This window comes from Mesoplodon densirostris, chromosome 10 (genome assembly GCF_025265405.1).
Source record: "Mesoplodon densirostris isolate mMesDen1 chromosome 10, mMesDen1 primary haplotype, whole genome shotgun sequence".
Taxonomy (NCBI): Eukaryota; Metazoa; Chordata; class Mammalia; order Artiodactyla; family Ziphiidae; genus Mesoplodon; species Mesoplodon densirostris.
Window position 1 is genome coordinate 109,007,854 of NC_082670.1, and position 212,920 is coordinate 109,220,773.

At 55.5% G+C, this 212,920-nt stretch overlaps 2 protein-coding genes across 4 annotated transcripts; one reads left to right on the top strand and one right to left on the bottom strand.

The window, feature by feature from the left end:
- Window positions 1-351: 351 nt before the first annotated feature.
- EEFSEC (eukaryotic elongation factor, selenocysteine-tRNA specific) lies at window positions 352-169,193 on the bottom strand. 3 transcript variants are annotated; one of them, XM_060110643.1, is made up of 7 exons: window positions 168,851-169,193; window positions 107,409-107,616; window positions 99,494-99,590; window positions 97,266-97,430; window positions 47,023-47,679; window positions 40,608-40,764; window positions 352-421 (listed from the first exon to the last, which is right to left on the bottom strand). In XM_060110643.1, exons 1-7 carry the CDS (start codon window positions 169,155-169,157, stop codon window positions 402-404), a joined length of 1,611 nt encoding a protein of 536 aa, XP_059966626.1. In that variant the 5' UTR covers window positions 169,158-169,193; the 3' UTR covers window positions 352-401. The 3 variants fall into 3 exon arrangements, with proteins under 3 accessions (XP_059966626.1, XP_059966623.1, XP_059966625.1); XM_060110640.1 differs by lacking the exon at window positions 352-421 and adding an exon at window positions 8,949-12,170; XM_060110642.1 differs by lacking the exon at window positions 352-421 and adding an exon at window positions 18,845-19,240 and having other exon boundaries at window positions 168,851-169,192.
- A 7,415-nt stretch (window positions 169,194-176,608) lies between these two features.
- On the top strand, window positions 176,609-210,842 carry RUVBL1 (RuvB like AAA ATPase 1). Its single transcript, XM_060110301.1, has 11 exons — window positions 176,609-176,839; window positions 180,387-180,473; window positions 185,745-185,877; window positions 193,733-193,884; window positions 196,998-197,087; window positions 197,857-198,006; window positions 199,648-199,711; window positions 200,773-200,971; window positions 206,344-206,446; window positions 209,442-209,533; window positions 210,450-210,842. Exons 1-11 carry the CDS (start codon window positions 176,699-176,701, stop codon window positions 210,607-210,609), a joined length of 1,371 nt encoding a protein of 456 aa, XP_059966284.1. The 5' UTR covers window positions 176,609-176,698; the 3' UTR covers window positions 210,610-210,842.
- Window positions 210,843-212,920: the final 2,078 nt, after the last annotated feature.

The window sequence follows — 212,920 nt, forward strand, 5'->3', positions numbered from 1 at the left end:
CCTGAGCCAGAGGGCCAGGGCCTGGGGTGGAGGTGCTGGGCTGCTGGTCTCCCCTCCCCTCCCCCACCGTCTCCTGTAAGGAGCAAGGTTGGGACTGACACTGACACCCCTCTCCCACCAACCTCCTGGGTCTGCCAGTCAAAACTTGGGCACGGGAGGGGGGTCGCTGGGGAGAACCAGGAGGCACCCAGGAAGACCGTCTCATCTCCATTTGTAAAAATTGCCCTGACCCATCACATCAGGACACTGCTTCTCCTTCATGGGAGTCTCTGTCACTTGTGTCCCCAACGTGCCTGGCTTTACGCACTCCTCAGACGGCCCTGGAGGGGTAGGTGTCGTGATGTTCCCACTTCCAGATGAGGAAAACTGAGGTCAGTCGCCCAAGGTTGCACAGCCCAAGGTCACACATAGCAGGAACGCCCTTTAAAGATAAAGGCCTAGAAGTAAAATCACTGGACCAAAGCTCCCACGGAATTGCAAGCACGATTTGGATTGACAAACTGGGTGCCAGCAGGGGTGCCCGCGGGGGGCACTGCCCCAGGAGAGGAGCCCTGCCCACAGCGCCCTGCTGCTGGCCAGTTGCTTTACCTGGGAGGCGGGAAGAGGACTTGTTACTCTGGCTGCTTCTCTTGGACCCCAAGCATCAGGTCCACGCATGTTGGTCATTTCTGCACCTTCTGGCCTGAATTCCAGGCCTCTGTTCTTTGCAGGCAAAGACAAGGGCTGGGGGCCACGTTTCCGCTGCTCCCTGCCTTGGGCTCCCCACCCGCAAAGTGGGGAGAGAAGGTCCCAGGGAGGACGTGGTGACCCTGCGGGACAGACACCAGCTCCTCCAGGCCTGATTCCAGCCCAGGAATGTTTCTCCTCCCAGGCCTGGCCTCAGGCCTGACTCCTGACACCAGGCAGTAAATAACTTTCCATTTGATCACCTCTCTTGGTGAATCTTTTGCTCTGGGGAAAGTGGGCGTATCCCCAGGCAAGGCCCCACCCGCCTGCTTGCCCTAGGAGGGGCAGCTCTGGGAGGTGGTGGTGGGGGTCCTGGCATCTGGAGCATCTGTGCCTTTATCAAGAGCACCCACCAAGGTGGGATGTTTACACCCTGTGCCATTAGCCTCCCCGCAGCCTTTGAGCCCAGAAGCTCATCCCAGTCACCTTCCCTGGCTTGGGGCACCGCCCTCAAAGCGCAGATGGGAAGGCTGAGGCCGGCGGGGCCAGGGATTGGGTTCCCCCCACCCGCGGTGCCGGCAGGGGTCGGGGGTGGTGGCCACAGAGGCCTGCTCCGCTGGTCCTGCTCGACTGGGTCCCGTCCGTGCGGGAGGGATGGGGGCTGTTGCCCAAATGTGCCCGCACCCCGCAGGTCCTCCGCCTGGAATGCCAGGAGACAGGCCCAGAGACGCCCAGCCACTGGCGCGGGCCGCCCAGCACCAGGGAGATCCGGTTCCGGCCGGAGGACAAAGCGGGTCTGGGGCCGGCCCGGGCCCGCTTGGGGAGCGGGCGCCCCGGGTCAGCTGGGGAGCGGGCGCGCGCCGCCACCGGGCATCTGCATGACAAAGCGCGGCGCCGGTGGGAGCGGCCGAGCGGAGCCCGCCCGCGGCCGCAGCTGCCCCGCTAAGCCGCCGCCCCGCGCCCGCCGCCCGTCCGGAGCTGGGGGCGGGGGCGGCACGCGAGCCCGGCGCTCAGCTGTGTTTGCTCGGGGGGCGCCGCGCGGGGCGGAGGGGCTGCGGCGCGGGACAAAGGCCGGGTCTGACCGACCCCGCAGGTGGCGAGGGGGAGGGGAGGGCTGCGGCCCCCAGCCGCCCAGGCTCCCCCGGCGTTGCCTTCCCGGCCTGCGTTCCGGAGCTGCGTCCAGGCCCCTCTCCTGGACCCCGAGTTGACAAATGATGTCAGCATCCGTCTGTCTTAGCTTGCTGCGCACCACGGGCCGCCGCTGTCCTCACGGCCATCTACACTTACCCACCCCACTCATGCATCCCCAACGGGGCGCCCGCGTCGTGTCCCCCATGGGCCTCCGCTCCCAGCCTCCTCCTCAGCTGCTTTCCCTGCACAGCCCCCCAGGCCCACTGTGCCCTGACCCAGCTTTCTCCACCTCCCCATCCTCCCATCTTCCAGGTGCCTAGCCCAGACCTAGGCATCTTTCTGACATCTCTGTGCTGGTGGACCTTTGAGGTCTATCCAGAATAGAGCCAACTGCTTCCAGCCCCGCTGCTGCCCTTGGTCCAGCCCCCATGCCCTCTTGCCTGGACGGTTGCAGTAGCCTCCATCCTGTGCTCCCCGCCTCTGCCCCAGTGGCCGCCAGAAGGATCCTGTGGAAACCAAAGGCAGACCTCACGTCTCCACACCCTCCCTTGGCTCTCACCTTACTCAGGGGAAAAGCTGAAGCCCTCACCGCCCGAGGCCCACCTCATCTCCTTCCAGCCCCGCCGCCCCACCTCCCCACCTCCCTGGCCCGAATCTCTCCACTTCAGCCATACCCGTCTCCTGCGCATTCCTCGAGCAGCCAGGCCTTCAGGGCCTTTGCACTGGCTCTTGGGCCTGCTTCGATCACGTCACCGGATATCTGTGTGCCTCACTCCCTCAGATCCTTCAGGCCTTTACGCCGATCGCCCCTCTTCAGTGAGGCCCTCCTTGGCCACCCCGTCTACAACGTCAAGCCTTCCTGGCTCCCTCTCGGTCCGGTCCTTCTGGCCACGTGGCATTCCTGTGCGGCACTCCCTCACTTACTTGCTCATTTTCTGTCCCCTGTGGACAGCAAGAGGCACCAGGACGGAGGCTGTCTCTTGCCTGCTGTTACGACCCCCAAACCTAGCACTGACTCTGTTACACAGAGGTGTTCAGTAAACATTTGCTGAATGAATGAATAACTTAAAGCACTTACCCCTGCACTGCAGCCCTGCAAGGTAGGCCCTGTTGCCTCCGCTTCACAGGTGAAAGCACTGAAGCACAGCAAGAGCAAGGAGCCTGCCCAGGGTCTCCCGACTAGGAAGCCTGGGAGGCAGGACACAGTTCCTCGCGAGGTCTCAAACTAGTGGCCCACACGCTGGTTTTGGCCCCCAGAGAGAGTTTCTGTGGCTTGAACAGTTTCAGAAAAAGTTGAATCGGTTGTGGCCATTTAAAAAATCACGAGGTTTTGTGTAAAAACCCAGACCGCCGGCTTTTCTTGGAGAATCGGAACCTCTGGCCACACTGGGTGCTCAGTCCCACAGGCGACCATGGGCTGGAGTTGGGCAGCAGTCGCCCCTCAGACAGGGTGTGGGCGACCCCACTTGCCGAGGCTCCATCAGGCTGCTCCCCGCCCAGGCCCCTGTCCTGCGAGCTTTCGCTCCTCTGGGCCTCTGCCCTTCCGGGTCACTCTGCCTGGAATCCTGCCCCACGATTCTCTGCCTGGCTGCCTCTTCCTTGTCACTCAGGCAGGTCTTAGCCCAAAGGTCCCGTCCTCCGAGAAGCCCTCCCTGATTACGCTGGCTAATTCTCATTATCTGAAATCACCTCACCCATCTCTGGTGCATGCTGTCCCTCTTCCCCAACAGAATGGCAGTCCCAGGAGGGCAGGGCCCAGGTCAGCCTCGCCACGCCTGTCCAGGAAGGACAGCACCTGACCCTGCGGGCACCTGTTGATTGGCCGAATGAATGAAGGAATGAGGGGTTCTCCTTTAGCGCCGCTGCTTCTGGTTCCTTCCCGGGCGCCTTGTGCTCACACCTGTGCCCTGACGCTCTCGGCAGGAGCTCACAGGTTGGGTGGCACGAGGTCGCGGGCCCCTTGCCAGCGGGACAGGCCTCAGTGGTTTCTGGTTCTGTGACCACCTTGAGGGGCTTGGGGAACCCTCTCTCACTTTGCCCTCAGCTCCCCAGGCTCTCGCCACAGACGCGGCGCCCTGAGTCTTCTGGGTCAGCACCAGGGTCGCCTCCTAGGGTTCCAGATGCAGCTCGGCTCCCGCCCGCCCGCCAGCCTCGCTCCTGGTCAGGCCGTGTCGCCAGGGAGCCTTCAGGAGTAGAAGGGCCAGTGGTGGGCTGACTGGTGTGTAGGCTCGAGATCAGGCCTGGCTCTAGCCGCTTCTCCCTGTCTGACCTTGAGCAACTTCACTCGCCTCTCTGAGCCCGTTACCCGCTCTGTGAACCGGGACCCCTGCCCGACTTGAGACTTGTGCCAGTTCCTGGGCTCACACACGGCTGCCAGCACACAGTAGGTGCTCAGGACTACATGCCCCCACCCCGTGTGTGGATGGACGCCTGGAGCCCAGCCCATGACGATCACTCCCCACTGTGGGCCAGCTGGCCATCTGTGTGCTCACTTGTGTGTGGTCTTGGGTGACTCGGAACCACGTGTGTGAACGTGTGAGTGGACACGTGTGACAGTGGGGTCCAGGTGCCTGGAGTGGCCTGGCCAGTCCTCACCGGCCAAGGTGAAGTGGGTGGGAACTGGTTCGCCCGCCCCTCCAGGTAGCCCTCGAGGCAGGAGGGCGGGCAGGTCAGCCTGAGCCAGAAGGGACTGGCTGGTGTGGGGGAGGGGCGCTGTACCCCAGGGCAGTCAGTTCCCAGGCCCGGCCCTGCCGGTCATGCTCCAGGTCCCAGGGCCAGTGCCCGGAGAGGGTGGCTGAACCCTGGCGTCGGTCACTGCAGCCCCGGGAGCCTCTCCTCTGACCATGCCACTGATGAGGCCCCCAGCAGGGCAGGGCCCAGAGCCCGAGCACTGGTCCCCACCCACCTCGTCTTCTACCTCAAGGCTGCTGCCCAGCCTCGCAGCTCCCACTTCAGCACCGCGTTCTGCACCCATGTGACTGCCCTCCCACCGGACTGGGGGACTGGTGAGGGCAGGGACCCTCTCATGGTCACGGCCGTGGGGAGGCAGGACGCCAAATGCTCATTCAACTCACATCCAAACCTCCGTTGCTTGCTGATGGGATGTGTAGGCTGCATGTGTGGAGATGTGGCCATTGCACCCACAGCAGCAGCCTCGGAAGCTGTCCTGGGCCCCCAGCTTTCAGACCGGCTTAGAGGGACACACAGGCTCCGCGCCCAGCCACCACTCTCCACGTGGGAGCCACGTCTGACCTTCAGCCCCAGAACAAAAAGAATCTCCGCGGCCCCCTCCCGAGAATCCAGGCTTGGCTGGCGGTGGGTGTCTGCTGTGCACCCTGTCTCTGCACAGTTCCTGAGGGCCACAGGCCCACCGAACAGAAAGATCCCCACCCGCCTGGACCCGCACAGAAAACTGAGGCTCCGCAGCGGCCTGTGTATCCGCACTGGCCTCTCCAGGGCTGCTCATCTGTGCAAGGCCTCCCTCAGCCTGTCTCAGGCCCGTCAGCGGGGAGCAAGCCAGAGACCCCAGGAAATGCTGTCCCCCTGCTGCTCCTCAGGACCCCGGAAGAGACCTGGGGGGACGGCTGGCCCTGGGCACAATGGACAGAGGGACAGCAGAGGAGCAACAGCCCCAGGAGGCTGCCTGCCTGGCCCTGTTTCCAGAAGCATTGAGCCTGGGACAGAGGCACAGAGACGGAGACAGTAAAGCAGGGAGAGACCCTCCCACACACTCAGCTGTCGGCTGGGGATGGGACTGGGACTGGCAGCCGTGGTCTTCTCGGATCCGGACTCAGGATGCCAACTGCTAACCCCCAGCCCAGACTGGCCTGAGTTTTCACCGCCTGACTGCCCGGCGTGCGGCTGTGAGCGAGCATGCACCTGCAGGGCTGGCGCAGGCAGCGGCCTTGGGACACGCGTGGACGAGTGGGAGGTCACCACCCGCCTCCGTGTGCGTGTCCGTCACCGTGTCCCTGTGCGAATGGGTGACACTCAGCCACACCGCGGCCTCCCGGGTGGTGCTGCGGGGCTGCCCGAACCCCAGAGCTCTTGCGCGGCCGCGACCCCAGCCCTGGACCCTGCGTCGGGAGCCCGGGCTGCCCACCCGGGTGCTTTTGTCCGTTTCTGAAGTGACAAGAGGCACACAAAAGGGCTTTTAATTAAATCAAAGGAAGGGGAAACGGGCCAGCCGGGCCGCTATTATGTTACCAAATGCGAAAACGAAAACTTATTTTTTAAAGCTCTGGTATTAATTTGAGATTATTCAGATAGTTAATTAAAAGTGCAGCATGTGTTAAATATTATTTCAACAAAGATTATCATCAGGCCTCCATGTAATGCGATCCGTGGGCTTGGGGAGCTTTATGCAAATGCTCTGCGGCCAGAAGGAAGGGCCTGAAGCGCCGGGTGGCAGGCCACTCGCTCACCGCAGGGGTGGCCTTTGCAGACACAGACGGAATGGCAGCGAGGCCCCCCTGTCCGGGCCCTGGGTGAGCAGGGAGACCACTGGCCATCCTGGGCCTGCTGGCCAACAGCAGGATCCCCGAAAGTTGTCCAGATGGCACTTGGGCCTTCAGGGGACACGGGCCGCACTCCTGCAGGTGTGTGCGGGGTGTGGACGTGTGTGTTGGCGAGGCTGTCGCGAGACCGGCTGCACACGCGGCTGGGGTGTTGGCAGCGTGCGTTTGTGCTGGTTCATCCGTCTGTTACGCGTGTACTCATGCACGTGACACGCATGTGTGCACCTGGGCATGGGGTGTGCGCCCACAGCTGGCCCCGAGCACGCCGTGTCACCTCCCGCTGCCTCCGTTTCTCCATCTGTAAATGGGGACCGTTACCGTCCAGGCCTCACGGGGAGGATTAATGAGGGTCACGTGGCACAAGCACTGTCCTGCACAAACAGCACGAGAGCCAACAGTGCCAGCGGGCGCGGAGTTTTAAGTTTACGTACCCATGTTTCAAAAAAGTGAAGTTAACTTTTATATTTTATTTAACCTGGTATGTCCAAAAGATGGTCGTTTCAACATGTGATCCATGTAAAAACTGATGGCCGTGGTAGTTTGCATGCGTTTTTCACCCTAAGCCTTGGAGGTTGGTGTGTATTGGACCTGCAGGAACCTCCGGCCAGACCGGCCGCATTTCAGGTGGACGTTTCAGGTGGTCCTCACAGCTCTGAGCCCCGAGGACATGGGTGTCCCCCCCTGCGCCCTCGCTCGCCTGCGCTCCCTGGCCTGGGACGCGTGGGCCGCTCCTGCCCTCTGTCGGCGCCTGGCGGCAGTGCAGCGCCCACGGCTGGCCCCGCCCGGCCAGATCTGTCCCCGCCCCGCAGATGGCCACAGCCCCCTGCCCACCGCCAGGCTCCATGGTACCATTTCCCACTGCGGGCTGCGGGGCAGATGGGAGGGCAGAGGCTCAGAGAGGACCGGTCATCTGCCCCGGGTCACGCAGCAGGAGCGCAGGAGGGGCCCCAGCTGAGGTTGGAACCCAAGTGTTAAGACGCTTCTGTGGGTCCCACTGGGCTCCTATCCTGGCTCTGGCCCTCTTGGCTGTGATCCTCACGGTTGCACAGCTTTAAGCGGGAGGGGGGACCGGGGGGACGGGACGGGAATCCCTCCGTTCAGGGCTGTGTGAGAAGTAAGTAGGAGGACATCTCTGAGGTTTTCAGCACATTCCGAGCACAGGACGTGCCCAGTACATCCATCACGGTCCCAGCACCACGACAGGACACGCCTGCCTCAGGGCCTCTGTACCTGCTCAGCCCCCCATATCTAGGATCGGACGGCTCCCCTCGTGAGGGAGGACCTCGCTGACCATCCCCTCCTTCTTGTCACCCGCAGAGCCTGTGTCACCACCCAGCGCAAGCCTGCGTGTGCCTGAAGTCTTCCTGTTTCTTGTCTGCCTCCCCCACTGGACTGGCCTGCCGGTCTTGGCCACGGCCATCCCTGAGCTGGCACAGCACCTGGCCCTACACAGGTGCCTGACGGAAAGAGCAAGAAAGCCGTGTCAGGAGGGGACGGTCACCAGGTGGTCACCAGGGGAGTTAGACGCCGCTCACCACACAGCCCGACATTCTACAACCAGGTGCTAACCCAAGAGAAATCAAGCTTAGGTCCACACAAAAATTCATCACTGAGTGTTTGGAGCGGCGCTATTCACAACTGCCCCGCGCTGGAACCCCCCCAACTGTCCCGCAGCTGGTGGACATTCATGCAGAAGAATCTACCAGCAGCACAGGGAACCACCGTCCAGACACTGGACGTGGGTGGGCCCAGAGGTGTAAATGTGGCCATGTGACACGTGACATTCTAGATGACACACAACAATAGGGACAAAAAACAGACCGGCCCGGGAGGGGTGCCACGGGCGCATGAAACATCTGGAGGGGGGCAACTTTTCTGTATTGTGACTGCATGTGTTTTTCAAAACTAACAAAACTGTACATCTGAAAGGGTAATTTTTTCTTTATGCAGCAAACCATGATTTTTAAAAACAGAGCTGTAGACTTTCAGAGTCTCAGGTCGACTCAGTCCCTACTGCTTTCTGGTCCCAATGGAGAGCTTTGATCCCCCAACCTGGGAAAGCAAAGGGGGGGCCGGCCCCCCGCCTCCTGAGCAGGGCCGCTCCACGAAGACGCGGGCAGGGGGTCTGCAGAGGCTCAGCTGCAGAGCCTGGAGAGTTCCAGCAGCTTCCCCCACTCCTTGTTTCCCTCGCTGGTGTTGGTGGGAGTTCATTGTGTTGTGCTCTGTGCATTTTTCACATGTTTGAACTATTTCCTTAATAAACACGACAAATACTAAAATGATTTAAGACAAGAACAGCAGGATTCCCACTGCAGAATCCCACCAGCCTCTCCTGCAGCCCTGGGAGCTGAGAGCCACCGCGGGTGGGCACAGAGGGCGGCCGGGACCAGGGGCCAGGCTGCGTGGGTGTTTCTGGGGGTCGCTCACGCCCTGCCACAGTTCCAAGCTCACTCTGCCCCTCAGCCCCCGGGGAGTGGGCGCTGTCTCCCCACCAGGCAAGGCTCTGGCCAGAACCAAACGGTGCGGGGCTGCCACCCAGGACTGGCTGTGAGGTGGTGAGTACAGTCTTGGAGCATCATTCATTTGTTAAACAAGTTTATTGAGATACAATTTACATGCCATAAAGCTCCCCGCTTGAAGTGTACAATTCAGTGGTTTTAGCATATTTACAAAGAGGTGCAACCATTACCACAATCTAAGTTTAGAACATTTTGTCCCCAAAAAGGGAGCCATAGCCACTAGCAGTCAGTGCCATCCCACTAGGTCCCCCAGCCCCTGGCAACCACAGAGGTACTCTCTACAATTATGGACTTACCTATCCTGGACACGCTTGTAAATGGAATTTTACAATCTATGACTTTGCTATCTGGCTTCTTTCACTGAACATAATGTTTTTGAGGTTCATCCATGTTGAGTCCGTATCCGTATTTCATTCCTTTTGCTGGCTAATCATAGTCCATTGCATGTTAGGACCGCATTTCATTTATCCGTTCATCAGCTGATGGGCACTCGGGTCCTCTCCACTGTTTGACTGTCCCAACTCAGGCTGCTCTGAACATTCGTGTGCAAGCTTTTGTGTGGACGTATGTTTTCAGTTCTCTTGGGTACAGACTTAGGAGTGGAATTACTAGGTCATATGGTAACTTCATTGCTTAGTTTTTTTTTAACAGCTTTACTGTGATATAACACACACCACACAGTTCCCTCATTTAAAGTGTATAATTCAATGGCTGTAGTATATTCACAGAGCTGTACATCCATCACCATGATCAATTTTAGATCATTTTCATCACCCCAGAAAGAACCCCTCCACCTCCTGACCGCCACCCTCTTCCTCTCGTCTCCCAGCCCTAGGAAACCGCCAGTCTCCCTTCTGTCTCTATGGATTTGCCTCTTCTGGGTAGTTCATACACGTGGAACCATACAATACGGCATCCTTTGAATCTGGCTTTTTCTACTCAGAACAATGTTTTCAAGGTTCATCCATGTAGCAAGCATTGGTACTGCATCCCTTTTTATTATTATATTATCACTGAATAATATTTCATTTAAATATTCCACGGAATAATATTCCAGGTAGTGTGTGGGTGCGCCCAGCACTTTTTATCTGTTCATCAGTTGATAAACATTAGCGTTGTTTCCACTTTGGGGCAATGACTCTGCTTCACTTTTTAGGAAACACCCCAACTGTTCTCCCAGGTGGCTGCCACAGAGCGTTTAGTGAGCATCTGCTGTGTGTCCCTTTCACTCATACCACTATCCAGCAAGGCAGGTCCTAATAGCCATTTCATTTTGCTGTGGCACAGAGAGGGTGAGACACTTGCTCCAGGCCTCATTGGGTCCCAGGGCTGCTGAGCGAGGTGAGGTCTGGGAACCAGACACTTGGTTACATGGCCACTAGGTGCTGGTGTTCTGTGGAACCTGCAGGAAGGATCTGGACGCTGACTCTCCCAGGATAGAGGCCAGCCTATGATTCCCAGACATGGTGGCCACGGCGGCAACTGTCCCCGCCCTTCTGGGCACCCCTCATCAGGGGACAGGCTGTTCCAAGCCGCTCAAGTCCCTGGCAAGTGTGCAGGAAACTTTGGTCCAATCTTGGTCAAAGGAATCAATGAACTAATGAGCAAGATGCAGCAGCCACCAGCAGCCGCAGCGTTCCAAGGCCCAGGGCCAGGGCAGGGGACCGAGGTTCTGGGCCCAGCTTCTCGGAGGTGCTGGTCGGGGGATGCCGCCTTGGAGGAGAGCCCTGGGGGCAGAGGGGCTGCAGGGGCAGAGGGCAGACCTGGGACCCACCAGAGCGTCCCCCAGAGAGGGCCTGCACTGTGCTGGGCTGTCTTGGTGGCCGCCCCCGAGTTGCTGCTTGTCTCAGCTGTCATTCGGCTGGGATAGTGTGGAGGGACCTCCCCGTGCCTGGAGGTACGTAAGCAGAGGCTGGACTTGGAGGATGCAGCAGCAGTGGAGGGGGGGCGGGGGGCGAGCCCGCCCAGCCCCAGGTGGACCAGGCACACAGGCCAGACGAAGTCCCTGTTCTGGAGCACGTGGTGTCTTAGGCGGGCCGGGGAGGAGCGGTCGGGACTCTGGGGGGCAGCCGGCCGCTCAGTCCCGTGGCGATGGTGCCCTAGGCCAAGGCCGCCAGGTCGTGGAGGAACGCACCAGCCCCTCTGCTCATAAACCTACTCCCCCCAACTCCACACCGCCCGTGTGCTGGGCGAGGTCATAGGTCATCCAGAGGTGCCTGTCAGGCAAGGCTGGCATGAGGCATGGCGGCCAGCTCCAGGCCGTTCAGAACCCTGAACAGTGGACCAGGCAGGGCGGGCAGAGAGCAGAGGCGGGAGTGCTGTGAGGTGGGTCCCAGGCTATACTCAGCCGAGAGCCCAAGTTCAAATTCTTGGGGATCCTGGAGGCCCTGCCCAGAAGTCACGCAGAACACGGCCCCGGAGCACTCAGGGAGTGTAGACAGGATTTCGGAAGACCACCGGTGAGACAGCCGGCACCCCCCGTCCTGTGCTCAGACCGCTGTCCCCCTGGGGCACCAAGTGGCCCCAGCTGTGCTTGCTCAGAGGTTGTACTGGCCAGAAGAGCAGCCTGATCACCCTCCCTGTGCCTGGGCCTCAGCAGGGTGTGGGCCTGGAGAGGGTGGAGGAGGTGATGTGGCCACACGGTGTGCCCTGCCGGGGACAAGTCTGAGGAGGCGACGCTGGCTCCCGGGGACACGGGTGTGGGTGGCCCCCTCTGGCCTCCTTGGACTCGGTAGGCCTCTCCGAGGGGCGGCCCTCGGTGGCTGGGCCTGGACAGGCCCCAGGGCTGTCACTTTCTGCATGTGCGCCTGTGCTTGGGGTACCCCCAGTGACGGGTGCAGGGTCGCGGGGCCGTGGGGACCAGGCCAGAGAGGAGGGGACACCCCCTGGGCTCCAGCGTGTTTCCCTCCAGGGAAGCCCTGGGTGAGGTCCAGGCGGGGCTCCATTAGCTGTGCCTGGCGGGGAGGCTGGGGCTGAAGAAGGACCCACAGGGAAAAGGGAGTCGGGCCTTCCCACCTCTCCCCTCGGGGACGCTCCTGCCTCATCTACCGTGGCGGTCCGGGCCTCAGACGACATGAGGGTGCCGTGAGTCGTAAGCCTCACCCTCCAAGGGTACGGGGTACGGAGCAGGACGGCGGGAGCGCTCTGAAAGGGGCACCAACACAGAGCCAGGAGCCTGAGGGGGACAGGCTGGGCACACAGGGGTCCTGGAGCCTCCAGAGGCTGCCCTCTCCCAGGGGGGCCGTGCGCCCAGGCCTGGAGGCTGCCCCATCTCGCGCCACCATCCCCTCCAGCCCACCTGCCAGGTTGAGCCCTCTTCCCAGCAGGGGCTGCTCTCCTGTGTGCAGTGAGGAAGGAAATTGCAAATTAATCTTTATTTCCATCTTGGAAGAAAACCTTAATTCTTTGCATGGAAATGATCCTCGTCAGACCAGGGAATCAATTATGGGCTTTAATTGCAGTCAGTCCTGGCCAATCAGAGTGGGGCCGACCCCAGGGACCCTCTCTCTCCTCCCCGTCTCTGGGGCCCTCCCCTGGGTGCACTCAGCTCTCAGGGTCTCCCCCCCCGCTACTGCTTTCTCCGACTCTCTGGGCGTCTGTCTCGCTCTTTCTCTCCCGCCGTATGTCTCTGCCTGTCTCTCGCTGTCCCTGGCTCTGGCTCTGGCCACTCCCCACAGCACAGGGCTCAGGCAGGCACCCCAGCTCTGACGAGCCCCATGGGACCTCCATCTGCAACCTCTCTGGCCTCCGAGCTGCAGCTTCAAGGCTGGGGCTGAGTTACTGGCTCCTCCATGCCCACCACGGTCTTCTCGGGAGTCACCTGCCATCCTACGCTCAGGCCTGCAGGTGACCTCAGGCTGGCCGTCCCTGGCCAGGCCTGGGTCCCATGGCTTCGCTGAGTATAGCAGCTGCCCAGAGGCCCTGGAGAGGCTTCCGGCCCGGGCAGGTGGGAGGCGCCCTGCCCGGAACCGACAGCCTCAGTGTTTCCACCCACGATGGGGGCACCCCCGGGACTGGGTCTCCTCCCACCACCTTCCGGCCACCGGGAGATGCTTGTCTGTCTTATCAGTGGCGCCCCATGACTGACAACTGCTCCTTATCAGCAGCCCACCCGGCTGTCCACAGGGCAGGGGCGGCCGTGGCCTGCCTGCGTGTCCACACGCATCCAGACCCCCTGTTCCCCGGGCCACCTCTGTGCCAGGACCTGCCCCACAGGGTTCCCCGTGCTGGGGGACTGGGGCAGAGAACCAACCCCGCCCTCCTGCCTCAGTTTCCCTCTGCCCCCCTGACCTGCACTCCCACACCCTCCCCAGGGTGGGCCCACTGAGCCCCACCGAGTCAGGCAGGCGACCGGTGAGGGCCTGGGTGGCGGGCGGGTGCGTTTCCCTCGACCCCTGAATACTGAGAAGCGGAGAGATGCTGCCGATTGGAGGCCAGCGTCCCCTGTTGTCCGGAGCCGCGTCTGATTCGGGAGCAAATTGCTCCATCTCACCCCACACCTGTTACACAACAGCCTGCCCACACCTGCCTGCCACCCAGAGGTGCCTGGCCCACTTCCGCTGGACCGCGCCCTGGGCTGAGCCTCTCAAGCCACGTCCATTTTCCCCGGCTCGCACGTCCTCTCCTGCTCGGGGCCCACAGAGCACACCCTGATTGTCCTTTTCTCCAGCTTGGTCTCATGCACTCCCGTCTCCAGCCCACACCGCCCCGAGCCCCGGGTCCCGCGTCTCCCAGGGGCTGTGGGGTTGGGCTCGGGAGGCCCAGCGAGCTCGTCAAGGTGTCCCACACCCATGCCCGCCGCAGGGCTCCCACCTCGCCACCGACGTGTGACCGCGGGGAGGCTCGCCAGCTGTCCCGGGTCCCCTCCCTCTCGCCGCCTCGTGTGTCTCCCACTGCCAAGGCAGGAGGCCACGTCGCGCCCCCCTCCCCCGGCCTTGGCTACGGCCGCTCCTTGGCGGCCACCGGCCCCACGCTCCTCCCCGCCGGCCTGTGCCCCCAGCAGGCCCTCCCCACGGGTATCTGAGCAGGCCCCTCGTGATAAGGTTGTATGTGGGGTGCTGGTCAGGTTCGGGGTGGTGCTGGTGTTGACAGTCTAGGGACAGGGTAAGGAACTGGCTGAGAGGGGCAGGACCTGGGAGGGCCCAGGACGGGTCAGGACCTGGCTCTGTGGCCCAGCTTTGGAAGCCTTGGGAAATCTGGGCTTCCAAGGGCTGCCTGGAGCTGCAGGGAAGGCCAGGTTCCTGCATCCTGCCGGCTCCACCCTCACCTTTCCGGGCCCTCAGGCGGTGCAAGGACAGGCCCCCAGAGACTGCAGGGGGGGGGTTGACAGGGTGTGATCATACCTGGGGGGGTGGCAGGCGCCAGGGAGGACCGTGCAGGGAGGAGGGTGGGAGGGGGAGCCAACTGGATGCCACGGGCGCCCCTTGTGGGTGATGAGGCCCACAGACCCCGCACCGCCCAGCTGCCCCTCCGACCTGCCCCCCTCGGCTGGCGGCACAAGCAAGGTCCACGCCTCAGGGTGTGGCAGGTGGGAGGAGTGAACTGGGCCTGGAGCCAAGGTCATCTGTGCAGGAAGAGCGAGAGATGGACGCAGAGACCCCAAGGCAGGGTGGGCGGGGCCCCGGCCCCCAGCCTCCCCCAGCCACGCGGCCCCTCCGAGGGCCCCGGTGGGCCCCGTGAATGCTGCTGTGACAGCAGAGCCCAGACACAGGCGCCGCGCTGGTCGCCTGCCTGACTCGGCGGGGCTCAGTGGGCCCACCCTGGGGAGGGGAGTGGAGGCCCCGGCCCGAGCAGCACGGGGGGCACTCAGCAGCTGGACGCCCGCCCTGTCCGGCGGTGACTGTGCGGGAAGCCTGGAGGCTGAGTCTGGGGGGTGTCCCTTGAGGGGCGAGGTGGGTGGCTGGCCCTCCCCAGGTTGGCCGGGGCTCCCAGCGGGCCTTTATCTGGAGCCCAGCTGTGGCCGCAGGAAGTGTCCGTTTCTCTCTGCTGCACCGTCTCCCCACCGGACCCGGTGATAACAGTGGGGGGTTGAGCAATACCTCGTGGGTGCACGACCTCTGACCTGCTGGTCTGGGTGGGGGATCCAGGTCTGCCCCCGCCCCGCCGCGTCCAGCACACGGCACGTGCTTGGTAAAAGCCGAGTGACCAGCGCTGGGCTTCGTCCGAGCTCTGCCCCTGCCACCAAGTTCGACCCCCTGCGCCGAAGCCCCAAACCTCCCAAACGTCCTCCTCTTCCCCCCAGGGCCTCAGGGCCTCAGCCTGCTCGGCCTCCTCTGCTTGGCTCCCGGTGGCCCATTCCCGGCCAACCCCGGAGTCCTCCTCCAGCCCACGAGGTCCCCGCCCCCCAAGAGGCCCTGGGATTCGGCCAGGAGTGTCCAGTGCTGGTCGGACGTCGGGGCCGGGGGGCGGGTCTCGAACGCCGAGCGGACACACTCTCCCCGCCTCCGCCCTTCAAGGCCCTTCAAGGCCTCTTCTCGGCCCAGCCTCGCTCCACAGCTGCCCCCACCGCCTCCCCGCCCTGGCCCTCGGCAGAGGGAACAGTGCTCCCGCAGCAGACCCCGCGAGCCCAGGGTCGGGGGCGACTGCCCCCAGGGAGCACAGCGCCCCATCCCCAGCATCCTTGCTGCCTGGCTGCCTCCCAGCAGTCAAGCCCTGGCACTGGCCGAGCTGCGCAATGAATGGCTCGACTCTGTTGTCAGCCGGGCACTGGTTACTCTTGTTTATCAGACCTGCCCGTGCGGGGGCCACTGGAGGCCCAGCCAGGGCTGGCGGGAGACTGAGGAGCCGTGACCTCGTCCCTCCTCTCGCAGGCCCCCCCCCGACTCCGTACTCCCACCAGAGCCCTCCCTCTGCCGAAGCATCCCCGCCCCCGCCCCAAACTCCTACTCTCTCTTCAAGACCTTGCCCAGGTGGCCCCTTAGTGAGAGGCTTCCTCACCTTAGTCATGGCCACTGGGGACAGACATGGCTGAACTTGGAGCTGGGAGGCCATGGCCAGGACTGGCCTTAGCACCCTCAAAGGAAACCTGGAAATTCTATGCCCCGTGAGGAGGCTGAGGAGGCCTGAGGCCTGGATCACCTGAGGGTGAGCCGGGACTGAGAGAGTCCTGGGCCACCTCAAGGAAGCTCTGGGTCTGCGGAATGGGGGTGATGAGCCCCACTCCCACCCCACCAGGTCCTGGGGAAGAGGCTCAAGGGACAAACGGGCCCTGGACAAACGTGTGTGTCTACCCTGTGCACACTGGACCTGACACCCACCTCTTCACCAGACACCCAGCCTGACAAAGCCTCCGCAAATGAGACACACACCCCCAGAGACCAAGATCCGTGTGCACACCCAGACACAGACACATGTGCACACACGCCGGCCAGGGTAGGAGGCCTGGGAGAACAGGAGCTGCCCCTTCTCCTGCCCCGGGCCCCCAGGGCTTCCCACTTTATCTGTCAGAAGTATATTAACCCAGAAGCCTGTTTCCATCAGAGTCTCAATTCCAGAGACGTTTCTAGATAAGCCTTATCTCGTTGCTGGCGCATTAGCCCCGCCAGCGGGGCCTGCCGATCACGGCCGCCCCTCCTGCCCCAGTCCGTGGCAGGGCGCCTGCCCACGACTTCATTCTGGGGGGCCAGGCGGGCGGGGCGGCCCCCACCCCGGCCCTCAGCGCACAGCAGGGCCCCAGGGCGCAGCCGAGGCACTGGGGCGAGGGGGGCCCTGGAGGTGTCCAGAACTGGGGTTCAAATCCCAGCTCCACCTGAGGCAATGGCTGGGCCCCGGGGCTGCCCCACCGGCCACCCGTGCGGGTGGGTGAGCATATTCTGCGACTTTACGTGCGTGATGATGCCGCAGTGGGCTCCGCATGCCGTAGCCTTCTCTTCCACGAAACGTGGAAGGTCTGGGGGTGCCTGGAGCCAAGGGAAGGGGGCACTGCTCTGGGGAGCACCAGGCGCCGGCCCCCACCCTGCCTGCCTGCCGCGCGCCCCCTTCAAAGGCTGCGCCCCGCCGACGCAGCTGGGGTGCTCGGGTTTCGACCGATGCCAGACCTGATAGCGTCCCCTCCTGGGCCGCTGGCCACGCGGGCAGGCTCACTGCACCCTGGCAACCCCTCCCTGTCCCGCGGCTCGGCGGCCCCCCCCTCCCTGGGCCTTAGTTCCCTCGGCCTGAGCCCGCCTGCTTCCCCGGGCTCCGAGGAGTGCTGTCCTCAGGCGAGATGTGGGCACCCTCAGAGGTCCTGGAGAAGTGGCCGACTGGGGACACTGCTGGGTCTGGGCTGCCCACACCACCGCTGAGAGGTACTCAGGCCCCCAGTCTCCTGGTGGGGAGACAACATCTACTGGTCCCCCTCCCACGGCTGCAGGGACACGGAGGCCAGCTGCTGCTCTGACTCTCCTGCTGTACCCAGGGACCCGGGCAGAGGCGGGGACTTGCCCGAGGGCACAGAGCTGGTCAGTGGGCGGCCAGGATGTGACGCCCAGCAGTGGCTCGGGGCCCCTCTCTCCCAGGGATCTGCCCCCAGAACCCCTCGCCCCGCTGGGTCACGTGACCCCTCACGTGGAGCCAGACAGTGATGTGCTCACGGTCACAGGCTGTGCAGGGCAGGGCAGGGCCCCCCCGAGGGGGCCTGGAGGGAGAGGTCACCCTCACAGCCCTCAGTCGGGGAGGACTTGGCCCAGCTGGAGGTCCCAGTGGTGCCCGCCTAGCTCGCCACACACTGAGGATGACGAAGGAAGGTTTCCTCATCTGAGGGGTGAGTCCTGGGAGCCCCCAGCCCTGCCAGGGTCCCCTCCGAAGGGCCGAGTACCCACGGGAGTGGCCAGCCCGGGGCCTGGTACCAGCAGGTGCTCATGAAGGCCCTTCCTGCTCCCCTTGGACTGGACTGGGCTGGGCGCGGGGCCTCTGCCTGAAGTCCTTGTTGGGAGCCCACCCTGTGAGCTACGGTGGCCTCAGCCAGGTGGCACCGCCTCCCCGGTGAGACGGGGTGCAGGGCAGGGGTGGGGCTAAACGAGAGTGGGCCCGGAGCCTGGCCCATGGTGGGGTGTCGGGGATGGTTCCCAGGGGAGCTTCCTGACTGTGCTGCAGCAGCGCCAGCTGCCCCCGCCCTATTCCCAGCTCCGGGGGGATGGGGGCCGGGCCTGGACTCTCCCTGCCCACCCAGCCCTCAGCTGTCGCCCTGATGGCTGCCTGGCTTGACGTCTGGGACCTTGTGAGGGCAGCCGTGGGTTGGCTGCCCCCACTGTTGCCGGCACCCATGCTGGCGCTGGATTAGGGCTGCCCGCTCCCCAGCATGGCCACCATGCACAGGCCCGGCGGGTCCACAGCGTCATTCTCTGCCCGGGGCCCTTGGCTCCGGGGCTTACCAGGCCCAAGTCATCTGATTATGACCCAACCCTGTTAATATTTTTAATGCCATTTTTGCAAATTAAAGCATAATACACCGATTACCAGGATAAAAGGGAGGCCTCTGCGCCCACCTGGAGGCCAAATAAAGGGACTCTGGAACATGTGTTCATCCTGCAAATGTCTTTAAAAGCTCTGATGCCCCCTCAGGCCGTCAGCTCTGCCACTTCACCCTTCTCTGAGTACGGCCGGGTCAGGCTGCAGGGTGGGGTGGCCTGAGGTACAGCGGCAGAGGAGCCAGGGCGGGGCTCGCTGGGCTCTGGAGAGGCCCGGCCGCAGGGGCTCGGCCCAGGGCCGGGGACTCCTGGTGTTCGGACGCAGGGCCACAGCCCCCAGCCTGCCTTCTGCCCCAAGGCACTGGCCTGGCACCCGCTGCTCCCAGACGGACACCCCGGGCGCCCTTCCTGGACTCGGCTGCCCAAGGACTCCCGGACTCTCTCAAGGCCCAGGGGCCACCGAACCTGACCTAACGGCCTGACACTTTGTGGACCCCCTCAGCCCAATGGGTCCCTCCCCTAGCCCTGCTCTCAGCAGGAGCCCTGGCAATTCCCGACATTGCCCTTGGGAACAGATCTGGGAGGGTGGGGGGACCCCCATGAAATCACAGAGAGACCAGCAGAATGGGCGGCCCCACGGGACATTTATTTGCAGCTGGCACGCGCTGGCCGCCAGCCGGGCAGCCTGGGAGACACTGGCCACCCGCTGTGGAGCCGAAGCCCACTCCTGCACGGTGCCGTTCCCTGGAGGGGGGTGCGGGGGCTCCGGGGAGAGCCTGGAGTTGGAGGCACATGTGGCCCTGTGGCTCCCGGGCCCGGGCAGGTGCCCTGGGGCGGCCGGCGGGCACTCAGGGAGGCTGGACCATGCGCTTGTGGGTGTCGAAGACGTAGCGCTTGAAAGACAAGCTGAGAGCCACATGCTGGACGGGCTCTGGCTGCTCGGCCTCCTCCCCTCGGCCGGCGCGGCCCCGCTTCTTGAGGGCGGGTGTCAAGATCTTCTTGGACTCGGGGCTGAGGCCACCTGCGTGAGGCACAGAGGGAAAGCCTGTCACTCCGCCACCCGCCACCCCAGACGGCATGCATGCTGGCCCAGCTCCATCCTGCCCCACGACTCAGCAACGCCCCTACACCCTCTGTGGCGGAGCCAGGACCCCGGTGCCACCTTGGGCTCGCCACCCTGCCTCCCCAACCAGCATTCCAGCTCCCTCACCGCGCTGGTCCATGCCACCAGCCCGGCTGGCTTGGAGCTCAGCGTGGCTCCCACCTGGCTCTCCCGGTCCCCTGCCCGCCCACCCACCCAGCACTCAGGCCCCTGTGGGCTGCCCCGCACTCGGTGCTCTAAGCGGCCCCGCTGTTCCCGGCGCATTCATGCTAAGTCTCTACCCCGAGACTTGGCATTTGAGGCCCCCCGGGCTCGGCACTCTCCAGCTGCCCCTGGAGATGCCCTCCCTGCCCTGCTGTGTGCCCGGGCGGTGACCTCTGCAGACGGCATCACGGTTCTGCCAAAGGACCTCAGTGGATGGGAGGGCGGAGGGAGGGAGAAGTGGGGTGACGGTCCCACTCTCTTTGGCCAGAGCTCCTGCTGGGGTCCTCCTCCCCGGGCGCTAGCAGACACTGTCCCCGAACCCCAGGCGGGGGTGGAGCGGCCCCACGGCGCACTGGCCCCTTTAAGCACCCACGCCTCGGTACAGACCCTCTGTCCACCCCCTCCAACCCAACGACTGAGCGGAAATCTGCTTCCTGCTGACACTCTAACGCCCACCCGCCCCATCGTCCACTGCTTCCGTGCTTTCCCGGCAGCCTTGAGGAGGAACCCACGACCGTTCCCGGGCTCCCCTCTGCCTATGCTATTCCTTCTGCCTGGGACACCCTTCCCCTCCTCCAACACCAGGCTGCTGTGCCCCTTTCTCTGGGGCTTGTCTTTACGAGGCGTCTGCTTGGGGGCAGCACGAGGCAGTCTCTCCGTGGGCCGCCGGCCAGGGTGAGACGACTTGGCTACCCCGAGCATTATGGGCCGAGGCTCTGGCCAGGCCCCAGACCAGCTTTGCACCAGCGGACACCCCAGAACAAGCCACTCCCCCTCTGTGGGTCCCACAGCCCTGCTGGGAGCAAGCTGGCAGGGCCGAGGTAAGGGTGAGCCTGGACGGCGCAGGAAGGTGTGCAGACTCCACACCCTAGTGAGGGGCACCAGCCCACACCCGCTCGCCAAACGAGGGTCCTGGCAGGCCGCTGTGTCCCCAGAGAGGGCACTCGCTCCTAATCCACACACAGAGGCTCCACTGGCCAGCAGACCTAACGGCTGGGTGTCTGGAGCCGGTGGGAAGTCGGGATGGGCACGAGGTGGTGGATCCCCACCCCCTGCACACCCGGCGCACCCACTATGCCTCTGCCGTCATGTGAGGGGTGTCCTCCCTGGCCCAGTCCTGCCTGGGCGCTGGCTTGCTCCCAAGAAGAGGAGCCAGCGGAAGCTCACGTCGCACTTCAGTGCAGGGAGGACCCTGGCCGTCCCGTCCCCCGGGCCCTCCACGCACTTGCGGAGAATGGAGCCCTGAGGAGGGCAGTGCCTCCTGTGAGGCCCCACACCCCGTTGGGAAGAGCCTGGATTTGAACTCTGGTCCACAGCTGGTGGCCAACGGGGGCTTCTGCCACCCGGCCCCCAACTTGGGGCGTCCACCCGGAGCAGGCTCTGGACAATGGCTCTGCAGAGGAAGCGAGCCTGGGAGAGCACTGGGTATTGGCCCTGCAGCTCCTGGGCGTTTAGAAAGGTGACCAGGAGGCTGGTTCAAGGGACAACCGTAGAGTCAGCAGGGACGGCCCTGCTCGCTGCACGAGGGACTCGGTCTCCCTCTCCAGCGCCCACCTCAAAGCCTGCTTTCCCTGGGGAGGCGGGGCTCTCGGCTGATGGGGCTCCAGGATGCTGGGGCCAAGGGGAGCCTCCCTCCTGCTGGGCAGCCTGGTGTCAGATCGAAGGCCCCACGCCCGCCGCTGGGGTCGGGTGTGGGGCGTGAGAAAGGCCCCGGGGCAGCCCTCAGGCAAGTGCCAGTCCTGCAGGTATGTCTCTGACTCCCCGGCCTTCCTTCTGCAAGAAGGCGGCTGGCACCAGACCCTGACAAATGGCACGGGCAGCCCGTCTCCCTCTGGTGCCAGGAGGTCTGATGGCTGAAGAGGCGCGGGGCTCCCCGGCGTCTGCGCCGGGCTGGGGAGACAGGCGGGGCCCAATCGGCGGTCCATCTCGCCCGCGACGGCTCTCGTTACACTGAGCGCATACCTCGCGCTGCCCAGAGCAGGCAGGGCTGGAAAATCTATCTGGCGCTGGCGAAGACGAGGCCATTTAATTGCTTTTCTGAGATGGCCAGCCTTGTTTCCCTCTGCTCCGTCATGGGGTGGCCTGAACGCCGACCAGCCGAGACCGTGTGCTGGGGCAGCCAGGCTGTGGGGATGCGGGGCAGTGCCGCTGGGAACCACCTTGCTTTGTGGTGGCCTCTCCCCTCAGCCAAGGGGCAAGTGGTGTGAAGTGAGGGCAGGTCACGGTGTCGGGTGGTCATTGCCTGAAAACCTTCACGGAACTCCAGGCCCGGGAGACGATGGCGGGGCTGCCCGCGGGAGTCTGGCCCGAGAAGGGGCAGGCAGTAAACAAGGCAGCAAGGTAGGCAGACAGCAACCAGGGCCACCAGGGCCACCAGGGAAATAACGCCGAGGGCTAGCTTCTCCAGGAAGAACCGGGGCGGGACCGGGGGGACCTAGGGCTGCAGATCAGGGGCCGGCCACAGGGAGATGCCGGGTGAGGGTCTGCAGGCAGAGAGCCGGAGCGCCGAGTCCTGGGTGGGGTGGGCACGGTGCTCGAGGACAGAGAGCACGTGTGGCCACGTGCTGGTGGGGCTGCGGGGCCGGGGCTCGGGGGTAACCGTGTCCCCGAGGCGCCCCGTGTGCTGGGCCCGTGGGAGCCCAGACAGGGAGGGTCTCAGGCCCTTGCTCGCCCCCAGGGAGGCCACGGATTCTGCCGCCGCTGTTGCATCAAGCATCCCTGCTCTGCATCCCTGCCGCCCGGCCCCGCACAGGAGGCCTCCGTGGCGCTGCCCTGGGGGACCACTGTGCTGGTCTCCTCCCTAGTCCCACCCCCAGGGGCAGAGGGCCCGCGCTGAGGCCCGCGCGGCTGTCCCGGCTTGGTTCCACCCACGGGACAGAGTCTCTCCTCTTACTTGGCATCCAAGGTCCCGAGTGTCACCCAGCGGGTGCCTCCCTGTAGGCTCTGCCACATTGCGGGCTCCCTGCTCCAGCCAGCAGACATAAAGCAGAGCCTCTGAACCTGCTCCGTTTACCTGGAACACCCTCCCCGGCCCTCTCTGTCTGGCCAACTCCTATTCAGCCACTGCCCCACGGGAAGGCTTCCCCGCCCCTGCCCTGGCTGGCGGGATCACTCCTGGAGCCCCATTTAGCAGGAGTTTTGCTTTGTGTCTGCTCCCCAGCGGCCTGTGTCGGAGTTAGGGCCCGGGGAACAGGGCCTGGCCTGCGGGTACAGGGAGGATTTGCTGGACGAAGACACAGAGAATGAGTGGGGTCTCGCGTGGGTGTGCAGGGCAAGGAAGGGAAACCCACCAGCAGAGCTGTGCCTCCAGGACCAGGAAAACTCGTCTGCACGCCAGCGGCCCAGGGAGAAGCTGGGCCTAGAGAGCAGGCCCCCTGCCCCATGTGACCTGGAGCCTGGTGGGGTGGGCATGAGGGTAGAGTTGCTGCAGGTTTCAAGTTCACGCTGTCCCCGTGATCCCACGGGGCTCACAGGCGTCCCTGCTTTTTCTCCCTAACCCTCAGGAGTCTTGGAGCCCAGCGGCCCTGCTCCACCCCCCGACCAGCCCAGACCCCGGGATGTGGTGGGGAGGGCTGGCGTGACCCTGGGGGTGAGGCTGCTACCCGTGGCTTCCCTTGGGGACACTCTCCCAGGGCCGGGCTGGCCTTTCTCACCGAGCGCCAGCTCCACACAAAGGCACAATGGGCTGGAGGCTGCTGGGCCCTGGCTCGGGCTCGGGTAATCAGGGAAGAATGCAGGCAGCGCGCTGTTTCCCAAGCCCTGGCCTTGGGTGCCGCCCTGACACCGCCATCAAAGCCGGCAAATTGCCTCCAACTGCTGGCGTCGCTTTCATGTTGGGGGCCCGACTGGAAGAGCGGTCTCCACGCTGGTGGGCGGCTTGCACCCTCCAGGGGGAACTGAGCCCTGCAGGCAGCTTGGGGTCACTGGCCCCGTTGGTGGCTCCTCAGAGCTGTGCCAGCTCCAGCCATTCCAGCACACCCCCTCCCGCAGCAAGCAGCTTTGGAGAGAGCAGAAATGCAGGGCGGGGAGGGAGCCGGGGCACAGGGGGGCCCTCTGGGGGGTCAGCATCCTGGGGATGACGGGTGGCTGAGGAGCACAGAGGGGCACAGCCAGCAGCTGGGCTGGGGGCTGGATGGTCATGAAGGGCCTTGGATTCAGCCAGAGCCGAATCTGGACTGGATGCCCGCCCTGGGGGCAGTGTGGCTGAGGTTCCTCAAACTGGGCCTGGGCTGAGCTTGGCTCTGATGGAGCTGGCAGGGCGGAGAGGCCCAAGGAGGACAGGCAGCCTGGTTTTCAGCGAAACGCCCAGAGGCGAGTGCGGTGCAGGGCAGGCCTAGCGGGTTAGGGAGAGCCGGGCCGGTGACCAGAGTGGGCGCGAGGACTGGCCGCTCGGGCAGAGAAGGACTGGCCTCTCGGGCAGCGAAGGACTGGCCGCTCAGGCAGCTGGGGCACCAGTCGGCTCCCTTCCTGCTGAACCCCTGAACTTTGGGGTCTTTTGGGGTGACGGAAGCTTTGGAACCCCTGCCATGGCTTTGCAGGCCTGGTTTTTCATGCTCATCCTCAGAAGCCTGGAGCGTGGCGGGCTGGGTGGGGGGACAGCTGCCTGATTTTCCCTCCTTTCTCTTCCTGCTATGGATCCCATATGTAAACAAAGATGCAGTTTGCTTTAAAAAGATAAGGTGATTAAGTTTTTATCAGACGTGTGCTCCACTGTCCCCGCAACAAAGGGAATTAGGAGAGGCGGGCGACAGACAGGCCCTTCCTTGGAGCTGGCCCCGTCTGAGGCCTTCGGCGCACACTCCACGGGCTCCATGCGGCCCCTTTGATGGGCGGAGACGAGGCGGTGGGCGCCCGCACCCCCATTTTGATGTCTTAATGTTGCCTAATTCCTCCTTTAATTTATATTAAGCTTCTTAGCAGCAATGATGAATTCTTCAAAAACAAAAAAGGGCCCTTTGCAGAAATCTTCCCCACACCATGTAAATTGAAATAATAAGGCAGCCAAGGCTTTGGAGACGGGGCGTGCGGGGAGGAAAAGCAGGGCGTCGTGTGGAAGAAGGATTTTGTTTTAAGGCAAGAAACAAAACGATTCTGAAATAGGAAATGACTTGGTCTTGAGAATCAGACAGAGGCTCACCTACAGGGTGATGGCCGGGCACAGGAACGTCCATTGTCACTTGGAAGGGGTACAGCTGGTGCGGGGCTGCTGGGGGTTGTGACGAGCCCCACACCATCCAGCGCTGGCTCCCGCTGCCCCTCGGCCCAGGGCAAGTGTGACACCCACTTGGGCTGGGGCCATACCCCCTCAGGTGGCTGGGGGTGGGGGCACAGGGGCGGGTGCTCGGGGCAGCCAGAGCTCACCACCTCTCACCCAGGGCTGTTCCCGGGGTGCGGCATCCCCCAGGACCCTTGCCTCGGCACCCCACAGGTCCCGCAGGAGCAGGCCCTGGACTGGCCTCCTGGCAGGAGCCTCCAGGCCCTCTTGCCAGCTCTCTCTTCTGATCTGCCCTTGGGTTGGCTGCCAGAGATCCTTCCAGAACAAAGACCTGATCATCCTGCTCGGCTCAGAAACCTCCAGCCGTTCCTCAGGCAGGTGTCCAAATTCCTCTAACCAGGCCCTCGCCAAGTGCCTCCGGCACACCCCGTGCTTCCTCACTCAGCCACTCGCCCCTGCACAGGTCCCCGCCCCCAAACCCCGCCCTGGCTCTGCACCGGTGCCCCCTCAGCCTGAGGTGTCCATGATGCCTGTCCACCTGGCAAATCCCACCCCTGCTTGCGTCTCAGCAGAGCTTAGCGTCTGGCTCTGGCTCCTCTGAAGCCTTCCAGGCCTCCCTCCTCCAGGACCACTGAGGCCCTCTACACTGTCCCACGTCCAGAACTTGTGTCCCCAGGAGACGGGGTGCAGCCTGCAGCCATGCCAGCGTTTCCGGGAAGGGGGACCCTGGCCACCTGGCACACCTGCCCCGTCTCATATGCCCCACGCCCCGGGAATCAGAGCCGCCCACCTGTCCGCCTGGCTCCCGTCACCCCCCCACAGCTGACAGCCGAGCAGGCAGTGGGGGAGGCAGAACGCGCTGGCCCCTTCGGCACGTGGGGACCTGGACGCTGGACAGGTGTGAGCAGACGGCCCCGGGGGTGGTGACTGCCCAGAGGGGATGGGCTAAGTGCCCAGGAGTGAGGGCTGGCCGGGCGGGGTGGGACCCTGCTGACCGCGACCCGAGGCCAGCGCTGCCCTGCCTGAGTGGCAGGGCTCGGGGGAGCCTTTCCGCTGGCCCTCGGGCTGAAGTCTGACCAAGTCTCCAGGCGGGGATGGCGGCCTGGAGCATGGGGCCTGGGCCCGGCCAGGTCACCCCTGCCACCACCGTCACCGCGACCGCTTAGCTAGCACTCTCCTCGACACGCCGCCTATCCAGGAGCGTTCAGCATCTCCTGCAAGCCTCCAGATGTCCTTTCCAGGCACGGGAGGTGACTGTCCAGGTCACATAGCTAGTCAGGCCCATGGCCTTACAAAGCCATGCCCCCTGCCGCCTGCCTCAGGCCCAGCACCCTGCTGCTTCTCGCTGGGTACACAGCTGAAGGGCTGGGCGGGGCGCAGGGGTGGGGAGGAGAGGGCGCAAGGCAAGGGCACGACCGGGGGCGCCCTGCCCGGGCAGCGTGGGCTGGCCCCATGGGGACTGACTCCAGGTACTTCCAGGGACGAGGCCTCAGTGCCTCCGTGCTCTGGGTCTCAGCGGGACTGCTGGGCCTCGCCCACTGCCCCCAGATGCTGAAGGTGCACTCCACGGCGGGCAGGGGGCAGGTGGGCCTGAGGGCAGAGACCATCTTCCGTGAGGCACGCCTGGCGCAGATGGCCCGAGGATGGGCACAGCCAGCCCTCCACGGCCACGGGGACCGCGACACGGCCCCGGCTAACGTCCACGGGGCCCCAGCTCCGTGCAGGCACTGCTCCCCGTGCCTCAGGGCCCTCGACCTCACACCATGTCTGGGGGGACTCTGCACACAAGGAAGCCAGCACGAGGTCGTCAGCAGTGAGAGTGAGGTCACAGCCAAGACGCAGTGGGCTGAGCTCCAGTGCCCTCCACCCGGGCCTGGGCCTGGCCCTGGCCCGTGACCTCACCCCTAACCGACCACGGCTCTCCGAGGGCAGACCCTGGATCCCAGAGCCCGGCCCAGGAAGGAGGAGAGAAGCGCTTTGCGTGCCTCGCCTCACACAAGGAAGGCACACTGTCTGTGCCACCATCCAGAGGCGGAAGCTGAGGCCCAGGGCTGTGAAGGACTCACCCAAGGCCACGCAGCCAGCGGCAGAGAAGTGACTTAAGCCCTCAGTATTACCTGGAGCCCCAGCCCTCCTCCAGGTGGTGGGAGGACGGGGCCGCCTCTCCTCAATGACGGCACCACAGAGGGTCACCTCTCTGCTGGTCCTGACGGCGCGCTGACCCTGCCGGGGATGCATGCGCGCGCACACGCACACACACACGCACACACACACACGTCTCTGGAACAGGAGCGCCCCCGCAGGGCAGGGGCCATCCTTCCGGAGGTCCTATTCAGCTCCTGGTAGCCGCTGCATCAGCTCAGTGAGCAGGCCGTGGTGAGAGCTGGCCGGGCGGGGATGCAGCTCCGAGCCCACAGCCCGGTGTGCACGTGGTGGCCTTACCGGCCGGCTCTCAGCAGAGGCGTCCTCCTGGCTCGGGATGAGGGATTCCAGGCTAAGGTACGTGAGGGCCCTGCCTTCAGGAGCCCACGCTGCTCCTGGACGCCCGACCTGCCTCCACGGACTGCAAGGACTCGCCCCTCCTGCCGGGGCCTCCTCCATGGACAGCCCCTGGAGGCTGGCGAGGGAGGGCACGGGTCCTGGTGGCCCCAAGGACACTGTCCCCACAGTGAGGAAGCTGAATTTTAACACTGCAAACACTCGCTAAATGCGTACCCTCTTTAACAGCAGTTAATCTTCAATTAAAATACCGAGGGCAGAAACCAAGATAACTGGTTTAAAATGTAGAGCTTATTGACAATAAAAGTCTTCCTCATATTGCTTTTCTTTAAAAAAAATTCCACATATTAAAAATGTCCTTTTTATGACTCGGGAAAAAAGCCCTCACCCAGAATCACGGAGGGGCACAAAGGTCCGGGGAGCAGTCGCCTCCCAGGGCCCGTGTGCGGCAGCCTGATTACATATCAGCCCCGTTTCCAGTGCGATGGGAGCGGCGGCGCCAGTGCTGGCGGTCCTCTCCGGTGACAGGGAAGGGCGGGGGGCGAGCCTCTGGTCCCCATCCACACTCTTGCTTTGACAGCCGCAGGCTCTGGCAGTTTACTGCTCCCTGACCTGCAGGCTGCAGCCGGGGCGAGTGCGGCTGCCCACCCTGCACGGGCACACGGGACCGTGTGCGCAGGCGCAGCCCCTCACAGGCAGAGCCGGGCTTGCCAGCCCCTGGCGGGCTCAGGGGAGGCTGGTGTGAGGGCTGACTCCCCGCTGACCCACGAACACCAGCATGCCGCCGAGACTGGCTCGACGCCGCTGCATCCCTAGTCATCCGATCGACAGCTGTGTGCCGTGTGTCCACCAGGTACCAGCGGGGGAGCCCTGCGCCAGCTCCCTCCGTGGCAGCCCTCACGCCCACGTGGCCACGCGGGTCCCCAGCCCGCAGTGCAGGCAGGGCCAGGCACAGGGCAGGTGCTGCAGGTGGCATCACCGCCCGATTCTCACTGCATTCTGCTCCTTCCCCCCCGCACTGTGCACTGTCCCTGTCCCGGGTCTCCCTGAAGGCACGATGCGGACGGAGCACCCGCCTGGCTCGGCACTGTCCGCCGCAACTGCTGATGGGCTGGCGTGGACCCTCACCCACTGGCACGTGTCCCCCTCCTTCCAAAACGCCATCCTAGGCTCTGCCCTGGGCGGCATTTAGTCTGTCTGTCTGTGGCTCAGCTCTCTCGTTGCGGCTGGGGGTCAGGGGGGATGTTTCATGTGGGAGCCTGTCCCCGAGTCTGAGGAGGGCCCAGCCTCAGCTCAGAGCAGCTCCAACCAGGCGTCTCTCTGCCCTCAGGGGCCTGGGCCCAGGGTGGGGAGGACAGCGCCAGTGGGCCTGAGCTGGTGTCCGTGGGTGTCTCGGCGCCAGTATGACACACGCGGATCACAGCACGTGTACCCAAGGATGGCTGGCCCTGCACCACCGCCAGCCAGGGGCGGGTCGCCAGCTCCACTGGGCACCTGGGGACGGTCCCCAGATCCCAGAGTCCGTGCTGGGAAGTGGGCCGCACGAGCAGGGAGCAGCCCCTCCCTGCAAGAGGCGGCGAGCGGTCTCCTCAGGGAGCCTGGAGCGGAGGGGCTCCGTGGACGCGCCCTGCCCCCCCAGACCTGGAAACAAGGCTTCCTCCTCTCTGCTTTTTCCAGTAAAGCTCGAGGGGTCTTAAATGCCAGGGGCCCACGCTGCCCGTACCAGGGGGTGAGCGCCACGCGCTGCTCTGCGCACACGCACGTGCCCCCGTGTCTGGGCTGGCCTGGTCTTCGTACCTCTCTCTGCCTCTCCATCCTGGGTCAGCCCTTCCTCCTGCAGCCAGGCCCCCCAGTCACTTCTGCCCCTGGCCCTCACAAGGCAGCCCAGGAGGTCTTCTGGAGGCTCCATCGGACTCCGTCCGCCGTCCCTCGGGGGAACCCTGGCCTCTTCAGGCGGCCAGGCGCCCCGCACGCCACCCCCCCGTGTCCCCCCAGGCCCCTGCTTTGGGCCGCAGGAGCAGGGCCAACGCTCCTTCCGCCCTGGACAGCCTTCCCCAGGCCGTCTACCCCGCCCCCTTCAAGGCCGAGTTCAGTGCCGCCTCCTCTGAGAAGGCTTCCTTCCTAGCTAGGCCTGGCGGATGCGTCTCTGCGCCCACGGGCAGAGGTGTCTGGAGCCTCCTTCCTGGTACTCACACTCTCATCAGAGACAAAAAGGAGAAATGCCAGCCTGGGAGTGGGAACCAGCCGCCACGGCATTTCTGAAATACATGAGTGACTCACCCAACCTTCAGGTTCAGGACGCCGGACACGCGATTCTGCGTTACTAGCCTGTCCTGAAAAGCCAGAGGACCTACCCTCACATTCCCACCCCGCAGCAGTTGGGGTGCAGCCGTGGCAGCTCCTCTGTGGCCTGTGCCGGGCCCACTGGCTCCACTCATGTCTGCCACCCGCCCGTCCCTGGAGGCACCTGAGTTGGTGACCCAGCAGGGTAGGCATCTAAGCTTCAGCCCCTGTCCCCAGCCCCCAGGCCCAGGGCCGGGTTCAACTGCTGGCTGTGCCCACCGGACAGGGCTCAGTCCAGGCTGCAATGCCCAGAAGGGCACAGGCTCTCCCTCTTGGTCCCCCCAGGAATCAGGAGGAATAGCCAAGAGCCCGGCTGTGCCCGGACAAGCTGTGTGGATTCGCGTGAGCATTCTGCCTCTCAGCGCCTGTCTCCTCATCCAAAACACGGGGCAACAGTAGAATGCACTCTCTACAAGGTTGTCGTAACGCGCATGTGAGTTAACATGACACAGAACGCTTAGGACGGTGTCCAGCACAAAGCAAGTCTACACAGCATGAACCACTTATTATCACACCACGATCACCACCGCTGGGGTGTCCGCCGGGCGCGCATGACAGCACCAGGCCCTGCCCTAGGTGTGGGGACACAGCCGTGTACGGGTTACCTCTGCCAGGACACACACAACCGGCACGTGAAGGACAGGGAGGGGTGAGTGCAGGAGGTGCAGCACGGCGACGGGTGATGTGCTGAGTCCTGGGGCGGGGGGCATGAGAGGGGGCCTTGCTCGGGACCCACGTGGGGCAGGAGGGAGCTGGGGAGGAGCCGGGGGCTATGCAAACCCAATCCCATCTCCACGACAGGCAGTGGCCCTCAGGAGGCAGCAGGGGCCCCGTGGGACCCCGAGCCGGCCTCCTCCCGTGGACGCTGTGGGCTGGACCGGCGCCCCTCCAGCGCTAGGCTGGGGCGGCAGTGGGAAAAAAATAACAGTTATGTTTTCTCTCTCCCTCTTCCCTCGTTTTCTAGGTTCATCCTAGTGTGGCTGTGAGGGTACGGAGGGAGAGAGGGCAGGAGTTGAGAGCGGCAGGAATTTATGAGCTCAGGGAGCGGCTGCCTTTGGTGGGGTGGGGGGAGGGGGCTCCCTTTGCCAAAACAATATTTAATTTTTTTAAAGGCGGCTACAAAGCCATGATTAAGCTCAGGGCCCTAAAACAAGCCCATAAAATCGAAAAATATTTATCTGGAAGGGTGGCAAGTCCAATAAAAGTTTTATGAATGTTTTACAACTGCCCTGTCAGGAAGCCGGCCTCTCACTCACCCCCTTCTGTGAAAAAACAACACACACACAAGCACACTCACGGGCACAGACTCACACTCGCGGGCATGGGCACACACTCGTGGACACACGCTCAGACACACCTGCACAGATTACGGCCCACGCAGCTCCCGCTGGCCCGGGGCTCTCAGGTGGGCCTGGGGCTGCGGGGAGAGGACCCCGACCGGGGACCAGCCTGCACACCACAGCTTTGGCATGTGCCCTCCTCCTGTGCCGTGGGCCCCGCTGGCGGCTGCAGCGTCTGCCTTTGGCAGGCAAGGCCCCAGGTCCTCCTGTGGACTCTGTGTGGAGGGGAAGTTGTACCCCGTTTTCCCAGGAGGGTCACCTCAAGGTCCAGCAGTTTGAAGGCAGCTTGCAATGTCTCTCCTCTGGCAGCCCCAGGGGCCACCGGAAGGCCAAAGACTTCCAGGTTTGTTATTCTTCATAATCCGGGAAGTGGGTGTCGGGACCCCCAGTGTAGAGGAAAAAACTGACATGCAAGGGCCTTGCCTAAGGTGAGCCAGGCAATGGCTGCAGAGTCATCAGCGCAGCCTGGCTCTGGTGGCTTCCCCTGTCCTGAGGTCGGGGACGAAGGTCATGCTGACCTCTCCCGCTGCATCTCCCACCGGGCGCCCTGCCTATGGCTGAGCCACAGGGCGTTTGCACGCACCTGCCCCCACCCCCGGCCGCCCCAGTGACTGTGAATCACCGGCCGGTCTCACAGGATGCTGTTTCCTCACAAGTGCTCTGGGCTCCTCCAGACCGAGGAAGCTGCGCTTTCCCTATCACCTGCCTTCGTCCTCCCCAGCTCCCGGCCTGTCTGGAGGGATGGAGCCTGGAAGGGCAGGGAGCAGCGATTTCTCCTGCCCCTACGTCCCCAGTCCGAGCTGAGCCAAGGGTGCAGCACAGGGCGGGGAGTGGCGTGTGAACGAGGCGGACTCAGGGGGCTCCTCCGAGGTCCCCACTGGCCCTGGGCCTCCCATCCTGCCTCAGAGAAGTCACCCACCACCTGGGGCAAGGCCCAGCCCAGGGGCCACTTTCCAGCCATCGGCACTTGCTTTTCTGGCCGCAGAAGAGACGGGCACCTGGGCAGGGGCGGGGCGTCGCAACAAGGCACACGCAGATGCCTCCAGATGCCTGAGCATCCATCCTCACACACTCCCCTTCCTGAGGGAACGGGACAGCCTGAAGGCCTGTGACATGACCTCCTGGGGATGTGACTTCAAGTTACAGATGGGAAGTGGCTGCCAGCAGAGATCGGACCGAGCAAACCAGGGGCCCAGTTTCTGATTAAACGCTGGGGTTTTGCTTCACGCCCGCTCTGCAGGGGAGGATTCCTGCAGAGGCCTGATACTTAGGGCTGACCCTGGGCCTCCAAGAAACCAGGCCGAGGACAAGCTGCTCTGAAAGTCCAACGGCTGCATCCTTTGAGTGGCAAGAGACGGGCCATGGGGGAGGCGCGGGCTGGAGGGATGAGGGCGGAGGGGAGGCAGGCAGGGCCTCACTCCATTCCAGGACGAGACAAGCAGGCCTCCTGGTGCCCACCCGGGGAAACGCTGTGAAGCAGGGAGACGTGGAAACAACCCACCCGTGCTCACACAGGTCACAGTTGCACGGGCTGCGGGACAACACACAGCAGTCACTGAGTCAATTAGGACCCCGCCAGGGGCGCAGGTTCTGAAACGGAAGCAGCAAGGGACCTAGCACCCCTGCGTCAGTGCGAGACCAAAAACGGAGCCACTGAAACCGCAGCAACGCCACCTCTGTTAGGGACACAACCTCAGGCAGGGAGAGTACAGGGACGCACGGGGAGGGGGTGTCACCTGTGGGAGAGCGGTGGGGCTCTCGGGTCGTCTGCAGGATTCTAGTTCTTGAGAGAGAGACAGAGAGAGAGAGAGGTTTGAGCATGTGAGGGGACATTCACATCTGTTTGATCTTGCTGGTTTCAGGGGTATCTGTTCTGTTCTGTGCGGCCAAAGTTTTCCCAGGTTAAAAGCAAAATCATATACTGATTTAAAAAAAGAGAAAGAGGTACAGGGGACCCACCGTGCTGTGGGCAGTAGTCTGTCCACCGGGGAGGAGGATGAGAGCTGCCGTGTGGCCCTAGGTGCTGCCACCACACACGCTGCCCGAGACATGCCAGAGCCTCTCAGAGACTCATCGCTGGGACCCCCTGGGAAACAGCACGGTGTCTGAGAGCCGTGATGGAGAAGCAGTGGGCGCCGTGGGGACGCGGACGGGCGGACCTCAGCCGGGGTCAGGGCAGGGAAAGAGGATACTCCTCAGCCCCCGGTTCCTCGTGCTGGAACTAGGCCCCAGGCCCGCTAGGCACATGCCAATGGCCTCTTCCTGGGGGCCCTGCCCTCACCGGGGCCACGGGGAGGCCCTGGCACGGCCCATGTGGATGACAAGGGACCATGCCCAGGGTGAGGCTGGTCGGCAGATGGTTTCTGTACACTGTGCCATGTTTATGTTAATTGCAGATATTTTTAACGTATTGTGTTACTCCATCCGTCTTCGTGAACGGTCCGTCTTGTAAAATTCTTTTAATGATGTTATTTTTTCTTGCCTATCTTCATCATCTACAATTATTTATAATATCATTGTCTTTGTTTCAAATACTGGGTATAAACATTGTTGTAACAGTTCTTCGATGGGGTTCATATAATTTTTACAATTGCTTTGAAATGCTTCAATGGCCAAAGGGGAGGAGGTTGGCCATTCTTTTGGGGGAGGAAAGACACCCCAAGTGTTCCCTGCGCTTGGTGAAGGTCCCCCTCCATCAGGCTGGCTTCCAGGACAGGCAGCGGTGGGCGGCTGGCAGCCCGAGCTGGCTCTGCACTGGGTTTCAGAGCTGCTTACCCACGGACGGGGGGCGGCGGTGAAAGCCACAAAGGCCACTGTCAGGTGAGACGCCTGTGAGACAGACGGATGGTCTGTTTTCATTTTATAGGGATTTTCTGAAACCTCGACTTTCACCCCTCAACTCTCTCCAACCCACTTTTCTCCCAACTGAGCTGCTTTCCGGAATCTCCGTGGCCAGCTGGTGACAGGACCTAGCGGGAGGCCAGTGACCACCTGGGAAGGGTCCCCTCACCTCAGGGTCGCTGCCCGGACAAAGCCGGCTTCGGGCCCCCGTGGGGCTGAAGTGGGCCGGGCTGTCCTGGCAGAAGGCAGCCGTCGGAGTGAGCCAGCCCGCAGCTGGGTGGCAGCCGGCCTGGGGCCGGGGACAGAGGGGAGCCCGAGGCTCCCACCCCGCCTGCTCTCTGGAGCCCTCTGTGAACTCTCCGGGGCTCCACGGGGGGTTTGCAGCCTCCCTGACCACTGTCCGCACATGCCTCAGATCCTGGCCTCCTCTGCCCAAACCCCCTCAGTGCCCCCCCCGCCTGCAGCGAGCCCGGCCAGCCCCTCCCTGGCCTCTCACAGAGCTCCCTCGCTCCCCTCTGAGCCGCCCGCCGGCTGGGGTGCAGCCCACCTGCCTTCCTTGGACGGTGCCGGCCCTCGGATGCGGGGTATGGGCCCAACACGGGCCCTGGCCTTGGGGCTCAGGGTGACCCATCCTTTCAGGCCCGGAGAAGGCCTCCAAGCCTTGGCTCCCTCCCGTGGGCTGTCAGATGGTGGTGGCCTGGGGGGGGTCTGCCCCCGTGATACAGCTGGCCCACCGGGGGACCGAGCAGCTGAGGGTGGCTGAGGGTGGGCCTTGGGTCTGAGCTTGGGTTTAGGACCCAGCCGGGGCCTGGCACCCAGGATCTGAGTAGGGCGGGGGAGTCTCCATGCCTTTGGCCCAGAGCTGTGGACGCACCAGGCTCATTCAATGAAATCTGCGTGTCAAAAGAAAAATAAAAAGGGAAAAAGTCTCCCACAGTCCCGTCGTTAATGTTTTCACCTGGTTTCCTCCTTCTTTTCTCTGCAAAGCTTCTTTTTACGTGGTCGAGAGGACGTGGCATGTACAACTTCGTGTTCTGATTCTTTTCAAACATGACTTTGAACGTCAGCCGTGGCTGCCTTCACCTGCTCACACCCTCGTCACCCACGCGGGGAAACTGGGGCTCTTCCAGGGGACACCACCACCAGGTGCAGGGCGTGCTCCTCAACCCAAGTCCTCCTCCAGGGAAGGGCTCTGCAGACTCCTGGAAGCGCCGGGGAAACCAGACAATGGGCCGTACCTTGGTCTCAAGCCAGGGTGGACCATGGCTGCGTGGGAGATGCCCAGTCCTCAGGGGCGCGAGATGAAGTGCGGGGGCAGCTGCACCTCCACAGCCAGCGTCCGGGCGGGTCAGCACATGGAGAGCAAACGTGACAGAGTGCCGACAGGTGTGCAACCCGAGGAACATGAGTGTTCAATAAACGCTTCTTTCAACTTTTCCATACGCTTGAAGTTATTCAAAAAGTTGGGAAGAAAAACCCTCACAAAAACCCACCTTACAGTCGAGGAAACCGAGGCTCAGCCAGGATTTCAGCTCGGGTCTGGTGGACTCCAGAGCTCTTGCTCTTTGAAGGCATACTGCTTCCGACCTCCCAGGACGGGCAGGGATGCCAAGCCCGCACAAACCCCAGCCCGCCAGTATTTTCAGTAAAAGCCAGAGTGGTCCTGGCGGGGGCTGCCCCCAGGGGGTAGGGTCCCAAGCACAGGTTCTTGAGGTTGCCCAAGATCCGCTCCAAGCAGAGTCTGCAGGCGCGACTGGGTGGCTGGGGATGTGTGTGTGTAGAACACATTTTACAGGAAAAGAAAACCAGTTTCATTTTAAACCTCAGAGGGAACATGCAGCCGAAAGGCCCGCTGTCCCAAGGCCTATTATGGGAACACGACAATACCCACAACCAGGACTCTTTGCCGCCCCTCCCTTTGGCACCAAGGTGAGTTTACACTTTCCCTTCTCCCTGGGTTTCCAGAAGCCTCTCAGTGGAGCAGCGCCTGTGAGAAGCGCCCACTTCCATCTGGGGACTCCAGGGTCTGCTGGGCCAGGCATCCAGATCCTCTGAACCTCCGCGTACCCTTCAGGGAGGCGGGGCGAGGGCTGCAGCAGGAGGAAGAGGCGGCGCGTCAAGGGCCTGGACCGACGGAGGCCAGGTACGGGGCCCATGTTTGAGAACAGGGAGATGTCACGCAAAGACCCAGATTCTCAGACTCTCTTGAAAAACAGGAAGACCTGATTCTATCGTGGCTGTGCTGTGTGGAGCTGAGTGGTGGCTGACCACAGGACCTGGTGGCCTCGGCCCTCAGCCTGTGCCCGATGGGGCCTGTGCTCCCAGGACTCAGCACACACACATGGCAGGCCATCAGGGTGGCTTTGTGCACTGGCCTGATCCTCACAGTCCCTTGCAACTGGATGACTACCCCCATTTCACCAGAGGGAAATGGAGGCTCTGAATGCAGTGAGCTGCCTGCCTGAGTGGGGTCGGAACATGGGAGGCCTGTGGGGAGGCGGCCTGGCCCGCAGGGTCCTCAGCTGAGCGACCACATCCAGGGACCACTGTCCACCACCCGGACAGTGGCTGTTGCTTAAACTCCTCTTTCTTAAAAATAAACCACAGGGACTTCTCTGGTGGCACAGTGGTTAAGAATCCGCCTACCAATGCAGAGGACACAGGTTCGAGCCCTGGTCCGGGAAGATCCCACATGCCGCGGAGCAACTAAGCCCGTGCGCCACAACTACTGAGCCCGCACTCTAGAGCCCGTGCTCCCAACAAGAGAAGCCACTGCGATGAGAAGCCTGCACACCGCAACGAAGAGTAGCCCCCGCTCACTGCAACTAGAGAAAAGCCCGGGCACAGCAACGAAGACCCAACACAGCCAAATATAAATAAATAAATAAACAAACCACAGACAGCTTCCCCCGATCTTGTTTGCACGGCTGTCCACCCCGACCTGCTGCAGCCGAGCTGGAGACGGGACCAGGTGCGAAGCCTGCGGGGAGTCATAGAGGCCCAGCTCCAACTCCCATCTCCTCCAGAGCTCGCCTGGGCTGCGGCCACCTCCCGCGAGGGCCGGCCCTCGTGCTCCCGATGCTGCAAGGTGCAGGGCAAGGGCGTCTGCCCACAGCACTGCTTCGCTGGACGCTGGACGAAGCGGGCACAAGGCCAGGCCGGTGGTGGGCAGGGCTCCAGCCACGCTGCTAAGCTCGTCTACGGGTCTTGTTCCCAAGGCTGTCTCCCTCCCTAAGACATGCGACGGGGACGCAAGCGAACACCTGGTCCCGAGCCCTGGACGCCTGGCCGGCGCCAGCCCGGGGGCGCTGCGGTCTCGTGGTGTCTCTGAGCTGGGCCTGTGGAGACAGGACGGGGCTCTCCTTGTGGGTGTTGGGACCCAGGCTAGGGCTGGTGCAGGGCCAGCAGGACCCCAAGCATCCCAGACCAGAGAGCTGCCCGTCTGCTGTGCAGAGCTGCGCGTGTCCTTAGGGACAGTGTGAGAACGGGGTGGTGACACCCGGTGGGGGCATGGAGAGCTGAGGCTGTGCTACGCCCCGCGGGGAACCTCAGGACCACGCTGGCTCCCAACTCGGTGACCCAGGCCCGGCCCTCATGCCCTCCGCAGCCCCTGCTTGTGGCCCTTCCCACTGCTCTTGCTGTGCTTCCCAAACACGCCCACACACTCAGGCCTGGAGCGCGGCCTCCTCCTCGTGCTTGGCCTGAGGAGGTCCACGGATGGGGCAGGATTCTGATTGACCGTCCCCTCCCCCGGGAAGCCTTTCTGGGCTTCTGACGCACACGCCACAGACCTCACGGTCACTTGGGCACTGCAGCAGACTTCTGCCATCCCGCTTCCCCTCCAGCCTTTCTTAAACCATTCTTCAGGGGGTCGTTTAAAAATCGCGAATCAAATGAAGTCAGCCTCTTACTCAAGACCTGCCTCTGGTGGACCCCCAGGCCCTGCTCCCCGAGCGGCCCCTGCCGCGTCTCCACGCCACCCCTGCCCCCGCTCAGCTTGCTCACACCCTTCGGGGCGCTGGCCGCACAGCGCAGGCACTCTGGGTCGCTCAGAGGCACCGGCAGAGGGCCACCCGATGCCAGCGGTGCGGTGCCAGGAGAGAGGCAGGTCTGTCCGGAGGAGCCGTCCCTGTCCAGCAACATCCTCCCACCACCCTCGTCACCAGCAGTGCTGCCCGGCGGGTCCCCAACTCGTCTCGTAGGGCTTCCGGCCCCCGGGCCTTACAAACGGAGACAACCCTTTTGAAGGGAGCAGTTGTGTGAACGTGGGGCCTTCCAACCTTGAGGCCGCCCAGGACTTTCTGGGAAGGCTCCCTGGGCGTCAGGATGGGGCCGTCCCTCTAGCTCGTCTGAAGGACTTTCTGGGAAGGCTCCCTGGGCGTCAGGATGGGGCCGTCCCTCTAGCTTGTCTGACTTCGAGGCTCAGGACCCTTGTCTCAGAGCCAGCAGTGACGGCTCCATAAGACACTGCTCCCTTATTGCGGCTCAGTTTGGACTCCTGAACCCGAGGCCCAAGTGTCCTTCCCGAAATTCACGTAGGAGTCACAAGTCACTATGGCCAAACCCAGCCCAAAGGCAGGTTTTGTTGAGTTCAGACAGTTTTAGTTTTCAATCAGGAAATTTTCCACAAAAATTGAACCAGATGAAGTCTGATTCCTGGGCCTGCGTCCCATTGCGTGGGAGCAGCAAGGCCCGAGCAGTGGTCCCTGTTTACCACGCTGCCCCCACTCCCTATCGCCTGCCACCGGCCTCTGACACCCCGGCTTGGCCCTGTGGGCCTTGCCTCCGAGGTGAGAGGCCCCAGTGCACCTGGGCCTGCGGGCGGGGCAGGGGAGGACACCCAGAAGGCTCCTCAGTTGCCGTTCTGGACGGCTGTCCTGCAGAGCCAGCGGGAGTCCCGTATGCCACACTGAACGCCGCCCCGTCCACGGTCTGCGGGCCCCCAGACGCCCCCTGCTCCGGGGGCCGACAAGTGCGCGGCCCCAAAACCCTGGGCTCCCGACCCGGCTCGTCCCCAACTTGGGCCACAAGTCCTGCTGCTGCGCCACCTGGCGCTGGGCGTCCGGGTTACTGAAGATTCTTTCCCAATTAGCGCTTCAAAAAGGTTAAAAGTAATTCTTTAGGGGAGGGATGGCTGGAAAAGACAAGCAGGGTCAGTGGAGGGTGGGGAGGGCAGGAGTGGGAGTGGGTGGGATGAAGGAATCTGACCAGTTATACTTAATAAAAAGCTTAAGAGCCACAAACAGGAAGCAGACCTAGTAAAAGGCAACACTGACCTACGGCAGGAATGTGAACTCGAGTTGCCCGAAGCAGCGTCACCACGGCCCCCTGCCCCACCCCAGTACCCAGGGCCCCAAACACACCTCCGCCCACGTTCCTGCTCTGGGACACCCAGCTCTGAGTCTGCCTCGGGCTAGAGGAGGGGGAGCACGGCAAGGTCGGCATGATGCCGTCCACCCCGGGGAGGACACGGACGCCGCCCTCCATCCCTCTGTGTGGACCAGCAGGGCCCCGAGGCCTGGTGGGCGGGCGCCCGGGGTGGGCCTCTCCCCCCAGGCAGCTTGGCTCTCACCCCCCAGTGCCCAGAGGGCCCCACATGTGCAGGCTGGGGCCCTGGGGACTGAGGTCTGGACACGGGCCTGCACGTGCTCCCTGGGGTCCAGTCTGGCTGAAGTGACGAACAGGAGCGGCCAAGGGACAGCGGGGAGGACAGGATGGGAGCCTGAAGCCCGGTGTTGTGGCTGGACTCCCACGGGTACCCCTGCCTGCCCAGGGTCCCTCATCCGTGACAGGGCTCCCGCCTCGGTAGAGGCCTCAGGAAGCGGGCCTCTGCTGACCACCGCCCTCCCTCGCGAGGGGCAGAGGGGGACTCACGAGGCAGCAGCTGGGCCAGGCTCTCAGGCGAGGACCCTGCTTCCCAGCCGGCGGGCACCGCCCCACACGGAGAGTCTGCAGGAGGAGCCGTGCTCCGAGGCCCCATGCCCACCAGATGCAGCCCGCCCGCGGCTTCCCATCCCCTAGTCCCGCAGCTCCAAGCAGCACAGCCACGTGCGGGTGTGAAGGCACGCGTGTGCACCCCACGGATCCGCTACCGGAAGCACCCCTCGGGCCTGTCCTCGCCTGCCCCGGGGCCCTGCAGGCCCCCCCTCCGTCCCCAGGGCCTCCGCGTCTCCCTCTCTGCGGGGCTCCCCCCTCCCTGTGGCCAGGCCCTACTCAGCTGCCCCTCTTCCCGGGATCCCCCGGCGGCCCACGGCCCTCTCCTCGGGCTCGGCTCACGGTCCACACCTCCTGCACGGGTTCGCTCTGCCCCTCCCCGAGCACGGCCACCGCACCTGGCCAGCGGGACCTCAGGAAGCTGGGCTGCGAGGAGGGACGGGGTGGAGCTGAGGACACCTGGGCGCTCCGTCCCAGCAGCGGACGCGCACTTCGACCCCGGCGTAGACAAGTCCCAGCTCAAACCGAGTGGGCGGCAGGAAAGGAGGTGGCAATGCACGTCCTGGGAAACCCTCTGGCTCGGGGGCCGCGTGCCAGCCCTGGTGGTCTCCCTCACCAACCGTGCCCCTCGGAACCGCCTGTTAGAGCAGCACCGTCCCGTCCATGCACAGGCCACGGGATGGTGCAGTGGGCGGTCGGACCAGATGCTGGGTCCACACCAGGCTCCTCCAGGACACACACTGGCTTTCCAGCCACAGGTGGCGGGACCAGAAGCCACGATGCCATGTGGGCTGAGCCCGTGACGCTGGCGTGGGCGGGGCCTAGACCCTGAGCCGAGGGCCAGTGTTTGGGTGCCGTCTCCACCTTCCCTGCGCGGCTCCCGTGAGCAGAAAAAAATGACGACACTCACCAGGGATGTGGACCTTGAACTTGCCGCTCTGGCCAAAGGCGCTGGCAATGACCCCCAGCTCCCCAGTGGACAGGTGCACCTTGAGCCCCACGAAGAGCTGGATGTTGGTCTCCTTTTTGAACAGGGAGCGGCCGATCACACTGTAGTCGTCCATCACCTGTGCCCACACCCAGCCCCGGAGAGAGCATTAGTGCCTGGGAAAGGTTGGGCTGCCACACTGCCCAGGTGGTCCGCCCATGTCATGGGTGATGCCCAGGCCCTCTCGCCACTGCCCCCGCCACGGACACCTGCTGAGCCTGGGCTGCACCAGGCCAGCTGTGGGCACTTGGTTGGCTGGAGACGCTCAGCTCGTCCACGTGGCGCTTTCCCACCTGACAGATGGGAGGAGGAGGCACTGCCCGTCCACGGCCACAGAGCCCATGGGCAGAGGTGACGAGAGTCCGCAGCTGCCCGCCTCTGCATGGCTGCCCGCCCACCTGTCCCCAAGCGGGCAGCGCTCCTCAGGAAAGCCTTCACGGCACTGCAGGCTGAGGGGATGGCGCCCACTCCCGAGCCTGCCCCACCCTCTCTCCAGCATCCCCCGCACCGAGGAGGCTCTGAGAACCCGGCCTCTGCCGTCCCGCTTGCCACACGCACGTCTGTCACAGCCTAGGGCCCCTCCCTGGCCTGGCCCATGTCCACCCCACAGACCGCGGCCCCACCTCCGCAGTGCCCCCACGGCTCTCCCTGCTAGAGCCCCGTTTCCCCTGCCTCGCGGCTGTCCGTGTGGAGGCCCAGGCTGAGCAGAGGCACACGTGAGTGCGAGGAAGTTGGCCTGGGGCAACCCTGGCTTCGCCACAAGCTGTGTTCCTCTGGAACCTTCTCCCAAGGGCTTGAGCTTGGGGTGGGCGATGTGTGAGTCCCGCCAGCCCTGGCCTCCGGCAGCTCAGGTGCAGGCCTCCCTGGACCTGCCTGGCTCCTTTCCAGGGCCTGTGCCAGGAAGGTGCCAGGCCTCTGTGCAGAGAGAAGGGAAGGGGGCGTGTGTGCACACGCATGTGTAAAGACCAGCTCTACCAGGCCTCAGTATGCCAGGTCCCACTGGGGGCCACGGGAGAGACTGGGGAGGCTTCCTCCTGCCCTCCCGGCCCTGTGCGTCGGCCTGGGGCAGCTGCATGGAGTCTGACCAGGTACCAGCTCGGGAGGCCGCGTGGAGGCCGGACGGGCTGCCAGTGGTGGGACCTGCTCCTGGGGCCCCCCGGGGGCCAGGCTCAGAAACATCTTGCTTCTGCCCAAGATGCCACGAAATGGATGGATTGTTTTGAAAAGCAGAAACTGTCCTGTTTACCCTAAAAACCTTTTGGAAAAACATATCCTATTCTGTTTGATTCATAGCGCTAGATGAAAGGTACGTGCATTCCTCCTCTCCCCAGTGATGGATGAATCGGATACAGGCAATGATAAGAATCATCATTCCCACTTGCACAGCCCTTTGTAATTCAGTCTCGTCCCCACATGAGACCTCCTCCTTGTCCTCCAGACTCACAGGGCTCCCCTCGGGGGCCGGACCTGGCTCGGCCCTCCGCACCGCACGGTCTGTGGGTGTCCCCGCTGCCACTGCAGGGCATCCCGCAAGGCTGCAGGGTGAACGGAATGGAGGCAGCTCCTTCGACCTCAGCACAGGGGAGTCGAGGTGAGCAGACGTCACCAGCCCCAAATGGTGAAGGGTGGCCCCATCGCTTTCACAGGACCCCCATCTGTACCCCCCGCTAGGACGGCCTGCATGTGGAACTCTGTCCCAGCCTCGCCAGGAGCCCAGCCTGGTCCAGCAGGTGCCAGGACTTCGGCTGAACCGACCCAATGGTTCTGGACCAGCCATTCCACGTTCCCCACAGCCACAGGCTGGTCCCAAGGTCAGCCTGGCTGCTGAGACCGCCTGTCGCTGGGAGGAGAGCCCTTGGAGACCCCCGACCCCCAGCCCCTCGGAGACCCCAGCCTGTGAGGACTGAGGCACCAGTGGGTCCCACTGAGCCCTCGCAGGGCCCTTGTCTGCAAGGGGTTTCCACGGCCACTTTGCAGAGGTCAGAGCTGAGCTCAGGGATGAGATCTGAGCGGGTCGCGAATGCCAGAGCCAGGAGCACAGTGGAAACTCAAACCCCAGCCAGGCAGGCCTTTGCAACGTCCCCGCAGGAGCGTTCAGGACTGGCGGGAGTGGCAGGTGCACATTTTCTGAGCCCCTGGAACACCCCCCACCAGCAGTTACAGGGGGTGTGGCCGTGAGAGGGGCTCAGCGAACGGCTGCTGCAGGAGCCCTCATTTCATGACGCTGGTCAGAGGGGAGGCCTCTGCAGTGCTGCAGGAAGACCAGAGGCGGCATCTGTCCTGGGCTGCGAATGGTGAAGCTCAGCCCCTCCGTCTCCGGAACGTGCGTGGCCCTGAGGGTTGAGTTCCTCTCCAGATGACTCTTCCAGCCAAGGCAGAGACCTCAGAGATCAGACGCACCAGCACATCCACAAGGGAAGACCTTCTGAGACTAGACGGAGGCTTTCCTTCTGAACCCAGCCCTGTGACGAGGAGCCAAAGGCAACGCACGTGGAACCTGCAGGCGGCAGCTCCCCGGGAGCGACGCTGAGCCACCACAGTTACAGCCATAGCTCCGAGGGGAACGCGCGCCGTCTGCGTGAGCTGTCCGCTTCGTCTCTTGGCCTTTGGTGGCTGGAGGCCGAATTCCCCAAGTGCAGTCACTGCCGCTCACAGAGCCCGGGCCCTTACCTCCACACCAGGCGAAGCCCCTCTGTCCCCGGCCTCTGAGTGGGGACTTGGCTGGCGGCGCACGTAATTATGTCATTACACGTGTGTGTCTCTCTCAGGGCCGGCTGCCGTGATGAGGCTTGGGAATTGCCCAAGTTCTGAAGCGACTACTCTAATTCAAATTGGAGAAGTGGCAGCAAGGAGACAGGGGCAGCTGGCTGTGAAGCGGAGCCCTGAGCAGAGAGGGCTGGCAAGGCTGGGGCCCTGATGCATCTCCTCCAGCTCTGCAGTCTGGGGCACGGCGCTTCTCCGAACCTCAGTTCCTTCCTCTGGAAAAGGCTGTGGCTAGGATGAAGGGCACTGGTGCTGCCAAGAACACCTGAGACCTGGCAGCAGGACAACTGCCCAGAGGCCAGAACCTCGATGAGCAGAATATGAAGCTGGGAGAACGACAGAAGCAGTACCCGCGGCGGGGGCTCCTCTAGCCCCCCCAGAACGTCGAGAGCGAGTTATCCAACCCGTGAAGGACGGGAGCCGGGGGAGACCTCTGCCGCGAATGGGCCCTCGGAGTCACCGGGAACGACAGCTCCCAGGTCCCTGGACGACGATGCCCAGCCTCATCCATTGCCAAGACTGCATCTCTTCCTCCCCCAGCACAGGGCGAGGCGTGTCTGATGCCCAAGTACACTGGGGGGCAACGATCAACCCCTTGTAATCTCCTGGTGCAAACCCAGGAACGGACATTAGCCTTCAAGTTGTTTCATTTGGTCAAGCGAGTTCCAGAGGCCCAGGTCAGGAGGCCTCGGGCAGCCAGGCTCTGGGCGTCACCCAAGGGGGACCGTGCCACGCCCGCTCCCAGGCCGACCAGGTCGTCTTCCTCAAAACTGGGCCCGCCCAGCACCGAGCGGGCACCCGGCCTGGCAGTGATGAGCCCGGCGGCCCACGACCCTGACGCATGGAGCCTCCCTCCCTCTTTCTGTTCCTGTCACCAGGCACCAACGCAGGCAAAGTCCCTGCCGGTGCTGACGAGGAGGCACAAAGGCACTGTCCCCAGAGGCAGCTGCGTTCTCCTGGAGAAAAAGGGAGACTAACTCTTTGCTGGGCGCTCACTGCACGCCAGGCTCACACTTCACACCAGGCCCTCGCACGCGTGGTCGCGTCAACTCCCCACCAGCTCCGTTAAAGAAGCGACGGGTTCTGGGTGTGGGGGAGGGGTGGGACTGGTCCACGGCCGGCCCAAGGCAGCAGCACCTGCTCAGTACATCAGATCCAGAGCCAGCTCTGTCCACCGGGTCCAGCTGCCTTGACCCTGAATCTATACAGCAACAAAAAAGGCAGTTTTCAAAGGGGGGCCAATAAGCATTTCGGCAGCTGGGGGAGAGTCTTGGCTGTCAGACGCCGTTTGGACGGCAGGAGAGAGGCCTGGGTTTGGGCCAGCACACTTGGGCAGCCATCGCATTTCCCCAGGGGAGGGCCCACTCGGCCTCTGCTGCAGGAAGAACCTCTGTCCCTTGAGCAGCCTGGGGGTGGAGTCGGGGGCAAGGGGCAGCAGAGCTGGCCGAGTGGCTGGCTGGACCACAGCAATGCTTCCTCCAGGAGTTGGGGGGCCTAGCCTGCCGGACAGCGAGGAACCCGTGCTGACCAGAGGCAGTCACAGGCCGGCCCGCACCTGGTGCCCCAGGCATGTCTAACAAGCCATCAGCAGTGGAGCGGGGAGAGCTGGGAGCTGGCAGGCAGTGCCGCTTCAGACTTCAAAGCCGGCCAGCGCTCCTGGTGGCGTCTGCGTGTTTACCCTTGGTTGGGCAGAGGCCACAGGCTCCTCTGGCCATGCCCTCAGGCCTTCCCTGTCCGGCGCCAGTGGATGCCAGGCCCAGGGTGGCCGGCACGCCCAGCCTGACCCCACCACGGGGGAGAGAAAGGTGCAGCCATCTGGTAGCCCGGGCCGCCGCGCCATGAGGGAAGTCCAAGTGAACAGCACCGAGCCCAGCGCTCTGCACTGGCACTTCACACACAGCAGCCTCCCCTCCTTCTACTGCCCTGAGAGGTGGGGAGCACGGCCCCCATTTTTCCAGCAAGGAAACTGAGGGGAAGAGACTCATCCGACACCTGGCCTGCAGGGGCCCGTCCAGCAGGCCTGGAGCCCGTGCACGCTGGTTCCCTGTGGCCTCGGCGGGAGACCTGCCGTGCCCGGTCCTCTGCTCACCCCTGCCCGGGTCACCCTGACAGCCCCCGCCCAGCCCGCCGGCCTGCCTGTGCCCGCCACGCCTTGGGCCCACCATGCACGCGAGGGTGCAGTGCTGTCTTCATCCTGGTGGCCTGGAGAGGTAAGTGAGTGGGAGTTGGTGCAACAGCTCTGTTTCCTAGTGATGTGGGTGGAGCTACGCAAGCTGCCGGGGCCGGTGCAGGGCATTTACTATCCCAGGCATGAGCCCTCATTTGCCCACCTCCATCCAAGTGATTGATTGATTGATTTTTGTTTGTGTTGGGTCTTCGTTGCTGAATGCAGGCTTTCTCTAGTTGCGGCGAGCGGGGGCTACTCTTCGTTGCAGTGCACGGGCTTCTCATTGTCGTGGCTTCTCTTGTTGCGGAGCACAGGCTCTAGGCGCGTGGGTTTCAGTAGTTGTGGCTCGTGGGCTCAGCAGTTGTGGCACGTGGGTTCAGTAGTTGTGGCTCGTGGGCTTAGTTGCTCTGTGGCGTGTGGGATCTTCCCAGACCAGGGCTCGGACCCGTGTCCCCTGCACTGGCAGGCGGATTCTTAACCACTGCGCCACCAGGGAAGTCCCACGTCCATATGATTTTTACAAATGAGGAAACAGGGGCCCACAGAGTGAGCAACTTAGCGGAGGGCAGCCGTGTGCACCAGCTCCAGGGTGTGCATGAGGCAACACAGGAGCCCTGGCTCTGCTGGCTGGGCCGCAGGGCTATGCCCAAGCCCACGGGGCTGAGGATCCTGCATCTGGACCTGCGAGTGGGTAAGGAAGGGCGTCTTCTCATCTCCCCACGGGGCTGGAGAGGAAGGGGCGCAGGGCCTGAGCAGCCAGGGGTGGGAGGGGAACACCCGGGGGCCCAGGGGAGGGGGCGAGACCAGAGGGCGTGAGAGATGGAAACCCCGGCACACCCACCGTCAGGCCCTGGACGCCTCCGCCTGTCACCCGGCGCCCATGCTGACTCAGGGCTGGACCGGGAGGGGTGACCCTCGTCTGCTGCATGAGGATCAGAACCACAGGGCCTGTTGAGGGCCTCAGGGCAGACACCACACGGACCTGAGCTCCCCGACACTGGGGTCTCAGCACTGCTGCCCTGAGTCAGCGGAACCCGGTTGAGCCCCAGGACCACCCACTGCCATCCCTGACCCCCACGAGCATACGCCACAGGGACAGTGAGGCCTGCGTGTTTGTCCACCCATTCACCTGTGGCCCGGTAGGCATGGGCTCCCATGCAGGGCCGCAGGCACAGATGATGGGGGTCGGGGAGTGCCCAAGGAACCACCTGCACTGACCAGGAGGGCCAGGCAGGTTCAGGGGCCCCGCCTGCGTGTCAGCCTGGCTCTAACTGGCAGAGAGGACGCAGGCCACTCCCGCCTGGCTCCCTGTCTGGAGACCACAGGCGCTGCAGCCAGGTCTCCAGGGCCTTCCTGGCTGTCAGACCAGGCAGGGCGGTGGGCGGGGGGAGGGGGAAGGCTGCTTACCCGCTCCACGATGCCGTGCTTGTGCTTCAGCTTGTACACTCGCAGCCTGGGCAGGGCGCTCTCGGCATAGTTCTTCTCTTCCAGACCGTGGAGCAGGATGCCGTGGAAGGCCAGCCGGCATGTGTTGGCGTGGATGTCCGTGTCCAGCCTGGAGCCAATCACCAGGCACAGCCGCGGGCAGGTGACGGGCTTCTCGAATTCCACGAGGGCCCACTGCTGCCGGGGGCAGCGGCCTTCGGAGGCCTGGCCCACCCTCCTGTCGGCCTCACCACCGTCCGTCTCGGCCGGCACCGAGCCCGGGCACAGGTACTGCTCCTGGAAGAGGTACTCCCGGGAGAAGTCGAAGGAGTCCAGCACGGGCTCATGGTCGAAGCTGTCGGGGGCGGGGCTGAAGAACATCACCCGGCCCATGACCGTCTCGTGGCCCACGGTGATGTGGAACTTGGCCTTGGTCTGCAGGGATCCCCGGAAATACTGGATCTTCTCCACGGAGATGAGGGCTGCATGGACCGTGTGCAGGGACTCGGGGGCGCAGACCAGGCCACGCTCCAGCAGCTTGGGGTCGAACTGGGTGACACAGATGCCCAGCCGGTCCCCCTGCACAGCAGAGGTGACGGGTGTGTGGAACATCTGCATGGACTTCACCTTCCTCACCACCTGGTCGGGAGCAAGAGAGGGAGCTCTGAGGCCGAGCCTCAAGGCTGGGGGGCTCCAGCTGGAGAAGCCCCCACCCCGGCGCCATCAACACTCACCGGCACCCAGTCAGATGCCCCCTGCACGGAGCAGACTCCACCCTGCAAACGCGGCGCCAGGCTCACAGGGCACCCAGGCCGGGACGCAGGCAGCACTGACTGCAGCTCATCCAGCACCACCAGGGTCCCCTCTCCTGCTCCACCCCCAGGCCCCATCCCACGCTTCCTCCCCCAGCCCTCTGTTTAGGTTTGCTTCCCTGCCAGCCCCACGCTGGCCAAGCCAAGCCCGGCTGCCTGGAAAGTGCAGGACAAACACCCCTGCTCTGCAAAGCCTGCCCAGACCCCCGTGGGCAGGACTCGCCGTCTCTCCTCAGTGCCGCCCCGGCCCCTCCTGACCCACACCGCCTGCTCTGGACCTGCCCGCTGCCAGCCGGCGGGCTTCTCCAGGGCAGAGTGGCTCTTCACTGACCAGACACACGGTCCCCTGGGGCTGCTGTGTGCCGCGAGCGGGGCAGAGCCAGCTGCGTTTCCAAAGGGCTTGGCGTCCAGAAACAGCAACAACATTACAAATAGATTAATACCAACAAAATTTACATTAATGTAAATAAAACTGATACATAACATTTGTGGACAGATACGTGTAACTAATACCACCATAATCTGTATACTGTTTATGAGACGCTCCAGAGGAAACAACCCCTGGTGACGCTGGAGGCGGCCCGGGGGGAGGGGAGAGTCGGGCTGTTTGCCGTCAGAGGTCAGGGAGATAGATCTCTGCAGAGCCCATGTCTGAGTCGAGACCCCACTGTAAGAACCAGCTGTGCGGAGGCCAGAGAAAGTCCACTCTAAATGGGGGGCCCCGCAGGTGCAGAGGCGGGGGTGGGGGGAGGCCCTGCAGTGGGGGAGCAGGCCGGACGTCACAGGAGCGATGCCAAAGGAGCGCCCGATCTGTTTCCAAACCATCACACCGACCAACACACCAGCACATTTCTGCACCCACGGTTGCTAAATCAGGAACAGACACAGAAAAGGCCCCAACAAACGTTCACAAAATGGACAAACGTCTACACCAAGATCCACGTCGCAGTGATAAGATCAAATCTGTGCCGGGACCTCTGGTTAGCGCAGCAGAGAAACGTGAAATCGATTTCAGAAAACCCGCCATCAAAAATCATCACACCAAAGACAACTCTGACCTTCAGGTCGCGAGCACCCCGTCTGCGAAGTCGGGTGTGCGGAACCCCCGTTTTCTCCCCATAAAGGGGGTGCTGTGCTGACATGAGCCGCAGGAGCCCAGTCCTTTCCTGGAGAGCCTGATACTTAAATGTTTGTTTAAAGACCATTAACGACCTAACCAGGAGGTCAGGGGGCAGAGAAAGTGAGAAGCACAGTGTCAAAAGCCACAGCCAAGATCAATCAAAGAGAAACATAAAACATCTCTGAAATGGTCTGTAAGGGCAACGGGAAACTAAGGTTTTCAGGAATGCACCTCAGAGTAACCGGAGAATATTATCTTACACTAAGCGTCTGCCCAGCGAGGCAGGACCCAGTGAGGCCTCCTCCCCCCGAGCCGGGAGCCGTCCCCTGGTCCTCAACCCCGGGGCCCCTCCAGGCCAGCCCCCTAACACGTCTGATGAAGTCATTCCTCGGCACCAGCCTCTACAAGGGTTCCCATCTCCTACAGTGTGACTTTCAAACCTTGTGGGTGGAACTGTCGTGATGAGGAAGACCCTTTGATCAACTGAAATTCCACGGGGGATCGGTGCCCCCACCCAGGGCACCCCCTCTGCTGCCCCACCAAGACTCCTGCTGGCCTGGCTCCCCCGCGAGCGCGAGCGGCGTTCCCTGGAACCTCCCACCCCGTGGCCCACTCGACAGCTCTTCGCACGCACCCACCGCTTAAGCCCCGGCTGCGGAGGCTCGACATTTTCCCGGCAGACACGCCTCTGAGCTTTGCCCCTGAGGCTCCTCCCCCTGGGACTCCCTCCACCTGGCAAATTCCCATCCATCCCTAAACCCCAGCTCCCAAGGCGCCTCCTCACTGCCCGCTCTGGACAGAGCTGGTTGTTCTCCTCGGCTGGCTCTGAAGCTGGCCGGCAGCTCCGGCAGTCCCTGCCTCCGTGCATTTACCGACTTCAGTGACAACACAAACCAAAACATCGCCGTCGACGTCTGCCTCCCCACATGCTCCTCCCCCAGCCAGATCTCCTGCCTGCCCCCCAGCCGGGGGAACTGCTCTCTTGAATTTGGCATGTAACATGGCTTTTCTTTTTATTGACACATGTCTATCGTTGTGTAGAGGTTTACCACATGTGTAGCACATGCGTCTAATCGATAACTTGCTTTGTTTTGTGAGATTCTGAACTTGGAGTTCGTGCCCGTGCTGCCGGCACCTGCAGCTCAGCTGTCGTGACGCCGTGCACCTCACGGTGCACACAGGCCCCCGTCCAGTCTCCCATCCACGAGCCCCTGGGTCGTCTCCAGTTTTCTGCTGGGTGTCGTGTGACGGGGTCCCCTCCTACGCAGGAGTCCTACGGGTGCAGGGGTGGGGACAGGGCTGCAGGACCCAGGCCTGGATGAGAGCTGCTGGGTCACAGGACAGTGAGCGCTTGCCTCCGCCAGGTAAATTGAGCACCAGTGCACGTCCACCCAGCGGATGTGTCCGCGCAGTGGACACACGTCTTCTCCACCATTCGGCACTGTCTACTTCTCCATTTCTGTCCATCAGATGTGTCTGTCTCCCCTCCTAGACCCTGAGGACAGGGCCAGGCTCCACCTGTGCTGCACCCCCGGCGCCCGGCACGGAGGGCTGCTGACAGAGCCGGCCCATGGCAGCCCCTCAGGAGGGAGAAGAGACGCGTCCCTCATGGCGAGAGCACAGCTGGCAGAGCACGAGCTCGGAGTCCAGACCCGCAGGGGCCTGAGTGGGGCCCGCGTGTTCACGAGCCTCCCCTGAGGGTGGCCAGGGCCTCGTGCCACCTGATGGTCCCCCCGACCCCCCAGGCCCAGGGTCAAGCAGGCGCTATTCAAAGCATGTTCTCTTCCCCATGGAGCTCATGTTCTTAGGACTGAAATAATAAAGATGCCCTAAGAGGGCGCCGTGAAGAGCAGCAAGACAAATAACTGCGCAAATCAAGATTTTTGGGCCCAGACAGGAAATTGTGAAACAGATCAGGACGGGGACGGGCAGCAGGGCAGCACGCCATCGGCCGCCAAGCTCCCCCGGGTCCACATCAGGGACACGAGATCCCACTGAGGACACTAAGGAGATGGGGATAGTTTCCCCAGCTTAAGGGCGGGAAGAACAGGTTTTCCTATCATTTTCTTGGCAACTTTGAGAGACGCTCCTGCTCGACTCCCACACCAAATCCTCACTAAGACCCATGTGGAGGGGCCGAGGCGCCATCCACACGCCCACTCACCATGTGTCACCCACTTTCCCTCAAGCTCCGGCCCAGGCCCTGGAACGGCCCAGGGGCGGCGGACACAGTTTTGATCTTATGGAACTGACCGCTTGCAGGTCGAGGGACGTTAGTTAAACCATCAGCTAAAAGAGGCAGAATCCTAAGACCACGGGGAGGTGCTGTGAGGGGGACTAACTGGGGACCTAATGACTCCTGGGCGGTCAGGGAGGGCTTCCCTGAGGAGGTGGCACTGAAGCTCAGACCAGATGGAGGAGAAGGGACCACCCGCAGGGGCTCCAGGCACAGGAAGAGCAGAGCGGGCCCGAGGCCCCAAGGCGGGCAGGAAAAGAGGTGGCCAGGGGAGTGGGGCCAGCGCCTGCACCATGAGAAGGACAACAGTCATCCCGGCGGTGGTGGCCCGGGGCTGAGCAAAGGGAGGACGCGCTCCAATGGTCACTTCGCAAGGTCACTTGGCTGTGTGGTGCGGGGGGTGGGGGGCAGGAAAGGAAGGCGGAAAGCCAGCAAGGAGGACACTCGGGTTCTTTCTGCAGCAGCAGCAGGATGGGCGGCGGAGGCGGGGGTAACAGGCACGTCCAGTACCCAGCCTGAGGGCAGCCGAGAGCTCAGAGGGCAGGAGGCGTTGGGAGACACACGAGGGGAGGGCAGGCTGCACGGAGGAGACCCACGCTAAGCTCCTCCTGGACTGCCCTACAGCCCCGTCCTCCTCGGAAGCGCCACTTCCGTGCTCCCTGATCCTGCGTGACCCTCGTCGCCGGGCCCGTCATCAGAAGACCCAGGAGGCTTTACCTCCCACACAGGCCCAGCACCCGGGCCCCTCCGCTGCGCCCCCCGCCCCCACCCCCCACAGCCGGCCCCCCTGACCGTGAGGGTCGTCGTGCCCTGTGCCCTCCCTGCCTTCCAGCTCGCTCCGTAAAAGCTCACGTCTGCACTCTGACTGGGCCTCACAGTCGGCCCCTGCTGTTGCCCTGGTTTTATTTGCTACGACTGCTCCGCCCCCACCCACGTCACCTCAGTCACACAACACTTCCTGCTCCCCAGACACGCCAGGCTCCTACCCCACGGCCTTTGCACTTGCCAGGGCCTCTGACCAGGATGCTCTTCCCCCAGAGAGCCACATTTCTCATTCCCTCATTTCCTTCCTGTCTCTGCTCAAATGTTTATCCATCCTTGACCCGCCCCCCACCCTGCAACCCAGTAAGACAGGACCACGGCCCCATTCCTCTGTCTTCTTTTGCTTGTTTCCTTTTATTCAGTGCTCTCCACCCCCGACATATTACGTATCTGCTCACTGACTCTCTCTCCCGTATGGGATGCGGCCTCCACGAGGCAGGGGCTTTGTTTTTGTTTTTCCCATTCACATCTCTCGTGCCCGGCACAGCGCCTGACAAATAGACCTCACCACACACGTGTGGTGTAAACAGGTGCAGCACCGTCCCTGCCCCAGGGAGTTCCAGTCCTGGCCCGGGACCTACACATCCTCAAAGGCTCGTGGAGCTCCACACCTGCGCGGGGGGCAAGACTGGCCCCGAGGCTGGATGGGCAGTTAGAGGTCCCAGACCATCCCAGGGTGAGGCGCCTTCCAAGCAGGGGAGAAGCAGGGCTGAGGTCGCCAATAGTGACAACAGAGAAGCCGGCTGGCTGGGGGAGGGATGCCATCGAGTGGGACAGGAAGGCCTTCCGCTTGGGATCAGCAGGCCGGCCCCCCTGAGCTCAGCTCCCAGGAGGGCTGGCTGCCTGCAGGGCCTCTTCCCGTCTCCCCGGCACCAGGCACTTCTGGGGAGGGAGGACGGGCCCAAGGAGGAGGGAAGAAGGAATACATCAAGCAAGCAAACCATTTTTCAAACTCAAGTTCATGCTTGCTAAGCAGTTTAGCCCTTTCTGATTAACAAAGAAGTTTTACCATCATCTGGGTCGGTTATTCTTCATAAAAACCCAACGAGGTAGGTCAATATTTTTACATTCAATTTTATGGATGAAGAAAGAGGTTTTCGATGTCTCCAAGGTCACAAAGCAAACAGGCTGAGACTTGGGACAATAAGTGCTGGGACCGCGGGGCAGGCCCGACATCCCAGCCTGTCTCCCGACCACCCGAGCAGCTGAGCAGAAAGCGCACCACCATGCAGAGCCAGGGCCGCGGGGTGGATGCCCCCCACTCCCCCGGGCGCAAACCCAGAAAGGCCATTCCCGGGAAGAAGCCGGGGAGTCGGGGCGTCCTCTAGAGCCGGGAGGGCAGAGGCAGGGTGCTCAGCCCCTCTCTCCTCCCTGGCCAGGCGCAGTGGTCAGTTTCAGACCTGACTTCTCAGCTGCTCCGCCCCCTCCGGCCACCCTTGGCTCCTGTCTCTGGGTGGCAGGGCCCCAGCACTGGACAGGCCCTCCGTGGAGGTCTGTGACTGACTAGGTGGGAGAGCAAACAAATGCCCCAACTGCCCCCAGGCCTGACGCGCGTCTTCTGAGCATCCGCACTGTGGTTTCCAGCACGTGGAGCACTCGGCAGGATGCTGGGCTCACGATGACCGGGGCTCTTTCCGAGGCCAATGAACACCGGCCTAGAAGTGACCCGAGGTGGGGTTCACCAGGCATTCGTCTCTGCTCTCCAGAGCAGCGTGTGTGGAAGAGCAGGCACCCAGCCACGGGACGGAGACCTCACAATTTCACCATCGGCCGGCACAGAAGGCAGAGGAGAGACACATCTGCTGAAGGCTCACCAAGTGATGAGGTGGTCCTTACCGTTCGCCCAACAACTGTCCAGGTGGTAACAGTGACCGCAATTTACAGACCAGGGAACTGAGGCCCAGAGGGTAAGGCACGTGCCCACCACATCTGGATGTGCCCACCCTGAAAGCCCCTATTCTTACACCACATCACACGCATCGACCCCACCATGGAGTGCACGGTACGCTTCACCCCACGAGCGAGCTCCCTGGCAGCGTTCCTTCTGTAGGGTAAGAAACGGATGGGCCAACACACTGCACCCTCCTGCAAAGGAACAGCAGGTCTGGGGCCCCCTGACACCCTCCAGCATCAACAGATGCTGGAAAGAAGGGGTTTAGCAGTCTTTCTGATGTGCAGAGATTTCTGTAATAATGGTCCTGGCTGTAATGAGATTGGACCCCATTATCCGTTTTCGTTCCATTAATGAGCCTGGAAGCTCCTGGCTGTGCCAAAGGCGAGGGTCGAGGCCTTGCAACTTCATCATTACTTAATAAAATGTAAATTGGAGAGGAAAAGAAACACACAAGGTTGACACTAATAAGCTTACACCAGGATCAGTTACTTCAATTCAAAGAGGTTCAGACCGGAGGGAAAAATGAAATAAGCTTTTAAAGATCCGTCTAGGTTTGGCTCCATCAGACCTAACCAATTTGGTTTAATAAGACTTCAATTTGGCTGCTCTTATTTCTCCCTCTTCTTTGAGCTGGGCCGGGCACAGATAAGACTTCCCCCGCCTAATGCGTTAATTGCATCTTGCACAGAAAAGCCAAACTCGGGATGCTGCTCGGGGAGAAAGCGGCGTGAGCTGTGGAGGCTGCAGGAGTCGGGAGTAGACGGGCCCTGGGGACTCAGTTCCTACCCGCTTATTTTTGTACAGAAATGACAACCATTCAGAAAGGTACAGGGAGTCAAGTGATGTAGTAACTACCTGTGTTCCCACCACTGGAATTGACCTCTGTGAGTCTACTTTGTCTTGATGTCCAGTTGAAGGCCCCAGTCCTGTCCCTCGCCTCACCTCCCCTGGAGTAATCACCTTCATGAACTTCTCATGAGTCCCATTGTATACATTTACAGCCATGTGTGCATCCTGGATAGTACCGATTGTTATTTTCTACAACGGTGCCCTATTAGTGTTTAATTCGGGGCTTCCCTGGTGGCACAGTGGTTGAGAGTCCGCCTGCCGATGCAGGGGACATGGGTTCGTGCCCCGGTCCGGGAAGATCCCACATGCCGCGGAGCGGCTGGGCCCATGAGCCACGGCCGCTGAGCCTGCGCGTCCGGAGCCTGTGCTCCGCAACGGGAGAGGCCACAACAGTGAGAGGCCCACGTACCGCAAAACAAACAAACAAACAAAAAAAAAATCCAAATACTTGTCTTCTTCCTCTGTATTGTGGTTTTGACATCTATTCATATTGGGAGACATATCTGTATATAGATCCATCTCTGTATATTCATCTGTATATTTACGTAGACACTGATCTATCTATTCGTACAATCTATCCAGGTTATTCTTTCTGACTGCTGCATAGTACTCCTTTACATGAAAACGCCACCTTTTATTTATCTGCGCCCTTACTGATGGACACGTGGGCCGCTGTGAACGATGCTGCGGTGGCCATTCCTGTAGCGTCAGCCCACACACGCACACAGAGCATCCCCGAGCAGGTATCGGGACAGAAAACTGTGGCGTGGGGAGCACAGCTTCAGTTTCACTGGTCTTCCCAACTGCCAGCTCTCACCCTTCCAGCAGTGCTGGGAGAGGCCTCCTCTCAGACGGCACCGGCACCGGCACTGCAGGCTCTTTAACTGCTGCCCAGCGGTCAGACCACTAGGACGGCAGCTCCTCGGGGTCCCTGCTGCCGCCACTTCACCCCAAGGCAAAGTGGCGAAAGCTCCTCCGCACCGCGACCCTGCCAGGCCCAGCGGCCTCCAGGGCGTGCTCCCAGGGAGGGTGACACACCGTAGGAGGTCAGGCCAGGCCCCTCTCTGTCCTGGCTCTGCTCCTGGGCCCACTGCCCCCTGGGCACCAGTGCCAGGAACTGGGCCCTAGCAGCACGGGCCACCCTCCTCCCGCCCAGCCTTGTCTCGGGGGACAGTGCTGGCCGCTCAGAGGTGGGCTCTGTTCCATGCAAACATCCCACTGGGGCCTAACTAAAGCCAACTACTCCCTGGGGAGGAGGAGAGCCGGGGAGACCTTCCTCTCTGGGGGTCCCTGCGTAGAAATGAGAAACACCCCCTAAGAAAAGGAGCCTGGGGACCCACAGACCGAGCTCCAGGGTCAGAGACGGAGTGGGGCTCTGCCTGGCTGCGTGTCTATCTTCTCCGGGAGGCCCGCCCTGCCCCAAGCAGCCGGCCAGGCTGCGTTCCCAGTGGTCAGTCACCCCTGGACCCAGCGTGCACCTTGCCCACCTCCCCAGTCCCGCCCCACACCAGTCCAGGCCCCAGTCCAGGGTCCCGGAGCCCCGACAGTGCTCCTCACGGCCTCATCGTCATTCGCACCACGTGCCTGCACGTCTGGCTCCCTTCTGGGGGTCTCCCGCGCCGGGCGGACGGCGGCCCGTGGGCAGGCTGGGTCATTCTGCTCACCGCCGGCCCCCCTCTCGATACCTGCCACGTGGTGGGCACCCGGGGAGGAAGGGATTCAGTTTCTACCACTCGGCCCAGCGAAGGCCCCACCCCTCCACTGCGACCTCACAAACTAACCCTGGTTATTAACCACCCAGTCCTGCAACAATGAAAAACCGTAAAAGTGACAAGGGGCCTGCCAGGAAGCTTTACGTTCCTCCTCCCAGCCACCCTCCACGCATTTGTCATCCCATAAAACTTTAAATTGAATTACACCAATGCCTGATTCTTCTGTTTTCCATACGACTGGGGCCTTAATTGTTTTTAATGACATTCCTGGGCTTTTTGGGGGGTAAGGAATCCTTGGGAGGTGCGCCAAGGGGGCCAGCTCTGCCCCGGGGCGGAGTCCGGAGAAGCTGTGGCCGGAGCAGCAAACACGACCACACCTGGGCCTCGGAGAACCAACCGGGTGGCCTGGATCCCAGGTGGACAGAAGGGGCCCACGGTCCCAAGGGCTGGGCTCCTCAGCCCGTCCCCGCCGTGCCCCCCGGGCCCCGCTCCTGGGTGGGCACCGCCTCTGCTCGCGTTCTGAGCTTGGGGTGAGTTCTGTATAGTGCTTCCGAGCCTCAGTGTTGTCACCAGTAAAGCGGCTCATACCCCTGGCCCAGATGTCGTGGCAATGTAAGCGGCCTGTGTCCACATCTGCAGAGGTCCGGGGAGTGCAGGTCCTCGGGGGGTGCGGCGGCCCAAGCTCAGCCCCTGGCTCCATCCTCGTCCTTCAGGGGCTCGCAGCCCGTCAGTGACAAATCCCAGAGCGTCTTCTCGTCCACTGGGCCTCGTTTCTCGCTCAGATCCCCCAAGAGCGTCCCTTCCCCATGTTTCTGCCGGGCCACCCGCCTCGTCCAGAGCCCGGGCAAGACGCCGCCGGTCTTCAGCCCATGGGGCTCCAGGGGTCCGGTGTCACCCCTCTGGCGCCCGGCCCAGCCTCCTCCCGCGTCAGTACGGGGCTCTCCCAGCGCTTGCTTGGGCCCGGCACCCTCCACCCTCTGCTCCCGCAAGCGCGCCAGGCCTCGTGCCTTCCTGTTCACCTCGCACGTGGGCATTCCTCAAGTCCCGTTTTCAAAGTCATCACCCACATTCCCTCAACTGGGCTTAACTCAACACATTCTTGTAGCACCTGCTCCGAGGCAGGCTTTGCACTTGACCCTGGGAGCATGTGGGGCAGATGGAAGTGCCGCTCAGGCCAGCCGTTATGCCGTGAGAGAGGGCTCGGGGGCCAGGAGGGACACCCGAACTGGGTTTAAGGACAACGCCATGCAGATGAGAGCAGGAGAGTATCAGAAATGAAAGAGCAACTTCTCCTCTGGGTCCCTCTCCCCTTGCCCTGGGCTTTCCTTCAGAGAAAGCTCCCGGTGTCACAGTGCAGGAAGGAGCCCGAAGACCTACAGGAAACCTGCATTTTCCACTGGCCCCGGAGCCCAGCTGTCCCAAAAGACGTCAGGAAGTGCTCCCGCCTTTCCTGATGGCGGAGGAGAGCAGGTGCAGGATGCCGCCTGCCGGGAGCACAGAATTTCTTCCACGTCCCAAGCTTTAAGATCCATGGAAATTTTCGGTTCTACACCATAACAGATCCATGTTTGTTTTAAAATAAAAATAAGGTTTGGAATTAACTGCCCTTTTGAAAACTGACACTGCAGGAAACTGACCTGCTGGCCCTGGGCTGCCAGCCCCTGGCACGTGGTGGCATTCACCCTGAACCCCTGCCGCAGAAAACTGCATCCAGCAGGTGTGCTGGTTCCAGCGCTGCAGGTAGGTAACAAAGGTCAAGGGCCCTCATACCTTCTTCCCACACCCAGGCCAAGCTCTAAAATCCTGAGCCATGAATAACCCCAGCCAGAGCCAGCAAATCAGACGGGGTCGGCTGCGGCACAGAGAAGGTCCTTCGGCTCTGCTGAGAAGCCACCCTGCAGGGGAGAGCTCCAAGGAGCCAGGTGACCAGAGGGGCTCCAAGGAGGCTCGGCTTCGGCCAGCAGATTTGCCTTCCACACCCAGGAGATCTTTCCAAAGGTACAGGCAAAGCTCGGGGCTGACAAATGTCTTCCTGGAAATCTGGAGAGATTTCTCAAATGTGAATTATTCCTGCGTGTAGGCAACCAACATATCTACCTGCTGTGTGGGGCTGAGAGGAGCTCTTCCCCAAAAGCTGTGACGAATTTATAAGCTCTGGCCCATAAAGTAGGTTGAGGTGTCAATATTAATACTACCTGAAAAGTTCAGGAGTTGTAGTTGAGATTAACGAAAATTACTTTAGACACGTAAGCAAGAACTTTGAACGCGAAGAAGTCAAGGAAATAAGCGGCCCCAGCGTTGGTGGAGAGTCCGATGGAGCTTCCCGTCAAGGCGACAGCTGTAAGGACAGCTGTGGACAAGCAACGGACAAGAGGAGCAGCACAGGCGGAGGCGGAGGCAGGGCGGAAGCGGGGTCCAAGCCCCACTCTGCCGGCTCCAGACCCGAGCTCCCCTCCGACCCCGCGGCCCAGCACCGCCTGCCCCGGCTCCAAACCGACCGCTGAGGTCCACTCCAGTCTCTGCCCCACAGCTTGGCCACTGCACTCTGTCTCAAGAGCCTGTGGTCTGCAGACACTCTAACATGCTAACCACTGGGCCATCCACCAAGCCAAGCCATTCAGGCGACTGGGGACCTGCCACGTGCAACTGACGAGCGGCCTCCTCTCCGTGTCCTCAGGACCTCCACTGCTCTGCCCGCTGACTCCTCAGCCTCAGCTGAGGCTCCACTGCCCTGGGCCGCCTTCCAAGCCTGCCCAGGCTCCCAGGGCCTCTTGTGCCTACTCCGCCACCGTCACCATCGTCACCTCCCCGCCCCGCCCCCCAGCGCTGACATGCAGGGAGCACCCACTGTACACCCCGGGCAGTATTCCAATAGGCTCACGTGCATCAGCCAGCTCAATTCTTGCAAAGCCCCTGAGGGTCCGTCCTACTGTGACCCGCGCTGTCCAGGGCACCTCACTGGGGCCCAAGGTCACCCAGCTCAGCAGTGGTGGGGCCGGATGCAGACCCTGCCAGGGAGCTCTGGGCCAGGCCTCTCTGAGAACACACAGCTCTGATTCTTTGTATACTGCCCCCAGGGGAGGGGACCTGGTACAGCCTTGGTGGCAAAAACCGCTGAACGAACGTGTGACTGAGGGCAAGGGGGCGTGCCTCTGTGTGGCGCAGCGGTTACAAGGCAGGTCCTGGAGTCAGACTTCCTGGTTCAAATCCCTCGAGTTATCCTGCGACCTTGGGCAAGGGGCTTAACCTCCCTCTCTTTCCTCAAATGGAAAACGCCCCTACCTCACCAGGCAGTTGCGAGGATTACGCTGGGTAATCTGTGGGGAAGTTTGTATGGCATCAAAAAGCTAGAAACTGTTCAATAAAGATTAGTGATCAACACGGTTACTGTTACTATTTCATCATCAACAGAGAGGAGATGTGCATCCTGGCTCCATCGAAGTTACCATGACAATGAAATTATGAGACGTGTGGGCACCCAGCCAGTGCCCGGCATGAGAAAAGGCTTGAAAGCCCAGCTTCCCCAGAGGTGATGGACCAGGGGTTGCAAACTTTTCTATAAGAGGCCAGACAGCAACTACTTCAGGCTCTGCAGGCCCTACAGCCCCTGTCACAACTATTCAACTTTGCTGTCGTAGCATGAAAGCAGCTGCGGACATAAAGCTTTAGGTATAAAAACAGCCTGCGGGCAGCAGCTTGCTGACCCTGCTGAGCTCTGAGGCCCGGCTCCTGTGAGCTGAGCCGCCTGGAAAAGAAACAGCAGCCCCGTGGCTGCAGCAGCCAGACACGCCTCGGTCAGATCCATCTGTGCCCGATCCGGGCCGCCAGGCACCGCGGGTGCTGCCTGAGCCGCCGCGGCAGCAGAGCTGAACACCCCGCAGAGAATGCTGCCGTCCACAGGCCTCCCTTGGCGGTCGCCTCTGAGCACCTTCTCAGCTTGGGCACACGGCACAGGCAAGACCTGGTCCTGCAGCCCGGGGGGAAGACCGCCGTGCGAGCAGAACAGGGTGTGGCCTGCAGGTCCAGTCTCCTCATCTGTATCCTGGACACAAGAATAACACCACGTCTTGTAAAGCGGAAAGAGAAGAATGCACGCGCAGGCCCTGCTTGGGTGCTGGAGTGATTATTATTCCTACCGGTCTCCTAGGAAGCAGAAGCAGAAGGGAATCCACTTGAGATGACTTTCAGAAGCTTAAGGGCATAAGCTTCGTGCAGAGTCTGTTTGGGGTAGAACGGGTAACACACAGGCCAACGTGAGTCATGTTATATCGCAAATAAAAATCGGCCCATGAATATACATAATCCTCAAGGTAATTCTCCCAATCTCGCGACGGTAATGGAGCCACCCTCGCTCACTGAGGCATGAATATTTACCGTCCTCTGGCTTTACTGCTCTCGATCTGGGTTCAATTTTGCAAATTAAAATGAGGGCTGTGTGGATAGAGAGATTACAGGAGAGCCCCCTGAAGCCTGCTGTCCCCGGTGAGGGAGCCAGGCGGGGGAGCTGCTCCTTCCCGCTGGCCTAGTACTTCTGCCTGGAGGGTCAGGAGCAAGAGAAAATGGGGCGAGGGGTCGCGGGGCGGTCAGGACCCTGGGAAGCACACGGGGCGGCAGGACGAACGGCATGTTTCCAGGTGGGAGAGGTGTGCCAGTGCCCAGAGGCCTCTCTTTTGGATGGCTGAGGAGCTTCCAAGCAGCCAAAAGAGCAAGAGCTTCAGGAGCTGACAGACCTAGGCTCACACCGCGGCCAGGACTTGGAGCTGCGGCGTGTCGTTTCACCTCTCTGGGCCTCAGCGTCTTCACCTGGAAAGTGGGGATAAACACTGCCTCCCTCCCAGACCCATGTGAGAATCAGGAGCCGGGTAGGCAAGGTGACTGCAGGGTGGGACATGGGATGGGTCTGCAGCTCCACAGGCAAGGACCAGGATGGCTTGACGGGGCAGTGATGCCAGCCCAGGGGCGACACAGACCTGCAGAGTGGGAGCAACTCCCGCTTGGGGCAATCCTGGTGCAGCCTGGCAACCGTCCAGCTGGGCTTACTAACTGCCTGCGGGGAGGCCAGGGGAGATCCTGACACTCTAGCCAGGTCTTGCTGGTAGAAGCGAGCACCCTTCTGCTGTCCTGGGTGACAGGGCAAGGGGAGCAGGAGACGGAGTGGACGGCGGGGATGAAGGATGCTGTGACAGGTGGCTCAGGGACCCTGCTGGCGGCCTGCAAATGTGGGGCACCTGTCTGCCTGTCACAAACCCGGTTCCCTAGAAACCAAAAGCCAGAGATAGAGAGTCACTTAATCTGCCCTCGAGGCTCTAAAAAACCAGCTGGAACAAAATCTGGGTGAATTTGGTCCCAAACCCCTTTGCAAGGACAGCAGTACCACTGCTGGAGCACCCATTGTAACTGGCATCAGACGAGGCCTCCCAGCAGCCCTTGGCTCGCACGTTTCCGTACTGCCGAGGAGCCTGAGGCTCTCAGACTCACACAGATGGGGCTGGGCCAGGACGGCGCACCAGGCCAGACCCTCCTACGTGCCCTGCACTCTGCCGGGTCTGAGGAGACCAGGATGCGTCGGACGCAACCTCCACCCCCACCCCCAGAGCTTCTAGCCGCTGGACAGTCCGCCCCTTCCTGTGCACCAGGTGGCAAGGGCTGCCGCAGGGAGGCGAGGAGGGCGCGGGCCTGAGGAAGCAGCCACGGCTCCCACTTGGCAGGGACTCGGCTGGGGCGGGAACCCAGACGGGAGGTGACGTTTGTGCGGGGCCTCGAGGAGGTGAGAGCAGCTCAGGCAGGAGACGGGCAAAGGCCCGGAGGCCCAGGAGGACGCACGCAGGGCGGGGAGGAGCCTGTGAGCACCAGGGACTGCAGCCGAGGCCAGAGCCGGTGGTGCAGGGCCCGGAGGTCGGGCCAGGGCTGGAGCCTCCCCCTGCCGGCGGGAGGGGCCGTGAGATGCTGCCACGGGGGCGAGGTGTGCCGTCAGCAAGGCCCCTGGGGCAGCCTGGGTGGAGGAACGGCTGATGGGAGAAAAGACCCAGGGCAAGACGGACCCAGCCGTAGCCTTGCTCACCCACTGCGCCCAGAGCGCCTGAGACGCGGCCACACACAGCAGGCTGCGGGGTCTGTGGAGTGAATGAAAGAACGAAAGGAGGGTCTAGACGTGGGGAAGCCTGGGTGGAGGGAGAGCACAGGCCACCAGGCTGGGAGCACGCGGACCCCAGGCCATGTGTGCAGGGCTTGAGCGGTGCCGGTGCGGCTTGGGACCAAAGGGTTACTCGCTGCGCTCGGAAAACCCTAAGCCCCAGCCTGACGAGACGTCTTCTATTTTTCTTTCTGCTTTCTTTAAGACCCCAGATGTGTCCCTACACATCAAAAGAGAGCAACTTATAAAGTTAAACTAAATCAAGGGCTTTTGTTCTTAGGCATCGTTGCTGAACTAATTATTCCTGTATGTTGTTTAATGAAATAGTGGTGCCATATATTAAACCAGTTAACAGGATGAGCACATGAGTTACAAGGAAGGTCGGGGCTGGGATTATAAATTTAACTTTTTCTTAAGAAGAGATGAAACAAACGACCCAACTCCCCGCTGTCGAATGTCATGCAGGGAAAATGATGGCACCGAGCACCGAGGGAGGGCCGGCCAGTTCACGGAGGCTGGCGGCACCGGGCCCAGCCCCGCTCCCCGCCCCGTTCCTCTGCACCCAGGCTCCGCGCAGGCCCAGGGCTCGCTCCTCATCCCCCACGTCCCTCACCCCCTGACCTCCGGGACCACGTGACACCGCACACAGGACAACCAGCCATGTCAACAGCCATCCGGAAAGCTGGAAACAGCCCTAAAAAGGCGCTCAGGGAGAGGCCGTGCAGCGACCTCCCCACGGCCAGAAACGTGGGACAGTCCAAGAGTCAGGCCCGGGGGACGGCAGGTCGTGTGGCACCTCCCTCCTGTGGACCAGAGCCACTGCACGTCAAGAGGAAACACTGACGCGGCAAACAGGTCCGTCAGGGAACCCACCTGCTTTTATTCCCGAGCACGTGCGTGTGTACACGCGTGCCTGTGTGTGTGTGTGTGTGTGTACGTCAAAAAGGATGTGCACGTGCTCTTAATGCTGGTTCTTTCTGGAGCAGAATTTTAGGGAGCTTTAACTTTCAGCTTTAGGTGACAGTATTAATTTTTCACAGGTATGCATTTCTATTATAATTGAATAAAGCAATAAGTAAATATCATTCTTCAAAGAACAGATCCACAAACAAGCGGCAATACCCTTGTGACAGAGACTAGAGTTGAGGGTGATCAGAAAGGGCTGTACTCTTCCTGGCAATGCGTGAGGCGCTGCAGTAAAGGTGTACTTCATGCATCACTCGCATAATTGAAATTACTTTAGAAAAATTTTAGAAAGAAAACATTTAACGTAAAAATAACGTGATGCAACAACAAAAGAGCAACTAACCAAGCACTTTCAAAGATATGAGACATATTTGTGAAACAGCGATGCTAAATGCATCAGAAAGAGTGACGTGATATTAAGTAAAAATTAAATAGAGTGATCTCCACTATATACAAATATATAGCATATAATTAAGTGAATTAAAGGGAATTCATATAAAAGTGATTGACAGAATCATGGTCCATTTTTCCCTTTATACTTTTCTGTATTTTTCCCACTGGGTATACACTGTTTTTATAATCAGAAAAAAAGATGTCATCCACAGAGAAGAAGAAAAGATTCCAGAGACGTGTGTCCAAGTCAGGGCCTCCAATCCCGAGGCCCGGGCGGCGCAGGAGAGGGCTGGGCCTCGGGCCGGAGGCACCGGCTGGCTGGGGCGGCACTGCAGCCCCAGGTGAGTGCACGGCTTCCAGAGATGGAGCCGCGCCCTCCCGCCAGCAGCACCGCAGGGACCTCGGGCCAAGGAGGACCTCTGTCAAGTGAGGCCCGCGGCCCCTCTCCTGCCCTCTGGACGCACGGAGCGGAGGCTGCAGCAGCCTGAGCTCGGCCCGTGGCCCGGCCCTGCTCCCCATGACCTGCCGGCCCCGCGACCCCGAGCACGGGCCCGTTTCTCGAGCGTATTCAGGATGAGCGTCCACCCCCAGGATGGCAGCAAGCGTAAGCGCTGTCCCGACGGGCAGGCCCCGGCACAGGGCGCAGGTAATAGCAGGGACACACCGACAAACAGGGAGCAGGGACCACCGCCCGCTCTGTGCAGGGCGCCCCACAGGCACCCACGCATCCCCACAGCGCGGGGCGGCTGCCACCATCACCCCACTTTCCCGCTGAGGAACACGAGTCCCACTGATGTAAGTACCCGCCCCAAGTCCCACAGCTGGGAGGTGGTACCATTTTACCCAGCAACTACGACGCACCAGCTCCCTGATCAGTTCGGTCATCCTGTAGCAACGCCGCGACGGGGAAGTGATGCACAGACAAGGGGACGAGACCCACGAGGCCACGTGACTTGACCGAGCCCGATTTCGAGCAAGAGCCACCCCAGTCGAAACTAATGCTCACCCCAAACCAGGCCACCTTCCCGGGGAACTCCCTCTTTGCACAGGGGGTTAGAATTCCCTAGCAAACATGGTGAGCAGGAAAACTGCCTCTGAGTGTTCTTTACAGCTAAATGGTTAGGAGAGAAGAGAAGGAAAGGGAAGAGAACCCCCCCAAACCCCCTTGGCCCAGAGCTCTTCCTGCGTCCTGCGACCAGAAGGCTGGGAGCCGCAGCCTCCCGCCCAGCCACGGCTGCACCTCGAGGAGAAGTGGGGACCGCAGTGAGCTCTGCCCCAGGGATGGTGGCCCAGCTGTCTCTCAACTGCTCCTCATTAGCCGACATTCCAGTTTTCAACAAGCAAGGACGCCCCGTCCTTCCTTGGAGGGTGCGGGCCGACCCTCTCCTAACACCGGCATTCTCCTGGTGGGTGCTCAGCCAAACAAAGCCTTCCCTGTCCCAGGCAGCCTGGGGACACACGGGCGGCAGGACCCCCTCCCCCGCCTTTGCGCGTGTCCGAGGCTGGCAGGTGGACAGGGCCAAACCCCAGAGAACAGAGCCCGGCCCGAGAAGGCGCGTCGCCAGGGCCCTGCCCGTCCGAGCCCGCTGCGGCTCCGCGGGAAGACCCACTCCTCTGCACTTTGGTCCTGTCCTCCCAGAGGGAAAAGCGTTAGAACGGCGCCGCTCTACAGGGCTGCCTGGGGTTAAATCAGAAGGAAAAGATGGGCAGAAAATGCTTAGCCCCGTACCTGCTGGGGAGTGGGCTTCCTTCCCTCTTTTGAAAGTTCCGTCTCAGAATCTTCCCGACACAGGCCTCCTGACCGCCAGGACCGACCATCCGAGGTGGAAGCTCTCTGCACCTGCCGTGCTCCCCTTGGGGGCCAACGGCCACGCACGAGTGCGAAGGCGACCCGGGCACCGTGCTTGGGGCTGGGACTCCAAGACGGAGCGGCCAGGGGCCTCTGGGCAAGAAGCAGAGCCAAGCAGGAGAACCGGCTCTAACTTGGACCTCGCCGGGTTCCGGCCCCCAGGACGGATGCACCAGCTGGATTTTGAAGGATTTCAAAGAGTGTCTCCAGTGGCTGAGGCTGGAAAGAGCACCCGACACAGAAGAGCAGCTGCGCCCGAGGGCTGCGACCAGCGCCTTCTCAGAACCCTGTCCAAGGGGAGAGAGGCCCGGCAGGGGACACCACCAAGGTCACACAGGAGGAGAGCTGCCCAAGCTGGGGAAGGGGGCTGCTGGACCTGAGGCCATGTGTCCTGAGGTCATGGGAACACGGCTCTGAGCTACACTGTCCCCCTCCCCGAAGAAGCCCCGGTTCCCAGCCTTTTCCCAAGCTCACTCCTTGCTGACCACCCTCCAGACTCCCGCCCTGCAGGAGAGGGGCTGCAACGAGGCTGGGGGTGCCCAGAGAGGGAACCCTGGGCACCGCAGAGGGAGAGCCCACCGTACTCCCCACGTGCCAAGCGCTGCCCGCTTTTGAAAACTGCAGAGACCAAATTTCTGCAAAAAACTACATTTTCAGTGAATGAAGCAACCATGTAATTAAAAGGAATCGCATAGTTAGTTAATCCTTTTCTAAAACACAGCACCATCCTCTTATGCGATTTTGATCTGAATCCAGTTTTTAATTTTTAAAATTTTCTTAGAGGGATATCTTCTGCGTTATAAGTGATCTTTGTTCATGTGCGTTTCCAGTTAGTTCACATTGTTGTGTAGTTGGTTTCCTTACCAGACGCCTTTAAAAATTTTAAAGCTTGACCGAGTGGGCTCTTGTCCACAAAGAGGGTTGCTTTCACGAGACCTCCCCTGGCCCCTGCCGCCCCGCGGGCAGTGCAGGCCAGGGGCACTGCTGCCCGGGCGGGGCGAGGCAGAGGGGGCACCAGCCATGGCACATCTTCAGGAAAAGGAGCAGAACGAGTGGAGTAACGCAGCCTCCGTGAAAGACACCAGGAGGGAAGGCTGTGCGCAGCGGGAAGACGCTGCACTCCTACTCCTGTGGGCCCACTGCCCTCGGGGCCCCGGCTCCCCATCTGAGCCCCCAGGGAGCAAAGCACAGGGCAGGGTGGGGGCCAGGGCCCCAGGGGTCGTGCTAGGTGCAGCAGCATCCCTGTCCACGGCCTCCAGCTCAGCCTGGGGCTTCAGAGCCAGGGGGCGGCAGGAACCGGTTCTACCCGGCCCCTTACTTGCCAGGGGAAAGAAGAGAAAACACGGGAAATCCTGCGACTTTCTCCCCGGCTTTAATCACACACACAGCTCCGGGGGGTCCTTGTTCCCTAACCTTGCCGAGAGGCTCATCGGACACCACGCCACAGGGCTGTTCTCGACTTTGCCTCAGATGGTCTCAGAACACTGTGGCCAAAGGGCATCCAGATGATAATGGTGACGGCTGCTTCTCCTCCTGCAAAGCTCAGATACCGAGCTCTGCCTTTGGTCCGGTTACGACTTCATTAAGCTGCACAAGGTGTATGTGGTTGGAAAACAACTGCTCCTTTGTACTGCTTTTCAGTTTCCTTCCCTAAATGTGTCTATTTTAAATGGGTCAATGGATGTTCAAGCAGGAAAAGGTGGCATTTGAATAAGATCCCAGAATGTGGCATCCAGCCTCCCAGCAGGCCAAGCCCAGCTGGCCAGCAGAGCCAGGACAGGGGAACAGCCCAGCGCACACGCCGGCACCTCTGGGACGTGTTTCTGCCTCCTCCGGGGTGCGCTGGGCTGGTGGGAAGGGTGCCCTCAGGCGGCTCTGACCTTGCTCCTTGGCCTCAGCCATAGATCCTCAAATATTTGATCTCCATCTTCACATCCAAAATCACAAGGATCTGTGGACAGAACCGATGGCCTTTGGCAGCTAAAAATCCAGATCTGAATCCTGGTCTGCCACTTACTAGTTGCGTGATCCTGGTCCTGAGGTTCTTCTTTGCACCTGTTCCCCGTCTGAAAAACTGGGGAAGGTGCCTCAGCGAGGGTCAGCTCAGTGGGCACGTGTGTCGCCTGCAGGGGACCCAGCAAGCTCTCAGCCAACGGCAGCCCCCCTCCCTGTCCCCCGTGTGCTGACCCCACTCCGCCAGGAGGGTCTTGGCCCTCGACTTCCTGCCCCGAGGTGTCTCCGTCATGCCGCCCCACCCCTCCTCTGACCGACGCAGCCTTAGGACCCACACCCTGGCTCTTCCCTACAAGGACTCGCCTGCCCACCCTGTGCCGTGCAAAGCCGTGTCTCTGGGCTGGATCTCGCCTTTTCTGCACCTGCCACTCCTGATCACGGGCACCTGGATGGACCCCACCCTTGGGAAAAACTCAGCACCAAACGCATTCATCTTCCCGCGAAGGCCCTCGCCCTCCCCATCATGACGACAGTTACGGCTCTGTCAGGACCACCCAACAGCACGCGGTCATCTGCCCCAGGTCCTCCCACGACCACGGTCCACGGTCGAGCGAGGGAACATGTTCACGCGTCTAGGGGGCGACCGGGCGCACGGCAGGCCCTCAACATCTCCCTCTCCAGCTCGAAAGAACACAGCCGCTGCCACGAGGGGCAGAGCGTGGGCTGGAGGAGCCGCTCCACGGGCTCTGACACCAGCACTGTGACATGCCACGGCACTGGCTTCCGTTACTCGTTTGCAAAGCAGGAAGGTTCTTTTGCGGGTGAGCGTGTGGAAAGCCTAGTTCAGCACACGGCACACAGCAGGAGCAGGAGCTCAATAAAAATGTGTCTTCTCCCAATTCATGCCTCTCCCACCCCCGGGACCCAGTCCAGTCTGGGGCACACGCTAAGCCAGAGTGAACCTGGCCCCGGAGGGCTGAGGTCACAGCCTGGGTGCCTTCTGGGACGGACGGACAGCCTGGCTCCTGCGGCCTGAGCAAGCAGGACCCTGGGCCATCGTGTGCCTTGAAGGCAGAGCCACGCCGGAGCCTGGCTTCCAGCCCCTTCTCCCAAAGCTCCGGTCTGAACGGCAGAGGCCTGGGTCACTGCTCGGAGCTCCGCTTTTCCAGTCGCGCTTATCTGCACACGCAAAACACGTCTGCAAACCGCTGCAAGTTCCAACTCCTTGGCGGGCTCACCCTTACCTGCTGCTCAACTGCCAAGAGAGGCCGAGGTGGGCCCAGGGCACCACTGGGACCACACGGGGTTTGGGCCCCACGGCTTAGGGACTGAGGAGAGATGCTCCCCCCAGCACGTAGCGGGCACACCTGCAACCGTCCTCATGGCCCCCCAAACAGAACAGGGTCAGGGCCCAACTCTGCAGACAGAGGAGGCCCCGAGACCCAGCAATAGCCGCGTTCCCGCAGCTGCGAGTGGCGAGGCTGGGCTGCTCTGGCTCGGCGCGAGCTCCAGGGCCCGGCGTGCCCTGACTGTCCCCGTGCAGATAACGCAGCTCAGTCAGTTCCTGTCCGGTCGTCCAGCCGACTGGAGTCAGGCCCTGAAGGAACGGACAGGGAGCGAGGACGACCCCTTGGGATGCTTCGTAAGGCCTTTCAGGCACCAAACTGGGCTTGTGGGGGGTTCAGGCCTTAACTCCCGGGAGCTTCTCCTTCTAGCCGGTCCCCGGAGCCCCTCTTCCTCACGGGTAGCCTGAGACATAATCCACCACCAGGACAGGGTCCAAGGAGGGCCCCTCATCTCCATGTCCCCCTGCAAGGAGCCAAGCCCCTCCCCCCACACCCAGCACCGAGGCCTTGGCCCCGGGAAACGTGGACTCTGAACTGGGTGTCACTTTTCCCCAAGTCTCTGGCTCCATCTGCTGTCTCTGAATGTCACAAGGAGCTGAGGCTGGAAACAGTGTCCGGAGGGCGGCTGTGAGGCTGCACAGGCCCGGGGAGGGCCGGGAAGGGCAGGAGTGGCCCTGCGTGTGGCCAGGCCCCCATGCCCGCAGCAAAGCTGCCCTCGCTCTCAGGGTAGGAGGGTGCTGGTGAGAAGACTGTTTGCTTGACCCTTGAGCCCACTGCGGTCTGGTTCCAATTAAGTACAAAAATGAGCCTAGTTACTAGGTTACCCTACTTGCTGAAACTTGTCTGAAAAGCCAGAAATCACTTCACACAGGGTGACCTGGGGTTTCATGCATGGTGCTGGGGCAGCTCTAAGGGCTGAGTAGAAAGAATGTGGGTTTTGGGATTAGAAAGTCCTGGATTGGGGGTGAATCACAGCTCACACGCTGATCCAATCAGGCAGCCCTGGAAAATCCACCTCCCTGGGTCCCACCTGGCTCGTCTATCAAAGGTTAGAAAAAGAAATACTTTGAAAGGATAGCATTATGCAGGTTAGTGAGACAATGTGTGCAGCGAATAGCACAACCCTTGTCTTACTCAAACCTTTTGCAGTTGAAGAAAACTACCCATTTTACAGATGGGGCAACTGAAGTCCAGAAAGCTCTGTGGGACTTTTAAACATTCATTTTGATTTTCAAAAGGCCACTGTGTATTGTATTGTAAATAAGAATCACATCTAAAACAGAATGACTCAGAAAGGTTAAAAGTAAAAAAAGATAAAGATAATAAAGATAAAAGATAAAGCCCAAACAAAAAGAAAACTGGATTGTCAACTTTAAATCTATGAAGCCTGAATTCTAGGCGGAAAAAGGTGAAATGAGTCAAAGGGCCACCAGTGATTCATGAAGGTCTTAATCTACAACAAGAACATGAGTCATGAACGGTCACATAGCAAAGCGGAGCACATAATATAGAAAGCATAAGGGAAGGGAAGGAAAACACCAAAAACAACCAATTCACCCCAGTGAGCGTCTAACAGATCACACAGGAAGAACATGTAAGAATATTAGAGGAGCTGAACAAGAATAAGCAATTAGCTTACACTAAGATCTACACATATACGACATGCAAGGGGGGGTGTGTGTGTATTTATCTCAAACTTGATAACAGATAAGTCTTCTTTTTAAGAGTCCCTGGAACACGTACAAAATCATATATTAGGCCATGCAGAAAAATGCAATAAACTCCAGTCAACATGACACAGGCCACATTCTCCCCCGACAGGGCAATAAAAACTCTAAACGCACAACAAAACTAACAGGAAAAAACCCAACTTGGAAACAAGAAAGACTTTCTCACTAAACAGCTCTTGAGTCAAAGGAAGACTCAAAGTGGCAAAATATCTAGAAAGTAACAATAAAATATACAGTGGAACAGAGCTCAGAGGACATTCACAACCTCACACACCTAAAGAACTACGTAAGACCAATACCTTTAGCTTCTAAGTTAGGAAGCTAAAAAAAGAAAAAAAAAAAAAAAGAACCCAAGGAGAGAGGTACAAAGACAAAAGCACAAATTATTCATTTAGAAAAGAAAATAGTAGAATTGAGAGATAAATGCAAAAGCAATTTCTTAAAAAATGGTAAAGCACAGGGAGATCAGCTTGGTGCTTTGTGACCACCTAGAGGAGTGGGATAGGGAGGGTGGGAGGGAGGGTCAAGAGGGAGGGGATCTAGGGATATATGTATACATATATCTGATTCACTGTGTTATACAGCAGAAATTAACACAACATTATAAAGCAATTATACTCCAATAAAGATGTTAAAAAAAATAAAATAGGAAAACAAAAAACAAAACAAAACAAACAAAAAAACAATATATGTATTACCAAGTGTCCCATATAAGGAATACATCAGATCATTCTTAAAAATCATAATAAAAATCATAACAATAACACACAAAAAACTGTAAAGCACAAACACAAAATATTAGAGATAAAAAATAGGAAATGACCATATGTAAACAAATTAAAAGAGGTTTACTTTCAAACTCAATGCAAATAAATTTGAAAATATAACTTAAATAGACAATTTTCTAGGAAAGTATTTTACCTAAATTGTCCCTAGAAGAGATGGAAATCAAAAAGACTAATACAAAAGAAAAAAATTAAAGTTATCGAAGTGCTAACCCCAAAAAAGTACCAAGTTCAGATGGTTTCAGAGATAAATTCCTTCTTCAGCCTTCTAAGGAACATACAACTATTTAAACTGTTTGAAAAGAATAAAGAAGGAAGGCTTCCAAATTCTTTCTGTGAAGCTAGCATTCTGATACCCAAACCTGACATGACAAAAATAGGCTACCAGACATTTTGATTATGAATATTAATGTAAACATGGTAACTAAGACATTTGCAAATATCGCTCAGTGGAATATTAAAAGAATAATATGCTACAACTAAGGAGGGTACACCCAGGACTGTAACACTAGAAAAACTACTGATATAAAAAAGCATATTAACAGGTCAAAAGACAGAAACTATAAATCACTCCTAAAGATGCCAAAGAGGGTTTTGACAAAATTCGACAGTAATAATTGACTTTAAAAAATCAGAATAAATGAATGTTTCCTTATCATGAGAAAAAAGATATATGAAACCAAAAGCTAGGTCTCCTTAGGTTAAAACATTAGCCACATTCTCATCAAAATTATAAACAAAAGGACGCCTGCCATTTAGCACTTTTCTGGAACCACTGGGCAAAGTAACAAGACAAGAGGAGGGAAGTGGAGGTCTAAATGTTGAAAAGGAAGAATGGAATTGTCCCTACTTGCAAAGGATGTAACCATACACCTAGAAAACTCAAGAGAATCTATGGGAAAAAATAAGAGAAACAATATTGAAATCTGTTTCAGCAAAGTGGTGCGTTATGCATTAATATTAAAAAGAATCAACAGCTCTTCTATACAAAGACAAATTAAAAATTACAATGAAAGAAAAGATCCCATTGATAAGAGCAACCAAAAAGATGAAATGCCTAGGTAAAAACTGAAGAAATGTGCAGGATCTATTTGAAGAAAACTCAAAAACTCTAAGTAAATGGAAAGACAAAGAGTGCTCTCAGATAGGAAGACTAGAGATTATAAAGATGCAAACTCTCTTTGAATTAATCTATATTCAACTCAATTCCAATTACAATATCAAAATTACTTTTTGGCAATTGAAAAAATGATATTAAAGTTCATCTGAAAAATAAACACACAATAATAGCTACAAAGATACTGAGAAAAAACAAAAGGAGACATGGGAGCGGGGAGAGGCAGGAACCAGCCTCACCAGATGAAGTCCATTATTATGAAGCTGGACTAACCAGAAAGAGAGAAGAGAAACAGTTTGACAGGAGGAAGAAGTGGACAAATCAATGAAACCACCACAGCAACAATATAACAGAGCTCAGAGACGGATTTAAACAACTGGTTACCAAGGTGACACTGCAAATGGTGCTGGTACCACCTTTCTCCAGTATCAGTATCAAAACAAAGTCAAAGATTAAACGCAAACGAATGAAAGAATATAAAAAACTTCAGAAGAAGGCATGAGTGAACTTACCATCTTGGAGGCCATTCTAAAAAGGACAGAATGCACAGGAGTCCTGAAAGACCGATACCTTAGACCACGTAAACGTGTAGAAAAAGTCAGACTCACAAAAGGGAGGAGGGATCAGTTATTTACAACACAACCGACACAGCTAATTTCCTCATTTTACAGAGTTTACACTAATTAATGTGAGAAAGACAGCCCAGTACAAAAATGGGCAAAGACTATTAACAGGTAATTTATTGACAATGAAATACAAATGGCCAATAAACATATGTAAAGATAACCTCATTCATAAATTAAGGAAATACTACCTTGCCAGGTCAGGTAAGGATTAAAATGACGGATAATACTTGATTTGGGCAGAGGTCTGGGGATTTGGGCAATCTCATACATAGCAAACAGTTAAAAGTTAGACAGATGTGAACACACATGCTGACAGATATCCCAAAGATTATAATAATAAAAAAGAAGCAAGTACTTTTCTGAGTATAATTATTAAAATAATTTTATGTACATATACAGAGCTATGTATATGCTGGCATTGCCTAAAATTTTTTCTGAGAAAAATTTAGAAAAATCATTAATGCTGGCTGGGGTGGGTCTAGGGTGGGGTGGGATGGACAGACCCGTCACTCTTCACTTGTAATTTTCGTGCTGTTTGAGGTTTTTAACCAGGTATGTTGCTTACCCAGAAAAGTCGAGGATTATCTCAGAAATGAGACACTGGACCATTTTCTCTATTTTTATGTGCAAAAACTTTTTTTCTTCTTATAAGCCAAGGCTTTTTTTCCAAATAATTATTTTAGGATTTTAATTTTTTTTAATTTCATGGCTGGAAATGAGAACACTGCATTGTATGGTCACCCTCTCCAGTTATCAGTGTCGACAGAGGGGGGTTAACTACCCACTGCGTTCCTTTCTCTGCTTCGTGAATACGACCACTGGTTTTGTTCTGCTTTACAACCAGGCCCACGGTTACAGCTAAATGAACACTAATGTTGTAAGCGATAACAAAAGCCCAATATTATTAAAAGGGCACGCTCCTGCCACAGAAGGGCCGGGGGTCGTACGGCTCTGAGTACACCTCCCTGCTGCCCCTACTGCACCCCGCCGACCTGGACCAGGATGATAAACGCTGCTCCAAGAAAGTTATCATTATAACCAAGCCTGCAGGAAATGGAGGGACATGATTTAATTCTGACACAAAATGAGCTTAACTAACACTCTAGCCAACTTGCCCTGATAAAAATCGGGCAGTTTTTCCACTTCGATGTGAAAATTCATCTTCTTCACGTAGGACTTAGCAGCAGCCACCCAGGCCCTGGGGTCAGTGGCCGCTCCGCACAGGCCCACCTGCCCGCGGGGCTTGGCCGAGCCTCGGCCCTCCCACCCGTGAAACGCCCGTGTATCTGTATGTCGCTCTGGGCACCGGTCCCCCACCACCCCACTCCCAACCCACCCAGTTCCTGTCCCCTCAGCCTGCAGGAGAAAAACGAGGTCGGGGAGGGAGGGGCGGGGGCCCGAAGAGGACCCTGGACCCATGGGTGATGGGGGGGCGGCAGAGGAGCTCAGGGTCTGGAATCCAACCCCACCCCCTGCACGTTCCGACGACCTCTGTAGCCTCATCTGTCAGGTCCCAGCACCGCTCCCCCTCCTGCAGACGCTGAGCCCTCGCCCCCGGGCAGAGGGGATGCCCGAGGACCTGCCCGGGCACGGCCCCTGGGCACACAACCGCCCAGGCCTCCTCGTCTGCTCTGACCGGGCACAGTCCTGTTCACAGCGCGGCCCGGGGACGGGACACACACCCGGCGTGGTCTAGCCTCCTCGGACACCCCTGCAGCAACCCAGCAAGAGGAAACTAATATACTTGTCATTAATGACATAATAATCTAATTCATTTCAGTAGCTTTTTATCATTATTCCAGCCTCTCAAGAACCAGGAATGAGAGAAAATGCCATATTCTGGCATACAGGGTTGGGTCAAGAACAGGAAATGAAAAGAAGACAAGGGTGGGGAAATTCCCGGACAGGGAGGAAGGCGGCTGCGGAGTGGCCACGGTCCCGCCCAGGGGTCTCTTGAGCAGCTCCAGGACCCCCAGACTCGGGGACAATAACAAGCCGGGGTCTGCTCTGCCAGGCAGCATCACTTGGGGAGGACAGCCCAGCCGCGGGGAGCCGGGGTCCAGGCCACAGACTCGCGGAACACGGCGGGCACAAGGGGCCCCAAGGCCCCTGTCTTTTCTGACTGAAGCCTCGCAAGGACTCTACGGAGAGGACGGGAGGACAGCCATCTGTGACGCAGCCGCATGAGTCCCCCTCAGAGAGGAGGACAGTAGAGCAGAGGGACCAGCCCCGGCCGCACAGGGAGCCACCAGCGGGACCTGGCCTTGACCCCAGGCCTGTGCCCAGTGTCCACGTCTCCTCAGAGCACTCAACAAACACAGCCCGAGCACCTGCAACATGCCGGACAGCAGTGGTGACACACAGGGAGCACACGCCCTCTGTCCTGGGGTGACGGGTGACTCCCAGGAGGCCCCCTAAACACCGCCCCAAAGGGGAGGATTCCCACGCCCCGCACGCCGCACTCCCTGTCCTGCGCCAGGGCCTCCCACCCGCGTCCAGCGAGCTCTCAGAGAAATCAGCAGGGCGGCCGGGAGCTCACGGACCGGGGGTTCCAGCGACATGAGACAACCACTGCTTTGAACCCAGCGCCTGGGAGAGTGGGGTGACCAGCTCCAGAGACGGACCTAGTTCATAACTGCACATGCTGTATGTCTGTATGTTGGTGTTTTCAAGTCTTTCAACAGCATGGGAGAGTCCCAGGGACCAAGGCTCACAGCCTGTGCCAGAATCCAGGGCGGCCCCATGAAGCCCTCTGACGAGGAAACACAAACTCCAGATCACCTGGGGCCACAGCCGCTCTGCCAAGCTCGCCAGCGTGAGCTCTCTGCTGCCCATGGCAGCCCCTCTTCACCGCGACTTTGGAAGGCTCTCTGACCTCTCCTCCCTCGAAGGAAACCTGAGCAAGGAGCTCAGTCCAAAAACAGAGGCAGAGGCACTGCAGACGCCAAGCCTCCAGGAAGCTACCATCAAACCGACAGCAACCAAGGGGCGGCAAACCGTCGATTCCTGTACAGAGACTCCCGACCTCAAGCTCAGCGAGCCTTGCGAGCTGTCCCCCACGTCTCCGCAACCAGTGCCCACACCCCGCTGCCCACGTCAGGCCCGCTGTGGCTGCTCGTCCCTGCCGTGCACTCTGGTCGCCCAGGAGTCACCAGTGAGTCACCATCACCGCAGGCACCACAGAGACTGCGGGCGCTCTGCCGAACCGCAGGGGCTCTGGGAGACGCCCTCACCTGGTGACGCACAGCACGAGGTGCAGCTCGGTGGCGGGGGTGCTGGAGAGGCTACAAGTCCCCCCCACCAGGGGCCCTTCAGGCAACGCGCACCTGCAGAGTCGCTCGGGCCGCTCAGGGCCGCTGCACAAGGCTGCAGCAGGTCAGAGGCCGGGGAGCACAGGAGACGTGGGGAAAGGAGAAGGCAGCCCCTCGAGCTGCTCCCGGCCGCGCTCTCGGCCTAGGGGTCCCGTGCACACGTGGAGGCAAACGAGGCTGCAGGAGCCGCGGAGGACAGGCCTGCACGCTGGACTTTGGGGCTGGGGAGAGGAGACGAGGTGGAGGTCACGGGGGTGCGTGGCGTGCTGGCTGCGCAGGGCGGTCCTCCTCCTTGCCTCTTCCCCACCTTCTCCCCACCGAGGCCCAGGAGGCCTGATCCTGCTGCTCATGTTCCAAGGCCCTGCGTGGCCTACACTTTCCAGGGTGGGCTCTGGGGGTCTCCAGACTCAGCACATCCCAGTGTGCCCACTGCAGCCTCAGCAAAGAGTGACGAGGTGTGAGTTGGCTCTGAGAGGAGAATCAGCCGCTCACGCTGTGCCAGGACCCTGCCCCCCAGAGGCAGCCAGGCGAGGCCAGTCCTAGGGACCAGGGCCAACCCCACCTCCTGCTGTCTGTCCTTCCTCCTGAGAGACACGTACTGCGGCTGGGGACCAAGCGCCACGCCGGACACGCTCCTTTGGGCTTGCTTTCCCCCGCTCCCCGTTCCCACACTTCCCACGGGGCTCTGTGGGCAGGAAGACAGCTGCGCTGAGGAAGGTGGAACTTCCTGGGGGTCCACCCCCCTCCCCCGGACCCCTGCATCGATGCGGAGGGCAGGGTGCACCCCAGGTGCCTCTGCCACATCGTGCGGCTCCCCGGGTGACGCGGGCCAGCTGCCCGGGACCCCGCTAGTTAACGCTGTGACCCTGATGGGAAGCAGCCTGGAGCCACGTGACTTCCCCCCAAGTGTGGGTCCTTCTCCATCTCCCACCCCAACCCCAGCCCCGAGGAAGAGTCAAAAAAATTACAGTGACTGTAGGAAGGCCACGTTATGCAGTTTGGAATTGTTTACTTTGTAAACAAACCAATGGCAATAAATTATGCTGAACTTTTAATAAGATGCACATCATATTAGGTCTGTATTTTTGCCAAAAAGGAAAAAAAAAGATGGGGGAAGTAGAGAGAGAGAAAAATGCCTTGAAGTAAAGATCACAAAAGGGGTTTCCTGTTATGAGATACGGATGCATTTCCTTGACCAAAACCAGACTGATCAAAATGCCAAATCAAAAATTATGAAAACTACAAACAGGTGACAGACTTGAACTTGCTTCCTCTGCTGCCAGCGTGGCTCCTGGAGTGGACAGCGCCCTATGTCAGGCAGCACCAAGGGGCTGCCCCACTGCGGCCAGTGCTGGGCAGAACACATCTTGGGGTGCCGGGACCAGCTGCAGCTCTTTGAATCGGCCCCCTTTTGCTTCACTCGCATCTGGATGCCCAAGTGAAACACCCCATGGCCGGGTATGTTCCAGCGCTGGGCCAACAGTACACACACTGTAGCTACAAAATGACCCAGGCCGGCCCGTGGCTGAGGCAGTCACAGCTGTCCTCCCGGGCGCACGGGTACAGCTCTCCTGCTGGCACAGCACAGGCCTGGAGGTACACGCAGGAGGCTGATTCTCGGTCAAAACGGCAGCAACACACAATGGAGGACTGCCTGTTTCTGTTTTTGTTCTGTAACAATTATGATTCACACAGAAAGGTCAAGTGTCCCAGAACAGCCATTGCTGTTCATTCTTCCCAGGCCTCGCAGATGCTGTTCCCTCTGATGGGAACGCCCTTCCCTCACCTCTCCACTTAGTAACGCCCGCTTGTCTGCTTGTGTCTTAGGAACAGTCGTCACGTCCCCCTCCTCGCAGAGCCCTCCATGCCTTCCCGGGGGCCACCCAGCCTGTCCTCGGGGTCCCTCTCCTCCCGAGCACACTCCCCCCGACAGACCTGAGCTCCACAGCAGAGCTGGCATCAGACTCAGGTCCGGGTTCTGCCACTCAGCGCAGCCGCTAACGCCTCACTCACCCTCTGTGCGTAGAAGAGGACTGACCTGCCATTTCGAGGGCCAACACTGGACTTGTTTTTAATGCTCAGATGTGACTGAGCTGATTCACTTTTCCCCTCTAAGCTCCCCTGCTGAGAACAAACTTTCAGGAAGACACGGGTCTTCCTGCCCTTCTAATGCCAGGTCCTGGTGGGTCAGCAACCTCTCTCCCGGGCAAGCTGCAGGGGTGGCAGGAGAGCAGGGGCTCCACGGCAAGGAGGACTGCTCAGCGGGCACCTGGCCGAGGCCCCCAGCCCGGCCGCGGAAGGCCCTCCGTCCGTGCACCCCCACGAGCACTGGCACGGCCTGCCCAGAGAGGCCTGGTTCTGCTCGGCCATGTCCTCTGGATCTCTGGGCCGAGGGCACAGCCATGGGCACGGAGCAGCCTTCTCACCAGCATTAGAACAAGCGTTTCTGACAATAGACCCAATGGGAGAAGCGCCTACCTGTGTATGGAAGCCTTCCTAAATTCTCTGACAATCGCTACTGCCATTTACAAAGCCGAGGACTATGAAGGGCATTAGATACGTTTCTCATTTAATCCTCCCGACAACCCCACAGGGCATTCCCATTACCGTTTTAGAAAAGTTAACTGAGGCTCAGAAAGGTAAAGCCGCTTGCCCAGGTCAGCAAGCCAGAAGGCGACAGGGGTGGCATTCTAAGGCAGCACTTTCTGACTCTGAGGCCCTGTGATCCTATAAGGGAAATGAAAAAGGCAGCAGCAAACGTGGACGTCTGCTAGGAGCAGACAGACACTGAGCTAGGGAAAGAAGGAGGGGATGCTTCCCAGGAACCCCATCCACTGTGAGCTGGGGGCCCTGTGCACCGACAGCGACCCTCTCCGAGGCCACCAGAACTGCCGGCACCTGCCTGGCCACATTCCCAGAGTCCTCGGATAGGCCATAAAGGAATTATCAACAAACTTCAGAGAACTGAAACCATAAAAATTTTGTTCTCTGACCACAGTGGGATGAAAGTATAAATCAACAACAAAAATTAACTAGAAAATCCCCAAATGTTTGGAAATTAAGCACCGCATTTATAAATAACTTGTGGACCAACTAAGGAACTACCATAGGAAATTTTAAATAATTTTAGCCAAATGATAAAAAAAATGACATATCATTGGGATGAAACTAAAATAGTACTTATAGGAAAATTTATAGTTCTAAATTATATATTAGAAAAAGAAATAAATTGATAATGAAGGGTCTAAGCCTTCATCTCAAGAAGCTAGATGGAGAACAGCATAGTAAACCCAAGAAAGTAGAAAAAAGGAAATAATTAAGAGGAGAAACCAATGGAATAGAAGCAAATGAACAAGAGGGAAAATCAACAAAGCCAGAAGTTGGTTATTTTAAAAGATGAATACAAATGATAAACACCTAGCAAAACTGATCAAGAGAGAGAAGAAACCCCCACAAATTACCAATATCAGAAATAAAACAGAGACATCACTACAGATTCCAAAAAAAAGCTAATTATGATTAATTTTATGTCAACAGACAAAAATAGGCTAATTCCTTATAAAAACATAACAAAATTAATGTAAGAAGAAATAAAACTCTAAATAGTCATTTATATATTGAGGTAGTTAAAGTCATAACTAAAAGCCTTCTCAGAAAGAAAACTATAAGCCCTCATAGCTTCACTGGTGAATTAGTCCAAACTTTTTTTTTTTTTTTTTTTTTTTTTTGTGCGGTATGCGGGCCTCTCACTGATGTGGCCTCTCCCGTTGCTGAGCACAGGCTCCGGATGAACAGGCTCAGTGGCCATGGCTCACGGGCCCAGCCGCTCCGCGGCATATGGGATCTTCCCGGACCGGGGCACGAACCCGTGTCTCCTGCATTGGCAGGCGGACTCTCAACCACTGTGCCACCAGGGAAGCCCAGTCCAAACTTTTAAAGGAAGAAACAATGGCAACTTTACACAAGATCTTCCAGAGAATAAAATGAGTAGGAACTTCTCACCTCTCTTTATGAGGCCAGAATAATGCTGATACTAAAATACGATACATATATTATAAGAAAGGACAATTATGGAGCAGTATCTCATGAACATAGACATAAAAATGCGAAACAAAATGTTAGCAAATCAAATCCAGCAATATATAAACATAATATTCGTGACCAAACAGGATTAAATCTAGCAAGGAAGGTGGACCTAACATTCAAAAATCAGTAAATATAACTCATCACATTAACAGAATAAAGGAGAAAAACCATATGATCATTTCAATAGAAGCAGAAAAAGCATTTTACAAAATTCAACACTCATTTATGATAAAAAAAAACTTTCAGCAAAACTAGGAATAGAAAGGTACCTCCTCACTCAATTCACAGGGAAAAGCCCATGGCTAACACAGTATTTATTGGTGGAGCAGCACACACTTTGTCCTGATGGCAGGGACAAGACAAAACCATCCACTCTCCTCCCCTCTGGCGAACCCTGCACTGGAGTTCCAAGTGAGGGAATTAAGGCAAGAAAAAAATAAGGCGGAAAGGGTAGAAAAGGGTCATCTGCATTCCCAGATGACATGACTGCTTACAAAGAAAGCCCTAAGGATTCCACAAAACAAGTACTAGATCTAGTGAGTGACTTTAGCAAGGTTGCAGGATACATGATTAACATACATAAACCAAGTTTGTTTCTATATACTAGCAGCAAACAATTAGGAAATTTAAAAACATCATTTTAATAGCATCAAATAAAATACTTGGTGAAAGATTTAATAAAATACATGCATAACTTTGCCTTTAACATTACAAAACATTGCTGAGAGAAAATAAAGACCTAAATCAATGGAAAGATATACCATGTTCATGGATTGGAATATTCAATATTTATAAAATGTCAATTGTCCCCAAAGTGTTCTATAGGTTCCATAGAAATGATAATCAAAATTCCAATGCACATTTTTTAAAAAAGAAATTAATTTGATTTGAAAATTTACATGGATGCAAAGAACCTAGAAAGGCCAAAACAGTATCTAAAAAGAACAAAAAGAAAGACTCACACTACCTGATTTCCAAATTCACTGTAAAGCTACAGTAATCAAGACAGAATAAGATTAGAATAAAAGTAGACCAATCAATAGTACAGAACAGAGTCCAGACACAGACCCACACATATTCATCACTTGATTTTTTTTTTCTACAAAGATGCCAAGGCAATTCAATGGGAAAGGCAAGTCTTTTCAATAAATGGTACTGAAAGACACATACGAAAAAAATAATAAATTTCAATTCCTTCTTCACACCATACAAAGAAACTAATCTGGGATGGAACACAGACCTAAACATAAAGCTAAGACTATAAACCTTCCAGAAGAAAAACATAGACTATCGTCCTAACCATGGGGTGGGCACAGGCAGAGATTTCTCAGAGACAAAAAAAGGACAAGCCATACACTTAAAGATCAATGAACTGAAGTTCTCAAAATTAAAAACCTTCAAAAGATCAAGAAGATGAAGAGGCGAACTACAGCCTGGGAGAAATCAACTCAACACGTGCTGTCTGACAAAGGACGTGTGTCCCAATATATAAGAACTACAAATCCACAATGAGATAAACAACCGGACGTGGAAATGTGTCCAGGAACTGAGCAGTCATTTCAGAAGACGATTATTGATTGGCCAACAAGCACGTGAAGAGGGGAGCATCCTGTTACTCCATTGCACAGCTCCAGAGCCACGTGGCAGGAAGCCCGGGAGGAGGGCAAGCACAGGCCCAAAGGCAGGGTCCAGGCGCCTCCATACCAGCACTACCAGGCAGTCAGAGAAAAAAAGGCAGAGCTGTGTGTTCTCACTGTCTGTCTTCCAAGACAGACTTTTTGTGCGGGAAAAAAAACAAGGTATGAAACAATGTGTATACTAAGGTATCATTAATATAAAGAAAAAATCAGGGGCTTCCCTGGTGGCACAGTGTTTGAGAGTCCGCCTGGCGATGCAGAGGACATGGGTGCGTGGCCGGTCCGGGAAGATCCCACATGCCGCGGAGCGGCTGGGCCCGTGAGCCATGGCCGCTGAGCCTGCGTGTCTGGAGCCTGTGCTCCGCAAGGGAGAGGCCACAACAGTGAGAGGCCTGCGTACCGCAAAAAAAAAAAAAAAAAAAAAATTCAGGCGGAGGGCGTGTACATGGATATGCTTGAAAGCACACAGACTCCTGGAAAGAAACTGGAAACGGTACAAGGGTGGGAACACTCTACATCTTTGTGTAGTTTGGATTTTTCCCATCATGAAAATGTTATCACCTATTTTTTTAACTATTAAAAACTAAAGTTAACTACAGGATGGAGGGGGCGCATCACCGTCTTGCCTGCCCAGTGATCTCTCTGAGTTCACGCCAGACGTCTGCGTGGACAGCAACCTCCCTGCTGCCACAGATAAGGGCTCAGGAATCGTGGGCGCCCACAGTCAAAAACAGCTCCCGGGGCGTGAGTTCACAATCCAGTACAAGTAGCTGAACAAATAAGGAGGTGGACGGAGGGAGGACGGTGGATGGCAGGAGCCGGGCTGGTCACTGTGGGAGTGGAGCTGTGGACAGGCCCGGCGGGAGGCTCCACTGAAGTCACACATCGGTCTGGATGCACGCGAGGCCCGGCGGAGACACAGACGGATGGATACGTGTGTGTCTGTGATTACAGATACGTGCGCTCACTCATACCTCCCAGCTCTGTCTGCTGAGAGGCCCAGAAGCAGGGACACCCCAGCTCCAGACCCTGGCTTCGGGACCACTCACTCTCCAAGGAAGGGACCAGGCTCCCTGGAGAAATGGCAGATTCCGGGCCTGGGGCAGGGACGACACCAGATGGGCCTGGAGCCGCACACGGGGGCCCGGAAGCAAAGCAAGTGCTCAGAAGGCGAAAGGAGGGGGCCACGTCCGGGGGACACAGGAGAGCCTGAAAGGGCTCCCAGGGCCAGGGCAGGGACGAGCGGAGGAGCAGGATGACGAGGCAGCAGGTTATAACGCAGCATGTAAAATGTACCCTGGTTAAATAAACAGCAAGGAGAGACAACGCTCCCGTAAATAAGAATTCCAAATAACTTCCACAGACACTCCTCCCCCAGGAGGTGAAGCCTCACTCCCTCTCCCACCCCCACCTTGACCAAGCGGCTTTCAGTGGGGAGGTGGAGGCGGGAGCAGACCCCAGACAGACACCACTGTGTGTGCAAGAGCTGCAGGGAAGGGTGAAAACATGCTACGGGAATTCCAAGAAGAAAAGCACAGATGAAGGAACTGTGCTGAGTCCTAACAGAACAGCACACGGCAGTTAAAACCTGGAGCTAAAACCATACCTACCAGCGAAGATAAACCTCAACACAAAATGCTGAATGAACATGAAAAGAGCAAGCCTGGAGTAGGAACACACAGGATGTTATCATTTACACGTAGCTTTAAATAAAACCATATTACACATTATTAGTGAATACAAATCTATGTGGGAGAGACATTTACATCACATTCCAGATAGAAAAAAGGTAACTGGCAGAGCAAACTCCTGAGTTCACAGGTGTTATCAAGTTCCTATTTTAAAGGTGTGTTGGCTGAGCTACTAGGAAGTACCTGGAGGCACAGGTAGTGCACTGAAGCAGGACGGAGACTGGGGGACAGCCGTGAAAGGGGCAGGAGAAGGGGCGGGGCCAGAGGAGCCGGGGTCCACGGCGAGGAGGCACCCTCCCCACCCTCCCCACGTCTTCAGAAAGTGAGGCGTCCTCTTTAAGCTCCCCAGCTGGTGTCACACCACCCACACCTCCGGGGACCAGGCATCGAGGACAGGACGACTCCTGAGTCCTGCCCTGGACGTCAGAGCCCTGTGTCGGCTCCAAGGGCCCCCGCACCGTGTGCGCCACACCCGGTCTCCCTCCACCCTCAGCGCGACCACCCATCTCGTCACACAGGCCGGAAATCCCAGAGCCCCCGCCCCCCCACCCCTGCACCCACTGCATCACTTGCTGGGCACGGCCTGTCCTCTCTGCCAGCGCCACCCTGGACCAAACCACTGCCATCCCTCGCCGGGACCCAGCCAGCTCCCCATACCCACTCCGGACCCCTCGGTCAGATGTCTACGTCTACCCAGCTGGGGTGCCTACTCCCGCCCTCCCCCTCCCTCCTCCCCTGTTTACACCCCTCAGCGCTCCCCTTGCTCTTGGGGTAAAGACAAATGGTGGGAGGGTTCTGCCCTCATCCGGCAACCCTAGGAGTGCCCAGAAGCCCACTTGGACCCTCTGCTCACACCTGGCCTCTGCGAGGCCCCATAACTAGGGAAGGAGCCCGTGGCCCGCACACCACAGCATTCCCCCCGCTCCCCCGACAGGCTACCAGCACCCCCAGGGCTGTGTGCAGGGAGCCGTTCAGAGGAGCAAACAGACCACACACTTCAACAGAGCCAACCCTATAACGTCCACTGGTTCATCAAAATGAGCTGAGTCATCACGAAAAGATGAAATTATAAGCAGTATTCTAGGAAGAATTGTGCAGTTTGACGAAAGAGGGGAGTGTAAAATACATGTTAGAAAGATTCCCAAACTCAGGCATGATTACTTTTGAACTTTGCAGTCAGCTTCGTGACTATACGATCTCCCTTTACTGAAAAGGAATGACGTCCAGCTTGCGGGGCGGTGGGGATGGAGGGTACCTGGCCGGCTGCACACGACACACAGCCTCACTGCGTCGCGCTGCCCCCGCATGTCTGTGCTCACTCAAGCTCTCTGGGGGGCTGACAAAGGGTCACAGGGCTTCTCTCCAGTGGGTGGGACTGGAGGTCGCTTTTGCATCCTTTTCAGTAGTGTCGCATTTTTAATGACAAGCACTTATTATTATTTTTTAATCTGAAGAAAACGTTATTATAATAAAGTGAGTCTCCTCGCTCCCATGTGGGGAGGAACGAAGCTTTCTCCAAACCCTCAGTGTGGACCTTCGTTGGTTTAAGGCTGGAAATGGAAGCGGGGTTCCTGCAGGCCAGGAGTGGTGGTAGCGTCTCACAGAGGTCACGCCTGGGATACCCAGCGCAGCCAAAGGGAGCCTGCACGTGTGCCCCGGGCCCAACGTGCCCCGCTGGCCCAGCCACTGACGGCAGCCCCTGGGTCTGGGGACCTTGTGCACCGCGGCCGGGAAGGAGGCTCCCAGGAGGACAGAGTCTGCCTGAGGCCAAGCCACATGGAGCAGAGTGAAGTCGAGAGACTTGGTCCTGACAGCCTGCAGGCCCTGACTCAGCCGTGCTCAGAGCAGAATCAGGCTGTCATGAAGCAGACGCAGTCCCTTGTCAGGTGTGCTCACCTGCGTGGGTCCCTGTCACAGGTCATCAAACTCCAGCAAGCTAACACACACACCCGCTCTGGGCACAGTGCACCCTCGCAGTACTGGTCCAGCTGCCGGCCTGGAGCAGGAAAGACAGTAACCCTAACCACGTCCCTCTGCGTACCATGGGACCGGGCGGCAAGGATTGAGAGGCAGCTCCAGAAAGGCCTGTCTGAGCAGCCCTGCATACACACAACAGGTCCCGATGGAGAGAGATGCATCTTCAGAAGAAATTCGCTGCAGGCCCTCTGGCAGGGAGCACCCAAAGGCGCCCGCAGGAGAAAGCCAGTCACCTAAACTGGAGCCCCACACCCGATCCCTCGCCCCTGCTGACTGCAGGCAGCCCTGCGTGCTTCCCAAGGATACAGCCACAGCCCGCGCGATGCTCCCCGCAGGCCTGGGGGTGGGGCGAGCCTTGGACGGGAGCAGGCAGGTCACTCGGGCCCGCCGGTCCCAAAGCTCCATCACCCACCTGGTTGAGACTCCCAAGAGGTCACAGCCCCCAGCTTCTCCCCACCTGAAATCCCGCCATCGCTATCACCTGGACGATGAAGATCTTCAGGCTGCCACCCCCAGACCCCACTCGTAAGCCGTGTATGTTCTAGGGCCCTGGACGGCTGTGCACAGAGCCTGTGCGCGCGCATGTGCGTGTGTGTGCATGTGCGCGGGCCGAGAGCAGCTCAGGCGCGTGTCAACATGTGGGTCTGCTTTCAATCGTGCTGGAACAACTCTACCTGATAAACAAAAACAGATCCAAAATAACCTTTGGCAAGCAGCATGTTTTTAAAAGAAAGAGAAGGTCCGAAGGATCTGGCAACAGCAATGCTTAAGCAAACAAACTTGGCCAAGCCAAGCATCCACGGTGCACATCAAAAAGCCCCTCGCAGGCTCCCCGTGACCTGAGGCCGCAGCCAGGAAGGGGGCTGGAGCTGAGGCTCCCCTGGCCCGAAGCGGACAGGCCACACACTTCCGGCCGCTGGTCGCTACATCTCATCCAGGTCACAGGAGCAGGGCACGAGCGGGGAGCAGGAGGCCAGCAGGAGAGGGTAGAGCCCCTCGCTCGCCTCCGCACAGTCCCTTCCAGTGGGCCCTGCCGGGCGGGGGACAGCGAGGCTCAGCGGGCAGCGTGGGGAGCTGTGGGAGGGCCTCAGGGTCCCCACTCAGGGAGGTGGCCAAGTTCACAAGGTTCTAAACCTCCACAGGGGCCAGTCTGGCACGGTCTCCCCCCAATCACAGCTCATGTGTGTCTGCCAGGCGCCTTTCCGGGGACATGGCTCTTACCAGAGCCGGGCTGCAGTCGCCCCGGGGCCCAGGCCGCATCGCCCAAACCCCTCCTCTCTCAAGGCCCAGGTTAAGCTAAAACTGAGGAGGACACCGGAGGTCTGCAGAGCCTGAGGCCAGCACGCTGGCAGGGGCAGGGTCACTCCCGAGCACCCCACAGCAGCCTAGAAAAGTGGGCACATAACGTGGAGGCTCGAATCAGGGACGGTGGACCCGGGACAGGCCACGGGAGAGGCACGCAGGTCTACACCCGAAACACGGGAGCCTGGGGGACGACTCAGCTCCTCTGGGCCCTGGTTTCTCCTCGTGTCCCCGGGGCGTCATGGAGAAGGGGGGGGCGAGAACCATGGTGGCTCTGAGGGGGGGGCAGGCTCTCGATAAGCAGAGGCATGCGCTCAGCAGGGCGCGAGGGCAAGCAGAGCGGCGCCCGGCCTTCCCGGGGTTAAAACGGGAAAGACGGCTGCTCCTGCTAAAGGGACAAGAGTATCACCAGGCCACCCCACAGGGCAGGAGGCAATGTCCGCAAACAAGGGCTTTTGTGAAGCTCTGGGGGGAGAGACACGAGGGAGATGGGAGAGGAAAGGCTGGGAGCCTGGGAGGGGTGAGGGAGAACAGCTTGGGAGGGCGAGCGGGCAGTGGCCCGGGCACCGCAGCCAGAGGGCAGGCCGGGAATCCACGCAGGGGGCCAGGTGACTGCAGGCCACACTGCAGGGCCAGGAACAGAGGCCCCTCAGGCTTCCTGAGAGGAGGTGGCCCCCAGCACAGCACGCCGCTGGGGAGAGTGGCCGTCCCGGCGAGGCAGGTGAGGCCACAGGGAGGTGAGAGAGGAGGGGGAAGGGCAGAACAGAAGCTGCTCTTCCTCTAATTCTTTCTGTGTTTTCTTCCCTAAAAGCCACACAAGAAACAGATGAATCCAAGCTCATTGTAAAAGATCTGAACACCAATTACATGGACTGAAACATGAAAGCTCTCTCTCAGCCCTGAATTCCGCCTTCCCTCCCTCCCCCAAGATGGAACTACTATTCACAGTTCGCTGTGTCTCCTTTCAGATCTCTTTTGACGCATTTATACACAAACATATGCACACATGCACGGCTTTCCTGAACGGGTGGGACCAAGCTGTACACATGCGGAGACGGGCTTGTGCGTCCCCTTTATCCACAGACACTCACTGAGGGCCCGGAGCAGGCTCGTGGGCCTGGCGGTTCCAGCGTGCTCTCCCCACCCACATTTACATCACCCTGTCGGGGCCGCAATGAGCCTGTCAGTCCACTCACAGCGCGGAAAACCCGCGCGCTCCTTGGCTGCTGGGCTCGGAGAGGGCAGGGAAAACAGACATGGGGCCGGTCCCCCCAGGAAGCAAGGAAGGCGCAGGCTCCACAGCCCCCGAGGCAACCAGAGACACTGATCAGGCCGAGGGTCCCGGGGTCCCACCCCAGCTCACCTCCCACCAGCCACGTAACCCCGGGCAAGCCACCCCTCCCCTGGGACCCTGCAGCCACCTCTTTCCTGAGAAAATGTCGCCCACGCTCTCGGCCCCGGTCAGTGTCCGGGGAAGGCCCCCTGAAGGGTGCAGGTCGGCAGCCGAGTGACCGGAGACCCCGGTCCCCATGGCTGCGGAGGGCGAGCTCCTGTCACGTGCAGCTGCTGACCGTCTCAGGACGCGCCTGGGACCGAGTCAGGGGCCGACATCAGCGCGCTGAGGGCCGAGGCCTGCAGGTGGCCAGCACCCGAAGGGTTAACGGCCTGCTGCCGGGCCTTCCTGCCGCCAGGACTGCATTAGGGGCGGGAGATGGGCTGCGTCTGGATCGCATTAGGAGCTCTGTTGGCAGCGTTCCCTCTGGCGGGCTGCCTCCCCTCCTGCCCCGACCACTCTCCCCACAGCTCAAAGAAAATACCAGGATCCACATATAACCCCGCGCACTCCCCTCCTGTCTCTTACCCCCGTCTTGAATGAAACAAGCTCTTAAACTCCTGACCTTCCGCCCAGTCACCCCGTTCGTTTCTGGCGCGGCAGCGTCGTGGAGCCTGGGGAACGGCTGCCCTCCCCGCGGACGCACGCTGCGCAGCCGGGCACGGGCTCCGGCAGGCCGGGGCAGCTCCTCCCGAGGCTGGCCCGGGGCGTCTGTCATCCGAAAGAGCGCAAACACCCCCAGAAAGACCCTCCCTGTATCCTGAAATGCCAACACCAGGGCCACTCAGACCCTCACCGTGCACAACTGGGAAGGCTCCCAAGCCAAGAACAGGAGGAGGGTTGGCAGCCTTTAAGCACCAGAAATAAAGCCTTAGGAGAAACAGCTGAAGCTCGCTTTTTAACTTTTCTCATCTTTCCCCGCCAGAGGCCCCGAGGCAGCGGCTGGATTCGCCAACAGCGCACAAATTCATGTCTTCCCTGGCGTCTGAGCTTCAGCCCCATACACCTCCCCTGCAACTGGATGCCCCCAAATACCTCCATCTTGCTAAAACCCAACCCACGCTCCCCTCTGCCTCCGCCCTCAGCCCCAGACCTCTCCCGGCTCCCCCGCAGCAACGGCTCCACCACCCCACCTGCTACTCAAGCCAGAGACCTGGGGGCTGTCTCGGACGTGGCTCCCCCCCTGCACCTGGCCCAAACCCACTGCCTCACCAGCCTTGTCCATGCCACCTCCTAAACAGCCATAAGCCCCACTGCACTGCCGCCAGCTTGATCCACGTCCCCTCCATCTGCCTGGACTACACAACAGCCTCCTAATGGTCCCCAGAAAGGCACTCTGGCCCCCTTGCATCCATTCTCCATATGGTTGGCCTCTCCAGCACACCAGGAAACGCATATGCACACACACAACCACGCTCCCTTCTCCACCCTTCAAAACCACCTGCATGTCTCAGTAGCTGTTGGACGGAGACCTCTGGACCCCAGTGCTCCGCTCCCGCCTCTAGCCCCACAGCCCCTCTTCCTCGGTGACTGTTCTCTGAGCACCAGCCACAGTGACCTCCTCGCAGGCCGTCAAGTCACTAGGCTGCCTCCCCGCCGGGCCGCTGCACGGTTCCCGCTGCCAGAGCACCCCCTCCACTCCCAGCCCCACTCCTCTCCTTCACACCAGGGACCTGCCACCTGCTCTCAGAGGACGCGGCCCTGTCGCGAAGAGGCCCTGCCCTGGGCTGCAATTCCACCTGAGCTCGCTGTGCAGGGCGAGGGAAGGGGCCTGCGGGCAGGCAGATGCAAGTACCCAGCGGGACCTGTCCTAATCCACACACCCCTGTGTGTGTCCTCACAAACACTGGTCACCAACAGCAAGCCAAGGACGCGGCTGGCGGTCGGACGGAAGCCAGCTCAGTCCCATAAGGCTGGCTCAGACTCTGGACTTCCCTTGCCCAGAATCATCTCATTTAAATACTTTGGAAAAGACCGAAAAAAAAAAAGAACTTCTAGTGGCCGGCATTTATTTTTAAACAAGAACGTGTTATAATAAAGCATTTTAACAAAACTTCAAGCGAAAGCAGGCAAGTGCCTTTACTTTAAAAAGACATCTCACTTGCCCTTTCCCCATGATTATTACAAGTTGAAGCCTGTGAATAATTAAAGCAATGTTTATGGTATTTTTATTACTGTTTTATTCTTAAAAGAAAGAATGATAAATATTCAGTTTAAGTGGTACACTTGCTCTCTGTGTACTCAGGAAACACTCAACTTTCCTTTAACGAGAAAAATAAAACCAAGGTCACAGCAGCGCCCGCGACAACGGCAGGGCAGTAGGGACCACAGCCGCTCACCACAGGCCGCAGGTGGCCCTCCTCTCCCCGCGGTGCCAGTCAGAGGGGCTGGCGGGGCTGGGAGAGATGGCCTGGCCAGCCTGGCGCTGCTTCCTTCCTGATGAATCTTCTGTAACAGGAAATGGCTAAGGATGAAGATGGGCCAACTACACTCTAGACACAAAGCACTGAAGCCGAGGGGCTCCGTCTTGAGAGGAAGGTGGCTCGAGAAGCCAGCGCTGCGGCCCTGGGCGCCTGACTGACAGTCATTCTCCGAAAAATAAGCCAGCACTGGGCCTCCCGGCTGCTGAGGCACCGAGACACAAGCCTTGAAGAGGAGTGGCCACCGCCCGCTCCACTCCTGCTTCTGGGCCCACGGGGAGCAGCTCCTACAAACACAGCCCGCTAAGGTCATCAACTGCATACTTTGAATCAAAATCCTACTCAGAAACAAACTGCTTATTTGCTTATTGGCTTTTTCCTACTGTTTTGTTCACTAAATAATTTCTGGGGCCTCGTCTGGGCCAAGCTCCGGGTCGGGTGCTGAGAGCACGGAGCCGGACGGGCGCAGCCTCTGTCCTCAAGGAGATTCTGCAGTGCGACGCGTGGCAGAGACACACATGGGGGCGAGCGGCCAGGCACCCGGTGGGGGGCCGCGGGAGCTGCAAGGAGAGACCCCTTCCGGGCGGGGAGCCGGCCCACGAAGGCTGCAGGTGAGGTACCAGGGCGAGAGGCAGAGGCCGCTGGAGGTGGGGCAGGAGGCGCTGGGCCGCGGGCTTGTTGGGGCAGGAAAACAGACTCCTAGCCGAGTCCCCGTCTCACCTCACCCCTGTAAAACAGCTTCCAAGAGCGGAGGCAAAGGTAAGAGGAACGACGCCAAATACTGTTTCGCATTTTCTTTTTCCTTTCTGGGGGTTTTTTGGAAAGAGGTAAGTAAACCTGAACGTGGACTCGATTTGGAGGAATGTGCTATCAAATTCTGAACTTTCTCTAAAACTTTTATCAACTAAATAGGTATCCACACCCCCCTGATGATGCCCCCTCACTATCAAGAAGCGACATGGGTTCCACTGCAGTAACCCATTTAGTAGCCCTGCAAAGACCTGCTTCCTCACAACCGGGCAAGGACCCCACCATTTACTGCTTGTGGAACCCACAACAGGAGTTCCATGTGACAGCAATACTGAATGACAAAGTGTCCTCCCGGGTGCTGGGCACTCTACGGCCATCACCCCTAGTGGGCAGTGCCGCACACCGCCCTCTGCCAGAGGCAGGGACAGAGGGGGCTCTCGGGGTCTGAGCCGTGATGGCCGGTGAAGCGCAGGAGAGGGGAGCCTGCCTGTGGCTGGTCCCGGGTCCCTGACTCTCCTTCTGCACCATGTGCGTCTCCGACAGTTCCTGACATTACACCCCTGATAGCCAATCACTGCCGGAAACATCACTAGCCTAGCATCCCAAGATCAGATCTTACCGACGGGTTCCCCCTGCTGAGGATGCAAAGAGCCAAAGAGCCTGAGGAGAAGGCTGGCGAGTCGCAGGATGTCTGGGTTTAAAGCAGTCTGGGTCTAAGTAGGGTTTGGTTTTTCTCCTTCACTCCCTGGGCCCCAACATTCCCCCCCTCAGCTAATGGGCCCCAGCTGGACGGACGTGGCGGCAGAGACAGGGCCAGGGTCTGACAGGCTCCGGCGGGCGGCCTGGCCGGGAGGGGACACAACTATTTATGGAGGGGCCGCACTGCACCCCTGGGGGAGTTCAAGCGGTCAGATGCGCCCAAGTAGATTAGTGAAACCTGCCTGGGATGTCACTGGCCTGGGGGGAGAGCTGTCCAGTTTGTAGCCTGCCCTGCAGTGCCCCAGTGTCTGACAGGCCCTGGGCACGTGATGGTGAGTGGAGAGCCCGGGCTGACTCTGTGGGGGCTCCCGGGGCAGTGGGCATGATGCCCAGAGCCGGTCTTTGGTGTTGGTCAAATGGCTTCAAATGCGGGCTCCACTGTCTAGGTCTTCTCCCCGGTCAGATGGGGTCATGGGGAAGAAAGGAAGAGCAGAGCTGGCCATCAGCAAGCGATGGACCCACCCGCAAAGTGCTGAAGGCCAACGTCACCCGCACGACAACCCCAGAGGGTGAGCCGGGGCTGCGATTCCTTACAAGAAAGTCAGAGCTCAGAGGCGTTAAGGGACCTGCCCAAGATTACAGGTAACTGGAAGCTCTTCCTGACTTCAGTCCTTTCTTCCAAAATCTCTATTCGTTTCCTGGGGCCACCACAACACGTCACCACAAACTTGACAGCTTCAAACAACAGAAGTGTAACCTCTAGCAGTTCTGGAGGCCACAAGTCCAAAGCCGATGTGTCAGCTGGGTTGGCCCCCTCTAGAGCCTCTAAAAGAACCCCTTCCATCCCCTCTCCTAGCTTCAGGCCATGCGGGCAACCATGGGCATTGCTTAGCTCCAGGCTGCAGAACCCTAGTCCCAGCCTCTAGCTTCATATGCCCTCCTCCCCAAGAGTCCCTGTGTCACTAGACTTGTCACTGGATAAAGAGCCCACCCTGCTCAGGATGGTCTCTTCTAGAGATCCTTATCTTAATTACATCTGCAAAGACTCTCATTCCAAATAAGGTCATATATATTCTGAGGTTCTGGGTGGACACATCTTTTGTGGGGCACAATTCAACCCACTACAGTCCACCCTCTGGTCCCCAAAACGTCACATCCATCTCACGTGCATAATACTTTCACCCCATCCCAATATCCCAGATTCTCGCCCCATTACAGCATTAACTCTAATTAGGTCCAAAATCTCATCTAAATATCATCAGCTCAAAAGTATCATCAGCTAAGTCACCTAACTAGGCATGAGTCATCTGGAATGATCTATCCTGGGGCAAGACGCCTCTCTATCTGTGGACCTGTAATACTGGAAAACAAGTTATCTGTTTTTAAAATACAGGGATAGGGAGAAAATGGAAGGAACTCAGAGGTCACTGGTCCCAAGCAAGTTTGAAACCCAGCAAAACAAATTCCATTAGGTGTCCAGGCCTGCGAATGACCCTCTGTGGCTTGATCCTTTGCCCTCCGGGCCCATGGAAGCTCCACTGGCCCTGGCCTCTGGGCTCGCCTCTCTGGCCTCTGCCGTTGTGTCCAGAGCTCTGCCCTTGGAGTCATTCCTCCTTTATCTTGAAGGATAACACATGCTGTGGCTGAGTCCTTCTACCTGCTACTTCCTGCATGTACAATCCCAGAAGTCCAATTGCTTTTTTTTGTTTTTTTTTTTTTAATTTTGTCGGGTCTCTGTCCCTTTACATCCTGGTTGGCAGTGTTTCTGATGATATAACAGCCTCAAAAACCTGTGGGTGGGCCTCCCTGGTGGCGCAAGTGGTTGAGAGTCCGCCTGCCGATGCAGGGGATACGGGTTCGTGCCCCGGTCTGGGAGGATCCCATATGCCGCGGAGCGGCTGGGCCCGTGGGCCATGGCCGCTGAGCCTGCGCGTCCGGAGCCTGCGCGTCCGGAGCCTGTGCTCCGCAACGGGGGAGGCCACAACAGTGAGAGGCCCGCATACCGCAAAAAAAAAAAAAAAAAAAAAAAAAACCTGTGGGTCTCTCATGTATGTGAAGAGGGGATCTATGCCATTCACCAAGAGGGTTCTCCACAGATCCTTCCTGGAGAAGCCCGGCTCTGTCCTGGCGTCTGCTAGATATTTGATTGCACCCGTGAGACACACACCCAAACTCTTCAGCAAAGGCTGTCCAGCCTCGCCCGTGGCCTTTCTCCAGGGCACACGCTCTCAGAAGTGAATCTCCTGCTTTCAGCATCCTTTGGGATCTGCACAAGCCAAGAATTTCCCACGCCCTCAGGGGCTGGTTCCCCTTGCTAATCACAGCTCCTTCCTCAATTCACGCCTTCCCTCTCACATTTTACTGTAAGCAGCAAAGGAGAAACCAGGCTGCACCTTCCACACTTTGCTAAGAAAACCCTTCAGCCCAAATCCAAGTTCATTGCTACAAGTTCTGCTTCCCCCGACTAGTAAATTAGAGGCTTGCACAGCAATAGATACCAAGAGGGCTGGAAAGTAGGCTGGGGGAAAACAGGCGCCCAAAAGCAAGAGAATGAACTTTGTCTTTGCCAAGCAACCTCCACGTGCCCAAGTACCACAGCTCAGTACCTGGGACTCTGAGAGGCAAGTTCATCTTTATAAGCATGAAAACAGTAGCCAAAGATCTCAGAAGCCCCCACTCGCACCCCTGAGAGCTTAAGGTGGCCACTGGCCCTGCCTTCGCCTCCTCCACGCCCTGGGCCCCAGCGCTGCGGCCACTGACTGGGCCGGTCATCAGACGCGTCTCCTTCCCTCCAGAGCCTCAGGCACCCAAGTCTGCGTCTGCTTCTCACAGAGCCCTCTTCTGCCCCTCACCCCCTCCCAGCTGCTGGCCCAGGGCAGAGGGGGAACGGGGCCAGGGGGCCCCGAGGGGTCTGCCGCAGGGGGCACAGGGAACGGAAGGGGATTTAGCGTTGTATTCATTTCCTGCCCCGGCTGGGAATTAAAACACAGTCACTCGTATGAGCTTAGTTTTGTTAAATGTAAGTCTAGTTTGTTTTCATAATTTTGTGCTTTGTTTTTTAAGATTTGCACTTTCAGTACTCGGTGCAACATGGATTTGATCTGAGTAGTCTTTCTATCCAGGACTGACGGCCTTCACAGGAGGCCCCACGGCAGCCAGGGGAGGAGGGGATCATGCCTCACAGTGTCAGGGGACCCTGGCCCTCCAACTCCTGCTGCCGCCCCAGGGAGCCCTCAGGTTGGCCCACCCTGGTCACGAGACTCTTCCCTACGACCCCCGGCTCTGCAGGAGGAACAGGTGGAGGGGAGAGATCTCAAGCTGACGTTTCCTTCACCTGCGGAAGCACCGGTCATTTCTCTCACTCCTGAGACGCCCCTCTCCTGCCTCAGGCTGCCCTGGCCCGGAAACGGCCAACGCCAGGCACAGCGTCAGCAGTGCTCCGGCCTTCCCCTCGCTCAGGGCAGACCCTGCAGACGTGGACCTCCCCCCAGGGGGATGGTGAATTTCATGTGTCCACTTGGCTGGGCCACACGGCCCAGATATTTGCTTAAGCATTATTCTGATTTCTGTGAAGGTGTTTTCTGGATGAGATTAACATTTAGATGAGTAGACTTGGAGTACAGCAGACGACACTCCATAATGATGGTGGACAAGGCCTGAACAGCACAAGACTGTCCTCCCGGGAAGAAGAGGAAATTCTGCAGCCAACACACACACACACACACACACACACTCTCTCTCTCTCTCTCTCTCTCTCTCTCTCTCTCTCTCTCTCTCCCCCCCCCCCCAGTTGGTTCTGTTTCTCTGGAGGTCGGCGACTAATACACCCAGTGAGCCAGACAACCGCACAGCCCGTCTCCACACAGGCCCCCGGACTCCAGTCCGGGGCTGTGAGCACCTCCAGTGGCCGGCACCGTCCCTGGCCTCGGACACAGGCCGAGAGCAAGCCTCCACTCCCCTGCACTGTAGCCTCCTCTGAGGACCAGAGACCTTCCCTGGACGCCAGAATTCCTGGGAGCTTTGCGAGTTCTAACCAGCCCTTGTTCCCCACCCTGGATTCCCCACGGAGAAGGGCGCTTAGGGAGCTCTAAGTTCTTCTTTTCCAGTAAACAAAAACCTAAGCAAAGCCCACCGGAGGGAAGTATCAAGGCCACTGGACACCTTTTAAATCAGAGCCAGGCCAGCAGTTACCAGGAGTCGGGGGTGACGGGGAGACCCCAGCTGCCAGCCTTCTCACAGGTCTTCCACAGATGACGTGGCAGCTGCCAGTGTCACTAGGAATGTGACACTCATCTGGGTGGTGTCCAGACTGTATGGCTCTGAGCAACACAAGGTTCTAATTGTGTTTAATTTGCAATCCCTGTGGTGAAGCAAAGGGGACCCAGAAATGAGTCCACACGTACTTGCCACCCTGACCTGGGGGTTTGTAGAAAGGGGGAGGGGTTCCACCCAGCGCCCTCACTCATGGGCCACATGCTCCGGAGCCCACACACCCTCTGGAGGCTCCACTTCTCCATAAAGAATGCCTGCTTGAGAGTCTCCCAACGACCTGGGGCTGTTCCGAGAATCGGGGCGAGCACGGGGGCAGGACGGGAGAGAAGAGGGAGCAGGCCCCGCAGCTGGAGGGGCACAGGGACAGAGGGAGGGGCCCAAAGGAAGGGCAAGGCAACACTGACCTTGAGGGTGGGGATCTCCACGCTGTCACCAAGGCTGACGGAGCCTGAGAGAATGGTCCCTGTCATCACGGTGCCTTGGCCTTTGATGGAGAAGCAGTGGTCCACAGACATGAGGAACGGGCCCGAGGGGTCTCTCCTTGGGATGGAAATCTGGGACGTCAGGAGCTAGAAAAGAGATGCCGGTGCCATACCCTGTCGGGAGAGGAGCTGGACGGGGCGGCGCAGAGGAGAGCAGGGGGTGTGACCAGGGCTCGGCAAGCTGGCCCCGGAGCTCAGAGCGGACCACCTCCGACTGCACTCCGAGCCTCTGCCGAGGCCCCACTCCCTCTCTCGGTGCAGAGGGAAAGGGCCCGCGGAGGATGCTCCTTTACCCCCTTCCGCTGGGACTCCCGCAGCGGCGTCCCAACGGGCTGGGCTCCAGGCCCGCACACAGCCGCGGAGGCAGCCCACCGTGGGCACCCGTGGGCACGTCGCTCCCCAGCCTCACACGCCCGCTCACACTGGGCATCGGCCACCGGCCAGCCCTGGCAGCTCGCCAGCCATTGTGGCCTCCCCCTGCCCCTGGCGATGCTGCCTCTAGAAAGCTCTTGCGCTGGCTGTGTCGCCAGGTAACATGCAGCTGGGATCGTCTGCTTGTCCACTCCCCCGCCAGGCCATGAGCACCCCAAGCAGCTCCAGCAGCTGCATCGGGGTGCCTGAAGGGAACCTGAAGGACATGCCCAGGGCATCAGCCTCTGTCTGGCAGGGCAGGGGTGAAGGCCCCTTCCCCAAGCCCCGGCGGGGACAGCGGGACTGGCCCTCCGCGGCGGGTCTGCTTTTCCTGTTCTGCACACTCTCCCGCGTGCTTCCACCTCAGCCAGCCCACTGCCCTTGTGCTCCGTGGTGCTGTCGGAGCTGATTACCAAGAAACAAATGGAAATCAAGACCACGTTAGTCCTCTTGCTTCTTTCTGATTTCGTTAGGGAAGAGACTGTCAAAAAAGTATTTGGTAGTGAATGTCCCAAACTCTCAGTCTCGTGATAACTACTCTTGTGGAAAAAGACTAGAGTCACAAAACAGGCTTGGCCTGAGATTTGCACAGAGGCTTCTCAAAGGAATATATGAACAATTTCAATAGCCAGCATTTTTGTGGATTTTGCTTTAACAAAAACAACTGTCCCAGGTTCCTAGACCAGTGCTCTCTGGAGCTGATGAAAAAGTAACAAAAGCTTCACCCAGAAAATGTTTGTTTTGCTAAGTCAGCAAGGTCAGCACCGTGTAATCACACCAACAGCAGCCGTGCATGTGGTCACACCTGACCCCGGCTCTGCGGACCCAGGGCAGGTGGGCCCCAACACAGTCAGCCTGGATCTGAATCCCAGCTCCACCTCACGCTGACTGTGAGACAGTGGGCAAGTCACTTAGCATCTCTGAGTCTCAGGCTCTTTCTTAGCAAAATGCGGATAAATACCTTAAACCTCTCAAGTCTTGTTAACAATCATGTAATCGTGGATGTTAATAATCACGTACAAAAAGAGCTCAGGGTGGTGCCTGGTACGTGATGACCAGTCTCACCATCCAAGTAAGCTCTGATGCGGCACCATTCCAGCATGTTACACGTGGGAACACGAACTCCACACGCCAAGCGCTGGCACCATCTCCCTGACTTTATAAGTGAGGGTACCGAGACCAGAGAGAGCAGGTCAAGCGCGGAAGGTCACAGAGATGTGGCGAGGCCAGTGCTCTAATGCGCCGTCCAGGGCCAGGGTCAAGACACCTCACCCCCGCAGCCTCTGAGCTGCCCGGGGGCTCAGCAGAGGGACTCCACTCTCACCCTGCCCGCTGGGTGCCCCGGGCCCTCCCGATGGCTGGGCTCCCCCTCTGTCCGTGATCCCCAAGCCTGGCGGAAGGGACGAGGATGGAAGCCACGCTGGACCCGCCTGGGAGGGACCCACTGGAGGGGCTGGCACAACCCTAGGTGCTGGAGTGGGTGACGCAGCCCCAGAGCCCCAGCCTGGCGGGAGCTGCCTCGTGGATGAGTTTGACGGGGAAAGGAGAGAGGAGGCTCACGAGGATGTGGACAGCTCTGCAGAGCCGGGGCTGCCGACTGGAGGCCTGCAGCTCTGCCCTGACTGAACTCCGTGAGGAAGGCGAGGGAGGTGGCACCGAGGGGTCAGTGTGGAGAGTCCCCTCGCTGGGCCCCCCCTGGAGTGAGCCGGAGCCCCCGACGCGGATCAAGCCGGCGGTACCTCAATGAGCTCTGGGATGCCCTGTGGAGCTTCTGTTTCGGGGGCGTCCGGTCCCCCAGGCCTGGCCGCCACGGGTAGGATGGGTGCACCTCGGAACCTGGAACAGAAAGACAAGTCCCACCACGGTCACCGATGAGCACGACGGGAGGTCTCTGCTCTCACCCCGTCGAAGGCGCCGAGGGGGCGGCGTCGCTGTGCTCCCACCTGGCAGAGCAGGGCACTTCTTTCGTGTTGAACGAAAGAAGTCAGAAGGGGGCTCCTAGGTTTAGCCGCTACTCCAAACCCTCCCTGAGGAGGAGCGGTGAAGCCCAGGCCCCAGGCCCCTGAATAAAGACGCCCTTGGAGAGGACCACGGGGCACAGCCCGGCCTCCTGCAGAGACTCGGGAAGCACAGGTACTGAGAAGTCCCTGCCAGACCTGCCCGAAGGCCCCCTCCACAGCCTCCCGGCCTCCTGGAGAGCCTGCCTCTTTAAGAAAAGACTCTTACTATGAGTATACATTTACCTTTTCCACTGGAAAACAAAAAATCAAAAAACAGAAAAGAGAAAATATACAACCCACAATCCCATCACTGTGGTGTGCTTTCTTCCAGCCTTGGTTTCTCCGTGCATTGCCAAGGAATTATTTTTTTCATATTTTGGTTACAATATTCATACAATTTCATATCCCTCTAGTTTATTTACCATTATATCAGAAAGAATTTTCTATTGAAAAATAACAACAGCAATGATAATAATAAGACTCACTTGACTAAGCCAACAATACGACCTGGACGCTTTCATTGAAACCCCACAAAACCACCATGGAATTGGCACCATTTTACAGATGACAAAGTGAGGCTTAGAGAGGTGGATTAATTTGCTCCAAGTCACAGCCATCAGTCTCAGAGCCAACCTCCACCCCACCCGATTCCAGAACCAGGGCCCACAACCACCGTGTTAAACTCCTGCCTCCCCGCCCCCCGGCCACCTCTTCTTGCATTTTTAACAGCTGCATAACAGTGCAGCTCAGAATTCACATGCTTTCCCCCAATGTGTCTCATTTAGAACATCCCAAATTTTTCACTATTGTGAGAAATATGTTGGTGGATATGACTTTTTCTTTTTTTTTTTTTTTCTTTTCTTTTCTTGGCCTTGATTTGGGATAAATTCATGAGGTACAGTTCAAAGACTCAACAAACTGAAAAAGCAGCAAAATGTGGAGTGAGGACATTCGAAAAGGGTCTTCTCCATAAGGCAATAAGAACACTGGGAAAAATGACCAGAAACAACCTTTTCAGAACTCTGCAAATTAACCAAAGGCTCGCAGCAATCTATGGAATGTTTAGTCAAGGAGAACAGCTGAATCTCAGTAAGAATAAGGGAACTTTGTGGCATTTTTACTTGCCTTATTCCTACCCACCCCTCCCCAACTCTGCAGTAGCCTTAATAACTGGAGTCTGTATTCAGAGTGGAAACAGCAGCTTGACAGCCACTGAAAGCGGCAGAATGTGTCTGAGCTCCATCAAAGCCCCTTTCCCAGAGAAATGTCTTTATTTTTCCTCTCTGGCAGTTCCCTGGAAGAGCCCACCCTTAGACCGAAGCGGGGGCTCAGGCCTCGGAGTCAGTGAGCCAGGACCCGCCCCCCCCCCACGCGCACATCTCTGCCTGCGCTCCGAGCCCCAGGCCCAGGGCCGCAGAAGGGGAAAAGCGTGTGCTGAGAATTCCAGCGATTAACCATAAAGCTTTCGGAAATTTAATTATTGTTTATCCAAACCCTTTTGGGCAACGTATTGTAACAAAACATAAATGCGTTTCGGGCTGGGTGTCTGGCCCTTTCCCAGGCTCCAGAGAAGCTGGCCTTGTTGGTTTCCTGAGCACGCCACACAATGGGGCATCCTGGCTGCTGGCAGCCCCCCGGGGACAAGAGGCCCCTCCTGCCTGGGTTCCAGACCTAGGCTGCTGTCTGGGCTCTAGGAGCACAGGGGGCTCCAGCCAGAGATGTCAGGAAGAGCGCTGAGCACAGGCCCACAGCCCAGGTGGGAGCTGACCCAGAGCACAGCCGAGGGCGCCTCCTGTTCCCAGCGCCCCTCCCCGCCCACCCCACCCCGCTCCCTGCGCAGCTGTGGTACTTCATGGCACGAGCCGGGCCCAGGCCTGCTGACTGTACATGCAGGCTGACCTTCATCAACATACAAAAACAACTCACATTGGTAAAAAAAAAAAAAAAAAAAAAAAATGCATATGAATCTGTGTGTGTGTGTGTGTGTGTGTAACTCGTGTAAAAGATGTAAACAAAGAGAGTCTATGTTTTAGGTTTGGAATAGCAGAATTCAAAATAGTGATACTAAAAAAAACCAGCGATACTTATTATGCCTTATTTTTCTCACCAGTCGAGCCAGATACAGAAGCCTGGGGTAATGGTGAGCATTGGACTGATTGCACTCAGGAAAGCCCTAGTACAGGGCCGCGCACACAATAGGTGCTCCACATGCTACAGCTGTTGTTACGAAGCCCCTACGATGTGCCAGGCCCCACATCAAATGCTCCCTCATACTAAACACTGTGAGGCTGGACTTACGAGCTCCCACTTTACAGAGGAAGAAACACCCACGCTGAGAGGTAAAGTGAGTCAGCCGTAGAGCAGGTACGGAAGGCACACCTTGTAGGAGCCTGCTGGCAGGAGCCAGGTCACGTGGATTTGGCATCCCACCTGATCCCGGGGAGAAGGTGGGCACTAAGCAGATGGCCGTGGCTAAAACATAAACAAGGGAAAAGAAAGGGTTTAAAAGCAGGAGGAAACACAGAGGGAGTCTGGGAGAAAGATGCACCAAGGATGCTGCCAGACAATAACGTTTAGTGGAAAGAGAAACAAAAAAGCCTGGAACACAGAACAGTGTCAATATGCTGTAATAACGACTACCTCAAACCGTGTACAGGCGGGAAAGACTGACAGGGTTCCGAGGGGAAAAACACTTTAATTCGCTGCACTGGAAAGATTGTGGGTACACTTTTATCTTCTATTTTTATTTCTGTTAACATTGATAAATGCTTATGCAAGAGTAATTTTAAATGCTTTCAGAGATAAAGAAAAACAAAGAAAAACAAAGAGCTTGACTACATAAAAACTAGAAACTTCTGTATGTTAAAAAAAAACTAAAACAGAAAGACAAACAACAAATGCAGAAGACTTATTTGTAGGAAATATGATAGACAAAGGGTTAATTATTAACAACATCCTTATTAATATTAAACGCTCCTGAATATCAAAAAGAAAAGCATTAAAATCACGAGGCAAATAGACAAAACACATGGGCACAAATTAAACACACAAAAACACAACTATTTAATACACTTAAGGAAGAATGTTCAGTCTTACCAGTAATTAAAGAATCACATATTATAACAAGAGTAAAACAACATTCTATCCTAAATGTTTCGAATATGTATTTTTTAAAACATTTTTTTAAAGTCTTTATTGAATTTGTTACAATACTGCTTCTGTTTTATCTTTTGGTTTTTTGGCCGCGAGGCATGTGGGATCTTAGCTCCCCAACCAGGGATTGAACCCGCACCCCCTGCATTGGAAGGCGAAGTCCTAACCACTGGACCGCCAGGGAAGTCCCCAAATATATTTTTAAATTAGATACTAGAGCTCACCGCTGGCACCTGTGTGAAATGGAAAAGAACACAGAGATGCACAAAAGGTTCTGAAGGGCTCCTTCCCTTTGACCTATGACCCCATACCTGGGGCTCTCTCAAGAGGAAAACCCGAAAATACAGACAAAGTTTAATGATGGTCAAAGATGTTCACCCAGGACTATTTATTTACAAGAAGGAAAACTTAAGCCATTTCAAAGGGTCAGGAACAGGGTGATGGTTACATGAAGAATTGCTCTATATAATGTTAAGTAATAAAAGCAGAACTCAAAAATGTAAATACTTCATGATTACAATTATATGTTTAAAGAGGGAGAATTGCATTCAGCAAAGTTGCAGGGTACAAGGTCACTTGTGTTTCTATACACCAGTAAAAAAAATCTGAAATGGAAATTAAGAAAGCAATTCCACTTTATAATAGCATCTAAAAGAATTAAACACTTAGGAATAAATCTAACCAAGGACATGTAAGGCTTGTACACCAAAAACTACAAAACCTGTATAAAAGAAATTTTTAAGAAATCTAAATAAATAGAAAGACATCTGTGTCAATGAATTGGAAGACTTACTCCTGTTACGGTGTTCATTCTATCTAAAACCATCTACAGATTCAATGCAGTCCCTATTAAAATTCCAACCATCACTTTCTGCTGGAATGGAAAAGCAGATCCTCACATTCCAAGAGGAGGGAACTGCAAGGAGCCCAAATGGCCAAAATAATCTTGAAAAAGAAGCAGAAAGTTGGAGGACTCAGCTTCCCAATGGAAACTTTCCTCAAAGGGACAGTAAGTGAAAGAGCGCAGTACTGGCATAAGGACAGACAGAGACCAGTGGAACCCACGTATATTTGGTCAACTGATTTTTGACAAGGACCGAAGGGAAAAGGACAGTCTTCAACAAATGGTGCTAGGAAAACTGGATATCCTCAAATGAATGGAGGTGGGCCTTTAACATATACCATACAAAAAAAAAATAACTAAAAATGGATCAAAGACCTAAACTTAAGAGCTGACACAATAAAATTCTTAGGAAAAAAATTGGGGAAAATCTTCATGACATTGAATTTGGCAACAATTTCATGACTATGACACCAAAAGCACAGGCAAAAAAAAAAAAAAAAAAAAAAAAGAAGAAAAAAGAGATTGGATTTTATCAAAATTTAAAACTTTTGTGCATCAAGGAGTACTGTCAAGAAAGTGAAAAGAAAACGTACAGAATGGAAGAAAACATTTGCAAATCTGACAAGGGATTAATGTCCAGAATATATAAAGAACTCCTTCAGCTCAAGAACAAAAACAACGTGACTAAAAAATGGGCAAAGGACTTGATAGCCGTTTCTCCAAAGAAGACATACAGTAGCCAATAAGCACATGAAGAGATGCTCAACATCAGTCACTAGGGAAACGCAAACCCAGACCACAATGAGACGCCACCTCATACCCACTAGGATGGCTATGAGAAAAACGGAAAACAACAAGTGTCAGCGAGGATGTAGAGAAACTGGAGCCCTGACGCACTGCGGAGGGGGATACAAAATGGTGCAGCCACCATGGGAAACAGTAGGGAGGTTCCTCAAAAAGTTAAACATAGAATCACCATGTGATCCAGGAATCCCACTCCTAGGTACACACGCAAAGGAACTGAAGCAGGGACTGGAATAGATATTTGTACACCAATGTTCATAGAAGCATCATTCACAACAGCCAAAAGAAAACAACCCAAGTGTCCATCAAGAGATGAATGGATAAGCAAAATGCGGCCTATACACACAATAGAATACTATCTGGCTATAAAAAGGAGTAAGATTCTGACACACGCTACAACACGGATGGACCTAAAGCATTATGCTAAGTGAAGCAAACCAGACACAGAAGGCCAAATACTGCATGATTCCATTTATATGAGGTCCCCAGAACAGTCAAATTCACAGAGACAGAAAGCAGAACAGAGGTTACCAGGGCCTGGGGGAGGAGGAGGGGGGGAGGAGTGACTGGTCAGTGGGGACAGAGTTTATGTTGGGGATCATGAAAAAGGATTAGGTGACAGACAGTGGTGATGGGTACACAGCTTTGTGAAGGTATTTAATGCCACTTAATTGTACCTTTACAGATGGATAAAATAATAAACATTATGTTATGTGTATTTTACTACGATTTTTTAAATGTGGAAGAAAGGGTGGGGGTGATACTATGCACGGTGAAAAGACAGGAATGGAGTAAACCAAAATGTCAGCAGCTGCTCTTCTGAGAAACCTTTGGGTGGTCTCCACTTTCTTTTAACTCCTTTTCTCTATTTTCCAAAGGTTCTTTCGATTACTCTTTGGATAGGAAAAAAAAAAGTTTTGTTTTTTTAACACTTCTTAGGTTTTGATATGTACATAGCTCAGCAGTCTAAATTTCTCCTTTCTAGATAGAAAGTTTCTTCACATTTGGACCAGCATTTACAAAGGATTTACCTAACAAGGGACCATAAGAAAAGGAAACCGACACTTTTAAAATGATTTAAAGAAGTTCTCGGCTGCACGGAGGTAACAGCTAAGTTCTCCTAAGAGGTGACTGCCTTGGCTGGCCCGGGCCCATCGGCCCACTAAGCTTTCCTTACTGGAGCTTTTCCAGCCCTGTGCGTGCTGAATGAGGAGAGAAGAGATGTCAAAGGCCCTTCAGTGGCCAATATCCTCTGGATGTGTGAGAAAGGCTGTGATTTGACCTTCAACCAATAAATTAAAATAGGAATAGTAATTTAAACACGTAAGTGAGAATTTTCCTTAAATTTAACTAATCGAAATAGTTGATATTAATTTACCCTTAATAGTATCCTAAGCCCCTCCCAGGTCTCGTTTATAGCAAATGACACTGACATTGTGCTGGGCTTTTATGCAGGAGTCCAAAGGACCTGGTCTCCCCTTTCTGACAAGTAAATAAAACGGCAGGGAGATCAAATAACTCACTAAAAAGAAGATATAGTTTTTTATCTTCCTTTTTACAGTCTCATATCCACTTCCGCTGGGAATAACAAAGTCTGAATTCTTATGCAACACTTATCTAAATGTGTCGATTTTATCAGATTGATGAATTTTGCTAACAAAAGCAGCACTAGGAAATCTTTTATGACATGTTTGGCCCATTCTCAGGGCTGAAGCTTTAATTTAACCAACTTGAGAATTCTGAGGGAGAGCTGCAGGTGTTAGACCTGAAAAAAAAATCATAAATGGGGAGGCATATCAATCTTTATGACGGGGAAACAAAACCATTTCCACTTGCGTGCCCTCCACAGGCAGGAGGAGGAGAGGTGGCCAAGGCAGGATATTGTCTCGGGCTGCGAAGCAAAGAGGAAGCAGCGCGGTCGCCCAGTGACCGCTATGTAGTATTGATCAAAAGGCGCTGGCCCGGGGGTAGGACAGGAGCCGGTAAAACGAGGAGGTTTGCCGACACCGTGGGCTCAACAGAGTGTCTTCTCGTTACGCTACCCACGTGGGACTAAGTCATGCCCATGGCCGCCCGAGTGCCCAGGTGGCTTTCTGACCCGTGGTCCCCACGCCCCTCCCCCACGCCCTGCCAGGGAGCACCGTCACCCTCCTGCCCCCCGCAGACCCCGACGGTAGGCGGCAAGCGCTTGACAGGGCTGGCGGGCCTCCTGCTCTGGACCTCCCGGGCCGCCCTGCCGTCCTCTCCCTGTCGGCTCCCTGCTGCCCCCTGGACTCCCCCCACCCCACCCCCGCCCCTACTTCCCACAGGATGAAATCATAACCCCTTGGCATGAAATACTACAGGCCATGTGATCTGGCCTTTCTCCGTGTCCTCTCCATCCGTCCATCCACCTGTCCGTCCACCCACCCGACTTTATAAGCCTCTGTGACAGATGTCCACTCATCACCCAAACGCACTTCTCCCTTTCGACAAGCTAGTTGCCCCTAAGCAGGTGGTAAGCAGGCAGGCCTGAGTCTCCCCGACAGCATGGGGAGGGGTGCGGGGGGCGGGTGGCTGATACCTGGACCTGTCTGGGCGGGGCCCGGCTCGGACCGCTCCCGCAGGACACACCCCACAGCAGCGAGCCGGCAAGACACCGGCAGCCTGGGTATCCGAACGCCGTGCAGAGCTGGACCGCCCTTCCTGTGACCCACTTGTGGCTTCTCTATGCTCCTGGCTCTTCTGGCCTCTTGCAACAGCACTGCAGCCTCCACCCGGGAGGCGAGCAAGCGCCCGGCGGGACCCTGCCTGCCCCATCGGCGGGTCGGCGGAAGCAGGTGCGCCCTGACGCCCTCTCATCAGCAAACCTACTTGGTGTTCTCTAGGGTCTTCTGCATCTTCTTGGTCATCTTATCAATCACCGCCTGTCTCTTCCCTTCGGGCAGGAGGTCGGTCTTGTTCAGCACCACGACCAGCTTCTGGCAGGCGATCTGCCCAATCACGAGGCACTCGGCCGACTGGGTCTGCATCCCCTTGGTCACGTCAATGACCAGCATCATCAGATCGATGATCTGGGCCCCTGGGAGAAGAGAGGACAAGGTCAGGGGGGAAACAAGGCAGCTGACTCTGCAGAAAGTTGCCCAACGCCCTAGGTCCAGCAAAACGAGCCAAGATAAAGTTGGGGGTGTCGGGCTGTGAACGACGACCACGACCTCCCAGCACCAGGCAGGGGAGTCGCTCGAGTGTGAACGCGGGCCCCTCCCAGTTCTGTGACCTGATTCCTGTCATCTCTACATGGGCAGCCCGGCAGGCTTGCTGGGGGCTCCCGGAGCCCGTGCGTGTAATGGGGCCGGCAGCGCGAGGACTCCCTAAGCAGAAGCTCCTTTCCTTGTGGCCAGTGTCATTCTGTCAGCCCGCTAGGTGAAAACCAGGTCTCAGTGTAGTCTCAAGCTGCTTCTTGGCATTGGTGAGGAGGGCATCTTACTCTGACGTGAGCTGCCTGCTTCCTGTCTGACGTCCCCCAGCCACCTGGCCTCCCTGCTGGTCCTTGGACCCCTGCCACCCTGTAAGGTCTCTGCCCCAGCCCCTCCCCCTGCCCGGCCCGCTTGTCCAGGGGTTAACTGCCCGCCCTCTCTGAGTCCTGGCTCAAATATCTCCTCAGTGAGGTCCACCCGGACAGCTCGATCAGGACTGCAGCCCACCCACCTGTCATACGTTCCGAGCCTTCTTTTCCTGCCGTTTCCCTAGGACACTTAGCACCCTCCACCTGTCTGTGAAACTCACGTACTGTGCACTGTTTGCTTCTGACCTGGCCTCCCCGACTGCCCTGCAAGGGTGGGATGGAGACCAGAGGATTGCCATTGGTACTGCTTTCCCTTCTGACTGGATTGTTGCTCTTTGCTGCCAACTTAAAGAAGCCAAGAGTAGGTGCTGAGGGTGCGTGCATGGGCACTGTTAATACCATTTCTCCTTTCAAGTGGATTATTGCTCTTTGTTGTCAATTTATTTATTTATTCATTTAATCTATTTTTTCCATATTCTATTTATTCATTTGGCTGCGCCAGGTCTTTAGCCGCGGCATGCATGCGGGATCTAGTTCCCTGACCAGGGATCAAACTGCGGCCCCCTGCATCGGGAGTACGGAGTCTAAGCCGCTGGACCACAGGGGGAAGTCCCTGTCGCCCATTCAAAGCAACTTTTTAAACACTGGGGAGCCAAGAGGCGGTGCTGCATGGGCACTGCTGACTCTGTTTCCCACCTCCACTGGATTGCTGCTCTTTGCTGCCAATCTAAAGCAACGTTGTAAACAGTGAGGAACATACCCTTTGTGGGGAAGGCGCATTTCAGGCTTCTCTCCCCAGTTAGCTTTGGCTTTTATGACTTCTTTTTTCCATGCAGAAATGTTTGATTTTTATGTTGAAATGGTCCGTCTTCCTGTTTTTCTCTGTTTCTGGGTTTGGTATCTTACCCAGGTATTTTTTTACTTTTAAGATTATATATAGTTTTTCATGTGTTTTCTTCCAGTACTTTTACAGTTTTAAATGTCTATGTTTCAAACGTTAATCCATTTAGACTTTATTTTGATGTAAAGTGCAAGATGGAGATCTAACTTGAGTTTTTTCTGGACGGCGACCCATTGTCCCCAAGTCACAGTTATGTGCTTTCCCCCGTTTACAGACCGGGACAGTGAGGCTCAGAACGGAAGGGTGGGTACCCAGGACTCTGTACCAAGCACCCTGCGCTCTCGGCCAGCACCCTCCCCACTCAGCTCTGTGGGTGTTTTGTTGCAAGTCTCCAGCATTTATTGGGTTTGGCTTTTCTTCTTCTGGCAGGGCTCCAGCACCTGTCTTTGTCTGCTATCTTGTCCTCGGCTGTTAATTTTTTCCTTGTGTCTTACACGGCTCTCTTTGTTGTTTCTCCTGTTCATCCTCTGCCGACACTGCCCTGTTGTCCTCCTGGGCTCTTCGGGTGGTGGTAAGGGACTCTGCCCAGGCTCAGGGCTGTCTTGAGGACACTGGCCGTTTGCCTTTGCACCTTGTCCACTCCCCTTCCTCTTCCCGTCCTCGGGCCCTTTCCCACCTGCTCTTCGGGACGCCGTAGGGTCCCCAGAGACTCAGGAGTGCAGGACTCTGGCCCAGAGGCAGCTGGCAATAGAAAAAGCAGACATTTGAATTCAGATGGCTCCGAGTCCTAGCCCTGCCTCCGCTGTTTACTGTCGTGTGACCTGACCTCAGAGTTCTATTAGAACGGGAGGGTCTCCTCCTTGTGGGGTTGTGGTGAGGGTCAGAGCTGACGCACATGAGGCAGAAGTCACAGGCTGACATGCTGTCAGGAACCAGGCGGGTGGTACAAATGCCAGAGTAGGGGGCAACGGGGAGCTGTAGGGCCCCGGGTGAAAGTGCTCCTTGGCCATGTCGGGTGCAGGCCCAGTGTGGCCACATCTGCCGATCTGTAACGATTTTTTACATGACCCCTCTGGGATTGTGAGTGTGGGCAGTTCATGCAGGCTGAGCAGCGTCCCTTCCAGGGTCCATCTGTCTGCAGCCAGTCGTGTGCAGTCCCGAGCCCGGGCTCGGCTCCCGACCCGTGTGCCTGCCGCGTGGGTTAGGTGGCCACTTTGGGGCTCCCTGCCAGTTGGGCGGCACACTGGTTCTGCTGGACGCTGGGTCAGCTCGTCCCCTACGGGATCTGGGGCACCTGAAGCTTGCTCTCCTCCTGGTCCGTTTGGCGTAGCTCCTCATTCTCCCAGAGAAGAGGAAGTCAGCCTTCGCAGCTAGTGCACTGTGGCACCTGGGTGACCAGGGGAGATGTCCAGTCCTGCCCAGGTGGTCCCGCTCAGGCGGCTCACTGCTGGTCTGGGGGAATTCAGCAGGATGCTTGTGGGGGAGCCCCCTTTGCAGGATTGCCTGCGCACTGGGGGACACAGTGCTCCAGGCCACTGGCTGGCACTTACCAAGGTCCCTGTGGGGGCCTCCTGGGTCTGCTGGATTTGGGGGCTGGCAGTATTTGTTCCATGTGGCGGTAACTCCTGTCCCTCCTCCGCCAGGAAGAACCATCCCAGCTGCGCACTTCCTGGAGGCCCCTGTGCCCGAGGCGCTTCCCACAGCCCTGCATGTGTCCCCTCTGGCGACTCTGCCCACGAGTCCCCTCGCACAGACGGAGGAGGCTGCCACGCGCGGGGAGGTGGTGTACTGGGAAATGGCCGTGATGAAAGCAGGATATCAACTTCCACTGCGCTTTACATTGTCGATAACGGTGCATTTGCACCGCTTAGTGAATACTTAATGTCACCAGTTAAATTTCTTTTTATTTTAAATTTGATATTATTTCCCCTTTTTTTCGGATGCCCATAGCTTCTGATTAAAAATCAAATTTGGATTAAATATCTGATTTGCTAAAATGTTTAAAGTTTTAGATTCAGTCTCTCCAGCAGAAAACTTCTTTTCCCTGAACACATTTTTTCCCCCTTTAGTCCCAGAAGGAAAGTTGCATCTCACAGATAACTTGTCAAATGCTGACCTTTGTAAGTTTTCCTTTATTTTTATTTCTGAAATGATTAAGATATATAATCTACAGAATTGGAAATTGTAATTTTTAAAAGTACTGAGAAACTTTAACCCTGTTATAATTATTCTGCAGACCTTTAAAGGATTCTGTAGTCAGTACAACTAGATGAAAAGCTCTGATAGGCTGAGAAATATAGAGGGTCATTTGTGAGCTGCAAGTTTTTGACTTGTGTTTCCCACCCACTCGCTCACGCTGCCCCTCTAGTCTCAGAATGATTTCCTACCCTGGGTTCGTGGGAATCGGGAAGGACACTGTTTGATTCATTCTGGGGAAATACTAGGGATTCTGAAAAAGACAAGACGGGCCAGTTATGTCACTTCCTGTCGCCTGATCAAAGTCTGATGAAGAAACAGACTGACCAAGGGTTACTGCCAGGCGCGGGTGGTGCCTGGTGCCGACCCGGGTTTCCAGTGGGGTCAGTCAAGTCGCCGTGACCTCTGGACCCCTCAGAAGTCCCTGATGTTGGCTGCGCGGCAGCGGGGCTCCTGCTGCAGAGGTAGCGTGTGGGCGCCGGCCTGAGGCTGCAGATGAAGCCCCACGGCCCCTGAGTGTTTGGGTCCCGTCTGCATGCATCTTTCTGGGTCTGTTAGTTCAGTTTTATCTCCCATTCCCAGGACCCCAGCAGGCATCAGAAGAGAGTGGGCAGATGGGGAGAGAACACAAGCCTTCCCCTCCAGCTTGCGGGCCAAGACAAGGCACTCAGGTAGTTCTATACACCAGCAGAGACCGGAATCTCAGCGTCAGGACCGGACTCTTGGTCCACCAAGCGGAGGAGGTGGGGAAGCTGCGGTCTGCTCACTCAGTCCAACAGAGATCAATGACGCTGTGCCCGAGCTGCGTCTTGTGCTGGAGGCTGCGAACACAGACCAAAAACCCAGGCCTCGGTCTGCGAGCCGCAGTGTGTGTGCGTGGGGGGGTCTGAGCGGAGGAGCGGGAGTCAGCGCAAGGCAGGGAGGGGTGCGAGACGCCACGGCCGGCCCCGATTCTGGCGTCTGGCGGAGCGGGGTGAGGACTGTGCGGGTGGAGGCTGGGCAGCGGCTGGGGCCCTGTTCGGAAGGACGGGCCATGTGGCCGATGTGATCTTGAATGGAAGCATGAAGGACTTCGGCTGGATCTTTACGAGAACCTCCTGAGGGGCAGGGCAGGTAAAGATGGGGCTGGATGGCTGGAGCTCTCCGCTGGGGGTCTGGAGAGCTGGCGTGTCCTACCTCAGGGAGGGAGTCCGAGGTACCTGGATTCCCCACCCGTGGACCACGCCTGTGACCCCTGCCACGCCCGTGGACACCACTGCTACCACTACTGAGCTATGTGTGTTTAAATCAAGTCCTTTTTTGAACTCAAATGCATTTCTATAAAAAAGAACTTTACATGACAGTAAATGCATTAAATGTGCTGTAAGTAGAAGTTAACAGAGACGATAAATAAAACAATAAAGCTAAACAATGGAATGCACTGTTGTCAGATGTTAACTGGAGTTGAAACTCTGAGCCCCAGGCCTGCTCTGATATTAAGGGATCAGCAAGAGCTGGTAAAAGACATAGTAGCCCTCAATCGAGTCTCTCTCTTCGACAAAATAGGGGGATTGGATGAGAACTGGGAGAGGCATGACCTTCGACCCCACCAGGGAGGAGTGTTACCGGGCGCCAGGCATGGCCTCACACCATCTCTCCCGGCCGCCCTGGAAGCACCGGCCGGAGTACATACACCGCTCACAGCGGCCTCCTCGGAGGGGCGCACAGGAAGAGCAGAGGTGTCCACGCTTCCTCAGGGCAGAGGGGCCGAAGCGGGTCAGCCGCCACTCCTTCCCGGACGGAGGAGACGGAGGTGTACGCATGGGCTCCAGGGCCACGGGCTCTCACGAGCCAGGGAGCCCAGCCCCGCTTCCTCAAGCTACTGTGTCGTCGCCTATCTAGGGTAATCTTTTTAGCTGACTTTGCACAACAGTACAACTCCTGTTCGAGAGCAGCGAAAAGGAGCAGAAAGTGGAATTTGAAATGTAGGAATAAAATAATTGTGGCCCATGAGCTCTAATTTGATTTCATGCTTTACAGGGAAATGAAAGAAGCCTTCCTTAAAATGTACGGTTTCGGCTCCCTCCCCCTCCCCCTCCCCCCTTTAACCATTTTAGGATTTCCTCTCCCTCCGAAGAGAAAATAGGATTGTGGGGAACGTTCAGCACTCAAGTGTCACTGCCACTCAGGGGCCAGCTCGGTTTAATGTGAACTTCCCATTCTGGGTAAGAGGAAATTCTTCAATTAATAAACCGGGTGTGCGGAGGCCAGTCTTTAAGGTTTAATCAATTTCATCTGTACTTAGGATAAAAAGACTGACTATTCTACTTCTTTTTTTTTTTTTCGTTTTCCTTCTTTAAAAAAATAATAAAATGAATGTTTTATTTTAAATTCTTTGAGGTTCGTATCTCCTGTTTCAGGAAATATTGTCTATTTCATGCAGTGAGTATGAAAACTCCCCCCTCCTTTTTTTACTTTTGCTAAGAATCTTTTTTCAAAAATAACTAAATTATCCTCTGCCCTCATATACTATAACAGCCTGGGAGATGATACGAATTATACAGGATTTTGGCAGACACCTTGTAGGGGGCTGGGGAGAGAGACAAATCACCAAATATGGATGCAAGAGCTCCTCCTGGACAAACACTGAGGGGTGGGTGAGGGAACGTGCGCCCGCAGCCCCTTCACCACCAGGGACATCTGGGGCCCAGACAACCTCACCCAGGAGGCCTACCCTGTGGTCAGCTGCGGCCACGAGGACCTCAGAACAGAACCAGGGCATCCTCCAGCAGGACCGAGTAAACATTAGGACTTGCTGACCAACCAGGGCTGACAGGACTTCCCGGGACAGAGAACGCCTGAATCTTTGTCACGTGGTCCCTGACACGCAGGGTCCGGTCAGATTCGGGGACAGAGGCCGTGGTCAGGCCCCACGGTGGCGAGTCTGCGCCTCGGCTCCATGTAGCAGCTAAGCACTCTGGGCCGTTTCTTCATCTACAGAATGGAGATAAAGCCACTACGAACCTTTTCCAAGGCTGTGTGGTGGGCCTCACACAGCACTTGGGACCCACAGGGCGGGAGGTCCCGTCCGACCCAGGTCCTCCCCATGCTTTCACAAGGGGCCTGGGTGAAAATGCTACTTTTAAATCAGTGTTTTTCAGTAAAACTCTGCAAACCCAGGGCCCTGTCAGTGTGAGTTCCATTGTGAGAATGAGCACGAAAGCCTCACCGCTCTGAACAGCAGCTGCAACGATCAAGGGTCTCAATGTGGCTGGTCAAGGTGCAGCCAACAGCCCATCTCTGCAAGAGAAACCTGGGGCTCAGAACAGCGACTAACGGTACTCAGTACACAGTAAGCACTCACTAAGTGAGCGGGGAGGGAGAGGGGAGGGAGGAGAGGGGGAGGGGACGGGGAAGGGGAGGCACCCAGGAGGCACAACTGCCGTAGCTGCTGGACCAAGGCAGTGGAGCCAGAAGCAGAGCCAGGCTCTGCCTGACCTGAGGCCCCTTGTCCTTCCACCAGGCCTTCTCCTTGAAGTGGCACCAAAGAGGATTTCTCTCGAACACAGCAGCCTGTGATCCCAAGGAAGAGCCGTGCCCTGGGCTTAGGGCCCACATGCCTTCGCTCCCCGTGGAGAGGTGTGAGGGGAAACGCCTGCAGACACAGGTCCCATGAGAACAAGGACGGGATGTGGGGGGGACACACTGGCTCCCACCTCAGCCCCCCTCCCTGCCTGTCCGGGGAGAGCGGGTCACTGAGCCTCACCCGCACCCGTCTGCAAACAGGATCCCCTGTCACCTACAGGGCAGCGTGGGGCTCCCAGATCCCACGTGCAAAAGCCTCACAGCCCAGGACCTGGCCCAGCAGGTGCTCATCCACGGTCGTGACTGAACCTGAGTTCTCGTCCTCACCCATTCCAGCACCGGACAAAGGCCTGTCCTGAGGCAGGGGTGGCGGGCAGATGTGAACACCTGCAGGGCCTGGTGGGTCCTCAGCTGAGCGGCACGCCTGGCGCGAGATGAGGCGCAAGTCTAGAGGCCTCAGCCATTCCTGGGCCCTGGCTGGAGGGGACAGTCCCCCCTCAGCTCCAGCCCACATAGTCAGAAAGGAATGTGGGCCTGGAGTTGTCAGATCTTCTGGTTTTTCAAGAGAAGCCAAAAATCTGGACCATTGTATGAAATTTGCCAATTTTTAAATGTTGACAACCAATTCAAAACAAAATGTTTGAACTGTATGGCCCAAACAAAACATGTCCATTGGCCAAAACCGGCCTGCAGCTCCCAGTGTGAGGTCTCTGGAGGGAGTTTTCTCGAGAAAGAGAGGTTGGAGGAACAAGAACAAACATCCACCTCTTTGGCCGCGTGAAGCAGGAAAGCACTTAGGGACCCATCTGTTGAGCTCCGGCCCCTCCTGCCCCCATGACCCACACTGGGCCTCATTAGGACAGGAAGGTTCATCCTGGAGGGAAAGGGCGGCAGGCTCTCCGCTGTCACCAGGTCCCAGTGGGCTAGAGCAGGGGACACGAAGCCACGGGCCTGTGGTCAGACGAACCTCAGCTCGGCCCCGGCCCCTGCAGGCCACAAGGGGCGAGCCGCCCCTCCCCGGCCTCCCCGGGGCCTCGTGTAGGGCTCCCCAGGCCCCCACGCTCTGAACTGAGGCTGTAGCTGTCACAGCCTGTCTACCAGGACGGGAGGGGCTGACACACGGCTGCTCTTCTGTAGTGAGTGGTCTTCTCACTACAGCTTCAAGCACCGGTTCTCACACCGAGTCTCAAAACACTCCCACTAGGTAGAAAGTCCGAGATGACCTAAGACGATGATTTTCCTGGAAGAGTGGAGCAGGAAAACGTCAGTGGCACCGGGCCGCAACGTCCTCTAGGACAGACACCCTCCTCATGTCGTCCTGGGACGAGCCCTTTCCACGAGGGCTGCGCACTGCCTTCACAGCTAGCATTTGGCAGCAGCAGGCACCACTATTAATCCCGCGTCCTGGAGACGGACACGTGGCGGCCCAGAGAGGCTGCGTCACACCCAAGGTGGAGAGCCAGGCGGTGGCAGGCGCTCAGCCCAGAGACCGGGATCCACAGCACCAGGCTACCCTGCGTGGGGAAGCGCTCAGAGCTCCCCCGAGGAGCAGAGAGGAGGGCAGTGGGATTGGGCCCCCAGCCGCCCCCCCAACCTCCCCATGTGCCCCGCAGCTGCCGGTCAGCCCCTCTGTGTCCCCCTGGGACCTGGGCGCAAGCCCACGCACCCAAGCGCTCCTCCCATCTCGTCCCTTCTCCTGGCACCTCAGACTTTGAAGTGCAGCTCAGATGTCACCTCCCGGGGGTCTTCCCGATGCTCCGTGGTCTGGATGAGGTCGCCCTTCCTTGGGGTGCCGTGGTCCCCACGCTGCCCAGGACAGCCCTGTTCTGCGACTCGCCCGTGGCCCCGCAGCCTCCCCCCTGGGACAGAGCCCCTGCCGGGCAGCAGCACAGAGCAGTGGTCAGCGAGGGCCCCTACAGGGAAGGCACAGAACCGGGACGCAGTTAAAGCACTGAGCAGGGCCCTCCGCCAGCCATGCACGGAGTTTTCTCTGTTCTGTAGCGGTGACGTCCTCCTACACTGCAAAGAGGCACGTGTACGTGTCCAGAAGCAGAGACAGGAGGAAGAAGGGAGCACGGACAGGACCGCATGCTGTGAACACCGGGGGCTGGGACCTGCACACAGAGCGCCCAGGGGCCTCCAGGGGCTGCATTCCCCTGGGAGAGGACCCCCAGCGAGCCCCCAGCGAGGGGGAGGAGGGGCCCTCACGAGTCCACCTGAGAGAGGAAGAAGCTGAGACTCAGGGTGGGGAAGAAACTCAGCCAAGGTCGCAGATCCTGACCCCTCTGAACCCCGCTCCCAACCACCACCACTGTGGAGGTGGCTCCACCACTCACAAGGCACCGAGACAGGAAAACCACACTCTGCTTGTTCTGAGGGTCGATGGCTGCTGTGGCCTCGGACACAGGCCCTTCTAGAGACGGGGCCCCAGGCCACGGCGAGCCCCCCCGTCTGAGGCAGAGAAACCAAGGCAGGCGTCCCTGCCTGGCCCAGGTCAAAGGGGCTGGAAGGGTGAGGCCCGCCGGGCTCCTCCGACTGAGACGGTCTGAGAGCTCAGGGTCGCAGCGCCTGAGAGCGTGGCCTCAGGAAACTGTTTACTGGAGAAACAGGAGAAAAAAAAAAAGAAAAGAGGGGGGAAATCTACCATAAAAAGTAAGTAAAATCAGCAGAATTCCTTCATGAAAAGGGTGGAATTAGCATATGGCCTCAGCTGCCAAGTGAGGCCATTGAAGCAAGCAATGAAAATGAGTTCAAGACACAATTAGACATTTTTCTGGACGGAGACAGAGGGGACTGAGCAGGCGGCCGCATTTCAGAGGGAGCAGCAGGGCACGTTCAGGGCAGGGCCACCGTGCGAGCGCCCTGAGCACTGGCTGGGGGCGGGGGGCACCACCTGGGACCTCTCGCCCCGCATTACACTGCCACGATGCCTCCTGCAGAACCTGCAGCCACCCGGGGCCCGAAGTAACAGTCTGGTTCCATCCCCCTCGTGCCTCTGTTGCTGCCCCCGGGGCCGAGTGCCGCCTTCAGGGACTAGCGTGGCCGAGCCCCTGCCCTCAAGGAGCTCACAGTCTGGTGGGGGAGACGCACACAAACCCACAAGGTCAACACAGTGAAGTACATCAAAGTAAGACGTGAAGTTTCTGCTGAGCAAGCACAGAAGAGGGGAATTTAGCAACTGGAGGGAGGGAGGCGGCCGGGAAGCAGAGGGAAGGGCCTTTCAGGGCTGAGGACACAGCAGGAGGCCACGGAGGCCCAGCCGCCAGCGCCTCAGAGGACGCTGATCACTCGGTTCCCCTGGACCCCTGGGGACGGGGCCCGATCTCCTCAGAATGACCAGAGGTGCCAACCGCTGGCTCAGGGACCAGCTATGACTCAACGGCAACAACTCAGGACAGCTGTTCCCAATCTTCCCAAGAGTGCAGCACATGCGGCCACCCAAGGCACGGGAGACGCTGGGTCCGCGTGGGCGGCACAGTCTGTTAGGCCCTCTCTAGCCCAGTGGGCTGCAGTGCCCTCCTTCGGGCGGCTCCCTGATGATGGTCCAGCTTCGTCAGGCTCCCTGGGCCCCGTCTCCTTCAAGGTGGAGTGAATGTTTACCCTGAAAGGACCTCGAACCTCTCCTCTGTGCTCATGGCAGGCTCGCTGGCGCACGGCATCTCCACGGCCCCTGGGCCCCCGGCCCAACCCGGAGTGGGGTCCCACCTCCTGCACAGCCGCGAGTCAGAACCAGCTCTGCCGGCCTCTTGCGTCCACACAGCGGGCCTCTCAGATTGAAGGTGGGAGTGATGGGGATACTGAGAAGAAAATGAGGCCTGGCCCCTGCACCCAGCACCCTACATACAGAACAGGGGAAGGAGTGACAAGTGCTTGGCACCTGTCCTTCCAAAGCCCTATCAGGCCGTCTGCCGGCCGCTGACCAGCTTCCATGGCGGCAGGGGGAGGAGAGGGGCCGTGGGGTCTTCAGCAGGGCAGGGCAGGGCAGGGCAGGCACTGACTCTGTGCCCCGTTCTCCTCCCAGGCAGAGAGCAGTGGCCTGAAGCTCCCACTTACAACAAGCACTGTGTGCCCAGCACCGCATGCAGACGCTCACACCTCTGCTCACAGCATCCCCACGGCAGCCCAGCAAGGGGAGCGCCGTGATTCCACCTTCTGAAGGCAGCAGCTCAGTCAGGGAGGTCCGTTCACAGGCCCAAACACACAGTGAGCAAGCGGCAGGGCCCAGCTCCCCCAGCACCCACCAGAGCACTCTTGTAGCCACGTGATCTCAGCTTCCGGGGCCTTGTCCCTACTCCTGCCCCCACCCCAGGAGGAGGTCCTTGAGAAGAGACGCCAAACCAAAGAAGAAACCACACGTACAGAACTCAGGAAAGCACTACACTTACAGTTACACCTCTATTATAAAGGGCACAAATCAGGACCAGCCAAAGGAAGAGACACACAGGGAACGACCTGGGCGGGCACAAACACAGGCCTCTACCGTGGAATCAGGGCTCATCACCCTCCTGGCACATCAATCTCTTCACCAACCAGGAAGCTCCACTGAGCCCCTGGGTCCAGAGTTTTTATTGTGGTTTCCTTACTTAGGCACCAATGATTGAGTCGCTGGTCGTGAGACTGGACTCGACGGATCCGCGCTGCCCTCCTCGGAGGTCAGGAGGTCAGGCTGCTGGCTCTGGCCCAAAGCCTCACCCCACTAGTCACATGGCTGGTCTCTAGTCTCCCTCTAGCATAAACTCAGGTGTGGTCCAGGGGACCACCAGGAACAGCAAAGACACTCCGGTCACTGGGGGAATTCCAAGGTTTCAGAAGTTCTGTCCCAGGATCCCAGGACAAAAGCCAGATTCCTTATTATATTAATACAGCAGTAAGGCTCAAACACGCTCACACACCACCGCCCTCCACCCGTCCCCCACTCGCTGCTGATGAATGCGTTGCGTTGTGACAGCTGCTCCGAGGGACAGTCTGAAAGGCGGCAGAAGTCCCCGGAGTGCTGCTAGAGCGGAAGACACCGTCCACGGCACGTCGGTTCCTCAAGGAGGGAGGGGTGGGCGCTGCAGTGGGACAAGCCAGGGGCGCCGCGGGGCCAGTAAACACGCTGTCAAGGAGCGCTCAGTGACACAGGGCAGGCCCATGGCTCAGCGCCTACAATGTTACATCCAGTGGGGTCCCTCCTGGGAAAGGGGTTAGGTCAGAACACTAACAGGAGTCATCCTGAGAAACTAGATGCTTATTTCTCCCTCATACTCTCCTCTATTTTCCACATTCTCAATAGGCCTAAATTATTATACATTCAGGGGAAAAGGGGCTTTTAAAAAATAACACGTGAAGAATAACATTACAGACACTAACTCCCGTGAAGCAGGAATAAGCTACTTAATCTGAAAGTACATGGCAGTGACTGTATTTTCAATATTTAGAATTTCTTTTTGGTTCTTTTTCATAACGTCCTAAGCTCACTACGTGTTCCATTTCTTCATTTACACTTCAAACATTCTTATTTTAAAGCCCCTTCCAGATTTGTTTCATGGTTTCTGGTTCCTAGGATGGGGATGTCTGCACGCGTGCCTATGGGATTTCTTCTGCACGGTGGTCACTTTCCTCATACGCCTCGTGACTGGTCCTCAGCCGGGGCTGTTTTCCGTGGGAGGTCCCAGGGTGTGAGTGGAGCGTGACCGGGGGGTGGCCGGACCGTGGGGCCAGTACCACGTGCGTCACCAGCGCTTCCGTAACACAGATGATGCGGACGCGAGTGCGCTTGGTCTCGGGGGTCCTGTCTTCTCCTGGGGCAGCCACTTAACCTCGACCTTCTGGAGGAGACCTTTCCTAGTTCCTTGTCTCCGTGTATGAGGGATCCTCTACATCTCCAGTGTGGACACCCCTGCGAACCAGCCGGCGTCCAGGCCTGTTCGCTGCTGTGCCTCCGACGCCTTCCCACGTCCAGCCCTTGAGGATGCTCCTTCCTGGCTTCTGCACCTCGACCTCCTCGTGCTCCCCCACTTCACCCAGCCTGTCAGCGTTTGTGGGGCCCAAGGCTCCCAGGGGCCACACAGCCCACTGCGTCACCCACACGTCTGAAGCGACGGGGCAACTATGAAGGGTCAAGGGGGCACACGGCGAGGGACACTCGACCTCAGGCCCCTCTCACCACCTGACAACAATGATGGAAACTGAATGTCCTGGAGGTAACTAGACACCATTTTAGTGAACAGAGAACCATAACCGGAGTTGTGTTGGAGACTCTGAGTCACAAAGACCTGGCTTTGAACCCTGGTTCTGCCAGCTCTGCAATCCGGGGCCTCTCACCCCCAGCCCCCCACTCACAGGGACACGGTGAGAACTGGCCGGAAGCCCGGTCTGCCGGGGCCCGTCCCTGGGGAGCTGGTCCTTGCTGCGCCTGGTGTCACAGCTCACACTGAAGCACAGAGAGCTCTGTGCCAGCTACAGGCAGAGCCTCAGGACAGCGACTGTGAAGCAGGGACCGGGGCGGGGGGACTGGGAATGGCCGGGGAGCTTCCAGCACCTGGAAGGATCCTTAGACTGCGGCTAGCAACAGCCCCAGCTGCACAGCCCCACGGCGACTCTGGGGACCCTGGCCACTGGCGTCCCTGCCTGAGGGCTGACTGTGTGCAGCCCCGTCCCGAACGGCCCCAGCCCCTTGCAACAGCTCCAGGAACCACACAGAGAGCTCCGCGAGTGGGAGCAATGACCACCGCGCCTGGACCACCTCTAGAGAGGGGACGCGTCTGCCCATTCACCTCCGAACGCTGCTCCCTGACAGGAGCTCGGGCACCTTCGGAGGACAGCCCAGGCCACGGAGCCAGAGCCTGGCTGTGGATCCCAGCCCTGCCGCTTCCAGACCTGCTGCCGCGGTGGCGCCACCCTTTGCCCTCGGTGTCCTCATCCTCAGCACGGGGTGACAACAGTACCGGCCCCTGGGGTGGTGGGAACAAGCGACTACAGTACCGCGCCTGGCACACAGGAGGTGCCGCGGGAGGCTCGGCTACTGTCCGCGCCAGGGGTCACCTCTGGGCTCCCGAGTGCTACGGGCAGCAAAGCCGCGTTCCCAGGACACGCGCCAGGGTAACGGTGGCAGCTGCGGGCAAAGGCTCAGCCGGCAGGCGTGTACGGGACGAGCACCCGCTCAGGACCCACCGGGCAGGGCGCTCGGCTCCAGCTCCACCCTGGGCCCAGCACTAGTCTGAGGGGACACAGCAGTTCCACAAAGCAAGCAAGGCCCTGCCCTCACACAGTGAACGTTCCGGCACCAGCCACTGACACACTCACGCAGAGACGACAGACACTCAGGAAGTACGACGGGACTGGGGCCCGGAGTGGCGGGTGCAGCAGGCGGCACTCTGAGAGGGGAGGTGGGAGACGCCCTGGGAGACAGCGGGGGACGGGTTTCCTGCAGCGGGAGCAGCGGGCAGAGGCCCTGGTGAGGGTGCGTCTGTGCCGCGGACTCCACCCGCCAAGGCAGGGCCTGGACTTCCTCGCACTGGTAACTGAGGGCCAGCGGCCGAGTGCTAGGTGGGGAGTCCACGGCGGCGCCCGGGGACGGGGACGGTGATTACTCAAGGCAGTGGCCAGGGAGGCCGGCTGGGGCGGGGCTGGGCCGGGGGAGGGCGTGCGAATACGGACCCTCTACCCTGCCAGCGGCCTCCCTCCTCTCGCCGCCTGCTCCCACCGTCTGTGAGCTTCTCGGCAGAGGCCCGGGGCCCCCTTGGCTGCGGAGCCTCCCGGAACCCCGTGACTGCAGCTGAGGCCGGCAACAGGAAGGGGAGGGAGTCCCGTCCTCCTTAGGAGGAAGGCCACAGAGAAGGTCCCAAACCAAGAAAAACAAAAAGTACGTCACGAAGTTACAGAAGAAATCATCAGCTAGAGAGTCAGGACGGCTGTGGTGGAGAGAGGAAGGCTCTGCCGCTGCACCCGCGCCTGCTCCCCACCTCCCGGAGGCCGGGCCCCGCACGGCCCCCGGGCAGCCAATGCCCAGCCCAGAACCGCCCTTCTCAACCCAAGCCCAAGCCTCCAGAAGCACAGGCAAAGGAGGACTGAAGGAACAGAACGAGACGCCATGAGGACAGGGGCGCGGCCGTCCTCGGATACGGGTGCCACACTCAGCCCAGGAGGCCACCCATCTGTTGGCTAAAAGCAACTAAACCAGAAACTGTTTCAAGCTACAGCTGGTGCCTGGTCCACTTTATCAAGCACTTGAGACACAGAGCTGATTATTTTTCTGGCAACAGCGAAAACAGAAAGGCTGAAAGCACAGAGTCTGTCACCAGCTGTTTCCGGAGCGGTTCTTACAGTCATGTCTGGGTTGGGGCCAGAGACGGCAAAGAGGTCCACTCGGGAGGCCTGCTGCGGTTGGTCTTGTTCTTTCATTCCCCTCTTGCGTTTCGCTGCCTTGAGTCACGCAGGGTAAAACCCCTTGCACAGCATCTTTCGGTGCTTTAGATGCTATTTGCAAAGAGCCCCTTAAAAAGGGACTTGGGTTAAAAGAAACGTGTGTGTGCTGTGGTCTTGACTCATGGTCTCTGCCCCCTTACTTGGATCTGGATTCCCACACCAGCTCTCTCCTCACTGGCCTGCTGCATGGCTGTAGCCAATCTCTTCAGCCCATCCCGAGCCCCAGTTCCTCACCTGTGACACCCGACGGGCTGTGGAGCTTTCCGAGCATCAAGCACAGAGTCTGGCACGTAGAAGGTGCCCAACAAATGGGACATGATTAAGATCTGAGCGGTTCTCATGGCTCACACCACCCTTTCCCTAACATCATCAACACCCATGGATGTGGGGTCATGGGTGATTTTTATTTTCTTCTTCCTGTGCTGTTTTCCAAAATCGGGACAAGAAAATTCACTTCACAATAACTATAAATACTTTATAACAAAAATCATTACCTACTAAAATGTTAGAGTGAAAATGCTTGGGCTATTCTTATATGATGAGTCCATCCCAGGACCAGAGATCTCCCTCTGCTATGTCAGGGATCTGAAAAGTTTTCAGGACCACTGCCAAAGCCAGCCGGACAAAGGCTGCCCCCACCCGCCTCTCCTATCAAAGGATTCCAACCTCAGCCCCCATTGCTATGGTCCCCATTGCCCTACACCAGGACCACACTGGGCCCCATTCCAAGAGTGGCCCAGCGAGAAACCGGCCAGTGACCTGTGGCTTCTGCAAGCTGGGCTAACAGGGCTCCTGGGGGTCTTCTGAGTGATTCACTGGGAGACGGGGTGAGTGAGCTAAGCGCTGAGGAGTGAGAGGGTGTGAGATACAACCCATGTAGAGGCAGCTGCCAGAGGCCGGTGCTAGGCCTGAGTGGGCTGGTCGAGGGGTGGAAGTGGGGGCGGGCAGGCCGGGCCCCGGGCTGGGGCAGGAAGAAGGCCGGTACAGACCACCAGCTGCTCCAGCGTGGGCTCAGCACGTCCAGCCTGAGCACAGCCGTTTGGAGCTGGTTTCCAGCCCCAGGTCTGCAGACCTGAGGGTGGACACAATGCGCCCCAGTGCAAGTGGGGCCTGGTGACTGGCCAACCTTTGATGTCCCTCCAGGCCACAACTGGCCAGGTCCTCAGATTTGTTTATTTTTCCTGTATAACTTTTGCAATGCTTCAACTAAACAGAAACTTTTTATCAACCATTCCCAGAGCAAGAAAAATAGCCGAATGCTTGGTTTGTAACGGAAGCTGGTAGCTGTGCTGGGCTGGGGGACACATGAGGACAGCTCCCACTTTGAGGGATTCGGAACCCACGAGGGAACTGCATCTGCTGCCGATACGGGGACCCAGTGGCCCGTCCACCAACTGCTCACGGAGCCGCTCTCCTCCGAGGTCCTCGTCCCCCGGCTCCGTCTCTCTGTTTACTTGGCAGGAACCCCTGGCCAAGCACCAGGCACAGGCTGGGCCCAGATCCAGCCACTCAGTCTCTGCTGCGTCTTCTGCCGGGGGCACTGACTCGGCAGCGAGAAAGCTGAGCCCAGAGCCACGGGCAGGTCCGCAACCTTGCAGGAGGCGGCCGGCCTGAGAAACAAGCGGGCACGAGGGACACGGTCCAAGAGACGGGGAGCCCTGGATCCAGCTGTGCCTAAACCCAGCCCACAGATCATGCCGGTTGTAAGAAGCAGCTTGGGGTGAAGCTCTGTCCTTTACCAATGAAGATTACGTACTAACATGCTTTAACAGTTCTACTCAACTCAAGTGTCCTGAGCTAAATAAGTGCCTTCATGGCATTTCCCAAGCACCTGAAGTGACTGCTTACACACATGATCTCACTTGAACCACCGACGCTGTGCAGTGCGCATCATGGCTGCCCTGACTTCACAGACAAGGCCGAGGAATTATTCACTTCCGCTGTCGCTGTCGCAATCATCATCGTTTCACCCAAAGTCACACAGATATTAGGCTGTGCAGCCGGGATCCAGACCCACATCCTCTGAATCCAAACCCTGCACTCCTCCCCCCGAGGAAGGCCCCGTTGCCTCGGTGTGTAGTGTCCTGTCCTAAATGCAGGCAGAGACACCAAGGCCGTGGGCCTCCCCCCTCACATCAAGGGCCTGCAGTCACCTGGAAATGGGACGTAAGACCATGAGCCCACTAAGCATGCAGAAAGCCAGAACACAGCTAAGAGTCCGAGTGTGAGGTCCAGGCACCATCCACACGGCAGGGGGGTGAGATGGCGCAGAGGCCGCATCTCGGAGTTGGAGGCTGGTGCAGAGCCTCCCCGTCGCGGTGACCTCAGCGACCCAGGGCCGCACCTTCAGATTCAGTCCTCCACCAGCCGCCGGGACGCCCCCACTCCCCGTTCAACCAAGGTTTCCTCCGCTGTGTGACTGAGTTGTCGCACCCCACCCCCAAGACTGCGGAGGTGCTCCCTCTGACCCACCCTCCTTCTTCAAAAGCACCTTAATTATAGCTCTCAGGTGACACAGAGCACGGCAATTTCCAGGTTCCCCCCTGGAATCAAAGAGACCTCAGGAATTCTACAATCCTACATCACTTAGTGAATACTCTGCTGTCAACCGACGGCCTCTGGGTGGACACTAGGTCACTTTCCATTGAGTAATTATCTTCCACGGTGGCTGCAAATAGTCACTGAAGGAGCTGTGCCTCATTGACTGAGACAAAATGTTTAGCTCAGCGTCTTACTTCATGTAACTGAGGAAACTGAAACTTTAAAAATCTCATATCATATTTCGAACCAACTTGTATTGTATTAGTGACGTGTCACTGAATGATTTTCCTTAGTTCAAAATTTTTTCTTATGAAATCATAATATAATATTGAAGATGCTCCAAAAAAGAAAAGTCAGCAAGGACTCCAAAAGGGCCTGAAGGCAAGTCCCGCCACACAGCGGCTCCTCCAGTGCTGCTCACTCCTGGGCCACCGTCACAAAGGCTGCTGCACCCACCACACCTCCTGGCCTCACTGTCATCTCTTGAGGCCTCTGCCCAAGGAGCTCATTTCTAGTGAGAGGACGAAGGCAACACACCCCATTGACTTGCTTCCACAGAACCTTCCCCAAGCTGCCACCCACCTTCGAGGGAAATTGAGGTGAAATGACAGTTGAGTCCTACGTTGCAAGAAGGCGGGAGGGAGCTGGAGGAAGGAAAATGGAGGGAGGAGGGGCCGACACCTGTCGGTACTGTTTTCTAAGGCTCTTACTCAGGTTGAACAAGTTTGAGGTTTTAAAACGAAGCAAGAAACTCTGAATTATAGAAATAAACGTACTCCACTCATGCTGACGTTCAAAGATGCCATTTTCTTGAACTGCAGCCCCGGAGGGCCCTCTGCGATGTGGGCAGCGCCCAGGCTCCTGGCTGCCCGCTCCCCACACTCCCTCCAGCCCCAGCTGCCTCCTGCGGGTGGGCTTCCGGGGAGGCGGGAAAAGCCTTCTCTAGAGCCGACTCCCTTCTCTCCACTGGCTAGGCACCGGGCTGTGGCAGGAACTGCTGCGCGCTCAGTCCCCACTCTGCTCCTGGCCTGTCCCCCAGAGATCACCCCTTCCTCTGATGCCTGACAAAGGCAAGGATAATGTTTCAAGGCTGGTGGCTGGTCAAATGAGTCCAAGCAAGCTGACTGCATGGGGAACTTCCGCCTCCCTGGAGCCCGAGGGGACCGCTAACACATGTTTACAGATACCACCTGGGGACCAGAAGGAAAAGAAGACGCTGCCTAGGCTCTCCAGGCAGCCCCTTCCAGAGAGCTGCTCCAGAATGCATCCCACGCCCCAGCTCCACATCCTGGGAGGAACACGGGACATGACACCAAGCACCAGAGTGCCCTGTGCTCTGCATGTACCCCTACATCTTCAGCAGGGTTCTGAACACCAACACGCTTTGCACCGTAAGACACGTGGAATCACTATGTTAACTTGAAAAGGAGGACAAAGGTCTGGTCCGAGTGGGTTGGTGCCCTTGGCACCCCGCACCCAGAGTGTCCCAAGGTCGGTACGTTTACAAGCAGAATGGTTTTAAGAGGCGTGTGACTGCCATGCAGCTCATCTCCCAACTCCAGGAAGGCCCTGCCTACAGGCGGTCATCCCAGTCACACAAATTAAGCCAGATCTGTGGGATCAGACTCAGAGTAAATTAGGTCCAAGAATAAGCCTCTGGAGAAGCAAGAGTTTCATAAAAATGGCAACATATGCTCCGCCTTCTCCGGCATTAGTGAATGTGGGAGAGGCTGAAGGCCACTTAATGGTCTAATAAAATGTTTACAGGCGAAGGTTCTTACAGACAAAGACTGCCTGAGACCAGCACGCCCTGTGCTGGGGTCCGGCGACCCTTTCATCAGGGAGATTTCACCGCAATGGCAGGAACGCACCCCACCCGCAACCCGTCAGCAGGGGTCCCGCCTCTGCTCTCCCCTCTCTGGGCCCACAGCCCTGAGGAGGGGGTTTTGTGTCTGTCCCCGCGGCCGGGAGCTCCCACGGGGCAGGGGTCTCTCCTGTCCCATAGGAGGGAGGGCCCACATGCTGGGTGCAGACAAGTGCACGGACCAGTGACCAGGTCAGCAAATGAACAGACAGGGACAAATGCTGAACTGGAGCCGCCGAAGGGCCCCGTGAACAAGTGAACAAAGGTCAGGTGGACTCCAGCTCGTGGCAGATACAAACACTACTAACGCAGGTGGATTGAAGGCCTCAGTATAAGAGCTAAAGCCATAAAGCTTTTAGAAGGAAACAGAGCAGGATGCCTTCACGACTTGGAACTGGCAAGGATCTCTTGAGCAGGTCACAGAAAGTGAGAACCATTAGAGAAAAAAATGAACAACGAGACGTCCTCAAAATTTAAAACGTCTGCTGGGCTTCCCTGGCACTCCAGTGTTAACGCTCTGAGCTTCCACTGCGGGGGGCACGGGTTTGATCCCTGGGCGGGGAACTAAGATCCCGCTTGCTGCACAGCACAGCCAAAACACAAAACAAAACAAAACAAAACAAAAAAAACTAAAACGTCTGCTTATCAAAAGACATCAAGAAAACAAACAGGCAAAGCCACAGATTGTGACAGAATATTTACAAAACATACATCTGACAAAGAACTGGTAAACAGATTCACAGAGAACTTCTATAATTTTTTAAAAATTCTAAACCCAATTAAAAGTGGGCAAAAGAGGGACTTCTCTGGTGGCCCAGTGGCTAAGACTCCATGTTCCCAATGCAGGGGCCCTGGGTTCAATCCCTGGTCGGGGAACTGGATCCCACATGCCGCAACTAAAGATCCTGCATGTGGCAATGAAGATCCCGCGTGCCACAACTAAGACCCAGTGTGGCCAAATAAATAAATATATATTTTTTTAAATGGGCAAAAGATTTGAAAGATGCTACACAGAAGAAGATATACAGATAGCAATAAACATATTAAAGAGTAGTCAACGTTATTACAGGCGTACCTCAGAGACACTGCAGGCTTGGTTCCAGAACACTTCAATAAGGCAAATAACACAATAAAGTGAATCACATGAATTCTTTGGTTTCCCAGTGTGTAAAAGGTTATGTTTACAGTATACTGTAGTCTATTAAGTGTGCAATCGCATTATGTCTACAAAGACAATGTACGACCTTATTTAAAAATACGCTAAAAAACCCTGACCATCACCTGAGCCTCAGCCAGTTGTAGCCCTTCTGCTGGTGCAGGGTCTCGCCTCCAGTGCTGGCGGCCGCTGACTGATCAGGATGGAGGCCGCTGAGGCTGGGATGGCTGCGGCCATTTCTGAGAACAACGCCACCGTGAAGTTTGCCGCACTGATGGACTCTTCCTTTCATGAATGATTTCCCTGGAGCAGCAATGCTGTTTGGCAGCGTTTTACCCACAGAACTTCCTTCAGAACTGGAGTCAATCCTCTCAAACCCTGCAGCTCCTTTATCAACGAAGTTGTGTCATATCCTAAGGCCTTTGCTGTCGTTTCAACTGTCTTCACAGCCTCTTCAACGGGAGTAGATTCCGTGTTAAGAAACCACTCTCTTTGCTCGTCCATAAGAAGCAGCCCCTCATCTGTTCCCAAGTTTCATCGCAAGATGGCAGCAATTCAGTCCCATCTTCAGGCTCCACTTGTAGTTCTTGTTCCCCTGCCGTTTCCACCACGTCTGCAGTCCCTCCTCCATGAAGTCTCGAACCCCTCAAAGTCATCCAGGAGGGCTGGAATCAGCTTCTTCCAAACTCCTCTTAATTTGGATATTTTGACCTCTTCCCATGAATCACAAGTGTTCTTTTTTAAAAATTTTTATTGGCCACGCCATGCACGTGAGGCACATGGGATCTTAGTTCCTCGACCAGGGATCGAACCCACGCCCCCTGCACTGGAAGCACGCAGTCTTAACCACCGGACCCAGGGAAGTCCCGCACATGTTCTTAATGGCATCTAGAATGGTGAATCCTTTCCAGAAGGTTTTCAATTTACTCTGCCCAAATCCATCAGAGGAATCACTGTCTATGGCAGATACAACCTAACAAAGTGTATTTCTTAAATAATAAGACTTGAAAGTCCAAATTACTTCTTGATCTATGGGCTGCAGAGAGGATGTTGTGTTGTCAGGCATGAAAACAACATTAATCCCGTTGTCCATCTCCATCAGAGCTCTTGGGTGACCAGGTGCACTGTCAGTGAGCGGTAACATTTTGAAAGGGATCTTTTTTTCTAAACGGTAGGTCTCAACAGTGGGCTTAAAATATTCAGTAAACCACGTAAACAGATGTGCTGTCATCCAAGCTTTGTTGTTCCATTAACAGAGCATAAGCAGAGTCGGTTTAGCGTAATTCTTAGGGGTCCTAGGATTTTTGGAATGATAACTCAGTACTGGGTTCAACTTGGAAGTCACCAGCTGCATTAGCCCCTAACAAGAGAGTCAGCCTGTCCTCTGAGGTGCTGAAGCCGGGCACTGACTTCTCCTCTCTCGCTATGAAAGTCCTAGATGGCATCTTCTTCCCGTGAAGGCTGTTTCATCCACATTGAAAATCACCAATTATCTCAGCTAGATCTTCTGGGTAACTTGCTGCAGCTTCTACATCAGCACCGGCTGCTTCCCCTTCTGCTTTGATGCTATGGAGACGGCTTCTTTCCTTAATCCTCATGAACCAAGTCTGCTACCTTCACACATTTCCTCTGCAGCTTCTGCCCTCTCTCAGCCTTTATAGAATTGAAGAGAGTTGGGGCCTTGCTTTGGATGAGGCTCTGGCTGAAGGGAATGTTGTGGCTGGTTTGATCTTCTATCCAGACCACTGAAACTTTCTGCACATCAGCAATACGCCTGTTTTGCTTTCTTACCATTCGTGTGTTCACTGGAGGAGCACTGGTAATTTCCTCCAGAACTTGTCCTTTGCCTTCACAGCTTGGCTGACTGCTTGCACAAGAAGCCCAGCTTTCGGCCCGTCTGGGCTTTCGACAGGCCTTCCTCGCTAAGCTTCATCAGGTCTAACTTTTGATTTAAAGTGAGAGATGTACAAGTCTTCCTTTCACTTGAACGTTTAGGGGCCACTGTAGGGTGATTAACTGGCCTAATTTCAATATTGTTCTGTCCCGGGGGAGAGGGACAATTCCACTTACATCAAGTCCTAGAACAGGGAGGCTAATCTATGTGGAAAAAAAATCACACCCGTGATTATCTCCAGGGAGTGAGGAGGGGAAACGGAAACTTTTTAGAGCAGTAATTCCCAAACTTGTCTACACACGAGAATCCCCTAGAAAAGCTCCCAGCACAAGCCCACAGCCCGGTGACCCCGCAAGCAGATCAGCATCCCAGGCAGCCTTCCCGGGGGATTCCAACCAGCAACACAGCCGCTCTGCGTTGACCGCAATGTTTCTGCATCCTGGTCGGCGTTTGAGGTACACAGGGATGAGCTTGTCAAAACTCCAAGAGTCATACAAGTAAGATTTGTGCTACATTTTACATATAATGAATTCTCAGAAAACAAGTGTAAAAAAGGAAACATCACAAAACAACAAACAGAAACACCCAGAGCCTCTGCAGCGCTTCACTCTCTGTGAGGTAACTTGACACTTCTCCCCTGGGCCTCCTCCCGCCCCGAGGCGCTTCCCCAGCCTGGGTCAGCGTGCACCCCGAGTCAGGCCGGGTGGCCATCTGCACGTGAGCCGCTTAAGTCCAGGCACAGAGGAGTCATCCTCTGCCCCAGGGCCTGCCCGGTGTCTGCTCAGGCCCTGTGGGTGCTCCAGTCTCTGTCCCATCACCCTGCCCCTCACAGTCCCAGGGACCTGGACCCTGCAGGCCCCTCCCCGCTCACGGAACCCCAGCTCCTCACAGCATCCCTGCTCTCCAGAATCTTCCTTTTCCCTGCTGAGCGCACCCACAGCCCGGGGTCGGAGACGTCTCACCTCCCGCCCCTGCCGCCACACCGACCAGTACGGACTCCACGTCCCAGGCAGGGAAGAGGGTGCAGGGCAACTATGCCAGGACACGGTGCTTCCCACACCAGACGACACGCCCCATCAGGTGTTTACTGTAATAGTGACGTATGTAGTTTAATATGCGTTGCAGGGAATTGTAACTAGCACTTTAAACCCGTATTTCAAGGGTAATGTTCCTTAGGAGAAGGTTAAATAAAAGAAATGAGTCGATTTAAATGAAAATAATAACAATAACAGCACTAGTAGCAGTGTGTGGACCAGATGAAAATTGCAAGGGTGAACTGTGAACAACTCAAGTCTGGGATCACCAGTACCATGGGTCACCAGCAGGTAACAAAATAATCAACAGCAAACTGTCCCGTCCCAGGCGAAACTCTAACCTCTCTTGTCCCTGAGCCCCTCCACTCCACCCTAAGGTGCCACGTTCACCCAGTGACCACAGGCGTCCTAATGGGACAGTCGGGGTGGTATAAAGACCAAAACCCTGACCACGCAGAACAAAGGTTTATTCCTCAGCAGCTTTGTGGTGGTCGTTTTGTATGAAACCTGCGTCCCATTTATTTTTGCACAATTATGTGCTGCCATGGTTTCAACCCATACTCCTTCCCTCCTGCCCCAAGGTGTGGCAAGAGAGCTGTAAAAACGTGGCCGCCGGGCTTCCCTGGTGGCGCAGTGGTTGAGAGTCCGCCTGCTGATGCAGGGGACACGGGTTCGTGCCCCGGTCTGGGAGGGTCCCACGTGCCGCGGAGCGGCTGGGCCCGCGAGCCACGACCGCTGAGCCTGCGCGTCCGGAGCCTGTGCTCCACAACGGGAGAAGCCACAACAATGAGAGGCCTGTGTACAGCAAAAAACAAAAAACAAAAATCAAAAAATGTGGCCGCCAAGAAAGGTTCACGTTAGCGCTCAGAGAGGGAATGTCTTCCGTGTTCCTCGCTGCGGGGTCAGAAGCTGGCTCACAGCAGGCACGCAGTAAAAGCAGGATGAATAGAGGAAGGCGACTAAGCTTGGAGCCTGGCTTTTCAAATTCAAGCTTGCAGACCCAGGTGTGTGACGGTGTGCACAGAAAGTCGTGAAATAAATACAGTCCTGAGAGTTTAGACACAGCCTACATTTTCTTGCTGCCCTGATGGTTAACTCACTTAAAATATTATTTTTATAAAACCAAGATAAAGAGTACATGGGGGGGGGTGGCATATCTATTAAAATGCAATTGCCCCAACAATCGCTACTACTAAGACAGAAACTCATAGAAACACTTCCACGAGGTGCATAAAGGTATGCTCTAGCAGAGCCAGGAGACACCCTGGATGGCCAGCACTCAAAGACTAGGTACGCTGTGCCCCACACGGGGGAATCCCGCACACAGGGGTGTGTCCTGCACACAGGGGAATCCTGCAGCCACTAACACGCTGGATCTGAATGGTCTGAATGTACGTGGAAAAACCAAGGCACTGTTAAGTGGAGAAAACAAAGTGCAGAAGAGCAGGTGTGGCGCAGCCCTACTATGGAATTTAAAAATGACAATATGAATCCATTAATTAATATGGGTGTTAATATAAATCCACGTGGAGGAAGCCACATGACTATGTACCAGCCCATCTGTTAACCTCTGATGGGTGGGGAGACTCTCTCTAAAGCATTTATGATATGCTGGAATGCTACGAAAGGTCTGCAGTCAAACAAGACGTGTTTGCAGGTAAGAACGCATACACTTGTTAAGAAGACTTGGAAAGACCATCTCCTTCCCCTCGGCCTCACTCAGACAGGCCCCTCCACTTGCAGTGCCTTTGGCTGGGCCCTGGGAGGAGGACAGGCAGCTCGGAGGACAGGCAGCTCGGAGGACACGGTGCTGCAGCCGCAGGAGGGGGGCCTTCTTGGGCCAGAACCCGCGCAGCCCCGCCTCCCCTGTGTGCCCATGTCTGCGGCCAGGGCTCAGCCCTGCCCCCATTTCCACATCAACACCCGGTCCACGCTGCTGCCAGGACAGCGCCTTCCTGACCCTGAAGACACATTTGTCCGGCTGTGTGCTTCTGGCTGTTTTGGGAGGCCTCGGGTTACTACTGGAGATCCTTTCTTGGGACTCTTGCTTTTATTTAAATATCACAAATATAATTCAACCACAAGAACTACTCCCCAGGAGGAAATGCTAAGAGGCCACAGGAAGACGTAAGCTTTATTAAGACTAAGCGACTCCGAGTCAGAAGGGGTCTCTACCGAATTTGAATCTGGGGAGAGGATGGGACTGGGCACTGGCTCCAGAGCTACATTAAACCAAAACAGCTTGTGCAAAGTCCCAGGGGCCACTGGGGGCAAGAGCACCAGCCTTCCCTCCCGTCTGCAGCCCCCCAGCCTGAAACAGCATCGCTCAGGGCCACCACCATCTGCAGCTGCTGGGAGAGGCGCCGCACATTCAGAAGCTCCTGGACCCACACGTCCCGAGCTCGGAACTGCACAAACAAAAGGTTAGGGGGAGGGGGTGGGGTAGAGGGAATAAAGGCTTAAAGATTAAAGTCACAGGCAGAGACAGCCGGCTCCGCTTTTTAATAACTGAAAACACGAGTTGGGCCTGAATGTGCTCATTGTTTAGTGGAGGGGCGTCTACACAGGCAGGACTGGCTGGCGACAGCACGGCCTTCCCATCACGAGTCAGATTCACCGAGGGGGAGGAGGCCCGGGCTCCACTTAGTGAGGGTGGCGTGGGGCTCAGCAGCCAGTGGGCCACGGGGAGGAAGGGCTGGAGGAGGACACGGCTCACGTGACCTCGGGGAGCCGGCGACCACGCTCAGGAGCACAGACTGGTCCGACCTCCTAAGAGGAACTTGCCAGGGTGGATCAGAGGCGTGAAAATGCACGTGCCCTGTGGCTCTGTAATTCCACTTCTGGTGTTCAAGCCCCGGGAAATGATCCAACCCAGGAGGACTTGGTACACAAAGATACTCTGTGCAGCATCATGTACAAGAGCAAGAAATCGGAAACAAAGTAACGTCCAGCGCCGGAGGAAATGGTTAAGTGTGCGTTTCTATCTGCCCTACTGCAAAGAGGATGGAAGGCAGGTTACATAAATACACAGGACAAAGGGGCAAGTGCACGAGAAGGAATCACAGCAAGAGAAAAAAGAATGTGTTTTAAAAATGAGGCCAGAGCTGGGCTGCTTTTTCTTAATGCGCTGCGGAGGCCCACGTTCACACCGCCGCCATCCACCGTGACAGCGGCGGCCACCTGGGTGGACCTGCTGAGCACCCGCCAGCCCACGTCCACTTTCACAGAGCCCTCTCAGCAAGCCCACCAGGGACTGGTTCTGTCCCCAACTCACAGATAAGGAGCCCAGGCTCCAGAGGTCACCAGGGCCAGGAAATCACTGCAAGGTTCTGAACACAGGTTTTCTCTAAGCCAAGCGTGTCTGCTTTCCCCAACACCACACGCTTAAAGAAGCTGTATATTCATACAATGGAACGCCTGCAGGCATGAAAACATGATGTTTAGAGAAAGTGACTAATGGTGTGGAGAAGACTGCCTAGGATATAATGTTAAATTTTTAAAAGCTGCAGAAAAACGTACAGAAAATTTATAATTTCAACCATGTAAGTTAGATGATTATTTTCTTCCTTATAATTTTGCCTATTATCCATATTTTCTAAAATAGGTCTGTATTAGTTTCATAATCAGAAAAAAATGACTTTGTATTTAAAGACTATATAAAGGGCCTCTGTGTTCTTGTAGCACAGCACACGTCCCACCCATGCGCACACCAACCCACTTCTGCTTTCCATAAAAATTCTACACATGCAGTAGAATCAGAAAGTACACATCAGCGAAGGAACATCTTGTGTTTGTGTCCATCGTTCTGTTAATCATAAAGGAACAATTTCATTTTGCTCAGAACTCTGTCTTTACAAACCATTTGGGGTTATGCATGTCAGAAGACAATTACTATACATGAGTTGTTTCCTTTTTATTTTTCTCCTCAGGCGGAGACTCGCACACAAGGCAGCACAGAGGCACAGACATACTTTCGGAGGCCTCCCTCCTAACTACAGCGGGGAGGGCTGCCCACACTCCAGGCCCTCCCAGAAAGGCAGCAAGGACAACCCTCACCCAGGGCGGCCCGTTGCCCGAGTCCAGCCAGGACAGAGCTGCCTCCTGAAGGCCTGGCATCGGACACCTCCTGCAGCACTTCCGTACCTATCGCTTGGGACATGGGCCAGAGTCACCCCCACCCACCCAGCTGCTCAAAGGGCTCTCTGGTCCCTGTCTAGACGTGCTGTCCCGTACCTCAGAGCAAGTCCTCACGGCAAACCCCTTGGCTTTGCCCTCTGCCCAAACCCCAACCCACCTTCTGGGGACACAGGGAAGGCTTAGCCATCTTCAGAAACTGACACACCTCCAGCACCTACACCTGTGCCTGAGAGGCGCTTTTCTGCCCATCGTGGAGGTGAGGAGACCGAGGCTCAGAGAGGGTCTCACAGCCAGGACCCGCCCACACCCCACCAGACAGGACAGATCTGGCAGATGACAACAGCTCCAAGGTGGACTTTGGAATGTTCTTTTCTCTGCCGGTCACCAAACACCGTGCTCAACAGGACACAGGCCTGGTTTTCTATCATGAGACAAAAGAATAACAAGTTCCCGAGAGCTTTTTAATTATTTCTTTAAAATTAGCCCTCTCGGGCTTCCCTGGTGGCGCAGTGGTTGAGAGTCCGCCTGCCAATGCAGGGGACGTGGGTTCGTGCCCTGGTCCGGGAAGATCCCACATGCCGCGGAGCGGCTGGGCCCGTGAGCCACAACTACTGAGCCTGCGCGTCTGGAGCCCGTGCTCCCGAATGGGAGAGGCCGCGACAGTAAGAGGCCCACGCAACGCAATGAAGAGTGGCCCCCGCTCGCTGCAACTGGAGAAAGCCCGTGCACAGAAACGAAGACTCAATACAGCCAAAAATAAATAAATTAATTAATTTAAAAAAAAGAAAAAAAGAGTGACCTTATATTCCCATCCCCTAAAGTCGGCCATTAAACTGACTTTTTAAAAAAAAATTATTTATTTATTTATTTATTCTTGACTGTGTTGGGTCTTCGTTGCTGCACGTGGGCTTTCTCTAGTTGTGTCAAGCGGGGGCATGGGCTTCTCACTGGGGTGGCGTCTCTTGTCGCGGAGCATGGGCTCTAGGCATGCGGGCTTCAGTAGTTGTGGCACGCGAGCTTCAGTAGTTGTGGCTCGCGGGCTCTAGAGCTCAGGCTCAGTAGTTGTAGCGCACAGGCTTAGTTGCTGCGCAGCATGTAGACCAGGGATCTTCCCAGACCAGGAATTGAACCCGTGTCCCCTGCACTGACAGGCAGATTCTTAACCACTGCACCAAGGAAGTCCCTAAATTGACAGGTGATGTCTTTCTTTCTAGTGTTTTTCCTGTGCCTGTGGATTTTGTGCATTACTGAACTAGACTGAAATGGAATTCCTTGCCCTGCTTTTTCACTTAACATTATATTTAATGTGATTTTTCATGTTTTTAAATTTCTCCATAAGTATCATTTTCAAGAAGGGTGGCACAAAGCGCCTTAATTCGTTCACCTGGGTGGTTTCTGATGTTCTGCTACTGTAAGTGATGGATGCTGAGAACATCTCTGAGCATAAAGCTCTGGCTCATTTTGATAATTTCCTAGAAGATGGATTACGAAATCACAAATAGAATTTATTTAAGGCTCTAGAGAGATTTCCCACAATTAGTCCCCAGAAGGGCCGGGCGAAGCCAAAACTTTCCAGTAACTGCCGCTGAACTGGCCGTCGCGCTCCCGCCAGCCCACGGTCCCTGCTGCCCCAAAGGTGTCTGAAGTGCAGGCACCCCCGAGAGGCTGTTTCTGTCCCGCAGGGGAAGAGAGCAAAGGCCACCAACCAGGACAGGTGCTGCGTGGGTGGGAGGGGCCGGGGAGGCATGCAGGGCGGCCCTGCGGGGCTCGGAGCGGCCGTCCACCCCGGGGGCAGCGGCTGCCCTCCCGCCCGGTGGACAGTGCCTGCCCCACCACCACTCCGCCCATCCAGAGGAGAAACCTTCCTCCTTCAGAGAAACTGCTCTGGAGTTGGGCAAGCTCCATTCCAATCCCAGCCCAGCAGGGAGAGCTGTCGTGGGGTTGTACAAGGTAACCATGCAAAGACGGGTGCGGCCGGGACAAGTCGAGGAAGTTAACGCCTTTTCAAGTCATTATTATCACCCAGACGACCAGATGAGCCATCCTCTAAGGCAGGCACTAAACAACCCAGGCCGGGGGCAGGGAGAGGGGCCCCCTGCTGCAGCACCAGCAGCTGTCACGACCCCAGGACCCCCCGAGTGTGGGGGGCCCGCCAGCACGGATGACTGGGGGCCGGCCTCCTCTGCTTCCTTTCGGGGGCTGCTCTCTCTGGAGGAGGCTCTGTGGCCATGGCACAGTACCTGGTGGGGGACCCGAACTGCAGCACCCTCAGGGACTCGGGAGGACAGCGAGCGGCCTGGGGGGCACAGCAACTAACCACCTGGCGGGCTCCCTGCACACACCTGGACGCAGCGCAGACTCACACCTAGGCTCTGAGACCCATGTTCTTTCCTATAACGCCACGGAGCCCCTCACTTAAGTCAAGCAAGCGCCCTGTGCCTTGGCGGGGGCAGCCTCCAGAAGGAAGGAAAATGGCTGCGACAGGTGATTACTGCCCCCTGACCATGGCGACCATCCCTCTCTTTTCTATCTAAGGAGACTGGGGGTACTGGGAGCAGGAAAGGCATCTCCACCTTGGTGTCCCCCCAGCAGAACAGGTGCTGAATAATATTGGGGAAAGGGTTATCAGTTACATGACAAAAGGAGTCAAAAGACAGATTCAATAGGAGGGAGAAGAAAAAACCAAGCCAGAGAGAACATCGGCCCATGGTGGAGCACTGTTTACATGTGTGAAGCTGGGGAAGATCCCCAGGTGTCTCGGGTTCCAGTCTAGGTGTCAGAGCAGCAGGCAGCCGGGGGGAATGTGGTCCCGGACAACAGGACTCGGGCTCGGAACCCTGCTCCCACACTCGCCAGTGAGCCTGCCCAGCGCCGTGGGGCCCGAGCAGGAGGAGAGGAACGGGGTGGGGTGCCAGCAGCCGGGCCCCCCCGACGGTGGAATCATCACGACCTGAAGGGAAACGACGGGTCCTCCCCATTCTACAGGCTGTCGGGCTGAGGCTCAGAGGTGGGATAACAGCCCAAGGCCAACAGATGATGCTGGAGCAGCCAGAAGCCCACCCCAGACGCTCCTTAAAGGAAAATTCATCTCATTTTACCCAACAATTCTACTCTTAGCTAGATCCCCAAAGTAACTGAGTGCAGGGAGTCAAACAGAGACTTGTGTGCCATGCTCACAGCGGCACCATTCACAACAGGCAAAGGTAGGACCAACCCAAGTGTCCCTCACGGGAGACGGAGCAACACAACGCGGTGCACACGTCCAGGGAAGGCTATTCAGACGGAGCAACACAACGCGGTGCACACGTCCAGGGAAGGCTATTCAGACGGAGCAACACAACGCGGTGCACACGTCCAGGGAAGGCTAATTCAACCTTAAAAGGGAAGGAAGTTCTCACAACTGCTACAACATGGAGAAGCCTTGAAAACCTTATGCCCAGTGTAATAAGCCAGACACAAAAGGACAAGTACGGTACGATTCCACCCGTAGGAAGGACCTGGAAGTACCGTAGAGACAGAGGTAGGACGGTGGCTGCCGGGGCTGGCGACGGGGTTAGGGAGTTAGTGCTTCACGGGGACAGTTTCAGTTTGAGGTGCTGGAAGTTTTGGAAATACAGGTGATGGTGGCAGAAGTGGTGCATATACTTAATGTTATTTAATTACACACTTAAACTGGTCATAATGGTCAACTGTATGTTACGTCTGTATGTTATGTCTATTTTACCCCAATAAAAAAAAGTAACAGGAAGGTTTGTATGGCTGCCGTCAATGGAAAGCAGTGACACGCCACAAGGAGAGGCAACCACGGAAAAAAAATGAAATGCTGCTGCTCTGCCTGTGCCTTCGGTGAGCTGCCTGCCCTGGGCAGAGAGCGCGGTGGGCAGTGTCCAGAGGCAGCACCACGGCCCCTCGCCCTGGGGTGGTCAGGGTGCGAGAGGGCTGGCCCAGCAGGCGGCGCAGGTCACCTGACACCACTCCCGTGCTCTGGCGTGGGTGACCTACCTCGGGGGGCGCTGCTCCCCTCCACTGCCGTCCGGCTCCCCACAGACCCACAGGCGCGGGAGGCCATCCTGGGGGCTGAAGCACCCCCCCCCCACGACAGCCCCTCCTCCAACCCCAGCCGAGGAGGGCCCAGGACACAGGTGGGCGAGGCTAGAGAGGGGCAAGGCGCCTGGGCACGGAGGAGCTGGGAGCCCGGCGAAGGGGGCGGTACCAACAACCTCCGCCAACAAGGCAGCCGGAGTGGAGAGGGGCTGCTGGCAACCTACCCTGCTCTACAGTCACAACGTACAAGGATGTTTGGAAACAGTCAATTAGATGTGATTCTGTGGAATAGCAATACCAAAGGTCGGGGTGGAACGCATTAGCTATGCATTCCAAATACCTGATCCCAGGGCCTGGTCTGCAAGGCAGATACTTTCCCCATCCAGTACAAAGGGTCAACAACAGCAAGGCTGCCAAACTTCTGCCTGGGGGCCACATGGCAGCTCGCCAGGAACCCAAGAGCTGCACCTGATTGGCATAAGGCAAAGTCAAATGGAGCCCCTTTCATCTAGCCCACAAGAGAGGGGCCCTGAGGCTGCCTGCAGGCCTCACCCCCACACCCACACCTCACACCACTCTGCTCCGAGCACCCTCGCTCCTCCCCTCCCCCTGGGTAAGCGGGAGCCGGTCGCCCAGTGCGGCCAGCGCCCAGCGCCCGCCCCCTAACCTGGGTTCCCTTCCCCTCCTTCCCATCCCTGCCACCTCCCTGACCCAGGGCCCCGTGTGCCGGCCTCTCCCTCCACCCCGTGGGCGCGGGTGAGCTCTGTAACCCACAGATCTTCACGTCCCGGCTCACGACCCCACAAGGGGCCTGCAGCCCCCAGAACAAAGTCTACATGTTTTGGCCCAAGATGCAAAGCCCTCCGTGACCTGCTTCCCACCTGCTTTAGCTGCTGCTCACACCTGTGACCTGATCACACACTCGCTGAGGGGCCCAAACCCACCCAACCCTTCGCACTCCTGAGCCCCTGCGCAGACAGTGCCCTTCTCCTGGGACTCCCAATCTCTCATTTGCCACCAGGCAGACTCCAGCTCATCCCTCAGGACCCCACATCAGGTCACCTCCTCTGGGGAGCCTTCCTTCACTCTCCTGCCTCTCAACCCCTATGGCGCTTCTCCTGGCCCCTGACTATAGTACATGTATCTCGTATTCGCCACATTTGCTTACACGTCCACCCCTATCCTCCAACACAATGAACGGCGGGTCCCTTTATCTGCCAGGCACTTCTCAGGGTCTCAGCCTTCAGAATGCCCTGCCCCTGGCAGGTGTGAAATGCACATTTGTTAAAAAAAAAAAAAAATGACATCCACCCTTCACCACGCAGGTCCATTCACTAAGGTACTGATGAAGAATTTTTCCTCACAAGCAACAGAAACTAACTTTAAGCAAAAAGGAGGATCTACAAGAAGTATCCTGGGTACCTCACAGCAGCTCTGGGGACCTTGGTAGCCTTCTCTCTCTACTATTTGCATCCAATGCCGATTCCAGGACTCACGGGTCTCTGCCTCTTTCCCTGAGTCTCAAGTCCCTAGAGGAGAACATCTGTTTAGGTATCTCTCCCTGGACCAGTTAAATATGGATGGGGTTGGGGGTGGCCAGGGTCACAAAGCTCAGACACGGTCCCTGGGCGCCCACACCTGCAGAGCAGTGTGTTTGGAGATGGGGGATTCGTGGGCTGTCAACCTTTCAGCTGGTGCCTACAGCAACTCCCATTTATGTTCAAGCCTGCATTCTGAAAGTAACGGCATCATCACACTGACCTAGCAGCAGTGTGGACGCCCTGCTCGCGGGTTCTGGAATGCGCCATGGAGAGCACCTAGTGAGACGGGCAAGAGAGGGAAGTGTAATGGTGTCTGCGGAGCTGAAAAAACAGGACCCTGCCCAAGGGTCAACAGCAAGCTAATATTATTATCTAGTCCCTAAAACTCTGGGGGTGAATGTGTTTCAGAATTCAGAACTTTAAAAAAAGTAATTTAGAATAAGGACAGACATATAGATCAATGGAATAGAACTGAGCTGCAGGAATAGACTCTCACATTTCCACTCAACTGATTTTTTCTTTTTTCTTTTTTTTTTTTTTTTTTTTTTTGTGGTATGTGGGCCTCTCACTGTTGTGGCCTCTCCCGTTGCGGAGCACAGGCTCCGGACGCACAGGCTCAGCGGCCATGGCTCACGGGCCCAGCTGCTCCGTGGCATGTGGGATCTTCCCGGACCGAGGCATGAACCCACGTCCCCTGCATCGGCAGGCGGACTCTCAACCACTGCGCCACCAGGGAAGCCCCACTCAATTGATTTTTGACAAGAGTGCCAACACAATTCTTTGGCGGAAAGAACAGTCTTTCCAACAAATGTTACTGGAACAACTGGATATCCGCAATGCAGAAGGATGAATCTGGACCCCTACCTCATACCATATACAAAAATTAACTCCAACAGATGAAGGACCTAAATATAAGGGCTAAAACTATCAAACTCTTAGATGAAAACATAGGCATACTTCTTCATAACCTTGGATTAGGCAAGGGTTTCTCAGCATAAGCAACAAAAGAAAAATAAATTGGACTGCATCAAAATTAAAAACTTTCACACAACATTGTAAATCAACTATACTCCAATAAATTTTTTTTAATAAAATTTAAAACTTTTGTGTTTCAAAGAACACCATCAAGAAAGTGAAAAGACAATATAATGGGAGAAAATATTTGCAAATCATATATGTGATAAGGGATTATCTAGAATATACTAAAAGTTCTTATAACTCAACAATAAAAAGACAAATAACCCAATTTTAAAATGAGCAAAGAGCTGAACAGACATTTCTTCAAAGAAGGTACATTAATGGCCACGTGAAAAGACGCCCCACATCACTAGCCATCAGGGAAATGCAAATCAAACCTGCAATGAGATATCACATCACACACACCAGAACAGATACAATCAAAAAGACAGACAGCAACAAGTGCTGGCAAGGCAGTGAAGACATCAGACCCTCCTACACTGCTGGTGGGAAGCAAAGCAGTGCAGCTGCTGTGGAAAACAGTCTGGCAGTTCCTCAAAAAGCAGACACAGAGTTACCCTCTGACCTACCAATTCCACTCCTAGGTATAAACCTAAGAGAAAGAAAACATCCGTCCACACAGAGACTTGAACACAAATGTCCATGACAGTGTTATTCACAGTAGTCAAAAAGTGAAAACAACCCAAATGTCCTTCAACTGATTAATAAACAAAATGTGACCTATCCATACTATGGAATATTATTTGGCCACAAAAAGGAATGAAGTAAGACTCCTGTGGCAACAACCCTTAAAAACATGACGCTCAGTGAAACAAGCCAGACACAAGAGGCCACATATTATATATGACTCCATTTATACAGAATGTCCAGGATAGGCACACCTATTGACACAGAAAGTATATTAGTGGTTGCCTAGGGCAAAGGGAGGGGGGAGAGGCAGAGTGACTGCTCTTGGGGATGGGGTCTCTTTCTGGGGTGATGAAATGCTCTAAAATTGATGGTGCTGATGGTTACACAATTCTGTGAATACTAGAAGCCGCTTAAATGGATACTTTAAATGGCTGAGTTGTATGGTATATGAACTGTATCTCAATAAAGCTGTTATAAAAACAGTTTTTAAAAAAATATACTTACTGTACAAAGGAATGTTCTATTATAAATTAACGTCATAGATAGATGTCCACACTGTATCATTAAGCAAAAAGAAGTTACATGTGAACTACTTCAATTATGAATAAATTTTAAAATATTAGCCCTAAAAAGGGAATTCTACCCATATAAAAATATACCACATATTATGTAATGCACTAGCAGGAATGGGGCATTCCCTATAAGTATTCACACTAAATGGGAAAACTGAAAAGTTTATAAATAAAAGTTTATAAACAGTTATAAAGAGCCCCAGTTAGTTCAGATCAGGCTTACATCCAAACTCCCAAAAAAACACTTTCAATTTCTAGAGGCTTTGGAATTTTGGAATTATGGATCAGATATGGTGGACCTGTATTTCTAACCATGTCCAGGTAAGGTACAAAACACAGCCACTGCTGCTCACCCACGCCAGAGAGCTCACAATGCAACCGAGAATCTCAGAGAGAGAGTGCGGCAGAGCAGACCGCAGGCTTCCCAGTGTCCCCAAGAAATGCTGCTAACGTTAGAAATATGCAATGAGTTCAGTCCAACCAACTCTGTACGAGACAAGGAAAATAAATAGCTCATTCTAAACAGAATCCAACACTATGTGGTCACCAACAATCATATGAACAAAGATCAAGTAATAATACAGAAAAGATAACATTTTAAGTCAGAGCAAAATACAAAACTACAAAGATGGTTGTAAATAAATATACTGCCAAGTACAGGTGTGTGTTTATGTACTTAACCTATGCTTTAAAAACCTGGAAGAATATACAGACAATGGAATATTATTCAAGCCTTAAAAAGGAAGGAAATTCTGACACACACTGCAACTTGGATGAACCCCGAGGACACCGTGCTCCATGAAATGAGCCTGTCACAGAGGATGGACACTGCAGGGTTCTGCTACGTGAGGTCCCTAGAGGAGTCAGAGTCACAGAGAAACGCAGCACGGAGAGCGTGTCCTCAGAGCAGCAACACCGCCCCCGCGCCCCAGCACTCCAGCCCATCACTGCCGAGGCGGACAAAGACCCGAAGGCAACTTCGTGGTGAGTCACTCTGTGGACATCTGCAGAACTTCAGACTTCTCTCCAGTAGTCTTATGAATTGGCCAAGTAGGAAGAAAAAGGAGCCAACACGTTAACGGAGGACCTGCTGCATGCCCGGCACCACGAGAAGATGAAGGGCTGCCACCCCGTGTTACAGACGTGGAGACAGGTGCAGACAGATGGCTCATCCCGTTCCAGGTCACATTCCTTAGAAGCAAAACTCCAAGAGCTTTCCTCAGGAAGAAACGACCCTCTCTGGCACGAACGTGCAAGAGCTTCAGCTTCACCAGAAGCAGAATTCACTGAGTGGAGCATCGTTCAGTGTGTACAGTCCACTCTGGCCACATCCACAGGAGGCCAGCACAGCCTAGTGGTCAAGACTGTGGGCTCTGGAGGGACAAGGTGGCATCAGAAGTCTACTCCACCACTATTAGATGACGGCCCTCCGCAGGGGACCTCACTTAAGTCACTGAGCAGGATAGGACGGGTGGGGGGATATCAGGATTAGATAACACGGGTCAGAGGATTTACAACAGTGTCAGAACCGACGATTGAAGGTGCGCTGGATCATTTATCCTATTTTCTCACGGCAACTCTCACCGGTAGGTGCTAGGAGCACCATTTTTACTTACGATAAAGTTGAAGCTCAGAAAGGTTAAGCAGTAGCCTAAGGTCACTCAGCTAGTAATACAATGGCAGAAGCAGAATTCAAGCCTGGGTCGGTGGGACTGCAAAGAAGGTCGAGGTTACAGAGCACAAACAGAGGGCAGATGGAAAGAAAGGCCTCTGGCTGCTCCTTCTCTCGGGCAAGGCCACCGACCCGAGACACCACCCCTGTGAGGCGGGCTGGGACAGGCCAGGAGCCAGAGCAGAAGCCAGCAGCAGGCCTCTGCTGGCCTCTGCGGGCAAGGACAACACTAACCCAGGAGAGGAGAGTGGGCAGGGACATCTGCACAGGCCTGGAGGGAGGTCACCAGGCAGGGCTGTCTCGGGATCCACCCTTTAACCGATGTGCACAAAGGCAGCAGAGGAAACCACCAAGTCCACGCGGTACAGTGTAAAACAGCAGGGGTGTCCCCAGGGCAGCTCCTAGACACAACCGTGAACGAGGAGCCGGCTGGGGGACTGGAGGACGACAGGCTGCCACTGTGCATCTTCGAGCCCCGGGTGCGCTTCCCACCACGGGCATGTGGCATCTAAAGGAAAACAGAACACTTTTCATAAAAATTCTGTATCAGTCACTTTCCCGCTATATCGTTTGGGGTACCCTCTGAGTTACCTTTTCTTCGTTTATTAAAAAAGGAAAACACAAAACAAACTTTCCTCCCAGAAATTGTGGAGGTTTAGAGGAGACAATGCAGAGTAACAGGGACCCAAGCCTGCAGGTCTGTGACCCTCAGTTGCCATCCACAGACTTAGTCCGGGGGCTTTCTCCCACTGAGGAAAGCCAACAACCAACAAAGCGGCCACATCTCAGTCCAAAGGTAAGGAAACCCAGCCCGTGGGTGAGGCGGAGCCCGCCCACCCCAGCTGCCGCTGGACGCGCCCACTCCTCCAGCAAGAGAGACCCTTTCCGAGGAGAGACGCTTCCAACCCTTATCACAATCTCGCTGGCCACTGCCAAGTTCTACTTCCATTTTACATCAAGCCTCTTTGTTTTGTTTTGTTTTGTGTGTGTTTTTTTTTTTTTTCTTTTCCTAAATCTGAAATTAGGACGGAGGCTGGCAGGAGGATCCCTTGAGAACTAAGGACTGTGGCTGAAAACACAAAAAAAGTGCTCAGAAAGCCCACCCGTTTGCCAAGTGCATGTGATCTGCTCGGAAGAATGTCGGCTGGGCCATGAGTCTTGATGGGGGACAGCAAACAAACAGACAAACTCAGAATGCTCTGCACACACAGAAAGGACTTGGGAATGGGAACAATGACAGTCATTCTCCCGAGCATTTTATCCTTCATCTGCAGCAGAAAAGGGGCTGCACTGGATGGAAAAGGCCCCATAGGAAACCCTGGAGGCCCTTCGCCAGGGAACCGGGCCACACACCCACTCGCGCCCAGGCTGCGTCCCCGTGTCACCTGCCCAGAGGACGTGGTCTGTCGGCCACGTGTTCCAGGGCCATGTCCTGAAGTGCCCCCATACAGCCAGGGCCATAAGCTTTTCAGGGGCGCTCAGGCCCTGGCAAAAGGAAGAATGACCTTCTTCCAAGTCACTGAGGCCTCCCAAGTCCTGATTAGGCAGGCGGTTCAAATCAAAGCTTCCGGAAGGAAAGGGTCTCCATAGAAAATACAGAAATAAAGGCCTTCACCACTCCATGAGCCATCATTTTCTTATTTTTCATTTTTAAGGCAAATGTGATTTTCAAAGACTAAAGCTTCCAGCTGTACCAAGCGTCCCTGCCTGCAGGAGTAAAGGAAATCCTTTTCAGTTTTGTCTGTTCACGCGCTCAATCTGACGGGACAAAACAACTTCATGTGCTTGGATCACTTCAGTGAATGTTTTTTTTTCAACAAAGAAAATTAAGTTTTCTCCCAATCTATATGAGCAAAAAAAAAAAAAAAAAAAAGAACATGAGAAAAGAACTCAGGGGGCCTCCCTGGTGGCGCAAGTGGTTGAGAGTCCGCCTGCCGATGCAGGGGATACGGGTTCGTGCCCCGGTCTGGGAGGATCCCATATGCCGCGGAGCGGCTGGGCCCGTGAGCCATGGCCGCTGAGCCTGCGCGTCCGGAGCCTGCGCGTCCGGAGCCTGTGCTCCGCAACGGGGGAGGCCACAACAGTGAGAGGCCCGCATACCGCAAAAAAAAAAAAAAAAAAAAAAAAAAAGAACTCAGGGCTTCCTCTATGTTAAGCATAATGCAGATAAAAGATCAAACTTTTTTTTTCCTTAATGCAGTTATTCCATCTTGTGTGTTTTAGTGGTTAAAATCTGGTAATTTGAGGTGGTCACTCTCAAACAGGAACCTCAAACAATGGGTTTTATCTACCTCCTAAAAAGTATGGATCTTGGGGAAAGAAATGTTTTGTTTTTTTTTTTGCCCTGATAAGACAGTAATCTCCTACCTTGCTGACTCAAATGTACTTGCATATTAATTGCTTCAGAACCCCAAATCCCTGCTGAACTGGCTAAACTGTGGGCCAAATTCAATAATCCAGCAACCTCCCTTTCAATGCCTCACCAAGATAACTTTGCATGTTTAATTTAAAAGTACCGATCAGCCGTGCCGCCACAGCCCAAGGCTCTGACGGACAGACACACCGTGAGTTGGAGAGTCCAGTCTGAGCGCTTCGGAGGACGAGGTGAACTGCCTGCATCTCTTCCGAGTGGTATCTGTTCGCCCAAATCAGCCCTTTAAAACACGCCCCTCTTGGTTAATTTCCCTGATACAGAGGCGGTGAGATCGAGCCTCAGATAGTCAAATATTATCTGCGCAGATTGTATCTGATTAGCAAGAAGCACTCAACCCTCCAGCCAATGTGAATGCCTAGCTACTCAGCTGAACTGACCTAAGGCACTTTTTCCTTTCTCTTCTGCAACTGTGTTCCATGTTTGACCCCTCAAATTTATTTTAAGTAGTTTTGCAAACAGCTTCCTCTCCCCCTTCCTCCCCCGTGCTGCCAGCCTCTCACGTTTCTCATGCACAGAACATGTTTTGTCCACCCTGGGAAGTGGCACTTAGGGAAACGGAGAAATCGCCTCAGTCAAATTGGAATCAGAAATAGGTTCCATTCATTCAAGAGATTAAACCAGTATCAAGGGCTAATTTTCCTTTTACTAGAACAAGTCAGCATGAAAGCTGGGATTCCCAAGCGCTGGAATCCACGGCAACCTTTCTAGGCTGTGAAAACAGGTCTTACTCCCGGCCTCACAGTGAAAATGCCCTAAAATACATTCAAACTCCTGGCGTGGCTTCACATGCACTGAATCAAAACGCATGACTGCATCTTTTCACACTGAAATCCAGACTTGTTCAATAATAGCGACAACGATATTTTTTACAGTAAAATAACAATTAAATAATAACAACAGGGATCTGGAGATTTAACAGAACAGGCAGAGCTATCAGTGAGAAGTGGTTTTTGATCCGTGGTAAAGTAAAAAGGTCCTGACAGCCGGCACAGGAAAGGAACAGGAGGTCAGACTAACTCAGCTTGGGTCCTGGGCTTCTGAAATCACAAACGTTCCGTGGTAAAGATTCAATATGGACTCTGGAACGTCACACAGTAAGCGAGCTTAATGGGAAAAAACAATGTGCCCCTTTGACCCTGGATTCTGTGTACTGCTTCTACCAATTTGTCGGCCCCCAAATGCACCTACCTCTAGAAAGTTTCATTTAGAAATATCACTATTAAACTAAGTTGGAGTCTGAATACAACAGAAGTACAATTTGGTTATGGCTTAGAAAATATTCACCCTACAGTTTGTCTGGATGCTGCTGATTTCCCGTGAAGAATGATCTTCGGAAGCCGAATTTTTAGTGCTTCTCCTCAGCCCCCCAAATATAAGTTACTTATTAAAACCACTTCCAGTTTCACTTCATATGCTGAAAAATATCATGGGGAAAAAGTATTTAAATGTTTCACCTGTAGGAAAATAAGATGGTTTCCACACTTCAAATTTGCCCAAGAGACTCTCCTTTAAAACAACTAAAAAGTCTAGTCCCTCAATAACAAAGCCTCCGGTGCACAAGTTTCACTACATCCCTGGTGACCCCGACTCTGCGTTCTTTGCTGTACTTGCACTAACTACAACACGCTGCTTTGCCGTGAGTTTTCCACACATGCACCGACCCATCCCGAACCTGAAATCTGCCCAAGTGCCATGTGCCTGTATCAACAGCATCTCTGGAGACCCGGATACCGACCATATACACAGAGAATGTCTACACACTGTTCGTGGTGTGACGCCTCCAAACAAGCCCTAAAGGTGCCACGTGCCACCTCCTGTCTGGAGTCTTCATTCACCTCCTCACAAATCAACTTTCCTGTTTATAAAAACAAACTGGATCCTGCTTCTCGAAGACACATTTGACAAAGATGAGTATCTCTATATTGTAAGAAAGCCCCTTGGTTTAAGCCATCTGCGTGCGCTACAGCGAAATGAAAGCATGCGGGAGGGTCCCTAGAGTTTGCTGTAATGAGACTGGCTGGACGTGGATATCCTTACCTTCTCTAAACAGAGGTGTTTTCTGCTTGGCTAGAGAGGCAAAGCTTCCAAAAATTTCATTCATGCACATCTGGGGAAAACTAAAAATCAGCAAGACCTTTAAAAAGCTCCCATAAAGGGCTAATGTTTTATTGTTAGTTTAGAAACTTTAAAATACACTACTATTATGTATTATATTTGATATATTTGGAAATATGCATGCCCCCAAAATAAACAGTAAATTCAGGGGGAAAAATTGTTTCCCCAATTTAAAGAAAGGGCACCCCTATCCAGTCTTTAGAAAAACTAACATTTTCTGAATTTTTCCCCGGGTCTATACACAGGCCAAGTTCAGGCTTCAAAAATATTAAGCTATGAAGGGCCCTCTTCTGTTGTGGTATTAAAATAAGGAGTTAACAAAAAAGAGCTTCCCAAAGCTTAGTCATGTAAACTCACCTATAAACCTCCCACGACACTGAATCGATGGTCCAGGACGTTCGTTTATACGACAGAAGGAACTAGAGCGTTTCAGGGAAGCCCACATTTACAACTGCAACATCGTGTCCCAGCAGAGACTGGGGGCCTTGTTGTCAGGAGGAAAGTAACGGTCACAACAGTTACACCAGTTTATTAAAAGCTCATCACGCATCAGATATATTTCTTCTAATCCTTAAGATGATTCTTTCCTATTTTGCAGACCGGGAAGTCCAGGCACCAGGAAGTTAGGGAATCTACCCAAGAACATACAGCTAACAGATGCTGAAACCAGACTCAAATTCAGCTTCTCAGACTCTAAACTTCAAGGTTTTTAAGTTGTGCCATGTTTGCATTTATGCTGTTCTGTGGGTGCGTTTTTTTCCTGTCATACGGATGCATAAATCACTTCAAGAAAAGCTCTGTTCCTGCATCACATATTTTGGGCTCGCTTGCATTCAGCAGTGACTGGGCACCTCTCCGCTTCCAAACACAAAACAAGCCAAGGCCTCCTGCAGCCCGACCTCTCCTGGTAGACAAAACACGCTGCTTTCTAACAAACGTCCACTTCTCTCCTCTGGTTTCCATCCCGTCTTTCCCCACTGTGGGCCTTCCTCCTTCCAACTCCAACTGCCTCACAGTTTTACAGCCAAATCAACATAATTAAGCACTTGTACTTCAATTGTGTCAATTTAGTTTCTCCCCAATGACATTACCACCAATTTAAAAGCAGAGACAAAAATCATACATTCACGTGGTAGCGGTCGCCAACCATCTGGCCTTCCTTCCCCACCAAACACAAGAGAGACTTCTGACAAACGACTTATTTATTTATTTAATTAAAAAAAATTAAATTTATTTATTATTTATTTTTGGGGGGGCTGCATTGGGTCTTCGTTGCTGCACACGGGCTTTCTCTAGTTGCGGCGAGCGGGGGCTACTCTTCGTTGTGGTGCGCAGGCTTCTCATTGCAGTAGCTTCTCTTTGTTGCGGAGCACAGGCTCTGGGCACGCGGGCTTCAGTAGTTGTGGCACGCGGGCTCAGTAGTTACGGCTCACGGCCTTAGTTGCTCTGTGGTATGTGGGATCCTCCCGGACTAGGGCTCGAACCCGTGTCCCCTGCATTGGCAGGCGGATTCTCAACCACTGCGCCACCAGGGAAGTCCCGAACGATTTATTTTTATATGAACAGTCTCTTAAAGATTAAAAAATCAAATCATGCGATCGCGATCACAACAGTTAACACTGCTTACCAAGAACTCTGTAGGCTGCAGGCACTGAGGTAAGCACAATCCACAGCTTATCTCATGGATTCTCACAAAACCCATAAGCTGGTGCTTCTCCCCAGCTTGACAACAAGAAAACTGAGGTTCCGAGCAGCTCACCGTACCCAGCTGGGGTTCAAGCTTGGGCCAGCATGCGAGCCCGGCTCTTTCCACTCCTCCCTAGACGGAAGCACAGCTGTGGCGTCACACGCCGCTGTCAAGGAGAGAAGGACGCCTGCAGACCCAGGCCCTGGCGGGGAAGACGCACCACACGGAGCGAAGCAGTGACTGGGGCCCAACCGAGGCGCTCGCGACCCAAGCCGCTTCAGGTCTGAAAGAGGAGCCAGGCAAGCTTCTCCGCACTGAGCTTCCCCAAAGCAGGGCCCTTGTCTTTCCCGTTTGGCCTTTGCTAAGCCTGCCCTGTGCTGGGCTGGCAGAGCCCAAACTGCTGGTCCATACTGAATGGTGAGGTGGCGCTGGGTTTTATCAACCCTCCCAGACAACTTCCCCCATGCCTGCCAGCCTCCACAGGCCTGAGACCCCAGGCCCGCTTGACCCAGCAGTCAGCCCACAGTTTCCATCCACGTCCATTTCCCTCCAACTCTGGCTCAGGCCGAGCTCAGCCTGTCACCATCCCACTGCCTTGGCTGCACGACAAAGGGACAGCACAGCATACTCCCCAGAACCGGGAGCCACAGCCCCTTTTTACCACCTCCTCACAAGACCCAAAACTAGCCACGGGGCCAGGCCCTGGACCCTCCCTTCGAACGAAACAGGAAACGCTGACCAGGAGCCCAGAGACCACAAAAGAGGAAACAATCCCAGCCTTACAGCATCTCCACAGCATGAGACTTAATCCCAGGCCAGAACCAGAGCCCGACTTGGAGAAAAGGGGGGTTTTGTTGCAGTACAAGTAGGAAGGGGGGAGGTGGAGGAGGGGAAAAAGAAAAAGAGGAAGAGAAAGCAAGGAGGCCGATGATGCCATTAGACAGGAGGGAGGCCACCTTTGTCTCGCATCCTGTGGAACAGCCAAGGAAAACAATGAATCTATTTTTTTCCCTCCCCTTCTTTGCCTTAAAAAATTCAAGAATTTCATTCCCTTCTTTGAAACATGGCCCTTGCATAATTTCAGTGCTTGCTCCTGCTGTCTGCAACGCGAGGGAAGGGAGCGTGAGCCCCTCCCGAGCCCTCAGAAGCGGGACATCCTGTGCAGACCCTCAGTGCTGGTCCGCGGGCACCCGGCAGGAGGAGCTCCCCGCGGGGGCCGCCCCCAGCACCCACATCACCGTTACCGCTGCGGATCCCAACGGCAAACCCCATAAAAAAGGTATTACTCCTTTTTTAAACAGGTGAAGAAACTAAGGTTCAGAAAAGCAAAACATCCGCAGTCATGCAATAAGCTACCAGAAGAGCCGAAATTCCCATTTCAGTCTCTCCAAGCCCAAAGCCGGGGCCCACTGCGTGCAGCCTCTGAACTCCGAGGGAAGTCCCGCAGGGCAAAGTCGAAACCAGCTCTAGACTTCCCCAAGGCCCCATTAATCAGACACGACAAGCAAAGTACTGAAGTTTACAGTGTTTGCAAACTTAAAAGGTTTACTGGCTCCAAAATACAAACATAAAACTGCAAAAACTGGAATTATTCAAAGCTGAATTGAATGTCTACTAAGATATAAGAGAAGGCCACCTAGTATACCTGGGATGCAACGTGGAGGTAAGTGTCATAAACGTACTTTAGGGGGGAGGTCAGCACACTCTGCTCCCGTGTGTCTGCTCTGCCTTCTAGGCCGTGGGGTGGCCTCAGGCCCACGTGGTCTCAGAGCAGCCCTTCCCCCACAGGGCACCCACACCAGGCACGCTGGGCAGTCCCCAGGAAAGAGAGGGGAGGGCCTTGGAGAGCAGAGGCCAGAGCGGGCATTCCCTACAGGCGTCGGGAATGGCTTTCCCAACCTCCTCTGAGTCCCCGGGGCCACACAACCCCTCACCCACCTGAGAGGCGGCGGGTGGGCACCCGGGGAAGGCCCTGTGCCCCCTGCACATATGCGCACACACCTCCCCACGCCTCTGCGTCTGGGGCCACGCTTCAGCAGCATACCCTCCCTCTCCAGCCCTTCCCCAGTATTGGTAAATATTGATAATTACCTCCAAAGGCAGAAGCAAGGTAGCACTTTGTGTTTTGAAATGCGGATCATAATTCAAACTGGAGGCTGACACTAATCATTTGATGTTCACTTGAAAAGACCAGGTAGGCTGTGCAGGAACATTTCAGTAAGGGGACCGATAAGGAGCGGGAAATAAAAATTATTGGTATTTACTCAGCCTGCAATGCTTGTGGAAGGAACTCTTTTAAAAGGGAGCACTTCAGAATGGTTATTCAATCTGAATTTTACAGATAGCACAGGAAATATTTTCTCACAGAATGCTCCCTATCTGCACCATCATATCTCTCCGGTGTGCCGTTCACGTCTCTCATTGCAGGAATTCTCACTCAATCTTGCTCCATTATGAGCTGATGGTGACCCAGAGTATACAAGGCATTCAAGAATCTGCCTGGAAATGACTACCAAGGAACATCTGTCCCGTACCCCGCCTGCCAACCCTGCCTCGGGGAGTGAAGATGGAAAACAACTCAGAATCCACACGCAGAAACAACTTTTCATTCCCCTTACAAACCAGGCTCCTTTGGAAATTGAGGGTTCTGGCATTTTTCAGAAATTACGTTCCTGGAAAAGCATGGCATGAGCGTCTTTTGAAAGCCTCAGCTCAGGCTTCCTTCCCTACGCAGACCCTTCTAATAAAAGCCAGGACAGGGGCTTCACAGGGAAGCAAACGAGAAGGCCACCCATGGCTCTCCGCACTGGTAGTGTTAAACTCAAATTCTGTATTAGACGCCACTGTTCAATTAACGACCGCGAGGGTGTCACACGTGCTAACATACCCACCGCGCACGCGGCGTCTATCTTGTAGACGCACTAACCTTGGAAGATTTGCGTTGCGACTAGGAAAGATTAGAAGAAGACGTGGTCTCACACAGGCTGAGCCTGGGATCCCAGCTTTCCCCCTGGACGGCTGTCGGCCGCCGTCCGAAGGCAGAGGACGGGCAGCAGCGTGGCAGCCCCGCCCAGACTCCACCCCCGCCGCACGTGCTCAGAGGGGCCGAGCAGAACATCACCGAACAGCCGTCCGTGTCCGCGCCTCTGGCCTCACGTCAACAACCCGCACCCCGTATGCTTCTCACGGTCAGGGCACAGGGGTCAACGTCATCACAACCATCCCAACCGTGTGCCGGAAGCTCTGCAGACGGCTCCTCTGATACAGCCACCTGAGCGAGGTAATCACCTGCGGTTCAGGTGTAACAGGCTCAGTTAGAAAAGTGGCCTTGTGCTGGGCTGCCCAGAGCCGGGTTGGGCCACGCCTGAGCTCCGCCTGCTTCCTCGGGGTGCTGGGCCTTGCCTGGGGTGTTCACATCCTGGAGGCACCCAAAACCGGTGCTTCCAGGTCGGGCGGGAACAAAGAGGGTTTGAGATCTCGAGTCTGGGGTGGGGGATGTGGTGGGGGAGGGGCCGTGCACCAATACGTGACTTTCAGCCTTGAAAGCCGCTCCCGGAAAACACCACCTAAGAGCTGGAAACAGGCAAGTCCTCATACAAGCGCAGAAACGGTTCCGCTCGGTGGGACCCTGTCCCTCTGGGAGGCGGGGGGCCACCTTCTTCTCCTGGAGACCCCCTGCTTTGGTAAGCACCATGGGCTCACAAAGAGAGAGCAGACTGAGTGGAGAGGGCTGCCAGCGGGCCCACATCGTCAGACGCTTTCAAAGTTAAGTCACATAATCTGATGATGTGTAAAGGGGAGAATACACATTTGACCCCTTGCTTCAAACAGAAATCTTCCCGTATGGTTTTTAATTGGAAGGCAGTTGTTTTGCTTTCGCAACACTCTTTAACCTCTGCCACTGTAGGTACAAGGCTGCAAACGATACTTCCATGGATTAAAAAAATCAAAAACAAACACTGAAAGAAACAATATTTTTCTTTTTAAGGAAAAAAAAAAGATAGCGAGCAGCTATTTTCTGGAGGGGTCACCACTTAAAGGCGTATATGGGACGCCACCCTGGCTGCAGCTTATGGTTTATTTTGTCTTGGAAAAGCCCGAGGTCATCATTCTAACTCTGTTGACCTGTTACCCTCCACAGTGATCATCTCCATCCAGGACCGCAAGCAAACACTGCCCTCTTGTGCACTGAACAGGGCCGAGTCGGCGCGGAGACGTTTCCACCCAGCACCCGTGGACGGCTCGCAGGCGGGCGTACAGCGGCCTCTCTGAGGCCCGGAGGGGTGTCAGGAAAGGATGACACACATCTGCGTCCAGGGTGCTTATTGCCACAGTGTCCCCAGACTGCCTTCCGGGACAGACTGTGAGGTAAGAGGAAGAGGGAAAGATTCAGCTGAAGAAATCAGACCAAAAATAACTGACTCTTATCTTTCCGAGAAAAGATTCATTCCTCAGGACTTCCCTGGCAGTCCAGCGGGTAAGACTCCGCCCTCCCAATGCAGGGGGCCCAAGTTTGATCCCCGGTCGGGGAACTAGATCCCGCATGCATGCCGCAACTAAGAATCCACATGCCACAACTAAGACCCGGTGCAGCCAAAATAAAAATAAATAAATAATTAAAAAACTTTATTGGTTACCATGGCAAGTTTTCTTTTTGCCTACTTAAAAAAACTTTTAGAATGACTAATGAATCTACAATAACAGTTTACAGTACTTTTTTTAATCTAGGAAATATTTGCCAGGAAAAGATTCCATTTGATTCCAGAAGGAGAAAAAAAAAGGCAGAGGGAACCCACGTTGCTGTTTCTCAGAGGAACACCGAAAGCTCAGTCGTGGTTCCTCTTCTTTCTGAGGAGCCCCGACCTGCAGGGTTACCTGCAACCTGGGGACAGGGCTCCATGGCCAGACCAACCTGGCATTGCAAGAGAGCCTCAAAGGATGTAAAATGACAAGAGCAAAGGCGAAGATCCAGTCCCGCCTGAGGCCAGGCCTACTTGGCAGGAAGCTCCAGGGGAAGCCCTGGTCTTCTCTGAGTGAGTCTTCCAGTTCTGTTCCCAACTATGACCACCCAGATGCTGCACCCACTCTTCCACCCTTCCAGGCACAAGCCAGGATGGGCCACATCTCACGCCAAACTCATTTCTGGGCAAGAAAAGGCAAAATCTGCCCCCAGTGCATTACCTTCAACCCAGTGGGCACCCCGGAAGGAAAGGGGACGAAAGAATGTTTCGGGGAGTGTCTGCATGCCTGCGGCCAGGAGTCAGGAGGAGGTGGGCTGGGTGCCAGCGACTTCAGCTCCTTCACATACTGGCTGTGATGCCCAGAGCTTGGCTCAGTGGTTCGGGAATGTGTGAACCACAGGTGGTCAAAGGGCCAGTGTTAAATGGCCAGCCACAGCCCCAGAGTCGTGACAGCTGTCCAGCTCACGTTATGCCAGGGTTACCTACCACCTCCTGTTTCCACGTCAGCCCCTTCCTCTAGCACGGGAAGAAAATGGGGGTCCAAGACCAGAAACAGGGCTCAGGTGCATGAAGCTGACAGGATAGCCTTGCGGAGGCCAGACAGGAGGCTGGCTGTGGCCCTCCCTCCCATTCTCTGTCCCCCTATCAGAACCACAGGGCATGCGGCTGCTTTAACCTCCAGCAAAGCCAAGATTGACAGACTCCAAATATATATATATCCATCCAGACACGCCAGCCCCACAGCAGATTCCTTTTGTGCACCCAGGCTCTGACACAGTCAGCCAGACTGAGCCTCTCATGTGTGGAACAGCCTGACCATCTCCTGCCTCAAACCCCTCCCATGTGCTGCTCCCTCTGCGGGCGTCCTCCCTCGTCCTTCCCAGCACGCTCACAACTTCGAGCTGCTGCTCGCTTCTGTAACACCCGCCTCCTCCACAATGCACACTGAGCTCCACTTCTGCCCGGCTCACCCACGTAAACCCTGCTCCTAGTGTGCAGTAGGTGGGTCAGGGTTTGCAGAATGAATGAATGAATGAATGCATCGACATGCCTTTCCTTCTGCAATGTCTGATCTTACGGAATTAGGTCACCTAGCCAGATTTCAGGACACTAAGAATCCTGGGAAGAGAAGGGAAAGACAGCCAAGGAACCAGGCTCACCTATGCAAACAGCCCCCAACCTACTGCAAAGAGCAGGTGCCAGAACGAACCAGGAGCCACCAGGAGACAGGTGTCAGGAGAGGGGTGGGCGGAGTCCATCTCAGACGCTACAGCACCCCTGATGCCAGGACTGCGGCAACACACACTTTCGGGGTCTCTGAGCTTTCCTTCGGGGACACGCATGGAGAACTCGATGGAGAAACTGGCAGGCCCAGTGTCCAGCCTGTGCCCTGTGGCCTGCGGAGCCTGTTCTCTTTCCCCAGGAGCATCTCATCACACGAGGGCTCTGTAAGGGTGTGTGGACCCCGAGTTCATGTCCAGCCTCCCGGGTTCCGAAGAACCTGGTGCTCCAGGAAGTCTACATCCAGGAGGCACTCGGGCCCCAGGCTTGACCACCAGGGGCAGCAACCGCTTCTGGTCATGTTGTCCGACAAGACCTGGCTGAGCTGGGTCACCTGCTGGAAGCTACCACGCCAGCCCGCCTCTGGAGGGCCTCCTCCCCCTCATCTTCACAGGCTACTTGCAGGACACCATGCTGGGCCACAGGCTCGCATTATGCTCATTTCCCAGTCCCCAAGCTCCGGGGCAAGTTTAGAAGTCCTCGTCCTGTCTCAGATCAGGTCTGAATTAATACCCTTCCTCCAGAGAACTCCAGTAGCAAAGTGAAAACAGACGCGCTAAACAATGGCCTTTGAGAGCCCCAGCAGGGACGGCTGGTGACAATGCAGCCCCAGGCTCTGAAAGAAACCTTAAGGTTAAAGGTTCACAGAGGCAGAAGAATTACCAAAGTACAAGTTTGTTCAAATTTCCTCCGGCAGATTTAAACAACCAGGGTCAAGCTGAAGATTGCCTGCAAAAACCTATGAGACAACTCAGCCCCTTTGAACTGCGTGGAGAAAGGAAAATATACGGTCTGGGAGGGATCTATGTTATAGCTTTTAAAAATGTTCTTGAAAAGGTCACCCCTGTTAACTCAAAATCAGCCCACTGAAGGATGTTTGAAAACTGCTTCTCTAAAACAACAGGGCTGCGGGCCCTCACCGTGTGCGGTGAGCTGCACGGGGTCGCCGTGTCCCCAGCATCAGTGTGCTGACCCTCTGTGGGCCATGAAATTAACCATCAGCACAGCAGAAATCTGCTCCGAGTTAAACTACTTTGCTACGCAAAGTGGCCTGAAAATGAAATATGAGGATTGAATTTCCACTGAAAGATTAACTTGTCTAACCTCCAGGCAGGCTTGCTCGGCTGTGAACCCTGTGTGGCCGGCCGGTGGCTTGAAGCCCCACAGGAGGCTGGACGCTGGCCGCAGGCAGAGGGAAGCGACCTGTCACCCACTCATTCATTCATTCACTTACTCGTCCGTGCTGCGTGCCTGCACTGAGGCCCTGCCCTTGGTCCTGGAGTCGGATGACAGCAGGACCCCATCCTCAAAGGGATCAGGTCGAGTAAGTGCAATGACAACAGACGGGAGGACAAGGGGTCCGGGGGCCCCGCGGGATGGTACAGACCCTCACCTGGTCGAGGCTGGGGAGGGCCAACGGTGAGGCTTCCCAGAGATGTGGTGTAGCCAGAAGACACCATGAGAGACCCCGGTCTGTCTGTCCAGAGACCTGCAGGCAGCTCGTTAAGCTGGGAGTCCTGAGCGACACAGAGACGCTGACCCATGAGGAAGTGCCCTGTCAGCCTATGCGGAGTTTAGCCTTTATGCCAACAGAGAGCACAGGAAGACCTTTTAAGACAGGGGAGTCAAATAATCACATTAGCCGTTTAGAAAGTTCTCGGCCACAGAGGGGAGGGCAGTTTCAAGAGGGGGCTGGAATCGAGACACTGCAGGCAGGTCGTGCTCGACCCGTGCAGAGTGGATGGAGGCCTGTCCAAGGAGCAGCTGTGCTGATGGGCAGAGGAGGTGAAGGACAGGCAAGAGTCTGTAAGGAGCCCGTGAAGGCGGAGACGGACACGCTGGGCACTGCGTGACTGGCCTGCCCCACTGTGGGCGCTTACTGCCCAGTGGGGGTGGGGATGGGGTCTTGCAAGCGTGGAATCTGGGGGCCTGTGGGGCTCACTGATGGAGAAGCCAGCCCAGCAGGCACTTGGATAGCAGGTCGAGAGCTGCCTACTGAAATGTGACTTAACTAAAATCAAATTACAGTTTCAGTTCGTCGGTTACACCAGCCACCGTGCAAGGACTCCACAGCCGCGGTGGCTCGTAGCTGCCACCCTGGGCTGCGCTGCTGGAAGACACTCCCACCGGCACAGAGGATCCTGCTGGATGGTGCTGGGAAAGCTCTGCACAGACTTTTCAAACACTGTCGCTCGAGGCCAGCGTGTGCCAGCCCTCCCCAGCCAGGTCGACGCCAGTGATGACCCGCAGCTTTCTCCCAGCCTCCCGTGCTCTGCCCGTCCGCGGGCTCCAAACAGCAAGTGCTCAGGAAATGGAGCCTGGCTTACAGAAAGTCTTTTTTTCTCTAGAGCAGATGCTCTGAGGACCGTCTCTGAACAGATCATCATTTCAGAGAGCAGGGAACGCTGGGGACGGACGGACACACACACACACACACACACACACACACACACACACACACACACACACACACACACAGGAGGGTCTTGGGTGCCTAGGGCATGAGGCCCTGAAATTCACCTGGAAATGACCCTGAGCAGAGTAAGTGCCACCCCGCAGTACAACCGGAAGGCAGAGCCCTCGTCCCAGCATCAGGTGACCAAGGCCGAGCCACTCACTCCTGGAGCTTTAAGCCACCTGCGTAACCCCACAGCAAAGTGTGGAGCCCCGTGGCCAAGCAAGGCCGGCTCCAGAGGCCAAGCAGGTCAGCGCTGGCAATTCCAAGCACTGATTTTAAAAGGAAAAAGTCAGGTTTATCTTTAGGTAGCACCTGTGCATGCCACCAAATAAATGTCCTCGGGAAGTAGGTTAGAGACAAAGGAAATTATTCTAGTCTTCTTGAAGGCCCCAAGACAAGAGAGGCATCATCACAACACAAGAGATACGGCAAGAGGGAAAGTCAACTTCTCGCCCAACAGCAAACCTTGTTTCTTCTGCTGCCAAGAGGGGATCGCCACGTGAGCTAAGTCCCCTTCCCCACGCAGCCACAGCCACTTCAAAGCAGCAGGAGCTTAATCACAAAGCATAAGAAAATGAAAGACCCAATTAACAAAACACAAAACTCCAGTCATCCAGGGGAGAATGGAGGCGGAAGTCTCTGTTTTTGACAAACTGACTTACACAGAAAGTGCTGCCCAGGAGCTGGGCTCCCAGCAAAGCAGGTGCGGGCTGAGGTGCAACGGCAGCTGGTGCGGCCAGGCCGCCGACACGTGACCTGGAGCCGGCTCCGGACCTCTGCAGCCTCCTTTCTGTGGGTGACACCCTGAGTGTAGAGGGAAACACCCCCTCGGGGTCTGGCTGGCAGGATGCCGTGAGATAATCAAGGGTCTAGAACAGCGTCCGGACAGGAGATGCTCCCCAGGCACCACGCCCCTCCTCCGGGCCTCCACAGGGCATTCCTGCATCTGTACCCCCAGAGCCACACTCTCCCTCCTGGCGGTGTCCCCCCTCTTGCCTCCAGTGGCCCTAGACCTCTGTCCCAGGTCTTCTCCTCACACTCTTTAAAAGCACCCGAAGGATCTCCCAGCTGAAAACGTACCTGCCCTCCCCTGACAGGAGGCTCCCCAAGCTCCTGAGCTCTGGGCCCCGCGGACTCTGCAGCTCAGCTGCACACCTGCCCACACCCGAAGCACTGAACTTCTGGGTTGTTTTATGCAATCTGCCAATTTTTAAACGCTGGCAATGAATTTTAAAAGAAAGACTTTAGCAGACTTCCCTGGTGGCGCAGTATTTAAGAATCCGCCTGCCAATGCAAGGGACACGGGTTCAAGCCCTTGTCCGGGAAGATCCCACATGCCGCACTGCAACTAAGCCTGTGCGCTACAACTACTGAGCCTGCGCTCTGGAGCCCGCGAGCCACAACTATTGAGCCTGCAGCTACTGAAGCCCACACGCCTAGAGCCCGTGCTCCGCAACAAGAGAAGCCACTGCAGTGAGAAGCCCGCGCACCACAACAAAGAGTAGCCCCCGCTTGCCGCAACTAGAGAAAGCCCGTGCGCAGCAACGAAGACCCAATGCAGTCAAAAATAAATTAATTAAATCAATTAAAAATAAAATAAAATAAAAAAAGACTTTAGTATATGGGCCATCAAAACATATCTGCACAAGACCCTAGTGTGGGACGAGACCCTCCCAGGGGTGGACAGACAGGATGAGCCGCCTCCTGCTGGCAGTAAGGACAGGGGTGGGGAGGTCTAGGAAGAGGTCAGGAGGTGCCCTAAGGGCCTTCCAGAAACAAGCCAATGGCACTTCCTACACACCCACCACAGCCTCAATAATGTGTCGGGCACATTTAATCCTCTCAAAATATGTTCATTTATTTAATTCAACTCAATTATTCATTTAATTCAAATATTACTGAGTAAAGATAATCCACAGAATGGGAGAAAATATTTGCAAATCATATACCTAATAAAGGACTGGTATTCAGAATACATAACGAACCCTTACAACTCAATAATAAAAGCCAAATAACCCAACTAAAAAAAGGGCATAAGATCTGAATACACAGTTCTCCAAAGAAGATATACAAATGGCACAAGAAAATATCAGGGAAATGAAAGTTACAGCGACAATGAGATATCACATCACACGCACTAGAACAGGTACAATCAAAAAGACAGACAGCAACAAGTGCTGGCAAGGCAGTGAAGACATCAGACCCTCCTACACTGCTGGTGGGAAGCAAAGCAGTGCAGCTGCTGTGGAAAACAGTCCGGCAGTTCCTCAAAAAGCAGACACAGGGTTACCCTCTGATTCCACCAATTCCACTCCTACGGATAAACCCAAGAGAATGGAAACATGCGTCCACACAGAGACTTGAACACAAACGTCCACGGCAGGATTATTCATAATAGTCAAAAAGTGAAAACAACCCAAATGTCCTTCAACTGATAACGGATTTTTAAAAAGTGATCCATCCATATAATGGATACTCTGTGGCCATAAAAAAGGAATGATGGGGGAAGGGAAAGGGGAGTTTAATGGGCACAGAGTTTAGCTTTTGTAAGATAAAAGGAGTTCTAGAGATGGAGGCCACTGAACTATAAACTTAAAAATGGTTAAGATGGTACATTTTATGAAATATGTACTTTACCACAATTAAAAATAATAGAATTTTAAAAAGGAATGAAGTTGGGCTTCCCTGGTGGCGCAGTGGTTGAGAGTCCGCCTGCCGATGCAGGGGACACGGGTTCGTGCCCCGATCCCGGAAGATCCCACATGCCGCGGAGCGGCTGGGCCCGCGAGCCATGGCCGCGGATCCTGTGTGTCCGGAGCCTGTGCTCCGCAACGGGAGAGGCCACAGCGGTGAGAGGCCCGCATACAGCAAAAAAAAAAAAAAAAAAAAAAAAAGGAATGAAGCATAGGTCACGCTATAACATGGATGAACCTTGGAAGCATTACACTTCGTGGAAGAAGCCAGACACAGAAGGCCACATATTGTATGATTCCATTTATGCGAAATGTCCAGAATGGGCACATGGGCAGAGACACTGAGTAGACTAGAGGCTGCCAGGCCTGGGGTCAGGGAGGAGGTGCAGGACTGCTAATGGCTGTGGGGTTTCTTTTCGCAGTGATGGAGCTTAAGACTGTGGCACTGGCTACACAACTCTGTGAAGAGGCTGAAAACACTTAAGTGTGCACTTGAAATGGGAAAATTTTATGGAATGTGAATTATATCTCAATACAAATGTTTAAAAACAGCCTTGACTGTCCACTCTATGCCTGGCCCTGGCCTGGCCCTAGAGCCACACAGAGGCCTCCAGACTAACGGGAACAACAGGTAGAATGCCTCCTGGTCACCTCAGGTGACCCAGAGCTCCAGAGACCGTCATCTCTGTCACCCCACGCAGCACAGCCTCGAAGGCCTGCTGCTCAGAGGGAGACTCGGGCCCAGCCTGGTCTAGGCCCTGGCCAATGCAAGGATGAGAGAGCGGGGAATAGGTCTCAGGGCTTAATTTACCGGTTGGTTCCTGGGGCGCCTGCCCAAATCTTATTCCAACCTGGATGGAGTGATTCTGAAGAAAAACCCAAGAGCCACAAAGGCAATGCTAAGTGAAAAGTTTAAAAGCAATTAATTTTAAATGATTACAGCTTTACCAAAAGCTGTGGCTATGATTTCCTTCTGACTTTGATTATAACCTTCCAGCAAAATATTCGTCTCATCAAGGCAAGTCTGCATTATTTTCTATTCTTAGCATGACTGCAAAATATTCTTTGATTTAACATTTGATATGTTTTGTTCTCAAGGGCAAGCCCCACGAGAAGAAAAATGTACCCCAACAGAATGAAATATGACTACCTGCTTCCACTTTTCTTCCTTGTTGATTCCTGCTCAAATATTCTGCATTCATTTAAACTCAAGGCCACGTCTCTGATGTTATGCTGCTCCCACACTGTCACCCAAACCCAAGCAGTCACCCACTATCCAGGGGCAGAGAAAGTGCCACAGACGGAGCTGGACTTGCATCTCCTGGAGACGCCGAGGGCGCTGAGCTTGGAATGAGAGGGGGTGCTGCCCAGGTGCGCACTGAGGAAAAGGAAATGAAGACCCAACAGATTCTAGGAGCTAAAGAAGCTAGGGCTAAAGAAGCATTTCCACTTACATCACCGCCTTTAAATATGCCTCAATATTTTAGGACAAGCCTATGATACCATAACATAACACAATGCATTTCTGGACAGATTCACTAGAAGACTAGGGGCTAAGAAAACCAGTGTGTCTTTTTTGTTTGTTTGTTTGGTTTTGCATCAGAAAAACACCCACATTCCTGGGGTGGCCAGGCCTCCGGTTTGTCATTTCTGCTCGGGCCACACTGCCTGCTGGGGACTAAGTGCAGACGCCCGAAGAGCAGAGTAAAAACCTGGTGGAAAACACACGGTCGTTCGCACATGAACCTGTCTCATGGGTCCAAAGAGAGCATCTCGGTCAGACTGCAGGCGCACTCTTGGATAAAACGGCCCAAGGGACCGTGCTTCTCCATGTTGTCACACGAGCACAGAGAGTTGGAAAAACGGAGAAGGGGAAGTAGCTTAAGTGTCCTAAAGAATGCTCCCTCCCAGGCCGCAGAGACAGGCACCTCCAGGGCTGCTGACTGATCTCCAAAGCTAGGAGCCCTGAGTCACACTTGCGAGGCTGTGGTAGACGAGCAGCTCCAGCCAGGGGGGTCCAGAGAGGGCCCAAACCTGGCAGGAAGCACCGCCTAAACGGAGGGGCGTGCGGGGGGCACAGGAGGCTAGCGATCAGGGTGACAGTCGTGGCGAAAGAGCTGCTGTTCATTAACCACAGGAACAAAAGACTGGGAGACAATGCACTGTTAATCGTAGCGGCCACCAGAGGACTATAAATTGCCAAGCCAAGATACCAGCATTTTTCAGGCCTCTTCCTTCCTGCCAGAGCGAGATTGAGGATGGGTCCAAGTCCCTCACCCCCACCCAAGTCTTTAAAACATACATTACTGAATCTGTTTGAAGTTCTAACCCTGAAAGATTTATACTCTAAAACAGACAGGAGAAAAATACTGCCCAGAAATACCATCACAGGGCCTGGAGCGGACGGGCACCCTTGTCCACTCACACTGAGAATGCCAGTGCTCTGTGGGCAGATCAGCGTGGGTTCAAACTAGCTCTCACTCTTCCGATCTGTGTTCCCTAACCTCCCTGAGCCTCTGACTTTTCATCTGTCCCATGGGAGTATCACCTCTTACCTCCCAGGATTGCTATGAGGGTTAAACAAACAAAAAAAGTCACAACGTTGGCACTAAATACATGCTAAGTACTGACGTCACTATTAACCCCCAGCACCACTTAGCAGTTTTATCTATGGCCACAGGGATCAAGGAGATAAAACCCAATTTTCTCTAAGTTAAAAAATGATCTTTTTGTACATGAAAGTATCTTGGGGGACGATGGAATTAAAGAGAGCTGGCTTTAAGATACACTAAACTTTAGAGGTATCATCACGGAACTCAGACAGTCACTCTAATTTCCTTCTGCTTCGGATAGGGCATTTAGCAAGGGGTCTGAATCACTCACAGTGAGCTGGAACCTGCAGCGGCAGCCCCGCCTCCTGGCACAGGTGCGCTGCCAGCTGGAGTCCCGGCTCAGCCACCTCGCCTCTTTCTAAAGCTCCGGCCTCATCACATCACAAACCTACTTTAAAAGCATTCCAAGGCCCTTCGAAGAAATCTGCACCGAGGGCCCGATCTAAGCCCCACTCACCGCTCTACACGATCTCGTCTTCACCTTCCACGCCTCCCCCCACTCACCAGGCCCATTTCCAGCTGCTAAATGCTGGCAGCTACCCCTGGCTCTGAACAGACAAGACAGCAGGCTCACGCCTCAGAGCCCCACCCAGGCTTTGCTGCCACTGGGCAAGCTTTTCTTTCTCCATCACGCCCCAGCAAAGCAAGTCACCCCTGTGCAAAGAGCCCTAATGAGTCACTGCACACCACACAGCACTCTCCCCCTGGCTCTGCTGTCAGCCCCCAGAGGGGCCCTGCTGGTGACTTTCGATCCCCCCCCACCAACCCCGGCTTCATTCATTTGGGACTTCCGAGTGCCTCCTAGATGCCAGGCTCTGGCCCAATTCCTGCTACGCTCTCATGGAGGACAGAGGCCATCAACAAGCACATCAAGCGTATCAGACACACCAAGGGCTAGCAGGAAACAAAACACGGATGTGAGAAAGTATGACGGTAGAGAACTGGGGACACTTTAGGCCAGTAGGTCAGAGGAGGCCTCTCCGAGGAGGTGACACTCGAGCTGAGACTTAAATGAGGAGGGCCCAGCAGGTGCAACACTGGCCCATCCAATAAGTAGGAGGAGGCCAGTGTGACTGGAGGTCAGGAGCCATGGATGAGGCTCAGGGGAGGGCAGAAGCCAGATCGTGGGTCACTGGGAGGGCAATGAGCAGCGCCTGGACAGTCTTCAGCTGACAGCTGACCTGATCTGAAGAACATCCATAAAGGAGCAGACTGTCCACCGTGCGGGGGGGGGGGGGGGCGGTCAGCAGAGGGAGGAGGGGAGGGCCCACAGTCTGCAGAGGAAGGACAAGTGAAGACACAACATGAGGATAACGAAGGGGATGCACCAGACCCGGGTCAGGGGCTGCAGAGCAGGTGCCAACGCCTGCCCAGGGAACTTGACTTGCCAAGCTTCAGTTTTCTCATCAGAAGAGTGGGGCCCACGCCCCCCTACACCCCCATCACTCAGCGTTATCGCACAGATGCAAGTTTGTAGCCACAGGCGTGGACCCGGGCAGGCACTCAGAGGCAGCTCCTTTCCCCCAAAAGAAAAAAGCCACCTTTTCTTCTCACTTCCCTGAGTGGAGGGTGGGAATCTCATCTACTGAAGGAAGAAGAGTCGCAGCCCTGGTCCCACCACTGCAATGTGCGCAGGTCACATGTCAACACCTGTAAGAAGACAAGGAGAGTCTCCCCTCTCAGGGGCAAGAGAAACATAAGAGCCGCAGTGTTCGTAACAGGAGAGAAATCCCTCTTCATTTCTTCAACAATTTACAGTCTAAAGCAAGGATTGTCAGATGCTTGCAGGCGTTATAATTTGATGCCTGAAACCTTCTGTCCAATGAAGAAACACCACGAACGTACATGTGGAAGGGGAGGGCAGAGTACAGTGACCCGGGAAGTGGCAAGCGTGCAAGAAAAGCAAAGCCAGTTGAGATCTGCCAGAGTGTGGACAGTCCAGAATCACATCCGAGGTCACAAGGTCAGTGAGGGAGAAAGCCAGGCCTCACCACAGACTCCAGAAGCATGTCCTTCACTCCCTACACCTGTCGCAAGAAAAGACTAACAATCTGCCTTCCCATTTTTTAACCTCCAACCTACACTGGCTCAGAGAACGTGTCCTAAAATGTACCTGGACGTGACCAAACAGAAATCAGTTACAAGGGGAGGGGAGACCAGAGAGCATCGTGTGCCCCTTCACATGCATCTGTGGCTGGACCACGGCCGGAGTAGAACATGTGAGGTGGGGGACCGGAGCAGGTTCCTGCTCCTCTTCAAGCCTCCGGTTCCTCTCCTGAAAATGGGGAAATGATCTCAGACTGCCCGCAGCATGGACCAGACAGGAGGTGACAAGGTGAAAGTACTCAACACTCATCATACAGCAGGGCTCGCTATGCCCAGCGAGCGACCAGTGCAGCTGCCCACCAGCAGGCCGATAAAACCATCTGACCAAGAAGTGTTCCTATACGTGCTCGTGGGTGCAGAGAATGCCACCGGAAGGGACTGGAGGAAGTGGAAAGCAGGGAGGTACCGGGTCCCTGGGTCAGCGGTGACGAGGAGTCTCTGAACTATATATACACCCTTTGTGCCACGTACTTGTCTACCATTTTTCTATATAAACAAAACACCTGTCCATGGAGTCAAGTATACTGAAATGGGTGTGGAAAAGTAATCCACAGAGGTGTACCAGTGGCTTCCGATGGCGAGATGGGAGGGGTAATTAGGGGCCTTCTGCCTGGTTTGTAACGTTCTATCTCTTCAGAAGTAGAACGTATTCATGTACTACTTGTATAATTAAAATTAATTAAATGGTACAGCTCAGGAAGGCTTTTGGGCAGTACCCACCACGACTCTCTGCCCCAGCATCTCAGTTCTAGGGTCTCTCCTCACAGACACACAAGCACACCCACCAAGACGTCTGTTCTACGAAACTCACTGAAGCATCGTTAGCAAAAATGAGTAACGACATAAATGTCCATCATTAAGACATTCAGAAAACGGTGGTGCAAGTGTACAACGGAATTTCATGCGACCTTTAAAAAGAATGATGTTGCTTTATATGTACGAATGGGCAGGCCCGAGTATTGAGTGAAGTACTCAATCGAGTGGTGTTACCATTTTGTGAAAAAAAAAAAAAAAAGAACGAGAAAAGGAGGGGTCGACGTATACACAGGAACGCTGCCTGCACACGGAGTTCCTCCGAAATGGCACAGGAGGGGACAGCGGCTGACTCCGGAGACAGGCAGCAGGAGACCAAAGGACAGCGAGTGGACGCCTTCTGGACACTCTCAGGGTCTCTGAGTTTCCCTAACCTGTGCGTGTATTACGAACGCATGTGGTAAAAAAACAAAACAAAACACTTTCGCTGCTTTCGGGGCGGCGCGAGAGAGGCTTCCCGGCGGGCGCCCCCGCCCCGGCGCGTCCGAGCCCCGCACCCCCCGCCCGCCCGCGCTCACCGCCGATAATGGTCCGGATGAGGGAGGCGTGCCCGGGGCAGTCGACCAGCGTGACCTGCAGCCGCGGCTCGTCCCCTGGCTCAGGCTCGGGCTCGGCCCCCAGCGGCGCCGGCCGCAGGCGCGCGGGCAGCGGCACCGAGAAGCATGAGAAGCCCAGGTCGAGCGTGATGCCGCGCTCGCGGCTCTGCGGCTGCTTGTCGAAGGCGGCGGTGGAGGCTGTGGTGCTGAGCGCGCGCGCCAGCGCCGTCTTGCCGCTGTCGATGTGGCCCAGGACGCCCACGTTCACGTTCACCCGCCGGCCCGCCATGCCGCCGCTGCGGTCCGCCCGCTAAGCCGGCCCCCGCCGCCCGCGCCCCGCTCGCGCGTTCCGGCGCCGAAGCTTCCGGCCGCGCGGTCAGTCCGCCGAGCCGGGGAGCCAGGGGCCGGGGCCGACCTCCGTCCGTCCTCGCGTTCGTTCGTTCGTTTCCACGGGCTCTAGCTTAGCGCCCTCTGGGCACCCGCGCGGGGACAGGTCGCTCTCCCCGCACGACATGGGGCACCCGGAGTGAGGGGAAACAATAACCGAGAGTAAAGACGGAACCAGACCACTACGGACCCCGAGAAGCCCTGGGGAAATACAGCAGCGGTGGAAGGACCAGGCCCGGGGCAGGGAGGGCGGGCCGCGAAGCTGAGCCCGTCCTGCCGAAGAGCCAGCGCGGGAAACCTGGGAAGGCTGCTCGGAGTATCTCGGACGCGGGCAGTCAGCCTGGCCTCAGGGGGCCGCCAAACTGTACGCAGAAGGTCGTGTGCGTGCGCGCGTGCTGGGGAGGGCCTGCAACGCTCATTCTCTTGAAATGTCACCCACAGAAAAGGTGTCACTCACGGGCAACAACACGGATCACAAATTTAAATGTCTGCCCTGGCCAGGCAGGTGACTCGCCAGAGAGTAATCAGCAGGGTTTAAGGTGCCCCGGGTGGTGGAGACTGCGGAGGTGGAGAGCACATGTCCTGTGTCGACAGATGGGGAGCCACGGCTCAGCTTTGGCCAAGTGACACCAGGCGGGAATGCTAGTCCAACAGTGCCCCATCTTCCCGCTTTTCAAGAGACGAGAGTGTGTCTATGTGAAATCTGAGAGACATTTTGCCTGGTGAAGCCACCGAGACTTGGGGCTGCGGGCTGTAGCTGTTACCCAGCCCGACTTAACCTAAGCGCTCACCAGCGGCAGGGCTGGGGCTTTAAGCCAGGTCTTAGACCGTCTCCAACTCCCACCACAGCTGGCTCCAAAACAGGTGCTGTCCCAGCAGTAGCCTGGAGTCCAGCCCTGTCTCCACAAGTGCCAAGGAGACGGCAGCTCTGAGTTGTCTGAAAAGATTCAGACTGTATCCTGGGGTCAGCTGTGCCCCTGCACCAAGCAGAGAAATACAGACCTCTGCCTAGGCAGGTGTTGAGTCATAAGCTCACTCCAAGAGCCAGGGAGAGTGTGAGGGACACCGTGTAGGAACTGGAGTCCTGTTGCCAGCAAAATGCAGGTCACATCACGCCCCCTCCTTTGTCCTTTGCCCTATCCTGGCTTCTACCCCCGTGAGGCGAGTTTGCTTTAGACCAGGCTGGTGCCCTGGTGCTCTCCCCTGTCCCAGCAGGCTGAGGACCCCTTACACATCTTTGCTTGCCCTCGGCCTGGCACATCAAAGGCTCCATAACTGTTTCTTGAGTGGACTCACCTCCAAACCTCCAGCCCACAAAGACACCATCCTCTGCAGCAGACTCCTGGGTCCCAGCCTGGGTTCCAAGGCTGGGCCTGGTCCCTGGGAAATGATTGACAGGGAACGGCCTGCAGAACTGCGATTATTTGGGATTTGTTCTTAATGTTAATGCGATGCTGGTTCCTTTCTGTTTCTTTAATGCCATTTTGTACGAAGGTAGTTCAAAGTTCTTTACGAACAGCTAGTAATTAATTCAACTTCATTAAGGCCAATTAATCCAGGATTAATTATAAATTTGCTCAGAGGAAGTTATTATACTTTGCTCTTTGAGTTTGGCTTTTAAGCTTCTTTTAGGAGTAAAATGGAAATTTCCCTTTTCTCTGAGGGTGTCTACCTTGCCAGTGGTTGTGTTAACCACGTACCTTCCTCGACACGTCCCACACTAACCTCAGATGAGGTTGTCACCCAGGCCACCACTGTGCTCCATGGCACTCCCAGTACTGAGCAGATCTGCTAATGCCCTGTTAGCTGCAGGGTGGGAGCTGATGTCCTGGCAAGAACTGGCCCCACACAGGTTCAGATCACGGCCCTACCTCGTGCTGGCTGTGTGCCTGGGAGCACACCTTCCACCTGGATATGGATACAAACTCTTTAAGGTCTACAGTGGTCGGCGTCCCCTCCCTCTTCTTCTGTAAGACTCCTCAACTCTCCTTGGAGGTATCACACTCCTCTCCTCCAGGTCACGATGGGGGCTGACTGAACGCTAGCTCTAGGGGTGGGCCTGAGACTCAGGTCCATGCCAGTAGCCATGACCATCGGTTTGGCAGTGAGCGTGTGACCCAAGTTGGCACAATCGGAGAAAACCCTGGAATTTTTTCCAGGACAGGCAATAGAAAAGTGTGCTCTCTGTTACTGGACTAAAACCTGGGGAAATCAGTCTGGGCCCTAATGGGACCCCTGGAGGGAAGCCTGGCCACAGCAGAACAGTGGCCTCCAAAGATGTCCGTGTCCTGGCACCTGTGATGGTGTTGCCCTACATGGTAACGAGACTTGGCAGGTGTGATTCAGTTAAGGATCTTGCGATGGCGGGGATGAGGGAGGTGGGGAGCTCACCCTGGATTATCCTGTGGGCCTGATGTCGTCACCAGGGTCGTTATAGGAGGGAGGCGGGAGGATCAGAACCAGAGATGGCGTCATGAGAAGATGCTGCTGGCCGTTACTGTTTTTAAAGGTGGACGCAGAACATAAGTCCAGGAAGGTGGGCAGCCTGTAGAGGCTGGAAAAACCCAGACTGTGGGTGCTGCCCCAGGGCCTCCAGAAAGGAACGCAGCCCTGCCCACACCTTGATTTTAGTCCAGTGAGGCCCATTTTGGACACTGACCTGCAGAACTGTAAAAGAATACCTGTGTGTTGTTTTATGCCATTAAGTTCGTAGCAATTTGTTACTGCAGCCATAGGAGACTAATACAAACGTTTACTTGGAGTGTGGAGTCTCTTCCCATGTATTAAATCAGTGAAGGGCTCCTAACTCCCTCCCACCTGGTCAGAGAATCAGAGTCTGACAGCTAAGACCTACACTGGAAATAGCCTCACGGCCTGTCCTGTGGTCAGACCTGCTGCTTTCGCCCAGGCTGCCCTGACCTCTGACCCCATTGCCACGTGACGCCAGTGGGACGCCAGTGGGACGATGGTCCAGATGGAGCCCTGGGGACCTGCAGGCTCCAGCTGCTTTCTCGGCATCTGCTGCCAGGTTTCCACACTGCAGTGGGATGTGCCTGCTGAGACGGACGGAAACTGTTCCCCAGCAGAGAAGGCTGCAATCGGAGGCACAGGCTTCACCCTGGCTAACCTGACCCCGTCCCCAGCCCCACTTCCTGCCTCGGGCTCCAAAGCAATTCCAGTGAGTGCCCTCGGGTACTGTTTCCGTTTGAAAAGCATGACAAAATTACCAGGAAGGGCAGGACACACACACAGCAGGCAGATATCCAAGGGAGAAATAGCCCATGTGTTTATGTTCCAAAGCTCTGATGCCATATTCTGTGCCCCTCCCAGTGCTTGAGCCCATTGTAAAAGATCTCACTGAATTCTTTTCATAATCCTAGGAGGTGCCATTATTGCTACTTCACAGCAGAGGGAAGAGGACCAGGAGAGGTGACTTGCTCAGGCCCTCTGTTCCCTGCCAGCTGATCCTTGTTTTATGTCAGGTTTTTTTCAACCTCAGTGATATGAGCCATCTTCATAATTTATGCAATATCCAGGTACCACCTACAACTTCATATTTTTCTTTAAGTTTGACTTAAATAAAAGTATTTCCCTTACACAGGAAAACATTATCACTTGCCATAAATAGCTGGGAACCACAACAACCTCAGAATCAGGATCTTTAATAAAAAGAGAGATTAGCAAGCGTTAGAAAGGGGTGAAAGTCACACTCCACCCCCTAAGACTCACTAAATTAGAATTAAAAAGGCAATAATGTTCTCACTATGTGGATCAACTTTATTTAATTTTATGTCTTTGTACCACCTCTAAGATGCCAGCAACATTATTTAATTGTATGTCTTGTACCACCTCTAAGGTGTCCCTTCTGTCCCCAGAAATCAGCCTGGGGCTGAAATAACAAGCATACCAATTAGGTTGGCAACAATCAGAAAGGGGGCTGAGAATGTGGGAATATAAGACCAGGGACTAAGCCAATCAGCTTAAAAAGGGGACTCCTTCAACAGGGACTTTCTTTGATTTTGATTCTGATTGCTTTGGATCTTGGGGATCATGGCTCTGAAGCGCACCCCAGACACTGGGAATTATCCTGCTTGTAATCATCGTAATAATCTTTGTAGTGCGTTGTATTCTCTCAAGAGCTTTAAATGCATGTTTGCAGCCACTAACCACCACGCAAATGATCTCCTTACGACTGAAACATCAGAAAAAGAATGAAAGAAAGACTGACAAAGAACGTGAACCCGACGTCATAACCTGTGAGCACCACACAGAGCGTCAGCAGAAGCTGCAAGGCCTCCAGAGTGGCAGCTGGGAATAGCACTAATGCCTTAAATTTGTATTGCATCCCTCAGGCTGAGAGACTGGTCAAAAGGAGGAAATTGTTAAAAATAAGACAATGGGCCCAAAATGCAGTGGCTTATGCTAAGCCTCAAGTCACCAAATCAAGACTTAGTTACTGGACTTCCCTGGCGGTCCAGTGGTTAAGACTCCACGCTTCCACTGCAGGGGACACAGGTTTGATCCCTGGTTGAGGAACTAAGATCCCACATGCCACATGGCATGGCCCAAAAAAAAAAAAAAAATTAAGTTTCAGCTCTTTCCCCTTTGAATGGTCTTGGCAGCCTTGCTGATATACTGAGGGTTTATTTCTGGGCTCTCTATTCGATTCCATTAGTCTATATGTCTATCCTTATGGCAGTGCCACGCTGTTTGATTACTGCAGACCATTATTAAATGTCCTAAATGTCCTATTAGTTAGGATACACTCTCAGCACTCAGCTGAGCCTGGAGACCGTGACAACGTGTGGCTCCACGGGGCCCCTGGGTCATTGCCCCCCTCCACATGCAGCAGCCTTCTCAAGATGTTGGAGAAGGCAGAGGCAGGCTTGACCTGGGCTTGTGGGTTCAAAGGTCAGGTGTGAAAGGAGTCAAAGCAAGGAGGGAGCAGAAGCACTGGGAACCAAGTGGCTGAGATGCTCAAGCTTGGACTGGAGAAAAGAGGGGTCAAGGGACTGGAGGTGAAAGAGCAAGGCTCATGGGAGTGAGTGTGACAGAGCAGGCAGGTCTGGGGTTGTCACACAGCACAAGCTGGGAGGCAACTGCCCACTCCGTTCCTTGTATGTGTGTCACTGCACAAACCCATGGGTGGAACCCTAACTCAAGTTATTTTAAGCCCCAATGTCAGTGCCATTTACACTGCCAAGTAGGGCAAAGCTGGATCTGGGAACGTAAAGGATTTCATCAGGAATCTGCCAGCTTTCCTTTCCTTTGTGCTGGCTTCATTCTCAGACAGAGTCTTCCCATGAAGTGGCAAAGATGACCTGGAAACCTAGGACCCAAGTCTCTTTCCTGATATTTCCAGTAAAAGTGCAGGTCTGAGTGTCATTGGACTGTCCACTCACATTTCTGAACCAATCACCATTCTGGGGAGGAGGGGATACTTTGATAGGCCAGGCCAGGGTCCCATGTCCATTTCTGAAATAAAGCTGGGGGTGGGGTCAACCCATCTAAACCACCTAGATGCCAATTGGGGAAGGGTGGTTCTCTACAGAAAATTAGAGTGAAGGTGGCCAGAAGAGGTAGGAAGGGTGCTGGGCGGGCATAATAACCCCTGTCCACTGCTATGGGCCTCACCTACCTTCATGCACCTTGCATACTTTGGACACTGGCCTACCGCGTCATCTTCTGTTGAAATGAAAGGAACTGCCTGGCTCTGCAGCCAGGCCCAGCTTCTTTGCACACTGGACCTGGCGTCTAGGCCTGGGAAAGGCATTTGCTCAATTTGTGATCGTGGACAAACTCCATCCCCTTTCAGGGCCTCAGTTTCCTCACCTGTAAAAAGAGAATGCTAGGCTGGATCAGATGTCTGAACTGTTCTTTAGCAGGAAAAAAATGTAACAGCTCTGGTGGAGGGGGAGGTGGGGCCCAAAAGGTTCCATTCACTGACAGAAACCATTATCAAGTCCCATAAGATCCCGCTGTGTAAAATACGTGCAGCAAAACTGCATGATTTTGTGTGTATGTGAGGGCCCAGAACCCTACTGAATGTATAAGAAGCCTTAACTGTGAGCCAGGCTGTGTGCCAGACACTGGGGTTGAAATGATGAACAACACAGATGTGGTCTACACTTTCATAATGCCTGCCATTTAGTAGGAGAGACTAACATTGACCTGATAGTCTTGCAAGTAATCAGAAACCTAGACTCAAAAGTTATGATGGAGAAGTACAAGGAGATGTGGGAGTCAGGAATTCCTGCACCTGGATTTGACTTCAGGTCTGTCTCAACCCTAATGCAAGCTCCCCTGAGCTCTGGGCCAGTCCCTCCCTTTCTCTGGACCTGAGTCCACTCAGGTGTGAAATGGTGACATACCGTCTGCTTCTGAGGATGTTATCCTTCTGTCAGGGATCGGTCCAGGCGTTACCACGTCATGGTGCCTTCCTTGGCTCTCCAGCTTTTCCAGATGGCCCTGCTTTGGGCTTGCACGCCACGTGGGTGTACCTGCTTTGGCACACCTCGTGTTCCAAGTTTCCCAACTAAGGACTGAGCTTGTCAAGGCTGAAGATTTTGTATTTTATGTCTGCATCCTAGTGCATTGTAGTGTCTGGCTCACAGCAGGTGCTAACAAATGTTTGTGGAATGACTGGGTGGATGGGAAGAGTACACTTTTTGGGGGAGTGTTAATATCATCATGGAACCGGACAGGACACAGCCACTGGCTAATTGTCTCATCTGAGGTCGTGGGATGGGATGAGGTTTACACCGGCTGCAAAACCTGAAGTCCTCAGGTGGAGTTCCAATTCCAACTCTTCTGATTACTTGCTGTGCGTTCTTCATAAGTTACTGGGCCTCTTTTAGCCCGCATCTTTATCTGCATTAGGAATTACACTAAACGTCATCCACAGCCAACTTAATCTAAGTAAAGGGAGAGGTGGAGGCGAGGAGAAGAAGAGGAGGACAATCCCAGGGAGGATGCTGAGCACAGCCTCCCCAGGGAGATGAAAGGCGTGGGAGTCAGAAAACTGCTGAGTGGGCACAAGTCGAAGCTTAAGTTCTAAACCTGTCTCTTCATCTCCAACACCAAGGTCGAACTTGAGCTCCGCAAAAGGGTACCCATTCGAATGCGGTCACTGACGCGAAGGCGCCGCGAAGAGCGGGACTCGGGCCCTCACCGGGGCGCAGCGGCCCTTTCGGGCCCACCCGGGCAGGAAGCGCCGGCCTCGGGGGAAGCCAACCTCGGGACACAGCCGGAAGCGGGTGGGCGGAGCCTCCCCTGCAGCCGCGACGGGCAAAGCCAGGAGCCAGTGGGGCTCTGAGGCGTTCCCGCCGCGGCCAATGGGGAGCTGACCGAGGCGGGGCCGGACCAGCCGCCTGGTAACGGCCGCGTGGTAACCGGCTGCGCGCTGCTACGACTGAGTGGGCGCTCGGGCTCCAGGTGCGCAGGATGAAGATCGAGGAGGTGAAGAGCACCACCAAGACGCAGCGCATCGCCTCCCACAGCCATGTGAAGGGGCTGGGGCTGGACGAGAGCGGCCTGGCCAAGCAGGCGGCCTCGGGGCTCGTGGGCCAGGAGAACGCGCGCGAGGTGTGGCGGCGGGGCGGGGGCTGAGGCTGGGGGACTGAGCTGAGGGGGAGACCGAGGCGGGGACGGGGCTGAGGTGGGCCCGGGCGGCGCGGACCTGGGGGTGGGGCGTGGGGAGGACGTCCCGGGGCGCGGCGAAGACCCCGCGGCCTCACTCCTGGCCGCGAGTCTTGACTGACCGCCGCTCGGGGCCAGGCCGTCCGCGCGGCACGGGGGTCGGCGGGGAGAAGACGGGCCAGGTCCCTGCTCTCCGGGAGCTCGCGTTTCAGACACAGACGTTTAAACCGCTGAGCAGAAGGGCCGTTATTAGACTTCGGGGATCACTTCCTGCGGGGCTCTGCGGGCCCGGGCACGGCATTTGCGTTGCTGTGAGCGCAGTGGGAGGCTCTGGGGCTTTTAAAGTCGGGAGGTGATCCGCCTGAGCAAGTGGCAGGTACAGAGGCCTTTCTGAACATTCCAGTTAAGCCCACTTCTTCTAAGTGATGCTGGTGCCAAGTGCCTTCGGCCGCATTATCATCACAAAACCGTTCAGGCTCTGTGTGTGTGTGTGTGTATTTTTTTTTTTTTTGATGAAAACATTGAGCGTGGGAGAGGTCACTTCACCCATCCGCTTGCCACCCGTTTTAGTAATAGTAATGCTGGAGTTTGTGCCTGTGCGCCCCTGACTCCGGAAGCAGCGCGCTCTGTGGTAGGACCGCCCCCCTCGGGCCCCCTTCAGCCCTAACGTCAGCCCATTTGGCCCCTCTGCCCGTGCGGTGGCTCGGCAGCTACAGAACTCCTGGGTAAGACTGTTGCCTCCTAGCCTGATTGTGCTAATAGAAAGGGCCAGAGAGAAGCCTCTGGTTTCCATTTGGAACATCAGGTTTCCCGAGAGGAAATAGTGACAGGGCCAAGGTGACTTTGAAATTTCTCTTCATCCAGCTTCTGCTCTCAGAGGGCCTGTCTCTGCAAGTAGCTGACATTGTTGAGTGCTTTTCATGTGCCGAGCACTGTGCTAAGCAGCTCCGTTTCCATTGTCTTATCGTTCATCACCACCCTTATACCTGTCCCTCCTCCACTCTGTTATGGCACTTTTCAGACGTACCAAAAAGTTGAAAGACTTGTGTAGTGCGTACCTGTGTGCCTGAATTCTACAAGTAACATTTTACTCTGTTGCTTTGTCTTCTATCTGCTCATTTATCCATCTAACAATCTGCTTTTGCACCTCAAAGTAAGTTGTAGACATTAGTATACTTTGCCATAAACCCGTTAGGCTTTGTGCCACTATGCGATGAACTCTGTTTTCAGATGAGGAAACTGTGGTTCCTAGAGGTTAGGTTATGGATCTAAGGGTACTCGACTGGTAATTGGTCGAGCCAGGATTTAAACCTAAGTCTCTCTGACTCCAGAATCCATACTCTTGCCTCTGATGCTGTGTACCTCCCTACGAATATGAGCTTCCCAAGGATAGAGACCGGGTAGTATTATATACCCAGAACTTGACTCATTATAGGGACTCAGAATTTACGTACTGAATTATTAGTCATCCCACCTCTGCTACCAGGTCCTTGTCTGAGTCTGGTCACATCAGCAGCCTCCTTGATGTTTAATGTCCTCATCTGAAAAATGAGAGTTAGACTAGGTCATCTTTTAAAGGCCCTTCCAGTTCATACTTTTTAAATTTTGGAATTCACTGGACACGTCTCACTGGAGAGAAGGAGCCTAAATGGAAGAAGATTAAATGGAAGGGGAAGTGTGTGAATAAGAGTACGTAGCCAGGGTTGGCAAAGGCTCTTCTACCTCTTCTGAGTTGCCCAAAATCTTCCAGTGCTGAGGATTATGATATCAGAGGTTACTGTGGAAAGACCATAATGGCTCTTTTGTCTTTTTAGAAATGCAGCGTCTGAAGAATATCTTCCAGGCTCTGTTATGTGTACTGTGCTTTTCCAGCTGAACCAGAAATGGAATAGGGCACATCCACATGCATTCCTTGAACCCACGTTTTTGAGGGGCTAAGTGTGGGACCAAGGTAGGTCTCCACAGTCCATGGGGAAAGTGGGAGAGGAGATAAGATGTGCTCACAAGACCCTGTCCACAAGGTACCACCCAGGTAGAGGAGCTGTGGGCCTGCCCTGAGGCAAGGACGGTGCACCTTGGAGACAGTTGTGCTTTCGGGTTTTAGATCAGTGTGAGAAACCTTGAGATGAGGTGTTTCAGGAGTGTGACTTTCTCAGCCTTACTCCTTTAGGGTTAACTATTCTAAAATACATAAAACCAGGAACCCATTTATGGAATTTCTAAACATATACACACACACGTATCAATATGCAGTCCACTCTTGAACGACATGGGTTTGAACTGCATGGGTCCACTTATTCGCAGATTTCTTTCAATAAATACGTATTAGGGTGCTACATGACCCCCAGTTGGTTGAATCCAGGGCTGCTGAACCACAGATATGGAGGGCTGACTGTATAGTTATGTGCTGATTTTCGCCTGCGTGGAGGTTAGGCGCCCCTAACTTCAAGAGTTCGTGGGTCAATTGTATATATGTGTATGTGTATGCGAAATACATGCTGTACGTATATAATGTCCATACCTGTCTATATATAATATATATGCTGTAAATGGCTTAATACTCAGAATATTTAAAATATACAAACAAACAAGTAATTTAGTCTTGAGGATTTGAAGGGCATTCCTTGGATCTTAGGATGCTGTAGGTTAAACCTCACGTGCAGCATTTGCTTACAGCATTCTGGGATAGTTACCTGATGGCCAACTAGTAGAATATGTCATCGATTCTTAGCCCTTAGTGGGTTAATTTGGGAATGTGATGCAAGCTGTGACCCCTCCCTGGAAGAATGCACATTTGAACAGATACACACAGTCTTGTTTCCAGTTTTGAGGTGTGTGGGCCCCTGGAGTATATGCCACTGCTCCCGTTTGTACCCCTCCTGTCCGTTCTCCACATAGCAGCCATTGAGATACTTTAAAAACAAATTTTCAGAACATGACCTGTGGCCTCAGGCTTCCTCACTGGCTTCCCATTACACGTGGAATAAAATCCAGACTTTACTCTGGACTGGAAGATTCTGTTCTCAGTGCTACCCCTCCTGCCTCTACCACCTCCTCTTCCCGGTCTGCTTGTTTTCTGAACTCTGGTCAGCACAGCTTTTCTGTCCCTTGGACATGCCAAGCTCATTCCTGTATTTTGAATTTATTGTTTCCTTTGCTCGGAACACTGACTCCTGCCCTGCCTGCAGCTTCGTATATCACATATAATGTCAGAGAGGCCTTCCCCGATCACTCTTTATTATAGAGTAACGTCTGCCCCCAGCCACTTGCTCTTGCGTTGCCCTTTTTTCTTCACAGTAGAGGTTCTGTGTTTGTGTGTCTCCTCCACCAGGACGTGAGCTCCATGGCCCTCTACTGCCTCTGGCGCCTAGAACAGCGCCTGTGGAGTCCCGGCACTCGATGAGTCTGAGTTGTGTGGACCAGACACTGGACTTTTTCCTCCTGTGAGACATTTTAATATTGATTTATTATTTCTTTCTATTGTGGTGTCTAGGCATGTGGTGTGATAGTGGAATTAATCAAAAGCAAGAAAATGGCTGGAAGAGCTGTCTTGTTGGCAGGGCCTCCTGGAACTGGCAAGGTACTCATTTTCTCTCATTTTTTAAAATCTACCCAAGAGGATGATCTTAATGTCTAAGCCAAATTCAATTTGTGTCTTAACTAGTCTTTGTTTAGCTAAATGGGTTATACGTATGTTTTTAAAACCGATGTGCAGTAATACCGTTGAGTATCTAAAATCCATGCTTCTAAAATTCAAATTACCCTGGCTGACCTCCAGAGAAAAGAGAGTGAAGTCCTCAGAGGTGTCTCATTGTTTCTGTAATTTGTCTTTTATCTCTTTCAAGTCTCCTTTGCTTTGGAAATACATTTCTGTTGGCCTAGGGCTTCATAAAATCTTGGGAGTGACATCTTACTTGAGGGGGAAAGAAAACCAGTCAGCAAGCAATCTTCCGAATGCTGACTTGACCCAGCACTACTCTGGCTGTGTGACAGATGGAAAGAAAAAGGAAAAAAGAATTAGAGACGTGATTTTTATCTCCAAGGGCCGTATAGTCTCTCCAGGGCAGAGGGGATACCATGGCAGCATGAAAAACTCCAGTTGAGCACTAAGGTGCGGGGCGTCGCCTGATCCTAAATGCAGCTGGAATTGCAGCAGGAGGTGATACTTGGGCCGGTGTGGCTGGAGGGGTTGAAGCTTGACATTTGACTTTGCAGGGGAGAAAAGGGCCTTCCAGGCCGAGGGTGCAGGACAACTTGTGGGATCTGTGAGGGGCTTGGCTGGGTGCTTGGAACGCTCTGGAGTCCCCAGTCTGGGCCCTCCTTGTTCTTCAGGAGGGCTGCTTGGTGCGGGAGAGGAGGAGCCTGGGGGAGTCACTGTGTTAAGAAAGGGGTTCCAGCTCTGGTGCTGAGATCCCAGGCAGGTCCCTTAGCCTTTCTGACGCAGTAGCACAGCCCTGCCTGTTTGAGGGACTTTATTAAAGTGGCAAGTGGTGAGGTGATGACCCTAACGATCATGTTGAAGTCATACGACTGAACTGAAAGTATGTCTTTTACTTGTGTCTAACCATAGAGGAGGAAGTGCTATGTTTGTGAACAAGTATAAACGTCAGCTTTAATTCCCTTTCTGCTTGTCACTGTATTGACCATTTATTTGCTTACTGTTCCTTCTCATATCTTAGACTTTTGCTCTCCCTCCGTTTCCTTCCTAAAGTACATCATTAGGAAGTTCCTTCTAGAAGTTTGTTGGTGGCAGGGTCAGGTTTGTATTTATTGTGTTGCCCTTGTTTTGAAAGATAGTTATGTTGGATATATAATTCAGTTGACAGGTGTGTTCTTTCAGTACTGTTTCTCTCATTGATATTTGCTACCTTTTGGCTTCTACTGTTGCTTTTGAGAAGGCTGGTTTTGAGGATTTTGTCTTTTCTCTCTGGATGTTTTTGGGATATTTTGGTTTTGGTGTTTCACTGTGATATGTCAAAGTGTGGATTTATTTTCATTTATCCTGCTTGATATGGATCTGAGTACATATTGTGTCTAATAAGTTCTGGGAACTGGTCAGCCTTTGTCTCTTCAGATGCTGCCTTTCCCTGTTCTCTCTCTTCTCTTCTGGAACTCCAGCTAGGTGAGGTTCCACTGCAGAGGTCCTGCACGTGGGCCGAGTTTGCCCCCCGGGGAACATTTGGCGCTGTCCTGAGGCGTTTTCGGGTGTCACGCTTGGTTGGGCCGGGAGTGCTGCTGGCATCCTGTGGGTGGAGGCCGTGGGGTTTGCAGGGCACCCTGCAGAGCACAGAGCAGCCCCTGCAAGAGGAGTTCTCCAGCCCAAAATGCCCGCGGTGCCAAGACTGGGAAATCCTGGGCTGGAGCTTCTCATTTTGTCTTCTTAGTCTTTGAACCCCTTTTATGTTTTCTGTTGTTTTGACTCTTCTGCATTCTGGGCAGCTGCATTAGACCTCTCTTCCGGTCTGTCTTGTAAGCTGTGAGGAAGCTACTCTTTAATCCAGTCCATTGAATATTCTCCATTTTGCAAAATTTGAAACCTACAAAAGAGTGGAAAGGACAGGTTGACGAGTCCCTCTGTACCCTACGCATAGGTACCTGAGTGTAAATACTTGGTGAGATTTGTGCTTTCTCTGTGTTACTTCTGAACCATGTGAAGGGAAGTGCAAGGGACCTTCTCTGTCATTCCCATGGTGCTGTCATCCACCCAAGAAATGTAATGTTGCTAATAAAATTAGCTAATATCTAGTTGACATTAAAATATCTCCAACTCATTTCAGTCTGTGGCTCCTTCATTTTTTTATATTTTAAATGGAATCATAATCACACATCACACATTGCGTTCATCATTGTCTCTTTAGTCTCTTTATCGAGAACAGTTCCTGTCCCCTGCATTTTTGGTTTGTTTTCTTTTATGACACTGACATTTTTGAAGAGCCCAGGACAGTTGTTTTGTAGAGTACCCTACAGCTGTCCTCCAGTGGTCGTCTGATTGTGTCTGAAACATTCAGCCCTTTGGCAGAACGTGATGCAGGTGATGTGTCTGGAACCTGCATCACAACAGGAGGCTGACGCCACGTTCTACTGTGAGGGGACTGGTTCCCTCTGAAATTTATAATCATTTGGGAAGTGACACTTTGAGATGTCCTGAATATCCTTTTACCCTATGGCTGTAGCATTGATTGATGGTCATTGCCTTATCAGTTATCACATTGGTGGTTGCAAAATGGTGATTTTCTAAATCTGTCGTGTCCTCTACATATATTAGCTTGTTTTTTTTTTTTTTGTAATGAAGAAGCCCCTCCCTCCCCTACTCATTATTTTTAATTTCTTCATTTCTTCAAAATCTGTTTTTTGCTTATTTGTTTGTTTGTTTTGGCCGTGCCATGCAGCTTGCAGGATCTTAGTTCCCCAACCAGGGATCGAACCCATGCCCCCTGCAGTGGAAGCGTGCAGTCCTAACCACTGGGCCTCCAGGGAAGTCCCCAAATCTGGCTATTTTTGATAGCCTCTTGTTCCTCGTTCATGAAATACTTTCTTATTTATTTTGTATCCTGTATCTGCTTGTGGACTCATGTTTGATCAAATCTGAGGCTTCCCTGATCTCTTGATTAGGGCTGAGTGCTTCCTGAGAGGACTTGGGAGGGCCCCTGCTGTGCTGCCAGCACAGGGCACATGAAGGAAATTTTGTGGCTTGGGTTTTCTGGCCATCAGGCAGTGTAGAGACCAATCCTTCATCTGTTTGAGAGCCTGCTAGTGAGACTTCCTCGGCCAGAGCTGTGTGGTGAGACGGACAAGCTTGTCTTTGTCCCTTGGAGATTTTCTCTGTGGCCACCTTGTCTACTGACGTGTGCCCTTCAAGGCTCCTTTTTATCCAGGGGTTTCTGGCATCTGTCAAACGCCTGCCCAGCGTTTCAGAGTGGTAAACTACCTTGCAGTGATAGTTTACTACTTTGGGTCTATCATGGCTACTTACTTCTTCTAGATGTTTTGTAACAGGATGCAGTGGCTGTGGCTCTAGTAGCCGCTTTGCTGGAAGCGTGGGGCTCTGTTGCTTTTGTAACATTGTCCCCATGGGCCTCAAGGTTCAGACAACTTAACTGAGTGGCCGGCAGGAGTGTGCTGCTTGTTCAGAGTATGGCCATTCCCCTCCGGAGGCCTGCACACCCTTTTTTTTTTTTTTTTTGGCGGTACACGGGCCTCTCACTGCTGTGGCCTCTCCCGTGGCGGAGCACAGGCTCCGGACGCGCAGGCCCAGTGGCCATGGCTCACGGGCCCAGCCGCTCCGCGGCACGTGGGATCCTCCCAGACCGGGGCACGAACCCGTGTCCCCTGAATCGGCAGGCGGACTCTCAACCACTGCGCCACCAGAGAAGCCCTAAATAATTGTATTTTTATGTGAAATTTCCCAACATTAGAAAATGGGCAACAACTGAGTTTAAAAACACACATGAGGACTTCCCTGGTGGTGCAGTGGTTAAGAAGCCGCCTGCCAATGCCGGGGACATGGGTTCAATCCCTGGTCTGGGACTATCCCACATGCCACGGAGTAACTAAACCCGTGCGCCACAACTACTGAGCGCACATGCCTAGAGCCCGTGCTCCACAACAAGAGAAGCCACCGCAGTGAGAAGCCCGCGCACCACAATGAAAAGAAGCCCCTGCTCGTCGCAACTAGAGAAAGCCCGTGCACAGCGATGAAGACCCAACACAGCCAAAAAAGAAAGAAAACACACATGAGACTCTGCAGGCCAAAACAGGAGCAGTCTGTGGGCAGCCAGTTTGCTACCGGTGATCTAACCCAGGACTTTGATTTGACAGATGAGGAAGTCAGGCACCAGGGATTTGCCGTGTACCCAGGGTCGCGCTGAAGATTAAACTCTCACCAGAAGGGCAGTGAACAGAACAGGAAGCTTTACTGAGCCAATTTTAAAACTGTCTCGGAGATCCGTGTCATCCTTCAGTAGCAGCCTTGTTCTCTTCCTTAGACTGTACACCTTGGGGACCTTACCTGGGTTCTCGTGTCAAAGTTGAGGAAAGGTGAAAACCGTAGTACAAGGCCGTGGTGTTTCCCCGTCCTGCCCCAGCTTTAAGGCACTGGCTTTTCACACTTGCTCTTTGACCATGGTAGTTATCTTAGCAAAAGTACATTTGTAGTTTATTAGGGCATGTTCAAGTGTAACTTCACCAGTTCATAGCTTCAGAATCCTAGGTTGTGTGTCATTCTTCATGGTTTGCGGGGCCACTGAGCATAAAGTGAACATCCTGTCATTTGTTCCTTGATTATTGATTTCTAATGGGTTGTAAGTTGGTGCCTTCCTGTGTCTGTAAAGACAGAAAGCAGTATCTCAAAGACCCGGTGGTGCTGTTGTACTGCGACGAGGTCTGAACCCTGTTTTGACACTGAGGGAACAGTTTTGGAAGACTGTACTGACTATTCTGATGGGAATCTGATCTCTGGAACCCTGCTGTCAGACTTTAAGGTTCCACTGTGCCATTTTCTAGATTATGGTACCGCGGACGTGTTATTTAATCTGTGTCTCAGCTTTCTCATTTGTGAAATGGGGAGAGTAGTGGTGTCCACTTCCTAGGGTGAGTGGGAGGGGCATGTGAAACATCGGGAACTGGACTGGCCAAGTCTCAGTCGTGACAACTGTTGTGATGACAGGGACCATTATGCTAGAAATCGACTGTCCACAAAAGTCATTAAACGTTTATTGTGAAACATGCAAACTGTATTAAAACTAAAGGGCTAGAATTTCAGTTCCTAGTTAATAATGTTTTTATGGCATATGTTCCTGATTTATACTTCAGGAATGTGAAACAAGTGCATTTCCTTTGTTTTCTCCTGTAGACAGCTCTAGCCTTGGCTATTGCTCAGGAGCTGGGTAGTAAGGTCCCATTCTGCCCGATGGTGGGGAGTGAGGTTTACTCCACGGAGATCAAGAAGACAGAAGTGCTGATGGAGAACTTCCGCAGGGCCATTGGTGAGTACCCGGCCTGCACCCACTACCCGTCTGCGCCTGATACCCTGTCCATGTGTGTCCGAGGCTTGTCCTCACCTGCCTCTTCCTTGCGAAAGTGCCTCTCGGACTTGTATTCGCGGCGCTGCTGTTTCTCTTTTGTTGCCATTAGTGTTGTCTTTGCAAACGAAACAAAAACCCAGCTTTTCCAATGGAAGTGCTTTAGCAACCAGCAAATGTGGGCCCAGCTGTGGGGCCGCGGTTCTTCATCTGACAAAGTAGATTTTCCTGGGAGCCTTACTGTGCTTTTAGAGATGCCAGTCCGCTGAAACAGTTCTGGACGTAAGCCAACAACACTGTGTGTCGTGCCGTCAGAACGCCCGGCCTGCATGCTGAGCCGGTCAGCAAGCGAGGAAACCACGTGGGACGGCGGGGCTTCAAGGCTGTGCTGCCAACCCTGCAGGGCCTGGAGCTGCTGTACTGACTGCCTGTGACGTGCCAGGCCCGCCACTAACTGTGGCCTTTCACTCCCCAAGAGGAAATTCTCAGTCTGCATTTTGCATCTGATGAAACAGAGTCTCATAAAGTTAAATAACTTGCCTCCTGTGACCCAGCTAGTAAGTAGCAGCAGCCCTGCAGTCTGACCCTACACCTGTCTGACTCTGGAGCCCATGCTCTGACCATGTGCTGCGAGCAGAAAATGGCCGCCCTCCTGAATTTGTACCTCTTGCCAGCCAGGACTTCTGGGGCATTCTCCTGGCCCCATTCCTGCTGGTCTAGTTCTGGGGAAATCTTAGTTTCCCTCAGACCTACTTGTAGACATAGCTCATTCCTGTTAAGCTATGAAAAAATATTTAATGCACACGTGAGTGTCTATATCTAGGATATACTGGCCGAGTTACAAGTTATGAACACTTGTCAGAGTGCCTGTGTCATTTTACAGTCCCTCTGGTTGTCAAAACAAGGTAAGGGGCTTCCCTGGTGACGCAGTGGTTGAGAATCCGCCTGCCAATGCAGGGGACACGGGTTCGAGCCCTGGTCTGGGAAGATCCCACATGCTGCGGAGCAGCTAAGCCTGTGCGCCACAACTACTGAGCGTGCGCTCTAGAGCCCGCACGCCACAACTACTGAGCCCGCGTGCCACAACTACTGAAGCCTGCACACCTAGAGCCCGTGCTCCCAACAAGAGAAGTCACTGCAGTGAGAAGCCCGTGCACCACAACAGAGAGTAGCCCCCGCTCACCACAACTAGAGAAAGCCTGCACGCAGCAACTAAGACCCAGTGCAGCCAAAAATAAATAAAATAAATGTATTAAAAAACAAACAAAAAACAAGGTAAGTATTCTCAAGAAGGAAACTTACTAGAAAACTTCAAGGAAATTATGAAAGTTAAAGAAAGGGTAGATTTGTCTAAGCCCAGAATTCTTTCCTCAAGAATGGTAGAGTCTAATGGAAGGGTATGGTCACGTAGGGCCTTAGAACATGGTAGGGCTTTGCATGCTACGTGGTGCGAAATGAAGGGAGAAGCAGTGGGAGAGTGGAATCCCTCTGGCTGGGTGTGGAGAGTGAGGGCAGAAGCAGGGAGCCCACGAGGAGTCTGGGCAAAAGGTGGTGGTGCGTCGGCCGGCGCGGTGGAGCTGGGGGTGGGAGAAGCGGTTGGATTCTGGGTCTGGTGGGGTGGTGGAGCTGATAGGATTTCCTGAGAGATTAGATGTGGGGCTGGAAGAGAGAGAAGAGAGAGGAGGTGAGGATGAGTGCCAGGCGCTGCCGGGCTTGGAGGTGGGAAGCGTGGGGAGGAGCAGGCTGGGCGTCTGTTGAATGTCACTGCGGGTGTAGCGGGCCGTGTTCATCAGTGTAGCCCCAGTTCCTGGCCCACGGTGGGTGCTCCGTGACGTTTTTCTGAGCGAGAGAAGGGGTGCACTTTGAAGCAGGTAGAAGAAAACAGAGGCCTCTAGCCCTCAGTCTGTGTCTGGTCGATAGACAGATGTTGTTTGGTTTACACAGTGTTTTTTAATAACTTTTGAGTGAGTTGCCAGTATTTGGAAATTGGGAGATGTCCCATAAAATGAAAGAAGCTTTTGTTCCCTGGCAGCCGCGGTGGTCCAGACGAAGCAGGCACCCTCCCTAGCAGAGCGGCCTGCACCAGCTCGCCCCGGTCTCCTCGTGGGACTCGCTCTGCTGCCTTAGAGTCCCTGCCAGGGCCCTGTGAGCACTGGACTTTGGGACTCTTGTTAGAGGTTGGTTTAGAAACCAGAGACTGTGCACTCTGTCCATAGGCTAAGTTCTGGATTTTTTTAAACTGCAAAGTATTTCCTACTGGAAATATTTTTTACCTTGAAACACTGGATTTCTTTTTTTTGTGCCTATTTTAAACTGACATATAACATACACATAGAAAAGTGTAAAAATACCTATAGTTTAACAATAATGAAGTAGACGCTCATGCAGTCACCATTCAACTCAAGGAACAGAGCACGGGCGGCACCACAGACATGGCTCGTGCCCTCCCAGGTCATAGCCCCTCACCTCTCCTACACGTCCCCCACAGAGCGCAAGAGTGGTGTGGCGGTGGCTTCTGTGGCAGTCATAACCCCGTACACCCGTGTGTGCGTCCTAAGCAGTGGGGCTTAGTTTTGCCCCTTTTATAAACGTTATCTGAACGGAACCTACTTTAGGTGCTGTGTCTTGCTTCTTTACCAGCTTTATCTTTGTGAGGTTCAGCTCGTTGTGTTGTATCTGGAATAACAGTGGAAATGGCTCACTGCCCGCGTGCCACAACTATTGAAGCCCGCGTGCCTGGAGCCCATGCTCCGCAACAAGAGAGGCCACTGCAGTGGGAGGCCCATGCACCATGGCGAAGGGTGGCCCCCACTCACTGCGACTAGAGAAAGCCCGCACGCAGCAGCGAAGACCCAATGCAGCCAAAAATTTAAAAAAACACACATATATATATATATATTAAAAAAATATATATATATATGTATTTTTTTTTCTGACATTGATAAAAGATGACAAAATTCACCTTTACATGAATGCATATGTTTGGATTGCTTAAAGTTAACTTAAATGCTGTAAAATTTGAAAAACTAGAGATAAATTTCCTGGCGTTCTGTTTTGTGATTTGCCATTTTTGAGGGGACGAGACAATGCGGTTCTTTTGATGGCAGCAAGGTGAAGAGAAATTTCTGGATCCTGACAAAGAATAAAAAGACAGGCCATTGACTCTCTTCAAAAAGGAACCCTGCCCATCTTCCTCTGCCTTTGAATTCCTGTGAAGTGGCAGAGGGGGTGGGGAGGAAGTGGTAAGCTGACCAGAAATAAAAAGCAAGGAGTCTGTGCTGTTTCCTTGACGCGATGAAGGTCCCTGTCAGGGATTTAGAAACCTGAGCCAGCAGATGAAACCTGTGTCGTTCACGATGTCATTGCCGGAGATAGCGCCAGCCCGACCCTTTTCCTGGCTAACAGCCGGTCTCATTGTCCGTCACCCACATCCCCTGCCTGCTTGTCAGCACAGAGCAACTTCTAAACAAATATGGGGGTTAGTGAGAGACGGGAATGCCTTTCTTCCCCTACTCAAGGAATTTCGTGTTACAGTCGTCTACCAGTAAATAGAGGGAAGCATTCCATTTGAAGGAACTTATCTACGTGGGATATAAAAGTTTTGATTTAAAAAAAAAATCAAAGTTAATTTTAAAAGTACAGTAATTTCCAATTTTGTCACAATCTTCTGTTGTCAAAATTCATGTTGTTTGGAAAATTTTTGTCTTGATATTCAGGAACTAAGCATTAGGTAAGGTAGAAATGAAATGCAGCCTCTCTTTTGGGACTATTCCAAGACTTCCATTTGTAGGTGATCAGATTAAAGGAAGGTAGAGTAAAACTTTTCCTTAACTTTAATACCTGAGAGTCTTTGTCCTGATTGGGTTTCTGGGGAAAGAAGGCAAACAACCCAGTGATAGGATAATGACCTGGTTTGAAGGTGGGAAGTGACTGAGCGTGTCTGAACCACGGGCAGTGTTTCTCTGTGCCACTGGGATATTTCCCTCTTAGGACAGAGGCGGCTTGGTGGTGAGGACACCCAGACCATTACGGGGCTGCCCACCCTCAGGGTAGTGTACAGCTCCATGCCACGAGCCGAACAGAGTTCTTCACTCATTCTTCAGATGAGTGTCTCTCAGCTGGGGCTGTACATTGGAATCATCTGGGGAGCCTTAAACTCATAAAGATGACCGGGTCCCAACCCTTGAGATTCGGAGGCAAATGGTCTGAGTGCAGTCGAGGAGGGAGGAATTGTAGAAGCTGTCAGGTGAGTCTGCAGGGTGAGAACTGTGACTGGGTCCAGTGGAGGTGTGGAGCAGTGCTCCCTCAACTTAAGCCAGCAGTGTTCCTCTTTCGCCCGGGCCCACTGCTATTATTTACTTAGGTATTTCTTTTTAAAGTGACTTGGTAGTTTGGTGCACAAATACAGAAGAGTGCACGGAACATCAGTGTATACCTCGGTGGATTATTACAAATTGAAAACCCATGAAACTAGCACCCAATCAAGAAAGAGGTTATTGCCAATACCCCAGAGCATCTGTATGGTTACATCTGTCCTTCCATGTTTGAGAGTCAGCCCTATGGCTGCGGGTAGCCATCATCGTTTCTCATCGCTCCGTGGTGTTCTGTTGTGTGAATACACCACGGTGCAGTCACCTCTCCCACTGCAGGTAGACGTGGGAGTTTTCCCAGTGTTTGGCAACTAAGAATGATGCTGCGTGACTGTTGCTGGCTGTGTCCCTTGGTGCACACGTGCACTCAGGCCTCTTGGGTATATACCTCGGAGCTGAATTGCAGGGTCACAGGTATTCATGTAGTCAATTTTAGGAGATAATAAATACCATGCTGTCTCTAAACCAACTCACACTCCCACCGGCAGTGTAAGCTTTCCTTTAGTTCTGCATCCTTACCAGCTCTTGATATCGTCAGTCTTTTTAGTTTTAGTGATTCTGGAGGTTGTAGGGTAGTATTTTGTTGTTTTTTCTTTTTCCATTGTTAAAATTTTTATTTTGGAAAGTATCAAGTACCCAAGAAGTGGTCAAGTGGTACGATGACCTCCCCCATGGTCCCATCTGAGTGCAGAGCTGCTTTCATATCTATAAGTATTTCAGTTATGTATCTCTGAAAGAGAAGGACTTAAAAAATACCATTTTCATACCTAGAAAAAATTAACAGTAAATTCTTTAATATCATCACGTATCTAGTTAATCTTCACATTTCAGGTTGTCCTGTGTCATAATATGTTTCTTTTATAGTATTAGTATGCAAATCAGGATACAAATAAAGGTCTACATAATAGATTGGTTGAGAAGTGTCTTCTGTCTTTTAAATCTGTGTTTCCTTTATGTTTCTATTTTTACCTTTGGGCAAAATACAAACTAGATAGAGACGGGGGTTGTACTCAAGCACTGGCAGAAAGGGGGTGATGAGCGCCGTGGGCACATGCTAACTGGAAGGGAAAGGACAGGGCAAGGTTCATGAGAAAGGCCCTGCGGTAGGGTCAGAGGAAACGGGTCCTGGAGACTCGGACCCCAGTCCTGGGTCCACCCTGAAGAGGGACAGACTCTCCGCCTCACCGCTGGCGCTGACGGTTGCATCTGCGAAGCGGAGACGGAGTCCTTCCACGGCTGCTTCGGGGCTGACGACCCTCCTGCTGTCTGCCGGCCCCAACCCTCTGGGCCGGGTGGGGGGCTGCTTCTAAGGGCGAAGAGCTGCTGCAGCTTGATTCTTAGTTTATTGTTGGTGGTGTGGTCTGTCCCCTGGGGGTGCCTTCTGTACCCAGCTTCACCTGATCTGACCCAAGGATGCTTCCCTCCTCACCTTTGAGCTGGTGGCAGGCACAGTGACTTAGAATGGCTTTCTTGTTGAAGTTTTCAGAATCCTCTGAAAACAGATTTAATAGCTGTTAACTTACCTGTGGCATGGCTGTGGTTTCAGAGGAAGCCATTTGTATCTCTTGACCTGGACTTTGGGAATTAGAGCCTGTGCTGGAGTGTGTATGTGCTATGTGTGTTTTCAGAGAAGCTGGGGTGGTGATGTGCATTTGTCTTCCTATTTTAAGAAAACTTCAGTTACTAATGATTATCATTGCTTTGTTAGAAAAACCCAGTTTCCTCTTTTTCTCAAGTTACTGTATATGTTATTGAAGCACAATGTGCGTACACACAGAAAGGAGCATAAATCGTAACTGTGGAGCTTGGTGAGTTTTCATAAAGTCAACACACTCATGTAACCAGCACCCGGATCAAGAAACAGACCTTACTAGAACTCCAGAAGCTCCTTATACCACCTCTAGCTACTCTTCTTGTCCCCCGGGCCAGCAGGCAGAGACATGCCTGTATCGACTTGGAGGGGAAAAAACGTCTGATCCAGACAAGGCCTGGGTTTTCGTGCTGAGTTCGGGGGTGCCGTGGTGCAGGGGCTGTAGCATCCCGTGGCGCCCTCCTAAGAGATCGTGGGCCTTGTACAGAACTTGCAGGCACATCCGCAGGCAGATTTCTTGGGTGTTGGATGGTCTGCCTGATGACACCCCCTCAACCCTTAAGTGGCTTCTTTGGCCCGTCCATTCACGTGTGCCTGTGGGGCTGAGCCTTCAGCCCGGGTGTTGACAGTCTCGTGGGGGCCGCTCGGCGCTGCAGGTCCCGGCAGGGGGAGACGCAGGGTGCCAGGTGGTGACCGGAGGGTGAGGAAGAAGGAAGGGTTGTGTCAGGGCAGCTTTGTAGAGCCGGCAAGTCTCTACCTGGAAGTCTGTGAGGCCAAAGGGAGGGAAGGATGCTTCCAGCAGCAAAAACGTTATACTTGAGGGCACTGAGGCCATCTTCTAAAAATTAATTTGACAACAAACGTTTACTGAACAGCTAATGTGGGTGATGTTTAGAACAGGAGAGAGAAGTTTGCCTTCATTTACAGTATTCTAATCTAAGAACTGTATATCCTTTATTATTGGGGGCGGTTTGCTTTGGAGATGAATTGCAAAGAGTTGTAGAACAACCTGCTACAACTCGTGAATGGCAGCTGGGTGTTTCTTCTTGGGGTGTGCAGTGACGACCAGCCGGGGCCCAGCTGCCTGGCGGGGCGGCTGTCCCTTGCTCTCAGCACGGACCTCTCATTATTATCCTATGCCTTGCTCAGGCCTGATGGTGTCAGAAGGGGTGTGGTGAGTGACTCCACTGGTTTTAAAAATTTCCTTCGAGTCAGAAATGCAGGAAACAAAGGCCCATGTAGTTGCTGCTCTAGCGGAGTAGGATGGTTTGGGCTCAGAGACAGGATCAGAGGCTTCAGCTAAGTTTCACCCCCTCGGAGGGGTAGCATTGTCTGAAACAATTCTGAGGAACGATGGCCTGTGTGTCTAGTGCTAGATCTGAACCTAGAAGGTGCCTTTGAGAAGGTGAGACAGAACGGTTCTCTGCGTTCCGAGCAGCTCCTCCACGACGTGTGTGTGGGCAGCGCTTCCCCACCCAGGGTTACATACGGGTGAGGCTGACTTGTTGGTTCTTATAACGTGGAGGTGTTATGGCTAAAATGGCTGTTAAAAGAACGAGAGGGAGGGCCTCCCTGGTGGCGCAAGTGGTTGAGAGTCCGCCTGCCGATGCAGGGGATACGGGTTCGTGCCCCGGTCTGGGAGGATCCCATATGCCGCGGAGCGGCTGGGCCCGTGAGCCATGGCCGCTGAGCCTGCGCGTCCGGAGCCTGCGCGTCCGGAGCCTGTGCTCCGCAACAGGGGAGACCACAGCAGTGAGAGGCCCGCGTACCGCAAAAAAAAAAAAAAAAAAAAAAAAAAGAACGAGAGGGAGTTGCGCTTCTCACCAGGGCTCATTCATCTGCCGTCTGTCTCTTCCAGGGCTGCGGATAAAGGAGACCAAGGAGGTATACGAAGGCGAGGTCACGGAGCTCACCCCATGTGAGACGGAGAACCCCATGGGGGGCTACGGCAAGACCATCAGCCACGTGATCATAGGGCTCAAGACAGCCAAGGGGACCAAGCAGCTGAAAGTGAGTGCCTGCTCGTGGGCCGTCGCGCTGCCCCAGGATCGCCCCGCGCGGCGTGACCTGTCTGTGCACAGGGCCGACGGAGTCACGTGTGGGGCACGGCTGGCACACGGAGGACTCAGTGAAGACGCGACTCTTCTTCTCTTTTTATTTATTTATTCATTTATTTATTTTTGGTTCCGTTGGGTCTTCGTTGCTGCGCGCGGGCTTTCTCTAGTTGTGCAGAGCAGGGACTACTCTGCGTTGCGGTGCGCGGGCTTCTCATTGCGGTGGCTTCTCTTGTTGCAGAGCACGGGCTCTAGGCGTTCGGGCTTCAGTAGTTGTGGCTCATGGGCTCTAGAGCGCAGGCTCAGTAGTTGTGGCCCACGGGCTTAGTTGCTTCACGGCATGTGGGATCTTCCCAGACCAGGGCTCGAACCCGTGTACCCTGCATTGGCAGGCGGATTCTTAACCACTGTGCCACCAGGGAAGCCCTCTTCTTTTCTTGTTGCCGAGGGAGTTGTGTATGTTAGGACCTGAGCTGTGTGGTGCCATTCTGTGTCCCACACAGTGACCGTGTGTCACAGGCCTGGGCATTGACGGTTCAGTTCCAGTGCTCGTGCTCACAGGAAAAGCAGCACTAAGGGATCTGGTAAGAGTTGAAGAGTGATGACAGCGGACTCCCCAGTGGCCCAACACAGAGTCCCGGCTGCAGTCCCTTTTGTGTGTCAAGCCCTATTAACCCGAGGTGGCTTCAGTGGTCGGTTCTGCTCAGGCCAGGGTCCCGGAGAGAGTGTGGCGGTGGCAGTGGGGAAGGCCCTGGGTGATCCTCCCACTCCTGTCCTGTAAACCTTGAGGAGGCGGACAGCAGGGACGCCGGGCGGGGAGCATGGGTTTGGAGTCTCTGCCGCTCACTGCAGTGTGGCCTTCTGCAGTGACTTCATCTCTGAGCGATAGTTTCATCTGTTACTTGGGAATAATAATTGCCTATCTCCAGAGTTACTGTGAGGATAAAAGTTGTAGCTTTGGGTGTGGCACCCAGTTACCTAAGAAGTGGTAGCTGTTGATGTTGTTGTGAGATGGGGCAGCCTGATTGTGGCTTTGCCTTATTAATAACAATGAATAACCTTTTCTTCACAGCTCTCACTTATTGTATGTGCCAGGCCCTGGGCCAAGTGCATCAGCAAATCTGTGTGTGTGTGTGTGTGTAATTTCCTTCATTTTACAGATAAAAGAACTGAGGCTCGTGAGGAGGTTAAGCAGTCATCCTCGGATCACACAGCTAGTTAGTGGCAGGGCGGACTCTCTGAGTCCTAACCACTATGCTTTCTGCCCTCCAACTTGCTGTGTGACCTTTAGAAGTCAGTTGAGCTCTCTGGGCCTCCCTATCTGTAAACTGTGGTAGATTGACCATATAATTTCCCCATCTTTGCTCTCCTCTGTGATTTTATTGTTCTTTGATTCTGTAAGGTGGTTTCTTGGTCACTGCTTTATGGAGATCATAAAAATGTCACTTCTTCAAAGGACCATTTTTCTTTATCCTAACAGCGTTTCCATCTCAGGAGGCTGCCTCTGCAAATACCTCTCTTAAACCCCTCCCCCTTCATCTCTCCCATTCTGTAGTAATTAGATTTCTTAGTAGGGTCTACCACCTTTCCAGTAATTACATCTTCAGTCACTTCATTTGGGAAATTAACTGATATAAAAATGCTGGAGGCAAAAAAAAAAAAAAAAAGGTGTACTATCCAATATAGGATATATAAAATAAGATATGCAGTTTAAATTTTAGCTACCCATACAGCTGTTTTGCACAGTTTCTTTAAGAAAATAACAAAAGGGTGAATGTTTTGCTTCCAAACTGAGTACTTCCAGCCACTTTGAGCATATGTACAAGCTGTTTGGATAGATGGAGTTCAAATACTGGGTGAATATTTAAGTGTGGAGGAGGAAGTACCACCATCTTTATGGAGAGCCTCCCTCATCCCAGCCCTGCGGTAGGGGCCTGCCAGCCCCCGTCCTCATGCTCATGGCAGGGGTCCAGGAGCCGTCGGGCCCATCCCACCAGGGAGATAGAGCTCTGGGTTCCCTCTGTGGTTACTCTCTGTAACAACTTCATTGAGGTCTCATTTTTAGTAAAATTCACCCATTTGATGTGTACAACTCAAGGAATTTTAATCGGTTTACAGAGTTGTACAGCTATCATCACAATCCAATTTTAGAACATTTTCATTACTGCAAAAAGAAACCTCATGCCTAATCTACTTTCTGTCTATATATTTGCCTTTTTCTGAACATTTCATATAAATAGAATCATACAGTATGTGTTCTTTTATGTCTTGCTTTTTCTACTGAGTCCTGGCAAGTTTTTACTCTTTAATTTTGTTTGAGAGTTGAGAGTAATAGCTCCCCTTGAAATTTAACTGAGAGAAACATTTCTCAATACTGACTCTGTACAAAAGATGCTGTCCCAGAGCATTGATCACCTAAGGGGGCCTGAATCTGGATGATCCGGCGGGAGACAAGAGTTTCCGAAACGTGCTGCTTTCCCTTTTTCTGGAGATGGAGACAGGTGGGCCCAAGGGAGCAAACACTGGACTTTGAATGGACCGGCTTGGGAAAGATCCTGCTTCTATGTTTTCTTTGAAGTTTACACATCTATGGTGTGCTCACGGCTGGCTGCTGTTACATAGATGAGGAAACTGGAGCTCAGAGAGCCGTGTCTAAAACCACAGGCCCGCAGAGGGCAGCCATGGAGAGTGAGCAGGTTGTGTCCGGGCTTCCGGTGCAGAACTTCCACCCCGGCCCGACGTGGGGAGCGCGAAGGATTGAAGCAGGGAAAGCAATCTCAAGAGGGGGTGTTAGGGTCTCTGGTCCCGTGGACAGTATGGGCCTCACCTGGAAGCGGTCAGACACACACACACACACACACACACACACTCTCCCTCTCCCTCCCTCCCTCCCTCCCTCCCTCTCTCTCTCTCTCTCTCTCCCCCTCCCCCTCTCTCTCCCTCTCCCCCTCCATACGGTCATTAGCTACCTCAGCTCTCATAGAGGAAACTACCTTACAGTATATCAGAAATAAATACAACGTGGATTATAGTTCTCTGGTTCACTTTTTTTTTTTTTTTTTTTTTAAGCTGGACCCCAGCATTTTTGAAAGTTTGCAGAAAGAGCGAGTAGAAGCTGGAGATGTGATTTACATCGAAGCCAACAGTGGGGCCGTGAAGGTAATGCCACGAGGAGACCCAGGTAGCCGGGAAGTGGCTTTCTTTCTTCAGGGGGTCCGGGGTGTGTGGGAAGGGGCACTGTGTCTGCTGCGATGCTGACGGAAGGTCAGCAGTTGCCCCTTTACATTTAGTCAAGTTTGCTTTCCCTTTATCTGCATTCTTTAACCTTCTCATGATTAAAACAGACAGTCTGTGAGAAAAATCCTAAAACCTGTTTAGAGGGGGAGAATGGTGAGGAAGCGAAGCAACTGTAGTCATTTTCAAATTGAAATGTGCAGGGTATTTAATCTTCCTTTTATCTCTTTGGTATTTTCTTCCCAAGATATATGCATGTGGAAAGGAATGCTGCATTAGTTGGCATTCTTTTTATATCTGATTTCCAGTGTCCTGTACAGAGTTCCTCACTGTTTAATGGATGAGCATAATACTTCATATCATACAATAAATCACCCACCTACAAAAGAGTCTGAACAGCCCCTCCGTCTCCAGTTAATCTACTGGATTTGCCCTTTATCGGGAATTGCATACAGTTAAGAGAAAGAGGGGGAAGATTCTGGGAGAGAGTATCGGGTGTTTTCAGCCGGGTTTTGGAACCCAGCGATGGGCAGATAGCTCCTTCTCTTGGCAGCAGGGAAGCAGAGGCCATGTTTGCAGTTTGTCAAGGCGGCTGTCAGGCCGCAGTGGGACCTGAGACTTTTATCTCACCCTGTGCCGCTTGGGGACTTGGCAGTGGAGCTCGCCAGGCGCTCAGGTTTTGGTCTCTCTGCAGAGGCAGGGCAGGTGTGATACCTACGCCACCGAATTCGACCTCGAAGCTGAAGAGTACGTCCCCTTGCCCAAGGGGGACGTGCACAAGAAGAAGGAAATCATCCAGGACGTGACCTTGCATGACTTGGACGTGGCCAACGCACGGCCCCAGGTACTGCCCCCAGCTACCGCCGGGAAGCTGGCCCTGCCGGCGGCCCTGCTGGCGCGGGAGCCTTTTCTGTGCTGGAGGCTCCGGGATGAACTGTCAGTCTTGCTGCTGCTTCTGAGGGCAGGCAGTCCTTTTCTGTCTGTAATGTTCAGCAATTAACGTGGACAAGAGCTACGAGGGGCTCCTTTGTTGCAATTCAAACGCTCTAGTCACAGATGGTTTCCTGCGTATTGTTCCTCCTCCCAGCCCAGCCTCTGGCCCCCCGAGCTGGCCAGCTTCTCCCTGGCTTCTCTCCAGCACTCGGCTCGGGCCTGGGCTGCTCTGGGTGTGAGTGGCAGAGGGCAGGAGTGTTCTTTGAGCCCTTTGCAGGATTTTAGGGAGCCTGACAAAGCTGTGTCTTCCCCCTGCTTAGCAGAATCTCCAGTTTTATAGCTTTGAGCTGGAACTGTCCCTGCTCCTTATGCGAGTAGAAGATGGATGCTTGTGTCCTGACTAATAAAATGTGGGGAAAGCACAGGATGATTTTATGCCATCTCTGGGAAATGTGCAATTCAGAGAACCCGACTCTTCCCTGCTGGTGGTCTTTGGGTTTGGTTTCCTCTTCGTCCTAAAAGAGGCCACCTCTTCACCAACAAGGGAATAGGCTTTCTAACCTGGAATTTGATCCATGGGTGTTGTCCCTTGGAGCCTTGGCAGAGAGATTGCTGAAGAATCTCCCCCCAGTTTGTGGAACGGCAGTCCCCAAACCAGCCTGCTGGGAGTCACTCGCCTGATGAGTCTCGCCAAAGTGGAGTCCGGGATTGTGTGGCTCCAACACTGTGGGCTCGGCCGACAGTCACTTCGGGTCTTCAGGTTTTTGTGATTTAGGGCTCTCTGATTTTGAGTTCGCTCCTCTGTGAAAAGGGCATGATACTTCCTACCTGGCCCAGCAAGTATTTGGGAAACATTAGCTCCCTTTCACTGTTGAACATTCAGGCAGCGCCTGTGTCCCAGGGCCTGGAAACAGCAGGCGATCACGAAATGTTGACTGCTTGCTACCTGCACTGTGAGGGGCTGGCAGGTGGGTGCAGCAGCTGGTGAGCCTGCGAGGGGTCGGCCAGCTGCAGGGACCGGCCCTGGGCTCCGAGCAAGTCTGGTAGCCGGGCCTAGTGAGAGGAGGCGGGGGACACGAGTCCATGCGTCTGTCCCCAGGGGGCTGGAGCAGCGGGACAGTGTTGGGGTCAGACGCTGCACGGAGGGGCTTCCCAGGAAACAGACTGTGGTTCCTGACAGGTGGACTCGAATTGAGTCCAGAAGAGCTGGATGCCCAGGGAAGGGTTGGCAGGCCTGTGGGGTGAAGGCGTCTGGGACTGGGAAGAGACACGGCCGGGGTTGGGTGGGGGTCGTCCCCACAGAGCTTGTTCTTCCCACAAAGGCATTTTGTTTGATTCTGGCCGCTCGGGGGAACCTCTTAAAAACTCCTCTGTGGTGAGAAGCTCCTCAGGCTTCCAGTGCAGGTGCCCAGGGTCTCCACATCTCAGGACCCCTGTCGAGTTGACGAACTGACGTGGGGCAGTTGACGGGGGGCACTGGGGTTGGGGGGTGGCGATGAGGCATTTGCAGCTGCCTTAGGAAGCAGGACTGATTCCTGAGTCTTCTCTGCAGGGGGGACAAGACATCCTGTCCATGATGGGCCAGCTCATGAAGCCAAAGAAGACGGAGATCACAGGTGAGAGAAGAAGCAGAGCTGGGGGCCTGGGGTCTGACGGACCCCGTCCCCAACCTGGCGAGTGCGTCGGGAGGCGCACTCCTCCACCCTGACAGTGTGTGGCTGTCCTCGGTGTCCTTGCGCTCATCCCACAGATGGAGGCTGTCACGGGTCACGTTGCTTCTGCAGCGCATGGAGTCCCCAGGCGAGGCGGGAGTGTGGCTGCCCCTCGTGGGCCTGTAGTTTACCTGCTCCCCTTGCTAACTGGTACGCCCCTCTTTTTTCTAATTACCACCTATAGCTTTGTCACCTGAAAATGTTAAACATTAAAGCTCTGTTTTCTTTAAAGTTTCAGCCAGTGGCATGATCTGAGCCCTTTCTATTAGAGTCGCCTAGAGCAGCGTCCTTATCTTAACACAGCCTTGACCATCCCCGCTTCATGGCTGTGGTGGAAGGTGCTGGGTTTGTGGGCTGCTCCCTCCTGCTGTTAGTACAGGCGCTGGTTTGGACAATGTGACCTTGGACGGTTATTCAGCTTTTGAGAGGCTCTGTCCCTCTTAGAGCTCAGAGATGGTGCCTCTCCTCAGAACCTGCCATTCCTCACAGGTTTCCCTCCGGAGAGGATTCTGCACGCACCCTGTTCCTTCCTCCAGGCACTTGATTGAAAGTTAATTAACGAAGCTTTGTCGCACAGGGCCAAGAGAAAGGGTCATTCACCGAGTGCGGCACAGGGAAATTTGCATATGAAACCTCCCTTCTTCCTGGGTTGGGGGTGTGAGATAATAAGGCCTGGTGGGGAGTGTGACAGACGTGCAGAATGTCCGAAAAGCCCTTTACAAACTTAACAAAACACAACTTCAGGGGAGGCAGCCAATTTTGTGACTTTTAGGTAAAGTTAACCCTATTTTCAGATGACACTGAAGCCTGGAGTGGGGCTGTAGCCTGCCTGTGGGGTCACAGAGGTAGCAGTCGAACCCGGCCCTGAACTTGGGCTTGGACCGAGTTCGGGTGGAAGAGAAGAGAAAGGCGGCAGCCTCCGCACCTGGCACTGACCCTGCCTGTCCACGCTTGCCGACTCCTAGATAAACTCCGAGGGGAGATTAACAAGGTGGTGAACAAGTACATCGACCAGGGTGTGGCGGAGCTGGTTCCGGGTGTGCTGTTCGTTGATGAGGTCCACATGCTGGACATCGAGTGCTTCACCTACCTGCACCGGGCGCTGGAGTCTTCCATCGCCCCCATCGTCATCTTTGCGTCCAACCGAGGCAACTGTGTCGTCAGGTACCGTGAGGCTGTCCCACCCTCTGCGCGGGCTCGTTTGCTCCTCCAGGATCGCTTCCATCCCGCAGCGTCGTGAGTCAGGGTGAGGGTGAGCGGTGGTCGTGCTCACTTCGAGAGAAGCAGAGTGGCTTGACTTCACTCCGTCACGGTCACCAGCGCAGCAGCCACCCTGTTTCTGCATATGAGGGCCTCGTCGTGGTGACTGGGGTTCCACTGGGGTGTGTCTTGGTCATCGGGTTGGAGTGGGCAAAGGTAAGGTCAGATGGGCCAGCCCTTGGCGACATGGCCTGTGTTAACTTTGACGTCCTCCGAGCTCCAGGAGGCGTGTGTCTTGCCTTCACTTTCCAGAGAGGAAACAGAATGACAGTGTGGTGTGCCCCTGGTCATAAAGATAGGATGAGAACCCAGGCCTCTGACAGTGAAACCAGTCGTTTCTTTCTGGCCCAGACATTCTTGGAGCCACACGGGCACCTCCCCCCACCCAACCCCCTTAGGCCCCCCTTCAAGAAGGGATCCCAGAGGACTTGCCCTCTTTTCAGCTCTCGAGCCTAAGCACCGATGTGCTCAGTAGTTGGCTCACTGGTTTTCTGCACTCCCTTGAGTGTTGGGGCCTGGTCTCTGCAGTGCTAGGGCATGAGGGGCTGGTACAGAGCCCTGTTTAAGTCTGCAGCACAGTAGTGGGGGCAGCAGAACCCCGGAGGCCACGAGCTTCTGGCAGCAGGGGCGTGCAGGAATCTGGAAAGAGACCCCAAGGCCGTGAGGGTCTCAACACAGAGCTGGAGCCAGAGCTAGTGGGGAGCCTGGACTGCTGGTTCACCTAGACCTGCTTCGGAGGAGCCTTGTCTCCTCTGAGCTGATACAGAAGCCATGATGCTGGCTGTGGGGAGGCCCCCTGCTCAGGTGATCACTCTCGCTCAGCAAGAGGATTTGTGTGCACGATGCAAGTGCCTGTGGCGGCAGCATCTTGCATCCCCTCTTTGAATCCCTGTAATGCTGTCTTGACAAGACCACTGCCTGTCATCATCACAGGTGTCTTCTGCAATCTTAGAGGGCAGGCAGCTTGTACCAGTTTCAGCCAGCTGGAGCCTGGCTACCTGGGCAGCATCTGGAAACTGGACACGTGGCCTGGTGTCCCTGCCGCACAGGCCCTGTCAGTTTTCTGGACTTTGCTTTGGTCAGGCCTGCCTGGCTTCAGTCTGACAGCTGGCGGAAGGGCTCAGCCTGGACGGATGGCGCCCCCTACTGAGGGAGCTCTGCTGATAGATGTCCCTCCGTCTCAGGCCCAGCAGATCCAGGCTGGCAGAGCCAGGCAGCTTAGGGCAGGACCAAGATCTCTTAGGATCAGAGTCCTTCTCTTAGTCTCGTCCTATCTAGGGGAAAAAACAAGTGCATAGAAAGGTGGCTTTGATCTCAGCTCGCCCAGTGGGGCCTGGGAAACTTGATCCCAACCCCGTCCAGAGGGATGTGAGTTCCAGAAACCATTTTTCACTAACATGTTGTCTGAAAGGAACTGTGTACCTAAGGTTCATAGCTTGGACAAATTTCCAAAGTCTTTGGTCTTTAATTCCTGAAAAATGCTTAGCAGTCTTTAAGCAGAGTTTTTTTGTTTAAATTTTTACTTTTATGGACTCAAAACTATAAGAAAAAATTTTTAACATTTTCTTATAAATTCTGTTCTTTTGTGTTTTTTCCTCTAATCTTTTTTTCTTTAGACTTTTTATATTTATTATGTCTGAATAGAAGTTAATTTATCTTGAGTGTTAGAGAGTTGGGGATATTTTAAGATGGCAAGTTGAGGTCTTTTAAACATTTCGCAAGAGAATTCCTAAATAGGACCTAAAACAAGGAGAGACATACGGCTTAAATAGAAGTCAATAACTAAAAATTAAATGTAGTTTTTAAAGGTTATTTTGTTTAATATGAAGAGTACAGATATACCAAATATACTAAAATTTGAATCATGATAGAATTTCATCTTAATAATTCTTTTTTTGCGGTACACGGGCCTCTCACTGTTGTGGCCTGTCCTGTTGGGGAGCACAGGCTCCGGACGCACAGGCTCAGCAGCCATGGCTCACGGGCCTAGCCGCTCCGCGGCATGTGGGATCCTCCCGGACCGGGGCACGAACCCGTGTCCCCTGCATCAGCAGGCAGACTCTCAACCACTGCGCCACCAGGGAAGCCCTAAATATTAGATTTAACAATTATTAATGAAGCATTTTATTATTTTTTTGAATTTTTTCATTGTGGTAAAATGTATATAACACAGAGTTTGCCATTTTAATTATTTTTACGTGTACAGTTCAGTGACACTAATTACCTTCACAATGTTGTACAGCCATCACCACCATCCATCTCCAGAACTTTTCCATCACCTCAAACAGAAACTCTGTCCCCATTAACCAGTAAGTTCCATATCCCTTCCCCCAGCCCCTGGTAGTCTCAGATGTACTCTGCTTCTGTGAATTTGCCTTTTCTGCATATTTCCTATGGGTGGAATCATACAGTATTTGCCCCTCTGTGACTGACTTCTTTCACTTAGCGTAACCTTTTTAAGGTTCATCCTGTTGTAGCATGTGTCAGGACGTTTTATTCTTGCAATAATAAATATACACTTACAGTTCCAATGACCAGATGGAGTTCCAACAGATAGATTTTCTTTTACTGAAGTTATATTTCTAGAATGTTTACTTATTTTTGAGACTTACTGAAGGTTAACTGCAAATGACCTGCCCTCGTTCTTTGAGCGTAGACTGCAGGCAGGTCTCGCTGGGGAGGCCAGCCTCGGTGCTGATGGGCTCCTGAAGGCGAGGTAGGCCTGGCTCAGCTCCCTGAGCTTCTAGGCCCGCGTGCCGCCAGGCTGGCCCGGCCTTCATCGCATTAGGAGCTGCCGCCCTGCGGCCCGCCGGGTTGGCGGGGTTCTTCTCCCGGGCCGCTCTCTTCTGGTCTGGCTAAGGATTCAAGACAACGACAGGCGGGCTTCCCTGGTGGCGCAGTGGTTGAGAGTCCGCCAGCCGATGCAGGGGACACGGGTTCGTGCCCCGGTCCGGGAAGATCCCACATGCCGCGGAGCGGCTGGGCCCGTGAGCTATCGCTGCTGAGCCTGCGCGTCCGGAGCCTGTGCTGTGCAACGGGAGAGGCCACAGCAGTGAGAGGCCCGCATAACACACGGGAGAGGCCACAGCAGTGAGAGGCCCGCATAACAAACAAACAAACACACACACACACACACACACACACACACACACACACACACACACACACACACACACACACACACACACACACACACACACACACACACACACACACACACACACACACACACACACACACACACACACACACACACACACACACGATGGGACAGTTCCCAGAACGAAATGACGTAACAGGGAAAGCATTCAGATGATTCATTAGCAATCAAGGAAATGCAAATTCAGACGATGTGTTATACCCTTCCTTTTTCTACACCTACAAGCAGCAAACTTTTTTTTATTTATTTGTTTTTATTTTTGGCTGCGTTGGGTCTTCGTTGCTGCGCGCGGGCTTTTCTCTAGTTGTGGAGAGCAGGGTTTACTCTTCGTTGCAGTGCACAGGCTTCTCATTGCTGTGGCTTCTCTTGTTGCAGAGCACGGACTCTAGGCACGCGGGCTTCAGTAGTTGTGGCGCACAGGCTTAGTTGCTGTGCGGCATGTGGGATATTCCTAGACCAGGGCTCGAGCCTGTGTCCCCTGCATTGTCAGGCAGATTCTTAACCACTGTGCCACCAGGGAAGCCCACAAACTTTTTTTTTTTTTTTTTTTGCTGTGTTAGGTCTTTGTTGCTGCGTGCAGGCTTTCTCTGGTTGCGGTGAGTGGGGGCTACTCTTCCTTGCGGTGCTTAGGCTTCTCATTGCAGTGGCTTCTCTTGTTGCGGAGCATGGGCTCGAGGTGCTCAGCTTCACTAGTTGCAGCATGCGGGCTCAGTAGTTGTGGCTCGAGGGCTCTAGAGCACAGGCTCAGTAGTTGTGGTGCACAGGCCCAGTTGCTCCAGGGCATGTGGGATCTTCCCGGACCAGGGATTGAACCCGTGTCCCCTGCATTGGCAGGCGGATTCTTTTCTTGTTTTTTTGTTTGTTTGTTTGTTTTTTGTTTTGGGGCTTCTCTATTTAAAATTTTATCCTATGGGGATGAGGTTGCGGGGGAAATGGGTGAGGGTGGTGAGAGGATACAAACTTCCAGTTACAAGACAAATACATTCTGGGATGTAATGTACAGCATGGCAACTGTGGTTAACAATACTGTATCGTATCTTTTTTCTTTTTTCATTTCATTTATTTATTTATTAGTTTACTTTTGGCTGTGTTGGGTCTTCGTTGCTGCACGTGGGCTTTCTCTAGTTGCGGTGAGTGGGGGCTCCTCCTCATTGCGGTGCGCAGGCTTCTCATTGTGGTGGCTTCTCTTGTTGGGGACCACCGGCTCTAGGCGCGTGGGCTTCAGTAGTTGCGGCACGTGAGCTCAGTCGTTGTGGCAGCGGCCCAGGTTGCGCCGGCACCGGCCGCGGGGGGCTCCGCTGCCCACTCTGCCGCTCCTCCTGCCGTCGCTGTAGAGCCCGCGGGATGCGCACCACGGGCAGGGGCTCATTGGGACCGCAGACCGTCAGGTCCCGGGGAGGTGCCAGAAGCAACCGAGCCGCGAGTGACCACAGCCGCAGCCGCCGTGCCAGAGCCGTACTCCCCTTGTTCGGCAGGCGGATTCTTAACCACTGCACCACCAGGAAGTCCCAGCAAACTATTTAAGAATTAGGATACTCAGTACTGGCTACAGTGCAATGGGATCAGATCGCTCATGTAGCTGTGTAAATTAGGATATTCATTCGTTTGATTAAGGAGATATTCACGGTTGTGTCATGCTCTGTGAGAGTTGCTGAGGAAATGTTCATGGCTGTATGCATATAGTTATTTATCAAAACACCATGAATAATAAGAGCAACAACTGGAAACTACGTAAATGCCCAACAGTTTGAGTTAAGTAAAACACTTGATGGTCTATTAAGACTGAAGCAACATGGACAAAAGCAAAAAAGAAAAAAATCTACATACGTAGTGTAACTTATGAAAATTTGGCAAATACCATATGAATATTTTTAATGTGATTTTAGGTGACTTTTTTTCTCCTCCCCAAATTTCCTGTGGTGTTGATACTTGCTAAAATAATGATGTTGTTTCTGACACCACCTGAGTTAGTAGTCTGTGTCCTCTGCGGTCCTGCCTCTGGCTCTCAGGATGAGCACTAGCTGCTCTGTCATCATGAGGGCCTCAGCCATGTTTCCAGTGTCCAGTTGCTGGTCTCAGGGAGGCCTGAGTGATGTGGCACTCCTGGGCCTTTCAGGGGCACGGAGGACATCACCTCTCCTCACGGCATCCCTCTCGACCTTCTGGACCGCGTGATGATCATCCGGACCATGCTGTACACCCCGCAGGAGATGAAGCAGGTGAGCACCGCCCCCTTCTCCCCGCGTTCGCTCCCAGTGTCCCTGACGCCCAGCGAGAGGCCCCCACCTGAGCGGTGTGGGAGCCAATGGCACGCGGCCTGAACTGTCACAAAACCTCAGCTGCCCGTGGGCTTGGCTGTTCTCTCTTCTCCTCCATCCCTTCCGTAACCTTAGGAAAGGGACGGTGAGAAACTCGACTGGGTGACAGCCATTAGGGAGGCCACCAGCTCTAGGAAAGAGGCAGCGGAACATCGTGTAGTGAGAGGCGCTAGCCCAGGTGCTGGCCTGCCAGAACCCACACAGGCACCTCCGGCAGGCGCAGAGCCCAAGTCCTAGCGGAGGCTCTGCCTGGGCTGCTGCCGAGGCCGCGGCGATGGTAGTGAAACAGCCTCACAAGTGTAGAGGGCGTGTGGAATGGAAGGCACGGACCTAAGCTCACAGGAAGAGGCGTGACGGTGCACAAGGGAGCGTTTAGCTCAGTGCCCCACATAGTGTGTGCTCAGCCCTGCATGAGCTGAGTCTGGCTGAGGCTTGGGGGTGGGGGGTGGCGGGATGCATGGGATTGGCCTCGTCACCCCCATGTGTGCCCCACAGTGCCTTGGCACCCTTGGAAGCCCCAGTCCCCTTTCTGGTGCTTCCGGGCAGTCGTTTCCCCCCTTTGACGGCTGAGTCACTGAGTGGCGAGTCCAGGACGCAAAGCCAGGCTGTGCCCTGCAGAGCCCAGCCACCTGCTCTGCCCACCCTTGCCCCAGACGGTCTTGCTGAGGCATAGGTCTCTCACTGTGGGGTCAGCATGTGGCCACAGCTGGGGCCGTGGAGTGGCCCAGGGCTGCACTGACATCTCGGTGAGCTCTGCCAGACCCTCTCCTCGCCACAGCACAGGCAGTCTTTGTTAGACGTTGTACTGGGCCATGTGATCCCCCGTCACCTCGAGGTGGGGAGAACTCTTTTCATTGGCATTCTTAAAGAGGAGGATGCTGAGACTCAGGCTGGTTAAGCTGCCCAGGCTCATACAGCCGTCAGGGGCTGTCTCGAGGCTGTCGTGGGGACTGAGGGAGGCGGTGACGGCAACCCGGGGGGCTTGCGGCCGTCACGACTGCTGTTCACAAACCCAGAGCACGCTGTCCCAGCTCCCTGGTGCGTGCGCTGTGCCCCAGAGTCTGGAGGCTCGGCCAGGGGGTTTCTTCTCGGGCTTTCTCTCGGGTTAGCAGAGGATAGACCAGCTGCCAGACGAGCACGGCTCTGCTTGTGCTGCTCAGGGGACAACCTCAGCATTTTTACTGGAGCCCGGGGTCAGTTTTTTAAAAAACAAAGTAAATGTAACTTGTGTACTCTGCCGTCCGCGCCGACACCCTCATAAACTATCCCTGCAGGTTATTAAATGATTAAACATCTAATTTATGAACTGTCCGTTTCCGAGCGGTCTGAAACAGGAGCTCCTGGGATTGCTCTGACCTGCTCGAGAGAGAACAAGAGCAGAGCATCCCTGACAGCCCTCCAGGGTCACTGTGGCTCGCCGAAGACCAGACGCTCCGGGCTGGCGCTCTCCCCCAGACCAGGTTCCAGGACCCAATGTTTGCATCTCCCTAGAGTTTCCAAAGGCCCCAGGGGACTCCTTGGCCATCCCAGCTGTCGGTGAGAGCTCTTTCTATTTGGGAGCACAGAGCTGCCCTGCTCTGACGGTCATGGCCGGAGGGGAGTCCTGTGGCTGGAGCCTTCTGCTCTCTCCTTTCCCTGCCGTCCTTGTGCCCGTCCAGTAACTTCTCTGCTCAGCTGCATTTAACTCTGGACCCCAGACAGTGGACCCCTCACACACATACTAAGGTTCTTTTCACAGAGGTCACGCCTGGCAGCCCACTGGTTGAACAGATGTGGCCAGTGCAGTGTTTGTGAAATGTTTAAATAAGTTGACAGCATTCAGCAGTTAGGACTTTTCATACAAAAATCTGAGTTCCGAGTCTCTCTTGACAAAATGAGAGCCTTTCCTGCCAGCACGCGGGCCTCAGCCCTGGCGTCGCTGGTTGCAGCAGCGGGGCTGCCTCCCCTGGTACGTGCCGGCCCGTCCACCTCGGCGCCCCGTCCGCTCACTGCTGACATCTGCGGGACCTGGTTCCTACCGAGCCGGGCCTTTCCCATTGACAGCGGCTGCCACGCTGGGTCCCCTTCACCAGGGTCACCAGACGCTAACCTCCGTGCCTCTGCAGCTCCTGCCCTCGGGGTTTCTGCCTGAGAGCCGAACGCCCATTTGAAGTGTCCACCTCCTAAACCTCTGGTCCCTCTCCCCTTGTGAGGCTTTAGCTGGGGGCTCAGTCTTTCCCACTTCCACGCCTGTATCCCGGGTGTGTTTTTATGGCTTTAATTTAAACAGGGGCTTCTTGATAACTTGTTTACGAAGCTGCCAAAGTGAAAAATTCCTGTATTATATGAGGCTCGAAGTCCTCGAGTTATCTCAGCTCCACCACACACAACATCATTATCCCGCTGCCCTTATCACGCAGCGCTGGTGCGCCTGCAGGATCCTGGTGCCACTTGTGTTACGGTGTCCCCACGCCAGCCTGCTTCCCCTCCAACTGTACCAGGATCTCAAACTGCACGAGCTCAGCCTCTTCTTGACAGATGAGGTATCTCCCAGTGATGTGATGAGAGCTGGTAAATGTTTAAAAGTAACTTTTAAAATTTATTTTACCATTGCATTTGTCAAGCAAATAAGAAGTGTCTGTTCTTGCCTGAGTGCTTAGAGGTGGCGGTGCCCCTGCTGGGAAGGTTAGCTGCCGCTGAGAGAGCCGGGGCAGGCGGGGTGGGCACAGGGGCAGCGCCGCCCTGGTGCACACCTCGGGGTACCAGCTGCCTTCCAGTCGGCGCGGGGCCGTGCCCCCGACTTGTGCGAGGACGGCTCTGCCCCACCGGCCCCGCTTGGGGCGTCTGTGCTGTCAGGAGGCGCGACGAGAGCACTTGGGGTCGGTCACTGCTGATCACAGTGTTTCTCCTCCAAAAGATCATTAAAATCCGAGCCCAGACCGAGGGAATCAGCATCAGTGAGGAGGCGCTGAACCACCTGGGGGAGATCGGCACCAGGACCACTCTGAGGTGAGCCGCCCGGGCCCGGGCCCGCCGGGCCTTCCCAGGGTGCAGGACCGGGCCCGCTCTTCCCGGGTGGGGGTCTCGTCCTGCGGCAGGAGCAGCACAGCTAGACGGTGGGGTTGAGAAAGCTGAGCGACACGTTAAGTCTCCTCGTCCTGTAGCGGACGGTCCCGCTGGTGGGGAGAGCGTGCTCTGCCTGGCGGCCCCCTGCGTGGAGGAGATGGACGGAACCGGAGACCGGGTGCAGGGCAGGCAGCCCCTCCGCTCCGGCCCTGTGCTCCAGCGTCTGCTGGGCGGGGAGGAGCACGGGCAGAGGTGGCTCTCCTGACTGCCCACCGGCGGCCGGAAGCCAGTTGCTTAAAGGGTGACCCTTCTCAGTGTCCTGACTGCTTATGAGTCATGACTTCACAGTGCTCGGCCTGGCCCTGTTTCCCTGTGAGTCAGTTCCTCGCTCCTAAGGTTGAAGCAGAACGCAGGCTGTTTTGTTTGGGTGGAGTGGTGCTTTCAGAAACGCCTGGACTTTTTGCCTTTGGCCGGGGCCTTTGCTTTCATGGGGCTGTGTGTTCATTTCTCCGCCATGTTCCCTGTCCCGTCTGGACCCTGGCATTGCCTGCTTGCCGCTGTAGACATCCAAGTTTGTGGTCCCTTCCCAGTAGCAGTGGAGGGCCTCCTGCTGGAGCGGAGGACCTCTAGGCAGTGACGGATTCGGGGAGTAGGGCTTATACGTCATGGCGGTGACCTCTGGCCCCTCTGGTGAGGTTGTGACTCCAGATCTCTGAGAAGTGGCAACGCTCCCCTTGTCTGCCATGTCTGCAGCGGCTGGTACAAGCCTCTGCAGCTCCCTCAGTGCGCCTGCTGACTTGGGGATGGGGCTCCCATCCGTGGCCCTGCTTTATACCTGCCTTGGCCCCGGCCACTGTAGGTACGCGGTGCAGCTGCTGACCCCGGCCAACCTGCTGGCCAAGATCAACGGGAAGGACGGCATCGAGAAGGAGCACGTCGAGGAGATCAGCGAGCTCTTCTACGACGCCAAGTCCTCGGCCAGAATCCTGGCTGACCAGCAGGACAAGTACATGAAGTGAGACGGCCGAGGCCTTCTGCCGGGAGACTCCGGGTAGGCCCGGTCCCGGTCTGGCCTGCGGGTAGGAGGCTCGCCCCCAGGTTGAGCTGTCCCCACCGGGCGGGGGGCAGCGCTGTCAGTTAGTGTGGAAGAGTTTCTTTTTAAGTTATTGCGACTCATCCCGTGGTTGCTTTGAAGAAATCCTGCCTTATCTGGTGTGTTTTCTAATAAACCTGATAGGTTTTTTTGATGATATCTGTCTGACTTTTCTACTCATTTTTAAAAAGTAAACTTTGTGTTTTAGAGCAGCTGGAGATGTACAGAATCGCTGTGAAGATGGTGCAGGCGTCCCTTGCTGTCAGCATCTTACAACCACGTGGCATGTTTGTCATGTGCGATGAGTCCACAGCACGTGTCCCTGTGCTTTGTGCACGTGTTCTCAGTGATCTGCTGTCCTCTCTCTGTCCCAGGATCCGTCCAGGGCCCACGTCACATTCAGTCATCATGTCTCTTGTGGTTTCCTGGCTGTGACAATTGCTCAGACGTTCCTTGTCTTTGATGACCTTGACAGTTTTGAGGAGTGCTGGTCAGGTACTCTGTCCAATATCCCTCAGTGGGGCTTGTTTGATGTTTTTCTCATAATTGAACTGGGGTTGAGGGTCACTGGGAGGAAGAGCACAGGGAAAGGGGCGTTTCCATCGTGTTCTGTCAGAGGTGCGGCCTCCGGTAGGCCCACGGCTGTTGTGTTGACCTTGATCGCCCGGCTGAGGTTGTGCTGTTGGGTTTGTCCATCCCCCTTTCCTCACTGTCCTCCTTGGAAGGCGTCTCTAAGCACAGCCCTCACAGAGGGGAGGGGAGCTTGCTTCCCCTCCGGGAGGGCTGAGGTCACCTGTTCTCCCCATTTGCTCATTTATTCAGTCATGTCTATCAGGATGGACTCACGGATATTTATTATATACTTCGGGTTATAACCCGGTATGACTTTATTTTGTTGCTCAAATTGTTCCAGCTTTGACCGTTGGGATCCCTGTCAGTTGGCTCCTGTGTCCCTCTGCCGGGCCCCGCTCACTGCGACTGGGAGGGAGGGGCAGTGGAGCGCCCGGCAGACACCCCAGCGTGCTGTCTGCCAGGCCCGGTCCTTGTCTCCAGCGCAGTGCTGCTCCTTTGAGGCGGGGCTCAGCCCAGCAGCAGTGCCACACGGGCTGGGTCTTCATTCTGCTACTGTGTGTGGGAGAGGGGGCAAACAGGATGGTCATCTTGATCTAATCACCGCCTTAATGCAGGTCGGCCAGCACCGCTGTTCCCCACGTAGTGACAATCACCTGAGCGTGTGCAGGAGGCCGGGCAGGAGGGCTGAGGCCTGGGGATCCATCCGGCCCTTGGAGGGCCCCCAGGCCCTGAGAAGGCCCCAAGCGAACTCACGCTGCCAAAATGGATCTTCTGTGGGCCCTGCCCCTGAGGGAGATCCCAGCGTGGGGGTCTTGGGGGTGTGTGTGAGGTAGTCAGGCAGGGGGAGGGGTGGTGGGACGCTTCCTGAGGCCAGGGCTGTGCGCTCAGGCCTCACCTGGCTACCCATCTCCTCCAAGGCTGCACCCGTGTCTCTGGTCTCCCAACTTAAGCCACGTTGGAACAAAGGAAGAGTGATAACTAAGGTGCAGCGAGAGCCCGCTGTGCGCTGGGGCCTGTGCGATGCTGCGCGTTTCCTTCCGCGCTCTCGCAGTAGCCCCACGGGATTGGTGCTGGTTAAGTCACTTGCCCAGCTAGTAAGGATGAATCAGCCGGGTGGAGTCTGTGCTCCTAACCCCTGTGGCTAACCTGCCTTCCTCAGTGTGCCAAGTTGTTGGAGGGGCCTTCGAGCCCTGACCTCTGTGCCAGGCAGGTGAGGCAGGCAGGGTTGGTGTGAGGAAAGTCATACCCTAGATGACAGAACCAGGCTCTGCCCTGGCCGGACCTCGTCCTTCAGCCCAGCTTGGGCGGAGATCTTCCCCGCTGCACAGGGGCCGTGCCGTCCAGAGCAGTCCCGTGGAGGACGGCCATGTGTGGTCATGGCCCCCTGTCCTGCCCCTCAGGTCTCCTGGCCTTGGTGGTGCCCAGAGAGATGGCCTCCTCGTTCGTCTGTGCTCCACAGTGAGGGAGATGGTTCTGGACAGGTAGGAAGGTTGGGTTATTTTAATCCCTCCTATTTTTTCCAGCAAAGCCTGTGATTATTACATTAATCTTCCAGGCGAAGTTTTTACGACCGGTTCCTCGCCGACTATGAGAAGTTTCTCCATCCATTACCAAGGGGGAAACAGACCCTGGTGGGGAGGGAAATATTTGTTATATCTTATCAG

Bases quoted from the DNA above. Each gene is read 5' to 3' on its own strand.
- EEFSEC (XM_060110640.1), bottom strand. From the start codon at position 169,157: ATGGCGGGCCGGCGGGTGAACGTGAACGTGGGCGTCCTGGGCCACATC. The intron at 99,591-107,408 runs GTAGGTTTGCTG...TTTCTGTTCCAG, and splicing joins AAGACCCTAGAGAACACCAA to GTTCCGAGGTGCACCCATCC. The intron at 97,431-99,493 runs GTACCGCCGGCT...TCTCTTTTCTAG, and splicing joins GCATCCCAGAGCTCATTGAG to CTCCTGACGTCCCAGATTTC.
- RUVBL1 (XM_060110301.1), top strand. From the start codon at position 176,699: ATGAAGATCGAGGAGGTGAAGAGCACCACCAAGACGCAGCGCATCGCC. The intron at 176,840-180,386 runs GTGTGGCGGCGG...TGTGGTGTCTAG, and splicing joins GCCAGGAGAACGCGCGCGAG to GCATGTGGTGTGATAGTGGA. The intron at 185,878-193,732 runs GTGAGTACCCGG...TGTCTCTTCCAG, and splicing joins GAACTTCCGCAGGGCCATTG to GGCTGCGGATAAAGGAGACC.